At 33.9% G+C, this 288,358-nt stretch overlaps 17 protein-coding genes across 26 annotated transcripts; 10 read left to right on the top strand and 7 right to left on the bottom strand.

Annotated features, from left to right (window-relative positions):
- Nucleotides 1-34,566: 34,566 nt before the first annotated feature.
- LOC126678355 (uncharacterized) lies at nt 34,567-36,267 on the bottom strand. The gene has a single exon (XM_050373259.1). The coding sequence runs from the start codon at nt 36,265-36,267 to the stop codon at nt 34,567-34,569; it is 1,701 nt and encodes a 566-aa protein (XP_050229216.1).
- Nucleotides 36,268-38,375: 2,108 nt separating this feature from the next.
- Nucleotides 38,376-41,728, bottom strand: LOC126679049 (protein STRICTOSIDINE SYNTHASE-LIKE 10-like). The gene is made up of 3 exons (XM_050373986.2): nt 41,302-41,728; nt 39,845-40,108; nt 38,376-39,214 (listed from the first exon to the last, which is right to left on the bottom strand). The coding sequence occupies exons 1-3, from the start codon at nt 41,589-41,591 to the stop codon at nt 38,644-38,646; spliced, it is 1,125 nt and encodes a 374-aa protein (XP_050229943.1). The 5' UTR covers nt 41,592-41,728; the 3' UTR covers nt 38,376-38,643.
- An 11,179-nt stretch (nt 41,729-52,907) lies between these two features.
- Nucleotides 52,908-64,764, bottom strand: LOC126676329 (protein STRICTOSIDINE SYNTHASE-LIKE 2-like). Its single transcript, XM_050370508.2, has 3 exons — nt 64,425-64,764; nt 54,923-55,192; nt 52,908-53,536 (listed from the first exon to the last, which is right to left on the bottom strand). Exons 1-3 carry the CDS (start codon nt 64,694-64,696, stop codon nt 52,975-52,977), a joined length of 1,104 nt encoding a protein of 367 aa, XP_050226465.1. The 5' UTR covers nt 64,697-64,764; the 3' UTR covers nt 52,908-52,974.
- A 24,072-nt stretch (nt 64,765-88,836) lies between these two features.
- LOC126677740 (pentatricopeptide repeat-containing protein At3g59040) lies at nt 88,837-97,173 on the top strand. Its single transcript, XM_050372505.2, has 7 exons — nt 88,837-89,073; nt 89,177-89,525; nt 90,809-91,099; nt 91,423-91,671; nt 93,953-94,077; nt 94,643-94,741; nt 96,279-97,173. The coding sequence occupies exons 1-7, from the start codon at nt 89,009-89,011 to the stop codon at nt 96,958-96,960; spliced, it is 1,860 nt and encodes a 619-aa protein (XP_050228462.1). The 5' UTR covers nt 88,837-89,008; the 3' UTR covers nt 96,961-97,173.
- An 8,100-nt stretch (nt 97,174-105,273) lies between these two features.
- Nucleotides 105,274-105,759, top strand: LOC126678354 (uncharacterized). Its single transcript, XM_050373257.1, has one exon. It carries the CDS (start codon nt 105,274-105,276, stop codon nt 105,757-105,759), a length of 486 nt encoding a protein of 161 aa, XP_050229214.1.
- A 4,397-nt stretch (nt 105,760-110,156) lies between these two features.
- On the top strand, nt 110,157-114,647 carry LOC126678353 (uncharacterized). The gene is made up of 8 exons (XM_050373256.2): nt 110,157-110,162; nt 110,218-110,328; nt 110,505-110,609; nt 110,838-110,944; nt 112,701-112,809; nt 112,916-113,077; nt 113,631-113,804; nt 114,490-114,647. The coding sequence occupies exons 1-8, from the start codon at nt 110,157-110,159 to the stop codon at nt 114,517-114,519; spliced, it is 804 nt and encodes a 267-aa protein (XP_050229213.1). The 3' UTR covers nt 114,520-114,647.
- Nucleotides 114,648-120,354: 5,707 nt separating this feature from the next.
- LOC126678351 (uncharacterized) lies at nt 120,355-121,262 on the top strand. Its single transcript, XM_050373255.1, has 2 exons — nt 120,355-120,891; nt 121,077-121,262. Exons 1-2 carry the CDS (start codon nt 120,355-120,357, stop codon nt 121,260-121,262), a joined length of 723 nt encoding a protein of 240 aa, XP_050229212.1.
- A 6,094-nt stretch (nt 121,263-127,356) lies between these two features.
- On the bottom strand, nt 127,357-129,165 carry LOC126678350 (uncharacterized). The gene is made up of 2 exons (XM_050373254.1): nt 128,098-129,165; nt 127,357-127,770 (listed from the first exon to the last, which is right to left on the bottom strand). The coding sequence occupies exons 1-2, from the start codon at nt 129,163-129,165 to the stop codon at nt 127,357-127,359; spliced, it is 1,482 nt and encodes a 493-aa protein (XP_050229211.1).
- A 7,578-nt stretch (nt 129,166-136,743) lies between these two features.
- LOC126677847 (kinesin-like protein KIN-7O) lies at nt 136,744-155,405 on the top strand. Of its 2 annotated transcripts, XM_050372651.2 has the most exons (32): nt 136,744-137,054; nt 137,168-137,257; nt 137,343-137,461; nt 137,594-137,707; nt 137,786-137,867; nt 138,384-138,451; nt 138,527-138,601; nt 138,768-138,913; nt 139,034-139,136; nt 140,022-140,102; nt 140,592-140,660; nt 140,824-140,886; nt 140,969-141,130; nt 141,697-141,753; nt 142,402-142,629; nt 142,700-142,765; nt 142,868-143,053; nt 143,218-143,322; nt 144,146-144,241; nt 144,358-144,504; nt 144,669-144,782; nt 144,862-144,948; nt 145,021-145,215; nt 145,305-145,499; nt 145,629-145,835; nt 145,956-146,045; nt 146,138-146,278; nt 148,988-149,085; nt 153,631-153,709; nt 154,514-154,633; nt 154,715-154,786; nt 154,938-155,405. In XM_050372651.2, the coding sequence occupies exons 1-32, from the start codon at nt 136,931-136,933 to the stop codon at nt 155,163-155,165; spliced, it is 3,807 nt and encodes a 1,268-aa protein (XP_050228608.1). In that variant the 5' UTR covers nt 136,744-136,930; the 3' UTR covers nt 155,166-155,405. The 2 variants fall into 2 exon arrangements, with proteins under 2 accessions (XP_050228608.1, XP_050228609.1); XM_050372652.2 differs by lacking the exon at nt 136,744-137,054 and having other exon boundaries at nt 137,181-137,257; nt 137,366-137,461.
- A 1,082-nt stretch (nt 155,406-156,487) lies between these two features.
- On the bottom strand, nt 156,488-159,634 carry LOC126676155 (uncharacterized). The gene is made up of 8 exons (XM_050370302.2): nt 159,517-159,634; nt 159,090-159,388; nt 158,697-158,789; nt 158,224-158,368; nt 158,018-158,128; nt 157,850-157,932; nt 157,705-157,762; nt 156,488-156,707 (listed from the first exon to the last, which is right to left on the bottom strand). Exons 2-8 carry the CDS (start codon nt 159,360-159,362, stop codon nt 156,628-156,630), a joined length of 843 nt encoding a protein of 280 aa, XP_050226259.1. The 5' UTR covers nt 159,363-159,388; nt 159,517-159,634; the 3' UTR covers nt 156,488-156,627.
- A 9,834-nt stretch (nt 159,635-169,468) lies between these two features.
- Nucleotides 169,469-174,993, top strand: LOC126676546 (probable terpene synthase 6). The gene is made up of 7 exons (XM_050370766.2): nt 169,469-169,637; nt 169,738-170,011; nt 170,354-170,726; nt 170,799-171,017; nt 172,014-172,149; nt 174,153-174,401; nt 174,585-174,993. The coding sequence occupies exons 1-7, from the start codon at nt 169,533-169,535 to the stop codon at nt 174,873-174,875; spliced, it is 1,647 nt and encodes a 548-aa protein (XP_050226723.1). The 5' UTR covers nt 169,469-169,532; the 3' UTR covers nt 174,876-174,993.
- A 36,914-nt stretch (nt 174,994-211,907) lies between these two features.
- LOC130015453 (uncharacterized) lies at nt 211,908-214,902 on the bottom strand. Its single transcript, XM_056105655.1, has 3 exons — nt 213,185-214,902; nt 212,553-213,097; nt 211,908-212,475 (listed from the first exon to the last, which is right to left on the bottom strand). The coding sequence occupies exons 1-3, from the start codon at nt 214,077-214,079 to the stop codon at nt 211,999-212,001; spliced, it is 1,917 nt and encodes a 638-aa protein (XP_055961630.1). The 5' UTR covers nt 214,080-214,902; the 3' UTR covers nt 211,908-211,998.
- A 1,173-nt stretch (nt 214,903-216,075) lies between these two features.
- Nucleotides 216,076-218,892, bottom strand: LOC126676642 (L-type lectin-domain containing receptor kinase V.9-like). Its single transcript, XM_050370880.2, has 2 exons — nt 217,234-218,892; nt 216,076-216,676 (listed from the first exon to the last, which is right to left on the bottom strand). Exons 1-2 carry the CDS (start codon nt 218,783-218,785, stop codon nt 216,192-216,194), a joined length of 2,037 nt encoding a protein of 678 aa, XP_050226837.1. The 5' UTR covers nt 218,786-218,892; the 3' UTR covers nt 216,076-216,191.
- A 6,571-nt stretch (nt 218,893-225,463) lies between these two features.
- LOC126677999 (pentatricopeptide repeat-containing protein At3g18020) lies at nt 225,464-230,029 on the top strand. 9 transcript variants are annotated; one of them, XM_056105451.1, is made up of 6 exons: nt 225,464-227,265; nt 227,357-228,070; nt 228,147-228,266; nt 228,341-228,743; nt 229,115-229,294; nt 229,380-230,029. In XM_056105451.1, the coding sequence occupies exons 1-2, from the start codon at nt 225,717-225,719 to the stop codon at nt 227,368-227,370; spliced, it is 1,563 nt and encodes a 520-aa protein (XP_055961426.1). In that variant the 5' UTR covers nt 225,464-225,716; the 3' UTR covers nt 227,371-228,070; nt 228,147-228,266; nt 228,341-228,743; nt 229,115-229,294; nt 229,380-230,029. The 9 variants fall into 9 exon arrangements, with proteins under 9 accessions (XP_055961426.1, XP_050228798.1, XP_050228797.1 ...); XM_050372841.2 differs by having other exon boundaries at nt 225,464-227,764; nt 228,036-228,070; nt 228,150-228,266; XM_050372840.2 differs by having other exon boundaries at nt 225,464-227,764; nt 228,036-228,070.
- Nucleotides 229,156-229,800, top strand: LOC126678349 (uncharacterized). The gene has a single exon (XM_050373253.1). It carries the CDS (start codon nt 229,156-229,158, stop codon nt 229,798-229,800), a length of 645 nt encoding a protein of 214 aa, XP_050229210.1.
- A 17,129-nt stretch (nt 230,030-247,158) lies between the features above and the next one.
- Nucleotides 247,159-249,237, top strand: LOC126676591 (transcription factor ORG2-like). Its single transcript, XM_050370824.2, has 3 exons — nt 247,159-247,570; nt 248,001-248,360; nt 248,965-249,237. The coding sequence occupies exons 1-3, from the start codon at nt 247,256-247,258 to the stop codon at nt 249,067-249,069; spliced, it is 780 nt and encodes a 259-aa protein (XP_050226781.1). The 5' UTR covers nt 247,159-247,255; the 3' UTR covers nt 249,070-249,237.
- Nucleotides 249,238-277,506: 28,269 nt separating this feature from the next.
- On the top strand, nt 277,507-279,464 carry LOC126676778 (transcription factor ORG2-like). Its single transcript, XM_050371060.2, has 3 exons — nt 277,507-277,885; nt 278,306-278,665; nt 279,221-279,464. Exons 1-3 carry the CDS (start codon nt 277,571-277,573, stop codon nt 279,323-279,325), a joined length of 780 nt encoding a protein of 259 aa, XP_050227017.1. The 5' UTR covers nt 277,507-277,570; the 3' UTR covers nt 279,326-279,464.
- The last annotated feature ends 8,894 nt before the right edge of the window (nt 279,465-288,358 follow it).

The raw sequence follows: 288,358 nt of genomic DNA, 5'->3' as shown, positions 1-288,358 counted from the left end.
CGAGAAGGATAATTGTCGTGGGGCCGTCTTTGAAACAGAAGTAGTTCACGATGCTTGACCAGAAGAGAGAGGCGTCCATGATGTAGTGCTTGGCAATTGGCTTTACACAGGTCGATGAGGTCATAAATGCCCATTGTTTTCCAAACAGGACCTAATTGTTCTTCAAATCTAACTGCCCAATTTTGGAAACCCGCGTGTTCTATCGGCTAATTTTTGAAGGTTGCATCAACCTAGATGCAAGATTGATAAGGTTGGGTGAATCTTGGTGGTACCCCGTCGTGGAAAGAATTGCAGCTTCACACAGTTCTATAATAACCCAGAAATTTAAAGAAAAAATATAGCCACGTGTCTAATATTTTATTAGATGGGAGTAGGTAAATTAAATTTAAAGATAAATTTAATTTACAGGTGTCCCTTTGATTAATTATTTAATTAGCGGGAATATAATAGACTTATGAATTGGATGCAGAATAATTCATAAGTCCCTAAGCGAATATTTTTGGTGCTAATATTCGTGAAATATTTTAAAAATGTTATCGTGAAAATTTGATAAAATTTAGAAGTAGAAATTTTATCAAGCGTAGTCAATGCAGACTTAATAAATCGAAAATGATTTATTAAAAATAAAATATAAGTCGGATGGGAATAAAAATTATATTTTTATTTTTTAAAATTTTATTTGATTTGATTTTTAGCTAAATTTTCACGAAATTCGAAAGTTGTTTCCATTTGAACTACGGACGACTAGTTTCAAAATTGGTTTAAAGTGCATGATTGAGCTAGTACAAAAGCACACTTTAACTAATACTATATATATAACCAATTGATCACAAACTGAAAGTCAACCCTTCATTCTTTCATTCCGAAGAATTATTTGAGCTGCTAACCTCTCAGTTTGTGCGATGAGCTAGGGTTCCGTACCATTTCGTCCGTTTTTTATTTCTAAATCCATTTCCTTAACAATTACTCAAGTAATCGAGGTAATACTCTTATTAAACATTTGCTACGGTTTATTTCGAATAAATATTCGTTTATAAACGATTACCGATTCGAATAATCGTTTTAAACGACCAAATTGAATTTGGATTGTGCATACGTAATTTTGGATGTTAGAATAGCGTTATCGGACATATTACATAGGACAGGAGGTCCCGGAATCAAAATTCTGGGGCTATGCGCAAGCATAGCACGCTGTGCGACCGCACAACATAGTTTACGGGCGCAAAGCAGCACTGACGGGGCTTTTCGGTCGACGTTTACGGGCTATCGGGGGACTTTTCGGGGGCGATTCTGAGGTGCTTTCACCTAGTAACCCGAGGAGTTTTTCGACCGAACCTAAAACATTTTAGAAAAATATTTTTAAACCAAAGTGAGATGTTTTGAAAGTAAAGATAATACGTTTATAACGGACTTTAAAAGAGTTCAAGTCAATGTTTAAGCGGATTAAAAGATTTAGCAATCGGTTTTGATAAGGCCTAATTACTTAAAAAAATCTCACCTTGTAATATTTTTTTGTTTATACCCTGACCTAGAAACAAGTTCAATTATACCCTTTTTTTTATTTTTCGTTTTCGTCTCTACCCCGAATTACTAAATTGATCTCTTTTCATGTGCAAAAAAGACTAAAATAATCCTTCATATTTAGCTACTATTCTAATTAGACATTAATTTTATTAATTGTACAAAAGTACCTTATTCTCTAAAAAAATTCAATTAATAATAAATATTTAATTTATATTAATTAAAATATAATTATATTAAATCAAAAACCGTAAAATAATATAATTTATATAAAATAAAATTAATTTATATTTTTAAAAAAACTTCCGAGCTCCTCTTCGAAGGAAGAGAACGAGCTGCTCCTCAGCGTGCTCCTTCCTCCCATGGAAGGAAGGAACAACCTGCTCCTTCCTCCCATGGAGGAAGGAGTAGCCCGTCGGATCCGCTCCTTCCTCCATGGAAGGAAGGAGCAATTTGCTCCTTCTTCCCATGGGAGAAGGAGAGCTCGAGCATAAAAAAAATTAATTTTTTTCATAAAAAAATTCGTGGATTCGAAAAATCGGAGTACGGTAGTAGGTCAGAAATATTTTTTTAAATAATTTAATTTTTTTAATTAAATATCTAAAAACAATAAATTATACGATTTATTTGAACATTTTTTAAGTTGGAGGACTTTTTTATATTTTTTCAAATAAGAAATTATATGGTGTAACCCTTCTATTTAGTTGATATTAACATTTTTATCCTTAAATTGTCAATTGTACCTTTTTCAGAGTAGAGACGAAAATTAAAAATCAAAAAAGGTTACAAATGAACTTTTTTCTAGGTCAGGGTATAAACGAAAAAAATGTTATAAGGTGGGGGTTTTTTAAGTAATTAGAAATACCTAGTATATGACTAAAAATTGTTTTGACAATTAAGTCTATGCTATAAATGGTTTTCTTTAGGTATTGTTATACCTAAAATAATTTTTTAAGAAAAGTTTGAACATTTTCTCAAAATGAGAATTAATAATATGGTTTCAAAAGAAAAGAGACTATTAGTGCTATGCGTTTACATGATTATATGTTTGACCTAAAACTAGGTTTCTGAACCTAGAAGTTATATAGGAAAAATATATTGATGTTTTTTATCAATTTTGCCTTGTGTGTTTAGTCCGACAAGCTAGCCAGCAGTCTGACCATGACCACAAGAGTCTAATACACATACCACAAGAATAAGTATCAGACCTAGCGGTGTTTGTTAGTTCATTTGTTTACTTTTAAATATTAGTATTCAATTGTTTTTAAATCCAGAAATCGCACTAAGTATGAAACTTCGCCAAGGAAGATCCACTGAAACGAGCTATCTATTGGGCAACAATAGGACTGTGTGATCACCGGTGTTAATAAACTAGATGAGAGGTAAACATTATAAGCATATATGTTGAGGTTAGGTTGTGAAGTCAGATGCTTGCAAAGCAGCTTAAACTTAACAGGTAGTCATGAGGTGGCAGTGACTTCAGTTCCGACCCAGCAACCCTATACAGAGTTAAGATGGTTGTGATATACAAGTATACAGCTCATCCTGTATTAAACAAGAGTTGAGCATATGTATTATATATGATAGCATTATAACATAACAGGACTAGGGTTTCATTTGGATCGAGAACTGATAATATTTTGATATACCGATATTTTACCTATATGCGGTTTTGGTATTTAATTGTAAACCTATCTACTCACTCGGAAATATTTATATTTCTGACTCCGTTGTTGTAATATCCCAAAGTTTTTAATTATCTAATTGGACCACGTGTCCAGTTTAGATTCGCCAGAGTGGCGAAATCGGAAAGAGTTTGATAAAATTAAGATAAATAAGTTTTAGTAGGTCGGTTTTAGGGAAAACAATTAGGCGGAAATTAAGGTTATATTTCAATTCTAAAGTGAGAATTGGAATTAAAAGAAAAAAATGTTAAGAGAAGTTCAAAATAAAGTACAGGGACCAAAGTGGTAATTTAGACACTTTGTGTCGGAAATGGAAATATTGGATTTTGACGGGAAAGTGTTAATATCGAGCTTCGTATTATTTATCGGATATAAATAATACGTAACAGTAATAATTTAAGAGTTTATCGATTTAATTATGGACTAAATCGTACGAAAGAAAAGTTTAAAGGATAAATGATAGTAAACAAAAAGAACAAGGACCAAAGTGGCATTTTAGCCAAGAAATATAAGAAAAGGAAATACGAATTAGAGAGTAGAAGAACCATCGAGAGAAACCGTTTCGCCGCCGTTTCGCCGTTCGACGTCTGAATCGAGTGATTTTCGCGGCGATTTCTTCAGAATCGAATCCTCAATCGATCCTAAGCTTTGTTTCAAGGTAAATATCTTGGTATTTGGTGGAAAATTCGAATTAAATGGTGGTTTTGGTATAAAATAGAAATTTATTGATTTAAGCTCGGTTTTAGCGTTTTTGGAAAAACCAAAATACGGGTTTTGTCGGAAATGAAGTGTTTGGTGTGTATGGCGAGTGATAGCACGACGGGAAGACCGGAAACGACATTTCCAGGGTTGCGTGCGAATCGCACATGGTGTGCGATCGCACACCAGCGGTGTGCGAACTCACACCAGTGAAGGTGTGCGAACGCACACCCACGGTGTGCGAACGCACACCACCCTGTGCAGGCACGCAGTGGGTCCACGAGGGACTAAAATGGACTTTTGCCCGAAGGACTAAAATGGACTTTTAGCCTTAGAGAAACGGAATTACGATAATTTCGAATATTAAACCCTAAAATTCAATTAAAGACCCCAATAACTTAAAAAGTAAGATTTAGCTCGACGTTTTACGCGAGTAACGATAATGAAAAACGTTAAGGAAATTATTTAATTCTCGAATACAAGGAATGGTATTCGATAAGTCGTGGGTACGACTAAGAATTTCTGAATACGTGAATAATACAAAGAATGAAACCAATACTTAAATTATGAAAGTATTATACGTATAAACACATGATTTATGTCTCACTATTAAACGTTAATTAATATGTATCAGACGTACGACCGAGCAGTGAGGGCACTAGAGGTGTACTAATCCGAGCATACCACCACATCGACTACATTATAGATTGGATAGCGGTCACTGTGAGTTGCACTTTGCTTTCACGTATTATATATTAAAGTTATTTTATATAGATATGTATACTGTTTACACGCATCGCATTATATATAATTGATTGAAATGTTATATGTTTTATTAGTTTCTATACACGAGAACTAGTATGCGATCCGAAGAAACTAGCTACCTATTGGGTGTCAATAGGCTGTGTGATCACCAGTAATGTGTCAGTCTAGCGTGTCTGACTATGAGGTACGATTTGATATGCATGGATGATATGATTATGAAAGCTAAAATATGAATTTGATACGAGAGTGAACTCGGTTAAAGTAACCTGAGCCCCACGATAGTGAACTCGGTTAGAGTAACCTAAGCCCCGTATCTAGTGCCACTTTGGGATTAAGAGATATGTCCTGACTGCCGTGGTTGAACGTGAACGCTCCCGGGTCAGACTATTGGAATCAGTATGATTTGAATAATACTGAGTTACGTTATGTTTCAGGATTTTAGTTTCGAAAGGATCGAGTACTTGTTCATATGTATTTTTGTATTAATGTTGATTTAAAATGCGATGCTATGTTTCTATAATAATACCGTTAGTAAATGCAAACTCACTCAGTATTTTCCCAAATACTGACCCCTCACCTTTGATGTCTTTCAGGTGCTTAGTTTGTGGACCTAGCTAGAGGCCAATTTTGAAGTCCAGAAGTCAGCTGTGTATGTATAGTTTCTGAATTCTGTGAATGCTGCAGTAGTGGTCCTGTGTCGATAGTATAGTAGCCTAGACAGTAGTTCATTTTGATTGTATATATTAACTGATGTCATTGTTCTATATGCTTTTGATTGGCTACGTGTTGTATATATGATCCACGGCTCCAGATGCCGGTGAGATGTTTTGAGACATTAACTGATGTATATAGTACCGCGAGGCTAGTTCGTACGAGGTACAGTAACTAGAGCCCGCGAGGTTTAAACAGTTAATGTAAATATTTTGATATATGAGATATATATGTATTTGCTTCCGTTGTTTGATTTTATTTGTTTATATTATTTGTGAAAAATTATTAGCGGTTTAAGGCTTGTTACGGGTTCTGGAGCTACCACTCCCGTTCCCTAGCGCCGGTTGCGGCTCAATATTTTGGGTCGTGACAGTTGTTGTTTATCAATTTCAAGTACCTAGCTTCGGGTCTTTTCGAGCTTTCACCCTTCTCTGTTAGGGAAGCTTTTTCTTGTTGATATGTGTATAATACTTTGAACTCTTAGCTGATGCAGTAGTGTGTATAGGAGTGCTATGCCAGTGGCCATGTCAGTGTTCCTCCGTTGATATACTCTGATAGGAACCTAATGTTGTTTATAAGTGTTAGGTGGCTACTTACTTGGCATATGGTGTTTAGTTGTTGTCACGATCCAATTTCATGAATCGTGACCGGCGCTAGGATATGGGTAATGTAGTACCAAAACCCGTAGCTAGCCTTTCGGTTAACATACAATTATAATAAACCTGCAAGAAAACCAATGTTCGGGGGCAACCGAGACTTCAGCCTAATTCTAGCAGTTATAATATTCAACATTTAATATTATAAATACTCGTTCAACTACGAGTTTCCAATATGGCATAAAAAGTAAACAGAGTAAACAGTATAAACATGCCAAAGCAATATATCCAATCGGACCAATCCGACAAACAATTATAATAAAAATAAAGACGTCTAGTCAACTACTGCGGTCTAAGAATAAAACAGTTTGATAGTTTTACTAAAATAAATGAAACCTCCGAGGAAAGTAAATACGGAGATCACCAGACTCTCTCAGATCATAACCCTGGGAAAAATTGGGAAAACAATGGGGTCAGATATACTGGGATGAGTTTATACCACTATTTACATTTATCAAGTAGAAAACCTTTAAAACCGTTTAAAACATTTAATAACGATATTATTAATAATAGTTGGAACCCTAATCCACAATTCTAAATAATAACCATAGTCTAATAGGTCTGGTCCCGAGAGCTGAGCTACACCGAGTTACCACTGACCACACTTTTACTATATCCAGAGTCCCGAGAGCTGTGCTACACCGAGTTACTCTATTTGGTCCCGAAAGCTATGCTCACACCGAGTTACCACATTTCTATAAACATGTCACGACCCGATTTCCGCTTAGAAACTCGTGTCGAGACCGGCGCTAGGGAATGGGAATGGTTGTTCCGAAACCCGTAGCAAGCCTAGGAAAAACAGTAAAAACTTTTCGCGTTTTGAAAACATAAAAGATTTCAATTTCTTTTCGCAAGTATTTGAAAACCTTCAAATAAACGTGTAATCAAAACCATGCCATCGCATTTTTGGACTCAGGGTAATACATGTATACTGCACACACCTTGACACAACCCTGCCCAAAAACAATGCCAGCGGTGCGAACCAGTTATCATGTCAAGTACTGGTTTAAGCATGCCACTTAATTAATCACAAAGCTTTTATCAAAACCAGGTTTCTTATAAACAACTGGCAAAAGCCCTTTTTGTAAAAACATGCTTTTGTCCCAAAATGATACTCACAGTAGTTTCATATCAGAGTTTAAGCATTTACAATTGAACTACTGTTCGGAGCTAGAACTACTCTGCAGCTCTAGAGTGACCTTTATTTAGTTACAACTTCTAGAGAAAGAATTGGAAGTCTTGTCACGTCAAAATATCATTTACCTGTGAAAAGGGAAATCAACGGGGGTCAAATATGAGTGAATTCACATAGTTACTCAAGCATATTAATAAAAGCAGAAATCGCATGTAAACACACTTTGTGCAGCCAAATAACCGATCCAAATGAAACCCTAAGAGAAACCCCATTTGGTTAACTGTGATTAATGTCACAGTTCGTGCTCTCTTGTTTAACACAGGATGAAATGTGAACTCACATTGTCACAATCATCTTATCTCTGTGTAAGGTTTGCTGGGCCGTAAATTAAATTACTGGCTCCCCAGGATAACCTGTTAGGTCTTGGCCGCTTTGCAAGCATCTGGCCAAAGAACCCAACTAGTATGCAATGCAATGTTTTATTAATACCGGTGATCACACAGTTCTATTGTTGCCCAATAGATAGCACGTTCCAGTGGATCTATATATTGGTTTCAAATCGACTCTATGCAATGCAATTTCAAACACATTTTTAGTTATAAATGTTTTGGCATCAATATTCAAAAGTAAATATGCGAACTCACAAAACCGTTATCCACAAAACAGTTCTCGTTCACCCTCTACTCTCCTGGTCCAGTAGCTTGCTTGCTCGTTGGATCTAGTTAGAAAACAATTGTTAAATACAATTGAAACAAGAATTCTAACTCTAAAGAGTAGACTTTCTATTGACATTACTAACATGTAACATATCTATTCTATACTCATTTTCGATATCAACTCATAGGCCTCTAACTATTAATCACTTTGATTAATAGAGGACCCAATTAAAACATCTCTATGTTTTAATTAATCGAGCTCCCTTAATTGTCCTAGTTCTTTTAATCCTTTAAACGTCCAGGTTTAAGGTTTAAAGTCCATTTAAATCATCCATAGTTCGACGATTACTTCCGTCGAAAGTTAGGGCAAAAAGCCCCAAAACACTCCCCCCCTTCGAGCCATGGCAGCACGATCGTGCAACCCTGTGCACGGTCGTGCTGCCTGGTGCACGTTCGTGCACCTTGGGTGCACGTTCGTGCACCCAGGCTAGTGCACGATCGTGCACTTGGTGCACGGTCGTGCACCATGGCTGGTGCACGTTCGTGCACTATAAGTGCACGTTCGTGCACCAGTCGTGCACAGCCCCGGGAAACTCGATTTCTCGGGCTTTCCGACGTGCTAAAACGCCACTTTTCGATCCTAAACACATATACAAACACCAATCTATCCATTTCCGCTATCGGAACGTAAAATCATTACGTATACGTTCGATTCGGTACGGTAACCGTTATATATTCGAATATAATCCATTTTCTATATAACCAAATTCAAAATAACGGTTATAACTTCGATTATTAATGGATTACCGAAGAAATTTGAGTTAGAAACGAGAAATTGGATCGAAACCGTCGAACCTACCGTCGCCCGAAGTCGTCGCCGCACTCTGAATACAAAACCTAAGTTTTAGGTTTCTGAAACTTATGAACATTTCAAATGAAATGTTTATATATATAGTTTGGTTAAATTCCAAACTAGTCCCTAGGTATTCGCGCGTTACTTTAACCCAAATTCTTAAATATTCGTCCGTAACTAAAACGGACAACGAACTCCAAATTTTATGAAATTTTAACCACGAATTCCATAATTCGTAATTAGAATAAAAACATAATTTTTATTCTCACGGGACTTATATTTTATTTTTAATAAATCCTTAAAGATTTATTAGGGCTAAATTAGACCCACTTAATAAAATTTCTATCTCCAAATTCTATAAAATTTTAGGGGTAACTTTCTAAAAATATTTTGTGAATATTGACTCCAAAAATATTCACACGGGACTTATAAATTACCCTATTTTAATTTATAAGCATTTCTTATTTCCCGTTAGTTAAAATATAAATATCCAATTTTTATATTTTAACTTCTATAACTATTTTATATTTCCGGAGATACTATAAATTAAATTTATCCTTAAATTTAATTTACGTTCTCCCGGTCCTATAAATTATTCCTTACGTGGAATAATTTAATCCTTTAATTTTACGGGGTATTACATTCTCCCCACCTTATTAAAATTCGTCCTCGAATTTCAATAAGAACTACGTACCTTGTAAAAACAGGTAAGGATATCGCTGACGCATATCCGCCTCCGTCTCCCACGTACACTCCTCTACAGAATGATTTCTCCACATCACTTTCACCATAGGAATCTCCTTAGTACGAAGTTTCCGTAGTTGAGTATCTACTATCTCAACAGGCTGCTCTTCATAAGAAAGTTCCTCATTAACCTCTACAGTTTGTGGTTGAATCACATGAGAAGGATCTGCGATATATTTTCGCAGCATCGATATGTGAAACACCGGATGAACTTGTGACATATCTGGCGGTAAATCTAATTTATATGCTACCGCTCCGATGCGCTCTATAATCTCGTAAGGTCCCACATACCTTGGAGATAACTTGCCTCTCTTTCCAAAACGAATAACACCCTTCATTGGTGATACTTTCAGAAAGACATAGTCACCAACTTGAAATTCTATCTCTTTTCTTTTTGAATCTGCATAACTTTTCTGGCGACTAAAAGCAGTTTCCAATCGCTGCTTAATTAATGGTACCTTCTCTGAGGTAATTTGGATAATCTCTGCTCCTGTCAATTTTCTTTCTCCTACTTCCTCCCAACAGATAGGAGATCGACACTTACGACCGTATAATGCCTCATATGGAGCCATCTCGATACTGGAATGATAGCTGTTGTTGTATGAGAACTCTACTAATGGCAAATACACATCCCAGCTACCTCCAAAATCCAGTACACACAGTCGAAGCATATCTTCCAAAGTCTGAATAGTCCTTTCAGACTGTCCATCAGTTTGCGGATGAAATGCGGTACTAAAATCTAACCGCGTTCCCATCGCTTCTTGCAAACTTCCCCAAAATCTAGAGGTAAATACTGAACCTCTATCTGAAACTATTGACACGGGAATTCCATGTAAACTGACTATCTTGTCAATATATACTTGTGCCAATTTTGCCGCAGTATATGATATCTTAATAGGTATAAAGTGGGCCGACTTCGTCAGACGATCCACTATAACCCATATAGAATCAAAACCTTTCTGCGTCTTAGGCAATCCAACCACAAAGTCCATTGTAATCCTCTCCCACTTCCACTCCGGTATGGGTAGGGGTTGTAAAAATCCATATGGCCTTTGGTGTTCAAGCTTAACTTGCTGACACACTGGACACCTTGCTACAAACTCTGCAATATCTCGCTTCATTCCGTTCCACCAATACATCTCCTTAATATCTCTATACATCTTGGTAGAACCTGGATGAATACTATAAGTTGATCCATGGGTTTCCTCCATGATCCTCTGCCTTAAATTTTCAATATCTGGTACACATAATCTGGTACCATACTTCAGTGTTCCGTTAACAACACTGAAGTCTTGACACTTTCCTTTCTCTACCTCCTCCATGACACGCTTTAGTTGAGGATCTTCACCTTGTAGTTCCCTAATCCTGTCGATTAGAGTTGGTCGCACACTTAATTGGGCTATCAAGCTTCCAAGATAAGAAACTTCAAACCTAATGTTCTGACTGAACATCGTATAGATCTCTTTGATCAATGGCCTTCGCCACTCTGTTGTAACGTGTGCTAAACTTCCTGCAGACTTTCGGCTTAACGCATCAGCTACCACATTAGCTTTACCCGGATGATACTGTATAGTGCAATCATAATCTTTAAGAAACTCTAGCCACCTTCTCTGTCTGAGATTCAATTCACGTTGATCAAAGATATACCTCAAACTTTTATGATCTGTGAATATCTCACACGTTGCACCGTACAAGTAATGTCTCCAGATTTTCAATGCAAAAATTACTGCTGCTAATTCCAGGTCATGAGTAGGATAGTTCACTTCATGCTTTTTCAGTTGGCGTGAAGCGTAAGCTATTACTCGTCCATGTTGCATTAGAACACATCCTAAACCAATCCTTGAAGCATCACAGTAAACAGTGAATCCTTCAATACCTTCAGGTAATGCTAGCACTGGAGCTGTCGTTAGACACTCCTTCAGTTTCTGAAAACTGTTATCGCATTTCTCTGTCCATTCATACTTTGCATTTTTCTGAGTTAACTTCGTCAATGGTGCAGAGATTTTTGAGAAATCTTGCACAAATCTTCTGTAGTATCCTGCTAAACCAAGGAAACTACGAATTTCAGTCACCGAAGTTGGTCGTTTCCATTCCACAACTGCTTCAATCTTCTTTGGATCTACTTTGATTCCATTTTGAGACACAACATGTCCCAAAAATGCCACTTCTTCTAACCAAAATTCACACTTTGAAAACTTGGCGTATAACTGATGCTCCCTCAATGTCTGAAGAACTATGCGCAAATGATGTGCATGCTCCTCCTCCGTACGCGAGTAGATCAAAATATCATCAATGAAAACAATTACAAACTGATCCAAGAAGGGTTTGAATATCCTATTCATCAAATCCATGAAAGCCGCTGGTGCGTTTGTCAATCCAAATGACATAACTAGGAACTCGTAATGACCATACCGAGTCCTAAAAGCAGTTTTCGAAACATCGTCCTCTCGGATCTTTAACTGATGGTATCCTGATCGCAAGTCAATCTTAGAAAAGTACCTTGCCCCTTGCAGTTGATCGAACAAATCATCAATCCTTGGCAATGGGTACTTGTTCTTGATTGTAACTTTGTTCAGCTGTCTGTAATCTATACAGAGCCGAAATGATCCGTCCTTCTTTTTAACAAATAAAACAGGTGCTCCCCATGGTGAAACACTTGGTCTGATAAAACCACAACTAAGTAGTTCCTCTAGTTGATCTTTCAGTTCCTTTAACTCTGCTGGCGCCATTCGATAAGGAGGTATTGATATCGGTTTGGTACCAGGAGTTAACTCAATACAAAACTCTATCTCTCTATCTGGTGGTAATCCCGGTAATTCGTCTGGAAAAACATCTGGATACTCCATTACCACCGGTACATTCTGTACAGTTCCTTGAGCTTTCTCTGTATCCAACACAATAGCCAAGAATGCTTGACATCCTTTTCTCATCATTCGTTGAGCTTTCATAGCTGAGATTATGCTAGCAGTGGATTTTAATTTTTCACTTTGAAGTGAAACCACCTCAATTCCAGGGGTATTGAATGTCACTAACTTCTCGCGACAATCCACACTCGCATAATGTCGAGCTAACCAATCCATACCTAATATAACATCAAATGCTAGTACTTCTAGCAAAATTAGATCGGCAAGCAACTCTCGTCCTTGAACATTCACAGGACAAGACGAATAAACTATGTCCGCATCCATACTTTCACCCATTGGCGTGGCTACTGATAATGGATTTTGCAAGTAAGCGGGTTGCTTTCCCATCTTAATCGCAAAACTCGGTGAAACAAATGAATGTGTTGCACCCGGATCAAATAATACTAAAGCATCCATAGAAGCTATAGTAAAAATACCTTGCACAACTGCATTAGAGGCTTGAGCCTCTTGTGGATTTAGTGCAAACACCCTGGCTTGACTCCCCTCCGCTTGAGAGTTCTGACCAGTACCTCTTCCTCCACCATTTCTTCCTCCACCTCGATTATTACCAAAACCTCTTCCTCTCTGGCTAGTAAATGTACTACCAGTTTGACCTTGCCCAGATGCCGCCGGAAACATAGGTCTCCGCTGCTGCTGAAAAGGTTGAGCAACACTGGCAGCAGACCCTTGTGCTCCTGACATCGGACATTGTCTTGCATAATGGCCTGGTTGGCCACAAACAAAGCACGCTCCTGGAGCAAGGTGACACACTCCATAGTGTCTCCTCCGACAATTCTGGCAATATGGAGTTAAAACTCCAGAACTTCCTGAGCTACGTCCACTTGAACTAGCTCCAGGGGTATTGAAACGCTTATTACTCTTCCCTTTAAAATTTTTACGTCGCGGTCCAGTAAAACCACTTGGATTAAACCACATTTGTGTATTGGCTGTCGCACCAACTTGATCACTCCTTGTCGACACTGGTGCAGTAGAATTTACAATTCTGCCAAACTGTACCAACGAAGTCTCCATTTGACGTGCACTGTCTATCAGCTGGATCAAATCTCGGTTCACATCAGAAACAAGGCTAATAAACTCGGGTCCTAAACCCTTGATAAAACTCGCATTCGCCCTTGCTGGATCAGCCATCAAATCAGGTGCAAATCTTCCCAACCTAGTGAATTCCGTCACATATTCTTGTACTGACCTATTTCCTCTTCTCAAATTCAGCAATTGATCACGATAACTCTCGGTCACAGAAAATGGCAGATAAAATTCTCTGTACCGATTAACAAACTCTGCCCAGGTCATTTGATTCATCGTAGGTTGAATCATACGTCGAAACCAATCTTTTGCTGGTCCTTTCATTGACATTTCAACTAACAAGATTGACTGTCTCTCGTCAGCCTGTAAACGTCTAGCATTACGCTCAACTTCTTCAAGAAAATCCAATGCATCGCCTGAACCATCAAATTCTGTTGGTTTGAGCCGCATATAAGCCAAAACACTGTCTCTATCGACATTTGCACCAACACGCTGTTGTTGTTGCAATAGTTGCTCCCTATGCATAGCCTGATTCTCCACTTGGTTAGCCTGCATAGCTGCAACTCCAGCTAAGAACTGATTAAAGTCGAAGCCTGGCGCGTTAGGTTGTTGTGGTATCCCAGGAGCCTGAACTGGTTCCTGTTCCTCCACAGCTTGACCTCTAGCTCTACCTCTAGGTCTACCACGCCCACGGCCTCTACCTGCTACGTTGGCCGGTTCATGTTGCCCTATATGCACAGACGACTCATCATGAGCCTCTTCAGGTGCATCTCGTATCATCGCAGCTCGACCACGAGTTTGCCTTTGGTCAGCCATCCTAACCAAATCAAACCACACTGCAATCAAATGAAGAACAACAAATACAAATCCAACATGAACACATATAACCATCTCAATGGTCACACCTCACGTGCTCATGCGTATCACAATATATAACTCATATCCAACACATTCTAAATTCACAACCTAAGGAAAAGCTGAATATTTCACAATTAAATGATGACATATCAAGGACATGACTCAAATCCTATTGCTGCAGTAGTTCCTTAGACTCTACTATTCGAGTATCGGCAATGTTACTGTAGACATTCCAGTTCTACAACATTGCTCTGATACCAACTTTGTCACGACCCGATTTCCGCTTAGAAACTCGTGTCGAGACCGGCGCTAGGGAATGGGAATGGTTGTTCCGAAACCCGTAGCAAGCCTAGGAAAAACAGTAAAAACTTTTCGCGTTTTGAAAACATAAAAGATTTCAATTTCTTTTCGCAAGTATTTGAAAACCTTCAAATAAACGTGTAATCAAAACCATGCCATCGCATTTTTGGACTCAGGGTAATACATGTATACTGCACACACCTTGACACAACCCTGCCCAAAAACAATGCCAGCGGTGCGAACCAGTTATCATGTCAAGTACTGGTTTAAGCATGCCACTTAATTAATCACAAAGCTTTTATCAAAACCAGGTTTCTTATAAACAACTGGCAAAAGCCCTTTTTGTAAAAACATGCTTTTGTCCCAAAATGATACTCACAGTAGTTTCATATCAGAGTTTAAGCATTTACAATTGAACTACTGTTCGGAGCTAGAACTACTCTGCAGCTCTAGAGTGACCTTTATTTAGTTACAACTTCTAGAGAAAGAATTGGAAGTCTTGTCACGTCAAAATATCATTTACCTGTGAAAAGGGAAATCAACGGGGGTCAAATATGAGTGAATTCACATAGTTACTCAAGCATATTAATAAAAGCAGAAATCGCATGTAAACACACTTTGTGCAGCCAAATAACCGATCCAAATGAAACCCTAAGAGAAACCCCATTTGGTTAACTGTGATTAATGTCACAGTTCGTGCTCTCTTGTTTAACACAGGATGAAATGTGAACTCACATTGTCACAATCATCTTATCTCTGTGTAAGGTTTGCTGGGCCGTAAATTAAATTACTGGCTCCCCAGGATAACCTGTTAGGTCTTGGCCGCTTTGCAAGCATCTGGCCAAAGAACCCAACTAGTATGCAATGCAATGTTTTATTAATACCGGTGATCACACAGTTCTATTGTTGCCCAATAGATAGCACGTTCCAGTGGATCTATATATTGGTTTCAAATCGACTCTATGCAATGCAATTTCAAACACATTTTTAGTTATAAATGTTTTGGCATCAATATTCAAAAGTAAATATGCGAACTCACAAAACCGTTATCCACAAAACAGTTCTCGTTCACCCTCTACTCTCCTGGTCCAGTAGCTTGCTTGCTCGTTGGATCTAGTTAGAAAACAATTGTTAAATACAATTGAAACAAGAATTCTAACTCTAAAGAGTAGACTTTCTATTGACATTACTAACATGTAACATATCTATTCTATACTCATTTTCGATATCAACTCATAGGCCTCTAACTATTAATCACTTTGATTAATAGAGGACCCAATTAAAACATCTCTATGTTTTAATTAATCGAGCTCCCTTAATTGTCCTAGTTCTTTTAATCCTTTAAACGTCCAGGTTTAAGGTTTAAAGTCCATTTAAATCATCCATAGTTCGACGATTACTTCCGTCGAAAGTTAGGGCAAAAAGCCCCAAAACACTCCCCCCCTTCGAGCCATGGCAGCACGATCGTGCAACCCTGTGCACGGTCGTGCTGCCTGGTGCACGTTCGTGCACCTTGGGTGCACGTTCGTGCACCCAGGCTAGTGCACGATCGTGCACTTGGTGCACGGTCGTGCACCATGGCTGGTGCACGTTCGTGCACTATAAGTACACGTTCGTGCACCAGTCGTGCACAGCCCCGGGAAACTCGATTTCCCGGGCTTTCCGACGTGCTAAAACGCCACTTTTCGATCCTAAACACATATACAAACACCAATCTATCCATTTCCGCTATCGGAACGTAAAATCATTACGTATACGTTCGATTCGGTACGGTAACCGTTATATATTCGAATATAATCCATTTTCTATATAACCAAATTCAAAATAACGGTTATAACTTCGATTATTAATGGATTACCGAAGAAATTTGAGTTAGAAACGAGAAATTGGATCGAAACCGTCGAACCTACCGTCGCCCGAAGTCGTCGCCGCACTCTGAATACAAAACCTAAGTTTTAGGTTTCTGAAACTTATGAACATTTCAAATGAAATGTTTATATATATAGTTTGGTTAAATTCCAAACTAGTCCCTAGGTATTCGCGCGTTACTTTAACCCAAATTCTTAAATATTCGTCCGTAATTAAAACGGACAACGAACTCCAAATTTTATGAAATTTTAACCACGAATTCCATAATTCGTAATTAGAATAAAAACATAATTTTTATTCTCACGGGACTTATATTTTATTTTTAATAAATCCTTAAAGATTTATTAGGGCTAAATTAGACCCACTTAATAAAATTTCTATCTCCAAATTCTATAAAATTTTAGGGGTAACTTTCTAAAAATATTTTGTGAATATTGACTCCAAAAATATTCACACGGGACTTATAAATTACCCTATTTTAATTTATAAGCATTTCTTATTTCCCGTTAGTTAAAATATAAATATCCAATTTTTATATTTTAACTTCTATAACTATTTTATATTTCCGGAGATACTATAAATTAAATTTATCCTTAAATTTAATTTACGTTCTCCCGGTCCTATAAATTATTCCTTACGTGGAATAATTTAATCCTTTAATTTTACGGGGTATTACAAAACACCTTACCCAGATCATTACCGGTGCGCACGCAGTCCTAATGATGCCCATTAGGTAGCATGTTCCAACTAAGAGTCATAATATAAAAACAGTTCGAAATATACGTAAAGTATATATATTTAATGTTAAATAACAATTTACTTAATAAAGCGGTAAATAGTAAGTACAAACTCACTGCTTGCTAATTCACGTGATAACCTGACAAGCAATCTAATCATGGTTCGTCTCCGGAGCACGAACAGTCGACGAGTCTAAACAATATAAATAATTATTAAAATGGACTCTAACTCTAGAGAGTACTAGACACCACATAAGACTAGCACAAACAACAAATCACGATAAAGAAATCCAGAATAAACACAATACTCAAATAAGTTATAATGCCCAAAATAATTCGAGTCTATTGAGTTCCCGCTTTAAGGCCCATTTTGAAAAAAAAAATTATTTAAATAATTATTAAATAATCAATGAATTTCCAAATAGTGGGTTAGCCGAGTTACCGATAACTACCAAGCTACCCCACATGTCGGGCGACCCAAGTCTAACCCGACCCAAATATTTTATCAAAATTATAAACCATAGTTTATAATTTCAAAATAATATTTATTGATAAAATAATTATTAAATATTAAAACGAAACTCAATAGTGTAAAATACAAGTAACCAATAGTTACCGATAAAATTTACCTAACTAAAATAGTTAAGAAAATAATTTAAAAGTTAAAACGTAAATTAGTCAAATTGGCACGTCAAGCCAATAATTTAAAATTGACAATTACCCAAGTAATTATTTGTTTAAAAAATTATAATATAAATTATCGTTCAAAATATAGTAATCAAAACAATTTAATTTATAAACCAAGCAAATGTTATTTTCAGATTTTTGATTAATGCTATAAATTAGCAAACAACAACGGAAACAATATTTAGAAGTTTGGTTCAAACGAAATATATGAAATCTTTAATCCTAGGTTAAATATGAACCAAACAATTTGAAACAGTGGAGCAACACTAAACATCACATTCTGTTATTAATTTATTATTGCCAACCATTACCCTTAAATTATTATGAATTAATAACTAATGGAATTATTATTGCCAACCATTAACCTTAACCATTATGAATTAATAACTAAAGTAATACAGATCCACATGAACCACAATGACGTCTAAACAAATAAGAAGCGGCAGTCAACAAATTTTAGTTTAAAAATTGTGAATTAATCTGACAAGCAAGCAAATATAGGACCTATATAACGAATCAATAACCATCAAACGAGATGCTCTAAGTAACGTATATAATCAACAAGGCACAAGAGGAAAATCCGACAGCAACCATACAAACATAACGCAGCCAAGAACATTCAACACGATGAATCATAACAGCGCCCGATAGATTTTACGTACCAAATTAAGATGTGACACGTAAGGATTGAAGAGGACAATATGAACGGATACAACGGAGTAAGAGCCGCTTCAGTTTGATACGGATTTGAGAATGAATTAAAGGAATGGATGTTGTTGTGTCTCTAAGCGTTCTTGACAAAGAGGGTCGGCTAGGGTTTGTGTTATGAGAAAAATAAAATTAGGGTTTAATTTGTTTTAGGAGGATTTAAATATAAGGAGGAAAAATAAAATAAAAGAAACGCAACACCTGCTGCCTAAGATTAATTAAAAATAGAACAAAATTGCATTGCCCATTTAGCTTAATGCATGGGCCAAAAAAACAATTAAATTGCATGAGCCTTAGGTTTAATATTATACTTACTTATTATTAATATTTATTATTATTATTATTATTATTACACATCAAATACGGAGAAACGTAAAAATAACTACGGGGTATTACATTTGTGCCCCTCTACGGATAGGCCAGGCTTTGTGTCTTTGGTCTGCAGAGACACTGTGTGTAGTTCTGCTGGCCTTATGTATGTATGCCTACTGTGCGAGTTTTTAATATATTTAATACAACGCTTTTGAAACGGATTGGGAGCTAAGTCCCTAGACCATCGCACCGGTTTTCAGAAATGCGCATGGGTTAGAATAATTAGGGTAATTCCACCAGCATTTCTGAAAACAGATTTCGCTACATGAATATTTTCAGAATTATTTCTACGTTAAACAAGTGTTTTCTGAAAACGGATCGTATGCGAGATACGATCTAAATTTATATTTGTGAAAATTGTATAGAGGTTTTAGGCTTGCTACGGGTTTCGGCTCGAAGTTCAAGGTGGAAATCGGATCGTGAAAAATTTGTTAGGCGATGTCAATATCGGCCCAACACAGATATGGTTTTCTTCAGCATCGGTTAATACCTTAAACTTAGTGGATGGAGCAGAAGAGCGGATGTCTTCAATCTTGGCGGTCACTTTCGCGGCGAGATCAGTGTTTTGAGCAGCCATTGGAACCGAGGAGAAGAAATCGCCATTAGAAAAAAAAATGGATGAAAAGAAGGCGGAGAGTAAAAAGAAAACACTTACCAAGAGTCTTGAGATTACAAAGAGTTGGAAGAGAGAGAAATCGAGTGAGTTTGAGGGTAACCGAAGAGTTCATGGGTTTAAAACTTGGCATTATGGGATAGTGGGGTGACATCTCATTCGCAGACATGGCATCAGGGAGTACCGAAGAGTCAATAGATGCGCACACCTTGTGCATAAAAAAGGACCTTGGGCCGACAATAACAAGCCTAGAAATTCAGACTTGTTGAGGGCATTATTTACATCGGTCCAAAAGAGGGAGTCCAAAGGACTAAAACGAGTTTAATCAGGGCATTAAGCCTAAATAAAGCCTTTTACTTTAGCTATTCTTGTCCAACTAGAATTAGATATGGATTTAGACTTTTCTTCTTATAAATATGAGTTGGACTTAGATTAGGACGTTTTATTTTGTTGAGCTATAAATAGCTCAGAAAATCATAATGTTTTTTTATCCTTCAATCAATTAATCAAAATCAAGCCCAATACTTTTTATCCTGCAATCCCCCGATTGTTTTAATTTAGTAGTAGTTTTGATATTAATTTCGTATGAATTTCTTAACTCCTATATTAATCCGATTAATTTATTATGTTAATTCGTTAACTAAAGAAGGCCTATGAATATCTTTTCGCAATTTTTGTTCAAACATCAGACCTCAAACAAATGCATTCTATAAATTCAAAAATTTGAGTTAAGGAATATTTTCGGACAAATAGTACCTTTTTCAAGTTATGAACATCATAATTTGTAGCTTCTATCAATGATATTTGAGCTTTATTTTGTAAGGATATTTAAACATTATTGAATGGACAAATTACTACGAAATATTTCATATATATTATAGTTTTTATTTTAATATTTTTATTTAAAAATTAAATAAAATAGATTTTTATTTTTATTTTTATCAACAGTTTAATCTCTCTATTCACATTTGGTATTAGACAAATGAATCAAATTACTTAAATAAAAAAATACTAAAATTTCAACTTAATCATCAAACTTATTTTTGAAACAAATATAAATAATAATCATAAATTTATAAATTGTATTAAAACTTAAATAATTTTCAAAAATAAAAACAAAATATTAAAAATTAAACTGAAGTCGTTAACTCACTAAATTTCATAATAATATATTTTTTTATTTAAGCATATTAAAATATAAATTTAATGACTAAATAAAAATTTAATGTTTTTTAATTTGACACTTTAACTGAGTTGACTAACACTAAAAATGAACGGAGGTGCTCAATCGTTGACGGAAATAAAAGTGAAGGAGGATATCATTCGACTTTGAAATATAAGAGGTCAAAGTGTGAATTAAAATATATTTGAAGAATTTCAAAGCAAGTTTTTCTTATTAAATATGAAATTTAGTCTTTGAATTTTATCCTTTTGGAATTAATATATCCAAAAAGTGTTTCTAATCTTTTTTTCCATTAGTGTACTTAAAATATAAAAATAAACTCCATAAATATTTAAATGTTGCACACTAACAGTGGTAGTTTATAAAATTGAGATAAATTTTTTATCTAAAATATTGTTATCGGAAAGTAGCAGAAATAAATAATATTATCCGTACTAATTTTAGAATTTATTTTTTTAATTAGGTTCACTGAGAGATACTAAAAGTGATATACTTGATAGTATGAGATTTTTTTTACCCAAACCCATATTAAGATCTCTGTACTTTATATACTTTTTCCGTCGATCTTTAACCTTCACTTTTGATTTATCTTGTCCCTGTACGTACTTACCATTTTTTTTTGTCAAAATGCCCTTTTACGAATGGAATTTGGAGAGTGTACCACACTCTCCGTTATTCAGAGTGTGGAAACAAAAAATATGACATCTTAGCATTAAAATAAGAGTAAATTATTCTAAGGTACCTCACATTTATCATAATTTACAGTTTGGTACCTCTTGTTTGAAAATCAAACGATTTGATACCTCAGTTTTGATTTTGTAAACTATAAGATCCTTCTGTTAGTTCCGTTAATAATTTGAAATCAAACGATTTGGTACCTTAGTTTTAATTATTTAAACGATTTGGTACCTCAGTTTCAATTATGTAAACGATTAGGTACCTCATTTGTAAACTATTTGGTACCTCACATTTCATTCTGTTAACGATTGAGTACCTATATTTAACAGAAGAGCCTTATAATTTACAAAATCAAAACTGAGCTACCAAATCATTTGATTTTCATACAAGGGGTATCAAACTGTGGATTATGACAAATGTGAGGTACCTTAGAGTAATTTGCTCTTAAAATAAAGTAAAAATTATATTAAAAATCTTATATTTAGTCTATAATACATTTAAACCCTTGTACTTAATCTACAAATAAAATAAAAGACAAATTTTAAATTAAATTAATTAAATTACATTACTATGTTCATATATATTTACATACTATTAATATTTTTTATTAACTAATTATAATTAATTTAACAATTACAATTACTTCATTAAATTTCAATTTATTTTAAGATGTAATTTTTATTCCAAAATAAAATTTAGGCCGTAATTTTAGTCCTGTCGCTGTCTTTTTTCTCCTCCACTCTGGTCGGCCAGCACATAACATTTTGTTTAATTTAATTAAATTTCAAATTATTTCAAGATTTAATTTTTATTTTGAAATAAAATTAGTCTGTAATTTTGATTTTAATGTCGTCTGCTCCCTCTCTCCCTCGGACCCCCCCCCCCCCCATAATTTCTTATTTAATTTAATCTTCGCCCTTTCGCACTCCGACCACCACCATACCCCACTCCGGCCAGCCACCACTAAAAAAGTGGGGGCCTTCTTACTTTCTATTAATGGAGGAGAGGCAAGCAGGTCTCAAAAAAAGGAGACCTGCTATTTTCCTCCTAGTAGGCCTCAAAGGAAGGAGACATGTTGAGTTTCCTCAATTAATGGAGGAGACGCAGCGTTCTTCTCCTCCATTAATGGAGGAGACGAACAGATCTCATCTCCTCCATTAATGGAGGAAAAGAGATCTGCTTCTTCTCCTTCATTAATGGAGGAGAGACAGAGGAGAAGAGTTTTATGGCCGGATTTAAAAAAATTAATTCCGGAAAGAAAATAAAGGAAAAATGATAATAGATCTTTAAATTTTAGCCACACTATTTTTTTTATTTTGACACGTCATATTTAACTGAGAGTATGGCACATTCTCCTTATTCCATCCACTCAAGGATATAAAAATCAGAAAAATAGATAGTACAGGGACTAGATAAATTGAAAGTGAAAGTTAAGGACCGATCGAAAAACACGTATAAAATAGAGGGACCATATTATATGGTTGGCCAACTTTTCTATGTTCCAGCTAGGAATCACATGTATATGTCATTAATTATTGAGAAAATTACATAATATCACACATTTTTGAAATTTTTATGTTAGTGACTTACTTTTTTTTTTTTGCAACAATCTCTAAATTTTTAAAATTTGTTTACAAGTATACCTAAATATAATTTAATTCCTTTTATGCCCTTATTTACAAATTAGAATTAGAGAGTTAGGATATATATGTGGTCGTATTTCCGGTGGTAGAGGCCGAATAGACGGTGGTCGGATCTCTGATGGTGGAGGTCGGACCGACGGTGGTCGGGTTATTGATGGTGGAGGTCAAACTGTCAGCGGTCAAACAATTGTATTGATGTTAATACTAATGGGTGTGCAATTGCAGCGTCCTCTTCTTCTATTGGATCAATAATATCATCTCTAATAACTTATACAATCTAAAGAGACCTAATGATGGCAGCGATGGTGATTAGAAGAAGAGTAAAAGTAAGAACATCATTAGTGCTTTATTGATTTCTTGCCATGACTCAAATTTGAGATTTGTAGTCGGAACATGCCAGTCGGCCGCTGCTTGCTATTGTTGTTACTGTTATGGTCGTCGTCGGAGATCCACATTGAAAACAATTAGTCTTTGCGGGGTAAATATTTAAGTTGCTTGATTTAATTGTGTCTTTGAGATCTGGACTAATGGATTTGAAAATAGAATTTCTTCTTCACTGGTGTTGTTGCTCTTTTCTGCACCTGCACACTTGTACCTGCCAAAGGAACAGGATAAACAAAAATGATGAAATGTGTGAAAAGGTTCCCAAGTTTTGTTTTATAATTTATTTGGTTCTTAAACTTTTTATTTTATTAACACATCCCACCTAAATTGAAATAAGAGTTTTAATGAAGAATTTTAATTTTAAACTTTTAATGAAGGTCTCATATAAATAATTCAGTCCCTCAATTTTTCATAAAGAATTTTTTAATTTTAATTTGTTTAAATTAGTATTTAGTGAATAAATTGATTATAAATTTAAAATTAATTTAAACTATAAAAATTAAATTTATAAAGTGAACTGCATGTTAACTAAAACTGAACTAAATATGAACTCTAAGTAAACTTAATATAAATTCAATGTAAATTCAATATGAACTTAATTTAAATTAATTTATTATAATTTTATATAATATTAAAATAATTTATAAAGTGACAAATAAACTAATTATAATATGAAAATAACTATCTAAGGTTTTATTGGATTTGAAATGAAAGTAAATTTAAAGTAAACTAAAAGTGAATTGAATGTAAGATTAATGTAAACTCAATATGAACCACTTATCAACCTAATATCAACCTTGACTCAATTTGAATAAAATTTATTTTGTAATTTTTTACAATTTTAACTTATATTTACATATATAGAGATTTTGAGACATAGTCTATTATAATAATTGAATAAATATTTTAATTAAAATGTATTTGACAGTTTATAAAACCAGAAACCAACCTAATGTGAACCTCTATTAACTTAACTTTAATTTAATTTTTAATAAATTTTGTATTACTGCTCTTTACGATCTTATTTGAGATTTTTTATAGAGTGAATTTGAAAATATAGTCTATTATAAGAATTGAATAAATGTTTTATAGTGAAATGTAATTGACAGTCTATAAAACTAAAAAAGGAACTTGATGTGAACCGTATGTGAACTTATATCAACTGAGCTACTTTAATTTAATTTTTAATAAATTATGTCTTACTGTTCTTTGCAATCTTATCTGACATTTTATATAGAGAGAATTTGAAGATATAATCTATTTTAAATATTGAATAACTGTTTTTAAGTGAAATGTAAATGACAATCTATAAAACTGAAAAGTAACTTGATGTGAACCGTATGTGAACCTGAAATAGTACCACATACTGAACTATTTTTTCTTAGACATGCTCCTGCAAGTTTTCACGTTATCTGCTGTACTTGTTATGACATGTAGTTTTCTAAGTAGACCTGATTTTCTTCTTTTTATAATTATAATATTTTAAACATTTAAGAATCACAATGTCTCCACTATCCATCCAAAGAATGAAAAAAATCTTAATTACTAACAGAGCTAATCTCAACAATATAAATATTAACAATTTAGTACAAAAACTTAAGTAACACTATGATCATTCGTAGTGACCATCACCTTAAAAAGGGGACAACAAATTCAAATTTATTTATTTGTAAATAAATGAAGCATTATAAGAATGAAACAGTTTGCAACAAGTCGCTATTAAATTGATTCTCATTTTGATATTAGGATTAAATGCAAATTCATACACCAACTTTTACCTAATTTGCAATTACAATATAAACTTTTAAACTTTTCAATGTCGGTAATGAACTTTGCACTTTTGGCAAATAGATACATCGATTATTTTCCGGGACAATTTTGCTGAGTTGGAAGCGGAAAGAACACGTATACCGACACAATGACTTTAAGTATTTGCCACGTAATTTGGTACGTTTGCAAATTAAATCACGAATTTTAGCGTAATTTGCAATTACAACACTAACTTTAAAATTTTGGCAAAAACAGGCATCAATTTTTACTTTTTGACAAATCAAAACATCGTTTATTTTCCAACTTCTCGGCCTAATTGGAATTCCGACTTCCAACTCAGCAAAATTGTCCTAAAATATAATCGGTGCATCGATTGTCCAAAAGTGCAAAGTTCATTACCGACATTGCCAAGTTTAAAAGTTTATGTTGCAACTGTAAATTAGGTCAACGTTTGTGTATGAATTTGCATTTAATCCTTAAATTATAAAGCATATTATAAAGCTTCATTGCAATTTTTTTTATTTAAGTACAATTATTGATAATCATCAAATATCCCATTTGATTCGGTTGTAAAAAACTAGTATCAATTGTTTAATAAAATAACAAAATGATTCTCATTCTTAAAATTTTTTTATTTTGATTATCTTTCAGTACTTCAATTTCCCATTTAACAGCAAAAAGTTTTTTTTTCATTTCTCTGTTTCGCTCAATGACGACTTCATTTCAGTTCTTATAGCTATCGCCTCTCTTTTTCACGCAACTGCCGCTCTCAAAACAGTTGTAACCACCACCACGGCAGCAACTCTCTCACTGCTCTCACAACCACCGCTGCAGCACCGTCGCTCTCCGTCAACCTATCCTCTCGGCCTTTACACAATCAACTATCTCCGCAAAATCGTTTTCGGTACTAAAATTGAAACGCTAAGCCCAGGTCATTGCATCATCATCACCTTAACTTCTTTCGAAACCGATAACAGCATCGTTGTTAAAGTTTTCATCGGCAGCGAGATCACTCATCCAGATCTGTATAATTTTATGATAAAGGGGCAAATATGTCTTATTTATTTTATTGTTTAGTTTAGTTTGGGTTATGAGAGATTTATGTAAAGTTTTTTATTTTTTTGAGAGATTATTGCCAAAATGAAAATTATGAGGTAAAAATATAACACCATAATACTTTTGAGGGATTTATAATTTTTACCTTAATTATTTACAACTAATATTTACAAACAACCATTATCTCGTCGTTGGCGTGTGTATATCACTTAATCACCCTGTTGCTTATAGCCGGACGATGCTGCCTTCGACTTGTACAGTTTTTTGTCTTGTTTCTATAGTGTATAGTCTCTGATACAGGTCGATCTGAAAGGGTCACCCGTACTGTGTTCCTGCACAAATAACGGATGTAAGCTCAAAGGGCCTCCGGCTGGTTTAGCCTAGAAGCCGCTCCGATGCTTAAGTCAATAAGGGTTTTTTGTGAGTAAGTGAGTGTTGAAGTGTTTAAGTCTATTTTCTGCGTACCTTTCTCAACATTCTGCGGCTTCCTTTTATAGTGAGTTTATGGCAGTTGTCTTCTGGTAAATCGTGGGTTTGTCCCACGATTTCTGATGATGGTTAAGGCACGTTCTCCGATTATCCCGGATAGTGGAGATAAGGGAACGAAGTGGACGAGGTAAGCTTTATATCTGATCGGGCGGAGTCTTGATTAAGACAGAAATGGGCGATATTTGTATCACATCTGGGCGATGGTCCTTTCGGGTGCTTAGTGGGCGAGTATAGCGTTTCATAGGCGATGCTTGGAGTTCGGATATTCTTAGGTCGGTATCAGATGTCCCCCCCCCCCTTAATGATCTCGCTTAGTCAAAGACTTGAAGCGCCAATTTTCAAAATTCGAATTCCCGGATTTCTCGAGATTATTTGAATTTCGAACGTTTCCTTCAGCAGTTACGAATTTCAAGCGTCTTTTGGCATATAAAACAACGCAACCTTTGGGTTTTTTTCATTAATTGATTGATAATTTCGAGGAGTTCCCTGCAACTAGGTACTTGAGTGCCCTATTTCTGACTTGACATATAAAAGAGGTATTGGTTTCCCATTTTAATTTTTATTCTTGCTCTCTGTTTTGTCTAATTCCTTCACCATTGCTAATCATCTTTTCTAAACAGGCTTTCTTCGAGTTATATAGCGCCAGATTTTCTTCTTCCATCAGTAAGTGACTTAGCCCTCTTTGCTTTTCTTCTAGTGTTCTTTTTATTTTCTGCTCTATTCTTCAGTTAGTGCTTTTAGGATGTCTTTTTCCGAGGTTTCCTCTACTACTTCTTCTCCTTCTTCTTCTTCTGGGGGCGCTTCTAGTGGTTCTCCTTATCCTACTCCTCTTGCGGTGCTGGTTGATTTGAGTTCTGATGAGGAAAGGTTATCTCAGAAGGTGGTTCCGGATAGTGAGGAGGGCGTGCCTCTTGTGGAAGATATTGATGCGCCTTTAGGGCTTAGTAATAGAGAACCGGGAGGCGAGGTTGGTGTTGATGATGACGAGGGCGAGTTGGGCGATGATGAGGAGGATTATGTTTTGAAAAAACGTAAAGCTTCCAAAAAACGTAAAGCGTCTCCTGGGACGTCCTCTGGCAATAAAAAAACCTTTGTCCGAGTGGCCCATCGTCCTTGGTCAAAGTGCCCTTGTATGGATTAGGGCGAGGTACGAGATTCCCCCCACCATCGGGCTCCGGATTCCTTCTGAAGGTTCGGCTGTTGACCAAGTCCTAGGCGACGACGAACAATTGATATTTATAGAAGATTTTGAGGCGGGCTTGAGGTTACCACTTGATGGCTTTACACAGATGGTTTTTGACCATTTTAAAATTCCTTTAGGTCAACTTCATCCTAACGCCCATCGCCACTTGACGGGGATTTTCATTCGTGGGCTCCATCTGAAGAGGTCGGTTGGTTATGAAATTGTTCAGGCGATTTATTCTCTTGGGAGGAAGAAAAGTGATGAGTTCTTTTATCTACAACCAGGCCGATCTCCCTTTTGTGGCCTTCCCAATTCTTTAAAGCGGTGGAAAGGTTCCTTCGTGATCGCTGAACAGGAAGGGGGTTGGGGCTCCATCCCCAATGTATTTTTGGAAGGTCCTAGGAAATTGGACAAGGTGAAGTTGAACAAGGATGATCAGGAGACATTACTTTTGCTCCGAGATGGCGAGAAGGTTCATGTGATGAAGCTTATTGATCATTATTTTGGCTGGGATCAAGGCGTTGCTTCCAAGAGAAGCAGGAGAGTAAGGAGTGGCAAGAAGGGGAAGAAGAAGAAGAGGAAGGATGATGATAAACAGGAAACTTCGCCCAGAAACGAGGGCGAGTTTCCTGATGGGGGCGAACCACCTCTTTCTTCTCCCCTTAATATTTCCTCTATGCCCCTTAGTTCTTCTGGTACCTTGTTTGTACCATGAAGCTTTTATTCTCTTTGAATTCTGATTTTTAGTTCCTGATACTTGTTTATTTTCTTGGAATTCTCAGTGCCAAATTTCAAGGAGCTTCAACAGAAAGTTATGGAGGATAGAAGAGCTCGTCGAGAGAAAGAGGTGCGGGAGAAGGAAGCTCTTGCACAGGCTGTCTCTGCAAAACTTTCTGAGGCTGGGAAGGGGCCTCAAGAGAAGGTGGGCCACGTCCCTTCAAAGACTGGAGATAAGCTGTCTTCCTCCCAGAAGGATGATGGCTCTGCCCCAAATCCTCCCGCTACTTCCAGGGTGGTGCTTCCTGGTTTTGCAATTAGGGAGCCTGTCCTGAGCCCTCCTTCTGCTGCTGTTCCCTCCTATACTGGTAAAGGGAAGAACAAAGTGGAGGTTCCCCTGAAGGAGAAGAAGTCCAAGTCCATTCCTCCTCCTCCTCAAGCTGTTATGATTGCTTCTTCGGGCTCGAAGAGGCGAGCTCCTTCTTCTGGGGGCGAGGATGTCGCTGAGGAGGGTCCTTCCATGAAGAAGCCTCGGAAGGACGTCATGGTGACTCAGGTCGACCTCATCCTTCAAAAATATGGGATGGAGGCCACTAGCCGTTGTCCGGCTGTTGCGGCTGACATCTTTAGGGGTTCTTGCTGCCCTTCTGATGTTGATTATTATTTGAAGAGGCCGGACGACGTGCTGATCGACGACTGTTTTACCGGCCTGCTAAGGGTGATTATTCTCGTCCCTTTTTTCTCCTCTTCTCCTTTTTCTTTTTATTATTATTGACTTCATTTTATTTTATTTTGTTTCCAGACCGATTTCGCCCTCCGCCAATATCGTGCAAATCGTCTGAATGACGAGGATATGCTAGTCAAGCTGAAGGCTGAGTACAAGCTTTTGAAGGGGAAGTATGACTCCCTTCGAACTGAGCACGGCGGATGTGCTCCTAAGCAAAACTCTCTTCTCGCCGATGTGGATCGGTTGTCTAAAGAAAGGGAGAGTGCCGTTAAACAGCAGCAAGCGCTATCTGCCGAGGTCGCCCGCCTCAAAAAGGAGAATAAGAGTTTATCGGCGGAGGTGGTGATCAAGGGAAGTGATTATGAGGAGCTGAAAAAGGAGTTTGACACCACCGTCCTGGCTCTTACTGAGAAGGTGTCTGCTGCTGAGAAGAAGCTTTATTTGAAGCGGGGTCGACTGACTCGTGAGAAGGAAAGGCGTCGCCGCAATACCGCCCAGCTGGCCAATGACCTGACTGATTTTACTGAGGCCATTGTGGGTACTTACTTAGAGCGTCATCTTGATGGTGACATTGACTTTTTGTACGGCTTTCCTTCTGGGTTCAATAGCGAGAGCGAGCCAGATTCCCCTGAAGACTTGTTTGTCTCCATCAAGTCTGAAAAGGGTGGAAGCGTTGCGGAGGTCGCTGAGCAGTCTGCCCAAGAGGCCAAGAAACCTGCTAAGGCTGGCGAGGAGCCACTCGTTCCTGGTTTGGGAGGTAGTCCTGAGGAGAAGGACTTCGGTTTGATTATTTCTTCTGAGCGCCCTTATGCTGCTCTAGAGTTATTGGATAGGCCCTCTGATTTGGATTCTATTCTTCCCGGGGCCGATCCTCTTAGTCTAGCCGACGTCCCTTCTCCTACCCGGTCTGGCAACATTGTTGTCGCTGCTTCTTCAGTTGGGCGGAATTCGCAGGAAGCATTATCTGACCCCGCTGCTTCCGAGGTGGTTAAGGGAGCTGTCCCTGAGAAGACTGAGGATGTGAAGCTTTAGGAGCCCCTCCTTTCCCCCCCTTTTTTTTTGTTATGTACTTTGTACATTTGTATACTTTCTTTTGTTAGGAATTTTATTTTTCCCTTGTAATTTTTTGTGGGGCGTATTTTACCCTCTTTTTAATATATATATTTTTTTTTGCACCCTTTGTATTTGAGATGGCTAGTTTTTGTGTTCTCTTTATTTTGGGCGGTATATATTTTGACCGTGTGTTTTCCTTTTTGGGAATGAACTCGTCAGTTCTCCTCTTTGGAAATATTTTAAATAATCAGTAATTATGGTAAAGAGACGATATTTGTGGAAATTCCTTGTCCGAGCAAGGGTAAATTAAAATACTTGCAGAAATTCAAATACAATACCGTGATGAAATATCACTTGTGGAAATTGAAACACAATGCTGTGATTAAATATCACTTGGAGAAATTGAAATACAATATTGAAACTAAACATCGCTTGACTAATTATGTTAATTTTTGAGGAATAACTGATCATGTCAGATGGTGACCCATTGTCGCTAAATTTTCCTCAAGTTGTTGGCGTTCCATGTCCTTGGTATGATTCTTCCCATGGAGTTAGTGAGCTTGAATGTTCCTTCCTTAATGACCTCGCTGATGGTGTAAGGTCCTTCCTAGTTTGGTTGCAGTTTTCCGCTTCCTGCCTCTCCTTTTTTGACTTCGGTCTTTCGCATGACGAGGTCGCCTAGTTTGAATTTTCTTTTCTTCACATGGCTGTTGAAATGTTTGGCCATCTTTTGTCTGTAGGCTTCCATCCTGATATCTGATCTGTTGATTTTTTCAACCAAGAGATCCAGATTGTTCCTGAGCTCTTCTTCGTTTTCTTCTAAGTTTAGCTGGTTGTCCTCTGTCCTTGGTGTGGGTGCGCCGATCTCTACAGGAATTACAGCCTCCGTTCCATAAGCTAGGGCGAATGGAGTTTCGCCCGTTGATTCCCTAGGGGTGGTACGGTAGTTCCATAGGACGCTGTAGAGTTCTTCTACCCATCTTCCTTTGTATTCGTCTAATCTTCTTTTTAGTTCGGCCAGTAGAATCCTGTTGGCCACTTCGGTTTGCCCATTTGATTGTGGATGGTAAACCGAGGTGAACCTCAAATTGATTTGATATTCTGCACAGAACTTTCTGAATTTCGCTGAGTCGAACTGCTTTCCATTGTCTGTGATTAGCACCTTCGGTATTCCAAACCTGCACAAGATAGATCTAAAGAAAAAGTTAGTTATGCGTTGCTGGGTGATTTTTGCCAGTGGTTCTGCTTCTATCCACTTAGTGAAGTGGTCGATTGCCACTACTAGGAACTTCCGCTGTCCTGTGGCCAAAGGGAGAGGTCCCAGGATATCCATACCCCACTGGGCGAAGGGCCATGCACTGCCGATCGGTTTCATTTCTGAAGCTTGCTTTCTTGGTATCAAAGCATGTTGCTGGCAAGGCCAGCATCCTCTTACTAGCGTTGTAGCTTGTTCTTTCATTGTGGGCCAATAATAGCCTTATAACAGGGCTTTCCTGACCAGTGTTGATACTCCATCATGTGCTCCGCATGTCCCCTCATGTAATTCTTTTATGATGTACTCTACTTCTTCTTTGTTCACACATCTTAGCCAGGGATGGGTGAATGACCGTTTGTACAGCTGGCCATTGTATATTCCGAACTTTGATGATAGTATCACTATTCTTTTGGCTTCCTTTCTATCCTCAGGAAGTATTCCATTAGCTAAGTATGCTGTGAGGGGAGTCATCCAGGTTTCTTCTCCTTCTACCATCAGTACTTCGCCTTCTTCAATTTCTTCTTGGAAGCTAGGCTGTCGTTTGATTTCATGAGGGATGTTTCTCATTGAACCGTAATTCTTTGTTGCTGCCCACTTTGCCAATTCGTCTGATCTTCCATTCATTGCTCTAGGTATTTGCTGTAATGACCAAGATCGCCCATTATTGGCAAAGAAGGTTTTGGCTTGCTTGGCGCATTTCTTCAGTGTAGCTTCTTTTACCTCGAAGTTCCCTGAGACTTGGTTCACGACCAATTGTGAATCACTATAGATCTGGACTTCGGAGATATTGAGTTCCTCGCACAATTGCAACCCTGTTATCAGCGCCTCATATTCCGCAACATTGTTGGAAGCTGGAAATTCGAGTCTTGCTGAGTATTCCATTTGGACTCTCCCCGATCCTTTGAGCACGACTCCGATACCCGCTCCTTCTCCGCAAACTGCTCCATCGACGTGTATCTCCCAGGGAGTCGTTTTGTTCTCCATGGGTTCCTTGAATGTTAATTCTGCGAAGAAGTCGGCTAGTGCTTGAGCCTTCAGTGCTTTCCGAGCTTCATAGATAACGCCCAAGCTTCCTATTTTGACAGCCCATTCTGCTATGCGTCCACTTGTCTCTGCCTTCTGGAGGATTTTCCGTAATGGTTGGTCGGTCCGTACAATGACTTGGTGTCCTTTGAAGTAATGTCGGAGCTTGATGGTGGCGGTGTATACACATAGCGCCAGCTTCTCCAACTTTGGGTATCTTAGCTCTGCATCTCTGAGCACTTTGCTAATGTAGTAGATCGGGTATTGTTCTCCTTCTTTTTCCGATACCAATACTCCTGCTATTGTTTCGTCCGAGCAAGAGATATATAAATATAACACGTCGCCCGGATCTGGTCTCGCCAAAAGTGGGGGTGACGAGAGGAAGCTTTTCAATTCCTCGAACGCCTGTTGGCATTTTGCTATCCATGTGAAGTTCTTGATCTGCTTCAGGGTTTTGAAGAAAGGCAAGCATCGTTTTGCCGAGCAGGACATGAATCGACCTAGGGCCGTGATCCGGCCGTTGAGTTTCTGGACTTCGTGTATGCTCCGGGGTGGTGCCACTTTCAGGACTGCTTCAATTTTATCTGGGTTGGCTTCAATCCCACGCTGGGAGACCATGTATCCCAAGAATTTTCCTGCTGGTACTCTAAATACACACTTCTCCGGATTTAGCTTTAATTGGTATTTTTTCAGCGTTTCTAAGACTACCTTCACATCCGCTGGATGGTCTTCAGTCCTGACGCTCTTAATAATCATGTCATCCACATAAACTTCCATGTGTTTTCCAATCTGATCTCTGAATATGAAGTTCACCAACCGCTGATATGTGGCTCCTGCGTGTTTTAAGCCGAATGGCATCATTTTATAACAAAATAACCCCTGGTCCGTTACGAAAGCCGTTTTTTCCTGGTCTTCTGATGCCATGGGTATTTGATGGTATCCTGCTTTGGCGTCCAAGAACGCATATAGGGCGTGGCCCGCCGTGGAGTCCACTAATTGATCGATGCTTGGCAATGGGAAACTGTCTTTAGGACATGCCTTGTTTAGATCTGTGAAGTCTACACACATTCGATAAGTGCCGTTGGACTTTTTCACCATCACCACGTTGGCCACCCATTTTGGGTAATAAGCATCTTTGATCACGTTTGCTTCCTTCAACTTGGCGATTTCTTCTGCGATGGCTAGCTGTTTTTTGGGTGAGTGTCTTCTTTTCTTTTGTACCACGAGCTTTGAGTCGGCCGCTATGTTTAACCGATGGCATATGACATCCGGGTTTACTCCGATCAGTTCGTCTGTTGTCCAGGCAAAGGAGTCTCCCAGTGCTCTGAGATTTTCTGTCAGAGACCGCTTGGTCCCTTCCTCCAGCTCATCTCCGACCACTATCTCTTTTCCTGGGGATAGCTCTATCTTCGTAGTTCGCCCATAATGTTCTGCCTTCTCTGTCCTTTCTGGAGGTTCCATTGTTAACACCGGCAAAGTTACGTGAACCTTTTTGAGGGCCGTAAAGTATGCCTCTCTTGCTGATTTTTGACATCCTCTGACTTCCGCATCGCCTTCCCTGGTCGGGATTTTCATCAGTAAGTACCTCACGCAAATGGATGCGCACGTGTCGTGTAGTAGTGGCCTTCCCAGAATTGTGTTGTAGGCGAAGTCCATATTGACTACCATGAATTCTGCTCGGACTTCTTTATAGATCTCTCCATCCCCCAGTTGGATGCTTATCTCTAATGATCCTTCCACCTGTACAGATTTGCCTCCGAGTCCTACCAATGGAGTGGATACTCGTGTCAAACTTTCCTTCTTTAGTCCGATCCTTCCAAACACTTCCATCGTGATCATGTTGACCGAACTTCCCGTGTCTACGAGCATCCGAGATACTTCGAAATTGTTTAGTCGCCCCTTGACAACCAGGGCGTCTTCGTGGGGGAGTGATAAGCCATGGCTATCACCTTCTGAAAAAGATATGCTTCAAACTTCTTTGTTTCTGGTGCACTTAGGCTGACAGAATAGACCGTCCTAGCCGCTTTCTTTCTTGTGGTGTTGCTGTCTCCTCCGGTTGATCCGCCCATTATTACGTTGACCACGCCTGCTGGGTCCGGCCTAGGTCTTCTGGTGGTCTCTTCTTTTCTTTCTGCTTCCATTTCCCTGGTTTCAGCGCCCCTTTTCACGAATTGGGAAAGGGAGCCTCTTTCTATTAATTTCTCTATTTCTTCCTTCAGGTGCCAGCATTCATCGGTGGTGTGACCGTTATCTCTGTGGAATTCACAGTATTTGTTGTTGTCCCTCTTGTTGGCTGATGAGGTATTCATTTTTCTTGGCCACCTGACCTTCTCCCGGTTGTCTTTTACCCAAAATAATACATTGGTTCTGGTTGTGTTCAGGGGGGTGTATCGCCTGTCCTCGTCCGTTTTTCTCTTATTTCTGAAACGGTCGCTACCTTTTTCCCCGAACCTTTTTCCTATGGGCGATCTATCCCCATTTCTTCTTTCTGAGAATGTTCGTTCTTCTGTCCGTCCGTGCCGGTTCTTTATCTCTCTCTGTCCGTCATCCACTCGGATTTGTGTATGTGCGATGATCATCAACGTAGTAAACGATTTTGGTGATTTAGCCAGCAACTCTTTTCTCAGGTCTGAATTAGTGGTCCCGTTGAGCAATGCTGTATAGGCGATCTCCTGACTTAGTTCTTCTATCTGCATCGCCTCCTTGTTGAACCTTTCTATATATTTCCTGAGTGTCTCTCCGTCTCTTTGCATGATGGCTAGCAGGTCCGTGGACAACTTCTTTTGAGGGATGCATGCTACGAATCTGGCCTGAAATAACCCTGAGAATTGCTTGAATGTTTGTATCGAGCCCGGCTTCAAGCTTTGGTACCATTCCTGTGCCAGACCTTTCAGGGTAGTGGGAAAAAGTTTGCACAATACATGATCCAGGTTTGTCTGAACATTGATTACTGCTTGGAATTTATGCACATGACTCTTGGGGCAACCGGTCCCATCATAAGATTCCAAATTTGGAGGATACTTGAATTTAGCAGGGAACTCGTGAGAGATAATGAAATCTGCAAGGGGTGAATCACTCCGAAGGGAGATATCTACGTCTTCACATCTTATCCCGAGCCTGCTCATGACCTGACGTACTTTTTCCTCCAGACGTTCTTCTCTTTCCTTGGGAGCATGTTGTTCTTCCATCCACCGTTCCTCGTCCGGGATTGTTATGGGGGCGTTTTGTCTCTGGGCAGAGTTGTCCGGCGTCTTTTCTAGTCCGAGCGGTTCCTTTCCCTTATCTAAGGATGACGTCGACTTTTCTGCGGATAATTTTGTTGATTTGGGCTCTTGCGATTGCAGCGATACTGTCTGTTTGATGTCTTTGAGTAAACTGGTGATCTCCAGGAAAGCTTTGAACATCGCCTGGCTGCTGATTGGCTCTTCATTCGGCGCTCCGGTAATTGGAGGTGACGTCTGTCTTATCGCCTGAGGATCACTGGTTTCTCCTTCTTCACTGCCTGGGGGAAACAAATTTAGGGCCGGCGGTTCTGTTTCCCCGTCTCCTCTGTTGGTGGCTGGCGGGATATCATCTCCCGGGGGATCCATTATGGAAAAGCAAAGTCTGAAAAATAAGGAACGACGAAACTAATAAGTTCCACGCTCACCGCACCAAATGATACAGGTCGATCTGAAAGGGTCGCCCGTACTGTGTTCCTGCACAAATAACGAATGTAAGCTCAAAGGGCCTCCGGCTGGTTTAGCCTGGAAGCCGCTCCGATGCTTAAGTCAATAAGGGTTTTTTGTGAGTAAGTGAGTGTTGAAGTGTTTAAGTCTATTTTCTGCGTACCTTTCTCAACATTCTGCGGCTTCCTTTTATAGTGAGTTTATGGCAGTTGTCATCTGGTAAATCGTGGGTTTGTCCCACGATTTCTGATGATGGTTAAGGCACGTTCTCCGATTATCCCGGATAGTGGAGATAAGGGAACGAAGTGGACGAGGTAAGCTTTATATCCGATCGGGCGGAGTCTTGATTAAGACAGAAATGGGCGATATTTGTATCACATCTGGGCGATGGTCCTTTCGGGTGCTTAGTGGGCGAGTATAGCGTTTCCTAGGCGATGCTTGGAGTTCGGATATTCTTAGGTCGGTATCAGTCTCCATCTCTAGCCTTTCATATTTTCCATTTTTTTTTTGCCATGATGGAATTCGAACCCAAGGCCTCCAGAGTTTTGGAGCTCACTCCTTACCGCTTGAACCGGAGTTCATTAGTACAATATGAAATTAACATAGAAATCATATTAATGAATCTAAAATTTATTTTTGATTTTAGTAATAGCCCTTTGATGAAAAAGTAATTGAAAGGACTCGGCTTCAATCCATGATTTCATAATCGAGTCAGCATGTGGTCACGAGCCTTTTGTATCACACATTTTGATATTCTAAAATATTTACAGCATCTCCAATGCAATGCTAAAATGAAGTGCTAATGCCATAATTTAGCATTTAATCTTAAAATACATCTCCAATGCAGTGCTATAGTTTGTGCTAAATTTAGCATATGCTATATCACGTGCTAAATTTAGCACAGACTATAGCATATGCTAAAATACAACAACCAATAGCAATTCATTATTAATTACAATTTTACTACGGTCATTTTTTGCATTTATTATTTTAACCTACTTTTTTTACTTTTTTTACTTTTTTCATTTTAAATTTTGTGCTTCTATTTAATTTTACAACATCGATTTGATTTTTTAATAGTAGACCATACATCAATATAATAAAAAAAATAAATAATTTATTTTTATATAATTCATCGATTCTTTTAATTATATCTTTTGAATCATTATTAAATTAAAAAAATATTACATAAATTTTAGTTTAAAATATATAATTAAAAAAATTATTAAATAATTAGCAATTAATAAAATTAAGAGATAATTATCTTAATAAATAATTATAACATTTCTTTTTAACATTGTGCATTGGAGTAAAATTTAAAATGCTATGCTATCTATAGCATTTTACCACTTTTTCATGCTAAATTTAGCATAAAAAGTAGCATCAATGCAATGGTAAAATGAAGTGCTAATGCCATAATTTAACATTTAATCTTAAAATACATTTCCAATACAGTGCTATAGTTTGTGCTAAATTTAGCATATGCTATATCACGTGCTAAATTTAGCATAGACTATAGCATATGCTAAAATTCAACAACCAATAGCAATTCACTATTAATTACGATTTTACCACGGTCATTTTTTGCATTTATTATTTTAACCTATTTTTTTATTGTTTTTACTTTTTTCATTTTAAATTTTGTGCTTCTATTTAATTTTACAACATCAATTTGATTTTTTAATAGTAGACCATACATCAATATAATAAAAAAATTAAATAATTTATTTTTATATAATTCATCGATTTTTTAATTATATCTTTTGAAAAGCTCATTAATAAATTAAAAAAATGTTACATAAATTTTAGTTTAAAATATTTAATTAAAAAATTATTAAATAATTAGCAATTAATAAAATTAAGAGATAATTATCTTAATAAATAATTATAACATTTCTTTTTAACTTCGTGCATTGTAGTAAAATTTGAAATGCTATGCTATCTATAGCATTTTACCACTTTTTCATGCTAAATTTAGCATAAAAAGTGCTCTTAGCCAGATAATATTTTCACCAGCAAGTGGAACTAGATTGAGTACATCAACCTGCTCATGGAACTAGAAAATATATCCAAAAATAGCACCTGTAAAGTGTAAGAGTATTCATAATACAAAGCTTACTAGCATGGCTACTTTTTTTATCAAAAACTTGTGATTTAGTTTTTGATGTAGCAAGCACGAAAAGAAAAAACAATTCTTAGTTATGAACAGCACGAGCTGCAATAAAGTCATGGTGGCTTGGCGGCATTTTAACGAATTGGTCCACTACAGAAACTAGACTTCAAACTTATTTGCAAGATTTAGTGCGAATAATGAATACCAAGGAACGGCATTAAAACTGACCCAATCCAAAGCTTTCCATCCTTCTCTTCCACTTCACTAATAAACCTCAATGTCTTGCCATCGGAATCTTCTAAAATCTCGACAACTTTTCCATCCTCACTCAGCTTTATAGCAGCTGCATGTGGCTTTCCTCCGACTAACATTGAATGCAGTTGCACAAAGCTAAACGGAAACTTCAATAGTGTCTTTCCGATCAATGGGTTCGACAAAACCAGCTTAGCTAAAAGTCCTTTTTTGGAATGCAAAGCTACCCAAAACTCCCCTTTTGAATTTCTTCTGATGTTATCAGGGAACCCCGGAAGCTTTGCAAAAACATCTACCTTTCCAGCATTAGGGCCATGAAGCCAATATCTTGTTAGCTGACAACTAGTGGTTTCGGCTACTAATACAAAGGAGCGGTCCTTGCTCAAAGCTACACCATTTGCAAAAGCCAGGCCTTCTAGTAAGACTGTTACGTTCTTGTTTGACTTATCATACTTTAGCAACCTACCGGTCTTGTCATATTCCAAAACTGCTGCCATAAATTGCCTGCAAATAATAAGATAAAATGGAGTAAACCAGAGAAGGTAAAAAAGAAAACCATATTCAGTTCAAAAGAGTCGAAGAATAAAACTTCAGAGTAAACAAATAGGAAATAGCTTTTACACAGCTTCTCAGTGCAATAACAAATTTTAAACATCAGAACTTGGTCGAAATGCAGTTAACGATTTATCTTAGCAGGAAAGGTGAAATGAGATAAAGTGTTCTTCAGGCATATTCAGCATAATATTGCGCCTCCTCTGTAGGTAATTTTTTCTCCATTATATAAATTTTCCTTTCTGCTTATCTGAAATTCTAATGAAAGTATAACTTTACATGTTTATTCTATGTGTTTTAAACAAAATCCAGATATCCAGTTTAAAAACCGAATTAGGAACTTTGCACTCAACTAAACTCAAGAATGATCAAGTTCAACTATGAAGCAAGTTCAGGCAATTTACGTGATTTCAATATATGACCAGGTCCAAGTCAGAATTCTTGACAAGCCTACATTTTCATGCACTGTACAGCTTTCAAATGCAGTAGGTTTACACATTCAGTATTAATTTGAATAGTTTTCAGATATGGCAGATTTAAAGGTTTGCAAATGATACTTCTTAGCTTTAAAATTAAACTTACCTTCTTTGAAAGACTTTGCTGGTATCTGTGAAGTAGATCACATCCTCCTGCTCATCAATATCCAAATCATTGGTGAAGCGAAAGGGATGACCCTCAACTTGAGAGACTACAGAAGTTGCTAAGCCTCCATCTGGACCTACTACTTGAAGACCTAAATAGGCATCAGCAATGTAGAGATTTCCAGTTTTCTTATCGAACCGCAGTCCCAATGGCCTTCCACAAACATGCTCCAGTTCTGGTGCAAATGGTCGAATGCACTCCTTCCTTGCACATTGAGATGTTCACCATCAGTCAAATTGATGCATATCACAGTAATGCGAAACAAGATAGTAGAATAGATGATCCAGCAATTTATTTACATTTGTAACCGAAATAATGCAACTTACATATAGTAGGTATTACCACTGTCAGATCCTGTTTCTATTAGACACCAAAATAGCAACTACAACTTATAAGGCAAACAAAATGCATACTTTCTAAGCATATTTCTTGAGAAGGGGAAAGGCAGAAGAAAGTTGTGGATTCCATTTTTGGTTACAAATTGGAAACCAGTACGTATCAACATTCATTGTTGTAATCTAAAATCAACTATAGTGTGATAAAGAACTACGTACAATGCAAGTCACGTAATGAAAGAACCAACTTAAGTTACATATAGGGTCGTTTAGGGGCCTTAACTAGTGATCTGGGCTGTTTTCCTCTCGATCATGAGGCTTATCCCCATCATCTCACCGGCCGATTCTAAGATTTACAAGGTACTAACATGTATCTTTATTAATTCTAGCCCCATTTATCACTATAGATTAACGAGAGCCTACTGAAAATGGCTTGTCCCATTCGCCTTTCAAGTTCCGTATCTTATCCGAATGCAAGTGAAACACAACCCTAGGATTTATTTTTATCGTCAAGCTGCAAAAATAGACTTGTCCGTAAACTTCTAGCATGCATCAGATGAACACCATTCAAAAATTACATCCCCTTTTTATGATAACTCACTTCCTAACTTCTCTCTGAAAGTCAACTTCAAGCTGATTGTGCAACCTTTAGTTACATCTCTATATTAAGTTCTTAACTTCCGAAATTAAGTTAAGACTGTTAGCGAGTTTATCTCAAACAACTGTTGCATCAACTCATATTAACAACAAGTCAAAAAGCATTTCCATAGACAATTTTTTTTTTGTGACGAGGACTCACTCTAGTGAGCCGAAACTCAATATCATTGTCAAACCCCGGGATGTGGACCGCCTGCAATCCCACATACCTGGTAATTCCGTGCTATAGGCCAGCAATCCAACCTCAACCAATCCATATTAAGAAAGGGCGTAGCCGGGGTTCGAACCCGCGACCTTTGTGCGCAAATAAAATGGCACAACAGTTTGTTTTTATATAATTTTCCAATTAAGTAATTACTGAAGATGATCAACAACAAAAAAAAGTGGCCCAGATGGGCAAATTACCTATTAGAAGAAGTGACAGCGAATTCAACCCAGCCGAGGGGATCTGCTTGCCACTTGAGGATTCTACCATCAGCAACACCAGTGTAGGGTCCTTCTCCATTTGCATCAAAAACAATGCTCTCCGGTCCTACAGCTCCGGTCACCGGAACGATTTTAGCAGAGTGGAGATTGTCATTAGATGAAGGTATAGGAGGTGGTGCAAATATGTTGTTGGGATTCGTTATGATTATCGAGAGGATTGCCACTAGCGTAGCTGCTGCTGCTGCACCTACTGTCAAATTTCTGTTCATGGCTTTTTTTTTTCAGTGTTTGTTGTGCTTATCTAGTTTTAATTCAGGCAAAAAAATTACTATATGATTTTGACTATTTCTTTGCTCACATTGTGGAAATGGAAATGGAAATGCTTGTGTAATTTTCAGTTTTGTTGTTTTTTTGTTATCGACAATTTTGTTGTTTTAAGTTTGTCCTTTTCAAGGTTTTATAAAATTGAGAATAAAATTAAGATTTTTTTTTTCATGAGAAAAGGAATAAAAGCCTATTGTATATTTTTATTAAGAGAAAAGGGTCAAATACACCCCTAACGTATATAGCGAAGAATACATTGGCCATAATGTTCGGATAGATAAAAAATATTACTAATGAACCCAAAACGGACCTATTATGCCATTAAGACTAACGGGCTGGTGAAATGTTGTGAGCAGAGCGAGGTCCGAGGGCCGCTCGCGCAAGTTTATGGCTGACTTCGGATCTGGAAAAGATTTGAAAAATGGAATCCCCACCTAGTTCAACTAGAAAATGTCTTTTATACCGACTAGATAACCTTACTCGTTTATGGGTAAGATTATCGTGCATCGGACCAAAACACCAGGTTCGTGGACCTCCCCGGGACTCATGTGCTTGCCTTATCTGTTACTGGTTTTATTTACCGGACATATTCGGTTTATTTTCATCTCAACATACAATAGCAGTACATAGGATATAATGCTGGAAATATAAACAAGTCTGGAAAAGCAGTAAACACGTATGCCGCGCATATGACTCGAGCTGGACTGGTAATGCGAAGCATACATCTAAACCTGACGGTTTCTAACAAATAGCAAAAGTCTGGCTGGTCTGTATTGATTACATGCACAAAGCCTAAACCGGAAGTCTAAGTTTGGTTGATTTTATTATGTGATCTTGAATGCCATATACAACCTTTTACTACTTTTTCGTGGTAGTCCTAAAATATTTAAGTGATTAGCTGGAATTGGTTTAATTAGCTAATTTAACGTGGTTAGTCTTTTAACCTTTTAATACTGGATTTGGCATGCTTTTGGAAAGTGGTAAACATTGCAAACGTGCTCACAGGCAGTTGGTATGCATACAAGATGAGCATTACTTTTAAACCTTGTTGCTTTTGAGTAACTGGCACTCGCGCATGCTTGACCATTAGTGTGGTCATAATTGGCTCTTGGTTAGAATATAGCAGTTGTACGTCTAGTCGGTATGATTTTGTCTGTTCAAACCGGGGTCGATTTTGAGGTTGGGTGATCCCTGAACTCGGCCTGGATGTGGCTGAGTTCGCCAGTTGTGGGTTCATGGCCCCGATTTATACTTTATGTTACATCAATGATCTTCTAGGTCCGGTTTACATCGGGTCTGGCCCGTTACAGTGCATAAAATTAAAAATACATCAAATTTCCTACGTTTGGGTTCAAACTGGGACTAATTCCGAACCCAAAAGAGCCTGGAAACCTAATTGCATGATCGAATCGTAGTTTGGAAGATTTGGGAAAACATTCTAGGGAGGGGGGAAGAACAGGCGGTGCCGCCACCCGTAGTGCCGCGGCGACACTGTGTACTGTCAGCGCTGACAGTTCGTGGCGGCGACGGCGTCTGGAGCAGGGAGGACAGCAGTCCGTCGTTTTGTCATTTAGGTTCGACGTTTCATGTAAAAATACTCAAAAACACAGTAAAAAGAACAAGTAATGCAAAAAAAAACACATATTGGGATTGATTTAAAGTGTCTAACATCGAATCAAAACACAAAAATAGCTTATTTCGTGGTGAATTAGCTAAGGCAATTTGAGGTAAACAACCTTAAAAACATCCTAACATGCATTCTAAGCTCTATAATTGACCTAATTCTGGATTGTTAGCATACAATGTGTATTAAAACAGTATATAATCATATGCTTTTCCAATTTACATGACAATTTCATCAAAAACACATATTTTGGAAACTATGGCAAAAACGACAAAAGTAAGCCAACATGCATCCTATTTCACAAACTTCAGCAATTGCAAATAAATCGTAGCATAAAAAGTGATAAAGAATGAATTGAGGGTCCTCAAAAGTACCGCTTTGAGTCCTTGACTCGTAAACTGGCAAAGAGGATGTGGAATCCAGCTTCAAATTTGAGCAGGGCTGTGTTCTTAGAGAATTGAAGCGTATTTAGGTGTTTTTAAGACTAGAATTGAGTGATTTTGTGTGTGTGTGTGTGTGTGTGAGAGAGAGAGAGAGAGAGAGAGAGAGAGGGAGTTCGGCCAACTTAGGGCTTTTTCTATGGGAATTCGAAAATCAGGGTTAGGGTTTTAGTGCTCTGGTCCGACCTTTAGCTAGCTTGTCTTAATGTTGTTTATATAGAGGTGAATTAGGGTTTCTAGGGTTAATTAGCTATTTATTATTTTGCCTAGTTGGAGTTTGATTCAAGGTTGAAGAAGTGTTAAGTGATAAATTATTAGGATTAGAATTATCTTTAATTTATTTACCTTAAATTTTTACATTTAAAATTCGGAGTTGAACTTGTTAGCTAAGTAAAAAGGTGCTAAAAGTCAGTTTTGGTGCCTAAAAGTGTCAAAAAGGCTTCTAGGACCTTATGAGTTTGGATATGGTCAATTTTAGTTCGTAAAACCTGCAAATTGGCACATAAACTTCTATGATATTGCAATTAGTCCAATTTTTAAACTTAAACTACAACTTCTTTGGATTTTTATAGGTTATTTTAGGTTAATTACGCTTTAATCCTCTAAGTTCGTAGCTATGCACTGATTACGTTTGCTTGGATTCCAGCAAGCAAATCGATAGCTCGTCACTCGGACAGATTTATCTAGAAATCATCATTGGACGCTTCAGTCCCTTATCACTTTTTACCTGTCCGGAAAATAGGTTTCTACAGTTTGCCCCCTCTTTAACGAGAAATGACAAAGTAGGTCAATTCTTGTTAAAGAAGTAACTCGCTGTTAGACAAGCGACAAGGACACCCACCATTAGAGGTACTCGCTCGCCTAGTGGTTAGGTAGTTCCCTAACCTGAGCATTAACTGTCATGGTTCATGACTCTGACTTCATGCCCCCTAGTTCTGGTCTACTCCGCAACTAGACGGGAGTAGGTCTTCTCAGTTGTCCTGAAGGTCGTTCACTGCATTTGAACTGCCCGTTTGTGTGTCCCGTGGATGGGTCTATAAACTCTCAACCGTCCTGTGAGTGTTCCAATGGCTTGGACATCTGGTAATTATTTTGTCCGGTACTTCTTGGATAGAATGGACAACACCCCCTTCGCCGTCTCAAGAGCCACCCTATTCGTAGGTGCCCGAATTTATCTTGTTCGGAGCCTCTTAGATTTGTAGAGGGAACATCATCCCCTTGGCCGTCCCAAGGGCACCCCATTGCATAGGTACTTGGTTTCCGTAGTTATCCCACAACTAGCGGAAAAGTCTGAAGTTCAAATCCGAATTTTAACACATAGTCTTGTCTGTATTTTTGGTTCACCCTTTGGGATGCTTGTATTTCTTATTTCCATCCTCTTGGACAGAAATAAAGCATTGGATCGAACTCTTTTGTTCAATTCAAATTTAAAAGGAAAAAATAAAATAAAATAAAAAGCCTCCACTAACAGGTTTTTTTTCCAGAAAACTCCATTTATTCTGGTGTGGACGGTAGGCAAGCCTATATTTCTTGGTTTCCCAAAAGGTAACGGAGGCTTGCAAAGCTTTCCTCGGGCCGGAAAGAGATTGGCCCTCGAGTGCAAAGGCAGAAGGGAGCCTTTCATCTATTAAATAATATTTAAATACTTGAAAAGTCTGTTTTAAATTGTTAAGTTCCAAATATTTAGTTACTCGAATCGAATCTCTTTAGAACGAAGATCTTTTGTCTCACGGTAGCCTGCTCCAGCTTAATTTGAAAGCCATATTTCGACCAAGACGTTTTTGGGATGCCCCTTATTGCCAACGAATAACAATCGTTGGTTTTAAAGGGAAGATCAAAGAAAGAATTTGTTCTTCCTATGTCGGCTCCTCGTTCAATTCTTTTGAAGTCATTAGATTCTTTTCTTCGTCCGAGAAGCTTGCTCGAAATCATAATAATTTATTTTTAAATATCGTCGAGCACTAGTTTTGGTATGTTGGGGGATATCATTATTGTTGAACCAAAAAGATAATTGCGATTAAGATAAGAAAGAGTAAGATCTAATTAAACACAACTCGGTTAGTTTGACTTCAAGTAACTGTCGGTGAACAAATTCATACGTATGTGTTTAATTAAAAAAGGATTGGAGATCAGTCTTACAAACAGAGCAGATGTCATTAATGGACATATCTCTTGAATCCATACGAGTGGTTAGATGAACCAAAACTCATAAGTCTGAGAGGAGTAAACCTCAGCACTTAAACAATAAATAACAGCAAATCAACTAAAACAAAGATGATAAAAAGGAACATAAGAGTTCTTAGAACCAAGTAGTTACAATACTAGTTCTGATTTGAATAAAGAAGGTTGTTGATTGTGTTAACGACTGATAGACTTTGTGAAGTCGTGTCAAATAAGGTATTCATTAATAAATAATTATCGAACTATTTAATGAATAAACTATATACTTAAATAGTAATATAAACCTTGGATTAATATAAGATGTAAATGTTATCAAGGTGAGGAAGAGGTGGAGATAGTGAATTGAAGGAGTAAGTTTCAGACGTTATCTGGAAACTAATAGGATGAAGAAAAACCCTAATAACTAGTGATCGAACAGTTAGATCGGTTTGATTTTAGGATATGATAATCTCAGGACGGTTATCTGAGTTTTAACTGTTGCGATCGATGAATGGAGAGATAGATGATGCTTGATGATGGAGGCGTTGTTGTGAAACTTGTGTGAATTATTGGCAGTGAGCCAAAAGTGCAAGTGATCACGATAAGAAGCGTAAACTTTTAATTAACTTAGAATTATCAACATAAGCTACATATATGTATAAAAAGAATTTGAAAACTGTATTGAGACAGTAATTTCAAAAGATAAATTACGAGAACCGAGCCTTATAACTATGAAGTTTAGGCCAACTGGTAACGATGTATTTTGAGTGTTGGGCCAGAAATGCGTAAAGCATGGCCTACTAAAAGTGAAAAATATTTAATAAACATTTTGTTTTAATATGAAATGTTTTGAAAATGTAGTTAAAGTTGATAGTCAGTTAATTAAACACGATAGTAACAGTTGTAGTACAGTTATGAAAACTGTTAGCTATGGACAAGGAGGTTATGTATGTGGAAAAGAAGTTAAGATGTCTAATTAACACTGGGAATACCGTAAACTAGTAACGGAAGTATAGTTTTGCGGTGATTGTTAAAGAAGTTAGAAGGTGTTCTATGGTGAGATATTTAGATTATAACCACACCCACACCTAAACAACCACATGCTGGTGGCAAGAGAGAAGATCAGTTATCCAATCTGTAACAGGAAGTTACTATAGATTGAGGAGGAGGTAAAGGACATTCTATACAAAATATAGAAATGTAAGGAAAGTAAAAGATGGATAGTTAGTTTATAAAACAGTAATCATAAAACATACTAAAAGTTATCTCAATAACAGATGAACCATAAACAAACAACTAAGGTTGAGAAGAAAACAAAAGAAAGAAAAGTAAAATAAGTAAGAAAACAATAAAAAAATTGTTCTAAATCTTTGAACTACCTAAAGAAGGTAACAAAGATACAATTTTATGAAAATAAAGAAACAAGTTGGATTGTGTTTTGCGATGAGATAGACGGGTTATGATTTATATCACATTATAAAAGTGAGAACCAACCAATAAACTGATGATTTAAAAGTATAACAAAGGTGGTGTTAAAAATAATAAAAATAATAATAAGAAAAAAAAATGTATGACAAGGCGATATGACAAAGAGTGGAGTTATCGAAAATTAGTGGAGATAACCTAGTTTTACGATAACCATGGAGTAAGTTAAATGATGCTGACTTACACACTTGAATCGTTTGGCGAGAGAGAAACTGAAGATTAGTTCTTGGAATGCGTTGCAGGACGCTAAATTAAAGATTAAAAAGTATTATATACAAGTTATAGGAACAATAGGAGTATATGAAGTGGATAATCTGTTGCAGAACGGAAGTTCAAACAAATGGTATGAGTAACAGTGAACGTTAAGTACTTAATTAAGTATTACACCGAAAGGGAGTAAGGGTATAGGAAAGTTGCAGATAGACTATAAGTGTTAAGTATGAAGTGTACAACCAGTGTGAGCTGTTAAGTTGGAAAGTTTAAAGAATAAACTGAGATTAAGTTTACAGTTAGTACTGTTTATTGAGAAAAGTACTACGGAAGGAGTAGTAGAAAAGCAGTGAGAAGAGAGAGATATGATTGATAATGCCAGTCAAAATGGTGCTATGCTTTTTGAAGCATGAAGTGAGATTAAGTATAAGTGAAGTTTAGGTTATGAAGTGAAAAGTAAGTATATGTAAATTGGAGGAAGAATTTATATAAGGGGAAGAGAATGTAATAATCCGAAAATTTAAGGGATAAAATATAGCCACGTGTCTAATATTTTATTAGAGGGGAGTAGGTAAATTAAATTTAAAGATAAATTTAATTTATATGTACCCTAAAATTTTATTATGGCTATAGGATTGCAAATTTATAACTCCCTAGCGAATATTTTTTGTGCTAATATTCGTGAAATATTTTAAAAATATTATCTTGAAAATTTAATAAAATGTGGAAACAAAAATTTTATCAAACGCAGTTAATGCGGACTTAATAAATCGAAAATGATTTATTAAAAATAAAATATAAGTCGGATGGGAATAAAAATTATTTTTTTATTCTTTTTATATTTTATTTGATTTTTGGATAAATTTTCACGAAATTTGAAAGTCGTTTCCGTTTGAACTACGGACGACTAGTTTAAAAGTTGATTTAAAGTGCATGATTGAGCTAATACTAAAGCGCACTTTAATAATTAAGTATATATAAACCATTTGATAGCCAAATTAGAGGCAGAGCCTCATTTCTTTCTTCAGAATGAAAACAATAGAGTTGCTTGCTCTTTCAAGAGTTCGGCGATTAGGGTTTTGCGCCGTTTCTCGATTCTAACTCTGTTTTTTCAACGATTATTCAAGTAATCGAGTCCGACCAGCTTGTCAGCAGCCTGACCTCGACCACGGGAATAAGTTTCAGACCCGACGGTGTTTGTGAGTTCATTTGTTTACTTTTGAATATTTGTATTCAATTGTTTTTATATCCAGAAATCGCACTAAGTATGAAACTTAGCCAAGGAAGATCCACTGAAACAAGCTATCTATTGGGCAACAATAGGACTTTGTGATCACCAGTGATAATGAACTAGATTAAGAGTTAAACCTTATAAGCATACATACTGAAATTAGGTTGTTAAGCCATATGCTTGCAAAGCGGCTTAAACTTATCGGATAGTACTGAGGTGGCAGTGACTTAAGTTCCAACTCAGCAACCCTATACAGAGTTAAGATGGCTGTGATACACAAGTATACAACTCATCCTTTATTAAATAAGAGTTGAGCATATGCATTATATATGATAGCATTATAACATAAGATGATTAGGATTTCATTTGGATCGAGAACTAGTAATATTTTTATATACCGATATTTTGTCTATATGCGATTTTGGTATTTAATTATAAATCTATCTACTCACTCAGAAATATTTATATTTCTGACTCCGTTGTTATTTATTATTTTCAGGTACCTAGCTATCGGGTCTGGTCGAGCTTCCATCCTTTTCCATCAGGAAAGCTTTTCTTGTGAATATGTAAATAACACTTTAAACTCTTAGATACTGCAGTAGTGTATATAGGTGTGCTATGCCAGTGGCCACGGCAGGTTTCCTCTGTTAATATACTCTAATAGGAACCTAACTTTGTCTTACTCGACTAGGTGGCTACTTACTAAGCATGTGGTGTTTAGTGGTGTCCCTCTACGGGGTAGGCCAAGCTTTGTGTCTTTGGTCTGCAAAGACAGTGGGTATAGTTTTGTTGGCCTTACGTTTGTGTGCCTGTTATGCGAATATTAAATATATTTGATACAACGCTTTTGAAACGGAAAGTGTTCGATATATTTTATTAAACATATTATTCGGATGGTGGTTTGAGACAGGGCTACCTGTGAGGCAAGGCACGTGAGCTAAGTCCCTGGACCACCGCATCAGTTTTCAGAAATGCGTGTGGGTTAGAATAACTAGGGTTATTTAACCCCATTTCTGAAAACGTGATTTTTCTATATGAATATTTTCAAAATTATTTCTACGTTAAATGGAAAAATGTTTTAATAGTGTTTTCTGAAAACGGATCGTATGCGAGATACGATCTAGATTAATATTTGCGAAAAAATTATAGAGGTTTTAGGCTTGCTACAGGTTTCGGAACAACCATTCCCATTCCCTAGCGCCGGTCTCGGCTCGAGTTTCGGGGTGGAAATCGGGTCGTGACATTTGGATCATTTTTCTAGCATAATTCTTTGGGGGTGTCATATTTCGTCTTTTAGTGGCCTTGTGCCTTTTAAGAGAGCATTCCCTTCATTTCTCATTTTTATTTGTCTCTCCTTCCTGTGCATTTCTCTGAATATGCAAATATATATATATATATATATATATATATATATATATATATATATTTTGTTTTGAACTATGGCACCGCCCTAGGGTTTTAAGGAGCCGTGTAGAGATCCTGACCGACAATCTATCCAGCACGCTTTGCTATATATAGACGGGAATGTGAGAAGGTCTCACTCTTTCTGCATTTAAAGCAACACTTTGCACCAATTGTCAATCTGAGGTGCGTTCTACTGCGTTTTAGCTTGTAGATAAACATTTTTATTGCTTGTATGTTTGAAATATGCCCAAAATATTGTTGAAACTTGGTCGAAAGTGGGGCCGAGTCCTAAAAAATTGACCGGGGGAGGAGGAAAAGGTGGCGACGACGCCAAAGTGCAGTGGCGGCGCCCCCAATGTGATTGGCGTCGTGGGGACGGCGCCAGTCTTCCTCTGGCACGCGTACTCTAGCGTCTTTTTTTGGCTTTTCCGACTTGTTTTTTGACGATTCTAACTCTGGTTTTCATCCTTTTGTGTTTTCAAGATAGGGATCTGTTCCGTATTTCTGGGAATTTTGTCGACACGTATACCTGGTACAGTTCTTTGCCCGCTGTTGTTCGGTCCTGCGTAGATGCTGCTGGCTTTGGCCGTCTTGCTAGTGCTTTATTTACCGCGACGAGGGTATGTGATAGTGCTTATCTACATGCACTAATTGAGAGGTGTATGGACACCACCCTTACGTTTTCACTTCCCGGTTGGGTAGTTGACAGTGACTCCTTTATAATTTTTGCTTATCACAGGGATATCCTTTGGAGGTCCGCCTGTGCCTTTTGTTATCGGTTATGATCATAGGGATGCGTACATCTTGGAGATACTGGGTTTTGAGCCGGAGATGAAGGGTCGTAGTCTCCGACATAGTGGGTTACTTGATCATTACCAGGGTTGCATTCCCAAGACTAGTGACGAGGTTGATCTGATCGCCCGTGCTTTCATCTGCTATTTGTTGGGGACCACATTGTTCTGTAGCTCAGGTGCGAATCTACCTCTTTATGTTATACCGACCTTAGAGGACTTAGATCAAGTAGCGACTTACGACTGGGGGTCTGCTGCTTTAGCTTATCTGTACACTAGCATCGATCGAGTGGTTCGTGTGGGATCCCGTCTTACTGGGATGTGGCCCGTTGTAAATGTGAGTTCTTTTTCTGATCCCTATTTTCTTTATATTACATTTTTTATTCTTTTTTATCTTATCGAGTTTTCTGTTTTTGATGTGGGCCATCTAGATGGGCATCTTGACTGGTTTTGACCCTCTTCCGGGATTAGGGATCCCTCTGTTTAGGTTTTGGGATTTTTCACGTACTCTAACGTAGAGTTAGGGAGCTGAGTGTAGAGGCCGGTTGAGCGAGCTGGCATCGATAGATTTGAGTACCAAACTCTATTTTTGAATTATTCTGTATTTGGACTATGACGTTAACCTGTGTTACTGGTTGCAGGTGGACACGACATGGAACACTCCTCCTGGAGATGGTTGGCCTCAGTGGGTTCAAGGAGCTACAGACATGCCGAGTCTGTGTTATCTGATGCATGGCCCGAGTTATCAGTCTTAGTTTTTGGGGGAGCGTGTGCTCCACTGTTGGGCAAGCCCATGTGCAAGTATGGTCCCTAGAGGAACTCCTTTGTCGATACTGCGTGGCAGGGACGTCGTATCACCTGCTCTTCAACCGGATCTGAGGGGTTATCCCGTTACATATCTGTTATCTGCCCCTCACTTGAGTTATTTGGACAACTTCGTGAGGCAGCGTCTTTTGAGGAGGCTGCCTTTGGTTGAGGCGCTTGTCATTTCCTGTGGTCAGGCTCGGCGGGTGGCTACAGGGTCACATGTATGTTTTACTTTTCTGGCTTCTTTTTCCAAATTTCTATATCTGCTTGAGTTTTCTTTCTGGTGTTCTCTACGGAGGAGCTAGACGCGGGACTCTTGCTGTCTGTGCTAGGGTAGACATTCCTGTGTCTCCTAGCCGAGTCCCTACTAGTGGGCGAGCTGGTTCTACTGACATATTTTCCGGTTCTTTAAGGCAGATGCCGGAGAGGTTTACTCACTACGATAATGCATGTGGGCCCATACTGGATGTTGTTCCTCTTTGCTACGTAACGCATTCGTTCACGCTTGCTGACTCTACTCACGTGAGTGTCTTCTTCTGCTTATTTTTGTTTTGAGGATCTATTTTTTCCCTTAGACTAAGCATCCTCTTCTGGTTTTTAGATACTGGTGTCTGAGGTTATTCAGCTGGCTGATGCTACCTACTACTGGCGTGATCGATTGTGTGCTGTCTCTATATAGATGAGAGTAAAAGAAAAATGCAATATGTTTTATCCTATATGTATGCATGTATGTATGTAATTTTATAGCTCTGACTACTTTCTGGTTTTTTCTATAGTTATGCATTGACGATTTAGATTATTAAAATTAGAGAAATTATCTAGTTAATATTTTATTTTATTTCTCTTAAACTCATTTAGGTCAAACTTAGGAGACTATTTTAATTTTTTTAAAACTGTTCAGATTTTTAACCTATCAAGATTATATATTTTTTGGCGTCATATATTTTCTAAAAATTATTCTTTCATATTTAACTTAGCAGACTTTTTTAATTTTTGACCAAATTATCTTTTTGAATTTTTGACTTAATAAAATTATATATTTTTTCAAATTGCAAAAATAATGAAAAAAAAATCTTAATTCCACCACCGATGGTGATCTTGATTCAAAGTCATAAAATAACATCTTCATTTATATTGATTCTTAATTTCAAAAGAAACAACAAAAAAAATAAACATTCAAATTCCATACAAACCAATAAAAGAAAAACTAATAGACCCTATCCATAATTTCCCATCTTTCTCTAAAACCTCACTTAAAGACTTAAATTTATTTAAATCTTCAAAAACTTGTAATATCTCACCATCTTCACCCAACCTAATTGCCATGCCAGTTCCTCTATATGTGGTTAGAAATTTATAAACTTTGTTTAGATCAAAAGGGAGTTTAGTCAAGAAATTTCCTATCCATGGATATGCAAGAACCCATTGTAAAAGTCTCTCTTTTTTGGAGTTAATAGCAACCCAATATCCTCCTCTAGGGCTTCTTTTTATGTTATCAGGAAACCCTGGTAATTGTGCAAAATCTTCTAGGGTTCCAGCTTTTGATGTTTTTATCCAATATTTTAGAATTTTGCAAGTTCCAGTCTCTGCTAGTAATATGAAATTTCCATTTTTACTTAATTCCACTCCATTTGGAAATGAAAGGTTGTTTAAAAGTACTTTCACTTTTCTGTCTGAAGGGTCATATCTCATTAGCCTTCCTGTTTTATCCCCACTCAATATTGCATACACATATTTCCTGCAAAAGTTAAGTTTATCAGTTAATTTTCTAGAGTAGTTCTGATTTGTCAATTTGGTAATTTGTGAATTCAACCTTCAATTTAATCATATTCTCGGCATTTATATATGATTGATGATTTAAATTTTTAACTTCATGAATAGTTATTTTACTCAGGTTATTTTTCATTTTAGGTTAACAAGGATTATGGAATCACAATGGGTTTAAATTGAGGGTTATATGGCAGACAATTATGTTATATAAAAATAAAATTAAAATTTATCTCACATTATACAATATAAAAAATAAAAAAATAGATTTCATCTTAAACATAAACAAATAGTATACAAGATTATTGTAAGAAAACTCTATAATAAATTAATATAATTATAAAATTTCAACGTTTTAAAAATGTTCAACCCCCAAAATTGACAATTTATCGCTTAGATGGCGGTCGTGGCACGCCATAATATATTTTTGAACATTATTGAAATACTATAAACAATTGGAAATTATGGGGACTTCTGCTAAATGTTTGGACATTATGTAGACTTTTACTAAACGTTTGGACATTATAAGATTTAGTTTTATCGAAGTGGCACGCCAGACACAAAAGCACAAGAACGCTCCATTTGAGGGTTGGACATTTTTGAAACGTTAAAACATATTTTTGGATATTATCGAGATGATTTAAATATTTCGACATAAAAAAGGATTGCTAAACGTTTGACCTTTTTGGATTATTAGACCTATTTATTTTAAAGCAAGGTATTAAATTTTAAAAGCTCTTTAAACATACTGATTGAATACTAAACAAATAAAATTGTAAACACAATAGAATTAAAGATAACTCTATTCTCAATTTATTAGTTGAAGATTACAAGTTTTATATTCTTGATTGAAGAATGTTGGCCTAATATTTATAATAAATCAGCGAATCACGTTGTTCGATTATTTATTAAGGCCATTTATTTTATGTATAATTTTTTATTCTTCAAATATTGTATTAAAGTTATTTATTTTAATGGTATTATTATTTTTGAGTAAAAAGAAAAAGGCCAAATAACTAAAAATGGTCAACCTTTCATAAGAATTTCATAAAAGTACAAACCTTGCAAATTTATCTGTATCGTCCTGAAACACATGTTTTCGTTTTAATAATATCCAACTATACTATTTTGTTGATATGGCGCCCACGTGGAGCTAATGTGGCAATGCCATACATCAGCGTCACATAAAAAAAATCACGTAGTTTGACATAATTGAAACGAAATTCTGCATTTCAAGACAAATTAGATAAAATTAAAAGATTTGGACTTTTGTGAAACTTTTATAAAAAGTTTGATATTTTTTAGTCATTTGGCCAAGCGGAAACTATAAATAAAAGGTTTGATAGGGTGTGAGTACCTTCTTTGGTACGTTGAACTGCTATCAGTAAAATATACAGCTGATGTTGTAGGATCAATATCCAAACTATTGATAAAGCGAAATGGTATACCATCAGCATGTGTCGCAATTGTACTAGTTAAACCTCCGTCAGGCCCCACTTTGAGTAGTCCCATGTAAGCATCGGCTATGTATAAATCACCGTTTGTTTCGCTAAAACACATACCTAACGGCCTCCCACAAATATGCTCCATACTATATGGATCTATGTGTGGACCCTCACAACCTTCTCTGCATAGACATGATTTCTTAAAACCCAAGTAACCTTCTTTTAAACAAATAGCAAATAGAGAAATTTTTAGGTAGACTCAGTCTGCCACGTCATCCGTGGACCAAGCCAATCATATCATAACACTTCATTAAAATGAGGGTATTCTTGTAATATTATTATTCAAAAGTGTATGCAGATAACAAACGAAATTACAAGAATACCCTCATTTTAATGAGGTGTTATAATATGGTTGGCTTGGTCCACGGATGACGTGGTAGACTGAGTTTACATAAGAATTTCTCAAGCAAACATAAGTAATCTATTTTAAAAAAATTACAACATTACCATTCAAAAAACCTTATTTTACAAGGCCAAATGATTAAAAAATGACAAACATTTACATAAACTTTCAATTATATCCAAACCTTTCAAAAATGTGTGTATCGTCTTGAAATATGGGTTTTTGTTCAAAAAGGTCCAAACAAAAGTGTCTATATCGTCCTGAAATATGAGTTTCTGTTTCAAAATGTCCATTTTTTCATTTGAGAGATGAACTCCATAGCGTGTGCCATTAAGTGGATGGAAATTTTTGAAACAAAAATTTGTATTTCGAGACGATATGGACACTTTGAAACATCTGGACATTTGTGAAACAAAAACCCATATTTTGGATTTGAACATAAGTGAAAATTTTGATAAACGTTTGGCCTTTTTTGACTATTTGTCATTTTACATATTGTTGCATTCATGTGTGATGAACAATTCAAATTTCAGTCGATTTGACGTTTAATTTAGATAGATATAAATAGATCTTAAATTTTTTTATTCACGTCAGTTTACACTGGCCTAAAAAGAGCTCAAATAGGTTGACTCAGATTTTTTAATCCAAAAGCCATTATTTATCTATTTATTTGTACTATTGTCGCTTTATGTGTTTCATACGTGGCTCGTAGTGTGACTCGTCAAATTATCAAATAAAATTTAAAATAATAGTTAATTTGAAATAGTTTATCTTATTAAAAACGTTAGAAGACTATTTTAATTGTTTAAAAAAAATTAATTGGTACTCAAATTTTATAATTATAGATAAATTTAATAGAAAATAAAAAATAAAAAATAAAATAGTAGTTCATTTAATTAGTTTACTTTATTTAGAATTCCTTATAATTCAAAAATATTTAGAATAGTAATCATTAAATAGTCAAAATAGTTTATTTTAATTAATAACCAATATAGTAGTTTATTTTGTTTACTACTCTGACTTATCTTAACATTGTAGTTTATTTTAGTTAGTACTCTAATTTTAATGATTATCTTAATAGTTTTTAATTAATAATTAAATTTTATAAGTGAAAAGGACATTAATATAAATGTGCCTGCCCCCCCACCCCCCCAATCTGTTCTTTTATATGTAGTATAGATTTATCAGTATTTAGGAGTTTTAGTCCAATTAGAATAAGATTTTCTATTTTAGAAGGTTTTGTCTTTATAAATAGTTGAGTCATTTTATTAATAAAGTACACATCATTTACCAACAAACCAAATATCAAAACTCAGCCTTTTTATCTTAATTTTTGGATTAAGCATAACTTAGGAGTATATTGGATATAATTATATGTGGATTCCTTAATCTCCAAACTAATACTGTTAATTTGACACTAGTCCCTCTTGAACCTCTATGTTCCCGGATTTGTTGCGACATACGAATAAATCCCTCTTGAACCTTAGGTTTCCTGATTAATTCGTACCTAGTGTTAGGATTATTTCTAGAATTCTAATTAGTTTAGGACATTAATTTATCCTAATATGTGTTGGATGTTGATTATGTCATTATTGGGTCTGTGTAGGAAAAGGAAGTCTAAATCCTTTTTTGGAATTGAACTTCTTATTCCTTTGACCTATTTAGAACTCTACAAATAGACAAGCTATGACGTGTAGAATTTAAGAGTGTGAGGCAGATTAGTACAACCAAGCATTATTTGGTTTATTGTTAGGTTTGGGAATTAGAAAAATCTCTACCGTTCTTTTGTATTCTTCATCTATTAGTGAATAAAACTCGTTCCTTTGCCCGAGGAGTTGTCATTGACGAACCACGTAAATCTTGTGTTTGTTTTTAGTTCGATTCTATATTTTGTCATAAGTTTGATTTCTTAATTTATTTTCTATTATTCCGCTACGACTAATCTCACAACAAGTGGTATCAGAGCGACAGTTCTGATTTGTGATTTATTTGAGAAAGTTTTTGATATGGCTATGACAAAATTTGAAATTGAGAAGTTTGATCGCACTAAAAGTTTTGTCTTATGGAAAATCAAGATGCGTGACTATTTGACACAAGCTGGATTGCAAAAAGCATTATTGGAGAAAGAGAAGCTGCTAGAGAAGATGACTGAAGACGAGATTGAAGATTTTGATGAGAGAGCTATATCTACCATCCGACTATGTTTATCTGATGATATTTTGCGTGAAGTTCTACGCGAAAAATCCGCTTTGGATTTGGGGAAGAAACTTGAAGCGCAGTTCTTGAAGAAAAAACTCACCAGTAAACTTGTTATCAAAAACCGTCTACATATGCTCCATATGGCTGAAGGTACGTCTTTAAAAACACACCTTGGGGAATTCAATTCCATTATAATTGACTTGGAGAGTCTGGATATTAAATATGATGAAGAAGATTTGTCTCTTATGTTGCTTCGTTCATTACCTTCTGATTATAAGCAATTTCGTGAAAATTTAATATTTAATCATGATACGCTTTCTGTTGAGGGAATTACATATGCCCTATTTTCGAAGGAGTTAACGGATAAGGAGCTAATGCGGAATGCTAGTCAGATGTCTGATACTGCCTTTACAATCAGTATTAGCATGAAGACAGATTACGATAACAAGTGTCTGAAACACAAAAACTCTACATGTAATTATTGCAAGAAGAAGGGGCATCTAAAGATTGATTGTTGGAAAAATCTAAAAAGCAAAAAATATCGAAAGCCTAACGTTCAACCAATATTGTTGAAGATGAATCAGATGAAGACCATGAAGTGTACTAGCAGTTTAAAGTGGAGATTAAGGTTTTAAAGGGAGCTGGTTCTACAACCGGTTTAACCCAAAGAACCGGTTTAGTCCAAAAGTGCAGCAGAAATCTATAAGTTTGAAATTTTATGCAGATTCGGGTTGTTCATATCACATTTGTGCCAATTTCGATTGGTTTTCCGACTACAACAGAGTTAATAGTGGAGTTGTAGTTATGGGCAATGGTCGAACTTGCAGAATTTTGGGCATTGGTTCAGTCAAGATCAAGATGCATGATGGAAAAGTTAGAACATTCACCGACGTTCGACATGTTCCTGAAATGCGTAAGAATCTCATCTCTATCTACTTTTGAAATTTGTGGATATGAATTTTATGGAAGGAATGAGGTTTTGGATATTGTGAAAGATGTTGTGGTGTTATTGAAAGCTCATAGAGTTGGCCGTTTGTATGAGATTGATGGATCAGTTACGACTTCGTCTCTTTTGCTAGATTCTACTGATGACATTGCCAAGATCAAGGCCAACAAATTCGCAGGTACGTGCCAATTGGTTGATAAGTTATTTGATTTATCTATTGTGTCATTTTGTATTGACAAGTTCAAGAGGTTCTTGAGCTTGTTTGGAGTTCCTCAATTGTAGTAATCTGTTATGTTGAAGTGTAGAAGGTGGAATTTGATTGTCATTCTAATTTATTGAAGATGCAAGAGAATTCTAGTCAAGCGGGATGTTGTTAGGATTATTCCTAGAATTCTAATTAGTTTAGGACTATAATTTATCCTAATATGTGTTGGATGTTGATTATGTTATTATTGGATCTGTGTAGAAAAAAAAGTCTAAATTCTTTTTTAGATTTGAACTTCTTATTCCTTTAACCTATTTAGAACTCAATAAATAGACAAGTTATGGTTTGTAGAATTTAAGAGTGTGAGGCAGATTAGTACGATCAAAGTATTATTTGGATTTATTGTTGGGTTTGGGCCTTAAAACATCTCTACCATTATTTTGTATTATTCATCTATTAGTGAATAAAACTTGTTCCTTTGTCCGTGGAGTTGTCATTGACGAACCACGTAAATTTTGTGTTTGTTTTTAATTCGATTCTATATTATATGAGCTTATATTATATGAGCTTGATTTCTCTTTTTTTTTCATAATTTTCATCAAAAATCTAATCTGGTTTTAATCAATCATCTTATAGATCTATGGTGGACTATTTTTTATTAATTTAATATTTTTGTTCAAAAAAATATAGATTTTAAATATGTTTTATTTTTCTTTTTAAATTTTAATTATATACATCCAAATATCAAGTAGTCGATTTGTATTTTAATATAATCGTTGAATGGAACGGGCGGACCGCCGAAGTGTATGATCAAAGAGTTTTGTCAACGCAATTAAAGATTTTAAATAAATTTTTATTATATTTTAATTGAAAATTTTATTTCATACTTTTTGAATGTGTTTTTTTTTTGTAATCTTAAATTAAATTATACTCTTATTTGTTCATTAATTAAATATTAATTACTCTAAAAAATATCAAGGTTCAATCATTTTGTCTAATTATTCAATAAATCAGTAAATTTATTTTTGAGAAGTGTGGTGTAAACTAGCTTCATCTTTATAATACTATTTTTCTAGTTTTTCAAAAATAATTCACTATTTTAGACATTTCAAAAAGGGCATCATTATATTCTTCCCAAAATATAAATAAATAAAATAAAATATTTCATCAATAATGCAACGATTTTTAAAATATTATTTTTTTTCATTTCTCTTTTTAACTTTTCAGTATTGGAGAATGAAATTTTAATAGTTGCAGTGGCTTAGATTTTAGATTTTTTTCCAATATAAAATAGGTTAAATTTATATTCTGTTGCACTTCAAATAGAAAAATACAATTCACAAAATTCAAATGTTTTTGTTGTTATCAAGGTGAACTTACTTTTTAATTTTAGCAAATTATAATATGATTTGAACATTTATTTTAATAGTTATTCATCTTAAAAGTTATTCATTTTATCTTATAAAATTATTGAGTCTGATTTTTATGTGATAATCATTTAATACAACCAACTTTTTTCCCAAGGCAATGATCAAAAAGGTGTAGGATCATTGCAAGAATTTTCTGTGGTATGGTTCAAATTCAACCGAAATGAGTGGTTAAGTCTATGAGAATGCTTAAAAAAATGGTAAATACTACTGAAAAACAGTAAATTACTGATGAAAAAATTTTGATTTAGCGACGAATTTCAACCTTTTAACGACGGATAATTTATTTAGTAACGGATTTTACCTTTTTGCCGACGGAAATATTTGTCGCTGAAAGACTGTTTTTTTAAAAGTAACAGCTTATGAAAGAGTATGATTCCATCAATGGGGGTTGGTCTAAGTGGTAAGCGGCTTGGTATCACTTAAGCAAGGTCTCGGGTTCGAGTCCTTGTGAATGAAAAAAATTCTCATTGGTAGACTCACCCACCATGCCAGGTGCACGACACAGGTCGGATTCGGATTAGTCAGGGTGAAGTCTTAGAAACCGGATGGGCTTACTAAAAAAAAGAGTATGATTCCATAAGAATGGTTGAACTATGGTTATCTCTGATTTGGTTTCCAAGGCAAATAGGAACTCCTTTATACTTTTGTGCAGTTGTGTACCATATTTTGAGTGTTAGAAATAATCAATGGCAGATCTTCATGGAGATATAGAGGGGTTATACCCCCCTAAATTTTCTAAAAATTGCCGAATACTACTTTTATTTTTTAACCATTTATTTTTTAAATTCTTTTAAAAATAACCATATATAGTTTAATTTTTTGACCATTAATAAAATACCTGATAATTTTAAATTTTTAAATATTTAATTTATATGCGTATAATTTGGCCTTCCGAAAAATTATAGTCAAGATTCGCCAATAGGAATGATGCCATCTTTAAGAAAATGTTATTGCTAGTAGTATGTGCCGGATATTAAACTCCGTAAATCATTAAACTTTACTCAAATTACATAAAGATCACTCAAAAAACTTTTGTTACAAAATGGTCATTGAACTATACCTTTTATTACAAAAATGTTTATGTTGTTACAAAAATAACACTAAACTTTTCGTGAATTACAAAAATATCACTAGATAATACCTCTTATTACAAAAAGATCACTCAACTATGTTTCTTTTTGTAATTTTGGCATGCCACGTCAGCAAAAATGTTGCGTTTTTGCTTAAAACGCAACATTTTAGATGGCTGAACCCCTTTGTAATAAAAGGTATAGTTTAATAACCATTTTGTAACAAAAGTTTTTTTAGTGACCTTTCTGTAATTTGAGGAAAGCTTAGTGATCTACAGAGTTTAATATCCAGTATGTGCCTTGTATGTGTCATAAGACCGGTTTGATCATATGTACATTAACTAATTGATATGGTAACTAAATATTTTATTAGTTAAGTGTTCATTTATAATATTTATTTATCACATTGTGAAAAAATCTAACAATATAAAAAATCATCATTATATATATATATGATTAAAATAAAATATATTTTTTAATCTACACACATAAAAATTCTAAACACAAAATTATATTAAAAATGTTTTATTTATAAGTATATTTTCTTATTTTAAGAGAATATATATAAACAATATTTTTTTTAAAATATTTTTTAAAAAATATTTTTCTTAGTAAAATATTTATCTAATTGAAATAGAAATATATAAAATTTATAACAATTCACATGGATCATATAACAATTCACAAACCCTAACCATATTTCTATTAAAAATTAATTTACTATACATTTATATATTTGGAAAGTTGAATTTGGTTGCTATAATTATAATTTTATATAGGTAGAACCCATACGAAGGACCCTCTACTTTACCATTTTTCTTCAAATAGCCCCTATATTTTTTTTTGTTCGTAAAGTCCCTCTACTTACCTTATTTGTTCTTCCAGTATTTCAAATTATAAATTATAATTTCTTAAGTCATTTTCTGTGTACCGGAAAAATCACAAATTGTAAGTAGAGGGACTGAAAAAAACACAAAAAGGAATATCAAAATGTGATTCTGCAAAGTACAAGGACCCGGACGTGACGAACTTTGGTGTAGGGACTTCTCGAACAAAAATAGTAAATTAGAGGGGTGTCTGTATGGGTTTTGTTTTTTTTTTTTTATATATATATACATCGATTTTTACTTAACTGTTCATAAAAATAGTTTATATATAGTTTGAATTTTTTATAGCTTCTTTTTGTTTGTTAGAAAAATTAAATAGAATAGAAATTAATGTTTAATTATTAGACTATATTCAAAATTTTATCTCTTTTATACCTAATTTTTCTAATGCTTAAAAACCGCAAAACCGACAAATCAAATTGTTTTATACGGTTAACTGATTTAATGGTTAACCGTTTAAAATTTTAGATTTAACTTTTTAATTTTAATAATAGTACTATTATAGACCGGTTTACAAATTACCTTCATGAACCGGTTAACCGGTACATGCCCACCCCTACTCCTTATCCCTAAATCTTTCATGAGCTAAGATCACGCAATGTGTTGGCTCTAGTTAGTTATATATGAAGATAAGTGATCAGTATTGAGAGGATTCATTACTTCAGTTGAACGAGAATATGATTTTATGTCATATTGAGTTGTTCTTGATGAATAAATTCTTAGCCAGGATAATATGACCATTTAAAAGGAAATTTAATACTGTAAATAATTTTCTAGTATACATCATATTTTGTCAAGAATTATAATTGAGAGATAATGTCATATATTCATGACATTAGTATTTAACTAAACATGACACTAATCGAGATCATAAATTTTGTAATGAAGGGAATTGAGTATATGCTAATCATGAACATCAGTTCATTAGAATGTTTCTCATTCATATCTATTTAGGTAGTCATAATATGTAATGCTAGACGTCGCTCACGATTTTTAAGAGTTAATAAATTTATGAAGATTTATATATTAAGGTGATAAGAATTGTGTTTCTTATGTCTTTCATTGTTATCTAAATGCAAATCTAGTTAATTACACAAAATAAGGTGTGCGGCCGACTATTTTATAAAAAATCAAATTTATATAAGACTTTAGCATGTCTTGAAATATGGTCTAAGTTGAAAATTAAGTTCAACATAAAGATTAATTTATAAGAGTTATAAATTAAAAAAAAAAATTGTAGTTTATCCAAAATTAATGTTTTGTGGCTGAAAATGATCAATTTGTAAAATTAAGCATGATCAAACACTAACTAAAGCTAGTGGACATATCCAAGTTGGATATGTCCTAATGCATGATGGAATATGAATTTAAAAAAGTGTTTGTCGAAATACACATGATGATTCTCCATAATTGAACAAAAAAAAAACAATAATTGAGAGAATAACAGTTTTTCGTAAAAACTAAATGAATTAAGTAATTTTCTTTACATGCCTTGAATAACCACTTAATTAATTCCAAATATATCTTAATCAACAACTAAATCATTTATTTAATTGAAAAAGTGAATTTGCATCCAAATTCATAAAAAAATTTCAATAAAAGCATAAAGTTTAGCGTGTCTCACCTACTCCACAAAAAGTCCACTATCAAACAAACTAAATTATCGTTTTAGGCAATCTAGCAATACAGAAATCCCTAATATTGGACCACTACTACCCCTCTTAACAAACAGAATAATATATTTAAAACGATGCTGCAATTCTGGCAACATTAATAGAACTTAATCACATTTTTTTATTTGAAAATCAAAATCAAAAATATAAATTAATATTCATATATCCTAGTATTTCGAGGTAATAGTTGTTTGTTTCCCGTCGAATCATCATTAAAGTAGAACTCAACTCGATTTTTAAAATGTGAAAGTTTAAACTATACTCTAATTTGATATAATTCTATTTTAAGAATTCAACTCAATGAAACAACCAAAAAATAAACTCAGATCGACTCGATTATATACAACGAATATAAATATATTGATAATTGATTGTGATAACTATTCATTTCAATTTACTAAAATATAATATTATAATGTTCCATATTATGTTTATGCAAGTTTGATATACATGCACATTCTTCTTCCTTAATTTAAGGAAAAGCGAATTCAACCGAGTTTGGCAACAAATTAATTTATTAGCAATACGATTGATCATTAATTTACTAAGATAAAATATTTACATACATGTAAATGAAATGCATATGTTAAAGCATATGTACCTGTGTGGAGACGTAACTGCAAAATCTACCCAACGTTGTTCGTCTTCCTCCCATCTAATGATTCGACCGTCCCCTACCCCGGTATAAGGACCCCGCCCAAGGTTGTCGAATGCAAAACTTTCCGGTCCGATCGCTGTTCCCGGAAGGGGAAGAACTCCATAATCAATAGTATTAGATGGTTGATAATTATAATTAGAAATTTTAAAGGCAATTAAGAGAGAGATGGTGAGTGCTAGTATTGCTCCACATACATGTAGCTTTGAGTAAGTCATGGCTATTGGGAGAACAGAGAGAAAAGAAATGGGTTTCAAATACTAAATGAAGCACAATTCTTGTGTTGAGTGCAGTTATATATATATAAGGAAACTCATTTGTCATTTTGTTTTGTTGGATATAAAATTAAGTAATATTTAATTATATAAATTATAATTTAAATTCTGTCTTTTATGTCATAATTTATTAATAATAATTTATCAAATGAGCAAAAGACACTGACGAATTCAAAAACATTATGCAGTAGGATTCCTATGTAATACAAAGTATATATATATGAAATATTAAAAATTAAATAAAATTATTTATATTGATTTTTAATAAAGTTTTGTATTTTGAAATACTATATAATTACATCATTAATAATAATATCAAATAGAATATCAATTTCTTTAGTTCTGTTTATTTATAGTTGTCTCCGATAAAATTGGTAAGTATTATATTATTAAGTTACAAAATGAAATAAATAAATCTAGAAGTATAGATAAATGAATTCAAAAATCTTATTTAATAACTTTTATTTTATCAAAATAGTATAAAGCAGACTAAAATATTATTTTACCAGAATTTATAAAATTAAAAATAAATTTTAGTAGGTGGATATTAGAAATTTTAGAAACTAGGGTCCAAAGACCCCCCACTTTATACTGAATATCCATCCTGGCCCTGGCAAAAGAGCATCACATTCCAATGGTCCAATGGGGCCATTACAAGTGTATGAAGATGATGATGATGGTGATGATGAGATTATTGATGTTAGCCCTAGAAATTGCTGACTGAGAGACAAATGGATTTGGCATTTTCGCAAAATATATCATTTTTCAGTCAAGGCTGCTAATTATATTGTCATCAATTAATATAGATTTATTTTGTGCTTGAAGATCAATATTTCTACATAAGAATTTTTGAATTTTTGCATATGAAGTTTGAGATTTCTATAGATGAAGTCTTTGAGATTAATGCAGCTTACATCTGATATGACCATTTCTGCTATTTTATTGAAAATTATAATTGAACTATGGATTGATAACATGTCATAAATAATTAGTTTTTTATTTATAATTTTTTTTATGAATCGAAATTTTATAAAAACCACAAAGTGAGATCTCCTATTAAAACATTTAAATAAAAAGGCCGCTTTTGAAAAGCAATTGAATTCACATCCACACTTGAACTTTCTTTATCCTGCAAAATTCTATTGTTTCGACATTTCCAAATCTCCCGGACACCAAAAATCAAAGAATTCACCATAACTCACAATATGGACCACTTGAAATAATTTTCATCCATTGCATGTAAAAATCAACTAAAGAATTCGGAAAAACCCACATGACGTCAAGTTTATAAAGAATCTCACAAAGTTTATAACGAATCTCACACCAAACTTCTCTTACAATCCGACAATGTATGAAAAGATGACCTTGCGTTTTCTCCACCGCACACATAGAGCATTTATTATTATCTTTATCGATAATTGATCTTCTAGCTAGGAAGTCAGGTGTTGGAACTCTATTGTAAAACACAATTCAAATGAACTTTACTCTAGGAGGGGCCTTCGTTTTCCAAATATGAATAAATGGAGATGTATCTACCCTACTCATAACTCTTCCCGCCCTAACAACGTCTCCCATTTGTTATGCTGCAGCTTGGCCATTTTCCACAACAACAGCAACCGGTCCCCTCTTTCCTCAGCAACAGCTCGGCCATTAACAACAGCAACTGGAAAAACTACGTCCTCTTTGTCCTCAACAGCAACCCGACTATTTCCAGCAGCAGCATCAAAAAATTTGTCCATCCTTTCCTCAGCAGCATGCTGTCACGACCCAAAATCTCGAGTCGAGACCGGCGCTAGGGAATGGGAGTGGTAGCTCCGTAACCCGTAGCAAGCCTGAAAACATTGTAATTTTTTCTCTTTCAAATTAAATATTCATTCATAAAAGTGTTTTATAATACTATGACCCCATTTAAAATAAATATCAGAGTTAAAATACTTAATACATGAACATTAAAACACTAGTCTACTGCGGACTTCTAGAATACAAATCTTCTTTTCATGTCTTGAATAAAATGACTTCTGAGGAAATAAAACTTCGTAAGTTTTCATCGGATCATCATTTACTTTCCTGTAAAATTGGATGGACAACGGGGTCAGTATAAAACTGAGTGAGTTCACAATATTACTAATAAATATTACATAAAGGGTAAAAACACTTTAAAACCACTTTATGTAAAATATACTCTTTTGAAATCATTTTCAAAACTCTTCTCAATTGAATTCAACATCTATACACTTTTCAAATACCTTGAAAGTATTTATAGAAAATACTTTTAAACTCAATAGAATCTTAATTAGTCTATAGCATTAATACTATAGACAATCACTTATAAGCAAGTTAAATCATTTTTCAAAAACACAGAAGGCATACCGAATATGTTCCACATCTTTAAAACTCATAATCACATGAACATACTGTATCATGTCAACGATCATGATATCCATCTCTGTAATAATTCACCAAACCCTAGGTCTGTAACCAGGAACACAACACTGGCTTACAGCCTAGCCAAACTCTTTCTAGGCCACCTGACGGCTAACCCTTCCTCTCCATTAGCAGGCTCGGCCCTTCTCCCTTCACCGACCATCGTTCAGGACTCAGCCCGGTGTCATGCGCATTGACACCAAATAAAATATTCTCCCATGTGCATATCTCTATCTCAGCACATAATCACCGGTGCATATCACAACTCATCACCTCTCATATACATCATTACAGAGTGGCATATCACTATTATAAATCTCAAACCATTTAAGCACAACCAATTCACCATTTGGCCACAAAACCAAATCTCAAAACAATTTCAACAACAAACACTTTTATGCATCATTTACCAAATCAAATGACTATCCAATAACTAAAAAGGCATATCACATTTATCAACAATGAATCAATATGTCATAAGTATAAAATCTTTACAACAATCAAATAATCATATAGATTCAAATAAACACCTCTTTCATTATAACACCATTTAGCTAAGCACCTTTCAGTCATATTCCAAAACAATTCAATAACTTATTTCAAACACAGTAAATCTTCACATATTGAATATTAAAATAATAATTCAATCTCAATAGCAAAGGCTAGCATATCTATTCATAAATATCTTCACATTACACATAAAATCAAATATAGTTTTACACCTTTGCATTGAATATTTCATATATAAAATAAATATACTTTACTTAATATTTAATAGTAATAGTATAAACTCACAGTTCTTTCGCTAATCCAAACTTTAGCGAGAAAATGGCCGGAGCACGACGAACCAAAAAGGACGTCTTGGCCGAAACTTAAGTCACAAGTTTGATATATTTTCCAGCCTAATTTCACAAAACAAAAATGGTAGAGTTGAAGAGGACGTCGATAGGTTCGATTTGATATAAAGAACATCAAATTCCGATATCGAAATAGAGAGATATCGACCAAACAAACTCGACGTATCAAAGCCGTTTTTCAGAGAATATATCGATCAGAGAAGAAAACGTACTATAAACGTTTTCTATATATATAGACTAATATATCACCACGTGTCACTGCGCATGCGTGACACGTGTCTCCAAGTGTCGCTTTGCATGTGCGCCTTGTGTCGCTGCGCATACGTGCCACGTGTCGCCATGTGTCGTTTCACATGTGTGCCTCGTGTAGCTGCGCATGCGTGCCACGTGTCGCCACATGTCGCTTTTCATGCGCGCCTCATGTCGCGCCATATGTCTCCTTACTTCTACGCCACGTGTCCCTACTCGTTACTTTCAATATTCTTAAATGTTTACGTCCTAAATTTTATATCTCGATGTTCTAATTTTCGGAATTCTATACGAAACTTTTAGCTCTCCAATTAAAGATGCATATTGATATATTAATTTCTTTTATTTTAACCTCTAATTCACCAAATACTATTCTACACGCGTATTTCACTCGATATAAACGCTTATCCATTCTTATACAATTATAACTCCAAATATAATTATATCTCATCATTAAACCATAATTTATTTATCCTCTAAATAAATTATATTTATTTTAATATCAAACACGACATGTATTTCATCTGATTTTAAATGAAGCGTGTGTCACATGTCGGATTATTACGTCATAACAGTGAGGGATATTACACATGCAGCACTGCCATCAACAACACCAGCGTCCGTGTCCACAGCAGCAGCCCAACCATTTCCAGCAAAAACAACAATCAATAATCAGCAGAAGCAGCACGATGATGTACAGCAGCTTGGCGTGATTGCTGGACAGCAGCAGGTCAGCTAATATTTTATGTTCCTCCATAATCTTGATGATATTCCCCTCATCAGCCGTACGGAAAATAACAGTCCTAGAATTAGTGGATTCAGCCGAGAATGTACAAAAAGAAGAGGAAGAGTAAATATGATTTGGTGAGTTTCAAGTAACATTATCTTGTTGATTTTGTATTTGAATTAAACAATAAAAAAATCCTTTGAAAAGCTTGCAAATAGACCGACTCGTTATCCGTAGACGACGCCTCCACCTCCAACCACTACCGACTCGTTATCCGTAGACGACGCCTCCACCTCCAACCACTTTTCCAAACATCTCGTATATGTGCTTGCTTTATATTAGAAATATTGTAGATGCGAGGGAAAAGAAAGCAAACCGACCCATTACCCATCCAACTATAATGCCAAAGCGATATCATTCTCCCATCACCAATATTAAAATTTATGCTGGTAATAAAAATATTCCATACCCGTTTATCCAAAAAGGAGATTTTCCGAATACTCCTCCAGATATAGGAGAGTTTTCTAGAATCACAGTTTTGCAATTCCTCCCATCCCCCAATGGATGAATAATTTAGGATAACGTTAAACCAAAGTGAGTTTTCTCTATTGATACGCAACCTCTAAACCCATTTATACAAAAGACTTTAGTTTCTAACTCGCAACGCATGAATCCCCAATCCTCCTTTTTCTAAAATCATGGCAAATATTTAACCACAAAATCTTACTAAAAACTCGCGATGTAACATCTCCCTTCCATAGAAAATACTTCATATATTTTTCAAGTTGCGTTGAGACACTAGTAAGCATACTATGAATGGACATTTAGTAAACATGTACACTGAAAGGACAAATTTAGCAAGAACTAAATTGTCTGCAGGAGATAACAACGACCCTTTCAACAAAGCCAAACGCAATTTAAATCGCTTTATAACATGATCCCACATGCCAGGAGCAAGTTTCCGATTAGAAAGTGACAGGCCCTGATACTTAATCGGCATTGAATCTACTTTGCATCCTACCAAGCCCGCAGCCTCAAGAAGATCACTCTCATTGACGTTAATTCCCATTATAGAATTTTTATGGAAATTAATTATCAAGCTAGAAATTAACTTATAACATCGCATGATCCGAGTCAAATTTTGCAGGTAATTCAACTCGAAAGGCAGAAAGAGCGGCCTATCATCTGCAAACTGAAGCAAAGAGATTGGATCTTGATTTTATATGAAACAAAAACCCTTGTAAACCTCATAATGCCTGATTTATCAAGTGTGTGTTTCAACCCCTCAACTGCAATCAAGAATAAATAAAGTAAAATAGGGTCCCCTCTCGAACACCTCTTCTCAGAAAAAAGGTTCCACCGGACTTCCGTTGACCAAAACCGCATTAGTTGCAGATGAAAGACATACTGATATCCGCTCCATCCATTTTACTGGGAAACTCATGCAACGCATAACATCTAGCAAGTACTCCCAACTAATGCTATCAAAAGTCTTATGAAAATGAAGTTTTAGCACAAGTAACTTCTCCTTCTTCCTTGATGCCAAGTGAATGAGCTCATTTGCAATCATTGAACAATCCAGAATACTCATTGCTTTCAAAAAACGCATGATGACTTTCTGAAATAACTTTAGAAAGTAGAGCTGACAATCTCAAAGATAAAGTTTTAGATATAAGCTTAAAGAAGCCACTGACCAAACTAATTAATCTATAACCTTTGATGTTTGCAGATCTAGTCACTTTAGGAACTAACACCATAAAAAACGTATTAATATCAGTGTTTTAAAAACCTTCGGCCACCGGTTTCCGGTTTAACCGGTTCAATAACCGGTTCAACCGGATTAATAAATTTAAAAAATTCTGGTTCACCGGTTTTTTACCGGTTCAGTCCGGTTCAATACCCGGTTTTTTACCGGTTCAGTCCGGTTCAACACCCGGTTTTTTACCGGTTCATACCGGTTCAATCCGGTTCAACCCGGTCCAATCCGGTCCAACCAAAAGATCCGGTTTTTTGCCTTTCCAGACCGGACCACTAACCGGTTCGCGGTTTAACCGGTCCGGTCCGGTTTTTAAAACTCTGATTAGTATCTTTTGGAAGAGTATTCATTCTGTGGAAAACCTCAAAAATATCAATGAAAACTAGCTTCATAAACACCTAAGCTCGCTTGTAGAATTAAAAGTTTAAGTCGTCTGGTCCCGGAGCTTTCTTTTCACCATAAAAAGAAAGAGCTGCAAATATTTCTTCTTCCGCAAAGGGAAGCAACAAAGCTTCGGTATCAATCTCAGATATACAGCTAAAATTCAATCCTGAAAGATCAAATTACATCCTGTCTTGCGCATTATATAAAGATTTAAAGAAATCTCTAATATGATATTTGATATGATTCGGCTCAAAATACACAACCTCATCTATTTGGACTGAAGAGATTAAATTGTTTATATAATATTTGGAGGCAACACTATGAAAAATATTGTATTCCTATCTCCTTCTGCATTCCATTTCAGCCTTGATTTATGCACCCAAATAGCTTTTGCTCGTTTTTCTGACGTCCATAAATCTGATTTTAGATAGCCAATAACCGCCTGTTCCTCCGTGGCGAGAGGCACCAAATCAGTCATAATATACGACAACAAAAATTATTTTGAACAAAAAGATCCATAACAATCCATCTCCACCCCTTGGATATAACAACATTAATCAAAATAATAAGATTCCATATCAATAATAATCCACCAGAAGCTCCCACCAAAGGAATCCAATCAAAGGAAAAATAAAGATTAGGATAGAGTCTCCTAACGAGAAAATCATCAATTACCTCCTTTTCGATTCAATCAAGCCAAAAAAGATAAATTATGGGTCGACACCAAATCACGGACAAACTTTTATTTTCTAGAACTCAACAAACCACCTGTGCAATTCCATGAAATAAAAGAGAAAGGAATCGACATTAAAAAACAAAAAACCTTGAAGGAGTAGCAAAATTAAACCAGCCTCGTTTTACTTTCCACCATGTTCTTAGCGAACTTCTTCAAAGTTGCTGATCTTGTCTCATGTTTAAAAATCCCAAGTTCATGCCTGATTTGCCAAGTTTTATCCGCTTCCTCTTTAGGAGTTGCATGAGTTATCTTTCTAATAATAATATTAAGTATGTTCATGTTTGTTATGTCTGAGTCTGAGAGTTCATTGTAAGTTTTCTTTTGCTCCATTAAACAAGAGGTTACAATGCCCATCCCGTCAATCTTTTCCAAGGGTCGAATCTGAGTTATCAGCAGCCTTAAAAATATTGTCCACCTCCTTTGTCATAATAGTTTCCACTGTTGTTGTTTCATCCTAATAGATTTTATTATTAGTATTGCTTGAAAGTGAATATGCTTGTTCATGATTTTGAGAAACATTATCTATTGCAACAGCTATGATCTTCAGTAAAAGATTACGGATAATACTCGATCCTTCCTCCATTCCGTCCACCTCTCCTTGAATCATAACCTGAGTAGCTGCAACATGAACTTCAACTGAACCCTTGGTTATCTGCTGTTACAATGCGTGCATATTATTCAATCTGCCATCAATCTCTTGCAAAGTAGACTGAATAATGTTTGGATTATTATTATCAATTTACGCCACTATATCGTTTACAGTCAATTGATCACCAATAGCGCCTACCGCATCATAAAGACCACCTGCACTACTCAACTCAACTTGGGTTGTTTCATCAAAAACGCTAGAAGTCAAATCCAAGAAAATTTACTCAAGAACGCTAAAAACAACTAATCATGCATACTAATGAATCAAAATCAGTTATAAATGCATAAATGACAATAGTTATGTAAATAGGGGCTGATTAAGGTCCTCGGAAGTACCGTTATGAGTCCTAGAGTCATTTTATGGTGATCCAGATGTAGAATCTAGCGTAGAACGCAGTGTAGCAGTTGAAGAATTGAAGAATTGAAGCGTAAAAGCTTGATTTCATTAATGAATGGTGGCTGGAAGCTGTATATGTTGTGGCTGTATTATTCAGTTAGTATGTGCAAATTAGGGTTTTGTTTGTTGTCTTGTGTGCCACTCCCCCAATTAGGATTTTTAAGTGTGATATTTATAAAGGTTGTGTTTGGATTAGGGTTAGGATTAGGTGTAGTAAAAGTCTAGATTAGGTTAAAACTCCATTTTAGGTTAATTAAATATTATTTTTGGTTGTGTGTCATGAAAATGGTGACAAAAGGGCTATTTTGGTCCCTGAAAGTGTCAAAAAGAGCCTTTAGAGTCATTAAGGTTAGGTTTTTGGCAATTTAACTTGTCAAACCTACAAATTGTCCCATTAACTTCTAAGGCATGGTAATTAGTCACATTGCTTAGACTTTTATCAGAATCCTTTTGATTTTTATAAGTATTTGAGACAATTACGCTTCAGTCTTTCAACTTTGCCGCTGCGCAGCGACCTAATCCACTTGAATTCTAACAAGCGAATCGCGAGCTCATCACCTGGACGGACGGGTGTCTCTAGAAATCATCATCAAATGCTTTAGGCCCTTATCACTTTTCTACCTGTCTAGAGAAAAGGGGTCTACAATTATTAACGTCAACAAATTCAAAAATTAATAAATTGAAAGTATATTATTTATTTCAAACAAAAAACTAACTAATTTAATATTAATTACAAATAAAATTATCTACCATTAGTTAGCTCAGTTGGTTTCAAATGTGTACAGCAAGCATGAGACAAAGTCCATGTTACTAGTTCGAATTTCACATCTCACATATAACTTGTTGGAATAAGCATTTAGACGAGCTGTTAAACCTGTATTAAGTGGGAGGCCGAGCAGTAGAATGCAGAGACAAGTTTCCATGAGGGTTTACTAATGTGGCCAGACTCTACCAGAGGTTTTTCCGTCACCAAAAATAAAATAAAATAAATTACCATAATAAATTTAGTTAATATATAGTTAAGTGACGTTATGAGTCACGTGCTCATACATAATGAGAAACTAATATTCATAGACATATAATTCAGTTTACAAAGTCAAAATTTTACATCCATAATCATACCCATGTTAATGTTATGAATCAAAATATTAATTAACTAATAATTTAATAAATAAAATTATATTTTATATTTTATATTTTATATTTAAAATAAAAAAATACATTTTTTATATTAATAATTTTACTTAGATGATAAATTAAAGAAAGGCCTAATGTTTTAAAAAAATCCCGACCTTACACTCCCTTTTCGATCATAGACGTTGCAAATTTGTCAATTTTACCCTATTTCATATTTTATCGTTTCAATTGTATCCTAATTTTTTAATTTTTGTCAATTTGTTTACTTAAATGATGAAATCATTTAATTAACCATGTTTAAAGATAAAATTAAATACATTTCCATTCAAAAAAGTACAAATAAGTCCTTTATTTTTAAAACTAACTAAAAACCATAGTCAAATTAAAACTAATTTTAATTTTTAATTAATTTAACAAAATCTAAATAAATTTTAAACATGTAAAATTAATATATGCTATACATAGAGAACGTTTTTGAATTTTTTTCCAAATGAAAAGACGTCAATTTAATATTTCAGAGTACAATTGAAACGATAAAATGAAAAATATGGTAAAATTGACAAGTTCCCAACGTTAAGGTAGGATCGAAAAGGTGTTGTAAGGTAAGAGTTTATGTTAGTGACCCAATATAATTTTTTTTAGCAAAAATCCCTTTTTAAAATTTTTCATTTTCAGCTCTACCCCTTTCATATGCAAGTTACTAAATTATCCTTGTCCTATACTTGCTATTAGGGGTGTGCACGGTTCGGGGGAATCCGGAGATTGACAAATCTCCGGAACCAAACCAAAAATCGGGGATATCAAAAATTGGATCTCCGGATCCGTACCAATAATTGGTTTGGTTCGGAGATTTTATTTTTCGGTACAGTTCGATACGGGTATTCGGTCCTAATGGTTCGGTACGGTTCGGTACGGATATCACTAAAACCACGGATATTGTTTTATTTAAAATGTGATCTCTACTATATTATAATATATTATTTTGACTTTTAAAATTAATTAGCTACTTATTCATTCATATTTTTTATATTTTCAACTATCAAAAGTAAATAATCATCAATAAAATAAAAAGGCACAACATGTATATTATCGTTCGATTTAATATTAATTTTTTGATGATTTGATAAGGGTACTTTTATATATTCTCAATTCTAAAATTATATCATTTTTGTTAAAACTATGTAATTTGGTCAATGATAGAAAATAATGAATATGTGTTGTTTATATTAATTTATAAAAAATATTTTTAATAATTATTAAATATTTGACAAGTTCATATAATTTTTGTTGAAATATATAGGTATTTTGTTTTTATGTAAATTATTGATTTATATATATATATATATATATATATATATATATATACATATAATTTCGGCTCTTCGAGTATAAGTTCGGTACTTCGGTTCGGTACGGTTCGGTTCGGTTTTCGGTACGGTTATTTATAAAAGATCCAGAACCGTACCAATAAAATTTTTGGTACGGTTCGGTTCGGGAAAAGTCAATGGTCAACAGATATTTTTCGGTCCTGGATATTTTCGGTCCGGTTTTCGGTTCGGCTTTGGAGATATCCAGGATCTGTGCTCACCCCTACTTGCTATTGTGTACTTTATACACCCTCCCCCACTTTCTCTTCTCTTCTAAATTAGCGGTGATTTTCATTTTCATCTTGACTGGCCATAAATATTTTCCCATTTGCATTAGGAAAGCAAATGAAAACTTAGGAGTATGATACATTGGCGGAGGAGTAGAGAAAACAATTGGCGGTGGCCGGTGATCTGAAAACTTTAAAATTAAACAAAATTACAACTGAATCAACATTTATACGCTTCAAGTCTGCAATTAAATTAAGTACAAATTCAAAAGTGAAGCAATTATAGGTTGAAAAGACGGTGAAATTAGAGGCGAATTCAATTTGAGAAAGAACAATGACGTTTTCTCTGAAATCCAGGAGAGCTAGAGTCATGGCGTGTACGTGGATTTTGAGATTCGAATTGATGCCAATTTCACATTTTCTTTGAAATCTAGGAGGATGGAGAGGTTCTCATGTCGGAGATCTTCATGAATGCTGAAAAGCGAGAAATTTCCTATAGAAACCGTTAGGCAGATGCGAGCTACAACAACATCGATTATGAGTCACCAAAGTTATAGAGACATATTAGGAAATTTATTGTTCATGAGCTCTTTGTTTTAGCATAAGCTGTGGAGTCACGCGGTAGTCTATCATTGGCTCAATTGGCTATGCTACACGTGACATGTGTGTAGGATTCCACAATCTTTATGGCACATGCAGTAGTAGTTGATCTTAGTTTATTTGACATTCTTAATAAAAGACAATTAAGGTTTTAAATGTTCATGATGGTGTTGTATTTAGCGAAGAGAAAGAAAGTTCTGTCAAATAATATAATTGTTTGTTATTTTATTGTATGGTTTTACGAATTTGATGGTTTTTAATTTTATTTTTCACCTTTTATTCCAATTGACCTTTACGGTTGCTTTACTTTTATTATAGAATTGAATAACTCTTTTAATTGAAATGTATTGATAGTTTATAAAACTGAAAATCAACCTGATGTAAACCTATATCAACTGAACTACTTTAATTCAATTTTTAATCAAATTTATCATACTGTTTTTTACAATCTTATAGTATGAAATTTTATATAAAGAGAATTTTAATATTTAGTGTAATATACTAATTGAATATCTCTTTTAAATGAAATTTATTTGACAGACTATATAAACAGAAAATCAACCTGATGTGAACCTATATCAACTGTACTACTTTAATTCAATTTTTAATCAAATTTTTCTTACTGTTTTTTACAATATTAAATGACATTTTATTTAGAAAGAATTTTAATATTTAGTGTAAAATATTCTAATTGAATATTTCTTTTAAGTGAAATGTATTGATAGAATATAAAACCGAAAATCAACCTGATGTGAACCTATATCAACTGAACTACTTTAATTCAATTTTTGATCCAATTTGTCTTGCTGCTTTATACAATCTTAAATGACATTTTATATATTGAGAATTATAATATAATATACTAATTAAATATCTCTTTTAAGTAAAATGTATTTGAGAGATTATAAAACCGAAAATCAACCTAATGTGAACCTCTATCATTTGTACTAGTTCAATTCAATTTTTAATCAAATTTGTCTTCCTGATTTTTACAATCTTAAATGACATTTTATAGAGAGAGAATTTTAATATTTAGTGTAATATACTAATTGAATATCTCTTTTAAGTGAAATGTATTTGACATACTATAAAACCGAAAATCAACCTGATATGAACCTGACGTGAACCTATATCAACTATACTACTTTAATTCAATTTTTAATCAAATTTGTCCTACTGCTCTTTACAATCTTAAATGAAATTTTATATAGAGAGAATTTTGATATTTAGTGTAATATACTGATTGAATATCTCTTTTGAATGAAATGTATGTGATAGTCCATAAAATCAAAAATCAACCTGATGTGAACCTATATCAACTGAACTATCTTAATTCAATTTAGTGACTCTTGTTAAGTCCACTAAGAAATCAATTTCAAAATATAGATAGAGTAGTTGATACATTTCTTACAATTTCAACTTCCATATATAAATGATACAATTTCGACAATACTAAATACTAGTTGAATTTTAAATTATCTGGACAAGGATCTATCCCATTGATTGATCGGTTTCTTGTTGCTTCTTTTAGGGTTTGCAATGATTGGAGAATCCTCCGGGTCCTCTTAAAGAGTCACTCCTTTCTCATTGCTTTGGAACATCGGGTCCCCGCCTTTAGTTTAAACACCATTGAGTAACTCAACCATCATGTCTCCATCTGTAGTCTCGTTGCAAATTTTAGATTACATCTGAAAATTGATAAAATTAAGATTGAGCAAAATTAATGTATATAACTAACTGATTTATTGGTTTATAATCAGCTGAAACAACAAAATTAAGATCGATTGCTCCTATTCTTCTTCACTTGCGCAAAAAGCTTCTCTTCAATAGACATTCACCGTACCTTCGCGAACTGCTGTAAGGTCGAGCAAACTGAATTGTCATATCCCTAACGTTTGTCGAAACAAACTTTCCTCCAACGGAATAAATAACACTATATTGACCTTGTTTTGACGCTACAAATTTGATGCATATGATTGAGAGTTGTTCATGTCCTCAAATGAATCAAATCAACATTGATTATGTTAATTAAACCTCTTAAGAGAAAAAAAAATCCCTATTGCCCAACAACATGGCTTTACCAGAAAGAAGGAATTCTTCTATGGCAACAACAGAGCTAAAACTACACAATTCATATGCATTTTTAAAGAAGCAAATATTAGGCTATTCGAAGAAATTGAAATTTAGAGGTAAGACTACAACAATTCATATGTAATTTAGAATATGGATTTGTTTAAATTCAAATTCATTGTATTAATTTTAAATCAATTTAAGAAATTGATGATCTCAAATCTTTATAATCTTAAATTAACTTGATTTTTAAAAATTATTTGTAAATCTACATGATCTGAAATCAGTTAGAGCTTCACTCATTATAAGCTATCTGAATCTGAAATAAACATTAAAACGTGTAGAACTTCAAATCAAGCTTACTTTGGATATCGATTTTTACTAATTTCAAAATTTGATCCTTTTGAAATTAAATTGAAATTCAACAAATGTATAATCAGCTCATAAATTATGTTATATGTCACGACCCAATCTCATGGGCCGAGACCGGCGCTAGGTAATGGGAGTGGTTGCTCCGAAACCCGTAGCAAGCCTAAAAATATAAAATGATTTTTCGCGAATCGAATACGTCATGCATGACATACATAGACACGTGTCATGCAGAAACACATAGGCCAGACATACATATCCTCTGGCAGTCACAATATAAATAACGCAGCGAGCGTAAACATTTAAAACTTAAAACATTAAAGTTATATTTACAGAAAACTATACATTACAAGCTGACTTGCAAAATACTTATCTACTGCAGCTCTAAGAGTAAAGTACTGTTTCTTTACATACTCAAAAATACAGACTTCTGGAAGTAGGATAGAAGTCTGTTGCTTCAAAGCGTATTTATCCTGAAAGGAAATCTGTGAGGGGTCAGTATATGGGAATATACTGAGTGAGTTCATACGTTTACTAATAAGTATTCAAATAAAACTTAAAACTGCAATCAATCGTATGCAGCCAAGTACAGGATCCGATTGAAACCTTAATCCTCAAACATACTAATCATCAATCAAGCAACCCAATCATTAATATCAAATTGTGAGTCCAACTCACTGGTGGGTCCAACCCACTAGATACGGGGACTCCAGACTACACCGTAGCCGAGTGCTCGCTCGTATCAAACTATACCTCAAATCTCAAATTTCATAATCATAGACAGCTCATAGCTGTATCAAATCGAAACTGGTGATCACACAGTCCTATTGCCGCTCAATAGGTAGCACGTTCCATCAGATCGATACTGGTTTTAAATCAAGCATATGCGCAATTCATATAAAAGTTTCGCATATAAAATATGCAGTTCAAATATAAAGCAATATAAAATAATTGCTTAAATATATACTTTAAAAATAAATCATATAAACTCACAGAAAACGTTTATCCAAAAATTCGTCGGGGCTTAGAAACGTCAAGCTTCCCGAGCTCCTAGTCCAGCTTCTTCTTGCCTCGCTGGATCTAAAACAAATTTTAAAACATTTGACTTGTATTAGAATCCTATTCTAAGATTGATTCTAGACTCGAGACTCGACACGTTTTACTTTCATTTATCGTCGTGCTTCTCACGTATATTCCGATAAACAGTATCTAATTCGTTTACGGATCGTATATCATTTCTAATTCAATTCTCGTTTAACCTCATTAGGTTAACTGCTAACATCAATCGATACCTAATTGTTTTCAATCGATTTTCAATCTTAACTCGCGTATACTAACGAACATTAAACAATCAAAATCGGGTTGCGAGGGTCGGAGGGTGCACGTTCGTGCATGGGGGTGCACGATCGTGCACCTTGATGGTACACGTTCGTGCACGATCCCTCGGAATCGATTTCCGGGGTTTACGACCTGCTACATACGTAAAAACGCTCCAAACTCAACCAAAACGCGTATTCTAAGCTCAAAACGCTATATATCAATTCTATAATTGATAAAACGATAAAATCGTTTCGTGGCCTAAAACTTTGAATCGATATAACTCAAAATATATCCGTTTAAACGGCAAAACGTCAAGCTTACCGTGATTCGCCTCGTGAATACGATCAATTCGAGCTATTAAACGTCGGAAACGGACGAGGAACGGAAACCGCGTGACGAACCGTACGTTATCGCCGTTTAAGGATCGAGAGAAATGAAGATTCTGTAACCTTCATAAGGAAGGTTTGATTTATATATACAATCCAGCTAAATTGCACTTTGGTCCTTGAAACTTTTCAAAAGTTTCAATTTAGTCCATAACCTATTCGCGTCCAACTTTTAAACGGTCTCCGATCGACTCGAAACTTTTACCACTAATAATATAAATTATTTCACGGAATTTGGCGAAATAATTTCCGTTACGGGATTTATAATTTATTTTATTTAAATTTTCAAAGTCAAACCCTCAAATCCCTCTAATTGACTTATTAAAATTTATCCTAAATTCCCGATATAATTAAATTAAATTCTCCTTAATTTAATTTATCGGAAATCACAACACGTGGCACGACTTAATTATCTTAAAATATTTTGGGGTATTATATTCACCCCCCCTTAAAATAAATTCGTCCTCGAATTTAAAATTTAGCCACGTACCTTGAGTAAATAGATATGGGAACTTCTGCCTCATATCCTCTTCTGTCTCCCACGTGCACTCTTCTACGGACTGACTTCTCCAAAGAACTTTCACCATCGGGATTCTCTTTGTCTGCAATTGTCGTATCTGCGTATCGACAATCTGCACGGGCCGCTCTTCGTATGTCAGTTCTTCGCTGACATCTACCGCTTGTGGTTGGATTATTCGAGAGGGGTCTGGTACATATTTCCGAAGCATGGAAATATGGAAGACAGGATGAACTTGCGATATTTCTGGTGGCAAATCCAGCTTGTAGGCAACTGAGCCTATACGTTCTATAATTTGATAAGGTCCGACATATCTCGGAGCCAACTTGCTCTTCTTTCCGAAGCGGATCACTCCTTTCATCGGTGATACTTTGAGAAACACGTAGTCTCCGATCTGAAATTCGATATCCTTTCTCTTGGGGTCCGCGTAACTCTTCTGTCGACTGGAAGCAGTATGCAAACGTTGCTTTATCAACGGTACTTTTTCTGACGTAATTTGGATGATTTCTGCTCCAGTGAGCTTCCGTTCACCGACTTCATCCTAACAGATAAGGGATCGACATTTACGCCCGTATAACGCTTCATATGGAGCCATCTCGATGCTCGAATGGTAACTGTTGTTGTAGGCGAATTCCACCAAAGGTAGATACGTATCCCAACTACCTCTGAAGTCTAGTACGCACAGTCGAAGCATATCTTCTAATATTTGAATCGTCCGTTCAGACTGACCGTCCGTCTGAGGATGAAATGCAGTGCTGAAGTTTAATCGCGTTCGTAGTGCGTCTTGTAAGCTTTTCCAGAAATGAGAGGTAAATACGGAACCTCTATCTGAAACGATTGACACGGGAATTCCGTGTAAGCTCACGATCTTATCGATGTAAATCTCTGCCAACTTTAATGCAGAATACGTCGTCTTGATCGGAATGAAGTGCGCTGACTTCGTCAAACGATCCACGATTACCCAAATAGAGTCAAATCCCTTCTACGTCTTAGATAGTCCGACTACGAAATCCAATGTGATTTGTTCCCATTTCCACTCCGGGATGGGTAACGGCTGAAGAAATCCGTAAGGTCGTTGATGTTCCAATTTGACTTGCTGACAAGTCGGGCATTTCGCCACGAACTCTGCGATATCTTTCTTCATTCCGCTCCACCAGTACGTTGTCTTGATGTCGTGATACATCTTCGTGGAACCTGGATGAACGCTATACATCGTCCCATGAGTCTCTTTCATGATCTTCTGTCTCAAGTCTTTCACATCTGGAACGCATATTCGATTGCCATATTTCAGTATTCCGTTGACGATACTGAAATCTTGACTCTTTTCTTGTTGAACTTCCTCAATTAGATGCTTTAATTGAGGGTCGTCTGCTTGCAATTCTTTGATCTGATCTATCAACGTCGATCGTATCGTTAGCTAGCCATTAGGTTTCCAAGAGATGAAATCTCGAACTCAATCCCTTGGCTGAACATCGTGTGAATCTCGTTGATTAATGGTCTCCGCCATGTCGTTGTAACGTGCGCGAGACTTCTTGCCGACTTCCTACTTAACGCATCTGCCACTACGTTAGCTTTGCCCGGATGGTATTGTATCGTGCAGTCATAATCTTTTAATAGCTCCATCCATCTCCGTTGTCTGAGGTTCAATTCTCGTTGATCAAAAATGTACTTCAAGCTTTTATGATCTGTAAAGATCTCACATGTAGCGCCGTATAAATAATGTCTCCAAATCTTTAGCGCAAATATCACTACTGCTAGCTCTAGATCATGCGTCGGATAGTTCGTCTCATGCTTCTTAAGCTGTCGCGAAGCATATGCAATCACTCTACCGTGTTGCATAAGGACGCATCCTAGTCCAACTCTTGACGCGTCACAGTAAACTGTGAATCCTTCTGCTCCTTCTGGTAATGTTAAGACTGGTGCCGTCGTCGGACACTCTTTCAGTTTTTGAAAACTGAGTTCACACTGATCTGTCCAGTTAAACTTTGCGTTCTTCTGAGTTAGCTTCGTCAAAGGTACAACGATTTTTGAAAAGTCCTGTACAAATCGTCTGTAACATCCCGCTAAACCAAGGAAACTTCTAATTTCCGTAACTGATTCAGGTCGCTTCCATTCTATCACCGCTTCGATCTTCTTTGGGTCAACCTTAATGCCGCTTTGTGACACCACATGACCCAAGAAAACCACTTCCGTTAGCCAAAATTCACATTTCGAGAATTTGGCATAAAGCTGGTGCTCTCTTAACGTCTGTAGTACTATCCGCAGATGATGTGCGTATTCTTCTTCTGAACGTGAATAAATCAAAATGTCGTCGATGAATACGATCACGAACTGATCTAAGTACGGCTTGAATATTCTATTCATCAGATCCATGAAGGCTACTGGGGCTTTCGTCAATCCGAATGACATAACGAGAAATTCGTAATGTCCGTATCGAGTTCGAAAAGCAGTCTTCTGAACATCATCATCGCGAATCTTCAGCTGATGGTAGCCTGATCTCAAATCGATCTTGGAGAAATACTTCGCTCCTTGTAACTGGTCGAATAAATCATCGATTCTAGGTACGGATACTTATTCTTGATCGTCACCTTGTTCAGTTGTCGATAATCGATACATAGTCGAAGCGATCCATCCTTCTTTTTCACGAATAGCACTGGTGCACCCCACGGGGATACACTCGGTCTGATGAAACCACGATCAAACAATTCTTCTAGTTGATCCTTAAGTTCTTTGAGCTCTGCTGGCGCCATTCGATAAGGTGGTATCGATATTGGCTTCGTGCCAGGAGCCAATTCGATACAAAACTCAATCTCGCGATCTGGGGGTAATCCAGGTAATTCCTCTGGAAAAACGTCTGGATACTCAGATACAACTAGCACGTCACTTAAATTTACACTTTTCTTCTCCACGTCTCGTACTATCGCTAAGAATCCTTGACATCCCTTCTTCAACATACGATAAGCTTTAATAGCTGAAATAATATTCGTAGAAGATTCCATCTTATCACTCTGAATTGATACCGCTTCAATTCCAGGCGTGTTAAACGTTACTGTCTTCTTTCGACAATCCACATTAGCATAATGTTGAGCTAGCCAATCCATTCCTAATATGACGTCAAAAGCTAATACCTCGAGTAGAATCAGATCCACTAATAAGTCTCGCCCTTGAACTTTGACAGGACAGGACAGATAAACGATACTAACTTCCACACTCTCTCTGACTGGGGTAGCTACTGACCAAGGATTCCTAAGATACGCTGGTTGCACTCCTAACTTACTAGCGAAGCTAGGCGAAACAAAAGAATGCGTAGCACCCGGATCAAATAAAACTAATGCGTCTTGAGAAGCGATAGGAAAGGTACCTTGCACCACCGCATTGGAAGCCTGAGCCTCCTGAGGATTCAGTGCAAAGACCCTGGCCTGACTCCCGCCAGCCTGCGAAGTCGGACCAGTATCGCGTCCTTCGCCATTTCTGCCTCCTCGATTTGCATAACCACGGCCTCTCTGACTAGTGAAGGTACTTCCTGTCTGATCATATCCTGACGCTGCCTGATGCGCAGTCCTCTGCTGCTGATAAGAAGGCTGCATTACAGTAGTCATCGAGCCTTGGGGCATCTGCCTTGGACAATCTCTAGCAAAATGACCCCGTTGACCACAGTTGAAACATACTCCACTAGCAAAGTAACATGCACCATAATGTCTCCTATTACAGTTCAAACATAAAGGAACTCCACCTCCCATGTCACTCATCGATCTGGTACTAAATCCGGTGCCTGAAGTACTGACTCTAGTTCCATACCGAGCTTTCTTATTTCTCTGCTGACGTGATGGTGGTCGAGAATAACTTCTAACATATGATTGGGTAGGTGCGCTCTGTACGCTGCGGAACACGTCACTCCTCACAGGCGCAACATTGGAAGGATCGGGAATCTTCCCAAAACGGATCAGAGAAACTTCCATTTGTCTAGCACTATCGATCAGTTGTACTAGGGTCCTTCCGATATCAGACGTCAGACTCACAAATTCAGCTCCTAGACCCTCTACAAACCTCGAGTTCACTCTGACTGGGTCTGTAGTCAGGTCTGGTGCAAACCTACTCACTCTGGTAAACTCCGTCACAAACTCTTGCACAGACCGATTGCCTCTACTCAAGGTCAACCACTGACTACGATAACTCTCTGTCACCGCATACTGTAAGAAGTGGTTTGCGAATTCAGCCCAGGTCATAGTGTCCATGGTTGGCTGAATGTGCTGCTGAAACCAATCTTTCGCGGGTCCTTTCATTGACATTTCCACCATAATGATGGTCTGTCTCTCATTAGCTTGCAGGCGTCGAGCGTTACGTTCTACTTCTTCGAGGAAATCGAGAGCATCGCCTGAGCCGTCAAACTTAGTTGGCTTAAGGCGCATATAAGCCAAGACGATATCTCGATCAGTGAAAGCAACATTGCGTAGCTGTTGCTGCTGTAGTTGTTCACGATGCATATTCTACACCTCAGCTTGATTAGCTTGCATAGCCGCAATTCCCGTAAGGAACTGGTTCAGATCAAAACCCACAACATTAGTTTGCTGGGCTTGCGCTTGCACTCCAGGTGCCTGCGCCTGGGCCTCTTGGCCACCACCTCCTCCGTGAACAGAAGACTCATCTTGAGCTTCTGGATGGATGTCATGTGCCCCTTCTATAACGTTTCGCGCTGTAGCGGCAGCTCGCTCTACTTCTTGTCTTTGGTCAGACATCCTGACCAAGACAAACAACGTTACTTAGCCACATAATCACACATTATCGCAAACGCATATCATATTAAACGCGCATCTCCTCACATGCGAACACACACGTAAGACAGACTCACATCCTAGAGGGAAAGCTGAAAGTTTTAAAAATCAAATGAATACGTAACAAAGACAAGATTCGAATCCTATGTGCTGCAGTAGAATTTCCTAGGAAAATCAATCACTCTTCTGACATAAGCAATGGTAACTGGACCATGCTCTGATACCAACATTGTCACGACCCAATCTCATGGGCCGAGACCGGCGCTAGGGAATGTGAGTGGTTGCTCCGAAACCCGTAGCAAGCCTAAAAATATAAAATGATTTTTCGCGAATCGAATACGTCATGCATGACATACATAGACACGTGTCATGCAGAAACACATATGCCAGGCATACATATCCTCTGGCAGTCACAATATAAATAATGCAGCGAACGTAAACATTTAAAACTTTAAACATTAAAGTTATATTTACAGAAAACTATACATTACAAGCTGACTTGCAAAATACTTATCTACTGCAGCTTTAAGAGTAAAGTACTGTTTCTTTACATACTCAAAAATACAGACTTCTGAAAGTAGGATAGAAGTCCGTTGCTTCAAACCGTCTTTATCCTGAAAGGAAATTTGTGAGGGGTCAGTATATGGGAATATACTGAGTGAGTTCATACGTTTACTAATAAGTATTCAAATAAAACTTAAAACCGCAATCAATCGTATGCAGCCAAGTACAGGATCCGATTGAAACCTTAATCCTCAAACATACTAATCATCAATCAAGCAACCCAATCATTAATGTCAAATTGTGAGTCCAACTCACTGGTGGGTCCAACCCACTAGATACGGGGACTCCAGACTACACCGTAGCCGAGTGCTCGCTCGTATCAAACTATACCTCAAATCTCAAATTTCATAATCATAGACAGCTCATAGCTGTATCAAATCAAATCTGGTGATCACACAGTCCTATTGCCGCTCAATAGGTAGCACGTTCCATCGGATCGATACTGGTTTTAAATCAAGCATATGCGCAATTCATATAAAAGTTTCGCATATAAAATATGCAGTTCAAATATAAAGTAATATAAAATAATTGCTTAAATATATACTTTAAAAGTAAATCATAGAAACTCACAGAAAACGTTTATCCAAAAATTCGTCGGGGCTTAGAAACGTCAAGCTTCCCGAGCTCCTGGTCCAGCTGCTTCTTGCCTTGCTGGATCTAAAACAAATTTTAAAACATTTGACTTGTATTAGAATCCTATTCTAAGATTGATTCTAGACTCGAGACTCGACACGTTTTACTTTCATTAATCGTCGTGCTTCTCACGTATATTCCGATAAACAGTATCTAATTCGTTTACGGATCGTATATCATTTCTAATTCAATTCTCGTTTAACCTCATTAGGTTAACTGCTAACATCAATCGATACCTAATTGTTTTCAATCGATTTTCAATCTTGACTCGCGTATACAAACGAACATTAAACAATAAAAATCGGGGTGCGAGGGTCGGAGGGTGCACGTTCGTGCATGGGGGTGCACGATCGTGCACCTTGATGGTACACGTTCGTGCACCTTGGTGCACGGTCGTGCACCATGTATTGATGCACGTTCGTGCACCTTGGTGCACGTTCGTGCACCATTGATGGTGAACGTTCGTGCACCATAAGTGCACGTTCGTGCACTGTCGTGCACTATCCCCCGTAATCGATTTCCGGGGTTTCCGACCTGCTACATACGTAAAAACGCTCCAAACTCAACCAAAACGCGTATTCTAAGCTCAAAACGCTATATATCAATTTTATAATCGATAAAACGATAAAATCGTTTCGTTGCCTAAAACTTTGAATCGATATAACTCAAAATATATCCGTTTAAACGGCAAAACGTCAAGCTTACCGTGATTCGCCTCGTGAATACGATCAATTTGAGCTATTAAACGTCGGAAACGGACGAGGAACGGAAACCGCGCGACGAACCGTACGTTATCGCCGTTTAAGGATCGAGAGAAATGAAGGTTTTGTAACCTTCATAAGGAAGGTTTGATTTATATATACAATCCGAATAAATTGTACTTTGGTCCTTGAAACTTTTCAAAAGTTTCAATTTAGTCCATAACCTATTCGCGTCCAACTTTTAAACGGTCTCTGATCGACTCGAAACTTTTACCACTAATAATATAAATTATTTCACGGACTTTGGCGAAATAATTTCCGTTACGGGATTTATAATTTATTTTATATAAATTTTCAAAGTCAAACCCTCAAATCCCGCTAATTGACTTATTAAAATTTATTCTAAATTCCCGATATAATTAAATTAAATTCTCCTTAATTTAATTTATCGGAAATCACGACACGTGGCACGACTTAATTATCTTAAAATATTTTGGGGTATTACATTATTCAATATTAATTTTTTTACATGTTTCTGTTTGATCAATTATAACAGCTAATTGTATATAACATACATATTCTTGAGTAATTGATTATATCTATTGTAATGATTCTGTTGCAGGTGAAGGAAGGAAAAGCTCGCTGTCAATGGCGGAAAAGTTCAAGTTAAGGAAGGAAAAGCTTACTATCAATGGCGGAAAAGTTCAAGTGAAGGAAGGAAAAGCTTCATCAATGGCGGCAATATCAGTAGATTGAAGATGAGAGAATTTTATGGTAGTCGAGACTCGTGTAGTCGATATATTTTCATCAATGAGAATTCATCTTTGTTAATTTTTTTTATGGTAGTTGGTTTGAAAATAAATTGTTGTTTGTTTTTCACGTGTTTCTTCTATAAGGACATTATTGTCCAACTTTCTATATTATTCAGTCCATTTTAGTTTACGAGGGATCTCTTAAAAATTTCTTTTTTTGGGAGATTTTGTCAAAATCAAAATGCTGATGTAAAAATATAACTATATACTACTTTTAGGAGATTTATGTAGATTTTTTTTTAAATTGGCTCATTTAGGCCACTAACGTTTTACGAAAAGGGTCATATATGCCCCCTAATTGTGTCAAGTGCGAGGCCCTAAATTAGCCAATTTAAAAACGTTGGGAGCACATATACACCTTTCTAAACTATAAGGACATAAATGATCCTGAGCCCAAAGGTTGGGGGCATATGTGACCCTTATCCCTTTTCGTCCTCCTAAGTCCTATCCTCTTCATTCACAGTTTCATAATCCAAATGGAGAAGAAGAAAAAAAAGCTATCACTCTGAGATCTCTCTCTATCTCTCTGCTTCAATTGTTTCACTTACCAGTAATTACATAACAACAACAACCAGAAGAACAAACGACGTGGCGTTTTTAAAATGGCTCCAACACTATACTTCAAGCCGTACATTTCACCTCCTTCAACAACACCACCGCACCACCGGTACTTCAATTCTCTCATTTCTTCTTCTTTTCCAATTTCCATATGATAAACGACGTGGCGTTTTTATTTTATGTTCTGTTTTGTTTTGTTTTGAATTTGTTAGGCAGCAGCAGCAGAAAACGGCAGCGTTTCCGGTGAATTTGAATGGTAATAGCAGTGATTATAGTAGTAGAAGGAGAAGATTAGAGGTGGTGGTGGCGAGGGGGATGTTGAGTCCGAGAAAATTCTTACAGAGGAGGAGGAGAAAAGATGAGGTGTTTAAAGATGCGGACGATGAAGCTGAGCAGAAGAATTGGAGGGAGTTGATGCAAGTGATTGAGGAGACGGGGTGTGCTGTTTCTGTTCTGAAATCCAGGAGAATTGACAATAATAAGCAGCCTCTTCCTAAGCATTTGGTTGTGGGTACTTTGGTTAGGTTTAAACAGCTTAAGAAATGGCATCTTGTTTCTGAGGTATGCTTTTGTTTTTTGTGTTTGTTGAGATTTATTAGTTTTTAATATTGCCAAGTGATATGTTGGATTATTCTGTTTCGGAAGGCTCAGCCGTATGGGCGCCGTGGTCGCGGGTTCAAACCCTGACTACGCGCTTTCCAATAAATGGAGTGGTTGGGATTGGGTTGCTAGCAGTTATAGCTCGGATTTGCTAGGTATGTAGGCTTGCGGGCGGTTCACATATGGGCGCCATGGTCGCGGGTTCAAACCCCGACTATGCCCTTTCCAATAAATGGAGCGGTTGGGATTGGGCTGCTGGCAGTTATAGCTTGGATTTTCCAGGTATGTGGGCTTGCGGGCAGTCCACATCCCGGGATTTGACAGTGATCATAGGCTTCGGCTCAGGGGAGTGAGTCCTTGTTATAAAAAAAAGGTGAAAGAATTATATTCATTTAAGCTCTATTTAGTCAATTTCTCAAAAGTGGGAAGGTCGTAGCTGCTAGAATATTAGGTCATGTAACTCTAGAAAGAGAAGGACAAGGCATTTTGAACAAATTTGTGAAAGAAATGGAATATTGCTTCACTTGGCATAATTGAAGTGAACTCAGGAATATGATTTAATCACTGTTAAATGTTCAATGCATGGGAAAGTGAATTGATCAGTAGGTGTTGGTCAGGAACTCTTTTTGGTCTTTGATAGGTAGTGTGAAAGTGATATATATGATTAAGTTTGAAAGTTCATTTCTCTGATAACGCGATAAAAAAATTGAAGCACTTTGATTTATCTTAGGATCTATTTGGATAGGCCTGTAATTGAAATGAATAAGATTTGAATTAGTGTTATTATTAAGTCTTTTTGTGATAGGTTTGCATTTGAAGTCCAAAGCTGCCAAATATTTTGCTATTACAATGACGGATGACCTATTCTATATTAAATTCATATGCAATTTCTTTTCAATTAGCACTCATTGAATTTTTTATCATTGCCTTCAATAAATCTTATGCATGCAATTGTTTGAAATTAAATAATTCAACAATCTTTTTCTTTTTGCATGTTTTTATTTCTTTCTAATGCCTCATTTCTTTAAGTTTGAAATATTGGATTCTAGCAAATGTGGACTTTTTAAACATGAGATTGAATTTGTGAAGTTTTAGATTTTATAAACAAGAGCTGTAAGAGGGAGCATACTGATGTTTGTAGTTTTCTATGAGAAAAAATGTTTTGCTCTTTTGAGTTGATTGCTGCTGGTAAATTAACTCTTTGGATTTTCTTTTTGCTTATTGTCTGCTCATATATTTGCTAGATTCTAGAATGGCTCCGTACACAACATTGGTGGGTCTTTAATGAAATGGATTCACTCATGCTTATAACAGCTTATGGAAAGCAAGGGAACTTCAATGCAGCTGAGAAGGTTTTAAGCTATATGAACAAGATGGGCTTTGTCCCAAATGTAGTGTCCCACACTGCCCTTATGGAGGCCTATGGAAGAGGAGGTCGGTATAACAATGCTGAGGCCATCTTTCGGAGGATGCAATTTTCAGAACCCGAGCCTTCTGCTGTGACATATCAAATAATACTAAAAATATTTGTGGAGGTAATCTATCTTTCTTGAACATATAGTTGAGCGTTTTGGCACACTTATGCTTGTGGTTAGGCATTGCTTTTGTAACTCACTATGCAATAGAAATTCTTGCGGTTAAATTTTAGTTCTATATATCTTCTAAAGAAAACCAGATTATGTGTCTCCCTACTGCTCAGATTTGTCCTATCCCTCAATTGTTTTAGTATATTAAAAATGAGTTAATCATAAAAATGCTAGAGTTTTGCTGTACTTCTAAAGTGCGTCACACATTTTGTAATGTATGTTATTGTCTGATACATCTTGGAGCATAAAGATTATCTTCGATTTTATCTCAGGGAAACAAGTTTAAGGAAGCTGAAGAACTTTTTGAGACTCTCTTGGACGAGGAAAAATCACCTTTAAAACCAGACCAAAAAATGTTCCACATGATGATATACATGCAGAGAAAAGCTGGGAGCTATGAGAAAGCTCGTAAAGTATTTGCACTAATGACTGAGCGAGGAGTTCCACTTTCGACGGTCACTTATAACAGTCTGATGTCATTCGAGACTAATTATAAGGAAGTTTCAAAGATCTATGACCAGGTAAACTTTGTAAAAAGTTTTATAATGTTTATCTTCAAAATTCTGGATACACTGCAATTACATTTAATGCCATATGAAAATAAGAAAGAAAAAGATTTGTCACAAAGATTTCAAGAAACTCAAATGTTTGATTTGTTCCATGAATATTTTTTGTTTTGAGGCATCTTTTCTTTGTGTAATTTATCATTAATCTAGTTTTGCACTCATCTTACTGGATTGATATGCAAAGAAATTCCTTCGTTTCTTTATTTTTTTGTCCTTTTCTCAATTTTTTTCCTTTTTTGATATTAAGTAGAATGCCTTATTTGTTTGTGGAAAATTGTTTAGATGAGTATTTTCTGCTACTTACTTGATTTGATATGGTGTCTTTCCAATTTCCAAGATTGGAATCATTGTGTGTTTTCTTAAGTGCAGACAGATATGGTTTCTATCATTGTGACATGGTGAACAAAAGATATTCATTTTTAATATTCTGATGCTCAGATATAGGGTTCTTATGTCAAGATTTTAAGAACTGCTTGAACTCATTTCAACTGTACTATCCTTTTCTGCTATTATGCTCTTACTTGGCAATGGGCTTGCTTCCTTCTTTGTTCACGAAATTGTTAAATGAATGAACTTATATGATAAAACAAATCGAGAAAATCTGATTCTTTCAAGCACTTACAAATTTTGCTACGCTCAATTATTTCATAAGAACTCACCGGAAAGAACATTTTTTTGGCAGCTTTAATGGGAAAAAAAATATCAGATATAGCTTGAGCTAAGTAGTGTTAGGTTAAGGCCATAAATCATTCAGAATTGATATGTACATATTCTCTTAAGTTGATGACCACCCCAAAGTTTTCATTGTCAATGTCAGCATAACTTTTAATAGGAAAGACTCCTCACTAGATCAGTCTGATTAATCTAATTGATAGCCAACCAAAAGTAGTAGCATATGATAGTATATCGTGCTTATTTATTAAGAGAGAAGCTGCAAATATGTTAATACCATCATTTCTCTTTTTCCACTAATTTAGATCTATGGAATCCTGAATCTTAGTCATCATTTACAGTCCTTAAAATGTTCAACCTGGTCCTGCGTCTCTATCTCATGAAGGCTGCTATCTGATTCTTAACTTTTGCTTATCAACTTTGCACCTTCTGATTCCTGTCTATGCTACAATATTTAGAGTCCTAATTTCCTATTTTTATCAATCTTAAGACATCAAACATGCATAAAGGCATTTTCAAAGTGTATTCTCTTAAGTTTCGTACCAGAGATGGACTAGTATGAGTTGTCCTTCGCAAAATGGTAACTGAAACCAAACTTTCCATCAATTTCTGAACATTTCTCAAAAGAATATGAGTGTCTGTTGCAAATAATTGTTGTTTTTTTAATGTTTATCATGAGTTCTCTTTAAGCCTCTTTTGGCAGCCTTCAAATAAGATTATGTTTTGTGCTGTTAATATAATATATAAAGAGATAGCTCATAAAGTGTGAACTGTTGGAAGGCTTATGGTTCATTGGAAATAGAGTTGTTTTCTGTTTCTTCTCTCTTCTCTAAAGCTTTTATGATTTTTTTTTAATTTATCTGTATTAGACTTTATATAATTCAATCTGGATTTTTTGCTTCATCTTTTTGTCGCTAGTAATGTTATACAATTACAAAGTATCACTTCTCTTCTAATAGAGAGCTTTAGCTTTTATAAATTCTCAGTTGATTACTTCTACAAATGAATAAAGTTTCATTTCTCATGCAAGAGAGAAAACTTTAATTATTTAATTTGTTACTGAATCTCTTATTATTGTATAAAGGTGATAGAAAATATTTCAATCCAAGGATTTGTTAGTGTAAGTTGTTAATCTACCCACTTATCAAAAGGGTCGTGTTTTGCTGCTATTTCTTTTGAATTGGCCAAAGCTAGACATATATGTTAAATAGTACGCAAACATTACGATGCTGACCTGACATAAGCCAGGCCGTTTCTGAAGTTTTGTATATCCTGGATATTTATGCATGTTTTTAAGTCAATACAATTTATTTATTTGTAGTCATCGAGTTGGTTTTGCTGCTTCAAACTATCAACCAAAAGTTTCATGTAGTAAACATGTTTAAAATGCAACTTGAGTATAACAATTTACTCAAACCGAGTTACACTTACAAGAGTCTTCAAATGCTTTTGTGATGTATAGATTCAGACTTTCTGTTCTTAAATATTTCCTCTTTTTCTCCAATTTTGTAGTTTCTTATCATCAGATAAAATATCAGATTTTGAAATGATTCCATTATTTTAGATGCAAAGATCTGGCCTTAAACCTGATGTCATAAGCTATGCATTACTTATCAATGCTTATGGAAAAGCACGGAGGGAAGACGAAGCTTTGGCTGTTTTTGAGGAGATGCTTGATGCAGGTGTCAGGTGTGTATACAGTGGCTTTTTTTGTTTGTTCTAAACATTGGAACTAATCTCAATGACTTTCAGTGATACCCTGTCAGGACCTCCAAACATGCAGGAGTATAAAAAATAATTATTAGAAGTAATTGATATCTCAGTTAGAAATGATTGAGGATCCCCTGACAGTGCAAAACTGATCTAATGTGAATGTTAGTCAAAGAATCTTCCACGAAATTTAGTCAAACTTTAAATCACTGATAGATGTTCCCATATGCTTTTGGTTTCTGGTTGGTGATTTATTGCGGTTGGGGGAACTTGCCTTGGGTGGGTTAAGTAGGCATTGGTTGTGAGGTGAATTGATACCACCCTGCAAGCCGTTTGTGATGAAATCTAAATATATTGACGTTGGCTTGCCATTTGGATGGCTAGCATTGTGTATAAGTTGGGTACTTGTGTCAGTTTCTCAATCCTAACTTATAGTTTACTAGTTATCAACTTAGCTGGTTATTCCGTTTCTATTACATTGTTGGTTTAGTTCAGTGCAAAAGTGGCATTATTTCTAAAACTTAAGGGATTCTGACTCTTGTAGGCCAACCCACAAAGCATATAACATTTTGCTTGATGCCTTTGCAATTTCGGGAATGGTGGAGCAAGCTCGAACGGTGTTCAAGAGCATGAGAAGAGACAGGTAAAGATACCTCATCTATGGTCATAAGCTTTTACCTATTCATTGATATGGAGTTTGTGTCTTTTTTTATTTGTTTATTCTGTTTGGTCAAATTCTTGACATTCCAAAAGATCAAGTTAGTGGTTTACTTTAAATCTTTGTGATCGGGTCAAGCCTTATCGTAAAACGTACATTAGGGCTACTCTTCAAGAAAAAGGGTAGGATGTGAAATTAACATTAAACAAGAATATAAGAAGATAAATTGCAGGCCTTCATTTTGAACTGTATGCATGAGAAGTTCTTTGGAGAAATGAGAGTAATTAATGTCATTATATCACTTAAAAAATCATAAGCGATATATACTTCTTTCTTGTTGTAAAATTGAGAAGTTATAAAATTCGAACCATACTTGGACTTTCCTTAGGAATTTTGCTCAAGGTTTTATATGAATCATGCATAGAAGTGAATTGCATTGCATAATCCAAAGCGATCGTTCTTGTTGGAATTTTTGCGAATTGATGCTATGCCGGTGCAACAATATAGCTTTTGGTAAAATTTAGAAGGGTTAATTCCTAAAAAAATCACGAACTTTACACGAAATTTCATTTTAATCATGACCTTTAAAAGTTGTCATTTAAAGGCACGAACTTTCATTTTGTTTCAAATCTATCATTTCAGTGTATTTTTGTTGACTAAATTCTTCAATAAATCATTAATGAAAGACCCAAATTATAAATCGACATTAAATCTTATTATCTTTTAGTTACAGTATATAGGATTAGGAATTTTTGGTTCGATAAAATACATCGGATTTTACTTTGGCGATAGATTTGGAACAAAATGAAAGTTCGTGCCTTTAAATGACAACTTTTAAAGTTCATGATTAAAATGAAACTTCGTGTAAAGTTCGTGATTTTTTAGAAATTAACCCAATTTAGAATATAAACTCAAAAGTAAATTGTAGAAGTTCAAATTTGAACCCTTAATTCAGCAGCAGCAATAGGGATTTATTCAGCCTAGTCCAAGGAAGCTAGGAATTTTAGAAATGAATGGGTAGTAGTAAAGGAAAGAAAAAAAGCCTCTTTACTGATGATTAAAGTATTTTAGTTTTCCTTCTTTAAGATGATTAATGAAACCCAATTTTTGCATTTTCAGAACAGTGATCCACGTTGTTTGGTAATAGCAGAAAAAAAAAGAATAATTTTTGCAACATTTCTTGTCGTATGGTTAAAGTTAGTGGTGTAACCTAGCCGAGTCAACTTGCAAGCTATTCAGAATTTGTTAATCGAGCCGAGTTTGAACTCAATTATGCACATTTACAATAATACTCTTATTGTTATACTAAAAAATTAAATTTTATAAATTTATACAAATAAACAAGTCGAGCCTAGTCGAGGTCGATTCTTTATTATGCTACCGAGCTCGAGTTGCTAAAACAAAACTTGATCGAGTTCAAGATGAGTTTGAAGTTTTGAATTTTAGAGTTGAGTCAAGTTCTAATTTGACACTGTTTTGATTTTGTTTCAAACTCAATTCACAATAAGTTCATTCTTTGCAGATGCACTCCAGACCTATGCTCTTATACGACTATGTTATCAGCATATGTGAATGCACCCGACATGGAGGGTGCTGAAAAGTTCTTTATTAGACTGAAGCGAGATGGATTCGAACCTAATGTTGTTACTTATGGGGCATTGATTAAAGGATATGCTAAGATAAATAATCTCGAGAAGATGATGGAGAAATATGAGGAAATGCAGTTGAGTGGTATCAAGGCAAATCAAACAATTTTTACCACAATAATGGATGCATATGGTAAAAACCAGGATTTTGGAAGCGCTGTTATTTGGTACAAGGAAATGGAGCGACACCGGGTTTCTCCTGACCGGAAAGCAAATAACATCCTTCTGTCTTTGGCCAAAACAGCAGATGAACAGAAGGAAGCTAATCAACTGGTAGGGCATTCAGATGATTGTGACGACGTACATAGCGTTAATGGGGTTTCCATGCTTGTGGATGACGACGACGACGACGACGAAGATAATGACGAAGGTGACGACTACGGCGAAGATAATAATGAAGATGATGACGACATGGATGAACAAGATGAATACAATGCAGCAGGTGACACAAGAGAGAGGATTTCTTACAGTGAAGAGCAAGAAGCAGTAATAGGTTTAAATGGGTACACTCAACAAAATAGGGAAAGCCTACATGCTCTTCAAGTTATTCACTTGTAAATTCTTGGGTTTCTGATTTTTTGGTCTCAATTAAACTTAGCTACGAAGTTGTTTTGGTTTCATTAGGCGCATCACTTATTAGGCTATGAAGAAGTCCCATTGTATTTGGTACAGGCATCACGGCAGTCCTTTGTGTATCATTACCTGTATGTAATGCATTTGATATATTTAACCTTTTTTTTATGAAAAGGGAAGGAATCAGCTGTTCCTACACATACTAGGGATGGATACACCAGCGATGTCTTCTAACATGATATGGCTGATACCCATCGGAGGAGAGGCGAAGAGAGACAGACCAAGAGAGAGCGAGGCACCATAATTAGCCATCCAATCCGCAACGATTTCCTTCTCTATAAGTGTGGCGAATGATCACATTCCAATCTCTTCTCAGAATAGCTCGGATAGTATTGAAAAGGTTGGTGCTAGCATTGACATGTTGCATATTATCTGAAAGAGCGTCTACGACAAGCTTACTATCCATCTCGAGGATGACAAATCTGTAACCTTTCGACCAAGCAATTTCAAGGCCATCTAGAGCACCCCAAAGTTCAGCTTGTAGCACGAGCAGCTACTAACCAAAGGCCCAATCTCCATCTTTATTGCGAGCAATACCACCGGATGAGGCTATGTGATTCGGAGACTTAACAGCTCCATCTGAATTGATCTTGACCCAGTTTGAGGGTGGCGGGGACCATCCAATAAGGCAAGACTTCCGGGAGCAGCAGCTATCGCTGAAGTCTGTGGGCTTCAAAAGTGGAACTCAACATGGACCTAGACAAATGAATGATCTCGTCCGTACTCCGAGCTTCTCCTTTGAAGATGAAACTATTGCGTTGGACCCATAGACACCAGCACGTTATGCCAACCATAACGTTCCAATCCTTTTATTTAACCTTTTTTAATAAAGGGTTAATGTCAAAACAAATCACGAACTTTACACGTTTTCTCAATTTGATCACGCAGCTTAAATTTCCTCATTTCATGCACAAACTACCACTTTTTCCCAAATTCATGCACGACGTTGAGGTGACACTCATTCAATGGTGTAAAATGACCTCCACCTCAGCGAATTACACCAATGGAGTCGTGACACCTCAGCACCGTGCACGAAATTGAGAAAAAGTGGTAGTTCGTGCATGAAAATGAGAAAATTTAAATTACGTGATTAAAATGAGAAAATGTGTAAAGTTGTTGAATTTTTATGACATTAACCCTTTAATAAACTAGTGAGGGATTCTCGTGTTGCTGTGAAAATAGGGTTATTTCAAAAAATACCCAATACGGTAGGCAAATATTTTTAAAAATATGGCTTAACCAATTTGGGTTAATTAAAGGGTTAATCTTATTTTAATATCAAACCTTCGCGAGTTTTGTTAGTTATAGCCAAAAAAATTAAAATTGTGAGGATTAACCTATTTTAGAATATTCAGAACTTTTTCTAGCGATTTAGGCTAATTCTGCATGTAATAACTTAGGATTAAATTCAAAAAATGACTACAAAAGATTCTGCATATCTAAAAAAGGGCTAGTACTAACGATTTTAAAAGATTTGATATTAAAATTAGATTAGTTTGACTTTAAAAGTTGCAAAATTAGACCTTTTGATTGCAAAAAGGAGGTTTTTATTTAAAATATGTTTTTCAAAAATTTCTTACTTTAAGTTTACTATTGGTTTATTAACATAGAAGTTTACTATTGATCTACTATAGGTTTACATAAACAAATAAGTTTATTATTAATTTATTTTTTAAATTATAAAATTCAAGTAAATTATTTACTATCAGTATTATAAAACATAACAAAAATTAGTGTTAGTTTGTAATGTTCAGTTTAATAAAAAATAAATTTATTATTAGTTTTAGCTTGTAATGGTATTTAACATAATTTTTTAATTTTTGCATATTTAACATGAACTTTTTTTTTTTGCAATTAAAATCACGATTGCGTTTCCTTTACAAAATGATGCCAATTTATCCCCAAATTGGTGTTGTTTTACATCCAAAATGTTGTTTTACATCCAAAACAGTCTCATGGTCTTAATTACAAAACATTGAAAGTTCATGTTAAATATGTCAAAATTAAAAGATTATGTTAAATACTAAAAACACGCAAAAGTTGATGATTTTTGGTGTATTTATACCAATTAAAAATGAAAGAAATTTAAAGGATAATGTCTTCAAGCTTATTTGTGTAATCTTGAAAGTCATAAAAATTAAAAAAAAAATATGATTTTTGTGTAATTTTTATTGACAATTTAACATGAAATTCAACATTATTGACAATTTAACATGAAATTCAACATTATTGACATGAATGGAGTAAATGTAGGTGAATATAAATTGTGTATATGTGAGTGTTCCTACAGAATGCAATTACACCAAAATCCATAGATGATTACAGTGACATAACCAGTGTAATTGTGGTGATGGGACCAAGAAACTAATATATCAACAATTTAGATTATCCTAAAATAGCTAAAGCCTAGCAAAAGCTCAAAAAACACTAAAATAAAATTTTAAAATGCTTTTTATCATCAATTCAGACCTGGATTTTTCTGGCATAAAACCTCAAATCAAAGCGCCTTATCTCAAAATTATAAACTATCTTATTTTATGGATAAATTTTTCAAATTTCTATCATCTGACCACATTTGGACCAATTTCTACTAAAGAGGGTATGGAATGAAAGGATCATAATGATAAAATCAAAATATTCATAAAAAAAAACTTTTAATTTTTTTAAGGGCTTGTTAATTTAAGGAATATTTACACTCTTTACTATAAAAAGGTAAAATATTTACAAACATGCTATCTTATACTTTCTCTGTATAAGAGTGTTTTTCATATTTACATATATACTATTTTTATCTTTTTATTAACAAAAATGCATTTTCCCTCTTTTTTTTCATCTTTTCCATCTAATCCTAATTTTATTTTCTCTCTTTCTCCATTAACATCATAACAAAATTTCATCTTTAAGCCACACCACGACCATTCTTCTTCCGACCGCTGCTCTCCCTCACGCACGCCGCTCTCCCTCGATGCACACACTCGCCGCCGCCGCCGCACTCTCTCACTGCTAGCAATCGCCGCCGCCGCCCTCTTTCACTGCTCGCAATCGCCGACAATACACGGATTCGATGAATTTCAATTGATTTTTACGGACGAGTTAGTTAAAAGATGTAAAGTATAAGATTTTGCTAAATTAATATTTGATGAAAATACAGAGGATGGAATACGTATTTTACCTTGATATAGTATTTACTTATTTATAAACTGTCAATATAAATAAATGACACTGGAATTAAATTTAAAATAAATAAATAAATGATATTAATAATTTATTTTGACATTCTAATGATGTGAACTAATGTGAAGTGGAGATTTGCCAAGTAAACTGAACCACATGAATTCTTGAGGATGGAAATGAAACTGAAACACAAGCCATTAGTTATCAGTAGCTGTAGAGATGCACAATTAGGGAATTGAAGGCAATTATGCCAATCCTTTACACATGGAACTCGTCGGATCTTAGACACTGACACCCTAAAATTTAATTTCTCTATCTAGTTTGATAAAACTGTTTTTATATGTTACCCTAAGGCCAAATATTCAAAAATGTCAAATATTTAATAAATTTTTTATAAAAATACAAACTTTTTAATTTTATTCAATTTAGCATGAAATATAAAATTTCGTTGAAATAATTATTAAAATTTAAAATTTCTCTCTCATCATGCGATTTTTTCTTTCTTTCGGCGCTGGTTAAGCTTTTGCTGCTATCGTACGCTGATTCCCAATCATGGGGAGGAAACCAAAAAAAGTGTTGAATCTGAAGGAAAAAATTGCTAGTGATCTGAAATGGAAGCTGGTAGGGGAAGTGGTTAACAATGACGAACTACAGGTGGATGAAATTGTAGAAGCAAGTGGTAGTGGGGAAGGAGATGAATCTCAAAAAACTATTTTAGGGTTGGATGAGATAGGAACCAAGATCAATGAGAAGCTGGATAATGATATGGGAAAAGATGGCAGGGAGAGTGTGAAATCGGTAGTTAGTGAAACGAGTTTTTATAATACTGGATCGAAATCGTTTGAAGACAGAAAGGACCCAGAAGCTCCTTTGTTAGAATTAGAGGAGGAAGATGAAGTTATTGAGGAAAAAGAAGTTAAGTCATGGAGATCCTTGTTTGCTGAAAATAGATCTAAAGACAGTGGAGCTAAACTCCAATATCATCCTCCTGCTCTAAAGGATGGTAAAAGAGTTGTCAAATTCCATTCGTCTGAAGTTGCTGAAGAAGAGGATAAATGGAAATATGATTTAATTTGCCAGGTTGTAGGGTGTGAACCTCGATTTTTTCACTTGCAGAGTTTTGTTATGAGCAGATGGAAGAACATAGGCTTGCAAAGTGTGATTCAAGTCACTTCAAAAATGTTTCTACTTCAGTTTGAGGATGATGAGGGTAAACTCAAAGCTCTGAGAGATGGCCTTATGTTATTTGACAGAAGGCCCCTGGTGTTGAAGGAATGGCAGAGAAGGATGAAGTTTGAGATGGATGAGATGCTTAAAGTTCCAGTGTGGATTCAGTTTCCTAAACTTCCTTGGGAGTTTTGGACTTCTACAATGCTAGGTAGATTGGCAAGTTTATGTGGTAGACCTATGTATACATATCAGTGTACTCATGATCAATCTAGACTATCGTATGCGAGAGTTCTAGTAGAAATGGATGTGTTTGGTGATTTCCGTCAAGAAGTGACTATGGAGGATGAGAAGGGAGATCAGATAATTCAGAATACTCTGTATGAATGGAGACCTCTAGCTTGTGCAGAATGCAAAGCTATAGGCCATAATACTGTTGAATGCAAAGTCAAGAAAGCAGTTCAAAAAAATGGGTCCCAAAAGAACCTAGGGTGGAGAAGGTTGTGGTGGAAAAAGAAGTTGAAGTTATAGCTGAAAACCAATTCAGTGTGCTGGAAATGGAAATGGCTCCCAATGAGGAAATTAAGAGCTCAGATGTTGCTGAGAAGACTATTCAGGGCAATCAGATTAAAAAAAACTCCTGTGGTGAACAAGCTAAAAGGAAGAACTGGAATGGTGGTGCATAGTCAGAGTGGTATGCCAGGCAAATCTGATGGAGTTGGAGGTGCAAAACTTGGTGTAATTGGTGACAAGAGGATTAAGAAGGTCAACATTACCCCTGAAAGGGGCAAATGATAGGGGTTTGGAACATCAGGGGGCTAAATGACCCTATTAAGCATGCAGAGATCAAGAACTGGTTAGTTAAAAACCATTTATCTTTGTGTGCTGTTATTGAGACTGGAGCTAGAAGTAGTAATATGACTAAAGTGTGGAAGTCTTTGAATTTGTCTGGGTGGAGTCTGATTAATAATGATGATTGTTGTGATCTTGGTAGAATTTGGGTTTGCTTTAAAGATGATGTTACTGTTAAGTGTGTTGAGAAATCTGATCAACTGATGCATTGTGAAGTGAGAAAAGATGATAGAGTATTCATGCGCTCTTTCACTTATGGTATGAATGACAACCTGAATAGGAGAAGACTCTAGAGGAGTTTGGTTACTATTTCTAGTAGGACTCAACTTCCTTGGGTAGTTCTTGGTGATTTTAATGCCACTCTTAGAAACAGTGAAAGATGTGGTGGAAACTTAGCAAACCAATTAGACTATGATGACTTCTAGGAATGTTTAAATGAGTCTAAGTTGGTGGAGTTAAACTGGAAAGGGAATCTTTTTACTTGTACTAATAACCAAGAGGGAGATAACAGGATTTGGAGGAAGTTAGATAGAGTTTTAGTTTCTGAGATGTGGTTGGATTGTTTTGATACAGAAGCTAGAGTTCTTAATCAGGGTATTTCAGACCATGCCCCTTTGATTGTTGTGTTTAATGATGCTATTGCTTATAAGGGCAAACCTTTCAGATTCTTCAATGTTTGGACTGAAAGTAAAGACTTCATGGAGATTGTTAGAAGAAGTTGGAATGAGACTATCAATGGTTTCAGTATGTTCAAAGTTTTCCAAAAGATGAAAAGGTTGAAGAAGGAGCTAAGGAACTTGAACAAGTCAAAGTTTAGCAATATCTCAGACCAAGTTGAGAGATGCAGGAACATGCTTGAAAAAATTCAGAATGATTTGCAAAAAGACCCTCTGAATAGTTTTCTACTGGATGAGGAGCAAGCTATTGCAATCCATTTCAGGAAGTTGCTTAGATGGGAAGAGAATTTATTTAGACAAAAATCCAGCGTGCAATGGATTGAGCTTGGGGATCTTAACACAAAGTTTTTTCACAAATCTTTGAAACAGAGACAAGCCAGAAACAGAATTTTGCAGCTCAAAGTGGATGGAGCTATTACAAATGATCAGATGGTGATTAGAAACAGTATTATAGAGTTCTACAAAGACCTTATTGGCACCTCCAGGCCAAGGAACAACAGTGTAAAGATTGGTATCTTGAATACTGGTAAAGTAGTCTCTGAGGAGGATAGTCTCAGATTATGTAAGCCTGTAACTGATATGGAGATTCAGCAAGTCATGTTTGGAATTGGTATTGACAAAGCCCCTGGAGCTGATGGCTATGGAAGTCTATTTTTTAAGAAAACCTGGGAGATAAATGGCAGAGATGTTTGTGCAGCTATCAAGGATTTCTTTGAAACTGAGAAGTTGCTGAAACAGGTAAATGCTACTATCATTCCTAAAACTGAGAGTGCTGAGAGTTTGAATGATTATATGCCTATCTCTTGCTGCAATGTGATTTATAAATGTATTACTAAGATTATTTCAAATAGGTTGAGAGACTGTTTGGAATACTTAGTGGATATTGCTCAGTCAGCTTTCATTCCTGGTAGGAAAATAGGAGATAATATCCTGTTAGCTAATGAACTAGTCTTTAATTACCATAGGGTGAAGGGTAAAAAAGACTGTGCCATGAAAATTGATCTTAGAAAAGCTTATGACATGATTCATTGGGACTGTATTGAGGAGATTTTATTAGGTCTTAAATTTCCTGATAAATTTATCAAATGGGTCATGACATGTATTAGAACTCCAGCTTTCTCTGTTATGATTAATGGAATTCCTGAAGGTTTCTTCCAAGGGGCTTGTGGTGTCAGACAGGGAGATCCCATGTCTCCCTTAATTTTTTTTTTGGTGATGGAATACTTGTCCAGGACTTTGAATTGTATTGAGGATAGAGACTTTGTTTACCATTCAGGGTGTAAGGATATGAAAATTAAGCATTTATGCTTTGTTGATGATCTCTTTATTTTTTGTAAATGTGATTTGAGTAGCATAAATGAGATTTCCTTAGCTCTGAATCATTTCTATGATGTGTCTGGGCTTCAAGTCAATATGCAAAAAAGTAATATTTACTTCAGTGGTGTGGAGAGTAGTATAAAGGAGGAGATTTTGCAGAAAATGGGATTTGCTGAAGGGACTTTGCCCATTAAGTATCCGGGGGTGCCTCTTATTAGCAAGAGATTGGGAAAGAATGATTGTACTGCTCTAATTGAAAAGATCTCTAAAAGAATCACCCACTGGACAGTTAGACATCTTACATATGCTGGTAGGCTTCAATTGGTTAATGCAGTGCTCTTTAGTATGCAAGTTTACTGGAGTGCTATCTTTGTTTTACCTCTGTCTGTTACCAGAGGTGTGGAGAAGATGTGCAAGAATTTTCTATGGAAGGGATCAATTAATTTTAAGCATGGTAACTTGGTTTCCTGGAAAGATGTGTGCAGGCAGAAATGTGAAGGTGGGTTGGGAGTAAAAGATATGGTGACTTTGGAACAAATGTGCTGTGATGAAACACATTTGGGACCTGGTTGCAGTAAAAAAGTCTCTTTGGGCTCAATGGGTGATCAAGAACAAGTTGAAAATGCTGAGTTTTTGGGGTATAACCAAGCCTCTGGTAGCAAGCTGGAACTGGAGGTCCTTAATTAAGCTCAGAAAAGGGATGTATGATGGTTTTAGGATTGAGCTGGGAAAGGGTGATATTTCTTTCTGGCATGACCCCTGGATTGATGGGAAGTCTTTATGTGACAGGTTTTCAGGTATCTCAATTCCTGACTCTGACATCCCTAAGCAAGCTAAGGTTAGAGATGTATGGCATAGGGGTTGTTGGAAGCTACCTGACCCTATGGATGATCAGATTGAAGCAGCTTGGGATCTGATCAAGAACAACTATATAGTTCAAGAGGAGTTTGAAGATAAAGTCATCTGGAGGTTTAACAAATCAGGTGTTTTTACCATTCATTCTGCTTGGAAGAGCTATAGAATTCAGCATGATAAAGTTAATTGGTGAAGAATGTTGTGGAGTCCTGGTTATGTCCCAAAACACAGTTTTATTGCTTGGTTAGCTGTTCAAAACAAGCTCAGAATTAAGGATAAACTGAAGGCTTGGGGTTCGATTGACAATGACATTTGTGGTTTATGCAATGTTGCTGTTGAAACTATTGATCACATCTTCTTTGAATGTTCTGTATCCTTGATGGTGATGCAGAGAGTTTTGCAGAATTGCAACATCAATAGAAATGTGCTTAGCTGGAGAAGAGAAGTCGCTTGGTTTAGCAGGAAAACTATGGGCAAAAGTGTGCTAGCAAGGGTTAGAAGAATTGCTTTTGTCAGCAGTATTTACAACATCTGGAGAGGGAGGAATAGAAAGATTTTTGAAGAAGTTGATGTTACTGGTGAAGAAATTTTCAGATGGGTCAGGCAGGATGTGCTTTTAAAGCTGCTGGCCAGGAATGGTGAGTCTGTAGCCCTCCATCAAATGCAAGAGAATTGGAAGTAGTAGTTAGGTGTTTATAAAATTTCTTGTCTTATGGCTTGTAAATAGTGCTCCTTGGTTTGAGCTTTATCAATATATCTCGGTAATTTTTACCAACAAAAAAAAAATTGATTTAATTATGTCCAACTATGCAATTTTTTTTATGTGGCGCTGATGTATTGCATGTCACATCAATGCCAACGTAGGCGACAAATCACCAAAATTGTATAGTTGGACATTATTAAAATGAAAACCTATATTTCAGGACGATACAGATAAAATTAAAATGTTTAAATTTTTGTGAAATTTTCATAAAAGATTTGATTTTTTTTAGCCTTATTCTAATTGACCGTTTTTAGTATGCGGTAATTCCCTGAAATACATGTTTTAGTAACTTATTTACACTTTTACCTGTCAAGTATTGACTTTTTTTTTCTAATTTTTTTTTATTTAAGAAAAATACCTTTTTTTTAATTTCACAATCGGTTTTTGGTGTTTTTGGTTCGGTCGACCGAACCGACCGATTGCGCAGCCCTATTTTTCAGTTTTTAATAATTTATTTTATTATTACAGATTTTTTTCTGGAATTTTTTTTATTTTCTTTATAGTGTAACAATAGTGTATATATAGTATTTTTAATATGTAGTGTATATATAGTGTATTTATTTTGTAGTGTTTTTATGGTATTTACCATGAAGACACTGCAAATACATCATAAACACTGCAAATACACCATAAACACTGTAAATGCACCATAGATATACTAAAAACTGCAGAAATACACCAAAAAACATAGATGTACCGAAAAACACCAGAAATACACTATAAATACACCAAAAACAAAATTGGCGCTTTGGAAAAGTTATATCCTTTCTCGTGCAGGCAAGATAATACTTATAAAATTTATCCTATTTAGCATTCCGATTTATTTTATGTTGAGCATGCCTAACTTGGTTCAGAAAAGGCTTGAATCGTATATGAATCGCTTTCTTTAAAAGGGGGATATTTTTTCACGTGTTCTAAGTAAGCAAAGTCTCTTGGCAGGTTATTTGTCAAGACTTCGATAGTGAGGGTTTGGTGATTTCTAATTTAAATATTAGAAATCAAAGTCTTTTATTCAAGTGGATATGGAAATTGCGGATTAATAATGGTGACTCGCTTTGGTTCATTGTTGTTTTTTGTTGCTCGTCTATTAATGGTTGGGATTCATTGATTAATGGAGAGGCAAAGAAAATGTAATTTATTTGGCGTGGCATTAGAAAATCTTGTTGTAATAATTCAGAATCTTGGGATTTCTTTATCGCAAATGTCAAATTTATTTCAGGAGAAGGAAATGATATATCCTTATGGAATGACAATTTCCTAGGGAATGGTGTGACATCTAAGTTATTTCCTAGACTTTACAATCTTTCAAACCAAAAACGAGCAACAATTTGTGATTTTTGGACGGACGGTTGGCGTTGGAGGTGCCGCTTGAGAGGAGCTGGATCATTATTACTTCGTGACTTAGAATCTTTATTCTCAAATATCTCTCCGCGTTTAGGTCCATTAGACGTTGTTGAATGGCATTCTAGCTCAAAAAATATCAGACCTACGTCTTACTATTATATCTGAGCTGCTGGTTATGGAAGGGGAAACGCTGGTCTGACTGCTGTTATTGCAGTAGTTCAGCAACAACGGCCTTCGGTTGGCACTGCAACCATCTTCCCTTCTGCTGCTGTTGTTGGACGCGCAAACAGTACTGCTGAAAATCCAACTCGGCAGCAACAAACCTTCCTTACTGTAGATGTTGTGTATCGACCAACAACTATGAATAATGAAGATATAGATGTGGGATTGCAACGTAGGGATGATGTTCACGACATGTGTTCACTATTCAAGCAAGTTTGGAAATCTATAGTGTCGTCTTGAGTTAAATTTTTTATTTGCCTTGATTTACATAATAGAGTTCCATCTCTTGATTTTCTGGTTATTCGCTCTATTGTTACAATGGATAATTCTTTATGTTTTCTATGTGGTGTTGTGGAAACGCAAGCTCATATTTTAATTCACTATAGCTTTGCAAGAAGCATCTGGTGTTTTATTCTTAAAAAGATAGATCTAGTTTTGGGTTTCTCCTTGTTCTTTTCCGGATTTCATGATTCAGTGGCAAGACATTATTCCAAGAGGACCCCATCATAAGTTTTGACAGGTTTTATGGTTTCTGGTGGAGTGGAAAATATGGAAGTAAGGAAACAACAAAGTTTTCCAGAATAAGACTTTAGAAAAGGACGTAGTGATTTTTTAACTGTTTTTACAAAGACAGCATGGTTTTTTAAGAGTTGTAGTAGAAGTTTTGTTTATTCGGTTTTGGATTTTCGTAAAAACTCCTCCTTTATTCTGTTTTCGGATCTTTATTTTTACCATTTTATAAGTTGTAACCTCTAATGTGCCACCAAATGTGCGCCATTTTTTGCAAAGACTTGTAGTTTTGGTTTTTGCCACTTGTGTGGCTTTTAATATACTACTCCCTCCGTTTTTATTTAGTTGTCCATTTAGGAATAAAGGATCACTTTCACCCCCGAACTTGCGTCAAAGTATCAAAAAAGTCTAAACCTGGAAAACCGGATCACTTATACCCTGAACTTGTGTAAACCGGCTCAAAAAGACCCCCTTGCTGACGTGGCACCTTAATTGGAGAGTGAGATTTAAATTAATCATATCTTACACTAATTAATTATAATCAATACTAATTAATCAAATTTTACCACTAATTAATTATAATATACCATTAAATAAATGAGGGACTTTTTTGACTTTTATCCAAAAAATATTTTCAATTTTTTTTAGGAGCTGTTGCTCCTCGTTTTTCCGAGGAGCAGCAGCTCCTCAATTTTCTGACTGCTCCTCATCGGAGGAGCAATGCTCCTCCGATAACGAGCAGAGCCTCCTCATGAAAGAGGAGGCGCTGCTCCTCATCTGAGGAGCAGAGCTCCTCGATGAAAACGAGGAGCTTTGCTCCTCAGATGAGGAGCAGCTCCTCAGTTTCGGCTGGTGGGCACTGTGTCTGCACTGTATCAACCGAATAAGTAATGGCACATGTTCGCACAGCCAATCGACTCGAGAAAATCATCCCGGTTTGAAATTCCATCCCACGCTGCCATTCAATGTTTGGCGCTTCCCATGTCTCGTCCACATCAAAGTCACTGAGATCGACACATCGTATGTGTTGCGGAAGTCGAGACTGGTAATGTGTAATATTACTTGGTTGTTCAGCGATTAGAATATCCTCCATATCCTCTTCCTCACTATCATAGTGCTCATCTTCTTCCTCTTCCACACTGCCTCTCTCAGACTCACTAGAACATAAATCTAGTTGCATCGAAGTTTCATTAGAAGCCGAAATATGATACTCCACGTAGAACTCTAACACGTTCAACGTCGGCATCCGAGCTGTCTGGTTCAGAATCGCAAATACGTGTTGGTCATCTTGCACTTCGAACAACGAGTATGAACATATCTCGTACCTTTCAACATGAGGTAGCCGAAAATAAATTTTCGTCACCTCCGGAGGGCTCACACTAGTAGATACTGCCGTTCTACAGATTTCGGCCAACTCCCCAAAATTTATTCTTCCATTAATCGGCACATGAACATATCTACCCCCCAAATATTCAACTCCACGAGGGGAGTTTATGATGCTACCATCACACCATATCACAAATAATATGGTGTTTGACGCCATTACTACAAACATGCGTAATTATTTAATATTAAAGTAATTTCTACAAATGTACATTTCTAGGCTTAATTAATATTAAAGTAATTTCTACATATATATTTATAAAGTAATATTTTTAACAATTAATAAACAGTTTATTTAAAAATTTAAATTAATTTATTTAACTATTTAGCAAATCGTCCATATTTTAATCAAACTATTATATATTATATCAAATATTTATGAGTAATGTTCATTGTATAAAAGTGTTTTATATTCATACAAATCGTTTTAATATTCTAAATCTAAATTTAATAATATAAATTTTAAATCTAATATTAACTAAATTCTAAATCTAACAATACACATTTATTATTCTAAATCTAACAATACACATTTATTATTTATTAAAAAAATTAGCTATAAAAAATAAAAAGTAATACGGACTTACCTCTTGTAGTCCTCGCAAAATAATAATAATAAAATTTTAAGCTCCAAAATAATCCGATTAAGCTCCAAAAATAATCCGCCAAATTACTCCAAATCCGCCAAAGTACTCCAAATCCGATTAAGCTTTTTTTTTTGGTTTTATTTGAAATGTAAGTGTGGTGAAACTTCACCACACACCCCCCCTTAAATAGGGGATGTCGCCCGCAAACAGCCATTGCGGGCGACATTAAATTCCCTGCCATGTGGCAGGGAATTTAAATACTGGCCCGCAATGGCTGTTTGCGGGCCAGTTAATCACCCTTAATCAGGGTGATTAACTGGCCCGCAAACAGCCATTGCGGGCAGTATTGCTGCCCGCAATGGCTGTTTGCGGGCAGCGTGGGCCCCAGGCACAAAAATGTAATTTTTGTGGCCTGGGGCACAAAAGGGGAAATAATAATTGGGTAGGGGCACTTTTTTGTCAAAAACCCTTTAGAGCAAACTACTGTGAGGATCCCACATATATTATGATTCACAAAACGATTTGGTAGCTACTTTCAATTAGATTTTTGTACCAAATCGTTTAGAAATGAGGTAACAAATCATTAACGAAGTTGAAAATGAGGTACCAATTCGTTAGAAAGTGAGTATCAAAGCATTAATGGAATTAGCAAAGCTCTTAATTGTTAGCAAAATTAAGAGGGACTTACCAAATCGTTTGATTTTCAAAGAGGAGTATCAAACTGTAATTTATGACATATGTGGGGGGCTCACAATAAGTTCAATAATTAACAGATTTTGGAATTGTTTCTAATTAGATTTTTTAGATTTTCCATGTTATTTGTATCCTATCTGGGTAATGATTTTGATTGTATTTTTCTATATATAGACATAATCATACTTATTATAGACATGTACAGACATTAACATACTATATGTGATGTTAATAGTTGTTGTTTTGTTGATACTATAGATTTATAGAGAGATCGGGTTGAAGTATGGAGTGAATTACTCGGAAAATGAGATACTCAACAGATACAGAAGAGCTTACGAGCAGCCTTGGGGCAGATCCCGGCTTAGGTATGTTCCTGCTGCTTTAAATCTGTTCACTTTTTTTTTTCTTTTAAAAACTGGTACATAGTTTCTCCTTAAAATGCATATTTCTTGATCCTTGTTTATTTGGCTTGTTTTAGTGCTTCTAGTAGTCATTAGTATTTTTTAAAATTTGTTTTTATTAAACCTGCTTTATGAAGGAAAAAGGTGAAAAAGTATTGTTATAGCTTTAACAAAGTTATTCATCAATTTCTTTTGATTATGATGATACCCTTGGCTGCTTTTGCTTTTCCTTTATGATGATGGTGGCTTTTGCGTTTTCTTAATATCCCAGTTGTTTTAACCACTTTGTCTAGTTTTGTATTGTCTTAATTATTTTCTTGCTTTTCTACATTTTTTATAAACTAGAGAATTTCTTGTGCTTAATTCACTATATGGATATGGAGAAATAAAGAACCATAAAATCTTATCACCCATTTTAATTCTCAAGAAAAGTGCATGCCTCTCGAGGGATGCATGATTCCAGATTTATCAGGTTGAAGTGTGGAATTTTTCCTCCAATCACATGTTCCTTTAAAGAGCTAGATCGGGGAATCTTATAGAGACTAGCCGTAGAATATAGATTTATATGGTTGCCAATTGATTTCGGAAGCATAAATGATGCCTGTAGAAAGATTGGGGCTGATTTACATCAGAATTGTGTAAGATATTAAATTCTGCGTTTCTGGGTATATTTGATGCAGTTAAAAGACATCTTGATATTAACTTCTCTAACATTGGTGAGGAATACGTTTATGGATTTTGCAATGTTATGTAATGTTGGCAATTGTTTTGCTGGTTCGTTTGTTAAGAACCAACTTAACCATAATAAATAGGGAAAATGTTTGTTTGGGTATGAAACTAGGGCTGTAAGTAGAAGGAAATTAAGTTTGTTTCAACAGATTTAATTACATTTATACAGTAAAAGTTACTTCAAAATTGCAAATATAGATCACATAACCTTGCATTTCTTACGAGAAATATCTCTATTCTACTCAGGATTACATTGTATTCTGAACAGTATTCCTAAATTTTAGACCATAAATAAATTATTTGAGGTAAATTAAACACGTGCTATACCAAAGCCCACCAGGAGTCAAGTGAAGGATTATATGCATGGTGCACCAGGCACACTAGAAGATAATGCATATTCTTACATGTAAACCCTCTTTTCCCACCTATAGGAGTTATTATAGAAGAATAAAACCATTTGCTAAATGATGAAGATAATGGTTGATTTCTGTCTAAAAATCTTCAGAGAAATATAGGAAAGATAAATTGCATAAGATTTAGCAGATCTTAGAATGGTATCACTAATGTATCTAAGGGTAAGAAAAACTGACGGTGATAAAGGGAATGTGAGAAATGCATAGAAGACTTCCATCTGTTTTACCCTTTTTCCGGCATTGAGTATATTTTAAATTGTTTCTTAAAGCTTTCCATCTATCCCAGACATTCTATTGTTCTAAAGATTTCCAAAATGCAGCTCTAATGGACGTTTGGAGGTGATAAATTCTTTTAGCTGTTCACATGATCTTGCCTGGATATTGCTCTAGGATCTGCAACTTAGCTTTGCTTTCTTTAGCTTAGCTCCAGTATGCTTACTGCTTCAAAATAATTACAGATAGAATCACTGCCCAATTATCTAATTCAAATTGCTCCAGACTAAAGTTTCCCAATTTTGTGCTGTGCTTTCCTTGTGGTCGGTGGCATGATGTTTTTTTCTTTCTTCAAAATATTGCAGATATGTAAATGATGGAAGACCTTTCTGGCAATATATAGTCAGTTCTTCTACTGGCTGCTCAGATTCTCAATATTTTGAAGAGCTCTATAACTACTATACCACGGAACAGGTAGGCTTGACTAATCATGGTTACATTCTCTTTGTCCAAATGCCACATGCCACTTGCTTGTTAATTATCTAGGTTGTTAATTTACGCTTATTTCTTTCATCTCAAGGCTTGGCACCTTTGCGATCCGGATGCTGAGAAAGTATTTAAGGCTCTCAGAAAAGCAGGGGTTAAGTTGGCTGTCGTATCAAATTTTGACACCCGCCTTAGACCAGTCCTGCAGGCTTTACATTGTGATTATTGGTTTGATGCTGTAGCAGTTTCAGCTGAGGTAAGAAACAGAACAACCTTCTTAAACATATCCTCTCTGTTACCGGGAAATAATTATATGCGGGCAATCATTGTCCGTCTTTCTCATTGTACTTGGAACATAGGCATGCCTATTCAAAGCTCATCATTACTTAATATTCTTTTTTTCTATTAGATCATTGGGACAGATTAATGCTGTATATGGAGTGAGTTACAAGATATATAAAGCAAAAAGGTCTGTCGAAACATGAAGTAAAAAAAAAAGATTGCTGATGAATCCTGTTCTTAAAAAGATACCCCGGATAAATTGCATGATCATTTTTTGGTATCCTGACCATTTTTAATAAAGGCAACTAGGATAAAATGAATAGTTTTGCATATGGTCAGTGTGGAAATGAATTATGTAGTACAAGCGGTAAATGGTATGCTTGGGTGTGTAGGAACCCAGATTTGAATGTTACTTTACCTTTTTAGGTTTGCAAAAAGTTTTAGTCTGCCAACTTCTGATGCCTTTTATATGAATTATCAGTATTGACAGTTTTCTGCTATTTTCCTCTCTCTCTCTCTCTGAACAGGTTGCAGCAGAAAAGCCAAATCCAACAATTTTTCTTAAAGCCTGTGAGCTGTTAGGAGTCAAACCTGAGGATGCTGTGCATGTTGGTGATGATCGTAGAAATGATATATGGGGTGCAAGAGATGCAGGCTGTGACGCTTGGCTCTGGGGAAGTGACGTCCATTCCTTTAAGGAGGTAGTTCTAATATGAGTGTTAGAAAGAGAGAATATAAGCATTGTGGAAGAGTAGAATTACACCAAATTTGCAGTCTAATGACTAAATATGGTATACACATAGAGTTTGAAGTTTAAGAATGGATAATTACTATCATCCCCTGAGGCTAGACAAAAAAAATTAACTGTTTTCCCCTTGTCTTTTAAAGAATCGCATCGGTTATCTTATACCTAAATATCATAGGGAAAGTAGTGATTCCTTAAAATGCAGGAGGAAAACAATAATTTCGACTAAACCTCATATGGGTGATAGTAATTATCCCTTTTAAGAATATGGTCAATATGCAATTTGTATGCCATCTTTTAGGGTTTTTATATGGATGGAACATGCTAAATTACACTTTAAAAGAGGATTAGTATCAGACGTGGCAATTAGTGCAGTTGTGTCTATAAGCGGAAATTTGACATATCGACCAACTTCACAACTTATTTCCACATTCCGATAATGCATCATTGAATGTTATCTTATGATATTGTTGCATGATCTTCACCATCATCTACCATTTAATAAGATACTTAAAATTGTTTTATATACAAAGCTGAAAGCTTATTGAATCTTCAAGTATAAAAATACTCGATTTATTTGTTTCGATCATTAATAAACTTACAAAAGTGAATAAGGCGTCCCGTGATATTTACTGATGCAGGTTGCCGAAAGGATAGGGGTGAAGGTTTAAGAGGATTTCCGTAAGCAAGAAAGCGAAAGGTTTTTATGCATGTACAGGTGTTTGTATTACTCTTAGGAAGAGGCTTGTGTATATAGTGTCCTGGGTGTGTTTTGTAGAGGGAGAACTGAGGCTATGTATCGAGTGAACTAATATAATAAGAGCCTTCTTTGCCTGATGCTTGGTTTTGTGCAGTTCACAAGGAGGGTATAAAATACCTTCTGCCATAACACAACAGAGCAATATGTTTACTAACCCAATGACCCACTTTGTTATGATCCTCTTTGCCTATGTTTCATTTTTATTTCTAAAAATACTTTTGGATATTTGAAACTTTAAAATTTGAAGGGCTAATTGTAAAAAGATCATTAATTTTATTTGTTTGCACTTATAAAATGATCTTTAAAATATGACAAAATTAATTATCAATTTTTACAAAATTAATTAGTTTGACCTATGAACTTGTATCCTTTTATCTATTTAACTTTTAAATTTACTGTTTGACCTATCAACTTCTAAACTTGTTAAATAATCTCTTTTAACCCCTAATAATTTATAAGCGTTTAATTTCTGCTCGTCCACCTAACTTTGAAGTTTGTTCAAACAAAATTGGCTTAGGTAGACAAAATAAAATGGTTTAATACATCGTTTGACTTCTGAACTTATACTCATTAACCTATATGATCCTTAAACTTTTGGTTTAATCCATCAGACCTTTAAATTTGTTAAATTATCCTTACTTAACCCTGAAATTTGAAAATTTAAATTAATTTAAATTTTTAATATATGTATAAATTTTAATTAATAGTTATTAATAAAATATTTTATATATAAATTTTTTAATTTTTTTTCTATGCTTTATATACTATTTTTTAATATATCGTCTATTTTGCATTTATTTTCTAATACAAATCTTTAAAAAAAGAATTATACCTTATTTCATAATTATTTTTATTTAATCTAATATTTATTTTAGTTTATTTAAATTTTTGTTAATTTTAATTATTCTTTTTATATATAATATTTATTTTTAGTTTATTAAATATTTATTTTATGATTGTCATAGTTTATTTATATTTATTATCTGTTCATTTTAAATTTATTTTTTATTATATAAAAACTATATTTAACAATACAATCTAATAGTTGTACTGAACATTTGAGCTGCTCGTAACCTGATCATGTGTACCTTATCCCGTTCGTTGTAGTTGTAGATTAAAATAAGCCAAATGATTAAAAAAGGTTAAAACTTTCATGAAAGTTTTTCAAAAGTCCAAACCTTTCAATTTTATCCAATTTGTCCTAAAATGCATGCTTTCGTTTCAATTATGTCCAACTACAAAATTTTGCTTATGTGGCGCTGATGTGTGGCATTGCCACATCAGCGCCACGTAGGCGCCACATGAGCAAAATTACATGGTTGGATATTATTGAAATGAAATCATACGTTTAAGGACAAATTGGAAAAAATTTAAAGGTTTGGACTTTTGGAAAACTTTCATGAAAGGTTTGGACTTTTTCGGTCATTTGGCCATTAAAATAAATTAAATTAAAATTAAATAAAAATAATTAGTAAATAAAGTATAACTATTTTTTATTGGAATTTTATTACAACTTATAATATATACAAAAAGGCAAAAAGGCTCACTTTGACCTCTAAGGTCAGACCAAAAGAATTAAGAAGATCCTGAAGTCGAAGTTCGCTCAATAATCACCTTAAGGTTGTCCAAGTAGCTGAATTATCACCCTGAAATTGTCCAAAATGGTTTACATAACACCGAACGCTGACTCCATTTTTTTTTTTCGTCTATGGCTAATATGAAAAAAGTTCAAAAACATCCTTAATATTTAAAATACTTATCAATTTTATATTAATATTTTTTTTAACCATTTCCACCCCCCTTTTTCATTTAAATATCAATAATTAAATAATATTTAATATTAAAATATTTATTAAAACAATCAAACTCAATTAAACACTTCGTAACCTAATTAAACACCTCCAAATCCAATTAAACAAATCAAAATTCAAATTTGATCTAATTAAATAAAATTTAAAATTAAAATATTTATTAAAACAATCAAAACTCGATTAGACACCTCGAAACCTAAATAAACCAATCGAAATTCAATTAAACCAATCAAAATTGGGATTATTTTCCAAATACCTGTTTTGGGCAAAGTATTTACAGAATTTTGGCTCATCTTTTCCTCTTTTCCAACGCTACCGGTTTCGCCAACTTATTTACCAAAATTAAATAACTAACGGGACACTGACAAACGGCGTTAGTCATTTGTTTTGAATTAGATATTGAAGAACAGACGACGATTTGCTAAGTTTCCAAAATAAAAAATGAAGAACAGAGAACAATTTTAAATCCCTAATTTCATACAAAAATTGTCAGAGATTGATTGAAATTAAGCTAATTTAGTTCGAGGTAGGTGATTGGAATCGCGATTCATAGATCGAAATCGCGTTGCTTTTGTTTGAGTAATTTTTTAGTTCACAATTATGAGATTCAGCTTAAAAAGCATTTGATTGAAATCGCGTACTTTTGTTCGAGGTAATTCATTATTGAAATCGAGCTAATTTAGTTCGAGGTAAGTGATTGGAATCGCGATTCGTCGATCGAAATCGCGCTGCTTTTGTTTGAAGTAATTTTTTTCAATTCCATATTATCAGATTCAGGTCAAATAGAATTTGATTGGAATCGCGCTTCTTTTGCTCGAGGTATTTCATTGATTTGATTTTATTTATTGTCAAATTTCATCTGTTATCTGATAAACTAGCAACATTATGAAAAAAATAAATTAATTTATACAGAATGGATACAACGAAAATGATAGTTTTGATTCAGTATAATGGTCATTCGAACGATGATATGGAATATAGAGATTTCAAAATTAAAGGAGCTTCAATTGAAAAAAATTGCAATTATAAAGCATTGTTAGATATGGTAAAAAAAACTACTTCTTTGAGAAAATGATTATAAAATCGAAATACGATATCAGGTATTCTAGTTTATTGAGTTATTTGTATATTGATGATTTTGTCTTTATTAATAAATTGATGCATTGTCAGCTAGATATTGTTATATTTTCAGTTAAATGAAGGTGTAATGTTAGTGTATTATTCCTAACATTTAGTGTATTATTGGTGTATTATTCATAACTTTTTTGTTATTAAGTATTGTTGATAAAAATACGCAAGCGTACGTAATCGACAAGTAATACAGACTGTGAAGTCCGGATATCGTACCCACAAGGAAAGCTCTAAAGACAACCAGTTAAAAGACTCGATTTGGATAGCCGAAAAGACAATTTTTTTGTTTGTTATGTAATTAAAAGACAGAAATTAACGATTGTAACTTGAAATAAACTAAAGCTGTAAATCAAATGGTGTTTTAACAATAATAGGAAAAGCAGGGATTATTAATCTTAGTTATGCTGCTTACTTGATTCGGGTTAGGGATTATATGGTTCTGATGAGGTTCGAACTAATCTAAAGCACCTAAAATTCTCTCTCGAGCAATTACAGGCAAAAGCATTAAACTGACTAATACTAGATCAATTATTCACTCTCGCACAATGATTAACCTATGTATAAATCGATTTAATAATTATTAAGCAAATTCAAAGAACCCGCACTCGTTAATTCACTCTCGCACAATCAACTTCTGCGTTCTTAATTATATTGTTCTATTCCAATTTTACTCTCTCGAGCTAAAACTAAAACATATGGCATAGACTAAGTGATCAGTTTAGGCTAAGCATTAAGCACATAACTAAAACCCATCAAGAACAAAAACCCATAAATCCAATTCAATTAAACAGACATAATTTTGATTAATAATCCCCAATGAAGGGTTTATCTAGACATAATAATAAAAGGACTTAAAGAAATAATTAAAGAAATCATTTTGTAATTAAAATCAATACTGAATATAGAATTAAGATCAATCGTACCTTGTTCGAATGTAAACTAATAATTGGAGAAACAATAATGAAATTAATCCAAGAACAAAGCGATAAAAGCTATAATCTATGAAACTAGGGTTTATGTCTAGAAAGCGGTAAATTCGTCGAACCCTTTACAAGAGTCATTGTTAACTATTTATACCCATGTGTAATTAGGGTTAAATTCTGATTTGTAGCTCTCTTAAATGTCAAATATGCCCCTCAGACTTCAGCAGTGCATCGATTCCTCGCAGTGGCAAACTTGTAAGAACATCACTTTTCTGGCCGAATTCTGTCGCGAGACCCACCCTTTCACGTCGTGAGACTCTGATCAATGGTGTAGCGACATGATGCTTGGCGTGAGCACATCGTGGGAATCCTTCGTCATAAATTTTCCATGGGTCTCACGTCGTGAGACATACGTCTCGCGTCGTGAGACCTGAAATACTAAGGCTCACGTCGTGAGCTTCATCATGACAAGATCGTGAGGAACTTCGGCGAATTTGAAGACATCTCCACCAAATGTCTCACATCGTGAGACTTAACTTTCGACCTTAAACTTTAATTAATTTGCTCCAACAATACTCGGTTTGTCGCCCATGTCCAATGTTGTTCACATTTGCCCGAAAAACATCGCATTTCTCCAAAGTACCTACAACACTTAGACAACATAAATAAACACCAAAACGAGATCAAAATGTGACATAAGAAACATGCAAATCAATACTAAAAACTCTCAGAAATAGGAGTAATTCTATTCCTATCAAGTATATAAGATAAATATAGTAAATATGTATTTCTGTTCTAAACTTTGTTTTTCAGGTTAAGAATCATTTACCAGCAATTACAATAGATGATGATCAAGCACTGTCATTCTATTTTGATTTAAAACAAATAGAAACAGATAACACCATGTTTCCAATTTGTGTTGATTTTCAAGATATATCTGAACAAAATTCTTACTACTCAATTGGATATAAATTAGATGATTATGAAATTTCTGAAGAACTAAATTCAAGAATTTCTGAAAATGTGGTAGAAAAGCTGCAAGATATCAATTCATATATTCAAGTGAGGGAACAAGGTCAAATATCAGCAGCAGAATGTGAAGATATCGATGATGAAGTTCACATAATTACAGAGGCAAGATACATTGAAATGAGAGAAGGACAAATGTTCAAGGATAAAGAAATATTAAAAGAGGTAATTGCAATTTGTGCAATTAAAGAGCATTTTCAGTATAAAGTCTATAAATCATGCAAGCTTGTATACATCATCAAGTGCATTACTGAAGATTGCTTATGGAAAATGAGAGCTTATAAGTTAGTAAGATCAGATGTTTTTGTTATAAGAAAGTATCATAATCATCACAAATGTACGATTGAATCAAGATTGACAAAAAGTAATAAAGCAAAGTCAAAGGTAGTTGGTAATATAATCAAACACAAACTGCTTGATATAAAGAATGATTATAAACCAAATGATATCATAAATGATATGAAAGCTGAGTATGGTTTAAATATGGGTTATTAACAAGCTTGGAAATCAAGGCCTAAAGCAAGGGAGAGCATAGCTAGAAAACCAATTGACTCATATAGTTTACTACCAAGTCTCATGTATATGATAATGATGAAGAATCCAGGCTCGTCTATAGAGTTGGAAAGTAGAAATGGAAGATTTCTTTACATTTTCATGGCGCTACATGCTTCTATTGCTGGATGGAAATACTGCAGACCTGTTATAATAGTCGATGGAACTTTCTTAAGTTCATGTTCAAAAGGAATGCTTTTATCTGCAGTAACTCAAGATGGTTGTGGTAAAAAAATTCCACTAGCTTTCTGCATAGTTGATTCAGAAAATAACTAGTCATGGGAATGGTTTTTCCATAGAATGAGAGACTGTTTTGGAACAAGAGAGGAATTATGTATTGTTTCTGACAGACATGATAGTATTAGTAGAGCAATTAAAATTGTGTATCCTGAAGCATTTCATGGGATATGCATTTATCACTTGCTGAACAATGTTAGAGGAAAATTCAGAAAAGATTCTGAAAACATTCGCATTTATTTCATTTCAGCTGCTAAGGCATACATAGTAGAAAAATTCAAGTTCCACATGACACAACTTGATAATATTGATGCAGGGATAAGGAAATATCTTACTGAAGTTGGATTTGATAAATGGGCCAGAACTGAGGCAAATCACAACAGATATTGCACAATGACTTCAAATATTGTTGAATCAATGAATGCTGTTAATACGGCAGCAAGGAGTCTACCTGTGTATGCATTGCTTGAATTCTTGCGTGCTACCATACAAGAATGGCATCACAAATATAGGACGCTGGCAAAGTCAACAACATCAATCTTAATAACGAAAGCAGATAAAAATTTAAAGAAAAAATACATTGCCTCGCTGCCATTAAAGGTAATTCTAAATATTGTTGGATAGTTGTTGATATATTGATGATATAAAATTGTTTTAATAATAATATATGTTGGTGTAACATTAGTTCATTATTAGTGTATGTTTCTTTAAGATTAGTGTATAATTAGTGTATTTTTAATAATTTTTTTATTTGTGATGACATTGGTATATCTTCTTTATTTCAGGTTGTCCCTCTTAATGATTTTGATCACGATGTGCATGATATGGCGATTATTTACACGGTTAACATAGAAAAAAAGATACGTATGTGTAGAAGATTTCAACTTGATGGGATTTCCTGCATTCATGCTGTAGCAGTCTTCAGATTTTTGAATTGTGATCCACTCAATATTGCTCAACATATTTCTTGAATGAAACAATGATGAAGACATACAGTCAGACTATCTACTCAATTGGAATTCCAAGTTCATGGAATGTACCGGATTTTGTGAAAGAAATAAACATTATACCACCATAAGAGAAACCAAAAGCAAGAAGGCCCAAAAAGACTAGATACAAGTCCTTCAGAGAAAAATTGTCCGCAAACACATGCTCTAAATGTAAGAAAAATGGTCACAACAAGAAGACATGTATTGCTGTAGCGGCAGCGTTTCATTAATTTCCAATTGAATTGTATTAAAAATCGTCTCTGAACAGAAATAATTCATAGTATAGTTTCTTTTCATATAATTTTATTACTTTATAATTTTATTGTATGTTGGCCATATGGCAATTGTTAGATTAAAAAAGTTTGATAGTTATCCATAAAAATAAATGTGTATTTTCAAAAATAATGATTATTGTGAAAACCCATTCAAAATTCAAGAGACACTTGAACAGATACATATTTAAAATTGAAAAGTTCTAAAAAGAATAAAACCACAAGTAAACCATTATTAAACCATTTTTTATTTGTGAACTGTAAAATTTAAAATTTGAAATGAAAATAATGTATTCAGTCAATAAAAATATTAAAAAGCATAGAAATATTTCTTTTTTTTTATCACTTTGGATTATAACTTTAATTAGTAACCATTTGATTGAAGTAATAAATTAATATTTGGTGTAATATTGGTGTATATTTAGTGTATTATAAGTGTATATATATCATTTGCCAATACATATATCAGGTTTAATAATCAAAATTTACTGTGATTATTAAAACTGACATAATAATAGATTTTAATAAGAAAAATAAATAAAATAGAGAAAATTACAAAAAAGGGCCGAAATTGGGCCCATATTTCACGCGCTAGTTTTTGTATGAGATGAATTACAACTGTGGCTCTTTTATATCTTTTTTACCGTTTTGATTATAATTCTTTCATCACCACGTACTCTTTCTTATTCGTACACGTGTATATCTGTTTGACACATGTACCGCGCTTGATTCAGCCTGTCTGTTACCGTTTTTCTATTCTCTTTCACATGATCTCCTCTACTCTATTTCAGTTTATTTTCTTCTCCTAATTTCTAGCCATTATCGACTTATTGCTTCTGATTTTTCTCTGTATAAAACGGCGTCATTGTAGTTAACATGGAAAAAAAAGAATTACCTGCAACGATGAAACGAAAATTAGCAAAAAAAACGAGTGATAAGGGTGAAGGCAGTGCTGCTGTGGCTGTTCCTCAAAATGTAAAACTGAAGGGAAAAATGGTGGATGCAACTATTGGGAAAAGAAGGCGTGTGATTAGCGATTCAGTCGCTGATTGGAAGGAAGATCGTAAAGCGTTTCATATTGATGAACCAATTCATGTGATTAAGGTATTTTTTTAGATTGTGTTTGTGTTTGTTTTATCTGTATTTAAAGATTTTTAAATTTTATATTTATTTTTCTATGAATTTTATATGTTAGGGTTTTTAATTTTTATAAAATCAGTTTGTGATTGCTGTGTATATGTGTATCTTAAATGTATTTATATGTTATTGCACTTTGTTTATTACAACGTGTATTTATAATTTTGATTTTCTATTTCAGATATGTATTTATTATGTATATTATATGTATTTTTGACATTCAGAACGTTTTTAAGTTTTGTATTTAGTATTTTATGAAAAATATGGTTTTACATGTATCATATATGTATTTTATATGTATTTTTGATATTCAGAACGTTTTTAAGTTTTGTATTTAGAATTTTATGAAAAATATGGTTTTACATGTATCATATATGTATTTTATATGTATTTTTGACATTCAGAACGTTTTTAAGTTTTGTATTTAGTATTTTATGAAAAATATGGTTTTACATGTATCATATATGTATTTTATATGTATTTTAATGTTAATGTAACTGTTTTCATTTGTGTATCTTTTTGCAGAATTGGGACTATTTGTTATCACCGGATGATCGTTACACTTGTAGAGTGACTGTGCCTTTAAAGTCTCAATTTATCGAGGATATCAAGAATACGCTTTCTGATACTCAAATAGAACTATTTAAGAAGACGTTTCTTGGACATTTTCTGGACTTGAAGCCGATGTCTACTCAGCCTCAACTTTTGCACTCACTGTTGCAGCGAGAAGTGAAGCATCCAAATAATAGGGAGATTTGGTTTAAAATAGCTTTATATAAACTGCGGTTCAGTATTGAGGAGTTCGCTGTTATTACGGGGTTAAATTGTGTTGGTGATTTCAACCATCTGTCTTACGCTCCAATGCACAATCGGCTGGTTGATACGTACTTTCCAAACAGCAGTGTCACTCGAGATGGATTGAGCGTTATTTTCCTAAATAAGGTTTATAAGACGGATGATGATGCGGTGAAGTTGGCTGTGATTTACCTCTTTGAGTTCTATTTGTGCTCAAATGAAAGTAAATTTCAAGGTGTTAGTCGTTTTTTTCTGGATATGGTTGACAGTGGCGACTATAATTCTTATCCTTGGGGAATTATGGTTTTCAGATCTACAATTGCTGATATGAAGAATAGGTTTAATTCAAGGCGACAACTTCAGTTTTATAGGCTCAATGGTTTTCCGTTGGCGTTACAATTGTGGTTCTATGAAGTTTGCCCGGCTGCTAATTTGAAACTCTGTTTGTCTAGTGGCGGAAGATTTTCAATGCCTCGGATGTTGAAATGGCACAACACCAATGTGCCTATCTGTATTAAATATATGAATGAGACATTTTATGATCAGACGCGTGAGGAGGTATCATATGTTTTTTCTTTTTTACAGTTAGTAGAGAATATGTATCATTCATGTATATTTTATGTATCTGACTGGTATCTTTTTTCTTTTGTATTGTCAGTTGATGTTAAAGAATATTGTGCCAACAGCTGAAGAAAGAACGCTGCTTAATATTTCTGGATTTTTCCAAGATGGAAAAAAGAAAATAGTTGAAGACTTGGATGATTCATCTGATGATGATGGTCTTCTAGCTGATTACTTGAAATGCAAACAAGTTGAATCGTCCAAACGAAGAAAGACTTTCAATCAGCTGAAGGATCGACTTGATACAATCGTGTCAAGTCAATCAAAGATACAGTCGGAAGTTTCTTCCTTGAAGAAGGAAATGGGAATGATTTTTGATTGCTTGTTGGTCCTTGGTGATCATTTTAACATAGGGAACTTGTTTAAGGTATCGTATCACTTTTTTTATTGCTTTTTTGAAATCTTATATTTTTGACTGTTTTTCGTTGATTTAATTTATCTATTTTTTTAGTTTAAGAAATTTGCTGATGAGAAGGATGTGCCTAATGATGATGGCGGCAAAAAGGAAAACGTTGTTACTGTAGAAGTAAATGATGGTCACTATGATAAAGAATATGATGAAGTAGCTGCTGAACAATATGACACAGCTGCCGGTGTTGGTGCATTTGAAGAAGAGAAGCACGATGGTGAGAAAGGTGCTGAAATGGGTGAGAAAGCTGAGAGTGTTGGTGCATTGGAAGAAGAGAAGGACGATGGTGAAGAAGATGCTGAAAAGGGGGAGAAAGTTGACAGTGTTGGTGCATTGGAGGAAGAGAAGGGCGATGGTGAGGAAGAAGAAAACGAGCTCGATAATAACGAAGACGATAAAGAAGGTCCTGCTAAGAACGATAATAATGATGACGAAGACAATGACGGAGGTTGTAATACTGCAAAAAAGAAGGACGATGGAGATGATGGTAACGATGATGGCGACAATCATAATTCAGTTCCCATTGAGGTATAATTTCACAATTTTTTCACTATTAAGTTTTTTATATGATTTTTATCTAATTAGTTCTTATTTTGTATATTTTAGGTTCCTGTTGAGGAAGTTTCTCAAAGTGGCTTAAATACGCCCGTTGGCCAAGTTACTGAAGCTGGGACAAGTAGCCGTGCTACTGAGGTAACCAGTTTTTTCTTGTATTCATGTATCATATATATATCACATGTGTATCATATATGTATCACATAAGCATCACATGTATATTACTGATTTGTTTTATTAATACAGGCTGTTTTGATTCCAAAAGTGGAGGTCTTTGAAAAGCAAGCAACTAGTATGATTACTCCTATTGTTGAAAAAAAAAAGGAACGTCAAGCCAAGCTGTTTATTGAAATCTCATTTTTTGGCTGAATTCAGTTCTGGGACTAATCAATTCCATATAGAGAATTCTTTTTTTTGTCGTGTCTAGACTCTGTCCACTTGATAATAATTTTGAACACGTTCTAATGTGTCCGGAGCTTGAGGAGTATCATGAATGGATAGCTACAGGTCATTTGAGATTCCCTAAGGCAAAGGAGTAAGTTCTATTTTTTTTACTTTTCTTTAGTTTTTTATATTTGTTGATATTAACTGGTTTTTGATTTTTTAATATTTTTGTAGTGGTAGATTTATTAAGGAATCATTTAATGCTATCAATCCTCCTTTTGATTTTGGTGTTGATACTATTGACACAAAGGATTTCTTCTTTGTCTTGGAGTATGGTGGACAGTCCTTGACTACAAGGGTATGTGATGTTTTTAATGCTATCTAAGATACATGTATGATACAGTTATGGTACCTGTTTGATGCCATTTTTTATTTATTAACTGTATTTCTTCTTTTGTTATTGTAGCACATGGATATATTGTTTTATTATCTGAGGAAGAAAGGGAAATATGATAGCAGTGTATCGATGAAATTCACAACAACAGACAGTTATTTTGATCAATGTTTACAGGCTTTTGTGAAGCTCTACATTGATACTCAAGACCAGGACCTCATTTATCCAGAACATCCAATATCTCAGTACATGTTTGGCAAGCGTATGCGTGCAAATACTGAATGGAAGGATTGTGAATGTGTGCTGATTCCTTTCCATGTACCGAAAATTAATCATTGGGCTCTTGCGTTGCTGAATTTCAAGATTAGGAGGATTACAGTGTACAATTCTATGCGGACATCACTAAGTGCTTCAGCGACTAAACACATTGCTATGAATTACGCGTCTTATCTACCTTTGTTTCTTTCCAAACTTGGTGTTTTCAAAGATAACACTTTTTGTGATTTGCGTTCACCGTTCTACTACAGTCAAGGACTTGACGAAACTATCGAGCTGATTTTTGAAGACAATCTACCACATCAGCAATTTAAGTAAGTATTGTATTTTATTTTTTATTTTGTAACATTATATTTTTATATGAGCTGATGTATTTTTTTTTTCATGCAGTGATTGTGGAATTTTTGCATTCTGTTTTGCTGAATATATTGTGCATGGAAAAGAGGACGAGCTGACAACAAACTTTGATGTGAAGAACCATCGAAGGCGTGTTTCTTTTGGTTTGTACAAGTATGGGAGATGGAAGGTTGCTTTCAATGTGAAGAGTGAGTCAGAGAAATATGAAGATCAGCAGGATAAACAGAAGGCCAAACCAAAAAGATTCAAACAAAAAGCTGGAAAAAAGAAGTTTGAGGGGACAATGGCTGTTTAGTATTTTCATATGTTGGATAAACAATGGTTTTTTATTTGGTTTTTTGGTTTTAATGTTTGTTTGAACAATGTTTTTTTGTTGTTTGTATTAATGAATCAATGATTTTATTCCATTGTTCCTTTTTTTGTCTTCAGAATTATGTTCTGATAATGTCTGAAACAGGTATCAAAACTTTTTATGAAATTCAGTTTGTATGTATCAGACATATATCATTTATGTATCAGACATGTCTCACACATGTATCAGACATGTATCCAATCTTGAAAATTATGTATGATAATGTCTGAACAGTTGTATGTATCAGACATGTATCTTCCATCAATCATACATGTATCCAACAAATAGTAAAACATGAAAGAAGAAAAAACAAAACTTATAACTCAATCAAGAACTGTTCTTTGCATCTTAAAACTTTACACAGATTGTCAAGAATAAAGATAACAATAAAGTATATAAAATCAGAAAATGCATCAATTAAAAACCATCTTTTTTCAGCAGAAAAGTAAAGAAATAGAATCTAACACAAGTGACAGTCACATGTATCATTACTGTTCAAACATGTATCTATGAATATGAAATTTTTATGCAGGTTTTGGCATGTTTTGGCAGGTCTTCTTATTGTGCCCAGCATGTCCGCACTTTCCAAATTTGCCTTTTCTTTCCACATGTGATGTGAATCTTCTCTTTTTTGGCCTTCCGGTTCTTGTTCTATGTAAGACAACTTGGTCCTTGACTTCTTCTGGTATAATCCATTCTTCCCTCTCTAATGGATATACTGTCTCACTATATGTTGCTAACATAGCTGCTTTTGTATAGTATTTTGAACAATATTCATAAGGTTTAATCTTGTCCTTGTTTAGAACCGCTACAGCATGCTTACAAGGAATTTCATCGGTTTCAAACTTTTTGCAAGTGCACGTCCTCTTTGTCATGTTGACTGTGTACTTTTTGCCATTCTCCATCACTGATATGATATTTTTTGTAGACGGTTTTACCTGAGTAAAAATCAAGGAATTTTTAAGATACAATTTCTATTCGACGAGGACATATACGATACATAATTTAATATGGCAGATAATAAAATAGTGATGTATAAAATAATACCAGATCAATATTAGACTTTTACATACTTTATTTGTTTTCATTGAATTATACCAGTGAAGTATACCTGTATTTTTTTTAGTACAGATACATGTTATATACATAGTAGATACATATATGATACACTATCTCACTGCAACAGTTACATAATTTATATAATTATGATACATTACAAATAGTGATATGCTTTATAAAAGAAGCTTAATATTAGATTTACATACCTGTAGTTTCAGTGAATGAATGTAATTTTGGAAAAGAGCATCTTCATGGTTTGTTGTAAGTGTTGTGACTGTATTCATAGCAATATTTCTGTTTTTGTATGAGTACTCTTGTTGGAGGTCATGTAGGTGCATAAGTAATGATGTGATTGGAAGTTCTCTTGCATGTAAAATTGCTGCATTTAATGACTCGGCTAAGTTAGAGGTCATAGTTTTGTACCTTTTGCTTTTACAATGTACCCTCGACCATCTAGCGTAGCCAATATCAGCAAGAAATGGTATAATTCGATCATCTAAACTATTCAACACTTTCATGTGATAGTTAAATTCCTTCTCAGTGTATGCTTTAGCTGCCCCAAAGAAAGGTTCTTTAATATTCTTTGCATTTTTCTTGAAATGTGTCTTCAGGTTATTAAGTAGATGAAATATGCATATTCCATGTGCAGCTTCAGGATATACCTTCTTAACAGCTGATTCTATGCTGAGATGTCTGTCTGATTCAATGCATATATCTTCTCTTGTTCCAAATGCCTCCCTAATTTGATAGAAAAAATACTTCCACGAATCATCATTTTCTGAATCTACAACTGAAAATGCTAGAGGGAATAGCTTTCCAGATGCATCTTGAGCTGTTGCAACAAGAAGCATGCCACCAAATGTTGCCTTCAAGAATGTTCCATCAACAACCATGATTGGTTTGCAATGCTGCCAACCTTCAATTGATGCCTTTAATGCTGTGAATACATACAAAAATGAGTCGTCGTCTCTCAATTCTATGTCAATGACTGATCCAGGATTTGTAGCTGCAAGCATATATAAAAAAGTGGGCAGCGCTTTGTAAGAATCACATGGCTTTCCTCTTAACATCTCAAATGCCTTTTCTTTTGATCTCCAAGCCATCATGTAGCTGATCTTGACTCCATGTATAGTCTCCATATCATTCTTAATATCTATTGGTGTGTATTTTGTTTTGACATTTAGATACTTCAGCTTGATGGATTCAGCAATGTGTGATGCAGATGCTTGGTTTTGATTGTTGAATCTGGTTTCTATTGGGCATGTGTGGTCCATGTTCTGTTTGCGAATGATGAACTGTTGTGTGTCTCTATTACTTGATGCTTTTAGATACCATTGACACGTATCGTCGATACATTTCATTACGATTTCACTATTTTTGACTGGTAGTGATTATTGATTGCATGAACCCGTAAGCATGCTTGAAGAGTTGCTTTGTCTTTGAAATATTGTCCAACTTTCAGTTCTTGATCTTTTTGTGGTTCTGATACCATTTCTTGATCTTTCAGCTCCCAATTTGAGTTATAGGTTGATTCTATCGTATCCAATGCAAGAAGTTTCGTATACTGCCCTATTTCACCAAATGTATCACAAATGTATCTTGAAGGTATCTCTCTTGTATCTGACTCATTGTTTGATTCTGAAATAGCTGCTGAAAAAGCTGCTGATATAGCTGTTGAAATACTTCTTGTAGATTCTGAAAGTGTCTGTGTCTGGATGGTATCATCACATACTAATATGCAGAGAGGATACAATGTGAAATCCAATTCCTTCTTCTTGATCTCTAAATAAAATTTGAAGCTTGAATTGTCTATGATTTTGATTGGTGGATACTGAATCTTCACTTGATATTTTATCTCAATTTTATGTTTCCCCTGATCAATTTGTAGCTCTTGAGCTATTATTTGCAGTAGATCCAAATATGATGAGTCTTGTGGTATGAGAACACCAATAACCTCAAAATCATCATATTTGTTTGTGTCCACCCATTTGCCTTTGTGTTGTATCATTATAGGTACTGATTCCATCTATATATAAAATTGTAAAACTGGATTAATTAGTAAAAGCAGAGAATAATTAACTAATACAACATGAATGTATATATACATATATGATACAGTGTAAACATCTGATTAATTAGCTATATTTGTAAAACATAAACTCTATAAACAGCTGATATTGTAGGTAGCAAAATTGACCGATTAATACATTGCTAATTAGCTATGAACAGATAGGCAAATTAATAAATAACTAATACAAGATGAATGTATATATACATATATGATACAGTGTGATATGAATTTTTTTTGTAACCTGACCTTGTGGTTCTTCAACAATGGCGATTAATCTTTGGGAAAGAGACGATACTGTAAGGAAATTTCGTATTATTTGTGTATTAATTTGATATGTTAGATCTTTGAAAATTCCATGTGTGTTTCTGTTAGGAAAGAATCCTTCTTTCTGTTAAAGAAATAAACATAGCCAGGTGTTGAATTTTAATTGGCTTTCATTGTGAATTTTATTAGGAATAAAACGCTGATCCCGTGATATATGATTCCTTGTCAGAGTTTGTTACCCAAGACGCGTGTCCATTTTCTGTTGGTCACGTGGTGATGTAAACTTGCATCATGAATATGTAGGAAATGTAATTCTGCTCTATAAAAAACTAGCGCGTGAAATCTAGGGGTCTTTTTAGTATATTTTTGTGATTTTCTCAATAAAATAATGATAAACGACAATAAGTAAATATTTCATTGATAATAATTTTTTTTCATAATAGAGCATAGAAATATTTAAGGAAACTACTCATCTTTTTCTGAGAAGAGGTACTTATCGAAGATATCTCGTATTTCACGAGAAAGAGTAAAAACCCTACATGTCCTTTCCAAACTATTACTACCTAGACGGATTGTCTCCTTTGTACTTTGCATAACAATTATAACCTTCTTTGTCACGTACTCGTAATACTCCATGACAGACAATTCATCTAAATTAATAATGGCAGAAGAATTTTTGTTGTCCATAATTCTTATCAAAAGCAGAAGAATTTAGTAGAAGCAGAAGATTATTAAAAGAGAGAAAAAGAAATATAGTAAGAGTTTACAATTTGGGAGAAAGGTATTGTGGAAATCCACTATTTATAGCAAAACTAACACGGTTATCTAAAGACACGTAGGCACAAAAATATGAAGAGTCAAGCATGTACAGTTACAGATATTCAAAATCAAAAATTATGATTACAATAAAGAATTAAAGAACAAGTAAATATTTATTAAATTAATAAATTTGTTATAAATAAGAATACAATTTACTAGAATATAAATGAATAATTTCTTATAGTATACAAAAATTGATAAATTTGTTCTTTTAAAGTAATAATGTATAATTAGTGTATTTTTGCTATAATATGACTAATATCTAATTACAAAAATAATATTTTAGTAATTAGTTTAAAATTTTAATTAATGTTATAACAAAATAATATAAATATTAAGGAAAAAAATACGAAAAGACATTTTTAAAAAAAATTGAATGATCAATAGATGCAAAATTAAAGAAAAAAGTTTTACTTTCCAATAAAATTAAATTTGAATTGTCATATCTCACACTAGTAATGTCCATATTCACAGTTTGCCTTCAGAGTTAACTTGCACAGTGAGAATTCAAAAATACTGATTATAAGAAAGAAAAAGGAACTATACTTGAAATTGAAACGTCTGTTAAACCAAAGTTAATTAATTTAAATTGAAACAAAATATTGATTTCAATAGAAAAAAGGTTAAATAAAGGTATTGCTATATTTTATTTATTTAAATTAATTCTATTAATTAAAAATCGTATTATTAGTGTATAGTTATTGTATAATTAGTGTATAGTTTGTGTAATAAAAATTATATAATATTCTTTTTTATTTTATTTTATAGTTTGTGATGACATTGATATATTGATGATATAAAATTATTTTAATAATAATAATATATGTTGGTGTAATATTAGTGTATAATTAGTGTATGTTGGTGTAAGATTAATGTATAATTATTGTAACATTAGTGTATAATTAGTGTATGTTGGTGTAAAATTAGTGTATAATTAGTACATATTGGTATAAGATTAGTGTACAATTTCAAATTAAATTGTATTAAAAATCTTTTCTGAACAGAAATAATTCTTATTAAAATTTCTTTTCATATAATTTTATTACTTTATAATTTTATTGTATGCTGTCCATATGACAATTGTTAGCCATATGAATAGACACAAGTAAACCACTATTAAACTATTTTTTATTTGTAAACTGTAAAATATAGCTATATGAATAGACACTTGAACAGTTACACATTCAAAATTGAAAAGTTCTAATAACAGCAAAAAAAACCACAAATAAACCACTATTAAACTATTTTTTATTCGTGAACAGTAAAATTTGGAATTTCATATAAAAATAATTTATTCAGTCAATAAAAAATATTAAAAAGTATAGAAATATTTCTACTTTTTTTATCATTTTGGATTATAACTTTAATTAGTAACCATTTGATTGAAGTAATAAATTAATAATTAGTGTAATATTGGTATATATTTAGTGTATTATAAGTGTATATATATCATTTGCCAATACATATATCAATAATCAAAATTTATTGTGATTATTAAAACTAACATAGTTTTAGAGATAAATAAAAAAATAAACAAAAGAATTATCAACAACAATAATTAAATATTTCATTGATAATAATAATTTTTCATTATAAAACATTGAAATATTTAAGGGAACTACTCCTCTTTCTTTGAAAAGAGGTACTTATCAAAGATTTCTCGTATTTCACGAGAAAGAATAAGAACCCTATCTGCCCTTTCCAAACCATCACCATCTAAATGGATTGTCCAGATATCCGATGGACGATCCCAACAGTTGAATCTTAGATAGTTATCATAGGAATAACATATTTCAAAATGAGCCCGATTCAACGGTTCAATTGAGCGATATCACTATTTTACTAAACCGTGTCGGTTTCTAGAAAACAGCTGAAACTCGACTATTCTAAATTAAAACACATGGGATTGGTTCCCGAACCAAATCCAAATTTTTAAGAACCTATTAAAATATTAAAAATTGAATATAATATTTATCAAAAAAATCTTTTCTTTATTCAACAAATGTCGGATACGACAAACGCGACAGAAATTACTCATTTCACGTTGGAACTCGACGAAACTTACGTCACTTGTCAAAATTATCGGTCACTAGGGTATGTGGTATTACAATAACTACCACTATAATAATAAAAATAGTAATAATAAAAATAATAATGAATGACAATGATAATAATAATGATAATGTGAGCGATGGTGTTTCTGGAGTTCCGGTTCACTCAGACTTATGGCAAACTTAAAGGTTAAACATAGAGTCGCCACCTACCTAAATTAGGAAATACCTTTTCTACCGGCTCTACGCCCCACTCACTTATGGATGCATATGACATCATACATCGGACAAAAAAATTCGGATTCGTTGACACAATTAACTTTTGTACCTGGTTTATTAATTTTATCTATTTATCAGGCAATATCCCAAGTAAAATATCTTATGTTATACATGAAATAATAGTCTCATCAAATAAAACGCCTGGAAATAAATACTGGAAAGTATATGACTGGAATTAAGTGTAGAAAGTAGATGTAAACATGCATTACATTTATGACTAGCATATGACTCGAACTGAACTAGCATGGTGAGTAAGAAGAAAATACTCCTAACAATCATCTATCCCTAGGGGTTTCTAACACATAAATAACAGACAAAAACAGATTTTATTCCAATTACATGCATAAAGCCTAAATCGAATGTAGAAGTGTGCAAACTATATTTTTTCCTACGGAAGGGTATAAATAAAAAAAGTATCAACGTGGGTGGTTTTTAAATAATTAGATCATTAATTAAATATAATTATATATTTATGTTAAAAGAGCGGTCTTGACATTCTCAGTTTAATATAATATACAGTTAAATAATCTAAATGTATACAATTTCATATTTTTTGTTAAGATATTGTAAATTTGTATTTTTTTATTATTTTATGTAAAGTTAAAGAGGTATAATCACTCTTTGTTTTAAGTTCATCATATTTATAACTTAATAAAAACAACATATTTGTACTTCACATTTAACCCTTTTATCACTAGCGTCCCTAAATTTTATTTTCAGCATATAAACCTTTGAGTTTCAGTTTGAAGGTCAACAACCTTTCGTCCAATTTTTGGTTGACGTTGTTAATGTTCGATGACATGACACCTATATAAATCATCTCTACCTCATGTCATGACCCAAATTATTGAGTCGAGGCCATCGCTAGGGAATGAGAGTGATAGTTCGAAATTCGTAGCAAGCGTAAAATCACAAATACTTTTTCCCAAATAATCAAACATATAGTGACCTTACAAACGGAAGCAAGTATACAAACATATATACATATATACACTAGTTCGATCGATACAATACACATGGGCGTTTCATTTCCGTAACACGTACGTGCTAACCCGACGATATATAATATACTATTGTATCTAGGTCACTTCACAGGCTACTAGCTCCGCGGCACAAAACGACATCTGACGTAGTCTATAAAAAGTTATAAACACAACAGCAAGTACAAACAACATAATACAAGGTATTATTGTCCCAGGACACGACTCTATAAAAAATGATATATTATTGCAGCACTACGGAAGTCGGGGACTATACATGCCAAAAGTGGACTTCTGGACAAAAAGATGGGCGCTAGCCAAGTCCAAATACTAAGCTCCTGAAAATGTTTAACAACGGGGTCAAACTATGTTGAGTGAGATATACATTACTAACGATATTATAAAAAAATAACATCGCACTTTTAAAACAATCAATAATACAATACACAATATATATATATATATATATATATATATATATAAAACAAGTATTTGATCCGATCGAAACCTAATCTTACAAACGATCTTGAACTAGGTATTTTCTGGTATTATCGAGCGATCAAGATTTTCACAAATTCTTTTGGTAAGGTCCCGAGATAGTTCGACCGAATTTAACATATACCAACTGGTACAGTCTCGGGATAGTTTGACCGAGTTAAACTAGTACCATTACTTATGATCCAAACAATCGAGGTGTGAGTCCCGGGTTAGTTCCACCGAGTTCAACTCACTAGACACAGGTTCCGAGATAATTGCACCGAGTTCAACCTCGTGTCTAACGCAAAGAGTTAGTCTAATTATATTTGCTAAGACTTACCCGGCACTGGTGATCACACAGTCTATTGACACCCAATAGGTAGCTTGTTTCCTCGGATTGCAAGCTAGTTTTCATATATACAAACTAGTTTTCATATATACAAACAAACAACCAAACAATACACAATACGAGCAAACCATATAAAAGACAATTTATTTTCCAACACAAATCAATCGATATATATATAATTCATTTGCCAAAATGATAGTCATTCATATATTCATAACGGGTATTATATGCGATGTATTTAGCGATAGGATATTCATTCGATAAGCAACTTCCAAATCACGATAAACTTTTCTAATATGCGATGTGTTTATAATTTATATATGGCCAAATGACCAAAAAAGGCCAAACCTTTCATGAAAGTTTCACAACAATCCAAACCTTCAATTTTATCTAATTTGTCCTGAAACGCATGATTTCGTTTCAATAATGTCAAATTGTGTAATTTTGCTCATGTGGCGCCTACATGGCGCTGATGTGGCATGCCACACATCAGCGCCACATAAGCAAAATTGTGTATTTTGTTTAGTCTAGTTTCCACTTCTTTTTATTAAATCCTAATATCCGATCTCCCTTATTGGAATTCCAAAATCGACCTACTCGGGTCTCCTTTTATTTAATTCCTTTGAGAATCTTTTATTCTTATCACTATAGCTATTCAAAATAATACTTGTTGCTTACTTTAGCAACGTCAAACTTATGGGGTATTACATTTTATCTGCCACGTCATAAAAAATGTTTTAACTCCAAAATATCCATAATACCCTTGTTCTAACTCAAAAAATAAAACATAAAACTAACAACCCCAATTGCTGCCACCCTTTACCGCCAACAGCCACCGCTGTCTGAACCCACCGCCGTTCGACGTGTGCCGCCGCCGCCGTAATCCACCTACTGCCGCAAGAGTTAGTATGAGAAGACCAACCCCATTTGAGTTCGTCTTAGGACAACTCGCTAGTCCTCAAACAAAATCTAGAGTTTGTCTGAGAAGACAAACCCATGTTTGTCCGAGGATGAACCTAGGTTCGTGTGAGGACGAACCCATATAGATGAACTTTGTTCGAGTTCGTGGTGGGTTCATCTAGTGGCATTGGATCACGACGGGGATGGTGGGTTTAACCTTTGGTAGTTGAAGATTTAAAAGGTTTTTGTAGAGTGTTTTTAGTTTAAAGGGCATTTTAAGTCTTTTTTATTTTTACGAAATTTTGATGATTTCTTAAATGGTGTGGAATGTATTAAGTTTTTATTTATTTATTTAAATGTCGCGCCAACATTTGTTAACCGTGTTAGTCAAAATTTGGACAGAAGGAATTAACTGGCTTTTAAACCGAAACTCAGGGGGGTTTAGAGGCCGAGAATGAAGTTTAGGACCGTCAGTGATAATAGGTCCGAAAATCAAAGACGACGGGTGAAAATAAGCTGATAGAAACATGTTTGCCGTTTTTAGCCGGTTCAAACACCAAATTGATATAAAATATTGTTCAAACACTAGATGGTCAATTTTAAAAAAGTTCATACCCCAAATTTGTAATTATCCTTTTTCAGAGGTTTGTTTTCCCATGGGCTCTTATTGTGCTCTGTAGCATATACTCTTCTCATTTTCAAAATAGGAGCAACAGAAGAACTCGGGGCGGGAAAATAAGATCAACAATGGAATTTTTGAATTTTCCCATTCACCATTTCTTCTCAAACCTAACGTCTCTGCATTTTTTCTAATCCTCGACACTGCCGCTGTAATTTATTCAGAAAAAAATGGAGAGAATACACGTGACTGTAAGAGCACGGCCACTCTCACCGGAAGACGCAAAAACTAGTCCATGGAGAATCTCCGGCAACTCCGTTTTTATACCTAACCATTCCTCCAAGTTTGATTTCGGTAACTTCTCTTCCTCTCAATGAATTCTATATATCTAATTTTTTTATTAGGGTTTATAGTTAAATGCTTTTCTTTTTAATTTGTTGTTATTCTGTGAATGTATTGGTTGTTAGATTGTGTGTTTGGAGAAGATTGTAAAACTGAACAAGTTTATCGAGCTCGTACGAAAGATATTGCTGCTGCTGCAGTTCGAGGATTCAATGGTACTTTTCGAGTAATTAACTCACTTACTAGTTCTGCTTTTTCTATTATTTTGTCCAATTTTGGTTAATTTTCTTGTCAATTTAGGGACTGTGTTTGCCTATGGACAGACTAACAGTGGAAAGACGCATACAATGCGAGGCTCGGATATGGAGCCTGGGGTTATTCGTCTAGCAGTTCATGATTTATTTGATACTATTCAACAGGTTTGAATCGTTTCTTGGGTTTACGAAAAGTAATTTTTTTGTCATTTTCCATTTCTCCTATTGCTGATTTGTTTACCGCTAGAAAGAATGGCTCTCACTAATATTGATTTGTAATCTTTTTTTGTTCTTTAGGATGTTGATAGAGAGTTTCTTCTGCGAATGTCTTATATGGAGATCTATAATGAGGATATCAATGATTTGCTGGCTCCTGAGCACCGGAAGCTCCAGATTCACGAAAGTTTAGAGGTGCTTTAATTTTCTGTTGGGCTGCATGTTTTTTGTTTATGTTATTTACTGACAGAATGTTATGCTTCCTATATGTAGCGGGGAATACATGTTGCTGGTCTGCAGGAAGAAATTGTTGCTTCCCCTCAGCAAGTTCTTGACCGGATGCGGTTTGGAGAATGTAATTAACTAGTATATATCTTCGTTTTAGTTTTTGAATAACTCTTTGTACAATTTGAAAAATGACATCTCAGCATAATGTTTTGAACGCTCGTGGAAGGAACACAGACAAACTATAAGTTCCTGACGAATACTCTTGGGCTTTTGCTCTTCTGGAAGCGAATTTTATGGTCACCGACTATTCAAATCTAGTATATTTGAATCCTTCAATAATACTATCATGCCTGGTATTATTAAACAAAAAAAGTTTTTTTTTCTTGATTCATACAAACAACTTAGTAAAAGATTGTTTAGGAAAATTTAAAGATCTTATAATGCACTAAGAAAAGCAGTAATTTTATGTTTATACTTGTCTAATGTTCTAAGAGGTTTCTTAATTGACCTAAAGATCTTTTTTAATCGATATACATATTATTTATTTACAAATATATGTTGTTCTTTCATCTTGTAAGCATCTTGATGGCTAAAATATTTTTATAACTTTCTTTTATCTATGTTTGATGTTTCCATTTTTCAGCTCATAGGCATATTGGAGAGACAAATATGAATGTGTACAGTAGTAGGTCTCATACTATTTTCCGCATGGTAAAGCAATTCTCCTCCCAGTCTTATCTGTCCCATTGTTTTATATGTTCACTGCCTTATGATTCATCTGAATAGATAATTGAGAGTCGGGATAGAACTGAGGATGAAGATATTAGCAGCTCATGTGATGCGGTCCGTGTATCAGTCTTGGTATGTTAGTAGGGAAACTGTCAATTTTTATTCCTTTATTGCTTGGTTCATTTATAGAAATAATATTTCTTACTTCAAGCGGTCCTTTTGTCAACAAAGAAAGTATGCTAATTATATTTTTTTATTGCCACTTGCTGTTCTTTTCTCCTTTTGTTAATTTCTCTAGAATTTGGTGGACCTTGCTGGCTCAGAACGTGCTGCAAAAACTGGTGCTGAAGGTGTTAGACTCAAAGAGGGTTCCCACATTAATAAAAGCCTAATGACCCTTGGAACTGTAATTAAAAAATTGAGTGAAGGTGCTGAAAGCCAAGGGTAGGTGTCATACAAATATTTTTAGGAATATATCTATTGGTTTATAATTGTAAAGTTGGAGTGGTACTAATGAAACTACAAATTTCGTCAATTTGATTTATTTTCTTACATTTGACATAGGGGTCATGTTCCATATCGAGATAGTAAGCTCACACGAATTTTACAACCTGCTCTTGGTGGAAATGCAAATACAGCTATAATATGCAATATTACACTTGCTCAGGTACAACTCCTTCAAGTGTTGTCTTTCACTTTTTCTTGGTTGACATCATCAAAATCCATAAGGTTTACGATAAGAACCTCCCCCTCATTCCCTAGATTGTGACTATATCAAATAAATGAGATGTTAGCCTAGGCAATTCACATTCGGTTGTTAAGCTTAGGGTGCGTGTGCCCTTTTGTATATAAACATGCTTGCATGTCTTTTGAAGTACTTTTTTTAGGCTCACTCAGGAATTTGAGATTCTAACAGTCAGTTGGTCAAAGCAGCAATACAGAAGTTGCAAGATTGAAAAAATCTTGGAACATTTAGGATGATATGCTTAGAAGTAATGGAAACTATTTGGTGGACTCTAGAAGTTTTAGAGTCAAGACTTGGTTGAGTTGTTGCATAAGAGAAGTAGTTATAATAGATGTTCTGATTGTGTTGGATTTCTAGTAGAGATGGATGCAGGCGAAATCATCATTTGATATTTTGAATCCATATATGTTCGTGCATGAATTGTTGCACAAAGAATGGGCCATGCATATATCTATCAGGGATTAGGGAACTCATTGTTTCGCAGGCTTCTATCACAAACAGTCTCTTACTTGGAACAAATTTGTTTTTTGTTTAAAGCTAAAATAACATGCTTTTCGATTTCCTAGATTAATTTAATAGTTCTATTATGGCTTGAAAATGACCATTTCAATATTCTGTAGCTTCTTTTTGCCAAGGAATTAATCTGCAAACGAGAGAGATTTATATCTATTAGAAGCTATGAGAAACCCAGATGTGCTAGCACAATATTTTAAAAAAGAAATGGCTTGTTGCTTGTTTTGCTATTTTGATCATATGTTTTTTAGTAGAATGAGTTTGTATATCTTAGTGCTTTGTTTCTTATGGTAGATTCATACAGATGAGACAAAAAGCAGTCTTCTATTTGCAAGTAGAGCGTTACGTGTCACAAACTGTGCTCATGTGAATGAGGTATTACTCAAAATTATCCTACACTTCTTAACTTATTGTTCTTTCACTGGTATTCATATCTGTTTATAGTTACTTCCTTTGTCCCAATAGAATTGTCCACTTTTTCTTTTCTTTTTTTCCCAATTTGTTTTGCCATTTCTAGTAAATCACAGCTTTTAAAATTAATCTTCCTATCTTGCCCTTATTTAGAGTCCACTTATTAACTAGTATTGATTGCTATTATCCCTCAAAAATGAATTAGTGATAGTATAAAATAAGGATATTGTAGGAAATATAGAGATAAATTTGTAAAAATTTGTAGTAAAAATTGTGTTTTTTAAATTGTGTGATAAAGTCAATGTGGACATTTTTATTGGGATGGAAGGAGTATGTTTTTTTCAATACTACAAAAGATATGATACTCCTGCCTGTATTTGGCATTTAGATAGCTGTTTCTTGCATATGCCATTTTGTTTGCTTGAGGTGTAACAAACTTTGTTTTGCTAAAAGATTTTGACAGATGCTGCCTTGTTGAAACGTCAGAAGAAAGAAATCGAGGAGCTACGCACGAAATTGCAGGTTAGTTCATCTTGCATGTTAGATATAATCAGTTATATGGAACAATTTTAGTAGTTCCATGAATCATTTTTCTTTCGTTTATGATGTTGCAGCTGCTGCTGATTGTTATTATCATGATAAATTCTTTGAAGTATTCTTGGTTAATATCTTGTGTTACAAATAGGGTTCTTCTCATTCAGAACATTTCGAAAAGGAAATTCTCAACCTTCGTAACACATTGTTACAGGTTTGATTTTGTTGGTTGTTTTGCTTAACCTTTTTGAAAAGAAAATATGCCTATTCTTTAACTAAAGAAAAATGACTTACAGTCTGAATTGGAAAGAGAACGGATAACTTTGGAGTTAGAGGAGGAGAAGAGAGCACAAGCTGAACGTGAGAAAGTTTTGCAAGAGCAGGCCAAGAAAATAAAAAACTTAAGCTCAATGGTGCTGCACTCCAACAGGGATGAAAACCGTGATCAGCAAAAAAAGGTTTGTAATTGCCTAATTTGTTATTGTTTAATTGTTTTATGGAAATGGGATTTTCAGAACTACGAAATATTTTAACCAAACTACAATACTGATATGGTGACTATTGAGTTGATCGAAACATCCTGAAATGCTTTTGTTTGAGAAAAGTACTTTTGCATGATAATGTGTAATATGACAGCTTGGATTCTGTGCACAAATTGAAATTCCTGAGATATTGATAAACAGATAAAGCTCATGCATACTGTGTTGTACTATCCCAGAGAAGATCTATTATTTTAATGATTAATGCTAAATATACTCTTATGCAAATGAGCTAGAAGATGCAGGCTCTACTTAATCTGGTAGTCAGACAACTTGATTTATGCGTAATATAACCATTCGATAATTTGATTGTTTGTGTTGTCTATACAGTAATAAGTATCGTCATATTGTCAGCTTTATCGATTGCTTCCATTCTCTTGTGCTTTATATTTTCTTGTTCTGAAATTTCTAATGAAAAAATGAAGAATAAGAGAGAAAAAGAAATCCATGTTTTGCAGTACTTACAATATATTTTTGTGCTGCAGGGCAAAAGGCGGGATACATGGTGCCCAGGTAAACTTTCACGGCAGATTCATCAAGAGGTATTATCCTTATTGTTGCTAGAAACATATCCGATATATGCATCTGATACGCTGTTCTATAAAGTAGATGCTGTTTCTGTTGCTAGATTAATGCATTGGAGGCTCACACATTTACTTGGTCGCCATAATTAAGGATCTTGAGAACTTCAGTATGGAATTCTATTCTTTGGCCTAATGTTGTATGAAAGTTTGGTATTTGGCGATGGAGGTTTTAGGTTCTGAAGGTTTTTCTTTTTCATTATTCACCAGTGAACAAAATTAAGTTGTGTGAATTTTTTTATCTGATATAGGCTGAGTTCATTTGCAACCTTTTGGTGTTCTCAAGTCAAATTGAGGACTTTAGACTCTTGATCTCTTTTTTTTACTCTACTGTATTACTACATTGTAGGGACGAACTGCTTGTATGTTCTTTTCTCTTTGGTTTGATACCTTGTACTTCTTTGTTTTGGTATTTGGTCAAAGCGATTATCCTATTAACTTTAACAATTTTTCCTTTTCCTTCATGGTTACTGTCTACCTAGTTTTTTCTCCTTTGTGTACATGTATAGACCCCTCATGCACTGATTAGTCTTTTATTGCCATCATCACCAATGGGATTTGTGATAATTCAATTATGGAATTCAAGTTGATGGAATTCTACTGTGTTAGGTGGATGTCAGGGCTTCTTCTGTAAAACCCACGGGAGTTGGCCGTGATATGAAGCCACTTATTCCTTTTGAGGAATTGATGAGTGAACCAGGAGAGGAAGCCAACCTCTGTCAGCAAAAAGAAGATTTTAACAATAAATCTTTAGAAGAGTGCCCACTTCCTGATCCTTGTGCCTTAATGAATGTGACAAATAGAAGAAAGAGACCAGTAAAGAAAAGCTATTTCCAGGTTTGTGGCATCCCAACTATTGACAGTGTTATTATTTGTTTTTGAACCCTAATAAACATTTTTTTGTCAGGAGAATCATGAATTGGCAGAAATGCAAGCAGAATATGAGCAATTGCTTCATAATTTTGAAACTCAGGTATTCATCTTACCTTGGCTGTATAATCTATTGATGGCCGTTATATCTCTAATACAGTTGTTCTCATTGATTCTATTAATATACTTTAGTTTCTCCCCACAGAGAACTTTAAGTGAGGTCCAGATTGATTTCTTGACAAGACAGCTGGCTGAGGCTGATTTGTACAAGTCTGCTAATTGTAATACCCGTACCACCTGCAATTGCTTCAGAGATTCCAATTATGTGGACAAAGATGCAACTTTGAGGGAATCAGAGGCAATCTCTGTTATCAAACATCTTCAAGAAAAGGTTGGTCATTTTCTTATCTGTATTTCAGTTTCTATTGATTTTGCAACTGACTCTGGTTCTCTTTTAGAGTTCTTCTTTCTACAAATTTCTGTCAGCATTTTTCTTGCATATGTAGAGTCGTAGCCTACTGGTGTATGATTTATAGGTTGTTGTTTACTTCACAGATTAAGACCTTAGAAATGGAACAGTCCTCAAGTCAGCAAAATCTGGATAGTGTTGGTGAGCTAGCAACAAAGCAGAGTTTATTTGCCAGGGAGAAGTTAGAAGAGGTAATCAGATATTTTTAAATTTGTTGAATGAATGTGCTCTTCTGATATCTACTAAGATGTGAGTGGACGGTGAATTGTGCATACCTACTTGATGAACTTAGCAAGATGCAACAGAACCAGAACTGTGCAAAGATGAATTTCAGCTTATTTTTATTGAGTGCTGCAAACCATTGGACTGCTAATTTATCACCAACAGGCAAAAACTGTAAGAAAACTAAAAACTTAGAGTGTAATTAAGATCAAATGGATTGCTCTGCTTACTCATGGATTCCAGGTTCTGTTTGATGAGCTTGGGTACATCATGCAGGCTGTTCTCTATTGGATATATCCAAGAAGTTCTCTACCAAATGTCAAGACATTAGAAATTCTAAAATCTAACTGAAATTAGAAAATATTTTGGAAAATTTTGGATGGTTAGTTATAATGTCATCATTGTGTTATTTTATATCTAGATACCTTGTGTTGCTATAATCTATGACTAAGTAGGAGAAGGCATCTAGACAGATGTTTGTGCTTCCAAAGGTCTTGTCTGGCAATTACATTCAAGTCATGAATTATGCATGTAATGACAGTTAGTATTTGACAAACTTCTCTTAGTAATAATTAATAGGACCAAAACTATGTTTGCTTTTGATGTTAGGCTTCCTTTCCTTTTGTACTTAGCTGTAGCAAGGGAAGGTTAAAACTTACTACTGATCTCCCCCCCTTGAATATGCATACAAATAAGGATCTTTCCTTGCTTACTTTATTATTCTGCCTCCTAATATCTTGTTACTGTATACTGCACTACTGTTTATTGTTTCTAAATGCTGTATGCTTTCAGATTTCTCAGCTCCACAAAGAGCTCCAAAATGCACGGGAGGAGGCTAAGGCTGTTCATGGACACCTTACTTCTTTGCAATCTTCAAGAACAATTGATGTATGTGTTGTGTTTTTCATCATTTGCTCACATGATGTTGTTATTGTGTGTTTTTTTTAAAATATCTGTACTTCTTGGTCTAACTAAGAAACTGATTTTGACTGTATTTTTTCAAGGAAAATTTTGACTCTGAGATAAAGCTTTCAATGAACATCCAAGACATAGCGTCTGAAGTTGAGAACTCTAACAAAGTTGTCGAGAGTGTTTTCTCACTTTTGGATGAAGTTTTCCAGAATTACTCTGCCATGTGTAATGTTTTCAATGTGAGTACTCAACATCACCTAAAAAAGCTTATAAGAACTTGCAATTCATTGTGGAAATTGCTACTGTAAGCTGTTTGTTCTCTTGGTCTATGTTTAATTATCTGAAAAGTTACTTCATTTCTGCATTTGTCCAAATGGTTTAATTGTTACTCGTCATATTCCAGGATTTCAAGGTTCTTATGTGTCAGAGCTCTCAGCAGCAGAAAATGATTACCGCGAACCATGATAAGCTGTATAATGGCATGAGGCAGAAAGTTGCCGAAGTTGAGAGTGAGAAGGTATGACAGTTGTATCTTTGATAAATAAGATGAGATCACATCTGAAAAAGAGCATTCACTGAGTATCTCTATAATGCAGCTCTTTTTGTACAATCAATCTGTTGAGCTTCAGAAACAAATACAAGAACTGCATCAGGAAACTCAAAATCATGGAGTGTCCTTCTCAGTAAGCTTCTCTCCCTCTCCCTCGCTCTCTCTCTTGAAAGTAGTTTTTATCTGACTTCTTCTTTAACTGCAGGCACTTGCTGAGCAACATGATCTTGAAAAAGAGAATTTGTTTTCTCAAATTCAAACTCTCGAAAAGGAAATTTCGCTGTGTTCCTTGGCCAAAGGAAAAGAAAATTTGAGAAAAGATCTCGAGAAAACAAAACTGAAGTTGAAAGAGACTGAGTTCAAGCTCAAGAATGCAATCCAGGAGAAAACGAAACTTGAGGTTGTAGCAAATGCTCAAATTTTTTAGAGTGCATTGAGAAAATATCAAAGATTTTTTATTTTCATCTCACTTACATTTCACATTTGTAGGGTGAGAAAGCTGTTGCTGAAAGAGAGGTAAAACGATTGCATGGTCAGAACACTCGTCTTGAGCTTGACATCAACAAGCGTGACTCACTTGCTGGTAGAAGGCGTGATTCAGTTGTTGAGGGGAGTTCAAAAGTTTTTGATCCAAAAAAGGCTAAAAGTAAATTTTCTTCAGAAATGAAAATGCAGATGATGGAGGTATCCTGTACCTATAACAAATTGTCTTTTTTTTTTGGCCAGGGTCCAGAGAAGAACTCATACTGTTTTGACCATGTGGTTCAGTTCTAATCATTTTCTCTTTTTCTTGTATTTTCTTGCCTTGTTTAGGTAGACTATAAAGAGCTGGAAGTTTTTGCATTTGAAATGGAAACAGTTATTGCTAAACTGGAAGAGGAAGTAGCAGCTTTACACAAGGAAAAGGAAGAGGTTTTATCTAGAAATGACAGTTTGACCTCAGAGTTGGAAGATCTTTCTGAAAAGTTAGACACATCAAATGCAGAATTGGGAATATTGAAAGAAGAAGTTTCTGGCCTGGTAAGTTTTGCTGCATCTTCCCCCTTACACCTCCTTGGTATATTTAATTAATTATTATTATTGGTAATTTGAATTGATTAATATGCTGTTGTGCTCTTCTTATTTTCCACTCTGATTCAGAGGCAAAGATTGGAAGAATCTACCATTAACAAGCAAACCATGGAAACCTCTATTGAATTGTTGAAAGAAGAAAAAGAAGAGTTAGCTATGGTAGCGCCTAGCCTTTTAGTTGTAATTTTAAAGAAAACTCATATTGTTGTTTTCTGGTTTATTGGCAAAATGTTGAAATGTCTATTTTGCAGCAACTTACTGACTCACTTTTGGAAATGGAAGAGGAAAAGGCAATATGGTCTGCTAAGGAAAAAGTTTCTATTGAAGCCATAGAAGAGAAGGCAAAGTTATATGACATGGAGATTATATCATTATCTAATGAATTGTCAGAGGTAATCTGCACAATTATATTGTCAAGATATTTTGCTTGGTTAGGTGCTGTAGATTCATATCCTAGCAAGCACTATATGCACACACAGACATGCATGTTAGCAATCTATTTTCAGCAATGCCAATAGCGAAAATGAATTTAGATTTTTAGAATTTCAACTTTGTCGTTGTGTTCTAATGTAAATCAAAAGTCAACTGGAATAATTAAGTACTTTAATTAGAATAAAGCAGAGTTTTAGATCACTTTATAACTTGGTTTTTATTTCTTATGAACCAAACTATTCTAAAAATGATCTTGGAAAAGGTTCAAACCACACTAATTTTTTTTAATTCATATCCATATATCAAACAGTATTACTGAACTTACTGACTTAGTCCAGTCTAGGTTGGCCTAATTATCTAACAGAAGGATGTTAACACCCATACCAGCATTCATTGTAGGTCATTGTTGGAAACTGGTTACTAGTAAAACTAGAAATAGACAGTATAAAAAGAATATAAAAATGGCCGATTAATAGCGAACATATACAATTTGCTGACGGGATTAGGCAATAGTTCATCCTGGATGGTTAAATTCCATCCATCGACTTATTATGAACTTTAGCCAGGAAAGCTTGGGTTAGCAAGCTCTTGAAGAAGATAATTTCCAATACTCGTGTCAATACTAATAAGATGATTCTGACTCATTTATAAATTTAGGTATTTTAAATTAAAAAGCACAAGCAGCATGATGATAAATTGAAAATGCTTTCTTTTGCTGCTTGACATTTGCTCAATTTTTTTGTTCGGGTCACACATTTTAGCAAATGTTTTTCCATTTATGTTCTTTTTGAATGAAGAAGAAAGTGGTTCTATGAAAAAGTAAAATAGAAAAAGGAGATGGAGAAAAATAAAATAAAAAATAATGTAGGAAGATATTTTTCATTGTTTTGAGTAATCGTTCATTTAGGTATGCGGTACGGTCGTAGGGGTATGAGGTTTGATATTTTTCATGGTATGCAGCTTAGAGCGCTAGGGTCAGTTGCATCACTATTTCGTATTACAGTTGTTTTCTGTAAAGATACTTGTTTATAAACATCTGCTATTACTTAGTTAATTACCCAACTAAATTAATTAAGATTCTAGAATAGCTGCATTATCTTCTTAGAAAATAGAGGCACATCTCCATAATTTTATTTTCTTTTAAAAACAAATGTCTTACCCAGGATTTATATTCAGATTTGTTAATCAATTAGTTATATAATCAATCCTTACAAGAAACAGTTATCTTAAATACATTTCCAACCAAATTAACTGATAATGTGTTAGGATCACTAAATTTCATCATCCCGAGTGGATGAACCGTGTTCTGGAAGGTAAAATCTGGATCGCAGTTCCAGGGGCACTAGGGGATCCCAGTAGCACTGAATATTATTAATGTTTTAATTTCACTTGACGGGTTCTAACTTACTAGATCAGGTTGGCTAAAGCTTCCAAAACTGAAAACATTTTATGAAATCTTAAGTTCACATGAAGTTGTACCTTTTTGTCAATAATCTTGATTTATTTGATGCTGTTTCTTTCTCCGATACAACACTTCTCAAATGTCCAATTATTTAAGGTTATTTTTATATCTAGTTTACTGCTTTAGTTCATTTGGTTATAATTTGGTACATACAAAAATCAATTCGCCAAAAAACTCAAGTTATTCGGTGAGACTCCAACAATAATTTTATTATCTGTAACACACCGTGCATGTGAATGCCCGTTCGACCTTAAAGCGTGATTAAGCACATTCCCACTTGCATTGCTCAAATAGTTAACTAATCAAATGGGATTGTCAAGGATCAAAATTTAGACCTTTGGATTTGAAGCGTAAACAAGTATATAGCCACTTTACTTTGCCTAAATATTGAATTACTCAAATAGGATTGTCAATGATCAAACTCTAGGCCTTTCAATCATAAAAGTTTGATACCATGTCACATAACCAATATTTTTTTGAAAGGTTTAAGTTGTTAGGTGAGACTCAACCAATATTTTATTCTCTGTAATGAGTACTAATCGTTTAATACTTATTCTTTTGTTCTAATTGCTCTTTTGGGTCTCGAAACTAAAGATACTTGCACGATATGTTTGAATGCAAAGATTTGGACCCATGGATTTTGAATTGGACTAAATCTTTCATTTGGCTCATCTTAATTCATAGGATAGACCGAACAATTCAAATGACACTGCTGGTGAAAAAATTTCACAATAAACTTGAAGGTCCAATTTATGATGTGGATAAGAATCAATACCCATATTATTTGAACTCCTACATCTTACTTTAGCCTTCCAATTCTAAGTTTTTAAATTGGAGCTTTGAACTCTTTTTTATTGTCCAAACAATTTTTTTTTCTAAATGCATTTTTTTTTCTAAATGCATTTTTGTAATGATGAACTAAATGTAATATTTGAATTCCAAATTCCAATTTCAGTTTAGGCCATAATTTTGAGCACATTAGTAGGGTTTGAGAGGGCAATTTGATCTTATGCTGGCTTCTTGTATTCAAGGGTTTGATCAAATCTTTATATCATACAAATGTATGCATATATACACACACGTCAGCATTTGCATTTAAGTTTATCCTTTACATAATTGATATCGCATTATGCATGTTAGAGAACCCACTAATTTATTTTCCCAGTTGTATGTTTTAACTAAATGGTGAAAAGCTGTGAAATGTCAGGTAAAAAGCAAGTTAGAGTCCTGTACCGAGGAATGCAAAGTCTTTCAAGAACGATTAACATGTTCTGAGGAGAATGAGAAATGGGAGATGAAATCCAGGTTTGTCTGGCTCAATTATTTACCTTAGGAATGTGTATATCTCATCTAAATTTTATCATTATATTTCATTAGATCCAATACCTGTCAGATGTTCTTTTCTGAAAAGTATTTTACATAGTTGTTAAAAGCGCGCCCGAGGCGCGCTAAGGCGCAAGAAAAGCGCATAGCGCAGGTGGTGCGCCTCAGAAACACCTGAGGCGACCACCTTCATCCAGGCGTGCCTCAGGCGCGCTAAAGCGACAAGGCGATGTCTGCGAGGCGCAAAGCGCAGCCTCTGTTACCCGGACACTTCAAGAAAAAAACAGGCGAAAAAGAAAATAAAGGAGGAAGAAGAAGAAATGGCAGACATGCGGCGCTGCTGTGGCTAGGGTTTGTTTGGAAAATTAGAATACCACAGGAAAAGAGAATAGAAATTTCCTTTAATATCTTATTGGGCCTTCTTTAGTCAGCCCAAGACCAATATTATACATTTAAAGGCTTTAATCTATACTAAATGGGGTCTTTTAACATAAATAATGGTTAACTTTTTAAATGACTCTTCTTTTTAGCACAAAAGGCCAATTTAGCTTTCTAAATGTAAATTAAAAATATATTTAAGTTCATAAAATAAAATTTAACTATTAAATTAGTAAATAGAAAATAAAAAATCATATAAATCAGTTGACTAGTAAAGGTATATTTATTTATTTAACTACAAATTAGATATTTTAATTTTTTTTACATATATGCGCCGAGCTTCACTCGGGCGTGCGCTTTTTTTGCGCCTTGCGCTTAAAGCTATATAGGACCCTTTGCGCTTCGGGTGCGCCTTGCGCTTTAACAACTATGGTATTTTATCTTTCCTAGCTAGTGTAGTTTGCAATTTCCTTCGCAGGATAGTTGGGAAAGAGACTAAGAAGAAAGAATATGAAATGTAAATGAAGTTTTGAGAAATCCGAAGCTGGTTAGTTTAGAGTTCTAGAGACTTGGATGTTTTTTGTGTGAGATAAGTTTGACCAATTCTCATTCATGTTATAAATTGATCTATATGAAGTTCAATAATGCTACAGGACTGCATAGATTTGGTAGCTATGCTGCACTCATTTTGGACTTTAGGTCTCTCTTAAACCAAAATTCATGTTTCTTATGGTGGCTGCTAATTGCACCCAACTATAGCAAGTGAATCAGTGGGTATATGGCTGTTTTGTTATTTTTTTGATTCTTTTCCTTTAATGAGTTTGTGGAAGGATAGAAGATGTTCTTGAAAGTTTAGGCTATTGTTTCGAATATTCTGTATCCTCAATAATCATGAAAATGTGTTCCTTTAATTAAATTTCTCATGCAAACAAAACGTCAAGAAGTTTTTAGAAAAATATCTTTTACCTATTATTTGAATTCTAACGGTGTTAGTGGGAAAATATGGTTTAAAGATCTTTAGGATAGCAATTAGATAGCTTTTTGATTGTTGTCTTACTTAACAATTAGAATGATTATGTTTGTTTTTCATTATCATGGTGGAATCATTATGTTGAAGTGAATAATCACTAATTTTTTTTTCAACAAAATGATAGTTTGCTGTTTATTTATAGTGAAAAATATTATTTTCAGGGGAAGATTAAATTATTACTTCTCGTTATTTATGTTGGCATTGAGTCTTTGCCTTGGATGCACTTCACTAAAAAGAGATAAGATTGGTTGTAATAAGACTGAGATAGAGAATAATGTGTTGTATATTAAGTTCAACAATTACAAGGATATTTATAAAAGTATAGAATTTCTATTTTAGGAAGGAAATCCTACTCTAAGAAATAATCAAACACAACCAATCATAATCAATTAGCTTATAATTTAGCTACTAATTAATAGACTAATTGATTCTAATATACCCACATTTTTAATATGCTTTAACACTCCTCCTCAAACTGGAGCATAGATGTTAATTATGCCCAGCTTGTTACAAAGATAATCAACCCGAACTCCGTTAAGAGCTTTTGTGAAGATATTTCCGAGTTGTTCTGCAGTCTTCACATAACCTGTAGAAACTAAACGTTGTTGAACTTTTTCACGAATAAAGTGACATTTCAATATGCTTGGTTAGCTCATGGAACACCGGATTGGATGCAATATGAAGTGCAGCTTGGTTGTCACACCATAACTTAGCTGGCTTAGAAGCTTGCAAACCCAATTCATTAAGGAGTTGGTATATCTACATTATCTCACATATAGACTTTGCCATAGCCCTATACTCTGATTCGACACTTAATCGCGAAACTACACTTTGTTTCTTGCTTTTCCAAGAAATCAAATTACCTCCAACAAAAACACAATATCCTGTGGTGGATCTTCGATCTTCTCATATAGCCCAATCAGCATCTGAAAAACATTTAATCATAGTGTGACCGTGATCACCATACAAAATTCCACGTTCAGGTGCCCTTTTTAGATAGCACAAAATCTGTTGTATTGCCTTTCAATGATCAATAGGAGGAGATGCCATATACTGACTGACTACTAATTGAATAAGCAATGTCCAGACCAGTCACACTATGATAATTTAATTTACCCACCAACCGTCTATATCTCTTTGGTAAGTTGTAGATTAAGAACCGTTGGAGCATTACATGGCTTAACTCCCAATTTTTCTGTTTCAGATAATAAGTCAAGCACATACTTCATCTGAGATAAAAAGATGCCTTTCTTGCTTCTGATCACTTCGACTCCCAAGAAATATTTCAACACTCCGAAATCCTTAGTATGAAACTCTGAGAGATGAAATTCCAATGGAATCGCTGCCACTGATTACAATATCATCCACATACACAACTAATAGTATAATGCTTTCTAGTGAGACTCCATATCAAGTTCTCTTTCCTAATAAAACTTTGTTTCCTATTGAACCTAGGATATTTGGTTGAATTTGTTTTCATGTTCTCTTTCCTCATAAAACTTTGTTTCCTATTGAACCTAGGATATTTGGTTGTACTTGTTTTGTTACAGATATGCGTCAGATAACGAAACTTGATATGAAATCTTTGAAGTGCATTTTTCTTGGATATTCTCGTGTTCAAAAAGGATATAGGTGTTAGTCCTACTTTTAGCAGGTACCTTAAATAAACTGATGTCACCTTCTTGAAAAATGTTCCATTTTTTTATCTTCAGGTCATCCTAGTCAGGGGGAGGAGGATGATTTGTTAATCTATACTATTACATCACGCTTTGAGAGTCCGGCCAAGCCTCCAATAATTCAAACATATTCTTGTCGAACACAGCCGTCTAATCAAGTAATTACACCTACTCAAATTGAAAGATAATTGAGGTAAACTAAGAACAGATGACAAAAGGTAATGATGATGTGGGTTTAATAGTTCCAAAACCAAAACACAAGATTGCGACCCATCGGCTAAAGTAACAGAAGAGAGATGCAATTTCGAGAATAAACTAGGATTACATGTTATGATCCGTAGCACCTGAATCAATGACCTATTTTGAAGATGAGGAAACTGGGCACGTATTAGATTTTACTGATTCGGAAACATTAACCGGACTAGATTGAATGAGTCTGGTATACTCATCGGCATAAATAGTAACCGTATCTACAGAGATTTTAACCGTAGATGCAATACGAATAAACTGAGATCTCTTAACTTGTAACTTCCTGCAATCTCGCTTCATATGACCTGATTTATGACAATAGTGACAAATCACAATTTTATTTTCTGTCATAATTTCGACAAGATAAACAAAGAACACCAGATTCTGAATTTAATTAATTCAGAAAATATCAAACTGACCCGTGCAAAACTCGCACACCCGAGCACACAAACTTCCAACCGAGTCCAGAAATGTGCCGGCAATGAGAACAGATTATCACCATAGGAAGGTGACTTTAAAACTGAGGCTGACTGGTTCTATGAGAAACAGATCTGCTTCGTTACTGCTTCTTTAGGCAGGAAAAGAGAAAGTTCTATTTTCTAGAGACTAACACTGTGATACCATGTAATAAGACAGAGATGGAGAATAATGTGTTGTGTATTATGTTCAACAATTACAAGGATATTTATATAAGTGTAGAATCTCTATTCTAGGAAGGAAATCCTACTCTAGGAAATAATCAAACACGATCAATCTTAATTAATTAGCCTATAATTTAGCTACTAGTTAATAGACTAGTATATCCACATTCCTAATATGCTTTAACATTGGTTATGAAAGAAGACATGAATGTAGTAAACCAATTGTTTTTCCTTTCATCTTGTGAAGGTTCTCTAGGTGTTGCGTTATTTTGTTTAGGAGTTTGATAAAATGCAGATTAAAATTGTCACATTAATTCTTTTTATAGCAACAGAAGCTTCATGTGTCAATAGATTCCTCCAGTATATTTGATTAAATTAAATTTACTGTATTTTCAATCACTTGCAATCATACAATTATAAAGACAGCACACACACATACAATGTTATTCATTCTTTAAAGCCTGTCTTATTTATGCCTGACTGTACTTGAAAATTTAATGTTGACATCTAATTTGAGTACATCTTCAACTGTTTTCTTCTTGTTTCTCTACAGTATGGAGAAGTCTTTGGAGATTGATCAACTAAAAGATGCCTTGCAAAGAGCTAATGCTGAGAGCAATCAATTTCAAGAGGTGATGCTTTTATTGGCACTTTATTTTATTATCCACCCTTTCTGCTTTAGGATTCTTGAAATTAATCATTTGAGATGCTACTTATCGAGCTTTGTTACGCTGATAGACCAAAAAGGATAATTTTTTTTAACTTGAGTTGGATAGCTTGACAACCTTTCATAATTACTGCTATAGAATAGTCTAGAATATTATTAGAATAGTGGAAATGATATCCAGGATCGTAATATGGACAGCACAACTATCCTGACTCCTGAGTTAGACCTTTAACCAAAAAAAATTAATACAAAATGAAGTCCATAAAAAAGATTAATTCACAAAAAAAAAATGTATTTTGGGGGAAATAGGGATATGATTTTCTCACAATGGTAATGTGTTTTTAAAGTTCTTTTACTATACCTTTGTCCATGTAATTTGACTAGAAATTTTGTTGTTAATGCAATACACAAAATCAATGAAATGCAAATGCAAAAGAAAGTTCCAAAATATTGCTTATAACTTGTATTTCTGACTTTTGCTTAATTCAAGATTAATTGTTACTTAATTTTAACAATTTATCATGTTTTGAGCATATAATGAAAGATAATCTGATATATATGATTAAATGAATTGGTATATAGATAGATTTGAAACATTGTGTTAATAATGTCATGTTCACTAGCTCTTGTGTTCATCCAGTTGAGCTTTAATTCTCGATCCTTTCTGGTTTGTGTACTGGGTTAATATTGATGAGGGATTAAGGATGACATTTATAGCCCTACATTTTGGAATAATTCTGTTTTTATTGATCATTTGTGCTTTCAACAGAATCTTCAAAGCCAACTTTCCAGTGTAAGTCAAGAAAGGAATAAATTGATGGTTGAAATTGAAAGGTTCCAGAGTAATGCGAGCGAAATTGAATTTTCAAGAAAAAATTATGATGGCATGGTAAGTTGTTTTAACTTTGTTCACGCATTTGACTTCCAGTATGAACACTATAATACCGATTGCCGACCAACTCTGTGCCAGCTATTGGGTGCTAAAGTGCAAATTGAGGAGCTGAATGCAAGAATTTCTAGCATGGAAGCCATGATGCATAATGTGAGTTTTTATTCGCCAACTGTTACTGTCCGTCTCCTCCATTTCGTGATAATATTAGCTTCTTAGTAGAAGGACTAAACGTGAGTTTTCATGCGCTAACTGTTGAACTAGAGACAATTTGTTTATCATGATTACCTTATTTCTGAAACAGGACACTGTCAATAATAGTAAGGAAAAGGCAAAGCTTCGGATGCGGCTTCAAGGAACGCAAACACGTTTAGAGGCTTTTCAGTTTAGGTACAATGAAGCAATAGATGAGCTGAAAGTTATGGACAAGGAGTATAGACTGGCTACATTAAGCCTCAAGGAGAAGTTAGCAATGTATGTTACGGAGGTCCTCAACCTCAAGAAGCAACTTGCTGGCAAAGCTTCAAATTGATATCCCTAATCAATTCTAGGGTTTTGTTGTACAATATATGCAATTGTGTAGGAAGCAATTTTTGTAGGGACAATCACGTTTCCGTATGTAAATCATCCATTCTTATGGCTTTAACTTTATGTACAGATTAGGTTGACATCCGCAAGTTGCGCTGGTCAGAATAATTTATAGTATGAGGAATGAGGTCTCAACATTCAGAATACTGTTTTGGTGAATAGTAAAATTCTCTTTTTCTATTTATTATGAAAGTGCGGAAGAAAGTATGCTACCGATGGAGAATAGTTATGAGTGTCAACAGAATATACATATATACCGAAGTGATTTGCGTGCAAGGAGACTGCCTAAAAACATTGGTTCATTATATGCATTTCAGTCTCATCAAACATTTTTGTCAATGAAATATATATTAGTTATGACTCAATTGCAGGATGATTGCAGTGCCTGTACGGGTGTTTTGAGGGTAAACGAAAAACCAATAGCTCGATAAGGTGTAATCATTCCGCTTCTTTCAAAAGTTTAACAAATCTACTACAAGTACATCATCCTGTTTTATTCCTTTCTTTAGATTTTTTCCAATTACATTCATCATATTCTTTCAAATAGTTTGAGATGCTTATTGTATCCTTTAACATCAAATTAAATCTTCGCTTTGAAATGTGATTAAAATTTGCATATGATAATCTTTTAATAGACTTGTTTTCTTTTGGCTTAATATCCAAAAAAATCTCGACCTTTTAACGTCTTTTCAATTTCACGTTGACGTTGTAAAATCAGTAATTGTATCTAAATTCACACCTTTGAGTTTCAAATGCACCTTAAAGTTGTAATTTACCTTTTTTTACTCAGAAAAGTTCAAATCAATACCTCATAATTTAACATATATTTTAAATAGTCGTTATGTTATAATTAGAACAAAATACTATTCTTCTCCATAAATTCAAAATATTTGTTTATTTAAATAAATTATTTTAAAATTAATTTAAAAAAAAATAAAAAACCGTTTTCAGAAGCTCTGTTTTAGTATTAGTAGGAAAAGTAAATACTCAGCCCCAGTATAATTTTTACTAATAAATTCCTAAAATAGATCAATATGTCAACGGCCAATAATCCTTGCAGAGGAATTGTGTCTTACCTTACTTTCTGGGTGAGAAATGTGCAAAATTTTATTTCCCAACCCCACACATCTTCAAAGTTGATGCCTCCTAGCATTTGAACAAGTCATTCAGAAAATTTGCACATTTATTTGCAAACATGATGTCTTTGTCTGCAAAGATCTAAAAGTGTATCGTACCCTTGCAATTATTTCTAAGTATATTGCGTAATTTCCTCATTATGATACGATGCATTAAAATAGACAAAAAAGTACTGACATGCTAAAATTCTCAAATAGTTGCTGCATTAGGGTTTACATGTATGATAAATCATTAAATCAGCTTTCACATAGTATACAAAAAGGAGACGTTCACAGTACATTCCATTTATCAGACAATGCCTCGCAAATCCTTGCGATACACCAAGCAGCACTCATTGGGTAGCCGGAAACTGGAAAAATAGAGGAATAAAATACAATGTCAACACATCTCAACATCATCATCAATTAAAATCAATAAGATCATCCATTTACATGAATGCACGGGATACATATATGTAGGAGTGCGCGTTCAGTTCAAATCAAATTGTACCGTAATTTTGACTTTCTTTTTCTTCAAAATCAAACAAGCTGATTTTATAAGAATATTGAAATTTTCAAACTAAATCGAACCAGTGTGTTTGGTTGGGTTTGGACAAAGAGTTAATTAAAATATTTTTATTCATAAAATCGAACTGAACCCAAAAACAGAAATTGTTTTAAAATTCCGAGCTAAATGGAATAAATATTGTCTATTCAGTTCAAAAGTCAAATTTAAACAAATAAGTCACAGGCTGCCTGAATCTCCCAATCATTCATGGATCCCCAATAAATATATCAATCAACATCATGGAAGATTTTGTAACATTTTTTTTTCAGCATTTCCTTAACATACGACCATGAGTTCCTGCAAACTTTTATATACTGTATTAAGATAAAATTTTGCTTCATTTTTCTTTTCTCGTTAAAACTTTTGATTGAGTAGGTAATCCAACTGTTGACATTTCCTCAATAAGGCTCCTATCGCCCATTAAGTCCTATCGCCCATTAAGTAGTAATATTTATATGCAACAAATGAATGGGTCTATTATTGTACAGAAGCCGGTGAAATAAAATTGCATACTTAATTTAAATGGACTTACACGCTAAGCAAATGAACTAATTTAAATTTCGGCACTAAAAGGTATTTTGATGATGATTAATGATGATAACACATCCATATGTGACTTCACTAGCCATAGTTTAGATATAAAACCTAGATAATACTAAATACGAAACCATTGCAATATTAAAATTAAGTCACAGCTTGACCTGATAACTATATCTTAGTGCTATTAATCAAGTAAGAAGAATGCATATTTGGAAAGAAAGACGATTCCATAAAGGAAGAGTAATCCAGAAAATGCTTACTCGCTATGAAATCGTCGATATAATCGCAATTAATTTTTCCATGGGCCATAGCACCTACCTGAAGAATGTAAGTTGATAGAATAGGATACAATGTCAATAAGGGAGTCACTATTGTATCATTTACATTAATTAATTCAGAACATACCACAAAGACAAGGTTAACGTCATCGTCAACTGTAGCTGCGTATTTGCTCATTTTAACCAGCTTTTCTGAGCTGTATGAGAAGCCTGATTCAAAGTACAGAAAAAAGTTGTTATTTGTGCGAGTATTAGCAGTTTATTAGTAGTACCAATCAAGAAACTTGAAACTCGCCTATTTTACGAGAGTTAACTGGTAGATACTGGGTCACAGGATTCTTGATCACACGCAATAGCTTCTCACGCTTGCCCACTGCAGTTATACTTAGTTTCTGGAGCAGCTGCACTGCAAGATTGCATAAGGTCATACACAGGCAGACAGGTGGCGTCTTAACAGTCAGCAAATTTTCTATGTATCTGAGCGACACAAGCTAAACTTACACATGATGCCAGCAAACCGTTTGTACGTCCTTGGAATACGTACATGTCGTTTAACTTCAAAAAGAACACCTTTATCTGTTTTCACGTAAACTGTTTGCAACATGCCGGCCTTATTTAATGGGCTATCTAAAATTGATAACAACGCCTGAAATAATCAAGAAATGCCGTGAATGGATTACATTAATTTGAAATAGAGCTAATTTAACTATCTCAAAGTCATTTCCATTCCAAAACTTTTCTTCCTTAGAAAAGCACAGCATAATTCAATTATCAAAAAAAATCAAATCCCTGAGAAATGTATACAGTCAGGTCCTTTTTATCAAAGAACAAGGTCAATGAAACTACGAGTCTAGGACTTCTGTAAGATGAACCAGGATACTGCATATTTTCAGGCTAATAGAAGCAATACAGGACAAAGATAACAATTAAAAAAACCGAAAGATAAATCATCAATAACAAACAAACAACAGTACCTGATAAACAATGTCAGGTCTATAATCAGCCGGATTTTTCTTATTCTTGCGCAAGAAATTTGCATGATCATCAGAGTTCAAAATTTGGTATGTCTGCATAAACATAACTAGTTAAAAAATATAGTATATATATACAAATATACAGAAGTAATTAGACAATAATTCCAATAAAGACCGGAAAAATCAACAAATAAGCCGCACTTAAAAAGTGTAGAACCATAACACATTCCTTATAAATCACCAAATATTTACACCAACGTGCTATAGCTCAAATGGTATAAGCATTGAGCAGCATTCTACAAGATTGTATATTCCTCCCACCCTCCCCGATTATATATCTAAAAAAGCATCAAAATTCATATACAACAACAATGAAGATAAGAGGAATTATACCTTGCCAACTTTAGCAACTTCCAAAGAGGCGTTTTCGAGCACGAAAATGACTCCAGGCTTCTTTGCTTTTAAATCACTTGGCATAATTGGGATGCCCTCCATTTCCTCTACTTCCCCTTGTAATTTTTCTTCATCTTCTCCACCATTATCATCATCATCATTATCATTTTGTTGTTCAAATTTCTTACTTTTTTGAGCTTCATCTTCTTCTGTATCATATTTCTCGTCTCTCTTCTTTCTCTTGGGTCCTTTCACTCCATATGGCCTCACCATTTTGCTCTCACTTACAATAACTTATGCTTCAACCAAAAAACAAATTGAATTAATTAAGAAAACATAGCAAATTTAAATAGAAAAAACACAAAAGATATTAAAACTTCAGCTCAGTTTCACATATCAGCATTAGAAAAGAAGAAGAAGAGAGTACCCTAATGGGAGGTGGAAGTTTAAGGTTTAATGGTGAAACGAAGAAGAGAGAGCGAGGTTCCACAGAAGTTTAGGGTAGCATTTGTGAGTGTGTTGATTATGGGCTACATCTGGGCTTCACACTACAGTCCACCCCACAATTATATTAGAGAAAATTACATAAAATCCCCCAATATCTCAATTGTTTATGTCAGTGACCCGGTTTTTTTTTTTTTTTTTTTTTCAGAAATCTCTCAATTTTTAGAAATGCTTTTTATGCCTAGCTTTTTATATTTATCATTCCTATTTTATCTCTATAGTAGATCTAGCCTGTTGTGTTTCTATTACATTGGATAATTTGACCTTATTTTCTTCTTCTTCATTTTTCACAGCGTAAACTACATTAATGGCAGAATTTTCATATACGTTTCTTGTTCTGTATATTTCTATGACAATCCTTTTGGACAAGAGAAAGTATTAGGAAATAAACATGATTATAGTTTATATAATGATATCTTGTGCATGTGCGGCGTCGGTTTTTGTGTCAACCACTGTGACTAAGTGAGTCAAATACGGTGGCGTCGATTTAAACCCAAGTAGGTGTTTGGCTCCTGCAATTTTGTTGGGTGATTTTTTGCAGGATGGGTATTGAGTTTTCTGGATTGAATTTTACTCTTGCTTTGTTTATTATTTTTACCTGGTGATAATAAAGTAGGGATTTATAGAAATAAAAAAAGGAAAAAAATGTTGTGCGAATTGTTAGTGTTTCTTGTTTCTAATATGAATCTTCCACTTATTTTGATACTAAAGTTAAAGAATTTAATGATGGCATGGTTTTTTAAGTGTTAATATAAAAAGGTATAATAATTGGAAGAAATAAAAATAAAAAATTAAATCAGACTTCCATTATTCAATTTGAAAAAAAGACAAATACACCCCTATATTATATAGAGGGAAATAGTTTAATAGTCATTTATTTTTAAATAAACACTCAATATTTTTAAAATTAGTCACTTGTATCATGATTATAACAATGTTGAATATGAAAAAATGAATTTTTTTTTGTTGTGTCTTTATAAACTTAATGTAATTTTAATGTATTAAAAATTCAATATAAAAAAAATTTGAATTTTAGTGTAACAAACAAATTAAGTATCTCTTTTAAGGCAACTGTACATGACAGTTTATGAAACCGAAAATCAACCTGATATGAACCCATATCAACTGATATCTTAAATATTTTTTTATAAAATTTGTCTTACTGCTATTTACCATCTTTACTGACATTTTATATAGATAAATTTTTGAGATTTAGTGTAATCTACAAATTGAATATCTCTTTTAAGTGAATTATAATTGATATTTTATAAAATTAAAAATCAACTTGATGTGAACCTGATATGAACCTATATCAACCGAACTATTTTAATTTATTTTTTTATAAAATTTGTCTTGCTGCTATTTACAATCTTAACTGACATTTTATATAGATAAAATTTTGAAAAATGGTGGAAAATAGTGTTAGTAAATTATTCATTAGAGAAGTTATCATCTGTTAAACGAGTCTTGTGAAAGAAGACAATTTTGATGCTATGGAGAAAGAGATTTGAACAGAAGGTGAAAAGGATGCACCTAAATAGAAGCTGCTTACAATAGTCATATCTTAACATGATTATTTGTGGTTGTTCACCAAATTGTGGCCTATTGAAGCTTCCAAAAGAATTTATTTATTGCTTTTCTAACTTGTTCTGATAATCATGATTTGTGAACGGGATATGGGTTCGGATACGCTGACATTACTAATGATTATAAGATCGTTGGAGTTAACCAAATACACGAGCCTTCTGACTGGGTAAATTTAAATATTGTTATCTATCATGCGAAAACTAGAGAGAGGAAAGAGGTCCAAATGCCTCACTTCATTGATATATTTGATAGTGTATAAAACCACAAATCAACTTAATGTAAACCTGATATGAACCTATATCAACTAAACTATCTTAATTCATTTTTTTATAAAATTTGTCGCTGCTCTTTACAATTATATCAGATATTTTATATAGAGAGAATTTTGAGATATAATCTACTATACGAATTGAATACTTTTTTTAAGTGAAATGTAATTAACAGTCTATAAAACTGAAAATCAACCTGATGTGAACTGTATGTGAACTTATATCAATTGAACTAGTTTAATTTATTTTTTAATAAAATTTATTTTCCTACTCTTTATAATTTAAATGATATTTTATATAGAGAGATTTTGAAATTTAATGTAATTTACAAATTGAATATCTCTTTTAAGTGTATTGTATTTGATAGTTTATAAAATTGAAAATCAACCTGATGTTAACTTGATGTGAACCTATATCAACTAAACTATCTTAATTCATTTTTTTTTATAAATTTGTCTTACTGCTCTTTACAATCTTAACTGACACTATATATAGATAAAATTTTGAAATTTAGAGTAATATACAAACTAAATATCTCTTTTAAGTGAAATGTATTTGATAGCTTATAAAACCAAAAATCAACCTGATATGAACCTGATATGAACCTATATCAACTAAACTACTTTAATTAATTCATTTATTTATAAAATTTATCTTTCTGCTCTTTACAATCTTATCTGATATTTTATATAAAAAGAATTTTGAGATATATTTATTATAAGAATTGAGTAACTATTTTAAGTAAAATGTAAATTGCCGGTCTATAAAACTGAAAAGCAACCTAATGTGAACCTGAAATAGTACCACATACCGAACTTTTTGTTACAGTTCTTATGAACATATTGAACCAAATTTAATTTAGAAATAAATTTAAATAAACCGGATGTAAATTCAATGTAAACTCAATATAAACTTAACGCAAGTTCAATTTCAACCGAATGCAAATTTAAAGAAAATAAAAAAACAAATGCAAGAACTTAAAACAAATAAAAAGAAGGTAAAAGGTCTGAAAAACTACCCAACTTTCAATTTTTTTTCAATAGCACCCTCACCTTATAATTTTTTCAATAGCATCCTATTTCGTAATTTTTGATTTCAATAGCACCCTAAATTTTTAAAAAAGATGATTTTATAATTATAAAGATTAAACTTTTTAAAACAATTAAATTTAAGGGTCATTTTATACTTTTTTCTACTTGGACAAATTCAAATAACAGAGTTTTTCGGAATTTGGGAGTTCTGGAAGTCGCGAAATAACAGAGTTTTCAATTATGTTGAGAGTTCTCCTGACAACTTGGCGTATTTGTGTGTTTGCAAAGCGGTCCAATTCTATAGCTCTCTTCATCCTCAATTTTCATATTGTGGAAATGATGTTTTTAGATGTTTGGATAATTTTGTAACTCATCTTTGATTTTCCTGGTTTTGGGATTTTGCCTTCCACTTCTTGTGGTAGTGCCTAATAAATTATCATTTATCCAAAAAAAAATTATATAATTTTACGATATGAAAATTAATGGTTGATGATATAATTTTTTTATCATTAATATTTTTTAATTTAAAATTTCTAGCCTACGTATGGACCCCACCATATAAGTTTTTTGGATCCGTCACTACGCATGACTCATTTGAGACTGACGTGGCGCAATATTACATACGCCAAATAGGATAAACACATGATTCATTTGAGGCTGACGTGGCACAATATTACATACGCTGACTGGGATAAATATTTTTATATAGACGTACATCATGGTACCATATTAATTTCAAACGAGTCGTGAGTATATTTAACAAAATCAAAAATATGATAGACAAAACTGGTACGATTTAAAGATCATTATATAAATGGTAAACGGAAAATTGCGATAGATATATTTATTTTACCTTTATATAATATTTTTTTAATGTTAATTGTTTTTAATGTTGAAAACATGAAATTCTTAGGGTTGTTGTATTGTTACTGCTTAAATTTTTTAATTTCATTAAAAAAATATATAATGAGATCATGAAACAAGGTATAATTTCGTGGGTACATCTGAAATGTCAATATTAGTGTGCTATACATATTACATGCATCTTAGTTATAAGACACAAAGAATCAAACAAGCGGTGCGGCCCATTTCAGGTGCTAGTTTATTTATGGTTCCTTCATATTTAATTTATTAGTTAAGAACTTATGATATTTAATTGTAAGTTGAAGTGGATTTATGTGCTTATTTCACGCTTCAAATATAATAAGCTTTTTGTGAATCAATTATTGACCAAATAATGTTATACCTAACATGCATACCATTTGGTTATAATATAATAAATGTATCTTAAACAAAATGCATGTGATTTTTGGATGGGACAAATTTTTTTAAATTAGTTCTTGATGTTAGAGGCCTCTTGTACAAACACTTTGAAAGGGTACAAACACTTAAGTTAAATCCATTTATATGGAGACTAAGGCGGTGATATAAAATTTTCAGTCAGAGACATGGCCGTTTTTGAAAATTATTATTAGACGCTTCAGTCTTTTGTTATTTATCATATCAAAAATGAAATGTTTAAAGTATGCTTTTTAATTTAGCATTTTACATGGTAATTTCACTATAGATAGAAACACAAGAAGTGTATTTAGACTATTCGTAAATTATTTAAAAATAATTTAAAATAAATTTAAACAAATACCTTATATGCATAATTATTTATTTTCCTACGACATTAATTTTTTATTTTAAAATTTGAATATATGTGTGAGCAGAGCGGGGTTCGGGGGCCGCTCGCCCAGACTTGTAGCAGGACTCTATTCTGGACAGGGTTTGAGAAAATATGAAGTCGTCACCTAACTCAATTAGGAATGTCTTTTATACCGACTGGATAGCCTGCCTCGCTTATGGGTGAGACTATTGTATGTCAGACCAAAATACAGGGTTCGTGTACATTCTAACGAATCTTGTACTTGGCTTATTAGTTACCTTTGTTTTTACTGGTTGCATTCGTTTTATCTCATCTCAACATTCATGCAGTTAACATTATAAATTGCGGGAATTCAAACACAAATGAAAGCAGTAAAGGGACCCAATTTAGGACACTCATATGACTCCATTCTGGCTTATAGCAATACTCATAAGCATTCATCTAGCCTTTGAGGTTTCTAACAAATAGCAAATGGCTGGCTGGTCTGAATTGATTATATGCACAAAGTCTATAAGACCGGATTTCTAGATTTAATTGATTTTATTTTGTCATCTTAAATAACCTATATAACCTTTAACTACTTTTTCATGGCAGTTCTAAGATTTTTAGGTGATTTGCTGGTTTTGAATTATTTAGCTAATTAATGCGATTAGACCTTAAGCCTGTAAATATTGGATTGAATAATGCTTTTGGAAAGCGTTTAAATATTTTTGACATATTCATGGGCATCTGGATAAACATGCAAGGTTAGAAATACTTTTAGACCTTGTAGACCAGAGTGTCTGGCACTCGATGCGTTTTGACCGTCGATGTGGCCCGAACTAGTTCTCGGGCGGACCATGGAAGTTGGCTATCCTGTCGATACGAATCCAGCGGTTTAATCGGAGTCAATTTCGAGTTTGGATGAGCTTGAAATCGAGTCTAGAAGTTGCCGGTCGTACTAGATCTCGGCTTTCGGGCCCAGTTGATTGGCAGGTTACAATTTTGGTCTTCGAGGAAAGAAATATAGTAAGATAGGCCCGTTATAACATAAACTTTGATCCTGCAACTAAAACAATATATATGGATTCAAACTGGACCTAATTCTGAGCTCAAATAAGCCTAGAAACACGAAAACAAGATCGGATTGAGTCTGGAGTGATCTGGAATGTTTTCTTGAGGAAGACAGAAGCAGGGTGATGGCGCCACTCACAATGCCGGCGCCGGATCTGTGCACTGGCGGCACCGGCAGTCTATTCTGGCGGCGCCAGCGGTCTGTTTGTCAGCGTCGGCGACGTCGGTTAGGGAAGCAGCTTCGTAGTTTCGTCGTTTCAGCTCGATTATTCATGCAAAAACACTCACAAACACATAAAACAAATAGGGAATGCAAATAACACGTACTAGGATTATTTTAAAGTGTTTACAATCAAATTAAGACACTTAAACAAATGATTTTATAGCAAGTTGAGTAAGAGCACATCTATGGCAAACAAGCATAAAACCATCCTAGCATGTATTCTAAGCATTATAACCAATTGAAATCTGGATACGACATACAAAACACATTAAATCATCCTATTAACATGCTTCTCTTCAGTTTGTATAGCAATTTTATCAAGGAAACTAAATTTGGAAATTACGACGCTTTATGGCAAAAATCAATTAAATAGACTAACATGCATCTTAATACCTAAAAATTCAGAAATTGTGATTAACATGGCATAAAAACTGACAAGAGATTATTGAGGGTCCTCAGAAGTACCGTTCTAAGCCCTTGACTCGATTAGTGGCGAATTAAATGCGGAATCCTTCTTCGAATCTGCACGTACAGCTCTTACTTGATTGATTAGGACGTTTCAACTTCGTTTTTATGACTAAAATTGAATGATTTGTGTGTATTGGGGTGGGGGTGTGTGGCAAACTAAGGTCTTTTTTCTAAGGTTTGTGCTTTTTTTGGTCTCTGATATTTAGTCAAATTTTCCGGTCCTCTTATAGGTTGATTAACAGTAGTATTTATAGAGTTTAGGGGTGACCTAGTGTTTTTAGTGTTTAGTTAATTTTACTTTACTATTAACCTAGTTGTAATTTTAAGTAACAGTAGTATTCTAATTAACGATACACATGATTAATGATGGAGGATCGAGCAGCTCTTACACTAGGAAGAAACAGAAAAAGAAAGTGTGAATCATTAGGAATTGCACATGGCGGTCGTAGCCTTCGGAATAGAGGATTTGAAACATGTCAAAGGACCACACAATAATTCCTTAGTGGTTACGACATTGATCAAAAATTTGAATGTGGAAAGAATTTTGATAGATGAAACTGATAAGGCTTACAAAGGGCTCATAAAAACGCGGCGAAGCTCCGAAGGGTCTCCATCCCACTCTCGATACTCGGGGTCCGCCCATCAACCCTTCGAAGGGTCTCCATCAGACTTAAGCTTTCAATTTAATCTTTCTACCGTCGTAATTTTTTAAATTTCGCTCTTTTGTTTTTTAAGCGGAAGAAAAATTCTTCATTGACAATAAACGACTTACAAAAGTCTCGAATCCAACCACACCAACTGTGTTGTCGGATTATTACAAAAGAACAAATCTCTAAGGGCTTTACTGGCCACGTCCCGTGCCACCCGATTCAACGAACGCTTAACAAACAAAAAGGAGAACGAATTAAAGACATTACACAGATTTCGACAGTCTTGTGCTATTACGTCGCTATCTACATCAATCTGCGCCTCCTTCTCCATCGCATCTAGTAAGCCTTTTGCATCCCTTCAAAGATGGGGTTGGACAGCCTTAGTCTTCTTGCGAGATTAATGCTTTCACGAAGAGCCAAGGCTTCAACCAACGATGTTGGTTTAGCTTGGTTAACACGAAAGGCGAATGAGCTGACCACGGTACCCCTGTAATCTCTAGATACACATGCCCCTGCTCCTGCTCCTGTTGCCTTATCAAAGCTTCATCAAAATTGATCTTGACCGCCCAAAATGGAGGAGGGCTCCAAGCAGCTGCTGCAACGTCGGAGGTTCCCTGGGATTGGCTACTTGTACGTCCTCCAACCATGTTAAAATTCCTGAACAAGTCTGCTACTAAGCTCAGTACTGCCTCAGGGTCAGAATGTTCGTCACGAAAGACTAGGGCATTTCTTGCAAGCCAAATTGCCCACAAAATCTACACGGCTTGCTCAATCAGTTTAGTCCCTTCCTCCTTCTTCGAAAGCCACTCAATTAAGGATGTCCAACAGAAACCAAAATCATGCCCTTCCATATCCATCACAATGTCACTTGTGTTCATTCCTACCCAAACTGTTAAGGCAAAAGGACACTGAAAAAATAGGTGAGCCGTCGACTCTGAGCTTTTGCAGCGTGGGAAAAGTGTCGTTCTTTCCAATAGTCTTTTATGGATGTTGGCATTTGTTGCCAGACCTTGATTAAGGATTTTCCAAAGAAACCGACAACACAATTGATGTGGTTGGATTCGAGACTTTTGACCAAAATGTGAATTACCATATATGTGGGAGAGTTTTATAATAATTTTCTCTTTAATCTATATGACCCTCATCTTTTAATTTGGTGATGTGTCGAATTAGGCAGCAATTTAGTAGTTTTTTTGCCACATCAGTATTTCTATTTGTCACTCTCTATTTCAAAGGCTAAAAGAATGAAATTTAAAAGTTGAAATATTAAAGAGGTTAAACATAAAAAACAAGAATTAGATGGGTGAATGAGTACAAGTTTAAGAATTAAATTTTAGTTTAAGTCATAAGCATATAAACATATACTCCAGAATAGGTTTATCTCATACATAGTCCATAATAGAAAATCGGATTTCACTGGAACGAACGGCAGCGGGCTTGTGGCGTCGTGTGTGATGATGGCGAGCTTGTGATGATGGTGGTGGTGTGATTTGTCATATGGTGGTGGTGGTGTGATTTTTAAATTTTGTATATAATCCGTATACTATTTAAAAAAAATATAACACTAAAAGACCCTTCGCTCAACAGATAAAAAAATCAATAACTGGCTCATCTTCTTCTTCCTCCCGTCTGTCTCTCCATCTTTTAAACCTTAATCATTGTAATTTAACATAACCGTTTAATCTTTGTAATTTAACCTAACCGTTTAATCTTTGTAATTTAACCTAACACTATAATCTAAGTGCTTTATTAACGTCACTGTAAATAAATTTAAAAAAGTTGCAATCTTTGTAGATTCATGGCTAAAACAGTAACTGTAAACGAAATTCTTTTATTCCTAAATTTTAACAATAGTTTATTAGTTAATTTAAACTATTATTCAAAAATATTGATCATTGTCCTTTTTGTAAGGTTAAAGTCCTCTTTGTAAGGTTAAAGTCCTCCATATGAAGTTAAAGTATTATTTTAAGTTATGTGCGGGTATATCAATGAAGTTGTTCATTAGGTTTGGTAGTTGTCTTTACGTGGTTAGTATTATTTATACATATTATGTTGATTTTATTATTTATTGCAATATTTATTGGTTTTCAGGTAAAACATCACTTGTATTTAGTAACATAATTATTGAAGAAAAAATGAGGAAAAAGATAAACGAATAAAGAGAAATTACCAGTGTGGGCCTAACGTAAATGATTAAGGCGATTTCAAGTGTATCAAAAGGTTATAGATTCGAATTCTGTCTCTGTAACTAACAACTAACAAACTAAGACTATAAGAGTCGTATTTTATTTTTGGCAAAAAAAACTGTAAATCTATATCTATACTATATATAAAAGCACGGATGGGGGGGGGACATGCAAATTTACCGAATAACCCTTTTTAATCTATATTAAATAACGGTTTTATAGTCATTAACAAATTAGTTATTTAATTAATTACTAAAAAATAATTATAATTAGAGTTTTAGTTAAAATAAAATTGTATCATGATAGAGGAATATTAATTGAGTGTAGAAAAAATAGCTAATTTTTTCCAAATTAATAGCAATATCAATCTTTTAGTTTGACTACACTAGCAACGCAATTAATATTATCCAAATCTTTGTTAGTTATGTGTAAATTTACAAAAAAAATTAATTTGATTTTTTTAATTTTGTTTTAAAATAATAATACATGAATTGGCGAGTCACGTTACGAGCCACATGCGTAGCACGCAAAGCGAGACTAGTATAATAAAATGTTAGTATTTTGTAAAAATATAAAAATAAAATTGTAAAGATAAAATTATAGTATCTTTATAATTATTATATATTTTTTTAGTATTATTTTATATTTTTATAGTGGGTGCAAAATTTCCCTACATTATTTTGTTTTTTTAATTGAGTTGGTAGTAGGAATAAACCTACCATCTTCATCCAGCTTTCAATCTTTCTATAAAAATAGCATTGCTAGCTCAACGGTGTTAGAATATCAAAAACTACAATTATTTGCCAACTAATCTTTCAAAAATGGCCACTCAAAATCAGCAGCCAGATGTGTTTCGTCCATTGGCAGACTTCCCTCCTACAGTCTGGGGTGACGATTTTGCTGCATTATCCCCTACAGTAGATTCAGTAAGTAGAATGTTTTGTTTCTAAAATATTTAACTTTCTCTTTCAAAAAAAAATAAAATAAAATTTCAACGTTCGAAAAGCTCTAAATGTTTGTGTACAGGATTTTGAATCATGCACCGAAGAGGTGGAAACTCTCAGAAAGATAGTGAAGGAATTATTAGAAGAATCTTCTACGGAGTTAATGGAGAATGTTGAATTCATCAATTTGTTATGCCGTCTTGGCGTTGCGTATCAATTTGAAAATGAAATTGATAAGCAATTAAATCATATTTTCGTTGCTGTTCCTGATCTTCTTGATCAGAATGATTATGACCTATACCAATCTGCACTTCTGTTTCGAGTTTTGAGACAACATGGCTATAAAATGCCTTGTGGTAAGTTTCACTCATATGCATCTATATGTTTGGTTCATGGAATAGGTGCGGAATGGAATATTTATTCCGTATAGAATGACTATTTTTTACTTTGATTCATGGAATAGTTATTCTATGAAATTGCTATTACATGATTTTGTGAAATAAAGATTCCTCTCAGAAAGTGTGGAATAGTTATTCCATTTCTTATGGAATAGCTATTCCATTTCATGATATTCCGTTGCATGAACCAAATATGGCAGCTTATGTCTCTCGCAAAACCTCTATTATCATTAAAGGGTGAAATTCACCCGCTCAGCATGTGATCTGGTCTATATAATTGTTTAAATGTACGTGGATCAGATGTGTTTTACCAATTCAAGGACATCAATGGCGAGTTCAAGAAAAACATCACCAATGATGTGAAAGGGCTCCTCAGCTTGTATGAAGCTGCGTTTTTGAGTGTGCACGGCGAAGATATTCTTGATGAAGCCCTTGTATTTACAAGGCAGCACTTGGAGATATTAGCTGAAAAATGTAGCCCCAATCTTGCAAAACATATAAAGAATGCTCTGTATCGGCCATACCACCAAGGAATAGAAAGAATAGAGCATAGGCTTTATATTTCCTTTTACGAAGGCGAAGAGTCTAGAAACGAAACTCTCCTCAAGTTTGCTAAGCTCGATTATAATCGATTGCAAATACTCTACAACAAAGAGCTTGCTCTGCTCACAAGGTATATATATATACATCTAAGGAATATATTTTCATACCTCAACAGAGATTAACAATATTTTATATATACCAGTTGGTGGGAGGATGTAAATCTTCCTAAACAGCTTACTTATGCAAGAGACAGACTTGTGGAGAATTATCTTTGGGCAATTGCAGCACATTTCGAGCCTCAATATTCTTCCACTCGAGTGATGCTCTCTATGTATACAGCTGTGGTATCAATGATGGACGATACATATGATGCATATGGTACCCTCGAAGAACTCGAACAGTTTACAACTGCATTTCAGAGGTCCGATAGCTTCTTCTTTTTTACGAATGAAAATTATATTAAAAACACAAATAATGCTAACGCTTATACTACTCGAAAAGCTTATGCAGATTAAAGATCATGAATCATCATATTGATGAGTCTTGCTATTTCTGGCAGAAACATTTATGTATGTCTTAATGTTCAAAAAAATCTTTAACCTTTTAACTTCTTTTCAATTTCACCCCGACATTGTAAAATCGTCGATTATATCCAGATACACATTATTCAGTTTCAATGGTATCCACAACTATTAAATTGACATCTTTTCCTAAGTTTTTTTTCGAATGAAAAAGAATCCAATTAACAAAATTGGGTACAATTAAACCCGAAGGTGTTGATTTGGTTATAATCGCGTATTTTACAACGTCGGAATAAAAGTGAAAAAGGTCGATATATTGTGGGATAATAAGCACTTATGTATCTATAGCTTTGATTAAATAGATCCATATATAAATGAAAATTAATTTTGACTATTTGATTTGTCAATTTAACTAGTAGTAACTATTATATTCAAGTAGCAAAAAAGAAAAAGAATAAAAATATAATTAATAAAGATAATATAATTCAATATCTTGTGTTATATTTTTTAGAAAATAGTTCATGTAATTTTAAAAAGAAAAATTATAAATCTTTTTATAATTTTATAAAATAATTCAATAATAATATACAAATTTTCTTACAATTATATATATTATTTCTTACAATTTATGATCATCTCTTCAAATATGAACTAATATATCATGGAAAAGGATAAGGGACTAAAACATATTTTAATTTTATTAATTAGACCATTTATTATTTCTGTACTATTTAGATACAAGTGTCAAAGATTCATAAAATTGACGAATCAAAAGTCGAAATTATATTTTAGAGATTTTTCTTTCAATTATGTTATAGTTATGGATCGATAAGATCGTTTTGTCGATATTTATATTTCTATAAAAAGATTATGCTTTATTTTCTTTCTTTTTTCAGGTTTGATATAAATGCTACTAATGAGCTACCAGAGTACATGAAAGTTCTTTACAAGGCATTTTTGGATCTTTATGCTGAAACAGAAAAAAATAGCAATGAAGGAATGTCTTACAGATTAACTTATCTAAAGGAGACCGTAAGTTTATATTATAAAATTGATAAAAAAAATGCGGCTTAATACATCATTTGACCCTTAAACTATACCATTTTATTCTCTGCGACCTCTAAACTAATTTCGTATTCTTTTGGACCTCTTAACTCTTTTTTTTGTTCTATTTAACCCCTCATTTGGAATGTGCACACCACGCGCGATGACGTGGATAAAATTGTTGACATGGCTTTGCTGACATGGGGTTAAATAGAATAAAAAAATAGTTAAGAGGTCCAATGGAATACTAAAATAGTTTAGAGGTCATAGGAAATAAAAGGGTAAGGTTAGGGGTCAAAAAATATATTAAGTTTAAATATTTTTTTTAATTTAAAATAAAAATGGATGTACTTCACATATTAATCATTTAAGACTTTAAAAATCATGAAATTTAGTGTGAATTTTAATTTTAACACAAATTTTAAAAATTCAGAATTGATTTGAAAAGTTTGAAACTGCAAAAAACTTAAAAGCTAGTGTATTAAAATTTTTATAATTGGAAATTCGTGAAACACAATAAAAATTATAATTTTTTTAAAAAATTAGTCTTTTTTTAATATTATCACAGTATACTAAATTTATATATTTTATAATATCGTTAAAAACAGACAAAACTTCTTTTATCATTATTGAAATGTAAATAAATATTTACGTGTACAAGAAGTTATATTATGTAATTATTTGACTAAATTTCAATATTTTTTTATTTTTCTTGAAGATTAAATGGATGAAAGTTAAATAATTGTATTTTCGAAAAGGTTAAATGGGCAAAAATTAAAAGTTTGAAGGTGCAATAGGAAAATAAAATAAGTTCAGGGGTCAAATAGAACAAAATAGTATAGTTCGGGGGTTCAATAGAACAATTTATGCATTTTAATTATCCTTCACGCGCTTCAAAGCGTTTGAAAACACGCGTTTTTGCCACGTTGGATGAAAAAGGTCAGATCGGCAAAAAATTTACAGTTGACGGGTTAAATAGAACAAAAAATAAAGTTAAGAGATCCAATAGAATATCAAATTAGTTTAAGAGTCTCAGAGAATAAAAGTGTATAGTTTAGGGGTCAAATGATGTATTAAGCCAAAAAAATGCTATCTATGGTCGTTGATAAAGTAAAAAATAAAACTTAGGTCCTTAACAAATTAACGTATACTCTGAAAAAATGATAAATTATTTAAGAAATAATCTACAGAATTTTCTCCAAATTTTATATCATTGTCAAAACAATTATGAATGCCATTCATATATATAAATTAGTTTGTCATAAAATAATTTAATAATACTTAATATTATTATATTTTAATTAATTACATCCTTTATTGTTTATAAATGACGTTTAGAGTTAGGGACGTGCACGGTTCGGTTCGGTGCAGAGTGCAAAATGCCAAAACCGAACCAAACCACCCCTATAAAAATAAAAACAAACTTCATAGTTCGGTTACAGTTTTTTCGGTTTGGTGCACTAAAAATTCGATTTTTGCTCACCCCTATTTAGAGTAATTGATTTGAAATACCAAAATAATAGGTTAAACTGTTTTAACTTTTTTTTTGTTTAATATTAAATTGAAAAAATAATTTTATGTATCTATATCTTTCATTTAATATTATACATTGTCAAAATGTTAAGAGATAGATTATCGTGGATGCATGAATTTATTTTAAAATATACTCTCTCCGTCCCAATAGAATTGTCCACTTTGTCTTTATCACACAGTTTAAGAAAAGTAATTATTTATGGGTTTTATAAAATTTTACTTACTTTTTTTGTCATACCCCTATTAATTATAGGGTCCACTTTCAATTTATTTATTAGTGGATTTTAATTAGGGATAATATAGGAAAATTAAGTGTAAAAGTTAGTTACTTTTTGAAAGTGGACAAGAGTTTTGGGACAAAAAAGTTTCTCAAAGTGGACAACTCTATTGGGACGGAGGGAGTATATGTTACTACTTATTTTCTGAATGATGTTCACATATATATGTTTTTTTTTAAGTTGAAAGAATTGTCGAGAGCCTACATGAAAGAAGCAAAATGGTTTTACGGGGGTATTGTGCCAACATTGAATGAGTACGTACGCAATGGAATCATCACTAGTGTTTACAATCCCATAACAGCAATATCCTTACTTGGAATGGGAAATGCAGTGGGATTACAAGAATATGAATGGGCTCAAAAACAGCCTAAAATTCTTGAAGCTGCCATGTTAATCTGTCGTCTAATGGATGATATACAATCACATGAGGTAAGATATCACAATAACCGGCTATTTAGCACTTCTTGAATATACGATGGATCAAACAAACGCGGGTTTAAATTCGTGACATATTTGACAGATGAATCATAAGAACATTTTGGCTTGATCTTTTAAGCGGATTAGTTATTTGACGGTATTAAATATAGGAGTGGTTTGTCTAATACTTTGTAGTTTGAGCAAAAAAGGGGAGATTGTCCTTCAAGCGTGGAGTGTTACATGAAAGAAAATGATGCTTCCGAAAAGGAAGCAGTAGCAGCGATCCAGAAAAAGTGTGTGAACGCATGGAAAGACATCAACGAGCAGCGCATGAGACCAACCGATGTCTCAGGAGTTCTTTACAAATTATTTCTCAACCTTTCCCGTGTGATGGACGTTCTTTACAAATACCATGATGGATACACATTTCCAGCATATGTGAAAGATGATGTCAAGTCATTGTTCCTCGAAGAATTTTCCATGTAATGAAAGCTAGAGTCTCAGTATCAAGAACATGTTGTTTGTTTATTTAGTTATGTTTGTATTGATAATTGTTGGTCTTTTGTGGACTGAACAATACTAATAATCCGAATGATTTTCTAAATGGATTGGCAATTGAATTCAAGTCTAAATGATTTTCTATGATATAATATATTAAAAATTATTATGGCAATTGAATTCAAGTCTAAACTATACTCTGAATTTTATGATTTCTCATCCAGATACGATAAAACTCAATACAATATTTACTCAGATCATTACATCCTTTACTCTTTATACGATAAAACTCAATACAATTGAATTCAAGTCTAAACTATACTCTGAATCTTCTTCTCTTACCAGCACTGTCCCTATGGTTTCTTTCGTTGCGCAGATGTATAAGTAGAGTGTTTCCCCCTTTAACGGTCGACTAAGCAACGGTGGGGTGGTCAGGAATTTTTTCAGTTCCTCGAATGCTTCCTCGCAGTCTTTGTTTCACTCAAATTTTTGCGTCCCTTTTAGGGCCTTGAAGAACGGAAAACATCTTTTGGCCGAGCAGGACATGAATCTTTCGAGTGCGGTGATCCGCTCGTTGAGCTTTTGAACATTATTTATATTTCGTGGTACCTTCATGTCCATTATCGCCTTGATCTTTTCTGGATTCGCCTCGATTTCTGTCTGGGATATCATGAATCCCAGGAACTTCCCACCTTGTACTCCGAACGTGCATTTGTCTAGGTTCAGCTTCATCCCAAATTTGTTTAAGATTTTGAACGTTTTCTCTAGATCTTCTGCATGGCTTTCCTCGTTCTCGCTTTTGATGATCAAGTCGTCTACATATACTTGGACTCGCTTTCCGATTTCTTCATTAAACATAAAATTCATAAGGCTTTGGTATGTTGCTCCAGCATTTTTCAGCCCGAAGGGCGTCGCCGTATAACAGCAGGTTCCTCCTTCAGTGATGAATGACGTTTTCTCTTGATCTTGTTCTTTCATCTGTATTTGGTGATAGCCTTGAGCAGCATCCGCTAAGCTATACATTGCATGTCCGGCTATAGAATCCACGAGCTTGTCAATATCGGGAAGTGAGTAACTATCCTTGGGGCATGCCTTGTTTAAGTCGGTGTAGTCTACGCACATCCTGTTTTTTCCATTAGCTTTCTTCACGATTACCACGTTGGCTACCCATTCGGGGTAGTGCACTTCTCTGATGAATCCGGCTTTCCCGAGTATTTCTACTTCTTCAGCTATTATCTTTTGTTTTTCTTCCGAGAATTTCCTCTTCTTCTATCTGACTGGGTTCGCCGTTTCTGCTACGTTTAGGTCGTGGGTAATGACATGTGGATCTATTTCGACGATCTCCGAAGCTTTGGCGGCGAATGTTTCGATGTTCCTTTTTAGCATTGCTATGATATCTTTTTGAACTCTGGGGTTCATACTCGCTCCCAGGTTTACCTTTTTCTCCGTACTAAGTTCTAGTTTCTTCGTCTCGCCTTCAGGGGCTGTTTCTTTTTCTTCAATGTCATGATTGAGAATTTCTTCAATGGGCATTGTTGTAATACCCCGTAAGTTCAAGTTATCTGATTGGGCCACATGTCGAGTTTTGGTCCAACGAAGTGAGGGTAATGAAGAAATTACAAAGAGAATAAAAATAATTAAGACCCTAGTAGGTCGGTTTTAAGAATCCAGATACGAAAAGTTTGCTATTAGGACTAAATTAAAAGATATAATTGCAACTAAGGGAAATATTAAGAAAAGTTATAAAAAAATAAATAAAGATTAAGTCCCAAACTGGTAAATAACAAGTTAATTCTCGAAAATCGTAATTAAAAAGGATTTTAACGGAAAAATATTAAATTTTCAAATTCTTTTAATTTGTTTGAATATAAATAATACGTACGAAATTGAGTTAAAACGGGTAATTAACCGCTTGGTTAAAAGGATAAGTTTAAAGAGAATTGGTTTAAACTAAAAAAATGAAGGATTAAAAGGATATGTTAACCAACATATTTATATACATATATATATATATATATATATGTTGGTATTTGGATCGGGTCGCCCATGACGGATTGACCCGAACCCAATTGACTATATGGATATGCAAGAGAAGGGTGCAATACATTTCATAAAAGGTTGCAACTCTATGAAAAGTGGTAACTTCATGAAGAGTTACACTTGTTCATGGAACCTTTTAGTTGCTTATATATACATGTATTGAAAATACATAATTAACTAATGAATCATAACTCAATTCTCTACCAAAATATATACAATTAATAAGTACATTAGGTGGTGAAATATAAGTATTTTCCATTGTGAAAATACTTGAGACTTAGTGCATTAAATCAATCAAACTTGTGGAATCGACAAAAGGTATGTCTAGAACGATCCTAATTAATTTCCGCATATTCCAACATTGGTATCGGAGCCTTATAATGTTGATATTCATGCTTTGATTGATTAAAATTCATAATATTTGAAAAAATGAATTTTCAATGTTATATGCATTATAATTTGCTCTACTTCGTATGAAATTTAAATATCCAAATTCTGTGTTTTATGATATATAATTTATATATTTATAAAGTGTGTTGTTCAAGCTTTAAAACGATATAAAGAACACGAAATTTGGGTTGGTGTAGAGAAAGTTATGATTATTCAAAGTTTGAGTGTTGAAAACTCAATTCTGGAAATTTTAAATTTTTGTGTTTTTCCAGAAACTTTGACGTAATTTTTCGACCATTTTTATGACTGATAATTTTGTAAAAATTACATATATGAAAACTACGTAACGTCATGATTAAAATGGCATAAAGATTATCTAAAACGGATTTGTGTAGTGAAAGTTATGAATTTTTGAATATACCTACATGAAATGCAAAATCTGGAAATTTTCAGATTAAAGGGTGTGATGGTTGAAGATAAAGTGTGTTTTACATTCTCTTTAATGGAGTTTGAGATTCACACCTATATCAAACGATGTCGGAATTTGAATCCGATTGCACCGTTGAACTCATAGTAGTCACAAATAGGGGGGTAGAAAAATTGTCGGAGACAGAATCGAAACGCATGGTGGCGCGTGTGATACACGCGCCACGCGCGCGGCTAGGATTTCTTACACTGGCTGCTTTAGCAGCCAGTACACAGAACCAGCCCCACGCGCATAGGTGGCGCGTGGGAGCGCGTGCAAAGCGCTTCGGGTGTCCAAAATTTTCGAAAACGCACTGAAATTTTTTAATTTTAATTTCTGAATTATTGGTAAAGTTTTGGTAAATTTTATGAATCATTTAGTTGACTAAAATGCAATTGTTAAAAAAATTTCAATTGGAAAATTCATAGAAATTGCATACACGTGTTAGAAAATTATTAATATTTTATTTAATTTTCTAAATTTGATTCATACCCCGATTAAATAATTTTATTTTATTATTTTGATGACTATTCTTGAGTTATGGTGTGTTTAAGTGTTTGATAAATATTTCATGATCATTAAAAGATTGTGGATTATTAAAATTATTCCAATAAATATTTTATGAGATGGGCATTCCATGATTGGTAGAATTTTGTTATTCTCATCAAAGAATTAAATGGCGCAAATTTAAATTAAGTTATAGAAAATTTAACATTTGAATGATGAATTTGATTGGGAACATAGTGAACTTTTGGTTCTAGTTCATATGAATTTTTTTTCAATAACTTATTTTTTAATTGCGACTAGATTAATATGATGATGATGTGTATGATTACATAATAGATTAATTTTTGCATTAAATATGTCTCTTTGTAGTTATTATTGAATTGAAATGGTTTCGAAAAATATCATAGCCGAATTTAATAAGGGTGAAAAACTCAATGGGGAGAACTATAACATATGGCATCTGAAAATACATTATGTGCTTGAGGAGCAAGAAGCTCTTGATGTTGTTAATAATGTAATGGATGAACCAATGGCCGATGAGGAAAATGTCAATGATGCGCAATTTAAGCGCGACATGGCTACATACACTATTTGGAAGAAAAAGGATTCAACTGCAAGAGGAATCCTTATCAGTTCCATGAATGATGATTTGGTGTATGAGTATCAGCAGTATTCCACTGCTAATGCCATGTGGGTCGCTTTGCGCGAGAAGTTTGGAGGAACTACCATGTCTCTAGACTTAGACAGCTGACTATTAAATTCGACACTTATAAGAAAGTCCCTAACAAGACAATGAAACAACATTTAAGGGATATGTCGAATATGATAATGGAGCTAAAATCAGCTGGACATAACCTCACAAATGAACAGCAAGTCCAAGCAGTCATTCGATCTTTGCCTAATAATTGGGAGCACATGAAAGTGAACATGACTCACAATGAGAATATTAAGACTTTTAGTGATATTGCGCGCCACTTGGAACTTGAGGATGAGCGCCTCGAGGCTGCTAAACCTGATATTCAAGCATATGTTGCTGAATCTAATTTCAAACAAGGTGGTCATAAGCGTAAATGGTCTAAAAAGAGTTGGAAAAATAAAGGCAAGATGGATGGAGCTGGACCGGGACCAAAAGGTGGAAACAAGCACCAAAAGCGTGGTGGAAAATGGGATAAGACTAAGTCGACCTGTTATAATTGTGGAAACATGGGTCACTATGCTCGTGAGTGCACTGAGTCTAAAAAGGTAAAGTCTTGTCTTACTTCTTTTAAGAGAAGTTTTTGTTTCTATTTTTTTTATGTTTCTAGTACTTCTTTGCTAACTGAATCTCATCCTATATGGAGTGTAGATTCAAGAGCCACAGACCGAGTAGCTAGAGACATAAATGGATTTTGTCGAATTACAAGTGATTCCAAAGTGATATATGTAGGCAACATTGCAAGAGTTGAAGTCGAAGGAATTAGCACATGCAAATTGATTTTGCAAGAAGGCTAGATTCTATGTTTACATGATGTCCTTTATGCCCCGGAGATTCGACGGAACTTGGTCTCCGTTATTGCTTTGTTAAAGTTAGGATTTGGTTTATTTTTCAAGATGTTTATGTTAAGACTTCTAGTTGTACTTTGTATTATGGTTGTGGATTTTATGTCGATGTTTTTATAGTGTTAAACATTAAATGTTATTTTAATAATAGCGATTTTTGTTTTTCATTATTTTCTCAAATCTAGCAATCATGATATGGCATGCTAGATTAGAACATATTGGGCAAGATAGAATGAATAGATTGACACGTGATGATTTTTTAGGATCAAACACAAAATTCATTTCGCCCACTTATGTTCTTACAAGAAATAACAACTAGAATACCTTTTGGAAAGGGTAAATGAGTTGAATTTTCTTTTTGCAACTTATACATTCAGATATTTGTGGATAAATGAATGTTCAAGAAAAGCGTGGTGTTTCGTACTTCATTACCTTTATAGATGACTTCACTCGATATGTTCATGTCTATTTGATCTCCCATAAATCTGAAACATTAGATTGTTTTACAAGCATTCAAATGAGGTCGAGGATCAATTAGATAAAACTATGAAAGTCTTAAGAACTAATCGAGGTAAATAGTATCTATCACACCAATTTAAAGAATTGTGTGAAGAAAAAGGTATATTGAGGTAATTAACAGTTCCTAGAACTTCGCAACAAGATGGTGTTGCCGAGTGTAGGAATATAACTTTTCTTGAATTGGTTAGGTGTATGATGGCTCAAGCTGATCTCCTAATTCATTTTTAAGGTGATATATTGTTGATAGCAGCCTATATACTTAACTGTGTATCTTTAAAATCAGTATCCTTAACACCTTATGAGTTATGGGCTAAAAGAAAACACGATTTGAGTGAGTTGCGTCCTTGAAGATTCGCATCATACATTCTTGATTCTTCCCATAAAATTTGGTAATTATGACCAAGAGGGAAGAAATGTATCTTTATTCGGTACTCTGAAAACTCAAAAGGTTATATTTTTATATTTTAGTAAGGATAATGATAGAAGGAAAACAGCAATTGAGTCTAAAGATGTCATTTTCATTGAAGATAATTTTTCTTACAAAGTGAAATTTGGATAGTTATTATCATCTTTATAAGATTCAAGAAAGGATAAGTTGATCTAAATCAACTAATAGTTGAACCTCAAAAGTGAGGTATCTAATCCTATTTTTGATAGTGGGAGCACACATTGGTTGCTTTACACATTTCAATTGAGGAGCACACATTGGTTGCTTCACATATTTCAATTGAGTGGGAGAGTTGAGGAATCCAAACCAATTTCAATTGGTGAAGATGAATGTTATCACTTGCATTAGAGTGTGCATTCAAAAACTCTAGTTGTTACTCTCACTAATAATAATAAATCCAAAACAATGAAAGAGACATTTTGAGTGTCTTGCAAAGAAAGAATGAAAAGTTGCAACGGAAGAAGAAATGAAATCTATTTTGGCTATTGTGGCGAATTTAGATTTAGAATTGCATCCATACAGTGATAATTTAAATTTCATAAGGCCATATTGACCTGTGATTTTTAAGATGATTGATGAAGATCATTGTTTTTACATTAAAGGATCGAATGATAAATTTGCAATTCTATCTCTTTATGTCGATAATATTTTAATTGTTGGAAATGACAAAGAGTATGTCATGACACCATAGATGGTTATCCATAAAATTTGATATGAAAGATATAGGTGAGGCAAACTTTATATTGAGAGTTAAAATAAAAAGAGATTGTTATAAGAAACTTTTGGCTCTGTCACAAGAGAGTTATATCCAAAAGGTTCTATAATACTTCAATATGAGTACTTGCAAGCCAGTGGATACTCCAGTGTTAAAATATGAAGTTTTAAGTCCTACAATATGCCCTAAGAATCCACAAGAATAAAGAGAAATATCCACTATACCATATTCTAGTGCTGTGGAAAGTCGAATGTATGTTATGATATGTACTCACCCAAACATATGTATTGTTTATGGGAGAGTTAGCTAGTATAACTACGTAAGAGACATAGTTGCCAAAAGAAAAGTGGCGGTACAATATATTTCTACGCATTGAAGTAGTAGTTGATCTCCAAGAGATGTATTTCTTGCACATGTGAAATCTCTTGGATTGCGTATAATTTAGATTGTATTTATCTATAAATATATTGTTGAGCTTATATTGTACTGATTATATGTATGCAAAAATGAATATTATGTCTTGTCATTAATTTTATTATATCATCACATCACATATATTATTTGTTAAAGGCTCAACAAAGATGTCACACAGATTTTAGATCGGCTCACTCACACGAGCGGTCGCCTCTAGCGCTAGATGAGCGAGTGGAGATGAGATATGATGTTAGGTTTATCGCCTCAAGAGAAAGGGATGAGGTTATATACTATATTTATAACCGTTTTGGATTGCCCGAATCCAAGTGATCTGTGGTAGCCGGATGTGAGTTCTCATTATTACCTGCTAAGAGTAAGAGTTTTGAGAATTCAAGTTAGGCGTTAAGAAATGACTGAACTAAGATTCGTACAGTATTTTATTTGACATCGAAGTTATATAGAATACTGTAGCACATGATTCATACCATGTGTGCTAAGACGACCAAAAGGATAGTGGGAGAATGATTCCTTGCTTCTCCACTGTGTGAGACCATATAGGATAAGTATATATCCTTATGATTGTACCCTCAGACTTTTTACTGCTATTTATGTTTTATTCATGGTGTTTGCTATCTTAGCTTGCTACCTATGGTTATGGATGATTCGGCCTATGGACCATGTCTAGAAAAGCAACTGTGTATAAAATTGTAAATTTCGAGTAAGAAACAAAGATTTGATTCAGTGTTTTCATTGGCCGGCCAATCTTATCAATTTTTAAAGAAATGTGACTTGATTATGAATACACAAATATATATGTTTTTTTAACATACTCTGGGAGGGAATAGAGTTTATCATTTCAAAAGGATAAATCTAGGGTACTGCGAGAATAACAATAATTTATTTTTTAAAAGGGTAGAAGCTGTTATGTCATTCCTAACAGATGCATAGCTATAAGCTCCCGAGTGCAGGTATAATCGCTAGGTTGCACGACCTTTGTACTAGTATGAAATTGTGATTATATTTGAGTAATAGAGAATCTCGCAATGAGGTCTAACCCGTCATGTGCGAGTGGGAGATGTTGGTATTTGGATCGGGTCGCCCATGACGGATTGACCCGAACCCAATTGACTATATGGATATGCAAGAGAAGGGTGCAATACATTTCATAAAAGGTTGCAACTCTATGAAAAGTGGTAACTTCATGAAGAGTTACACTTGTTCATGGAACCTTTTAGTTGCTTATATATACATGTATTGAAAATACATAATTAACTAATGAATCATAACTCAATTCTCTACCAAAATATATACAATTAATAAGTACATTAGGTGGTGAAGTATAAGTATTTTCCATTGTGAAAATACTTGAGACTTAGTGCATTAAATCAATCAAACTTGTGGAATCGACAAAAGGTATGTCTAGAACGATCCTAATTAATTTCCGCATATTCCAACAATATATATATATATATATATATATATATATATATATATATATATATGAATCATTTCAAAAGAAAGAATCAGAAGAAGGGAGAAGCATCCAGAGAGAACGAAGGAAAAGACGACGATCAACTTCTATTCGATGCTGTTTCTTCGTTTCTCGACGGAATCGAGCGATTCGCGCGCCGTTGGATCAAGAATTCCACCCTCTATCCTCTCCAAGCTTCAAATCAAGGTAATTTTGTTGATATGAATGCTGTAATTGAAGATTTTCAGGCTGTTATGTTGCGAGCGAACCGAATAAACCGTAACTACGTTGTTTTTGACGTTTTTGTTGATATTTGAAATAGGGACTGTCAGAAATATTGTTTAGGTCATTTTTGGAGTGTCAGAGCGGCCTGGAATAAGATCATGTTATCCTAAGTTCATAACTTAGGGGTTTTAGCACTAAACCTACGTCTATGAGTTAAACGTACAGGTAATTCGGATGAGTAATTGACGTACCAACAAGCTAATAGACAAACGAGCTGGAATAGCTACGAGATCGAACGACGCGTGGAACTTGTGTTATTGAATGACGATATTGCAGTTTTTGGATAGCGGTTTCTGTGAGTTGCATTTTTCTTTCGCGTATTATTTTTAAAAGCAAATTTCATATATTATGAGTATTATTATCAAATACATCGCATTTTATATGGCTTGCTCGTATTAGATATTGCTATGTTTGATTGTTTTGATTATGAGAACCTGGTGTGCGATCCGAAGAAACCAACTACCTAGTGGGTGTCAATAGGCTGTGTGATCACTAGTACTTGTGTCAGTCTAGTGTGTCTAGATTGTTATTAATGATATCAATACACATAGTATGAACATGAAAGATGGAATATGAATGAGAGATACGAGGTTGAACTCGGTGGAACTATCTCGGGACTCATATCTAGTGGGTTGAACTCGGTTGAACTATCTCGGGGCCCACGACTTGGGATTAAGTGATTGGTCGTGGTTGAACTCGGTTGAATTATCTCGGGACTTGACCAGTTGGATTGAATCGAATCTATACGAAATGATTCGAAATGAATACGATACAGTAAGATAAGTTAGGAGCTTAGGATCAAGGTTTCGATCGGATCTATCGCTTGAGAATGTTATATTATTTTCTTATATCATATATTGATTTCATTTACGATTTGAGCATGCTATGGTATGTTTTTATAATACCGTTAGTAATTTGCAAGCTCACTCATTATTTTCCCAAATATTGTCCCCTCACTTTTGATGTCTTTCAGGTGACTGAAGTCAGATCAGACAGACCATTGCCTTTGTTACAGAAGTCGATTGGCTTGCATGAAGTACGAATTCATATAGAGCTGTAGTAGACAGTAGTTGTCAATATAAGACTAATGATTTGATTTCAAACGGTATTTTTATTGCAAATTATAATATTGTTATGAATGGTATTTTTCTATAAAAGGTGTTTTATCCGTTTGAGTTCTATACCAATTTCCATGAGTGATACTGGTCGTGATTATGATTAGAAACAGGGCAGTGCTGGATATGAGATATCGCTTCGTAAGACCCTGGTTTTTTAAGAATCGTTTCGCATCAGTTTTTCAGAAAATGAATATGATAATTTGATATCTATAAGTATATTATTTGAAAAATTTTTTCTCAAAAGGTTTTATATATTATATTTGCGAGAAAAAAAATTATAGTAGTTTTAGGCTTGCTACGGGATTTGGAGCTACTACTCCCATTCCCTAGCGCTGGTCTCGGCCCTCGATTTTGGGTCGTGACAATTGTTTCGAAAGATTCATTTATCGCTTGATCGTAGCATTCTTTCGCCGTGGTTTGGTTTTCTTGTACTATAATGAACCCTTGCTTCGTCGGTTTCTTCATCGTTAGTGCTTTCACGCTTGTTACAGCTGCCGAATCATGGAGGAATGGTCTCCCTAGTATTGTGTTGTACGGCATGTCAATTTCTACGACGCTAAACCGTGTGGGCAATTTTTCTCTTTTTCTCGTTCTTCCTAGCTTGACGTCAAGTATAATTGTTCCCAGAACAAAGGATCACTTTACCCCCTGAACTTGGCACAAAGTATCAAAAACGTCCAAATTGCGAAAACCGGATCACTTTTACCCTGAACTTGGCAAAACCGGCTCAAAATCCCCCTCGGTGCTGACGTGGCACTTAATTGGAGAGTGAGTTTACTAAAAATCATAATTAACTCTAATTAATCACACTTAAATACTAATTAATTCTAATTAAATTTTAATTAAAGTAAATAACATCAGGGATCTTTTTGAATCTTTTCCCTAATAGCAAAATTTTCAATTTTTTTTAATTCCTTCAACAGATTGGCCGGAAAAATTTCCGGCCAATCCGTTGAAGGAGAACAGACCCACCGGCGGGTCTGTTCTTCAAAAACAGACCCACCGGCGGGTCTGTTCTTGACCCGCCGCCGGTGGGTCTGTTGTTACAGACCCACCAACAGACCCTCCGGTGGGTCTGTTAACAACAGACCCACCGTCGGGTCTGTAAACACAGACTCGACGGTGGGTCTGTTGTTAACAGACCCACCGGAGGGTCTGTGAACTTCAGACCCGACGTCGGGTCTGTTTGCAGCAGACCCGACGTCGGATCTGTTAATAACAGACCCTCCGGTGGGTCTGTTAACAACAGACCCACCGGTGGGTCTGTTTTGAACGACCCACCGCGCGGTGGGTCGTTAACGAGGAGCAGATCTGCTCCTCGTTTTTTCGAGGAGCAGATCTGCTCCTTGCTCCTCAGTCTGAGGAGCAATCCTCAGGCGAGGAGCAGGCGAGGAGGAGCAGTTCCTCCTCGCCTGAGAAGAGGAGCACTGCTCCTCTTCTCAGGCGAGGAGGAGCTGCTCCTCCTCGCCGGAGGTAATTCTTTTTTTAAAAAAAAAATAATTTTTTTTGTAAAAATTACAAAATGGTCCTCTATGTTTTTAATTAACATTAATTTGATATATAATGTTTTAAAATGAAAAGGATTTATTTGTATTTTTTTTAATTATTTGGTATTAATTTAAAATGAGTTAATAAAGTTAGGATCATTTTAAGCTTTTTGCCTTTAAAAACCACCTAGGGCTGGAGAGTGTATCTCACTCTCTTAGGTGAGAGTGGGGAGGGTGGTTTTTGTACCAATTTTGACAAGTTCAGGGTAAAAGTGATCCCGTTTTGCTAATTTTGACGTTTTTGATACTTTGTGCCAAGTTCAGGGGCTAAAGTGATCCTTTGTTCATTGTTCCCATGAGTTTGATGGGAGATCCAACAAATCCTGTCACGGGGGTAGCATTCCTTTTCTGTTCAGCGAGATCCCTTCCCAGGCTTTCGTAAGCCTTCCTGGTTATTAGGTTAATAGCACTCACTTCGTCGACCAAGATCCTTTCAACATTCCAATGCTCGATGATCATGGCTACTACTAGGGCCTCATTGTGCTCTTCTGTGATTCTTCCGAAATCCTCTTCTCAAAAGTCAACGGCGACAGAATTAAGGATTCTAGTGTTTTTCTTTTTCTACATTGCTGTTTGTTTCTTGATTTGTCTTTCAGGTTCACTCTATTGGAAGTCATCTTCTTCAACAGTATTTGTTTTTAGTTCAGAAAAGCTCCTTTAAGTTCGAAGTTTAGTTAAGCTATTCCCACAGACAGCGCCAATCGATGGAGTCTGCCTTCTGATCCGGTGAATTAGACCTGCAAAACAGGATAAAATCTAACCGGACGGTGGTTGTCTGATTAACTCTCCGATGCTAAAGTCAGTTTAGAGCTTTGAGCAGCATTTTGAGTATATTAATGTAGTTATGTGTTTAGGCATACCTCATGCTCCTTTTATAGTAGATGATCGCATACCTAGCAGTGTTGTAGTAGGAAAGTGAATCCTACTTTGTAGGGATTGACCCTGATCATGAGTGATCTACCTTATTCAGACATGAGTCCTATTTAGGAACGTCTTCCTAAATAGTCTCGTCTTCTTAGGTTAGAGCTTATCTTCCTAAGTTGCAGTTTGTATCCAAATAGGAGAGATACTTCGAGATTATATAGCAGACTTGTAATCTATCCGAATCCCGGGGTCGACGCGCTTTGTCCGAGTCCTTAGGAATTCGGTCTTTATCTTGTTGGATGATTTCATGGCGGATCCTATGGATTCGGCCATCTTCTTTATATGTTTGGTTCTTCTGGCGGGAGTCCGATATCGTTTAAGAGTGGATCTCCTGCGACTCGGCTTCATTATAGTTAAGATAGGATTCGGTATCCATCATTTATAGAATCAAGTTTTCAGTAATGATTATTTCTCAAGTTGAATTTAATATTAGAGGGCTTGATTCTGAAGTTGTTTCCGAATTTGAAGGACACATTGTTAAGGCTGACATTAATGAACAAGTCAAGACATTGGGCCATGATGGATCAGCATCCAATCTGATAGATCAAATCCAGTTAATGACGAAGAGATAGTAATATAAAGGGAAGTGAAGGGAGGGGATAAAAAGAAAAAAGAAAAATAAAATTTTATTATGTTTAAATAACTAACATAATTGAAAAGTTAAAGAGAGAAAAAAAGTATATTACGTTCATTTAAATAAATGAACAGAAAAAAGACAGTAATTTTTAATTGATAAATTTATCCTTCATAATTGTCGTACATTTTTCATTTTTTAATAGTTCTAAAGAAAACTAACTAATTATTGATAAATTTAAAAAATTAAGTTTATAAGAATAAGCTCATGTGACACGTCAGCGATTTTCACAGATTTTAAAACGTTATATGAATTTGAAAAAAATTGATAGTTGGTGTATGAAAATGACGATTTTTAAACGGCGTGATTAAAATAACAAAACGTTTAAAGTTGTTGATTTTTTATGACATTATCCCAAAAAATGATGATATTCATATTAGTTAATAAAAATAAAAAATAATATTAAGATATGAAAATAAAAAAATTCATTAAAATATTTAAACAGATATAATATAAGTGATAAACATAATTTATACTAATTCTTATTAATATGATGTGAATATTTATAAAAATAAATTAAAATTATTAAAATTTTGTAAGGATATAGAAAGCCATTTATTATAAAATATATGTTTTAATTGGAGTTGAATTTGTCTACACCCCAAAATAGGGTGTAACTGATTTCAACTCCTCGAAGGTGAATGAAGGGGAATATAATTCACCTTCCATTTTTTTCATTTCTAATTAAATAGTTTGTCCAAATAAAAAAAATTAATTTCCCTCATATTGCATTTTCTTTCCCTTCTATTAAACTCAATTCATGCAAAGTGTTAGAGAAAGGTTGATTTATATTAAATTTGATGAATCAAGTTAAGTGATATTGAACCCTAGCCTCTCTTCTCTCTTTTTTCTCCGAAAAAACCCTAGCCGTTCATAACTCTTTTCTCAATTATTCTTCGGCTGCCGTCAATGGTTTAGGTAATGCCGTTGACGGTAGTCATCTTTTCTTTTATGTTATTTTAATGGGTTAATATCATAAAAATTCACCAACTTTACACGTTTTCTCATTTTAATCACGTAATTTAAATTTTCTCATTTTCATACATGAACTATCACTTTTTCTCAAATTCATACACGGTGCTGAGGTGTCACGGATCCATTGGTGTAATTCGCTGAGGTGGAGGTCAATTTACACCAATGAATGAGTGCCACCTCATCACTGTGCATGAATTTGAGAAAAAGTGGTAGTTCGTGGATGAATATGAAAAAATTTAAACTGCGTGATTAAAATGAGAAAATGTGTAAAGTTCGTGATTTTTTTTTACATTAACTCTATTTTAATTTCATATAGTATAATAAGTAGCCAAATTTTTTTCTTGATGGATTAACATTTACCGACGAAGCGCAAATCCAATTGAAATTTTCATAAATCAAGAATCGAAGATAAATTGGAGATCTTTCAACACCAAAGATGAAATTTTTCATGGGCTATAGTAATTTTTTCATTGTTTTAATATTGTATTTTGGTTTGAGAATTCTATTTTGTCCTTTTTATATGAAGGGTTTGTTGTCCTTTCTGTGAAAGGTTGTTGTTCTTTCTATGTGAAAGGTTGTTGTCCCTTTTTATGAAGAGTTTTCATGTGTTGGTTGTATCCGATGTCACGGCTGTAGTTTCTGATTTCATAAATCAGTTTGCAGGTGATGGTGAAAATTGAGCGAAGACAGTACTTTATTGACGAAACAGTAGATAATTTATTTTTTATTTTTATAAGTAGATCTGCGAATCAGACAGCATGTTGTCTGTTCCATGTCAGGTCATCGGGTTTGGTTTTCGAATTTTCTTGAATTTCTTACAAATATAACTGTTTCATATTCGATTAATGAAATTTGATGAATTTAAAAAAAAGGTTAATTGATATTGAAAATATACTGAATGATTTTGAACATATACAAGGTCAATCCGGGTTTTAAATTTGTATCTCTGAATCAAATAAGTATATTTTAATTTTATTGGATCTATTAGATCCTTAAACTTTCGTTTTTAAAATCAAATAAGTTATCTTAAGTCATTTTTAAAACTCTATAGTAATTCCAAAATTGTATACCTTAAATATGGACGTATTTGACTCCGAGACACAAATTTAAGGATCTAATTGATTAAATCGATCTATTTGACTATAAGATATAAATTTAAAAATTTAATTAATCCAAAAAAATCAAATTCTGAGACATGAATTAAAGTTTCGGTTGGTATTTTATTAGAATGATTTTTCACGATTAAGGATGCATGAAAAAGAGTATAATACATTCGGTTAAGTTATAAATTATTTTCTTTTTAATTATATTCTGAGTCAAAAATTGAATACGTGAGATGATCAAGTTGATATATAGTAATCTTTTTAATTTTAAAATTGAGTTTTTTACACAAATACAAAGAACACTCAAAATATTTACAAATAGACTATGGTAAGTTTCACTTTACCAAAAGACTATACTTTTAAACTTTAATTACACAAAATACGATACTTTTAAACTTAATTACAATGAATGGGCAACTGCTTCTTGGGCTTTCGTGAAATCAAAGTTCTACTTGTTGATTGCATTAATTGTCAACAAATTTCCATGGATGACCTGTGCATATGCATATTCTTCCCAAATTGCTACTGATCATTAACCTTAAGAAATCTTATAGAGAATAAAAGGACAACAGTCGTGACCACGCCAAGAGCAATAACAACGGCTTCAACTGAAACAATAACCGGCGAGCGGAGGATGAGGACAGCGGCGGCGAGTGACATACGACGGCAACAGAGCAACGGAAAATCGATGGTGACATCTCTTAACAAAACTGGAAATAAACATGAATTCACGCATCACAGTAGTATATTTGGGAACCGATCCATCATCCCATTGAACGAGCGGCGGGAATTTGCAGTTGATGGGCGGCAGCGGCAAATTCAATAGAAGATTATCTATTTTATTTTTGTGAAAAACAACTTTTGGATTCACACCACGATGGGAAACAGTTTTTCTATTTTAATACAGATTTGTGTAAATAAAAAAGATGAGTTGGTATTTTAGGGGAATTGAAAATGTAAAATGTAAATACAAATTAAGTGTAGTATGTTTGTAATTATTTTATAGTTTTATAATATAGGGTGTAATTTCTTCTTTAAAATTTGACAGATATATTGAAACAGCCACGCATGAAAACAAGGCTTACCATTCTAGCTAAGACGGTCAGCCGATCATGATGTTTAGATGAAAATGGGCCGACTAAAATGGTTTTTAATTGGGCTTCTTACAAATATACTCCTTTTCATCTTGTTGTATATGTTTATGGGTAATCTACACAAATCCCTCAAAACAGGTCTAACCTATTGTTTTTACCTCAGACTTTTCATTTTAGCAGTAATCACTCAATATATTAGAAAAGTTTTTAAAAATCCCCCATAACCCAAAACAAGTCAGATTTATAACAATATATGACAGTTTTGCCCCTAATATAATGAGAACTGTGACAGTACAGACTTTCCACAGCTGTCAATTGAGAAACTCGTCACTGTGAATGTTGAGGAACTCGTTGCTGCTGGTGGCCGTGAGGGTCGCACCGCCATTGACGTTGGCAGAGTTAGTGTTGTTTCTATTGGCAAAGACCTCGATGTTGCCGGATTGTCACCGGAAACAGGAAGCCGATGAGGCTAAGATCCTCTAATCTAAAAATGGATGATGAATCTGATTTCAATTTAGTTTTAGAATTCAGTCTCAATCTTCTAAAAATAGGCAAGCTCCGACCAATTCCATTGGTAGTCTCTCTCAATTTATATAGAAACAAATTCTAAGGACGGAAAAATTTGTTCATAGAAAGGAGCGGATGATCTTGAAAACTCGTTGGAGAATTTGCGTGAGAGAACAATCCATAGTCGGTGACCAACCAAAGACGTTGTCGAATTCATAAGCTTCGATGCCACACAGATTAACTGTTGCTTTTAAGAGAAATCGGAAATATCAAAAGAGCTGTGGCTTAAAGATGATTCTTTATGTTGCAATTTGGTTGGCATCTCAATTTGGTGATTGTAGCAAGGCCTGCTGATGAATATTTTATTAATTGCATTTTGTTGCATACTTGTCAGCATTTTAGTTCATAAACTTTCCACCTTTTTTTGTCAGATCTTAAATTTGGTATAAAATATCTTACTATCACTTTATTTATTATTTTATAAATTTAATTTTAATAGTAAAAATTATTAATAAACTAATTTAATTGAAAAGAAACATTAAATTTTAAATTTATAATCAGTTTACTAAAACTTTATTTTAGATAATTGTATTGAGTCGATATCAAGTTTACATTACGTAGGAATAAAGTTTATATTGAGTTCACATTGAGTTCACATTAGGTTGAAATTAAATTTATTAAGTTTTATTTTAATAAAAATTTAAATTATTTACTTTCAGTTTACAATTAATTTATTTGTCAATTTTCAAAAGGTTGATTTGTGGTTACAAAAACACATGATATATTTTCAAAAATATTAAAAAATAGTTGTTATTTGATGTTTACTTCTAGTTGATATTTAGTCGATATTGAGTTGATATAGATTTTACATTAAATTTACACATACCACCGCGATGTGTAAATTGAATTAAAGTAGTTAAGTTGATATAAGTTCACATCCGGTTCACATCAGGTTAATTTTTGGTTTTATAGACTGTCAAATATATTCAACTTAAAAGAAATATTCAATTTGTGATTACACTAAATCTCAAAATTCTCTCTATATAAAATGTTATTTAAAATTATAAAAAAAATATAAATTTTATTAAAAATTGAATTAAGGTAGTTTAGTTGATATAGGTTCACATCCGGTTGATTTCCGGTTTTATAGACTGTTAATATATTTCACTTAAAAAAGACATTTAATTTGTGTTATACTAATCTCAAAATTCTCTCTATATAAAATGTCATTTAAGATTGTAAAGAGTAGTAAGACAAGTTTGATTAAAATCGAATTAAAATAGTTCAATTGATATAGGTTCACATCTGGTTCACATCAGGTTGATATTCAGTTTTTATAGACTGTTAATTACATTTCACTTAAAAACAGTTATTCAATTCTAATAATAGACTATATCTCAAATTCTCTCTATATAAAATGTCAGATAAGATTGTAAAGAGCAGTAAGATAAATTTTATTAAAAATTGAATTAAACTAGTTCAGTTGATATAAGTTCACATATGGTTCACATTAGGTTGATTTTAAATTTTATAAACTGTTAATTACATTTCACTTAAAAATAGTTATTCAATCTTATAATAAACTATATCTCAAATTCTCTTAATATAAAATATCAGATAAGATGTAAAGAGCAGCAAGATAAATTTTATTAAAAACTCATTAAACTATTTCAGTTGATATAAGTTCACATCTGGTTCACATCAGGCTGATTTTCAGGTTTATAAACTGGTAATTACATTTCACTTAAAAACAATTATTCAATTTTTATAATAAACTATCTCAAATTCTCTCTATATAAAATGTCAGATACAATTGTAAAAAATAGTAAGACAATAACACATCTAGTAATTATCAACCACAAACATGAAATCCACATGATTAGCACGTCCATTACTATAAAAATTGATACTTCTTAATCAAATTAATGTATAAAATCCCTCAATTTCTAGTACTACTATTCTTGCTTCACATCTTTATTATCAGTTCAAAAATACAAGTCTCTTTCACACCATCTTCTTTTTTCAACAAAGCACCACATACCCCTAATTTCAAATGTCCAACCAATTTATATAACTTTTTGCAAATTTCAGCGTCGATCTCACAAACCTCACCATCATAACTCAGTCATCTTGTCTCTGCAACAATTTACTGTAATATTTTCCGACCATCGCCACTGCGTCTGTGACAACATCTACCATCATATCAAAAAGATACTGATACCAAACTCCAGCCACCCATATTCATTACCAATAAACAAAAATTCAATTAAATTAAAAATCAACAACATCAATAAATCATAAACAAAAATTAAAATCAATTGCAATCTATTATCATATCAGGAACATTAAATTCTTATTAGACAATCAATGAAGAAACCACCACCGGTCGCCGACCTACCATCACCGATCACTTTCAAGCGAAACAGAAAATCACCATAGTAGAACCAAAAATCATCACCTATCATACCATCACCGATCACTTTCAAGCAAACCAGAAATCACCATGGTCGTGACAGATTCTCCATTGTTGAAGCAGCTTTTAACTCCACGGCGCTATTGATTTTCTTATCAAATGATAGAGTGTGATGCACACACAATAATTAAGTGTGAGTGGAAGTAGTGAGGGTTAAGAAAGGAAGACATATATAATTGAGGTAGACACGCAAACAAACTTTTAAAAAAGAGAGATTGTTGCAGAATATTATTTTATGAGTCACTAACATAAACTTTTTAGATTTTGAGGGATTTTGTGCAATTTTCTCAAGATGTAATTATTTGTGGACCTTAGTTACCTCACAGCTGGCCCAACTCAAAAACAGAAGGAAACATTATCAATAAGAGCAATTTATACAAAGGCCAAATGTCTTAAAAATGCCAAATCTTTCATAAAAGTTTCACAAAAGTCCCGACCTTTTAATTTTATCAATTTTTGCCAAAAACAAATTATTTGGTTTCAATTGTGGCCAACTCTCAATTTGATTTCAATTTACCTATGTGGAGCCTATGTGACGCCTATGTGGCAATGTCAAATATTGAAAAGTCAGGACTTTTGTGAAACCAAATAATCCATTTTTGGCCAAAATCGACAAAATTGAAAGGTCGGGACTTTTGTGAAAACAAATAATCAGTTTTTGGCCAAAATCGACAAAATTAAAAGGTCAGGACTTTTATAAAACTTTTGTGAAAGGTTTGGTCTGTTTACAACATTTGGCCTTATACAAATCACCTAAAACATGTCCTACTTATTATTTTTAGGACTTTTTTTAAATAATCATTAATCAACATGTCAAATATTTTACAAATAAATGGCTGCTACTTTTCAATCTCTAGAATATTGTACACGGAAAAAATAATTTCTTTTATACGATACAAATCTATACCCCTCTTCTTAAACAAACTCTTATAATTACAACTATTTTCTCTTTTATCGTTATCAATTTCTCTCATCTCTCTCAATTCATATTTTTTTTATCTCTCTCAGATCCCACTGCTCCTCTGTCTTTTTAGATTTGTCGCTCTCAATTATCTATTTTAACGTCGTTGTCCACCATCACTTCAAATTACGTCAGTATTGTTTCTCTTTTTGCCATAGTTAGAGCTGAAGATGCGTATAGGGTTCCGGCAAGAAAAAACGGTGGTAATAGAATTGGTTGTTTTTGATATTGTAAAATGACTTTTGTTGTTGTTCTTTCTTTGATGCTTGTTGTCGTTTTTTTATTTTTATTTTAGAAGTAAAGTTCATCGTTTTAAATCTACAATTTTTTTATTTACTATTTTTATATAACATTAATTTTTCTTCATTAAACATGTAAAAAGATTGTATTTAAAGAACATAATGCTATTTTTCATATTATATAAAATAAATTTTTTATTTTATGGAAAAATTCTGTTATTTCTGCATTTTTACTGTATTTGATTGTATTTCTGTATTTTTTATTCTGCAGCACAATTTGTTGATTGTTGGCAAATAATCGCAAGTGCACGATATCGCGCAAGTAATATAACTTGGAAGACCAAGTATCGATCCCACAAGGAACAATGAACTAAACAACTAATTTCTAATATTCTTTAATTGGCTAGTAGGAAAATAAATGGATTTGTGTAAACTAATTATAATCTAAAGTGAATTAACTCAAGTAATTAGACTAAAAATCTGAAATCAAACAAATAAATTGAAGTTTAAACAATAATGGTAAAAAGCTCAAGGATTGATAATTCCAAATAAACTAGTAGAAGAATGGATCAAAATTTATCTAGTGATTTTATTATGAATCGAGCTATTCTAATGCACCGAATCCCGCTCTCTCAAGCCTCAAAGATTCAAATAAAATCACAACCTAATTAGCTAATCAATTATTAACTTGTTCTCACAATATTAAAACTGAATTGAATAACTAAATTGTAATTATGAAGTAAACTCAACGACTACCTAAATTCCAACCCGCTCTCACGGTGTTTTCCTCTAAGTTTTTAATTACCTATGTCTATTTAATTAACAATCTCTCAATTAGTTAATTAAACACAAAATCATGAACTAAGTGATCAAATTAATTCAAGCATTAATCTTAGTAATTAAAACACAATTTTACTCACTTAATAAATCCTAATCCAATTCGAAAACTAATCTAAGTGTTCATATCAATCCCCGAACAAAGGATTTAGTTGCACATGCTTAAGCTTAAATTAAACAAAGAAGAAGATGAAGAATTAAACATAATTAGAACAATAAATACCGGAGTTGTCAATTTCGGAAGAATCGTCTAGATTAAACTTGAAATCTTCACAATCGTTCTTTGCAGAAACTAATAATAAACTACTTATAAACTGCTGAGAAATAGAAGCTAAAACGCTATTTTAAGAGAATGAAAATAAAACTAATGTAGTCTAAATTATTCTACATACTAAATTGAGTCTAGTACAAGGTCTTTATATAGTAGGAGAAGTTCCGGAGTCTTCTAATTCGTATTACAAATCAATTTGTAATAGGAATTGTAATTGTAATTTGAGGAGGAATTTCAGTCCAATTCAAAGTCTGCTGCACGCGTAATTTTCTTCTTTCCCGTTCGGGAAACCATAGTCCCGTTCGTGACATGCCCAATTTTAACATGGTTCCCGAACGGGAGCCTCATTCACGTTCGAAATGTATCGTGAAAGAAAAATAAAAAATATATATTTTTGATATTTGGTTGACATTTAGTTGATTTATAGTTGATGTTGAGTTTATATAAGATTGACTTTGTTTTAATATCAAGTTCACATAAACTTGAATTTGAATTGACATTGAGTTTATATTGACAATTACAAAAGGCCTTATAAATTTTATTTTTCAGTTTAATATTGATTAATTTCCCACTTTATAAATTAAATTTGACAATGTTAATATATTAATAAATTAATTTGATTAGGCTAAGTTAACTTTAAATTTATAATCAGTTTTTTAAGAGTTTATTTTGAGTTGAAATTGAGTTAACATTCAGTTTACATAAGGTTGATTTTATGTTGATATCAAGTTCACATAAAGTTAACATTAAATTTGCATCGACTATTGTAGAAAGACTCATAAAGTAAAAAAATAATACCAATTAGTTATAAATGTTAAATACATGAAAGTTGATTTAAAGTTTACATAAGGTTGATTATAAATTATAACAACCTAATACTTTACAATCTGACTCGAATATTGCAACCAAACTAAACCAACCTTTTTCTAAATTTCCTAATGCAGTACAATTTAAATGAAAAAGTCTATACAAGGCATTTATATTATTCCAGAAAATAAAGACCAATTAACAGTAAAATCAATATGAATAGATAAATAAAATCTTAATATAAAAACTGATTCAAATTGCCATAAAAATGGCCATCAACAACTCATCTTTCTCAAGTTACAACTCATAGAGCCAAAAGACAACGCAATTATAATACTATCAGATAGATATGTGTCAACTATCCATTTGACGCCGGCAACCGTCAGTCCACCACAAAAAAGGAAGCGAATTTTCGATTTAAAGCACTGTTCTGATTACAATAGTAGCTGTCATAGTTTCCATCATCCTACATCAAATTCATATTAAATATATACATAAAACTAAAAAGAAAATAAAAATTCTAAAATAACAAAGACATTACTAAAAATCCAAAAAGAGTATATTTTCAAACAACCCAGTCAATTTCTTCTCTTTTTTTTTTTTAATTTTAGATATTCAACCAATTAGTTGTGATAATCTTGGATCTCTTTTTAGACTCACTATAAAAATGGTAAAGCACACTAATCATAATTGTAACCGTGAATCAATAAACCAATTTTGAATGGAAGTTCAACAAATTAAACTCATGTTCACACTGTCAAGAAAGTCTTCATCATTATCAAAAAAACATCGACAAGAACAAATGTAATACCCCTAATTTTCAAAATATGGAATTTTTGAAAATGCGATGAATCGGAAATTAGCGGCGGTAGAGTACCGGCTTAAAAATTAATTTTCGGTGTTTAAATGCATGTGATTGATTTATTTGCGATGTTTGATTAATTATTTAAATGTTTACGTGTGCATGGCTACGAAAATTGATTTATTGTGCATGGGTGGCATTTTTATAATTTTCGGCCATTAATTGATAAAACCGATTTAAATAATTAAAACGTTAAAAAAATAAATTATAAATATATTTGCTCAAGATTTGATCATATAAGAGATTAATTTAGTTCGGAAACGTTTTTCGAGAAAGATTTTACGGAACTTCGAAAACCGTAAAAAAATAAGTAAATAAGCTAAGATTAACTTGACTTGGGGAGAAAGCAAGTGTTTGTGAGGTGACACATGTTGGACACTTGTCAACATGCATGTAGCTTAAGATATAACTAAGAGTGGAGCTAATGATTGAGATGAAAAAGGGTAAGTTAGACCCCACAATTTTTCAATAAAAAATGCTATAAGTGGAAATCTTTGTCTTTTCTCCATTTTCTTAGGAGCAAATAAGAATTGTAGAGAAACCAAAAGTCACTCATATTTTTCCTTGTCTTTGCCGAACCAAACCCTAGGAAAATAGCCAAACCCCATTAATTTTTAACTCAAGCTTTTTGAAAAGGTAAGATTAAAAGTTTTTGTAAATGAGTTTTATGTGATGATTTTTTTTGGGTGATCATTCTTCTTCTTCTTCTTGGGTTTTATGCTTTAATGGAAGGTTTACTTAAAGTTTTAAAAATGTGATCTTTCTTTCAAAATGTGTTTTCTTAAGAGGATTAAATATTTGGGTGTTGTTTGTTTTTGAAAAATTTCGGTTTTAATAAAATTTTAGTTCAAGAGTTTAAAACCTACATGCAATCATGGATTGTGGTTTCTAAGAGTGAAATAAAACATGGGTAAAGATTGGTTTTAAAAGATTCAAAATTTTTAAGGTAGTTATGTGTTAAAATTTTATTTTTAACTTGAACAAGTGTTTTGAACTAAGCTTAAAAAGCTGGAAATTTATATTTCTAGTGTTAAAGCTTGATTCTTGAGGAAACTTAAAGGTTTTTAAAAGAAAAATTTAAAGGGTTAAGTTTATGGTTTAATGAGCCGAATATTTTCAAGATTTTTCATGAAATAAGGTTTGAAATCTTATGATCTAAAATGTTTTAAATTATTTAAGAAAATTTGATGGTTTCAAAGTTCAAAGTGTAAAAATTTAACAATTTTTCCTTGAAACCGAAAACAATGAGATTAAAAAGAAATATTTATGAGATAAATTGTTTTGGGTTAAAAATTGTTAAATGGGTGAATGTGTGTGTTATATAGTTAAGATTTTAAAATAAAGATTTGTGGGTAATTTATTTGTGATTGCCGAATAGTACTATGATTTTCTTTTCGTTGATAATTTGTTGTGTTTATTATGATTTTGCATGATTATCTAGATTGTTTAAAAGATCAATTTAAATGTGATGCATGATATAATTTTTGATAAAATGTGTAGTGGAATTTTTAATGTGACCGAATATAATTTTATGATGGCATGAAAATATTATGAAAGTTATTTAATGGGTATGCCGAAATGTATTTATATGTGTGATTTTATGATTATTGAAATATGTTTGATAGTAGGAATTTATAAATTTTGTTTGTAAAATTTTGGGTTGGCCGAATATGTCTTTGGAATTGCATGTTTAATTTATAGAAAATGGATTATGGGTATTTGTTGAAATTGTATGTATTGGATTTACATGTTTAATTTGAATGATAAATTCTTGTTGGCCGAATTAATGGAAAATGCAAATAAGTGATTTGTATTGTTTAAATGGCATGATATTTGGTGTTTAAATGATTATGTAGATTTAAATGTTCAAATGCTTAATTTTGGCTTGAAGCCGAATGAACCTATGATTTAAAGTAAATTGTACTTTTAAATTTCTTGAGTAATAGTTGAGTAAATAATCATGCCATGAAAATGTTTAATTGTTGAAATTGTGATATATGGTAATTTTGGTATGTTGGCCGAATAGATGGCTATATGGTGTGTGATTGTTTAATTGTTTATGATGTGGTTAGTATTGTAATATTTAATCAAGTGTGATTAAATATTTTAGTAGAATTAAATTTCATTCAATTTGAAATTGATTGGCTAATTTTGGTATAGGTGGTTTAGAGAGTGGGGTGGTGGTCGGCGAACCACTACCGGCCGGTAAACGGAGCACGGTGTCTCTGTTTAACCGAGCCAAGATTTGGTCGGGTTGAAACCGAACCAAAATGGACCGGGGCCAAGTGGGGCCGAAACCGTAATTAGATCCCGGACTTAGAACTTTGGACTTTTATTTAGACTTGACTAAATAATTTGGACCCAAAGTTAAAAAGTTAAAAAGGTAAGTAATTGATTAAAATTTGGTAAAAAGGACTAAAATGCAAGATTTGAAAGTATAAGGACTAATATGTCCTAAATGGGTTTTTGGTGGACTTCAAAGGTAAGTGGAACCTTGGATTTATTAAATTAAAAGTTTTCAAGTTTTAAAATTTTAATTTGGGCTTGGACCCAAAAGATTTATATTTTAATGGGTAAGAATTAATTAGTTAGATATAAACTAATTAATGTTTTATTTAATTAAAATTGGAAAATTTTAATTAAAAGATGTATATATGTATATTGTATTTTTATAAAAGAGGATTTTGGAATAAGGGTATTTTGGAATATGAAAATTAATAAGGACCGAATAGTATTTTCTAAAATATGGGAATTTTTCCGAAAGGGTAAAATGGTAAAATTTACCTAAGAATTTAGAATGGACCAAATTATGAAATTTAATTGGATTCCTAAGATTGAACCCGATACGTAGTATGTGTACGGGCCACGATGTCGATCGTGATGGTTAGTGAGAAACGTTTTGATTATCAAACGTTTAGAGAATTGACGAAAGGTCAATCTCGGAATGCGAGGCATTCACGGGGCAATAATTGCCGAGGAGCTAAATGTGGATTAGCGTGCGTAAATAATTGTGGAACGACAGTCTGTGAGTTTGCATTATTACATGCATACATTAAAGTAATAAAATTACTATTATTACTTTAATGTGGAAAATTAATATCGTAAAGCATTTTAAATATATCGTATATTTATTTTGAGTAAATAAAATTATTATGGAATGAGTCTACGAAACGTGCCATCCTATTTGGGCTATAATAGGACTATGTGATCACTAGTTATTGCATGCATATTTATTTTTATGTTAAGTGGAATGTACTGTGTGAATCTAGATGACGGTCTAGAAGTCTGAGACGACGGTCCAGACATAGCGGGAGAGCTTCTAAGACGACGGTCTAGAACCCCGAACAAGTTAACGGTGACGGAACGTTAGAGTTCGGCCGATTAATTTAAGAACTAACGGCGTCATGGAACACTTAATGTTATCGGTCGTTGAGTTCATAAGAAAAGTTGGGAACAGTCTAAACAAAAGTTTAGAACTGTAAAGGATAGTGGAAGATAAACTAGAGTCGAGTGAATTTACGGGTTCAGCCGACTAGTTTATTAATCTAAATCTGAAAGGAGACTTAGAGGAATATGGATTAGAAATAGCATTTCATTTCAAAAGCTTTACGTTTCTGTGATTGAACCGGTAGTAAATATTTAAATATATCTATTTTATAACGAGTTAAATTATTTAATGTGTGTTTGTAAGATGTCAACTCACCAGTTAATCTGACCCCGTTGTTGTACCAATTTTTCAGGTACGTAGACTGTCATTTTGGTGAGGCTTCATATTCTTGTTTCATGAAGTCTCTGTTTTGGGCGATGTGGTATTTTGTAAATATTTTCCTATCTTAGCGCTGCAGTAGTAATGTCTAGATAGACGGAACTCTTAGCATGCTTTTATTTGCGATGAACTGCCACGTTAATACTCTGTTTTATTTTCATCGCTTTAATATTATATATATGTATGCATGCTTATTATGGTATTTTTGTGATGCCTCTCGGGTATTTGAGATACCGAGATAAATGTGGAAAACAGTAATGAAACTGTTGGCATCGAGTCAAAAATGTGTATGTGGGCCCGACGTGGCATAAATGTGATTTACATGTCTCACCCTGAAAACGTTTTGAAAAAGGGTTATAAAAATTGACATGTTGTGGAAATGGAAAAGAGGTCCCGTGAAATGGTTGACCTAGTATTTACGTTTCGGAATTTAAAGTGTATGATTTTATTCCGCGAAAAATTTATAGTGAATTTCGAAACAAAATTATAAGAGAAAACTTTTTAAAAGAAAAGTTAAATTGTTTTTAATGAGAAAAATGGATTTTATTTTAAGGCTTGCTACGGGTTTCGGAGCAACCACTCCCATTCCCTAGCGCCGGTCTCGATCCGGGAATCGGGTCGTGACAACAAAGCACCAATTCTTCTAAAAATTTATAATTGTAGTAGCATCTACCATAGTTCAGTATCACCTGCAGTATTGATCGGATTTGGAGCATATATGGCGGCCAATATCCAGCTGTGACGCTTCCAATCTCGTCTCCTCCATCCTTTCAACTCCGTCGAGCGCGATACCAACATCAATCTCTCCCTTTTCAGATACGCCTTTGATCTCATCACCGGAGTTAAGACAGCTCTCGAACTCTCTTACCCCAATAAAGTCCTGTTCAAACATTCTCGCCGTCGCCGGCGACCTCGGTACTTTGTTGGTGAGTCACGTGTAATTGTACAAGAGAAGAGAAGTATTAGTAGGTGTATATCGTGACAGTATAAGGGTATAATAGGATTAAAAATGTGTTGAGGTAAAGATGAAAACTTTTAAAAAGTAATGAGAGATTACTGCATAAAAATAATTTATGAGTCACTAATGTATGACTTTATAAAATATGAGGCATAGAGTGTAATTTCCTCTATGTTTATACGCTTACATTGTTTCTTATTCATCAATACGCTTTTTAAAAGAACAAAATAGCAATTATACATCAAAATTAGTTAAAGCATCTGGTTGTCTTCTTTCGTCCTCTTCCCTTCACATCTTTCTTCCCTCTCCTTCTTTATTTTACCTGTTACTTTTATATCAAAATTATTTTTTACAAACTAAAAAATTATGTTATGTTATTTATTTTTTCATAAATTAATTTTAAAAAGAAGTAAGGTAATTTCAAATGAAAAGATTTAATCCCTTTCCATAATTTCTAAATTTTTACATTTATATTTTATAAATTTACTTTTGAGGTTTAATATTTTATTCTTAATGTTTAAGTTACATATTCTTTAATTTTAAATAAACATTTTATTAAACTTCTACACCTTTAAATGTAAAACTCGTATTATTTAATATTTCTCAAGTTTTTTTTTTACTTTTTATATTAAATTCTATGATTTGACTAAACAATAGCTACCATTCCCCTAAACTAAACTAATTATATAAAGCTTATATATTATCAATGATAATATTGCATTAATCTTAGTCTGTTATAACTAATTGGGTTATGTTACTAAACAATTATTTTCATATTATATTATTAAGTTTAATTTTAATTTCTGAAACTGTCTTTTGTGACATTCTTCCCATTAAAATTTAAAAAAAAAATCTTTAAACATGATTTATAGGTATTGATAAATCAAATTAAAAAGAAGAGAATGATATCCAATTGTGAGTTAGCAAAGAAAGTTAAAAACAAAAAATCAAAAGGCAATTGAATTATATTATTTAAGTGACACAATTGAAAAAAAAACCATCTGCTAATTACAAAAAATGAATTTTTTAATTTTCGTATCGCTTTCAGTTGTTTTTTGATTGATTATTAGTGAATTGCTGGTTGATTTTTGGTTGCTCATTAGTTTCTCTTTGATTGATTTTTGATAGCTTGTTTTTTGATTGATTATTAATAGTTTAGTGGTTGATTATTAGTGACTCATTATTTGCTTTTTAATTGCTTTTTTACTTCTTATATTTTATTTCCTTTTTGCTTCTTTTTTAATGGGGATTTAGTTTTTACAGTATTTAAAAACAATTGTTTAACAAAATTATTTTTATTTATAAATTTTTTATAAATATAAAAGATAATGGTCTAAGTTAAAAAAAAACTAAAAGTGCAAATAATAAGATTTGACTATAAAAGATAAATGTCTAAATTAAGAAAAAGGAAAAAAATATGTGTTTAATTATTAAAAATGAATGTTTAAAATTAAATAACAAGTGTCCAAATAAAAAAAATTAAATAAAAAACTATTAAATATATTAATCATATACAATGGTAAAATTTGATAACTAACATTAATCATATAATAATTTATGTAATTTAAACTTATAAAAAATGGATTTATTTTAAGATTTATTATGTTAATAAGAAATAAATAAATAAAAATATAAAAATTGAAATTATAAAATAAATATGAAAAACAAAAATCAAATGAATAAGGTTGAATAAAAGAATAAAAAAATTACTAATAAACAAAAAATTGATATTATTGAGTTGACAGAAATAATAATATTTGTAATTAATAAATAAGTCAGTCTAGAAAAGAAATACAAATTAGTTGTATTGGTTTGGCAAAATTAAGATGAAATGGACATAATGAATCTAATAAATGCACAATTATTCTAGCAAACAAACAAAAGCATACTCATATAACCATTTGAAAAAAAGCGTAGTTTTGAAAGAAAATAGTCAAAAAAGAGCACGCTTGCTAATAAAATTTTTGAACAGCTAATCTTAAAAAGATTAATCAAAATGGCGTAACAGGGGTAATTTTCTCTTTTTAATTAGGGCTTTTTCCATAATTACTCTTTTTAGTCAAATGCTTTGTATTTATACGCTCCGACTATTATATCAACATACTTACTCCTTTTGTATTATTAATTTTGCAAAGATACGCTTTTTATGTTGGTTTAACTTATTTCATTGGACGTGTATGGTCTTTGCTCTGTTAATTCATTCAAAATATACCACTATTACTATAATTAGTGGTATGTTCTCTATTATTAATAAATTTATTTATATTTATAAAACACTTGTTATTTTTAATTTTTTAATTGTTCATATGTGGACACTTGTTCTATACACTAAAACACTTGTCATTTTTTTAACTTATCTCTATTTAATAGTTTATCATTATTTTATTAAATCATTATATATTGACACTTTTCATTTAATTTTACATTTCACAATAATATAATTTCTTTATTTTTAATAAAATTAATTTAATTTAATTCAATATTTTTTATAAGATAAAATAATATTTGTAAGATATGTACTGCTTATTTATATTACACATTTGTGTAGATTTTTAAAAAACATTTAACATTTTGTGACATAAATTTTTATTTTTTAATTTATTGTTCTTTAGTTTCTCTTTAGTAATTTTTCAATTGTTTTGTTGTTTTTAGTTCTTCTTTATTTGCCTTTTAATTGTTCCATTTCTTTTAAAAGAAATAATTGAATGCATTTTTTCTTTTGAAAGAAGTGAGAAAATGATGGATATGTCGACTAATAGATTTAACTTCAATTATTTAGTTGTTTTTTGGTTGCTTTATAGTTGCTTTTTTTTTTTCACTTTTTAATTATTTTTTAATTGCTCTTTATTTTTTTAATCTCTCTTTAGTTGGTTTTTAATTGCTTTATGGTTATTCTTAGTTGCTTTATGGTTGCTCGCTCTTTAGTTGTATAAATACTATATTTAGTTAGTTTTTAATGTCTTTTTAGTATATTTGGTTGTTTTTAGTTGATTATTGGTTGCTCTTTGATTGCTTTTTAGTTGATTATTTCTTTCTCTTTAGTTGCTTATTGATTACTCTTTAATTATTATTTTTAATTTATTTTATTATGCTTTTTATTTTAGTTGCTCTTCAATCGTTAATTTGTATATTTATAAATAAATATAATAAAAAAAGGAAAAAATATTAAATTATTTTATTTAACAATATTTACAATAATCAAATTATAAAAGTAAAAGTAAAATATAAATAATTTCACTAAAAATATTTTTTATAATATTATATTGATAAAATATTATTTAGATAAACACCAATATTAATTTTTTTTTTGAGATGGTGCAGATAATTTTGATCGGTTAAAAATTATATAAATAACGAACAAATGGTTAAAACATTTAAATAAAAAAGAGAAACAATTAAAAGAATAAGAAAAATAATTAAACAAAAAATTAGCTATACCATTATTTTTTAGGCTTAATGCCTTAAAAAACCCCGACCTTTTATCCCCTTTTTAATCCTACGCTGACGTTGAAATTTTTTTAATTTTACTCCAGTTTGCATTTTTTTATTTCAATTGTACCCTGAAGCATAAAATTGATCTTTATTTATTTGACAAAAGTTCAATTTTTTTTTAAAATGGTCAATTCAATATAAAAAAGTTAATATAATGCAAAAAGAGTCAATTTAGAAATTTTTCGCCAAATAAAAAAAGATCAGTTTTTTGTTTTAGGGTACAATTGAAATGAAAAAATGCAAAATAGGGTAAAATTGACAGATTTGCAACGTCAGGGTAGGATTGAAAAGGGGACGAAAGGTCAGGATTTTTTTAAAACATTAAGCCTTTTTTTAAGTCAATCCAAAATACTCTCTTCATCTTAATATAGTTGCGCACTTTACCTTTATCATACAGTTTAAGAAAAACAATCATTGTTTCGGATTTTGTAAATTTTTTCGTACTTTTCTTATCATACCCTTATTTAATATAGGGTTCAATTACAATTTACTTTTAATTTATTCATTAGTGGATTTTCAATAGAGGTAGTATAGAAAAATTCAGTGTCAAAGTTGTTAATTTTTAAAAGTGGACAAAAATTTTAAGATAATTTTTTTTAAAGTGGACAACTCTATTAGAACGGAAAGAGTATATTTCAGTGTGATATTGAAATTATAATAAATTCAAATCTAAGTGATACTAAAAGACTAAGAAAAAAAATCAATTTAATTAATAATTAAGGAAGAATAAAAACAATTAGTGTTATTAAATAAACAAAAAAAAGTATCACATGCATGCATATCTATACTATATATAAAAGCACGGATGGGGGGATAGGCACATTTACAAAATAGCCCTTTATATGTTATTACTAATTGATTAGTTAAATGAAGGTTTTATAGTCTTTATCTAATTATCTATAAATTAATGTATTTATTTATTAATAAAGATAAGATACAATTAGAGTTTAATTTGGATACATTATTGCATAAACTTCTTAAGAGTCTTATGCGCATACAACTACTATATTATTATACGAAATTATGCTACCCATTGAGGAGAAGGCATAATTTGCTTGGTGGATGATCATAACCAGAAGGAGCTGTTATATACTTTCATAATTTCAAACAAAGTCCAATATTTAATAGCAGAAATGGCTAAAATAGTATGAACAAAAGCAATACAGCAACATGGACAAACATTTCATCATAATCTATCATATATTTTGGAGTAAAACTTTTCCACAAGACGGACTCTGTATCATTTTACTATCCATCATCTATTGCTAATTTAAGTAAAAATTAACTAATAACTTTATACATATTCTTTAATCAAAGTATTATTATTTCCTCTCCATAACCTGTGATTTATTCACATATATAAAATATATTGGTATAATTATAATACATTTAGTTAACATACCAAATTATAAATAAATATTATTAACGTCAATTGATTTAAAAATTAATTAAAATATTTTATTTATTTTTAACACTGATTTAATATTGATTATAAATAACATAAATTTGTATTATTATAATAAATTTAATTAATATATAATTGACAAATCACACCACGAGCCACGTGCGTAGCACGTAATGCGAAACTAGTATATACAAAGGCGTAAATATGAAAATGGAAATTAGGAATCACGCACGCTTGCCAAAGTACTTTTAGTAGGAGTAATTTTACAAAGTTTTAGGGAAAAGGAGTATACCATGTAATTTCCTCTTTCAATTAACTTTTTAAAAATATTGTAAAAATATTCTTTTTTGGTAGTTTATTAATGGATTATTTTAGTTTATTAATTGATTATAACAATAATCCATTAATAAACTACCAAAAAGGAGTATTTTTATAATTTTTTTTAAAAGTGAGATATTTATGAAAAGAATCTTTAATAAAAACCGATATGTCTTCAAAACAGAATTTGATTAGTTAAGACTTTTGATTTTTGATGGAATGATTAGTGATGGATACCGAATCCTACTGAAAGTATAATGGAGCCGAGTTGCAGGGGATCCACTCTCAGGCGACGCCGGACTCCCCCTGAAGACCGAAAGATACGGAGGAGATGCCGAATCTCTAAGATTCGGTAATACTCTAATAAAGACCGAATCCCACATGATCCGCCAAGAGCGCGTCAGGTCCGGGATTCGGGTAAACGACTGAATATGGAAATATTGTCCTATTTGGACACAAACACTACATATGGAAGGATAAGCTCTACTTTAGGAAGATAAGACTATTTAGGAAGACGTTCCTAAATAGGACTCTTATCAGATTAAGGTAGATCTCGACAAATCAGGAGAATCCCTACGATACGGCCGAATCCCTACAAAGTAGGATTCACCTGCCTAATACAACTCTACTAGGTATATTCGACTACTATAAAAGGAGCGCGAGGTATGCCTAGAATCACAATTACATTCATATACTCAAAACGCTGCTCAAAGCTCTAGACTGACTTTAGCATCGGAGAGTTAATCGGACAACCACCGTCCGGTTAGCTTCTACCCTGTTTTGCAGGTTCACTCACAGGTTCAGAAGGCAGACTCCATCAATTGGCGCCGTCTGTGGGAAAAGCTTAACTAAACTTCAAAAGAAGGAGCTTTTCTGAACTCAAAAACAAATCTCATTGAAGAAGATGACTTCTGAAAGAGTAAACCTGAAAGACAAACAACCAATGGACCCAAAAAGCACTCCGGAGATAATCAACGTGACGGAAGACGGGCTTCTCAACTCCGGGGAAAAAAGCAACACCAGAGGGCTCTCTTTCTCAACACCCCAGTACCAAACTAATCCAATAAGAGGAAGCATCCCAATTGCTTTCAACCTAAGCACTGAAGAACAAGCACCAAATGCAGCGGCACAAGATCCACACAGCGAAATGCTGAAAAAGATACTAGAATCTGTACAGGCAAATCTTGACAGATTGGCTAATGAGGCCAAAAGAACAAACGACAGGCACGAAGAAACTATGAAAATGCTAAGGGAAAACTTCAGCCCTACAGCTCCCAGAAGAAGAGAAAGAACAGGAAATGCAAACCCAGGCCGACGGGAGACAAGGGCAGAAAACAACAAAAGCAAGGAACCTCGGACCAGAGGAAACGAAGAAAGGAACGAAGCAAGAAACCAGCGAGAAAAGGAAACCAGCGAAGAGGAAAGTCCTGACAGAGAAAAATCTAACGAGGAATCACCGGAGGCACCCAGAAATGAGCACAACCAGGAGGACGCCCGAAGCGGTCTGAATACGAAAAGAGACGAACGAAGGGTGAAGGAAAAAGAAGACGCCCCACCAAGGAGTAAGCGACAAGAAAGAGATGCAGGGAAAGAACAAAATAAGAAAAAACACCAAGAAGGAGAGGGCGAATCGTCAGAGACACCCCAAAAAAGCAAAGCCACATATGTGGTGGAAGAAGATTTAGAAGAGAAGATCGCCAAAGCGCTCAAAAAACTAAAATCTGAAGAATTGGACATAGAGGACCTCAGGTTGAAAGGATCACCCCTCTCGCCCGAGATCATGGAGGAAACCATCCCGCACAGCATGAAGCTGCCGACCTTGCCAATTTTCAATGGGGAAGGAGACCCCCGAGACCATACCTCTAGGTTCACAGCGACCATGGGGCTACTCAGCGTATCGGACGCCATCCTTTGCAGGGTTTTCCCTACCACGCTCACGGGCACAGCCCAGAGATGGTATAACAAATTAAAACCAGGCTCGATCAAAAGCTTCGCTTCGCTTTCAACAGAATTCCTCAACAGATATCTCACAAACATCCCAGCTAAAACCACTACCAGTATCCTAAGAGCCTGTATCCAAGAAGAAGGAGAAACCCTGCGAAGCTACATCGAACGATTCAACAAGCAAGCTATGAAGATAGACAACCTGAACGTCGACATGGCGACAGAAGCATTGCGAGACGGGACGCGATTCGGAAAGCTGGTGGACAAGCTGCTAGTCAATAAACCCACAACTTTCTCGAACTTAATGGGCATAGCTCAGAAATACTTCGAGTTAGACGAAGGGCGAAGGGCGATTCGCGGAAAGGAAGCAAAAGGAAAAGAATCAAAAGAGAGATCCAGAGAAAAAACCAAGTCCAAACCTGATGACAGGAGAGGAAGACCCGAAGAAAGCAGACGATTCGCCCCCCAGACAAGATATGAATCGAGATACGATCCCAGAGATGATGAGAATAACTTCACTCCATTAAACACCAGCCGAACTAATGTCCTCATGTGGATCAAAGAAAACATCAAAAACGTGGTATGGCCACCCAAAATGAAAGCAGAAGCAAGAGACACCAGAAAGTACTGCAAATTTCACGACGATTACGGACACGAAACAGATAGCTGCAGAGACTTAAAGGTCGAGATCGAAAGAATGATCGACACAGGCGAACTGAGGAAATTTGTGGCCCGAAAAGAGAAGAGCAATGACAAGGGAGAAAAAAGAAACAGAGAAGACAAGCCAAAAGAAAAGGAAGACGAGCGCCCATCCAAAATTCTGGGAACCATACACATGATTAATGGTGGAGGGCATAGTAGCTCCACGATCAGGAGGAAGCAGAGGAAGGAAGTAATGAACATACGAGAAACTCACATGCCGCCAGTGATCTTCGATGTAGAAGACTATGAACACGTCAAAGCACCTCACAACGATGCTTTGGTAGTGACTACTATCATTGAAAATTGGAACATGGAGCGGATCCTTATCGACGAAGGAAGTGCAGTAAACCTCATGACAAATGCAGCATACAAAATGTTGGGAGGAACAGCGTCAAGGTTACGCCGAGTCCCAATTCCGCTATCAGGACTCGGTGGACCCTCCATCACCCCGCTGGGAGCAGTCACCTTGGAAGTAATAATCGGCCCAGAAAGAGGAATGAACAAGAAAATCATGTCACTATTTAACATAGTGGACATGGAATTGACATATAATGCCATCCTAGGAAGACCTTTCCTCCATGACTCGGCAGCGGTAACCAGCATCAGAGCACTGGCAATGAAGGTACCGACTGAAAAGGGAGTAGTGACGCTGAGAGGAGACCAAGGAATAGCCAAGAAGTGCTATGATGAGTCAGTGGTGGATCTCCAAGAAAACAAGACCGAAAAGAAGGAAGAATAGGAATGAAAAACGACCCATCATCGGTAACGACTCTCCGTCTTACCAGATGGCGTCAAATCTATCTTTAATGCTTTGTATGCCATCTTTTTATCAATAAAAATTCAATTTCGCTACCATCTGATTAGCCAGACGAACCAATAAAGAAATAAAAATCAAGAACAGCCACGAATGATTAAATCAAAGACGAAAGAAGAAAAAATAAATTAAAGATCAAACTCAAGAAAAGCTAAAAGCCAAGAAAATGAGTTTAAATTAACTCAAAGCAAAATCGCCGAACCAGGCAAATCGCCACGAAAGGCTAAGAGCCAAGAAAATGAGTTTAAATTAACTCAAAGCAAAATAGCCGAACCAGGCAGATCGCCACGAAAGGCTAAAAATGAGTTTAGATTAACTCAGAAAAGGCAAATCGCCAAAAAAGAGTTTAGATTAACTCGAAACAAAAACAAAAATAAAAAGAGTTTAGATTAACTCTACAAAAAGCAACGCCAAGAACAGGGTTTAGAATAACCCTCGAGGCAAGACAAGTACATAAAGATAAGGCAAAAGCACATTTCGAAGAAAAACGAAGAAAATATATTCATAAATTGCGAATTACAAAAAGCAAAATTAATACATCAGCAAATACAATCAAAAGAAAACTACTAGACACGGTCTTTAGAAATCTTGACGAGGAGATCACGGGCGATGGCCTGGGGATCCAACCCGTTAACCCCAGAAAGATCAATATTGGGATTCTGCTCCAGAAGCTTCTTCCCAATCGCAAGGCGATACTCGCTTATCAGAGCAGAGTAAAAAGCCTTCGTATCTAGCAGACGGATGTGAAGACCTTCAACCTCCGATCTAAGACTATCCCTCTCCCCACCAACAAGGGAATTGATCCGAATGAGCTCCTCAATCTCTTGAGTCAAGTCATCGGTCTTTTTCTCAATCACTTTCACTTGGCGATCATTAATCGCATCCTGCGCCTTGAGCTGCGCCAGAAGGGAATCATGCTCTTCCAAAGAGGCCTTCAATTTCGCCCTTTCAGACTCGGCAGTCGCCAAAAGAGCAGACAGACGCTCGACCTCCTCCTCGGCACACTGTCGGCGGTCGTTCAATACCAGAACAGATTGAAGGGCCTACACACCAGAAATAAACAAATAAGAAAGCAACTGAATACAAAAAACATATTATACTCAAGAAAGAAAGCACTTACAGAGAAACCATGAAAACAAGCCAGATCGGAAAGCTCCTGACCCGGCCTACCACAGAACCACGTGACATCATCAGGAATCGCCAAAGTCCGGATATATTCCGCTAGCACTCTCGGATTCAGCAAACTGGCAGGATCCTGACCTTCGACCCATTGAACCAAGTCTGGAGCAGAAGAAGAGCTTCCAGGAAAACTCTCCCTCGTTGGAGAATCATCGACAACTCGACGTCTTTTTCTAGACGGAGAATCCGGGTCTCGACCTAGAGAAATCTCTCCCGAATCAGCAACAACAGGCCCCTCTGAGGCCACACCCCCAACTCCCCCCGAAACGATAGATGATGCTAGAGGGGGAAGTAGTGACGGAATCGCCTCGTCGCCGACTGGAACAGCCGAGTCATCACCATCATCATCATTTATAACAATAACCTCAGGCAACGCTACCTCGGCGGAAGCTAGGGGGATATCAACAGGAGCTCCATCCACGACAATGTCGCCAGGAATAACGTTGGCGACAGGAACGTCAGGACCACCCATCGGAACGTCCAAATCTACTTGAAATCCGGAAAGGAAATCGTCAGAAGAAGAAGACATCCTACAAAAGAAACATTAAAAAGAACTTAAGCAAATTAATATACCTTGAACAAAAGAGTAGCAAAGATCCGCCAAGCCTCGAGGAGGATCCTCCAAAGGAAACCATCGACTCCGAAGATGACTATTAACCAAGACATCTAAAATGGGACGAGACACAATACTACAAGAAGATATGTCAAAAGCAAGTTTTGACTCGGATAAACTTAAAGGAGAAGAACAGCTCCGAACTGGATGAGAAGAAAAACCATCCGAAAAATGAAGAAAAGCAAATTTATGATAGACAATAAAGAAACGCCTTCGCCAGCGACTGGTTAGGCAAGGAAGATAAATACGAGATCGCCCTTCTCTACCAAGGGCGAAAACGAAGCAGCCATCACACTTCCTAAAATCTACAAAATGATATAACACTTTGAGAGAAGGGGCACAGCCCCGGAGCCTACATGCCTCCGAAAAGGCGAGCACTACTCTAATCGTACCAGGGTAAAGTTGCCCTAGAGCAACCTTTAAATCCCTACACACTTCTACTAAAAATGGATCCAAAGGAAACCTAAGACCAGCAGCAAATTGCTCTTCAAAAAGAACCGCCCTACAAGAAGATCCGGGAGAATCAGACGCAGCCATATCGGCACCGGGTAATATTACCCTATAATCAAAAGGAAAACTATACTTAAAATAGATATCTAAGACTTCATCCCTACGAAGCTTCGATCGGGTAAAAGCCATAGCAGCGCAAGCATCTTCCACTCGACTAAGAGGCATCCTAGAACAGGGAATCACAAACATAAACACAAAATAAGGATCAAACAAAAAATATATTGAAGAACACGTTGAAGAACACATCAAAGAACAACAAGTACAGAAGAAATTTCCAGAACACAAAGCATGGAGAATATACAAAGAAGAAAGCCATATTAACATCCAAACAACGAAAGAAGACATACCTGAAAAATCTGGAGAAAACAAGTCACGAAGAATCAAATAATCAAACGAAGAACGAAAAGGAAATAGCTACAAGAAATGAGAGTAAATTCGAAAAGCAAAGTAAGAGGGAAAAGAAGAAATGCGAAGAGATTAAATACAAAACGCTTTTGAATCATTAACCGTTTAATCATTAAATGCCAACACGTGGCAACGCAGAATCTTACTAAAGATGAAACGCCGCCCACAAACATATGAAACGACTCGCCCGGAATACGAAACGACTCGCCCGTATAAAAGAACTCAGCTCCAAAAGAGCTAAAATCCACTAAGGCATAAATGCCAAACTACTTCAGCTCACTTGCGGGGGGGCTAATGATGGATACCGAATCCTACAAAAAGTATAATGGAGCCGAGTTGCAGGGGATCCACTCTCAGGCGACGCCGGACTCCCCCTGAAGACCGAAAGATACGGAGGAGATGCCGAATCTCTAAGATTCGGTAATACTCTAATAAAGACCGAATCCCACATGATCCGCCAAGAGCGCGTCAGGTCCGGGATTCGGGTAAACGACTGAATATGGAAATATTGTCCTATTTGGACACAAACACTACATATGGAAGGATAAGCTCTACTTTAGGAAGATAAGACTATTTAGGAAGACGTTCCTAAATAGGACTCTTATCAGATTAAGGTAGATCTCGACAAATCAGGAGAATCCCTACGATACGGCCGAATCCCTACAAAGTAGGATTCACCTGCCTAATACAACTCTACTAGGTATATTCGACTACTATAAAAGGAGCGCGAGGTATGCCTAGAATCACAATTACATTCATATACTCAAAACGCTGCTCAAAGCTCTAAACTGACTTTAGCATCGGAGAGTTAATCGGACAACCACCGTCCGGTTAGCTTCTACCCTGTTTTGCAGGTTCACTCACAGGTTCAGAAGGCAGACTCCATCAATTAGTTAAGACTTTAGTAATATAAAAAGTGGATGTCTTGATGTGGCCAATTGAAGTATTCAAAAAGATAAAAGGTTTTGATATATAATATAAATATTGCATTACTTATTAATTTTGCCAAGTCTGTAATAATTGAGGATCATAAGTTGACCGATTATAGTATTAGTGAGAGAGCAAATTTTGGTTCATCAGTTTTGACAATGTCCCGCATAATTTGGCTTTATTTGAGAGGTTGATTAATTATATAATATATATGTTTTTGTAGCGGAAGTTAACGAAGATTAGTTATTAACATTAATCATATCTTAAACCAGACAAACCACAGCTTGAGAGTTTCATCATGCACATAGAAGGATTTGGCTACTAGGCCAAGCCTTCGAATGCTATATAGCCACAATCAATAATGTTTTAAATAATATAGTAAAAAAAGAATTACGGTTGATTTTGCAATTTGTATATAAAAAAACCAATCCGAGCACCTACAATATAATTTATCGGGCAAATGAAAGTCATGATTATATAAAAATATACAATTAACAACACGTTAGCTATATATATATATATTTTTTTTAAAATATCTCATTGCAAATGTTGATGGTGTAGCGGTAACATATGCCTATTTCTTATATTCAAGACTTTCATTTGATAGATTAGTTACGTTGTAAGTTTGTGAAGGTCAATATATTTTGATAAAGAATATCTAAAATGAAAAGTGATAATCTTTTTATTTTATAACAAAAAAAAGTATATTTTTTTTTTGTGACGAGGAGTCACTCTACTGAGCCGAAACTCAATATTATTGTCAAATTCCGGGATATGGACCGCCCGCAAGTCCACATACTTGGTAAGTCCGGGTTATAATAGCCAGCAATCCAAACTCAACCACTCCATATTAAGAAAGGGCGTAGCCGGGGTTCGAACCCACAACCTTTGGCGCCCAGATGGCTGAGGTTTAGACCACTAGATCAAACCCGTGCGCGCAAAAAAAAGAATAAATTTTATAGCTATAAAATGGAATATGATAGAAAAACAAACATTAAAAAAAGAATGCAGATGAAATAAAAATTAGCCTATAAAAAAGGTAATTAATATAGTTTCAATACAAAATATTTACACAAAGAATCACAAAAAAAATGGCCATCACGGTTCTATAAATTAAATACATTACCGACCATTATTTGTAAATGATTCTGTAAATATGACAGAAGGAACTGAAACTTGCGCAGAAATAAAATCATGCGTTAAACTTCTTAGACCGGACCGATCACCGGAATCTCTCTCTTTAACTATGGCATTTAAATTATCCGGCAACTGAACAACCCCATCTAAAAACTGAACTACACTGGACATACTTGGTCTAGCTGCAGCCACAGGATGTGAGCACAACAACCCAAGTTTCAAGACCAATTCAACTTCATGTGCCACATATTCATTTCCTAGCCGGCTATCGACTGTATCCAAAATAGTGCCTTCATCCCAACAATTCATAACCCAGTCAATCAGCATTACTTTATCCGGTGATGTTCGAGGCTCCACCGGCTTTCTTCCGCAACTAACCTCGAGCATAAATACTCCGAATGCGTATATATCTGTACAAGTGTTCGACTTCCCACTTTGCACTATTTCAGGGTCTATGTAACCTGGAGTACCTGCAGGATGTTACACTCAATTGAATCAATATTATAAATAAACAGATATTTTTTGTTTTATGAGAATTTACGAATGTTTAGGAGGTTTATAATCAAATTCATCTACTAGAATGAGAATTTAGAAGTTTTATTATGAGTATAACGGAATGAACTACTTTCGGTTGCGTAGCTTATAATTATATTTGATCATGGATGAGTTTGGACGGTTCTAAATGATTCTGAAATACATCTACTCTTTTACACGTAAATTAAAATTTGGTGTCTATTCAATTCGGGGCGTTATAAATTTTGTTCAAGTTAAGCTCATAGAATTTATACCGGCTGGAATTGAAATATTTTGGACCAACACAGAATTTTAACTATAGAATGTCTAAACCGCACGTAAATAAGCAGATCAAATACGGATTTGGACTTGAATTGATGAAAAATTAAGTGTTTAAACTCGACTCAAGTGGATCAAACCTAGGCATATCAGACAGGTACCTAACCGATTGAGTAGGTGTAGTCTAGTAATGACTCATTAGACCTTCAACATATTAAAAACAAGCAAATGATACCTGCAACATGTGATGTTTGAGGATCGATTCCATGATCCCATAGCTTGGCGAGTCCGAAATCTCCTAATTTTGCATTCATATCGTTGTCGATGAGTACATTGCCAGGCTTGATGTCTCTATGAATCACCACTTGAATCCACTGCTGATGCAAGTAAAAAAGTGCAGATGCAACATCTTTAATGATCTTGAACCTCTGTTTCCAGCTAAGTACACTGCTCGGTTCGGAATAAAGAAACTTGTCAAGGCTTCCATTAGGCAGATAATCATAAACCAAGAAAAGTTCATTCTTTCTCCTACAATATCCGATAAGTCTAACCAAATTCGGATGCCGAAGACGCCCAATTGTCGCAATTTCCGCTACGAATTCTCTCATTCCTTGGGAAGAATCATGAGATATTCTCTTCACAGCAATTTGAACACTTGAAAAAGGCAGAGTTCCTCTGTATACTCTGCCAAAACCTCCTTTTCCAAGAAGCTGTTTGTCTCCAAATCCTTTGGTACCAATGAACAAGTCTTTGTAAGTAAACCTGTATGGACCATATAACACTTCCCAATCTTCAAGAACTTGAATAAACCGCCTCCTTCTTGATATCAATAACGCACCAAAAATCAAGATCAGCACGAAAATGCATCCCACAAACGATAATATTACCGCCAACATCTTCTGCACGTTCCGATACTTTTTATCTCCATCATCACCTTCATCTCCAAGCTTAATTCCAGAATTATCAGGAATTTTCGACAGACTAATCAACTCGGTTTCCCCGTTCATCTTGAAGCTCCAACCCAGTATGTAGTGAGTTGATCTTGACCCACTAGAGGATGAGAATCCAATATGCATTTCCTCAAAGAAAATCGGAGAAAGATCTCTAGTTAAACTCAGAAGAGGCTGATGAGGCTTCGGTTTATTAATCGGATGAATCGTGACGTTTAGTTGATGATTTATACTGTTATATTCAACCCAAACCTGCATTGGTCTTCCGCTTTTGAGATCAAGTTTCTTGAAATTTGATCGGCGATCGTTAGTATAGTAACCTGCAGAAGCAGATTCTACAGAGACTAATCCGCTTATGTCGATCCCGAGATGATTACTGTCTATGTCTTTGAACTGAAAATCTTGATCCGTGTCGAGCTCAACAGCAAGAATATTGTTCGAGTTCTTTCCGTTGCTTGTCGCATTGTATAGGCCGAGGTATTGGTTTGGTTGTGCTTCAAGAATACCATTCGAAGGCGAAATCGCGATAGCAAGTCCGTGGCCGCTGAAATCGGGATTGTTGGCTACTACCGCGAAGATAAAAGTGGTCGAAAAGGAGAAAACAGAACCGGTTGTTGAGTTCTTGAACTGAAGTGGAAAACTGTAGTAGACTTGACATGCTTCGCTTAAGCCGCCGTCCGCGTATACTACGTGGGATGATAAGGAGGAACTGTTCATTTCGGCTGTCTGAACTCCGTCCAGTTTGAAGTATCCGTCGAAGGCGAATCCAGAATCGACGTTTTTGTCCGAGTTTACGAGATTGAAGAAGAAATATAGCATCAGAATTGTGTACGACATGGCCAGAATTATTCAATTTTGTGTTTGTGTGTGTGTGTTTTTTCATGTGACAGTTTTTAGATCATTTGGTTTGGTAGAATTATTGACCATAGAAATGGTAATTGACAGAAAATATTTATTTTTCTAATTGTGTGGCGGGCGTTTACTATTTTAGTAAATTAGTTCTAATTCTTCTATGAAATTCTGCTGATTTCACTTCATTTTTTTTTTCATTTTTCTAGTTTGTTGAATACGTCCTTTTTTTTCCTAACCCATTATGATAACTTTAGCCCCCTGCCCTCCATGCACGTAGCAATCTTATGTTTATTTTACTAATTTAAGGCTATTTGGACAAAAACAAATTCAACCTATCATCTATTATATTTAAAAATGATAATAGAAAGTTAAATGTTTTATTTTTTATATTAATTTGGGACATATCCGGCATTAAAAGAAACTGTCAAAATTTAAAGCAAAAAAATAAAAAGTTAGATATTTTTTTTAACATTTTCAAATATAGAGTATAAATCGCTAAAAAGATAAAAAGTAAAATTTTCTTTTATAAATGCCTATAAATTGTTCGATATTTTAAGAAAGATAAATCTCTACCAAGTCTTCATAGAGATTTTGATTTTAAAATTCATATGAAGCTAATTACAGATTTGATGTTTTAACTCATTAATAAATATTGGTGAAATAAGAAAATTCTTTGATTATTAAAGAAAAAAATAATGTCAAAAAGTAAAGAAAAAATATTTAATGAGAAAGAGTTGGAAATTCAGGAAGAAATATAATTAAAAATAAGCAAAGAATATGTCAATTAGCCAATATGTCAAAGAATGAGAGATTTGATTTTATTGGTGAATAGAACTTTTTTTGTCTAGGTGGAATAATACGCGCATTATGCTCTATACTAGATTTTCAATTGATTAATGATAGTTAGCAGACATGATTTCTCTAAAACAGTAATGATAATTAGCACATTTTCAACTTGAACTTTCCAGGAACCAGTCAAAAATAATCATTTCATTACTCATATTACAAACCAGTATGTTAACTAGCACTACAAGAAATACTAGAATTAGCAGTAAATATATTTACTGCGAATAGTGCTAAAATTGTTTTTATTAACATATAATAATAAAAAAAATTGTGGCATGTTACTGCCAATAAAATATTACCTTAAGTAATTGGTAACAAAATTTGCTGTAAAACGTTGCTATAACTTAACTAATGGCAGCAACTTTTAAAATTAATGATGTAAAATGTTTTTTAACAACAAAACAAAATTAGCTGCAAAAGAATTTGTTGTCAAATACATAATTCCTTGTAGTGTATTAACCAATTTATTAAAATATGGCTTAATTGCATAAAAACCACCAAATTTTACTTTTTTTTGTTATTTAACATAACTTTTTTTTCTTGGCATAAAAAATCAGCAACTTTCATTTTTTGGCATATTTGTCTACGGGATGTGAAACGGCGCCGCTTTGAATGTAAAACTGTTTTTTGAAGCTAATTCTCAACTTGTTGGAGAAATGCCATGGATGAGGAGCTTAAAACACTTGATAAAAACCATACTTGGGATATCGTAGAGCTTCCTAGTGATAGAAAGTTTGGGGGGGGGGGTAAATGGATACATAAAATTAAATATAATAGCGATAGATCAATAGAAAGACATAAAGCTAAATTGATAGCAAGGGTTTTACTCAAACGTATGGAATAGACTATAAGAAAACCTTTGCTCCCGTAGCAAAAATGAGCACTGTCCGAGTTCTTTTATCTGTCGTTGTCAACCATGATTGGCCTTTATACCAAATGGACGTAAAAAAATGCTTTCTTACATGGGGGTTTAAAAGAAAAGGTTTACATGGAATTACCCCCGGGTCATCCGAAAGAAAAATCTAATTTTGTTTGTAAACTTAGAAAAACTCTATATGGTTTTAAACAATCTTCTAGGGCTTGGTATTCTAAATCAAGTCATTAATAAAAATTGGATTTTGTAGAAGCATAGCTGATTCGTCGTTATTTATTAAAAAGGAAAAATTTGGTAGTATACTTGTTTTAATTGATGTTGATGATATAGTCATAACAGGAGATAATTTAGATGGAATTGAACATTTAAAAAAATCTTTACATGAAATGTATGTAGATGAGATATTAAGTCAAATTATAGGTGCTATTTGAGAAATAAGGCACTAGATGACCCATGGCATAAGTAATTCTCATTACAGTTGTATTAGTATAATCCTTTAATCTTGAAATCAACATGGATTTCTACATAGTTACTTCACATTTTGATACAGTCTTACATTATCTTTAACTGGATAATGGAATAGATTGTCATTGGATATGAAAGTAACTATGTGGGAAATGTGAGTGACTGAGAAGAAATTTGTTTCTCATTTATTTGAGTAAGATATCTATGGACCCTTTGAAAAGATAGACTAAAGGAAATGCATGGCCATACTAAATGAATTGATAAAGAGTTATCATTTTCAGTCTACTTGGAATCAGGAAACTAATGATTGAACATTATAAGGATGACAATATTATGCCTTATATTCAATTAGGATATCTTGAGACAAAGAGATTAAAATATTATTGTAAATGGTTAAATCAGATAATTGTTATTCATATAACTTGAGTAGTCGTAATGTCTTACTAGAGGCCGATTATGACTTGTGGGGCGTAATAGGAATTTTGGGCCTACTGTCAACGTTGTATGAACCTACAGGGTCGCACAATAAGAATAGGCTCAAAACATGTATGGGTTTTATAAGCCTGAGAAAATAATGTGATAAATAAATATATAAGATATATTTCGAATATATAGTTATAGAGTTGAATTAACAGTTAATTCGTTTTAATATAAAGAGTTGTCTTAATTATAACTATATAATAACTAAATTTAATTATTAGTTATTATGTAAATGTTATTTTTAAATATAAATAACTATTAATCAAGTGAATTTTGAATTTTGAGATAATAGTTATCTTTAATGTATTATCTTTTGAAGATAATTAATTAAGTATATTTATCATTAAGAGTTTTGATAAATATCAATTTATAATACATAGTGTTACAATAAGATTGAAACACAGGTATTCGACTCAAACTCTAGTATTGTTGCCTGGCTAGAAATACACACTTAAGGATAGGGTTGAAGAATACGAAATTCTTAAATCACTAAATTGGTAATTTCTTGGTGAAGCAATAGTGCTAGCACATAAGCACTCGTTTTGGCAAAGGTCTGTTAATGCGGATACTCGTAGAGGATGCGTTCTTTTGGAGGCGTTTCTAATTTGAGGGAAGGTATCACCAAAGTGAACCACCTCTCTTCCTTCCTACATTGCTGATTGAATTCGACATTCAAGCAAGTTTTAATTATACAACCTGTCTTTTCTGTTCGAATTACATTGATCTTACTTGGTTTTTTGATAGATTTTTTGAAATTCCTATGCGTTATAAACCTAGAAAACCCAACAGGCTTGACATAAGAAGGCCATGGGATCGGCTTCAAATCGACCCCTAGTTTGGCAAGTGCCTCGAGCGACTTCCTTTGATTATAGACACTAGCTCCTTCTGCTGTTAAGGTGGCATCACCTCTTGGACTTTTTTCCGGACTTCGAAACTGATTAGTCATATTCGGCTTAGTAGCAGATTTCTCATTCATTGTTGCTGTCGCATCGGCTCTCCCAGGTGTGCCCCCCTCTTGCCTAGATAGCAAACGGACGGACCCGTACGTCATCTTATTAGGAATTTGTCTAGAATCGGCCGTAGTACCATGACCACCGAACTTGTTCGAGGTGAAGGCATTATCGGCCCTCATATTTCTCTGATCGGCCATATGTTGGCCTGAAAAGATTTTTCCTAAGTTGTCCATGAAACTAGTCAAATTATTCAGGTTGCGCAGAATAGACTGTTGAACGACGGCCCGATCGGCCAAAATTATTTTCAATGCATTGGACATTTGTTGCATCACACCATCAAACATAAGACGATTCTCTCGAGCTATTTCATCTATCATGACTAAAAAATCGTTCCTTGATAATGATGGGCGAATTGGTGGGAGTTCTCGTGAGTAGTCTTCAAATTCTTTCACGATATCAATATCATCTTATTTGGGTTTCGTGCTAGAGATGATTCCATCGGTAGGAGTATTTTGGGCTCCTTTCTCTGGTTGCTGTTGCTTATCACCTTTGGCCATGATTGATACGATATCTGGATCGAAATGCTCCCTTAACTCAACTTTTCTATCCAACTTAGCTTGGTTTTGAGACTGAGTTTCCCTGTAATCGTCTGTAGCTAAACCAGTCTTGGTGCCGACCATAAACGCGTCCCTAGTGGAGTCGCCAAAAGATATTCGCTAGATTTTCACCGAAGTTCGAATCGTTGAATTTATAAATGGGTACTGTCTGGTACTAATACTTTAATTGGTCACTTAGAAACGAGGTAAACAAGATCCATCTAAAATTCAAGTTACGAATCCTAAAGCTAAATGGCACAATTAAATATACGAACGACGTCACCGTATTTGGAAGAATATAACAGTATTAATCTGGGATCCGGAGCTCCAAGCGAGCTTAATGTCAAATCTAATCCTAAGGTAAAATTCTAACCGGAGATTGAGGATAAAAGCCTGAGATTTGGTTTGATTGATAAATGTGTTGATAAAATAATACAATAATAAACCTAGCTATTTATAGGGGACAAGCATTATTTAAGAGTCAGACTCTTAAATAAATTCGAAATCTTGACGAAAATTAATGCAAATAAAAGACTAAAAATAAATATAGCTCTATGTGGGCTGAATCCCTAAATGAGCCCATTTATGCTCACACTCCAAACCAGTAGGCTGTAACATCCTCTGAGGTCCACCAATCATCTTCTGGACCGGTGCAAACACCACCTAACTTAGCTAGGAATGCCTTTTATACCAACTGGATAACCTCACTCGCTTGTGGGTGAGATTATCGTATGCCGGACCAAAAGACTATGTTCGTGGACATTCTACTGAAACTCTTGTACTTGACTTATCAGTTACGTTTACTTTTACTGGATGTATTCATTTTATCTCATCTTGACATTCATGCAGAAATTGGAGGAATTTAAACACAAATGAAAGCAGTAAAGGGACCCACTTTATACACTCATATGACTCGATTCTGGAAAGTAGTAAATACTTATGCATTCATCTAACCTTAGAGGTTTCTAACAAGTAGTAAAAGTATGGCTGGTCTGAAGTAATTACATGCACAAAGCTTGAAAACCGAGTTTCTATGTTTGATTGATTTTATTTCGTTATCTTGAATGACCAATACAACCTATTACTATTTTTTTATGCAAGTCCTAGGATTACTAAGTGATTTGATGGTATTGATTTGATTTAGCTAATTAACGTGATTAGTCATTTGCCCTGTAAATATTGGATTGGATCATGCTTTTGAAAAGCATTTTAAACAATATAAACATACACAAGGGCAGTTGGATATACATATAAGGTTAGAGATACTTTTAAACCTATTAGACCGGAGTGTCTGGCACTCGATGCGTTTTGCCCGTTGATGTGGTCAGATTTGGATCTCGGGCAGAACATGAAAGTTGTTCGTCTCGTCGGTACGAGTCCGCCGATTTGAATCGGGGTCGCTTCTGAGTTTGGATGGGCTCGAAATTGGGTATGGAAATTGCTAGTCGCACTAGATCTGGGCTTCAGGGTCTAGTTGGCTGGACAAATTACAAATTAGGTTTCGAGGCCAGAAATACAGAGGGACATGCCCATTAATTATTATAAACCAATCCTACAACTGAACTAATACGTCTGGGTTCAAATTGGGCTTAATTCCGAGTTAAATTGAGTCCGAAAACATGAAAAGAATGTCGGATTGAATCTAGGAGGATTTGGGGATCAGTTCTGGAGGAGGCGAAGAACAGGAGGCTGGCGCCACACATAGTGCCTCAGTAGTTCAGTGGTAGAGCGGTCGGCTGTTAGCTTACTGGTCGTAGGTTCGAATCCTATTTGGGGAGATTGGATTCATTCCGAATTTTTTAATTCCGAATGGAAGGGTTCGCTTTGACCGTGGTAACCCGTTCCCCGTGTCTTTCTTTTTATTGTATTTATCTTATCATATCACATTCTGTTCTGCGATATTTCGTTTCGTCGTTTCTGTTTGGTTTTTCATGAAAAAACACTAATAAATTAAATGCATCAAAAAGCACTGAGAATGCAGATAAGATATATTGTGATTGATTTAAAGTGTCTAACATCGAATTAAAACACTCAAAAGCTGATTTCGTGGCAAATTAAAAGCTCAAAAACATCTTAACATGCATTCTAAGAAATGTAATCAATATAATTCTGTATTATTAGCATATAAGGTGTATAGAAACAACCTATTAACATACAATTTTTCGAATTTACATAGCAATTTTATCAAGAATACCAAATTTGACAATTATGGCAAAAATCTATAAAAATAAGCTAACATGCATTCTAATTGGCGAAATCCAGCAATTGCAATTCAATCATGGCATAAAAGTGATAAAGAATAAATTGAGGATCCTCAAAAATACAATTTTAAATTCTTGACACGTTTATTAGCGAATTGTATGCGGAATCCAACTTCGAATCTGCGTGTACAACTTGTATTTAACTTTTAACCGATTAGAATGTTATAGTTTCATTCTAAGGACTAAAATTGACCAAATTCAAAGATTTGAACTCGGTCCGAAAACCATGTGAACATCTCCATATTTACTTCACAGAAATGATAAATCAAAAGTATTTGTCCGTGTGCTGATTTGAACTGTGGCACTCAGATTTTGCTCTCGACCGCATTTCTCAACCATTGCTTCAGATCATATTAGTTAATGGGTGATTAAATTCGAGGGATGGAGAAGATAAACTATCTCATACTGACCTTTTTTTGAACAGAAATAGACTTATGTGACATGAAAATGTTGAGATTAAACTCTATAATCCACGCCCTTTGCGCTGCCAACCGTTTCCCTCAAGCTCACTCTACATTCCTCCTATTTCTCAACTCTAATTGCATCCCTCCTCACCGTACCTGTAATGTTCTCATTGCCCGCTTACTCGACTCGCAATGCCCACATGGCTTGTATCATGTTCTGCAGCGTTTGTTTGCTGTGAAGCCGGATTTCGTGCCTTCTCTGATTAATTACAACCGTTTGATTCATCAGTTTTGCCAAATTTTGCTGCCCGATATAGCGCATAGGCTGCTGTATGATATGGTTGGTAGAGGGCATTCTCCAAATGTTGTTACTTTTACCAGTTTGATTGGCGGGTATTGTGAAGTAAGTGAAGTGGGTAATGCACACAAGGTGTTTGATGAAATGCGTGAGTACAATGTAGTGCCCAATTCTCTAACGTATAGCGTGTTGATTCGCGGGATTTTGAGGAGTAATAGAGGGGTTGAACATGGGAGGGAGTTGTTCTGTAATCTTTGGGAAACTATGAAAAACGAGGATGATCCGTCTGTGAATAATGCGGCTTTTGCTAATTTGATTGGTTCTTTATGTAGACAAGGTTTTTTCAATGATGTCTTTGACATTGCAGAAGATATGCCCCAAGGTAAGAGTGTTAATCCGGAATTCGCATATGGAGTTTTGATTGATTCGCTTTGTAGAGCTGGAAAGAGCCATGGTGCTTCAAGAATTGTTTATATAATGAGAAAGAAAGGGTTTACTCCGAGTTTGGTCTCATACAATTCTATTATACACGGGCTTTGTAATGAGAGAGGTTGCATGAGGGCTTATCAGTTGTTCGAAGAAGGGTGTCAATTCGGTTATTTGCCATCGGAGTATACTTACAAGGTTCTGGTCGAAAGGCTTTGCCAGGAAATGGATCTTGATAAGGCAAGGAGAGTTTTAGAAGCAATGTTGAATAAAGAGACTGTAGATAAAACTAGAATTTACAATATATATTTGAGAGCAATTTGTTTTACGAATAGTGGAACCGAACTTTTGAATGTGCTTGTTTCCATGCTCCAAACTGAGTGTCAGCCGGATGTGATCACTCTAAATACTGTTATTAATGGGTTTTGCAAGATGGGAAGAATCGACGAATCTTTGACAGTACTGAATGATATGATAACGGGAAAATTTGTAACGCCTGATGTTGTGACCTTCACCACCATTATAACTGCTCTATTGGACGCTGGAAGAAGTCGAGAAGCTCTCAAAATAGTGCAGGAAGTAATGCCCGGAAAAGGTATTCTTCCTGGTGTAGTGACATATAATGCAGTTATTCATGGTTTATTTAAGCTTCAGTTAGCAGAGGAGGCAATGAGGGCTTTTAGAAGCATGATAGCTGCTGGTGTTGCTGCTGACGCTAGAACTTACTGCATAATTATCGAAGGATTATGCGAGTCTGGCCTAATCGACAAGGCTAAAAAGTTATGGGATGATGTGATTTGGCCGTCGAAAGTTCATGACGATTTTGTTTATGCATCAATTCTTAAAGGGCTTTGTCGCTCTGGTAAATTAACGGAAGCATGCCATTTCCTGTATGAACTGATAGATTCTGGGGTTAATCCTAATAATGTTAGCTATAATATTGTGATTGACAGTGCTTGCAAGTTAGGTATGAAAAGAGAAGCTTACCAAATTGTAGCAGAAATGCGAAAAAACGGTGTTGTCCCTGACGCTGTAACTTGGCGGATTCTTGACAAATTACATGCCACTATTAAGGGATGATTCAACTTGAGGAATTATATATTGTGTCGTTTTAACTGCAAATGAAAATTGCATTTACATAATTGAAAGTATTTTATGTCCTTTTGATGCTTGCTGCTACTTGTACACACAGTATTTACAGCTTTGATATTGTGGAGCTCCTGGCCATCAAGCTGAGTTTGCAGAACCAACCGAGTCTATTGACATTGTTTAATGGAGTAATCCAAGTTCTATATCGCGCCAAAGCATATGCTGCCCTCGAAAACGCTGAGAAGCTCTTATTAACCTGTTCTGTTTGTGCGGTAATAAAATGAAATTTGTTCGTTTTCTCCCCTACCTTAATTGGGGTTCTAACTTGCAACCACAGAGTTTATAGGGATAATTTTAGTACTGCTGAAGCAAAAATATACTTGATGCTCTGCATCTCTACAAGATATAATTGCTTGGTTTGAGAGAAGATCAAGGGAACCTTTCAATTGGGAAACTTTTCCGGATAAAGTTGCAGTACAAATGAATGATACTCACCTAACTCTTTGCTTACCCGAACTAATTGGGATCTTGTTGGATGTCAAGGGGTTGAGCTGGAACGAACCTTGAAATATTACGAGGTATAATTTAATGGATATTGCAATGAATTAATTAAGTGCAAGAGTTAATATTCTGTCTGCTTCTGTGGTTTTATAGCAGAACTGTCGCTTACATGAACCACACAGTTCTGTCAAAGGTTTTGGAGATAGGGAGTTTGGATTGCTTCAGGAGTTGCTTCTACGACATATAGAGATCATTAAGATTATTGACGAGGAGGTAAGATTGTCCGATCATCACTGCTAAGATTTTCAGACTCAGTCCTGTATTAACTTAATTTTCTCTGCCATCAGTGCAGTTTAAAGCCATCTATTAGACATGTTAAACAGCTGATCATACCATAAATGCGGAGTATGGCTCGGAGGATCTTGACTTGTTAGAACAGAAGCTGAAGGAAATGAGGATTCTTGACAATGTTTGCCATACTCAGTTGCTCAACTGTTAATTTTTTTTTGTCAAAGCTCAACTGTTAATTAAATCAGGTAAAATCAGTAGTTGAAGATATTGGAGTTGAAGATTCTGATAAAGAAACCAAATCGTTTGCTGGAAGGAAGAATAAAAACAGGAGGAAGAGGGGAAACATGATGTGGCAGATCCAGTGCAGCCAAAGTTATCGAATGGCGAATGTATATGTTGTTGTTGGTGGACATGCAGTAAATGGGATTTCTGAGAAATGTTTTCAATGAATTTTATAAGGTAATATGACTAATAAATTGCCATTCTTGTACTATTATTCTATTTCTTTTCTGGAAATTAGATCTAGTCGTACGACGAATACTTGGCTGATAAATAACTCATTTTTCAGTCTTCGGAGTTCGGACCCCCTCAGCAACTATGAGGGCCCTATAAGATAACTATATTCCACAATTGGAATTATTTTATAATTCATAATAACTAAATTTGTTTATATAATATTGTATTATAGATTTAATTAGCTCAAGTGCCGCACATAAAAAATACATTTGATTAGGTAGAAGGATCAGTATATATCATATATATATAAATTGTATCTTAGGGTTGTGTGTTAAATCTTTCACCATCTACTTTTTTTTGCACTCTCATTTTAGGGTTGCCTACAAGTAGTCATCTTTTGTGATCAACAAATAAGATGGGAGTAAGAAAAGGGATAAATAAATACTACCCCCCTGAATTTGATGCGTCCAAACTACCCCGGCGTCGAGGAGCACTGAATGATGCGATGAAGGTTCGGATGATGCTTCCTATGAGCATCCGCTGCAATTCCTGCGGTAATTATATTTATAAAGGCACTAAATTTGATATGATTAAGGAAATAGCTCAAGAAAAATATCTTAATATTATCTCTATTCACAGATTTTATTTGAAGTGCACCCACTGCAAGGCTGAGATCATGTTTAAGACTGATCCTCAACATAGTGATTATGTCGTCGAGATTGGCGCTAGTCGAAATTTTGAAGCATGGAGAGATGAGTGTCAGCATGAAGAGATGGACGATGCAATGAAACTCTTGGAGAATAAGAGTTTGGATAATAAGAGGAGAATGCGTATTGAGAATCAACTTGATGAGTTGCAGCGTTTGAAGTGTAGACAGGCCAAAGTTGTTGGTTCAGAAACACTGCTTCATGTTTTGGCAGACAAGAAGAAGAAGTTAGTAGAAGAAGAAGAAGAGGATGATGAATCACTTGTCAAATCTATTTTTGGTCAGAGGTTTAAAGTCCTGATTAGGCTCCGCGAGGACGAGGACGAGGACACATTTGCTTCATTTTCAACCTGATGAAAGGTGGATCATACATACTCGTCTCAAATATGTATGGCAGTGCGAAAATGTCAGCATCGAAGGTTCGAACCGGAAAGCTAGACGTCGTATATTCGCAATTGTAATTAGCAGGATCAACCGCCTCTATTTGTAACCTTCCTTCTTCTAATATAACTAACTTGGAAAAGATCGAAAAGGTGGCTCTATTTCCAGAGCTAAAATTACTTGGAAAAAAAATACATCTCAATTTAACAAAATTGTTCATTTTTATTCTAATTTTTTTCCAAAAATATCCTAACTTAAAAAGAAAGTAAAAACCTAAAATCAAAAAATAAACTATCATAATTATCTTTGTTTTATATACAGTTAAAATTAATTCGGTAGTAGTCACTGAAGAATTGTTTGTCAGTGCAACTCAAACAACCAAAGAAAAAAGAAACTCCAAGAAACCAAATTCTTTCCATTTGCTTCTACGAATTAAATCTTTTATCTTCTTTTTTGTATCAGAGTACATTCTTTATTTGAAGAACCAAAGAATTTCCCATTCTTTTTTTCTTCTGTGAATTACTGGTATTATCTTCCATTCTTAATATCATTCTTTATTAGAAAAACCAAGAAAACAGTCATTATGGTTGTCAATCCACATTGCAAGAATGGCTTTAATCACGTTTTGGATTCGACTACGACTGAACAAAAGATGATGCATGAGTTCAAGAAACTCATACGAAACTGTGCCGAATTACGGAACTTAAAGAAACGTAATTCCGTGTTTCAGATTTTCAAGAAACATAATCTTTGTTACACAACAGGCCCAGGTTCAGTAATTCTCTGTTTGGGACTCCCAAGGATGCCCAGCAGAATACCAACTGATTCTGATCTCTTAGACAGGGTAAACGACAATGGCATTGTAGAAGAGATAGTAGAAGGCGATTTACGGGACGGAGATTTTAGTATAGATGAAGATGATGATGACGGAGAGGATGCGAGTAATGAGGCTGAATCGTCGTTGCATACAATTGAATTGGTTGCGGTTCTTGCGAGAGGAATCGAACCTTTTCACGTTGTAGAAAATTCTGACAGTATTTCAAGCATAGAGGAGTTGGACTGTTTGGTGGAAGCGGCTGTTCGAAGGAAATACTTGCGCAACTTTACTTGGTTGGAATATTATCAGTTTTCCGCAAGTGGTGCTCTCCGACTCTTGGATCCGGATACTCAATGGTTTAGTTTTATAGGACGACTGAGACAGATTAGAGTCAATTTTTGAATTGCCTCGCAATTTTCGTGATTACGACAAGAACATTGTATACAGGGTTTAGGATTAGGGATTAGGGTTTAAGGTTCAGGGGTTCGGATTTTATACCATTAATACGGAGTATGGTGCGGAGGATCTTGACTTGTTAGAACAGAAGCCGAAGAAAATGAGGATTCTTGATAATGTTGGGTTGCCATACTCAGTTGCTCATTGTTAATTAAATTAGGTAAAAATGAGTAGCTGAAGATTCTTGTGCTATAATGAGCTCATGTCAATGAAGTTGTTTCAATAACATCCGTAATATTTCTGTGTCGTTATAGCCTAGAAGTTTTAGAATAACACAAATGGAGTAACACCAAAGAAGATGGATTTGCTTTTGCAAACTAGGTCCGAGTAAAATCCTATCCAAATGGATTAGGTACTTAACACTGAGAATCTCAAGATCCGCAAATCTTTTAGTCGTGTGAATTTTCGTCGGAAAATTCCGGAAATCACAAAGGAAATATATGGAACAAACAAAATGACATGTCCATTGATGATCATATAAACCAAACTAAAAAAAAAATAAAAAAATCATTTCAATTTACACAAACAATATGATGTCTTTCATGCATCAAAACTTCAACAAACGTCGACGGTCATTGCTCTTACATCCATTTTCTCTGTATCCGAAGAAAAAAATTATATCAGTTTCTATATCCAAGTTCTGCAATCGATAAAGAGCATGGAAATTTATTAAAAACGGATAAGATCGAGTTAAGTAGATGCAGTCATTCACACTACAAGAAAACTGCTTTTTAGCCAAGGGAAAAAATGGTCCGCTAAAACCTATAATCCGGTCGCAATTAATCAATAAGGAAGGTAAAATTCCCGTCGTCGACGGCCGTAATAGGCTTTGCCGTAAAACTTTTCTTATAGACACACAACCTAGCCAATCCCAGTTTAATTATAGTAAGCCATATGTAAAGCTATACTCCATTTTACTGCTTAGCTTAGGACTATAACTCTACTAAAAAAATAGAATATTTCAACAAACCTTGTAAACACGCGACTAGCATTTGAAACTCTAAACTACATCATGTCAGGCTAAAACATTTGTTAACGTTCTTTTCATATTCTCAATGATTATTCTCTATTCTAAACTGTGACATTTAATCAGGGAAAAAGTTTTCAGCAATGCCATCCGAATTTGTAATTTTTAGCATACGAAATTGTTGTTTTCGGACCAAGTTCAAATCTTTGAATTTATAATGGAACTGTTATAGTTTGATGCTTCAATCGGAACAAATTGATCGAGTCTCAGTAAAAGAATGAAAGTAACCAATTATACTAAAATTATAGGTATCGATCCGGAGGTTAAGGAACCTAAGCTGGATTGATTTCCAACTACTCCTAAATTAAATTTTTTAATTCGAAAATTAAGATAAAAAAGTCTAAGCTTTAATTTGTTTGTTTGATAAATTGTGCAGACCTTTATTAATTAAAAATAGGGAAGATGACAAAAGAATAAAAAAAATAATAAAGTTTACAAAAATGCTAACTAAACTCATTTATTACATTAGCATTTATCACCTAAAAATTTAAAAAGTTTACATTTTATACCTAAACACTAAATAAGAGACACATGTCTTACTCAAATAACAAAAAAAAGCAAAAAAACATGTCAAACAGCTGTCAGAACGCGTCAAACAGCTGTCAAAACGCGTTAGAAGCGCGTCTAACGCGCGTCTTACACGTGCGTCAGTCACGCATCTGTAAGAAAATGACTTAAGGGTCCTTACTTGACCCGCAACCCTATTTCCTTTCCCGTATTGTGGTCTGATTAGGAATCTTATTTTCTATAAAAAGTAAAATATGCCTAATTGATTTGGTTATTAAATAGGAGATCTTTTTTAATTATGACTCTACCTTAATGGAAGGTTGAGATTAAAGTTTAAGAAAAAGTCCTAATTGGAATTTCGGTCCTCTCTTCACCTATATATAGTGTCTTTTGACTATCACAAAGTACGCCAACAAACACATAACTAAAAGATATATAGGCAGAGGAGAGAAACCGAACTCTCTATTGTAGTAATTATTCTATAATTTCCGCACTCACATCGCCATGGAAGGAGGTATTTATTTATCCCTCTTTTATATTGTCTATTTGTGATTATTATGTTGTTTAAAGATCTTTGGGTTCATGTAAATTAACTTACATGTGATATCAAAGTTTAAGTTAACAAACACTTGATTGTCCATTAAATTATATAGACGTAAATCAAGAATTATTATTCGTTTTCTGTTTTGCCGCAAATTTAATAACTCACTGGGTATTTTTCTAGTTGTGCGTGATGGTTTGTTTCCGAATTAATGATGTCTTTCACAATCTCATGGCCACTAGTTATTATGTTAGTAAATACTTCCTCCGTCCCAAATTGATAGATAGTTTAGGACAAACACAAGTATTAAAAAATTTAGTAAATCTATACAAAATGAGCAATTTCATAAAAACATACCACACTTGTCCTTATTTAATGCAGTGTTGACTTTGCCTTTTAGTGGTGTTTGCTCTTTTTTTAATGTAATATAGTATAATTAATGAGGGTATCCATGCCATTTTATCATTTAAGCAATAAATGACTGCCTATAATTTGGGACAAAAAAATTTAGAATAGTGCCTATCAATTTGGGACGGAGGGAGTATAACTTTATGCTGAACAAAAAGGTTACAATTCTAAATCTACTAATTTTGTTTCTAAACAAACCAACTTTATTAATGGTGAATGATTTTAATAAACAGTTTAATAATTTAAATTTCTTTTTTAATTCAAATTTATTTTTGGAGTTTATTTAAAGTCTCCGTCAATTACATTATGCACAATAGTGAAAATTATTAATTTATACTTTTTTAATTATTCTGTTTTAATTAAATATTTTACATTTAATGCACTATTATCATAACTAAAAAAACTATAAAGGATATAATGCATTATTTATTTATTTTTTTTACTTACTGTTAGGGTTATTATAGTGACCATAATCAACTAAAGAATTTTTTATTATATATTATATTACCATTATTATGATCTATTAATCAATATATGAATTAATTAATTGTTCACAGATAATTAAAAATTATATTTTGATTAATAATAATGAAGTAATGTATATATAGACTAAGAAAATCCAAAGATTTCTTAAATGTCTAATTAGAGTAAATATATTATTTAATTATGCATGATGAATATAATGACTTTTAATGGTATTATTTGTAGAATTTTTAGTGACGTGCCACAGGAGCACTATATTTTCTTGTCATATATATTCAAATTTTATGTGTTGCTTATGTCTATTAAATGCCTTAAAATTTAATGTATCTCTACAAATTGCAGCATCTTTTCCTGCGCATTTTTCATCATCTGTCTCATCTGTCCCACTTCTCACGGGAATCAACTTATCAGAATGGAAAGAGAAAGTTGAATTCACCTTGGGAGTACTTGATTTGGATTTGGCTCTTCATTGCAGAAACAAGTAATGATGAACAAAAGGCTCTCCATAAAGCTTGGGAGAAGTCTAACAGATGGAGTCTTATGTTTTTACGTATGACAATTGCTAGCAACATCAAAACTTCCCTACCCAAACCGGTAAATGCTAAGGATTATTCACAAGTAATAGAAGAACAGTTTAAGACTGCAGACAAATCCCTTGCTGGGAAATTTATGGCAGATCTTACAACCATGAAGTTTGACGGCACACTCTCAATGCATGATCATGTCATTGAGATGACGAACCTTGCGGCGAAGGTAAAGAATTTAGAAATGATGGTGGATAATTCTTTTCTCGTTCAATTTATCCTAAATTCTTTGCTTTCTAAGTATGGACCTTTCCAAATTCATTACAACGCCATTAAGGATAAATGGACGGTGAATAAGTTGGCTAATAAATTGGTTCAAGAAGAGGGTAGGCTAAACCAACAAGGTATTAAGGTTGCACATCTTGTCCAAGGAGCTGGATCTAAAGTTGGGAAAAGGCATAACTCAAGCCATAAAAGAGCACCACCCAAAATGAATGATTCTAATCAATCAAAAAAGAAGAAGGCAAATAAATAGACCAAGTGCAATTTTTGCAATAAACCTGGACACTTTCAGAAAGATTGCAAAAAACAAAAGGAATTGTTTGAAAAGAAAGGTAACCCTATGGGTTTCGTAAGCTTTTTTGAATCAAACTTTTCTTATGTTACTTCTCATGCTTGGTGGATTGATTCTGGTGCTAATGTTCATGTTTCAAATTCCATGCAGGGATTTCTTACGACCCAAACCATAAGCTCAAGTGAAAACTTTTTATTTATGGGAAACCGAGACAAAGCGCCAGTTGAAGCTATTGGCACTTATCGTCTTATTTTGGATAGTGGATTTCAGTTAGATTTATTTCAAACTCTTTATGTTCCATCTATTTCTCGTAATTTTGTTTCAGTAAGTAAACTTCATAGTGCTGGTTTTAAAGTTAATCATGGAGATGGTTGTTTTAATTTATTTTTAAATTCTAGTCGTATTGGTTCTGGAATTCTAATTGATGGATTGCATAGATTTAATCTTGCTAGGCAAAATTATGAAACCCATCTCACCCTGCATACTAATGGTGAAACAAAACATAAGTCATCTAAAACGACTCTTATTTCTTGTGGCATAAAAGGCTGGGACACATTTACAGTGAAAGAATAAAACGATTGGTAAAAGATGAAATTCTTCCAAGTCTTGATTTTACCAATCATAAAGCATGTGTAGATTGCATTAAAGGAAAGCAAACTAAACATACAAACAAATGAGCCACAAGAAGTACACAGCTTCTTGAAATCATACATGTAGATATTTGTGGACCATTTGACGTTCCAACATTTGGAGGTGAGAAGTATTTTATTACCTTTATCGACGATTCCTCACGTTATTGTTATCTCTATCTATTGCATGAAAAATCTCAGTCTGTGGACGCTGTACAAGTGTTCATAACTGAAGTTGAAAGGCAATTAGATAGAAAAATGAAAATTATAAGATCAGATAGAGGTGGTGAATTTTATGGAAGGTATGATGAAATAGGACAACATCCTGGACCTTTTGCAAAACTTCTCCAAAAACTTGGAATTGTTGTCCAATACACAACGCCTGGTTCTCCATGGCAGAATGGTGTAGCTGAAAGGCGAAATCGTACTTATATGGGAATGGTTAGATCCATGATGAGTCATGCCAATTTACCAATATCTTTGTGGATGGATGCTTTACGAACAGCTGTTTACATTTTAAACCGGGTTCCTAGCAAAGCAGTTCCAAAGACCCCTTTTGAATTGTGGAAAGGCTGCAAACCTAGTTTAAAACATCTCCAAATTTGGGGATGCCCAGCTGAGGCTCGAATTTACAACTCACATAAAAAGAAATTGGACTTCAGAACGATCAGTGGTTACTTTATTGGTTACCCTGAGAAGTCCAAAGGATATAGGTTTTATTGTCCTAACCATAGTACAAGAATTGTTGAAACCGGAAATGCTAGATTCTATGAAAATGGCAAAATCAGTGGGAGTGATAAAATGCAAGATGTGGTCATTCAAGAAATAAGGGTACCTATTCCTTTACCCTCAATTTCGAAGGATGTTGGGAATCTCCGAGTTGTCGAACAATTTGACAATGAGGAATACCCAAACAATGATCCACAACTCCATAATGAGATTATTGCCAATAATGATCATATGGCTGAAGCACCAGAGGAACCAACATTAAGAAGATCTACTCGTGAGAGAAGATCAGCTATTTCCGATGATTGTTTGCTTTACCAAGTAGAATCTGATATTGGGATTATTAAAGATCCGATTTCATATAAACAAGCCCTTAAAGATGTTAATTCTAATAAATGGATTGATGCCATGAAAGATGAATTAAAATCTATGGCTGAAAATGAAGTCTGGGACGTTGTTCAATTGCCTACAGGACATAAGCCAGTCGGGTGTAATTTGGTCTTCAAGACCAAATGCGACTGCAATGACAATATTGAACGACATAAAGCTAGACTTGTAGCCAAGGGTTTTAATCAGAAAGAAGGCATTGATTATACTGAGACTTTTTCCCCAGTGTCCAGGAAAGACTCTCTTAGAATTATCTTGGCATTAGTAGCTCATATGATCTAGAGTTACATCAAATGGATGTAAAAACCGCCTTTCTTAATGGAGACTTGCAAGAAGAAGTCTACATGCGTCAACTTGAAGGCTTCATTATCGAAGGTCCGGAAGACATGGTATACAAACTTAAGAAATCACTTTATGGACTGAAACAGCTTCGAGGCAATGGTATCTAAAGTTTGACGAAACCATTACTGTTTTTGGTTTTAAGGAAAACATTGTTGATCCATGTATATACCTCAAGATCAGTGGGAGTAAGTTCATATTTTTGGTACTGTATGTTGATGACATCTTATTGGCCAATAGTGATCTTGGTCTTTTACATGAGATTAAGCGTTACTTATTTGAGAACTTTGAAATGAAAGATATGGGCGAGGCATCCTATGTGATTGGAATAGAGATATTCCGTGATAGATCACTTGAAATTTTGGGACTGTCTCAGAAAGCCTATATTGATAAAGTTCTAGAAAGATTTGGCATGATGACATGTTCTTCTAGTGTTGTTCCATTGCATAAAGGAGACAAACTTGATCTTGATCAATGTCCGCAAAATGAATTGGAACGTAAAGAAATGGAAAGTTACCCTTATGCTTCACTTGTGGGAGTTTGATGTATGCACAAGTTTGCACGAGACCTGACATTAGCCATGCGGTTGGCATGTTTGGCAGATTTCAGAGTAACCCAGGACGCGCTCATTGGAAAGCTGCAAAGAAAGTGTTGAGATATTTAAAAGGAACAATAAATTACATGCTCACACATAGAAAGTCAACACATCTATAGATGGTTGAATTTTCTGATTCAGATTTTGGTGGATGTTTAGATTCTAGACACTGCACTCTTGGCTATGTGTACCTATTATTTGGAGGTGCAGTATCATGGAAAAGCTAGAAATCTGAGTTGCTCTATACATCTGCTATGGAAGCTGAATATGTGGCATGTTTTGAGGCTGCAAGTCAAGGAGCATGGTTGCAAAATTTTGTCTCTCAGTTCGGGGCTTTGAGCTTCATCTCTAAGCCTTTGACTATTTACTGTGACAATAATGTTGCAATCCAATTCTCCAAGCATGATCGGATATCTAAGGGAGCCAAACACATGGACCTTAAATATCTATCACTGAAACAAGATGTTAGAATAGGAAAGTTTATCATGGATCACTTAGGCACAAATAATATGGTTGCAGACATATTTACGAAAGGACTACCTCCAAAGCCTTTTCAGAAACACACTGAAAGTATGGGCCTTGAAGATAGCTCCTAGTTATTACTTTTCTGACCATTTATGTGCCTATATTTGACATTTATTATTGAGTTCTTAATAGAATTCTACATCTTTTCCATTCTGTTTTCCATTGTGTACACATATTATTTTTTGGACTTATGATAACAGATTTTGTCTTTTTAAGACATTATGGGACCATTATGAAAACTCCTGATAACGGCCTAATTATGATAGTTGTTAATGACCTGGTACATGGAAGGAGCATGTTGCAAAATAATGTAACCGCCATGACTCATATTAATTACTAAATTGATCAAGGCACTTATGACAACCGACTAAAGACAAGTTTATCTTTTTATGTGCGCCTCATGATTCCTAATGAAAAATATTAATGAATATTCCTATCGACCAAGTGGGAGACTGTAAGAAAATGACATAAGGGTCCTTACTTGACCCGCAAGCCTATTTCCTTTCCCGTATTGTGGTCTAATTAGGAATCTTATTTTCTATAGGAAGTAAGATATACGTAATTGATTTGGTTATTAAATTGGAGATCGTTTCCAATTATGACTCTACCTTGATGGACGGTTGAGATTAAAGTTTAAGGGAAAACCCTAATTGGAATTTTGGTCCTCTCTTCACCTATATATAATGCCTTTGGACCATCACAAAAGTACATCAACAAACACATAACTAAAAGATATATACGTAGAGGAGAGAAACCGAAACTCTCTATTATAGGATCATTCTACAATTTCCGCATTCACATCGCCATGGAAGGAGGTATTCATTTATCCCTCTTTTATATTGTCTATTTGTGATTATCATGTTGTTCAAAGATCATAGGGTTCATGTAAATTAACTTACAGCATCAACATAGGTCAACATTGGAGTATGTATTGATGGATATGTAGTTGACTTAGACACAGAAAGTCAAAAATGCAAAGTGTGATGAATATCGGTACACAAACACCTGATGGTAGAACCAGTCAGAAGTCGCAGAACAACAAGATGAAGCTCATAACTGAAAAAATCTTGAGAATTCGAGAAGATAGGGATTATTCTGAATCACTTATCCTTTCAAGAGATTCCGAGTAAAACACTACCACATCAAGATGACTATGAGTCAGTAGCTTCGGTAGAATCCCGCCTGTTTGGATTCAGACAACCGAATCGATAGCTCGTCAGCCAGACGAATTTCTCTAAAAATTATCATTTGACGCTTCAACCCTTTATCACTTTTTACCTGTTTGAAAAGTAAGTGTCTACAGATGTGTCATGGAAAAAGTGGCAAAATGGCCGTTTTTAATTCCTGAAATGTCAAAAATGACCTTTAAAGTCATAACGTTCTAATTTTTTGTGCACAGGTCAATCAAATCGACAAATTGACCCATTAACTTCTAAGAAATTTGGATTAGTTAAGTTTCTAGAATTTGTATCTGCAATTTCTTATAATTATTATAGGTTTTTTGCGTCAAATATAATTTAACCCTTCAAATCATCCACTATACGTGTATCTAGCCCCTTAAATTCTTTCAAGAGGATCACTAACTTGTCGTCCGGACGAGTGTCTTTTAAATCTCTTATCGTTTTTCTCTTTTTAAAAAAGCGGTGTCTACATATACATATTCAACAAGAGTAAATACGTCTTTCAGTCTTTAACTTGTTTATCAAATATAGAAGATTATCTAAAATTTGGAACGCCAAAATTAAGAAGGTGGCTTATCAATTCGGAATGGAATGAGTAAAATTAAAGAATAGATAATTAAAATTAATTTAAGGCTTAATGCCTTAAAAAAACCCGACCTTACATCCCCTTTTCAATCCTATCCCGACGTTGAAAAATTGTCAATTTTACCCCAATTTACATTTTTTTCATTTCAATTGTACCCTAAGCATAAAATTTACCTTATTTATTTGACAAAAGTTCAATAATTTTTTTTAAAAATGGTCAATTTAATATAAAAAGTTAATCTAATGCAAAAAGGGTCAATTTAGAGAATTTTTGCCAAATAACAAAAGGTTAATTTTATACTTTATGGTACAATTGAAATGAAAAAAATGCGAAATAGGGTAAAATTGACATATTTGCAACGTCAGAGTAAGATTGAAAAAGGGATGAAAGGTCAGAGTTTTTTAAAATATTAAACCTTAATTTAATTATTTTTTTTAAATTTTTTATTTATCCAAATAGTCTATTTATTAATTTATTGGTAATACGTCATTTTTTTTATAGAAATAGAATCTAATTTAGGTTAGTTGTTAGTGTTAGAGATATAATATGCTAAATCAACGCTGAAATTAGGAACTGAGACCTAAATAGTGCACTAGGAGTAGAGGTGACCATAAACTGGATTGCACCGTAAACCGGTATGACCAAATTCAACCCGAACTCAGTTTAACCCTCAACCGAGTCTAACCTGACCTAGAACAATAAAAAGATTTGGTTCGAACCGGTTTAATATTTTTTAGAATCCAAAATCGTCAGTTTTGATTTTTAACCGTATATTCTTTTAAATATATACTTTAGATTATTTATTATATATGTATATTTATAATTATTTATTAATATCTCATACTTCCTATATATATATAACTCTAAATATTATAAATTATTAGTTATTTGTTTTTACTATAGCTATACATTAATTTTTTTATTATTTTTAACTGCTAACCATTAGTTTTGTTTTACTTATTGCGATATAAAATTCTAACTACCATATAAATAACTCATTGAAAAGATTTATAGTAAATTAACTAATTTTAATTAATTTTAATGTACAATTAATCATTCATGTTAAGTTTAATTTTACATATTTTAAATTTTTTTTTTTTTGATTTTCAAACCGGCCAAAATCAAAAACAATATACCGGAACCGGCAGCTTTTACCTATCAGGAATAGTAGAGAGCACAGTTCAAGACCAGTTCAAGCGCTTCTTAAACCGCGAACCGCATGTTTCACATCGAAATAGTTGATTCATAAACCATGGAAACTCTAGCTACTTGGATTGCGATCATCGGCATAAGTACGTAGGAGTTTATAATTATCAAAAGCAAAAGGTACAAAAAAATTTCAATTTTTTTTCCAAAAGCACAGATCAGGCATTAAATGTTTTTGCACACAAAAAACCTCGTTGCTTTTAAATTGAACAAAAAAACCTTTCCGTCCATAATTTTAAATGACTGCCGTTAACTTGCTCACGTGACAATAGAATAAAATTTAAAATTACCCTTAATTTTTAAAATATTTAGCAATTGTATATTTATAAAAAAATTTAACATTATGTCGCCCTCTTCTTTCTAATTAAAACTAATTAATTTTTTTATTAAAATCAATTAAAACATAATTAAATCAATCAACCAACTAAATATAACCATCAAAACCCAATTAATAATATCAAAACTTAGTTAAACCAATAAATACTCAATTAAATCTAATTAAATAAATCAAAAATTAATTAGATCTATTTAAACCAATTAAATCTAATTAAATAAATTAAATCTAATTAAAACTTATTTATATTTTAATTTAAAAATTGAACTACCGCCACCCGACCCTCTCAGAAAAACGACCGCCAACATACTAGATTAATTTTTTTCCTTTTTGGGTTATTATAATAAAAATAACGACCTCCGTTGACCAGAGGTCGTTTTTTTATTTTATTTTTTGATACGAAAGGAAAAACAATTAATCGGGTGTGCAGACGGTCGTTTGTTTTGAGAGAGCCGGGTGATGGTGGATAAATTTTTAATTGATTTTAATAAAAAAAATTAATTAGAATTAATTAGGAAGAAGATAGTGAAATAATATTAAAAAAATATAAATATAAAATAGGTAAATATTTTAAAATTAGATATTTTTGAACCTTTTTTCTATTGTCGCAGTAGCAAGTTAACGACAGTCCGTTAAAGTAATGAACGTAAGAGTTTTTCTGTTCAATTTAAAACAATGAAGGTTTTTGTGCCTAAAAAAGACTGATTTGTATTTTTGCAGAAATTTGGAAATTTTTTTTTATACTTTTTATCATTATTAAATAAACACTTGTCTTGTTGCTGTCAAGACTGATCCTAAAACCTCCACAAGGAACGAGGAAAACGCATGTCCAACTAAAGATGTGGTGACATGGCAGCTTAAACACGTGCATGGAATTAGTTACCATGCTCATGCCTCGTGCTTTCCATCCATGTTATCACAGGTCTGGTCTCTTCCGCACGAGCATTTTGTAAAAACGTAATGCTTACTAATTAATACTCCCTCTATTCTAATAGAGTTGTTCACTTTACTTTTATCACACAGTTTAAAAAAAATAATTATTATTTGTAAATTTTATAATATTTTCTTACTTTTTTTGTCATACCCCTATTTTATATGGAGTCCACTTGCAATTTACTTTCAATTTACTCATTAGTGGATTTTTAAATAAAGATAATATAAAAAATTTAAGTGTAAAAGTTGGTTACTTTTTAAAAATGGATAAGAATTTTAGAACAATTTTTTTTTCAAAGTGGACAACTCTATTGGGACGGAGGGAGTATCTTTTTGGTCCTAAAAAATATAATTTTATTTTATTTTTTTTTAAAATTTTTTATATTTACAAAATTTCAAATGTTAAAGTTAAAATTTTTCTTTTAGTTTGTTTGTTAACTTTCAATCACAATAGTTAAAGAATACTTATAAATAAAAATATTCAAATTTATATAAAATTATAAAGAAATATAACGTCATTTATGATAGTGAATAACTCTAGCCAACAGGTGATCTTTGATCTTAAATTTACTAACAACTTGTCGATTTTAATAATACTTTTAGGTTTTCTTTGTCACTCATGAGCTCAACAACATATAAAAATGATGGTGTTTATTATCTGAAGTTTCAAACGCAATCTCAGAGATGGATGCATAAAATTTGTTTAGAAAGTTAAAATTTATTTATGTGTTTAAAAGTAGTAGTATGTTTAGAGAAAAAAGAGAAAATTTTAAAGTATTTTGGATCACAAACCTATCTTTTGTCTATTATTCAATCAAAATTTGAATTATAATTTACTAAAAAGATATTTAATCTTACGGTAAACTAATTAAAAAATATTTTTTTAGTGTTAAATTCAAACTTACTATGAATTGATTTCTCGAGACTAATCAAGAATCTACATTAATGGTGAAACCATAAATGTTCACCAACACATAATGAAAGCAATTAATGTAAAATTAATGCACAATTAAATAATTAATTGCTTGATTGTTGAGAGTTGTAATAGAGTGTCTAAACACATTAATATAGTGTGATGGAATATACAAATAAACCAAGAAAAAACGGGAAAACCATAAATCTCACATCGACTAGGAAAGAAGAGAAGGCAAGGCGCGCCACACACTATTAAAGAGCCATAAACCCATAAGTTCAAGACAGACAATCTAAATGAACAAACGTCCCATATGCTAATCCACTTACCACTAAACTGATATCTAGTACTGATATTCAAATTCCTATGTCACAGACCACATCCGACATCCGGATCTATCATTTGCCGCCATCAGTGGAAACTCCCAGAACAAATTTCACTGATCAGATTCGACGATAGCGGATGTAAGCAAGATGCAACGGGACAAGCGATCAAGGAAAAAGGCACCTTGCCTGGCGGTTCTAGAGTATCGAGCGAAGACAGTCCCAAGACCCCAATAGCTCTAGGGACAACCAGGAGGTCGGGAATCTTCTTTCAGGGATTCAGAAGTCCGATGCCCACTCCGGGAGACGAACTTGGTCAATACTTCCAGGAATCTTTGGGCTGAACGATGGATGTGGTAATGAGGCGTTTCAGAGAGAAAGTGGCCACGATTGTCGAAGAAGCCACCCAATTAATCAGGTCACAAACGCCCAGCAGCAAGAACCGAAGCGCCGCTGTGAGACGGACGAGCAGAACAGAAAAATGCTCAATGCAGTCAAAAACTTGGAGGGAAGGATCCGAAAGTAGTCATGGTAGAGGACAGTGAGAGGGAAGAAGCGAATTTACCCACTCCTCGACGTTCGGAGATAGGAACGGATAGTAATCTTCGACATCAAAAATAACCGGAGGAATATGGTTTCCCTAATGTTCATTACTTCTTTCCTCTATTTTTTTTTGACGGTAGAGCTGCTGGGGCCTCCACCGTTAATCATATGAATCGTCCCTAGAATCTTCTTGGACAATCTTTCCTCTTCTTTTTCCTTTGTTTTGTCGTCCCGCTGTCTTTTGTCTCCTTGGTCATTGCTTTTTGATTTCTTAGCGACGAACTTCCTGAGCTCGCTCGTGTCAATCATCCTTTCTATTTCCACTTTGAGGTCTCTACATTCGCCAGTTTCATGCCCGTTCTCATTGTGGAACTTGCTGAAGTTCCTGATATCTCTAATTTCATCTTTCATCTTGGGTGGCCATACTTTTATCCACATCAAGATGTTCGTCCTACTTGTGTTGAGCGGTGTGTAGTTTCGTTCATCGTCTTGAGGGTCACTCCTTGATTTGTATGTACTCTGGGGGCAAAAAGCCTATTTTCTTCTGTCTTGTGGCGTCTTTCCTCTATTCTCGATTTTGGTTTATCCCTCGACCTCTCTTTTGCGTTATTTCCATTAGATTTGTGAAAGTTGTGTGTTCCCTCTCTTATAGCTTCGATGCCCATATCGACGTTCAAGTTATCAATCTTCATGGCTTGTATGTTGAATCTTTCAATATAGCTCCTCAGCGTTTCTCCTTCTTCTTGGATGCACGACCTTAGGATGCTAGTAGTCGTTTTGGCCGGTATGTTGGTGAGATGTCTATTAGGAATTCGTTTGATGGGGCTGTGAATTGAGCTGTCCCTGTCAAGGTGGTGGGGAAAATCCGACACAGAATTGCGTTTGATACGCTTAATAAGCCCATTGTTGCTGAGAATCTAGACGTGTGGTCTCTTGCATCCCCTTCGCCGTTGAACGTCGGCAAGATGGGCAATTTCACATTATAAGAAAATGTTTCCTCCATGATTTTGGTTGATACGGGCGAACCTTTCAATCATAAGTCGTCTATGTCCAACTCTTCAGCTTTTAGCTTCTTTGGTGCTTTGGCTATTGTTTCCTCCATGTCTTCTTCAGCTACGTATATGGTTTTACATTTTTATGGGGATTCTAACGATTCACCTTCATCCTCCTGATTTTTCTTCTTTGATTGTGCTTTCTAGCTTCTTTTTATTCCCTTTTGCTTTTTGCAAGAGCATTTTCTTTTTCACTTCGCTCTCCCCTTCTCGAGTTTAGCTCGCTTCTGGCTTCATCTGGATTTTTTCCATTTCGGGTGGCGTTCCCTCGGTTTGTCTCTTTTCCTTCGTTCTGGTTTCTTCTCTTTTCGTTCTCAGGGGTCTCGCGCCCATCATTACTTCTTTTCCGTTTTGTGATTTCCTCAACTAGTTCCTTGATTATTAGGATTTCTTCCTTATATTGCTCTTCTTTGTCGACGTCGACCGGATGGGATGATGAATTGATTTCTCAGCAATCTCATGGTTTCTGTATGAGCATTGGTTGAAATCCGAGCTTATTTTGCCATCATGTCCAAGTTGACCTGCAATGCTTCTATCATCTTTTTCAACAACTCGTGATAGGCTTCTGGGAAGATCACGTTTGGAGTTGGCTCGCTACTTCATTCTAGATCTGGGAAGATAATGGGGTTGCTTCCCCTAATTTGTTGAGTCTGGTATTTGGGTGTGGAGTAACCCTCCGGTGTTGGTGTTTGCTCTGGTGGTGTTAGGACCATTGTTGCTGGTGACATTGGATGTTCTAGTGGTGTTTAAACCTTGCGGAGGCGTCTGGTTCAGGTTTTTTGGATAGATTGCTTATTTTTAAAGTTTGATCCTTTAGAAGTCATTCCTTCAATGAGAATTTTATATTTGAGTTCAGAAAAGTTTTTTCGATCTTGAATTTGTCAAACTTTTCCCAAAAACAGCGCCGATTGATGGAGTCTGCCTTCTAATCCGATGATTAAACCTGCAAAACAGGGTAGAAGGTCAATTAGACGGTGGTTGTCCAATTAACTCTCTGATTCTAAAGTTAGTATTTAGCTTTGAGCAACGTTTTAGCGTATTGAATGTAATTGTGTTTTTGGGCATTATCTCAAAGTCTTTATATAACAGTTGAGCGAATACCTAATTAATTTAAATAGGAAAGTGATTCCTACTTAATAGCTTTGTGTTTGAATAGGAAAGTGATTCCTTAGTCAAAGTAAGTCTTATTTAGGAATAATTTTCTAAAGGAGTTTGTATCCAAATGGAAAAGTGATCCCGTATATTCGATCTTCTAGTTTTATTCTTCGTGTATTAGATCTCTGGCGATGTGTTCGGGCGACGCACTTTGACCGAGTCCTCTGTGAGTCGGTCTTTACGAAGATTTAGGCGAATCTCTCTTCGATCTTCAAGTTCGGCGAGTCTTGTGGAATCGAGTGCCGATGTATTAGGCTTTCCGCTTTTAGACGAGTGCTAAAAAATTTCCAGAAAGAAAAATCTTGTATGATTCGGTTCCATTACGATTATGTTGGAATTCGGTTTCCGTCGATTAGTTTCAAGTTAAAGTTTATGAGTGGATTATGCGAAGGAGAAGGAACAATACTAATAATTTAAAGTGAGAAGCGCAAAAATGTTGGAAGTTTATGGGGAAGGTGAATTGCCAAATTTTATAATGCAACACTATTTGATGCATCGTCATTACTTATTATATCAATTAAAATCTTCAGAAACTTCATGTATTAAATATTAAAACAATTAATGATTGGTTGTGGGTAGTGTTTGGTATATATAACTCATCATCATATCATCCTTTCGGCAAAATAAAGTTTCTCAACAGTTTCCTAAAACTAACTAATCCACAATGTTAGCACTATCTCCTAATGTATTTCCAACCTTTGGATGGCCTTTGGAGGAACCCACAACCGTTGATCAAGTCTCTTATTTTTCTAGAGATCAGCCTCGGCCAACTACTAACAGTCTTCTTTATTATCAGGCTCAACAAGAAATATTCTTAGAGCCTGATCTTCAGTCCACATCTTTCACAGCTTGTACTAGCAGCGCTGATCCTACCATGACTAAGAAGCTTAATCATAATGCAAGTGAGCGTGATCGTCGCAAGAAGATGAACACTCTCTACTCTTCCCTCCGCTCGCTAATTCCGTCTTCCGATCGAATGGTATGCTTAGTTTATACTTTTTTTTCTTAATTTCAAAATATATGGTATAATTGGGTAAGATTGCAAAACATTGAAAATCCACTAATTCTGTCATTTGATTGAATGGAATATATTTTATCATATTACTACCCGCGTCTATATCAACTTTTTTTTATTTGAAAATTTTGTGTAAAAATTTGATAATTTTAAATTGTAAAAATGAAAAGTTCGTGTTAAACAAGCTAAAGTTCACAATTTATTTCGGTTCACTTTAAATTTCAACGACACTTTCATCAAATAATTCATATAAATGAATTTACGATAAACGTTATTAAAGAATTAGAGAATGAAAACGTCGTTTTCGAAAAGCCAAGGATGCTAAATTTGTACAAAATTAAATAACTATTAAAAAATATATATACTGTTAGGTAATATTGTCAAAATTTTGCAGAAGAGGCTGAGTATACCAGCTACAATTTCAATGGTGCTGAAGCACATACCAGAATTACAGCAACAGCTGGAGACATTAGTCCAAAGGAAGGAAGAACTTTTATTAAAATTATCAAAACAGGATAATCTAATCATTAATCCTCAACTAAACAAAAGAAAAAATACTTGTCAGAATACTCTCTCAATAGTATCTGCTAATCAACTTGGTGACAAAGAAATTGTCATGCAAATTTCTACCCACAATAACACAACACTTCTGTCTGAAATCTTGCTTTTCTTGGAGGAGGAAGGCCTTGTTTTGACTAATTCTTCTTCCTTTCAATCTTCTGATGGCAAGGTCTTTTACAATTTACATTTTCAGGTACTTTTATCTTTTATATTTGATATCTATTTTGGCCGATATTGAATTTTCTGGGTCACTAGGGTTAACTTGAGTTATAAAATGATCACTAAATTTTATCTTGTTATAAAATGGCCACTGAACTATACCTTTTATTATAAAGGGGTGTTATTGATCATATAAAATGTAACGTTTGTACTTACATGGCAAGCGAAAATAACAAAAAGAAACATAGTTCACTAACCCTTTTGTAATAAAAAATATGATTCAGTGACTTTTTGTAATTCATGAAAAATTTAGTGTGTTTTTCATAACAATTTTAGTGTGGAAACGGTGCGTTTTATATGGGTGACACCCCTTTATAACAAAAGGTATAGTTCAGTGACCATTTTATAACAAAATAAAGTTACGTGGTCATTTTATAACTTAAGGTAACCCTAGTGACCAAAGGAATTTAATATCCCTATTTTTTTTGGCTATTCTTAAGTTCTGATTCATGTTATGAGATTTGGGGGTAGCGAACTGAACTTTAACCATCTTATTATTGGAAACATAATGTGGACATTTAATTGTTACGTTTATTCTAAAAATTTGTTTCTAATATTTGAGTTTTTGGATTTTATAGGTGGAAGGAAGTTATAGAGTGGAGTGTGATGCTTTAAGTGAGAAGATTGCGTCTTTATATGAGAAGAAGGATGAATTTTTTCGTGAATTTCAGTATGTTGGATAACATATATAGCTGTCGGTTAAGAAAAATATATTAGAGACATTTCTTGTTTTATTTATGAAATGTACTAGAGTTTTATTTATTATACGTAAATTGTATTTTTTTTTTATAATTATGTAAATTGTATTTATAGTTAAAAATAGTAATGAAAAAGTATCTGAATTTGTATTATGATATTGTCTAGAATCACTTTCCACTCTCTTTTCTTATTTATTATAGGCTTGATGTTATAAAAAAATCTCTCAATCATTTATTCCTTTTTCAATTTGAATAAAGGATCAACGCGCCGCCTGAACTTGTAATACGGGATCATTTAACCCGATTTAAACTTGTTTGAACAACTAACCGCAAAATTTTTTATTTTTGTGTTAAATTACCCAATAATTTATATTTTATTGCAAAAAATAAGTTAAAGATAATTTTATTCCAACAATTAATAAACTTTCTAATTTTATTTTCGCATCCCTCGCTTCAATTTGTATTTTATATGTTTTAAAGATATAATTATTGGGCAATTTGACCCAAAAATAAAAAATTTTGGGATTAGTTGCTCAGACAAATTAAAATTGGATTAAATGACCCTTTCTTACAAGTTTAAAGTGCGCGTTGACCCTTTGTTCTTTTCAATTTTACTTGACGTTTGCCAATTGTACCCGAATTCACACATTTCAGTTTCAATTATACCTAATTTTTTAATTTGGACTCTTTTTCATTTAAAAAATGTTCAAAAATATCCTTATAAATGATTTATTTGAACTCATTTCTATTTCAAAAAGTCAAAATAAATGATTATTTTGAACCTTTTTCCAATAAAAAAGAGGCAAATTTATTACTTGTGGGTATAATTGAAAGTGAAAGGTGTAGATTTGGGTATAAATTGGCGATTTTAAGACGTTAGGGTGAAATTGAAAAGGAGGTAAAATATTGAATTTCTTTAGGACATTAGACCTTTATTATATATTGAGGAAGAGATGCATGAGTAGGTATTCCAAGTCAAAACTGTTAGAGAATATAATTTTTGAATTGATTGGAAAAGTATTGAAATATGTTGGGCATATATCCGTTTAGTTCAGTTGTTTCTTGTAGCTGATAGATGTTAGCTGTTAGCTGGTAGCTCTTAGATGATAGACAATAGTTGTTTGGTGAAATATGATCGGCTGTGGCTGTTAATATGTTAGATGACCTTAAAGGGCAATGATAATTTATTCTATCACTACTAGAAAACTATCAAATAGCGACGGATTTTAGCGATGTACGCTAAATCTGTCGCTACCTAACCAATTTTGCTATAGATTTGGCGACATAATGAAAATCTGTCGCCAAATACTCAAAAAAGGCATAGTAAAAAAATGTCTGTCGCTATTCTGTCACTATATTTGGCGGGTTTTGGAGGGAAAAGGAAGCATAAGTTTTTTTGGAAAATTTAGCGACAGATATTTGAAATCCGTCGCTAAAATCATCCTTAAATGAAACCCATCGTTTCATTTAAGGGTTCAGCGACGAATTTCAAATATCCGTCGCTAAATTTAGCCACGGATAGCAAAACTCGTCGCCAAACTCTTGGGCTACACAAATAACTGGCTTTCTTCAACTTTTTATTTTTATGCGGGTGTAACTTTTGTATCTCTAAAATACGGGTCAAATTATATCTTTTATACTGTTCACATATATACCCCTCCTCTGAAACAGACCTTCATAATAACAATTATTTTCTCTCTTGTCATTTCTCTCTCTTCTCTTTTTTAACTCACATTCTTACACTTCTTCTTCTTCTTCTTCTTCTCCATTATGATCTCCATTCACCTTCAATTCAATAGATCAGCATTTTCAGATCTTTTTTTTGCGCTCCGTCTCCGCTGTTCCACCTTTATCTCGCCGCTCGAAGTCATTTCATCAGATCTGAAGTTTATTGAATCTCTTCTTCTTCTTCGTTTCAGATTTGTAATTTTTATTTTTACTTTTTTTTATATAAAAGTAATGCTTCATCTGCGTTTTTTATTCTCTTCTTCTTCTGCATTTTTTATTCTGCATAACGATTTGTTGATGAACGTTGATTGATGAATTGTTATAATGTTACATTGTTGTTTATTTTATATTGATAATATGCTGATAATCAATTGATAATTCTTGATTTTAACATTGACAAATAGGATAATATTGTCCGTGCAATAAACTAAAAAATAAAAATTAAAGTGAGACTAGATAATGATATGTTAGTATTGGGAAAGAAGACAAATCACTCTTTTTTTAGTGGGGAGCAAGAGTGCGGGAAGGGGGCGAGACCAAGCAGAGCCACTAGGAAAGTCAGCCCTTTCCACGTGTCAAGTTGAATAAATGCAGCCTCAACCAGAGAGATCAAGCTGCGCCTTAATAATGGTAAATTATTGTAATGCTACAATTTTGATATTGTGTTGATTTTTGGTTGATATTTTGTTGATTTTAGCATGGTGTAGAAGACAATAATGATGTTGAATTATTGTAATGTTATAATGTTGATCTTGTGTTAATATGTGTTGATATTATGTTGATATTTAGTTGATTTTAGTATTAACGAAAAAACCCACACAATATGTGAAATAAAATAAAAAGATAAAAATTAAATTAAAATAATGTTGAAAAAGTAAAAATTAGCATAAAAATATTTATATATTAATATTATACAGTTTATTAAATGTTGTTGATATTATGTTGATGTTATGCTGATATTAAACTGACGAAAAATGTCAACAACCAAAAAAATTCAAAATTCGAAAAAGTCAAAAAACAAAATTAAAAAAGTTAAAATTAAAATATATGATAAACATTAAGTGCAAAAATATAATGGTGAAAAAATTGAAAATAATAAAAGAAAATGTTAGAAAATGTGAGTTAGTATAAAAAAATAAAGTTTCAAAAAAACAGTATGAAAAGAAAAGAAAGTTGGTATAAACTTTAAAAATTTAGAAAGGGTAGTATAGAAGTAAATGTTGTTTAAAAAACAATATTTTATAAAAAGCCCTAAACTCTTAAATGGAACGATCTGTTTCATTCAGTTTCTAAAATCCAAAAAACTTATTCTGCCACCGTCCCCTTCTCTCAGCCTTTCCAGTCGCCGATTATGTCCCTTTCCGCTGCCATTTTCTGTTTTTGTTTCCCTTTCGTCGTTGCCCGCCTCCGGTCCTTCTTTAGCATTGTTGCTTTGGTGTTACTACTGATTCCCGCCGCGTGCCGCTGTCCCTATTTTCCTCCGTTCAGTAGGTTAGTTTAATTTAATTGTTATTTATTTTAATAGTTTTCAATTGTTTGACTATGACATGTGTTGTTTAAAAATATATTTATTAGATATGCAAGGGCTGATGTATATTGGTTTTTGGCTTACTGGTTGTGTTTGTCCTTTGAAGACTTTTAGTGAACACTTTGTAATCATAATGTTATACTTGGGTTTTAATGTTAAATTTGAGTTCCCTTGTTGTAATATCCCGTAATTTTAAGTAATTAGAATATGCCACGAGGTCAAATTGGAGTATTCAAAATATTTAAAATAATATTTTGAGGTTTCGAATATTAAGAAAAATATTCGGAAAAACTAAGCTTAATAGTCAAATAATAATAGTAAGGTTTGACTATTTAAGTTTAATAAATTAAACCACGAGAAGTGATTTAATAAATTCGGAATACGTAAATTAAATTTAAATGTAAATTTAATTTATAAGTATCCGTAAAAGAGTATCGTAATAATATGAGTTGAAAATTTAAATTGGAATTTAAATTTTAATAAAGGATATTAACGGGATTAATATAATAAAGAATACGACTGGGCGTCGTAGATAAAAATATATTGATAATAAATATATCAATATACCACTCTAATTGGAGAGTTTATGATTTCAGACAAAATCCCGAAATTAAAATGTCGAAACTCGAAAAGCTCGACGAGTTATGGACGAATATAAATTAATATATATTTATAAATATATATATATATATTAAATAAAAAATAAAAAGAAAAAGAATAAGGGAGAGGCGGCTGACTATGTCGGCTTAAAAAGGAAAATTTTTTCCTTTAGTCCCTGAATTCTTTACTTTAATTAGTTATAATTATAAACTAATTAAATGGTATTAGATTTTCTAAATTGAAAATAAAATAATTTATAAGTCCCGAGCGAATAATTTTGGTGTTAATATTCGCGGAATAATTTGACGAAGCTACCGTCAAATTTTTATGAAATTTAGACATAATAATTTTAATTAAGCGGGACTGATTTGGACCTAGTAAATCTTTGGAGATTTATTAAAAATAAATTATAAGTCGGATGCGAATAAAAATTATATATTATTCGTTTTATATTTTATTGGATTTTTGGGTAAATTTTGACGGAATTTGGAATTAGTCTCCGTTTGGACTACGGACGACTAATTAAAATCAGAGTTAAAGTGTATAATTGAGTTAGTATCAAATGGTACTTTAGCCAAATCATATCCTTATAAATAGAAGTGAGGGGGCAGCCTCATTTCTCTACGTCAATGCCATTTGACGTGCTTGCTTAGCAAGCAGAGGGCGCGCCGTACGCGCGAGTTAGGTTTCGCGATTTCCGATCCGATTTCGCGATTCCGACTCCGATTTCTTCGAGGATCCGCACGTATTTGAGATAATAACCGTTAATTTAAATTCGGTTATTAATAATTTAAATTCGATTATTAAATATTTGGATTATAATTAAATTTATAACGTCGACCGTATCGAATCGATCGAATTCGAATCGGTTTAACGTTTTGATTGCGGATTAGGATTGGATTGTTATTGAATTGGTGTTTTTGAATGTTTCGGAGTGTGGGAAATAGTTTGGTGCGACCCGGAATCAAAGATTCCGGGGTTGCCCGTACTGTGCGGGCGCACAGTTCAACTGTGCGGGCGCACAGTATTGAAACTGTGCGAGCGCACAGTAGACTGTGCGGACGCACAGTCCCTACCGTGCGGACGCACAGTCCCTACCGTGCGGACGCACAGTAGGCCAGTGGGGAAAAAGGTTTGGACTTTCGCCCTAGCTCGGTTTGGTTCGATCTGGTTAGTTCTAATCGATCCGAAAAGAGTATAAGTGGACTATCAAAATATGAACTAGGACGTTTAAAAGGTTTAAAAGAACCTAGACGTTTGAAGATAGTCGGGTTATTAAAACAATGTGATGTTTTAATATAACCCTACATTAATCAATGTGATTAATGTTAAAAGGACTATAAGTCTAATAAGAGTGGTATTATATATTGAACGAGAAGTTCAATATTGAGATTAGTTTATATGCGTTGTTTATTGTGTCGTCTATAACAGAGTTTGTTTAAAGTCTATCGTTTATACGATATGACTTAAGTTAGGAGTTCAATGTCTAATATTGTGTTGACATTTGAATTCTAATTAGATCTGACGAGTGGTCGATCTAGCGAGTCAAACACCAACGTGTTTGACTGACGAGCTTGATGGGAGCTTACGTTTTTAAAAATGGGGAAGACAGTACTGTGAGTTTTGCTTTGTGGTTTTTACTTTTGAATATTTATATTTAAACTGTTTTAAATAACAAATCGCACTTGTATACTTGAACCAAGAAAGATCCATTGGAACAAACTTCCTATTGTTTGTCAATAGGACTGTGTGATCACGAGTAGTGTCTTTGATACGAGCCTGTGTCTGACATAGAGGTCAGTTAATGTCATTGGGCGTTGGAAGTGCTAGCGACCCTGACTTAACAGTCTGAGATGGCAGTAACGGCTACGGTCACATGTATTACTGTGATGGCAGTTTCACGGTTACGGTCCAGACACCCGGCTTAGACGGCAGTGATTCAGTTCACGGTCTAAGGTCCATGTTGTATAGGTTGAGACCCATACACCAGTCTTACTTGTAGGGTTTCATCTGGATCGACTAATTGGTAATATTTTACATATACAAATGTTTTATGTATTTGCGATTTGAATATTCAATTGTAAAATTGTAGACTCTCTCAGAAATATTTATATTTCTGACCCTCCCCAATTATCACCTTTCAGGTTATCAAGTACGAGGTCAAACTTCCACAATAATTCTGGAAGTCAATGTCAACCATACCTCTAGAGCTGCAAGTAGTCGGGTAGTGGGAAGTCTATCTTTCTGTTTACAACAGTTCAAACTATTTTGATAATCTCTGATTTGAACTACTGTATATAATATATGTTTGAAAAGCTGCGTGTTTTCTAGAATGCTATGACCAGTTGTTTGAGAGATACACTGGTTTTATGTCTTTAGCATTTTAGAATTGTATTGGAAACAGAGCAGGTGCATCAACTGAGATTGATGTTTGCGCTCTAGTTTCTTTAAATACAATCAGGGTCTTGAGACCCGGTTTTCATAAATGTGTTTACGTTAAACGAGAGAAAGGTTTTAACGATATTTTTTGAAAACAGATCATACGAGATATATGATCTTGAATTGCGATCGCGTTTTTAATAAAGGTGTTAAAGTGTTTCCGCAACGAGGTTGCAAACCTTTTTATGTTTTAAAACGCGAAAAATTTATAAAGGTTTTTAGGCTTGCTACGGGTTTCGGAGCAACCACTCCCATTCCCTAGCGCCGGTCGCGATCCATGAATTTGGGTCGTGACAAACTTGGTATCAGAGCAATAGTTCTCGGACTCGAGAATTTAAAAACATTGCTGATACATGGAAATAAAGTATGAGGTAGATGTCATAGGTACTCATAGGAACTACTGCAGCACATAGGATTCGAGTCATGTCTCCTAGATATATTCTTATGTTTCATAGGTTCTCAGCCTTCCCTTTTGGGATATAAGACTGCGATATACGCGTGCGAGTCGTCTAGACAATTCGATAACGATGCTTGAATATCAAGCATGGAAATAACATGAAGACACTGTCGAAATCATTCGATAGTAGTACAAGGAGACGATTGACAAAGGAAGTACGAATTCAGAGAAGTGGAGTAGTTGTGGAGAAATCTTACTGGTTACAGAGTTCAAGGTCAGAAGGAAACTTACAAAAACTAAATGATATAACCTGTTATGGTTATTCATTTAAATGATTTTAAAAGCATAATTGTGCCTAGACATGAGAAGTCATCACCCTATGCATAATTATGCAAATATTTTTTTAAAAAGTGAATTTTTGAACAAATTGTTTTGAAAGGGCCCAAAGATTATTGAAATATTTCAAACAGATTTGTTTTTCTTGTAAGTATACCTAGACCAGAACTCTGTAATAAAAGTAAATACTCGAGATCAAGTAGTAAGCGATTCTCGAGGGGGGAAACATAAGCATATGAGAATGGAAGTTGGAGAATAAAAGTTATGGACAGGAAAGCACTAAATTAGTTGTAGTTAAACGAATTACAACTTGTGTCGGATAGATATATATATCCGAGTTACGACGAGCTAAGGATAAGTATATCTTTAAACAAGATGTCTAGGGCATTGTACCCTGAGACACTGGGAGTAAGAAAGGAGAAATAGCACCTATTGATCAAGTAGTGATTAAAAAGTTAGAGATACGCGATTTCTTACTAGCGATTAGTATAACTTGAGTCTAGGAAGACTCAAGGTAAGTGAAAGACACACGATTTGAAGTGTAGTTGATTGAGGTAGTGTATTGATAAAGTGAGTTTCAGATGATGTCTGAAAACAGATAGGGTGTAGTAAAACCCTGATAACTTTTAATTGAACCATTGGATTGGTTTAATTTTGGAATATGATATTCCTAAGATGGTTGCCTAGAGGTTAACCGTTGCGATCGTCAAACAGAAATATAGATGATGTATATTTTTGAAAGTATTGATGAGAAACTTGAGCAAATTTTGGCAGTGAGCCAAAAGTGCAAGTGATAAAAGTATGAAGTATTGAGTTTAATTAACTTAGGATTATCAATGTAAGCTCCATATATATATAATGAATCGAACACTACTTGAAAAAGAAAACGGTTCTTCTGCTCAGAAATGAAATGTTCCAAACCGGGCCTTATGACTATGAAGTCTTGGCTGGTTGGTGCGGAATATACATGTAGAGTACATGTATTTGAAAGTCGGGCCAGAAATGTGTAAAGTATGGCCGACCAAAAGTGGAAAGTGTGAAACAAATGTTTATTTTTAATATGAATGTTTTGAAAATGGAGCGAGATATTGATAGTATGTTAATTAAATGTAGCAATGGCTATAGATTATTGAGGATGACTCTTAGCTGCGAGCAAATAGGCTATATGTATAAGGCTAAGGAATAATATGTAGCGATAGTCAGATCAAAGATGTAAGGTCTGAGAATGTTATGCATCAGAATGAATGAAATATTCTGAGCAAGTCAAAGTTTGAGATAAACAATATGATGAGAGTAGATATATCTAGATTAGAGCTCTACTATAATGAAAAGAAAAATATTGTAGACCCATGAAGGGACACAACAAATAGTAAAGCTATATGAGAAGATAAAGATGAGATATAGAAAGGAACGTCGTATGAAACGAGTTACGATGAAATAGGCGTACTAGTGAAAGATAAATCATTAAAAGAGAAAGTATATGGAAAAAAAGTATTGAGTTGAAGAGCTTATGTTAAAGAATCATATAAGCTGTAATTGAATGAGAAGAGAAAACATAAGTTGCGATTAGTGTGTATCGATATTAAGAGTAACATGGAAACATTTTATCGATATGCATGATTGTTAGTTTGACTTTACCTGGCTATGGTGTAAGTAAAGTCACTAATGTAAACTCAATTGAGATTGAGATAAGGTACACTGACAGTGAAGGTGTCAGTAGTAGATATAATTATAAGTGTGCAAATGAGTGTTTCACGAAGAGAATAGAGAAGTATAATAGAAATACATCTCACACATTTGCAAAACGTGAATAAGAAAGAAGTTAAACTAAAGTCTACTGTGAAGGTACCATAAGTCAAATTCGATAAGTGGATTTGCAGAACGTAGTATGAGTAATACTAGTTCTGATGTATGAATATGGAATGAGTGAACATTTCAACTATCATTATGAGATATATAAGAACAATGAGTCAAACTATTTCTAGATTATTTTTGGAAGTGGTATTAATGGACAATTGGTCTATGTGAATAATAAAAGAAGGAGAAGCACAATGTGTTCGACCAGTGTTGTAAATTCTGATAGAACGTCAGAATTAAATTAGGTTCTCTAAAAGTGAGTGACAATTTTGAAACACTAGAAATCATAGATCATATGTAGTTGATCTAAGAAAGATCGATGTGGTTAATAAGTGAAGGTAACCAGCGTGGTTATAGAAATTAGTAAATTTCTTGAATTTCGCAAAGTATTGCGAATGACGGTTGCAAGATTTTTTTTTAAAAAATCTATGCACCAGTAATAAGAGTTAACCCATGAAAGGGGTGAAAGTTGATTAGGCAAATCAACAGAAAGTATGTTTTGAGGATTTAAAGGAATGACTGACTAGTGTACAAGATTTGTAACAGTTATAGTACACTGAGTATTAAAGAATCAAGTAAAGATATGTTATGATATATAACATAACCGAGTTATAGAAAATGTTCCTCGATGACTGAGAAAACACGAGGTAAATTGTCAATGATGATTAGGAATTGACAATAGTTATAGTCACACTACAAGTCGAAAGACACTAAAAGTGTGATATAAAGTGCGAACTAATTACGAGATAAGAGATATTGTGATAGAAGTTGAGAGACACTACTTGTAGGATATGTGTACATTACTTACGAACTAAAAGTCAATGGATGTTGATTTTTAGACAGGAAAAGATGCTTGGTAAGTAAAACCAAAAGATTATGATATTAGAAGAATATCATATAGAGATCCTACAACCTAACTGTAAAGAGAAAGTTAGTGAGTTGTATATCAGAGTAGCGCAGTGGAAGTGTGGAGGTTTGCAGAAATCATATGCATACTACACTACTGTGCTAGCGACTGTTAAGTAAGACGTTCAAGTTTTGAATAGTCAAGTGTTGGACGTAAGGTTTCAAACCTGAAAAGTCTATGGATATAACCAAGTATAAGATGAAGTGGAAATACTCCAGTTGAGTATATGATGGAATGTGTGATATAATAGATGATTGAGTATGTGCTAGATGTAGATTAGCAAAGAGAAGTTTTTGATTTCAGTATTATTAACAAAATACTGAAACAGGACGAATGATTATGTTAACCAGACATGTATAGTCTGAGTATCACGTAAATTATTTTTTTCACAGTACCACGAAAAGGTACTATGATGTCAAAGGAATGTATCGAGGGAAACGATATAAAGAAAGAGGTGAAAAAGGATGGTAGAAAAATGTCTAGAAGACTAGTAAGTCAAACTGGAATGCCAGTGACTATACTGATTTTGGCAATATTGCCAGAACTAGAATGGAAATGAGAGGAGATGTCAAAGAATATTAGTCAAAATATCTTGGTATCAAGAAATTTTTGACTCGATATAAGTGACTGTGAACAGTATGATGAAGATCATATGTTCCATACTCTCAAAACTTTGCATATAACAGCAAGTTGACGAGAGTCTAGACGATAAAGTAGAAGTCTACAGGCAACTAAAACTTCTATGAAGTTTTAGGTCAATGATTAGAAGATAGTATCGTTTGTTGCCCATAAGTAACAAACGACTTAAAGGGGTAAACCCAGTAGTAAGATTATACACAACCCTAAGTGTATGATAATTGTGGAATTGAAATAGTATATACGATTAAGAGAATCGTTTAAATACTAACTAATGCTATAAGAAGCATTAGGCAATCAAAGAAGTAGATCTTCTTTGTGTTAAAAAAAGTTAGGAAAAGGAAAGTTGAAAGAGATAGAGATCGTGTAAGTATATACGATTTAACAGTGTAAGGATTTACACTTCGTTGACATACGAAGAACATTCAGTAAAAAATACTGATCGAAGGAGGAAATGTAATTAAGAAGTTGATAGAAATACGATAAAGAATATAACCTAGTTTATAACAAAATGTGGAGTGTTAACTCCAAGTCACGATGAATCGTGACATATAAGGAAATTGCATAAAGATGCAACCGACGAGCTAGCGTCGTGACAAGTATTTCGTGTATTGTACACGAATACTGTAAGGATGGATTTTAGAATCTACCTTTAGTAGAAATAAACTTATGCTACATAAAGCATAAGGATCGAGGTATGAAAGATTTTAATGTTAATAAAATTATGTGGCTAAGATTTTAAATTCGAGGACGAATTTTTATAAGGGGGGGAGAATGTAATATCCCGTAATTTTAAGTAATTAGAATATGCCACGAGGTCAAATTGGAGTATTCAAAATATTAAAAATAATATTTTGAGGTTTCGAATATTAAGAAAAATATTCGGAAAAATTAAGCTTAATAGTCAAATAATAATAGTAAGGTTTGACTATTTAAGTTTAATAAATTAAACCACGAGAAGTGATTTAATAAATTCGGAATACGTAAATTAAATTTAAACGTAAATTTAATTTATAAGTATCCGTAAAAGAGTATCGTAATAATATGAGTTTAAAATTTAAATTGGAATTTAAATTTTAATAAAGGATATTAACGGGATTAATATAATAAAGAATACGACTGGGCGTCGTAGATAAAAATATATTGATAATAAATGTATCAATATACCACTCTAATTGGAGAGTTTATGATTTCGGACAAAATCCCGAAATTAAAATGTCGAAACTCGAAAAGCTCGACGAGTTATGGACGAATATAAATTAAGATATATATATATAAATATATATATATATTAAATAAAAAATAAAAAGAAAAAGAATAAGGGCGAGGCGGCTGACTATGTCTAGGGATGGCAATGGGGCGGGGTGGGGGTGGGGAAGCTATCCCCATCCCCGTCCCCACTTCTATGCGGAATCCTCATCTCCATCCCCATTTATTTGATGGGGTTTAATTCTTCCCCATCCCCATACCCGTGGATTCCCTATCCCCATGAGGATCCCCACATCCCCGTCTAATTCTAATATAAATATTTAAATATTTTTAGTATTTTCATAAAATATTTATAAAAAAAATACTATCTGTTCAATATTAATAATAATAAAAAATTATAAATTAAATTATCCAAAAATTAATTAATCATCTAAAATATTCAGCCATTTTAAATATTAGAATAAAATAATTAAAATAAAATCGTTAAAAATCATTACTTAATATTCTGATAATTAAATAAAATTATTAAAATTTGGCCAATATACTAAAAATTGTAATAAATTACATAAAACTAAATCGGGTCCCCATGGGGACGGGGATCTCCATGGGGTGGGGACTACACTCTCCGTCCTCTCCCCATCCTCGTGGATGGGGAATAATCTTCCCCCATCCCCATACCCATGGGGATAATTGGTGGGGATTCCCCACCCCATTAGGGGCGGGTCCCCATGGGGATCGGGGAATCCCCTCCCCATTGCCATCCCTAACTATGTCGGCTTAAAAAGGAAAAAATTTTCCTTTAGTCCCTGAATTCTTTACTTTAATTAGTTTTAATTATAAACTAATTAAATGGTATTAGATTTTCTAAATTGAAAATAAAATAATTTATAAATCCCGAGCGAATAATTTTGGTGTTAATATTCGCGGAATAATTTGACGAAGCTACCGTCAAATTTTTATAAAATTTAGACATAATAATTTTAATTAAGCGGGACTAATTTGGACCTAGTAAATTTTTGGAGATTTATTAAAAATAAATTATATATTATTCGTTTTATATTTTATTTGATTTTTGGGTAAAGTTTGACGGAATTTGGAATTAGTCTCCGTTTGGACTACGGACGACTAATTAAAATCAGAATTGAAGTGCGTGATTGAGCTAGTACCAAATGGTACTTTAGTCAAATCATATCCTTATAAATAGAAGTGAGGGGCATCCTCATTTCTCTACGTCAATGCCATTTGACGTGGGGCATTGACGTGCTTGCTTAGCAAGCAGAGGGCGCGCCGTACGCGCGAGTTAGGTTTCGCGATTTCCGATCCGATTTCGCGATTCCGACTCCGATTTCTTCGAGGATCTGCACGTATTTGAGGTAATAACCGTTAATTTAAATTCGGTTATTAATAATTTAAATTCGATTATTAAATATTTGGATTATAATTAAATTTATAACGTCGACCGTATCGAATCGATCGAATTCGAATCGGTTTAACGTTTTGATTGCGGATTAGGATTGGATTGTTATTGAATTGGTGTTTTTGAATGTTTCGGAGTGTGGGAAATAGTTTGGTGCGACCCGGAATCAAAGATTCCGGGGTTGCCCGTACTGTGCGGGCGCACAGTTCAACTGTGCGGGCGCACAGTATTGAAACTGTGCGAGCGCACAGTAGACTGTGCGGACGCACAGTCCCTACCGTGCGGACGCACAGTAGGCCAGTGGGGAAAAAGGTTTGGACTTTCGCCCTAGCTCGGTTCGGTTCGATCTGGTTAGTTCTAATCGATCCGAAAAGAATATAAGTGGACTATCAAAATATGAACTAGGACGTTTAAAAGGTTTAAAAGAACCTAGACGTTTGAGGATACTCGGGTTATTAAAACGATGTGATGTTTTAATATAACCCTACATTAATCAATGTGATTAATGTTAAAAGGACTATAAGTCTATACCAAGAGTGGTATTATATATTGAACAAGAAGCTCAATATTGCGATTAGTTTATATGCGTTGTTTATTGTGTCGTCTATAACAGAGTTTGTTTAAAGTCTATCGTTTATACGATATGACTTAAGTTAGGAGTTCAATGTCTAATATTGTGTTGACATTTGAATTCTAATTAGATCTGACGAGTGGTCGATCTAGCGAGTCAAACACCAACGTGTTTGACTGACGAGCTTGATGGGAGCTTACGTTTTTAAAAATGGGGACGACAGTACTGTGAGTTTTACTTTGTGGTTTTTACTTTTGAATATTTATATTTAAGCTGTTTTAAATAACAAATCGCACTAGTATACTTAAACCAAGAAAGATCCATTGGAACAAACTTCCTATTGGTTGTCAATAGGACTGTGTGATCACCAGTAGTGTCTTTGATACAAGCCTGTGTCTGACATAGAGGTCAGTTAATGTCATTGGGCGTTGGAAGTGCTAGCGACCCTGACTTAACAGTCTGAGATGGCAGTAACAGTTACGGTCACATGTATTACTGTGATGGCAGTTTCACGGTTACGGTCCAGACACCCGGCTTAGACGGCAGTGATTCAGTTCACGGTCTAATGCCCATGTTGTGTAGGTTGAGACCCATACACCAGTCTTACTTGTAGGGTTTCATCTGGATCGACTAATTGGTAATATTTTACATATACAAATGTTTTATGTATTTGCGATTTGAATATTCAATTGTAAAATTGTAGACTCACTCAGAAATATTTATATTTCTGACCCTCCCCAATGTTCACCTTTCAGGTTATCAAGTACGAGGTCAAACTTCCACAATAATTCTGGAAGTCAATGTCAACCATACCTCTAGAGCTGCAAGTAGTCGGGTAATGGGAAGTCTATCTTTCTGTTTACAACAGTTCAAACTATTTTGATAATCTCTGATTTGAACTACTGTATATAATATATGTTTGAAAAGCTGCGTGTTTTCTAGAATGCTATGACCAGTTGTTTGAGAGATACACTGGTTTTATGTCTTTAGCATTTTAGAATTGTATTGGAAACAGAGCAGGTGCGTCAACTGAGATTGATGTTTGCGCTCTAGTTTCTTTAAATACAATCAGGGTTTTAAGACCCGGTTTTCATAAATGTGTTTACGTTAAACGAGAGAAAGGTTTTAACGATATTTTCTGAAAACAGATCATACGAGATATATGATCTTGAATTGCGATCGCGTTTTTAATAAAGGTGTTAAAGTGTTTCCGCAACGAGGTTGTAAACCTTTTTATGTTTTAAAACGCGAAAAATTTATAAAGGTTTTTAGGCTTGCTACGGGTTTCGGAGCAACCACTCCCATTCTCTAGCGCCGGTCGCGATCCATGAATTTGGGTCGTGACACTTGTTTTCCAAATTGAGACTTTGGTTTATTAAAGTGTTTACGGACTTTAAATGTATACCCCTTATTTTTTTGTTATGTTTTCGACATGGTTTCAGATTGCGTTGAGCATTGTGACATCTTGATTGAGTCTTTTTTTGTATCTTGCATGTGTCATATGTATCGTGTGGGCAGTAGATATTGATTCGATTCATTTTCGGGTATATATTGAAGTTGTTTTACCATGTTTTCGAAAACTGCCATGTGTTAATGAAGCGTTGATATCTCACAATTGAACGGTCGGATCGGACTCATCTTTGGATATGTTGTTCCTAAGAGGATTTGCTAAAATCTGGATGGTTAGATGCTATTTGGAGGTTTTTAACTCTAAAAATACCTGTTAAACCATGGGCTTTAATTGCAGCCCAAGTAAAGCCCGCAGGAGTCTATAAATAGACCCCTTAAGTTGCAAACCCTAGCCCCCATTCAACTACAAACCCTAAAAACGAATTTCTTCACTGAAAGAACTTGATTTCTTCTTTCTAAAAAGTCCAAATGCGATTCATTCCGCTTAGAATATTATTTTACATCCTACTCGCAAGATCTACGCGATTTCTACGTTGCGTTCTTCGTTGGAAGCTTGTGGATTAAATTGAATTCGATCGAGCCCCTTGAACCTTGGGTTAATACATCATTTACATTATTGTTCATCATCCTTAGGTATTGTTTTCGTATCCTTTTGATTCATGGATTCATTGTTGTGTGATTTTGCCTATAGATGCATAATATAGGATTTTAATAAAGTGAATTGTTGCTATTGTTATGCCATGCTTATGCTACTGAGTTTACATGGATAAAATGATGGTTTGTACATATATAAATTGATGTTACATGTTTTGGAAAGCATTTGGCATGATTCATCAATGTTAGGATTTTTCTAGAAATTGTTGTATTCTAATCGATTTGATGGTTTGAATCTATGAAATTAAGATTCTATGCTAAGGTTACTAATATGTATGATATTTTTGATGGATTTTATGTTTATGAACTGATCTTGTTAGTTGTATCAACACTTTGGCATGCTCTCGATTGTTTTAGCTGAAATTGCGTAAAATGGTGAATTTTGGGCTGTTTGAGAGTTGTAATCGCATAAATATTTTGAGATGATGCACCTACTGTTCTAAGATGATATATATGATGTTTATATGATTTAGGATCAGTGGTTATATGATTTGGATTGTCGAATGCATGATTTTTCTAGTTTAGCATGTTTAGGCAATTTCTAGCGAAATTGCGTTATCGATTGTTTAAGGGATGTTGGCATGAGTTTAGATCTGAGTTGGTTTGCTATTTTGAAATTATTGATGATATAATACTGATCTAAATGAGTTTGGGAGTTTGAATCATAAATGTTTTGGTACGTGTTGGCTTAGTTTGCAAACTAGGTAGTTTTACGCTAAAATGCTTTGATTTCGGATTCGATACTTTGTAATGACCTAAGATCTGAATTACTTTCATATTATTGATTATGGCATGTATATGAACTGATCTAAGGTATTTTGGTTTGGCGATTCATGTTCGGTCTCATTTTGGGCTAAGTGGCATGAATGCTTAATTGGCTTGATGTTGTGAAAAATATGTTGATTCCAAATGTTTTGCTATGACATGTGTTATATAAAATGTGATTATTAAGCATGATAGGGCTGTTGTATATTGGTGTTTGGCTTATTTGGTTGTGTTTGTCCTTTGGGGACTTTTTATCGAACACTTTATAATTATGATGTTATACTTGGGTTTTAATGTTAATTGAGTTCCCTTGTTTTCTAAATTGATACTTTGGTATATTTAAATGATTCCAGACTTTAAAAGAATTGTTTTACTTTGATTGGATGTTTGGTTTGGGTTAGACTTGGGTCGCCCAATTTGTGAGTATAGGCTTCGCAGTAGTGATAACTCGGCTAGCTCACCACTTTGGTTTAAACTTGATTTTATAATTTTAACTAAGTTATTGAAATGATTTCCGGATTATGTTTTCAAAGTGGGAACTCAATTTGACTTGGCTATCGTATGACTTTGGTTATATTGAGTATCTATGATTACTCTACTTTGGTTTATGCTTTGGCTATGGATTAAGTAAGTGTGTTTGCTTTGTGTTTGATGAATGTCTTGACTCGTTGATGTTTGTGTTAGTCATATGTGTTGTCTAGTGCTCTCTAGAGTTAGGACATGTTTTAATTCTGATTTATATTGTCTAGACTCGTCGACTGTTCGTGTTTCGGAGACGAATCAGGATTAGTTGCTTGCCAGGTTATCACTTGGATTAGCAAGCAGTGAGTTTGTACTTACTATTTACCGCTTTATTAAGTAAATTGTTATTTTAGTATCTATATGTATACGTACAATTGCGAACTGTTTTTATCATTATGACTTTTAGTTGGAACATGCTACCTAATGGGCATCATTAGGACTGCGTGCGCACCAGTATTGATCTAGATAAGGCATGTGATATGTGGTGGTAACTCGGTGTGAGCATAGCTTTCAGAACCAGTAGAGTAACTCGGTGTAGCTCAGCTCTCGGGACTCTGATTATGAATTAAGAGTTGTCGGTGGTAACTCGGTGTAGCTCAGGTCTCGGGACCAGGCCTATTGGATTATGGATATATTTATTATTGTGGACTAGGGTTCCAACTATTATACGTAATGTTGTTATTAAATGTTTTAAACGGTAATAAAGGTTTTCCACTTGATAAATGTAAATAGTGGTATGAACTCATCTCAGTATATCTGACCCCGTTGTTTTTCCAATTTTTTCAGGGTTATGATTTGAGCGAGTCAGCTGCTCTCCGATTCTTTATTTCCTCGGAGATTTTACTTTATATTTTAATAAAGTTAGTAAACTGATTTTATTCTTAGACCGCAGTAGTAATTAGAAGTCTTATGTCGAATACTTGTTATAAATCTATTCAATTAATTAATTATTATTTTTAGCATCCTTTTATTAACTTGGGTTAATATGTACTTCTGCCATATTTAAGACTCAGAGTTGGCTGAGCACTTTATAATAAATGTTGTATACTATGAACTGCTAGAATTAAGCTGAAGTCTCGGTTGCCCCTGAGTATTGGTTTTCTTGCACGTTTATATATTTGTTGATTATCTGCAAGGCTAGCTACGGGTTTTGGTACAACCATACCCATACCCTAGCGCCGGTCGCGATTCATGAAATTGGGTCGTGACATTAAACGAATTGTTTTACTTTGGTTGGATGTTTGGGTCGGGTTAGACTTGGGTCGCCCGACATGTGAGGTTAAACTTGATAGTTATGATAACCTGGCTGACTCGCCACTTTGTGATTTTAAACTTGATTTCATGATTTAAACTAAGTTATTAGAAATGATTTTCTGGGTTATATTTTTAAAGTGCAAACTCAATTCGACTTAACTTTTTGTATAACTCTAGTTATGGTTTTGAGTAAGTATAATTACTTCACGTTGGTTTATACTTTGACATTTTGGCAAAATATGCGTAGCGACATTATGATGGTGTGTACTTTGATTAGTTGATATTTGTGCTAATCCTATATGGTGTCTAGTACTCTCTAGAGTTAGGGGATGATATTAATTACGTTTTATGCCTTGTTCTTAGACCCGTCGACTGTTCGTGCTTCGGAGTCGAACCAGGTTTAGTTGCTTGCGAGTTTACAATGTGGATTCGCAAGCAGTGAGTTTATATTATCGTTTACCGCTTCATTAAGTAAAGTATATTATTTTGTATATTGTAAATGCAACGTTAAAAGAGTTTTTAACTCATTATGGATCTGGATTGGAACGAACTACTCGATGGGCATCATCGAGATTGGTTCAATACTTATCCTATATTGAATATTATATATATATAATATAAAGATTGGTTTGTTTTAAAGGTTTTCACTTAATAAATATAAACATAGTATGAAGTCATCTCAGTATAACTGACCCCGTGGTTTAACCATTTTTCAGGTTTTTGATTTTGAGCTAGTCATGGACCTCCACTTGATTGGTTCCTTGGAGGTTTACTTTGTTTTGAATAAAGAAATCAAACTCATTTTATATTCTTAGACCGCAGTAGTAGTAGTAGATGTGTCTTTATTACTTATACCTTTGTTTTGCCAGTTGGTCTTGTTATTATTTACGTATGTTGGCATGATATTACTCCGATTATGTTACGCTTATTATATATGCCATGTTATTGGACTCGGGTTGAGCCGAGCATTTGTTTATTAAATTGTTGATATAAACTGTTAGACCTAGGTTGGAGTTTCGGTTGCCCCCGAGCAAGTTTGTGCAGGTTTAATTGTGTTGTATGTTATCCGCGAGGCTAGTAACGGGTTTCAGTACCATCATACCCATATCCTAGCGCCGGTCACGGTTTCCGAACTTGGGTCGTGACACTAAATCAATAATATCAGTCGTTAAAGTGTCTCCATTTCCGTTTCTTGGCTTGACTTTTTCACAATGAGTTTGAAAATTTTAGAGACAGATATTTTATCGCTAAAATAGCGAAAGAAACAAATGTGTGTGCTAATCATTTTTAGACCAACTAGTTAGGGACGGACGTGATCCGTCGCTAAACCTGATTAGCGACAGATTAGAGGTGATTAGCGACGAAAATTTCCTCCACAAATCACTTGTTTTCAAGTAGTGTAATTTGTTATATTATAAATAAATTATATTATATTTATCGCCTTCATGGTGCCAGTGTCGCGCCCGTGATCATTCTAACGGTCAACTAGCATTTGATAGGTTGAATGTCGCGCCTGTAAAGGTCCTAAGTCGCTCTCTACTCATGTATCACTCCCATGATCTTTGGATTTCGCAGGTGCGAATCCTTTTGGACAACTTGTAAAATAAAAACTCGATTTTCGTTAGAAAGCTTCAAATTGACTCCCGACTGTTCCTAGATCATCATTCACACTTATAAACAGGATTACAACATTTATAGTTTATTGTCAAAATCAAAATAAAGGAGTATGAAAAGGCAAAGGTTCAACACTTTTTTATTATCAAAAGTTACAAACATGAATAGTATATTTGAACCTATTTTTTATTCCAATTTAAACAATGACTATAATTAAAATAAAAAATAAAAAAGATGATAATGTTAAAAATTTGAGCCATAGGTAAAAATAAGAGCAAATTACTATGAGACCCCTCACATTTGATATAATTCACACTTTAATCCCTCCTGTTTGAAAATTAAACGATATGGCCCCTCTCTTTTAATTTTGTCAACAGTTTAGTCCCTCCGTCCATTTTTGGTGTTAGTCAATGAAGTTAAAGGACTTAGGAGTAAATTAATTTTCAATTATGAGGGACAGAATCTTTAATAAAAACAAAAGTGAGGGACTAAATTATTGAGAAAAACAAAAATGAGGGATCACATAGTTTCGTTAACTTTATTGACTAACACCAAAAATGGACGGAAGAACTAAATCATTGACAAAAATAAAAGTGAGGGGCTGTATCGTTTGATTTTCAAATAAGAATGACTAAACTGTGAATTATGTCAAATGTGAGTAGTGTCATAATAATTTGCTCTAAAAATAATTAAAAAAATAAAATATTTTCCAGTTATTAAACTCTTTTTTAACTGGTTCACTTAAAATTTGATATTAAGCTTAATAATTTTAAATTGTATCACAAACACTACTAAAGCTAACGTAGAACCGGTGTTCAAATGAATACTATTCTATCCATCAAGTGTTAATTCTATAAATTTAATTTTAGGGAAAAGGGTCATTCATTCCGTTAAGATTTGGGGTCTGGATCAAGTAAGCCCTTAACGTCCGGAAAGGTGCACCCATGCCCCCAACGTTTGTAAAAATGGACAATCAGACCCCTCGGTTTAACGCCATTTCATTGCTCCTAAGATTCCGTTACTGTAATTCTATGTGACAAAGATAAAAGGATCATTTATGCCCTTAAGGTTTGGGTCCGGGATCAAATGAGCCATCAACGTTTGAAAAAGGTTCACTTATGCCCCAACGTTTGAAAAGGTTCACTTATGCCCTCAACGTTTTAAAAATGAACAGTTAGATCCCCAGTTTAACATCGTCTCATTTCTTCCCAGACTTTGTTAGTGTAATCCTATGTTGCTAATTTTACCGTCAAATTTTTCTCTACGGTGACGGTCTTTTTCTCAGCAACAATAGTCCCTTTTTGCAAAGCCATTTTATTACAAAATCGAGCTAAACGATAGACTATCCTTCTCCAATAATCGAATAAAGAATTTTCTTCATTAATCAGTATCTTATTTGATGAAAGTTACAATGCCATAGACGGAGAAAAGAAAGTGTTTGGTGAGATAGAAAGGAGACAGTGCATGAGATGGAACGCCAAATGAAAAGGAATACAATTTTGATCCTTTTAGTTAATTTTTTATATAATTGTTGGATTTCTAATTTTTTGAAGGAATATAATTGTCGAACCAAAATACATGAATAAACTGATTTTTTATATTTTCCGTTTAATTATTAATTACGTTTAATCGTCTTAAATGATAGCGGATAACTATTACCGATTCAATATTCGATGTTGGTTACCTATGGTTCGATTAATGGAAAACACTAAAAATTAGCCATGTAGGATCATACTATTAGAATTTGGGAAGCAATGATACAATGTTTGAGGGCCTATAACTGTTCATTTTCTTCAAACGTTGAGGGTATAAGTGAACCTTTACAAATGTTAGGAGCATAAATGAACCTTTTTTAAACGTTGAGGACTTATTTGATCTTGGACACAAACCTTAGAGGTATAAATGATCTTTTTATCTCTGCCACGTAGGATCACACTAACAAAGTCTTAGGAGCAATGAAACGGCGTTAAACCAAGAGGGTTGATTGTCCAGTTTTACAAACGTTGGGGGCATGAATGAACTTTTCTGAACGTTGGAGGCTTATTTGATCCAGACCCCAAACTTTAGGGGCATGAATGACCCTTTTCCCTTTTAAATCTATGCTGGGAACGAGAAAACCGCATGCCCAACAAAAGATGCGGTGACATGGCAGCTTGAACACGTGCATGGAATTGGCTAGCATGCTTATGCCTCGTGGTTTCCATGTCTATCATCAGTTTGGTCTCTTCCTCACCAGCGATTTGCAAGTGTACTAAAAACGTTATGTTTACTAATTAATATTTTCCTGTCCCATTCACGAACAACTATTAATAAATATATAAATTCATTATTTTAGTTTCATCAGTTAAATGACATATATATTATTTATTTGTAAACAAAAGACATACTATGTTCCAAATAAATTTCAATTATGAAATAATATTTTTGAACGTTTTACATTTAAATCAATTGATTTTTTTTCCGAATTTAATAAGTAAGTAAAAATCTAAATTTAAATTTAGACACCTAATAATTATTACCTCTTAAAATTATTCAAGTTGTTGAATTAAATGTATAATAACAGAAAATTTTGGTTTTTGGAAATAATTTTATTTTGAAATATTTTAAAAAAATTTCTCCGTTTATTAGCTTTAAATCACAATATTTTTACGATATACATATAAAAAACGAAATAGAAAATTAAAGGATGTATAATGTCATTCTTGATAAATAATGAAGCTATTGGGTGGTGGTCTTTGATCTTTCATTTAATAAACAACTTGTGGGTTTTAGTTTAGTTATAATTTCTAGTTTTTCTTTGTTTTAGGAATAATTTCTGGGTCATTCATGAGCACAGCAGTACATTAAAATTATGATGTTCACTGTTCTCGTTGTGTCACTCTTCTTGAGTGTTGACCAATGAGTGGATTATTCCCGTATCAACTTGTTTCTATTCAATTAGGTTGTGTGTGTTACAGTGGTGGGATTCTCTCCTCAGGAATGAAGGTTTTAAATTCAAATTTCCACATCCTCATTTTAATTTTTTTTATCTATTAAGACATTATTTGATATCCACTATTAATAGGGATTGCATTAAACATTAACTTATGAAAATCGAATTTCAAAATAAATATGATGAACTAAGTCGTACAGGATTCGCTCATAGAGCGAATCAAATGGCTCGTCCAAGACTAAGGCCCAAAGCCAACAATGCCATAGCTAAATACTATCCAAGAGGATACGCCCGAATCACCGATAAGACCGAATTTATAGGATTCGATAAGATTCAGAATGAAGTCTAAAACGCGTCGTCGAATGATCTAATTACACGAAAACAATATAAAAATTCTAGAAGACCGGATCTTGTGGAGTCACTTTTCTACTTTGAAACATATTCTTATCTGAAAAGATAATCATATTTAGAAAAACACTCCTAAATAAGACTATTATTGAATAAGGAATCATTTTCCTATTCAAATTCATATAATTAAATAGGAATATCTTTCCATAGACACCTATTTTCCGGACAGGTAAAGAGAGATAAGAGACTGAAGCGTTCAATGAGAATTTCTAGAAAAACTAGTCAGGGTGACGAGTTATCGATTTGCTTGCTGGAATTCAAGCAGGCGAAATCTGTGCATAGACGTATATTTGGAGGATTAAAATGTAATTAGTCGTAAATAGCCTACAAAATCCAAAGAGATTGTAGTTTAAGTCTTACAATTGGACAAATTCCAATATCTTAGAAGTTTATGTGCCAATTTACAAATTTTAAGGACTAAAATTGACCATACCCAAACTCATATGGTCTTAAAAGCCCCTTTAACACTTTCAGGCACCAAAACTCACTTTTCGCACCTTTTTACTTAGCCATCAAGCTTAAATCCGAATTTATAGAAATAATAAGTGTTTTTATCTAATCCTAATAGCTAAAAGCTTATCACTTAAACAGTTTAAATCCAAAAGGACTCTAGCTAACTCTAGACCCTAATCACCAATATAAATTCAGCCTTAAGACAGTTTAGTCAAGGGTCGGACTAGAAACACATAGACCCTAACTTAAGAAATTTGATCTCCTCCCCTAGAAAAGCCCTAGTTTGCCGAATTCACACACACTACATACACAAAATCACTCAATTTTAAACAAAAAAAGTCATAAATACGCTTTGATTCTCCAAGAACACAAGCCCGGCACAGATTCGAAGCTAGATTATGCATCCAATTCGCCAGAAAATGAGCCAAGGACTCGAACCGACTCAAAAACGAACTAAAACAAGATGAAAAAGCTAAAAAACGAATGATGTCAAACTGTTGCTGCTGCCCGAAGAACCTCCGCGGCCGCAAATCAAACCGGAGGCCCCGCCAGAACAAAATGACGGCGCTGCCACCTCATACTGCTTGCGCCGGCAGTCACACCGGCGTCGTGTTCTTTGTTCCCAGCTTTTCAGAACCTGCTTCCCAGATCCTGACAGACTCGATCAAGACTTTCAGAAGCGTTTCCGGGCTCGTTCAGGAGCAGAATTAGGCCCAATTTAGAACCGTACATAGAGATTTTTATGTATTTTAATTATCTGCACTGTGACGGGCCAGACCCAATGTAAAAATATATCAAATTTATTTTAATAAACAATTAATATGTTTAAGTATAATTTAATATAAAAAGCTTTCAAAAATTTAATCAATAACATTTAAAAACATTAATGATTATAAAATTTTAATATATTAATAGTAATTATAGATTATTTTATAGGAAGAATTTCTGTAAACTTAATTAATAAATTATAATGTTATATCATATTAATAAATTATAGATTTAATTAATATTTATATGTTTAATAATTTAATTTGTTATAAGTTATTCCAGGTTAAAGAAATCATTGTTTTTTAAACTAACCGATAAATTTTATTTTCTAATATAAATCAATAAATTATTTAAGACTACATGTTATTAAACATTGCATTTATTAAAATTAATATTATAAAGATTAAAATAATTTGATTATGAGATATAAAATAATTTTTATATTATTATATGTTAAAAATTTGAAAGGTTTTTAAAATCTAATTTAATTAATTAAAATTTAAAAATTATATATTTTATATTATGACATTTTAAAAGTTTTTTTTTTAATTTTATAAGTTATTAAATTTGAAGAAATTTGATATTCATAGGTTCTGAAACAAAACTTATTTTTAAAATTTAATTTAAAATTAAACCAATCAAATTTTAAATAGATTTTTCATTTAATTAGATTTGCATAATAGGATTCCATTGCTTGAAGTTTTAGCAAGACGTTCGATTATATCGACTGATATTTTTTTTTTGTGCTCACATTGTGGTGTTGTGGAAATGCAAGATCATATTTTTCTACATTGTGACTTCGCTAGAATTGTGCTATGGATTTTTCCTTATTATTTTTTATGGATTTTATGATTTAATAGAAATATATTATCCTAGGAGGTCCTTAATGGAAGCTTTGAATTTTTTTGTAGTTTCTAATGGTGCAACAAATTTGAATGTGCCGAAATGGTAGAATTTTTCAAAGAAAAGTGTTATCAGATATTCTATTTTTTTAGCCGAAATGGTAGAATGTTTCAAAATAAAGTGTTATCAGATATTTACAAATCCATCATGTATTTGTTATCAGATATTTGTTTTTTCTAGCCATTTCTCTGAGTCGTAACCTTCAATAAGCCATCTAAAGTGTGCTACTTTTTATGAGAAAACTTGAAAATTGGTCTTTTGCTATTTCTTTTGGCATTAATATACATATTATTCATAAAAATAAATAAATTCATAACTATAAATTTAAAGAGTTATATTATAAATAATATTTATAACTTATTAAATATAATTTTTTTAAGTTTAGTCACTAGATTTAACTATTTTTCATTAAAAATTATAAGAATTTAATTAATATTAAAAAGTTAAATTATTTAATTGGAAAAATTTATAAATTTAATTTAAATATTTCAAAAATAATAATAATATTCAATCTCACCTGCAGAACGCGCGCGCGGGCATCGACCTAATTATTATAATAACAAATGGGTCTTATGGTAAAAAAATTAAAATACTGAAAAGATGAGGTATTTTTCTTGTTAAGATAAAGATTACAATTATATTTATTAAAAACATTAATGACTAAAACATTTAGGGATTACTTATAGGCTTAATACATAGTTTGACCCCTGAATTTGTACCCTTTTACCCATCTAACCTCTAAACTTAACGTCTCACCTATCGAACCTCTGAACTTGTTAAATAATCCGATTTGACCCCTGAACTTGATAAATCTGTAAATATTGAACCCTTCGTGTCCACCTGTCACTTGAAACATTCTAGAAGAAATTGTGTACGGAGGGGTTCAATGTTTACGTATTTATCAAGTTCGGGGGTCAAATCGGGTTATTTAACAAGTTCAGGGGTTCGATAGGTGAGACGTTAAGTTTGGGGGTTAGATGGGTAAAAGGGTACAAGTTCAAGGGTCAAACCATGTATTAAGCCATTACTTATATAATACCCTATTTATACAACTTAATTACAACAATATTGGCCACCTTTTCATATATTCACTCGGTACCCTATCTTTTATAACTAATTTTAAAAATAACTCCAATTAATTAGGATTTTTTTCCTTAACACTTAATTTCTCCAACAAAAAGTCTCGCTCTTTAATCAATTTTTTTCTTCTCTACTTCCCGGATTTATAATTTTTTTGGATCAACGACCACAATATTGTTGTGGCCGTCTTTTTTTTCGGTTGTTTTATCGTTGCTTCATAATCACCGTCTTTTTTCAGTGGTTTCATCGTTGTTGTGTTTCTTTTTTTAGATAAATGATGGGTTTATTAGCACAATCACAAAGCCGTGATTGGCAAAAGTCTTATAAAAGGCAAAAGAAGTCAGGAATATTTACAAAATAATACTAAATTGCGGAAAACATCATTCCCGGAATAAGCAAATCCTTGATTTGTAACTTTGTAGAATTCGACCGCTTTGCAAATTGACATGAAGACCACGGACTCCGTCTCGATAAAAATCTACATTAGCAAATTAAAAAAAAACCTAATCTTTTTTAAAGAAAATTTAAAAACGACGTCGAGGAATCCATCGAAAGAAACACAGCTTCTTTCGATGGATTCCTCGACGTCGTTTTTAAATTTTCTTTAAAAAAAATTAGGTTTTTTTTTAATTTGCTAATGTAGATTTTTTATAAATACTAGTTTCGCATTACGTGCTATGCACATGGCTCGTAACATAACTCGTCAATGTACATATTAGTAAGTTTATTATAATTATATCAATTTTTTATTTATAACTAATATTAAATTAGTTAAAAAAATTTGTAAAAGCAAATATAATATATTCGATTATTACATTTTTTTCCATATTGAATTTATTCTTCTTTTGGTTTTATAATAACCATAATTAAATAATTAAATAATTAACTTAATTTTATTAATAATATCTTTAAAAATAATAAGATAGAAATTTAATTAATAATAAATTTTTTTAGTTTGATTTATTCTTCTTTTAGTTTTATAATAACTATAATTAAATAATTAACTTAATTTTATTAATAATATCTTTAAAAATAATAAGATAGAAATTTAAATAATAATATATTGACCAAATACAATATTTTAATTTTATAGTTAAATCAAACTAAAAGATAGGTATTCCTACTAATTTGGAGACAATTTAGTTATTTTTTACATACTAAAAACTAAATTGGAGATAATTTAGCTATCTATTCCAATTAGGACTTTATTTAAAATAGTGATTAATTAAATAACTAATTAGTTAATGACTATAAAACCTTTATTTAATAATAAACTGAAAAGGATTATTTAGTAAATTTGCCTGTCCCCCCTCCATCCGTGCTTTTATATATAGTATAGATATAGATATTATTATAGTTCTATTATTTTTTGTTTGTAAAATTATTCTATTTTTCATATAATTATTTTATCTTTCTCTTGTTCATAGATTTATACTTTTACTTTGATGTTACTGATTCTGTAAACAACAAATTGATTTATGATGTATTTGCAGTGTTTTTATGGTGTATCTAATGTGTTTCTGTTGTTTTTATGATGTATATATAGTGTTTCTGGTGTTTTTATGATGTATCTGTGGTGTTTTTATGAAATGTTTACTACTGATTTCGTACAACGAATTGCTTTATTTTTTATGATGTTTTATGGTGTTTTTATACTAATAAAACCATACAAATACACTTAAAAACACTATAAAACACAATAGGAAAACACCATAAAAATATTATAAAAACACCAATAGAAAATATAAAAACAAATTAAAAATATAAAGAAAGACATTAAACGTAAAAAAAAAGGATATTTTTAAAACTAAAATTCTAAAACAATTATCTCAGATAAGAAAAAGATATAACATGTAAATAAGTTAAAAAAAATGTTGAGATAATTATGTTTCAAAAAAAGATACTATAGGAAGTTTTCTCAAAATTTTAAACCCATTAATAATCTAAAAGAATATTTATTTAGAGAGTGACAAGAGTACATAAGGTTTCGAAAGATAAATTAGATGTGTTTATAATATGGTATATATAAGTCCGCATCATTTCATCCGCTCCGCAAAATAAAGTTTCTCAACAGTTTCCAAACATTAACTAATCCACAATGCTAGCATTATCTCCTAATGTATTTCCAGCCTTTGGATGGCCTTTGGAGGATCCCACAACCGTTGATCAAGTCTCTTACTTCTCTAGAGATCAGGCTCAGCCTACTACAACATGTACTAGTACTAACACTCTTCTTTATCATCAGAATCTTCATCACTCCACATCGTTCACAGCTTGTAATAGTGGCGATGATCCTAATAACATAAGTAATTACAAGAAGCTTAATCATAATGCAAGTGAGCGTAATCGTCGCAAGAAGATGAACGCTCTCTATTCTTCTCTCCGGTCTCTAATTCCGTCCTCCGATCCAATGGTATGTTTGCTTTATAAATTTTATTTTTTCTAAATTCGATACATATGTTATTTCTACTATCCCTCCCTCCATTTATACATAATGAAAATTCTTATCTAGACCTCATTCATGAATTTTCCATGATCCTGTCCAGTGAGGTGTTAGAAAATTTAAGATAAATTTCTCTTTTTTTTTTCTTTCTAGTTTCTCTTTGTTTTCATTTTCTTAGCATTTTATTGGACATGTCCATAAAATGCTAAGAAAATATTGATATACTCCATATTAACTTCCTCGTTAACTTCCCGGGAAGTATATTTTCCGGGAATTGTATATTTTTAAATATAATGCGTCATTTTCTAATAGCCAAAGATGTCATGTACAAAATTGAATACAAATATAATAATTAATTAGCTAAATTTTACAATTGTCAAAATTTTGCAGAAGAAACTAAGTATACCAGCAACAATTTCAATGGTGCTGAAGCACATACCAGAACTCCAACAACAATTGCAGACATTGGTCCGACGGAAGGAAGAAGTTTTACTACAATTATCAAAGCAGGATCCTCAAATTATTAATCCTCAACTAAACAAAAGAAAAAGCACTTCTCAAAACACTCTCTCATTAGTCTCTGCTAATCAACTCAGTGACAGAGAAATTGTCTTGCAAATTTCAACCCATAATAATACAACTCGTTTGTCTGAAATCTTGCTTCTTTTGGAGGACGAAGGCCTTGCTTTGATTAATTCTTCTTCCTTTCAATCTTCTGATGGCAGGGTCTTTTACAATTTACATTTTCAGGTACTTTTATCTTTTGTATTTGATATCTATTTTGGCTATTCTTATGTTTAGATTGAAAATCTGTCATGTTATGAGAATTGAGGTAGCAAATTGAATTTTAACCATCTTATAATTGCGGGCAATAGACACCCGGGGGGCTTCAAACTTTCGTTATATTTCATTCTGTTTACTGCACTTTGATTTTTTTTTTTGATTATTATATTTTAATTTTTTCTTAATTTAGTTACCAAACTCTTCAATTTTATTATCAAAGTTTTTTTTTTGTCAATTTGGGTATCAAACTTATTTTTTTTCCAATTTATTTACAAAAATCAGCTGTCACATATCATGTTTTTTAGCCTAAAAATCTCAGTTGAAATAATTTTAAAGTTTAGTAATTAAAATAAAAAAAATTAAAGTTCGGTAACTAAAATAATATATAGCGAAATTTTAAATACCTCTAGTGTCTATTACTCTATAATTGGAAATAATAACAACGGGAGCATTAATTATTAGTTAAACTTAAATTAATTCTAAAAATTCATTTTTTAATATTTGAGGTTTTGGATTTTACAGGTGGAAGGAAGTTATAGAATGGAGTATGATGCTTTAAGTGAGAAGATTGCATCGTTATATGAGAAGAAGGATGAATTGTTTCGTGAATTTCATTATGTTAGATAACTTAAGTAGCTGTCGGTTAAGAAAAATATTCAGAGACATTTCTTGTTTTAATTATCAAATGTACTAGAGTTTTATTTATCAAATGTAAATTGTATTTATAGTTAAGAATAATAATGAAAAAGTATCTGAATTTGTATAATGATCTTGTCCCAAATCACTCTATATTCTCTTTGCTTATTTATTATTTATATATTGAGAGGAGAACCATGAGTAATTTCAAATTGATTGGAAAACTGGTGAAATATGTTGAACATATAAAGTTGACGGGAAAAAACTCGCGATGCAGCTCCCCCAAAACCTCCTAAAAACCTTAACCCTAACCCTCGTGGCTTTCCAGCTCCGGCAACCAGTACAGCAAGACAAGCGACAAACTCCAACATCATCAACGTTAATATTGATGCGGTGGTGCAATCTAACAAACCGATGGTGATTTAGTTTGAAAACTTTCCTAAGAATTGGATGTCACGACCCAAATTGATGAGTCGCGACCGGCGCTAGGGAATGGGAGTGGTAGCTCTGAAACCCGCAGCAAGCCTAAAAATCTGTATAAGTTTTTCGCAAATCAAATCATATTTCATATATCAAAATACATGTGACCCCATTTTAGAAAAACATTATAGTGAAATTGTGTTATACAAATACATAGACAAAAACATCTAGACTACTGCAGACCACTAGAATAAAAACCTTCTTTCACTTCTTGTGCAAATGACTTCCGAGAATTAAAACTTCGGAAGCTTGACTCTCCAAATCATATCATGCTACGTCTTAAAATTGAGAGGAGCAACGGGGTCAGTATAAAACTTAGTGAGCTCACCAAAATTACACTCAATATTACATAAAGGGTTAAAACCGTTGAAAACCCATTTTATATATAGAAAATACTCTTTTGAGATTATATTGCGTACCTTCTTTTCTTTCCTTCATAACTCTTAGTTTATTTCATAAACTTATAGTTTATACGTATTTGACATCTTTGATTTCTTATTATGGTTTTGATATTTTTTTTCCTCATTTTGTTGCGTTAGTTTTCGACTGAATCTTAAATCTTAGTTTATATCATCATGTTTCTAAGTCAAATTAAATCATTGGCAAGTCTCTTGTGACTTGATCCATATGGTTGGGTCCCGAGATAGTTCAACCGAGTTGACCCCAACCATATGGTACAATCCCGAGATAATTCAACCGAGTTAACTAGTACCATTTCTCAATCCCAAACGATCGTCGATAGAAGTCTCGAGATAATTCAACTGAGTTAACTCCTTAGACACGGGTCCCAAGATAATTCAACTGAGTTTAACCTCGTGCCTATATTCGGACTCTGCACCCTGCATGTCTTTTGAACTTAACTATCGATTCATATAATTCCTATTGTCGTCTAATAGGAAAGTTTGTTCGTATTGATTCTCGATTTTGTTGTATATTGATTCTCGATGTATTATGCTTGCTTTTTATTTTTGTATGAGTCCTGAGGACTATTATCGAGAATGGATGTGATACGGGTCTCGGAATAGTTCTACCGAGTTTAAACTCGTATCTCGGTTCTTATTATTGGGTGTACCGTAGCACAATTCTTGTCTTACGTTTATTAATTGATTCTATATTTTACGTCCTGTTATATTGATCCTTTATGGACCATGACATGCACAATACAATCTACAAGCATACATCTATAACACACGCACGAATGGGTATTCATTATAATTAATAGTACGTATAGGAACATACTATGTTTTCTTGCTTGTTTATTGTTCGATATTCGATATTACGTATTATGCTTGGTTTATCCTTTACCGATAATCGATTATTAATACATATTGGAAAGTACTATATTTTTCTCGTATATTATTTGATATTTGACTTCATATCATGTTATTATACCCTTCCCCGGTACTTTAACATTTGTGTTATTTTCATATAACCATGTTATTATTTAAAACAACACAATTCGATAAGCAATCGTTTTCAAAACATACACACATGATACATTTTAAAACATACATTTCTAACACATAAATATTCATAAAGCTTTACGAATATTAGCGAGTAATTTAAAGTGTACTCACCACCTGCTATCCAAATTCTTCAAATAAGCACGACGATATCTCGATCTGTTTGCCTCGAGCCTTATCGATAGTCGCTCGTCCGATCTATGCAAATTCGATAGCACTACTAATTAATAAAATTCCTAAGTATATTTTACTTATCAAGCAACTATTTCCTACTTTATTTCAGCATTCAAAACGCTGAACTAAAATAGTCCGACCACTAAACGAAATCAGTGTTTTTAAAGTTCAGAACGTCGTCTACAATTAAGGTCTCGGACCAAGAATCACACCCAAAGGTGATGAAAACTAGCTTGGAAGTTAAGACCTTGAGGTGTCCCGAAACAGCAGGGCAGTTTACACACCAAAATGTTCTGCCTTATATGAGCTGTTTAGAGTCCGAATTAGAACAGCCTTAAACTTAAACATTTATAGTTAACATAATTAAGTTTCCGTATCAACAAACGTAATTAATTTGAACTTATACAGCTCGAGATATTGCCCTCGCAATATTGCTAGTTTGCAGGACATTTCTGCAAACCGTCAATTCAATTCGAAACTTATGACGCAACAAGACTAATCTATTGATACCGAACTATAACCTCAACATAATTCAAACACCTCGATCAAACCATCTCTTAATAACTTATTCAATTCATTTCAAACCATTTTCCCGCTTGTCTTTGCAAATATACATATCGGCATAACCATTGTTGTGCATAGCACGGCTGCCTACATCGACTACATCCAAATATTTATTCAATTAACCTATCAAATAGTCATATTTTACTCTGCCAATTTTTTGGACCTTATATAACATATATTTCTAAGTGTACGCCAAAAATTAGGCCAAACTAATGTGTTTAAAATTCTCAAATAATTAATCTACAACAGCAGCCTTACACAAATTGCAAACAGAGCACTATGTGCAATTTAATTTTTATCTCAATATCAGAATACTGAAAAATTATGAAACGTTTTATACACAAACTAGACTCATATATCCAGGACATATAAAAATTCCAGCTCAAACATACATCTCTAAGTATTTCGAAAAATTCCAGTTGTAAACAGCATCAATTCAACAACAAACCAGAAAATCCAACTTCAAACTTAACCAAAACTCCACTCAATTCAATCAATTCATTACCAAAAATCCAAAATTCTGAATTTATACCTTTTCTTGATGGGATAACCCTTTGGCCGAATGAATTCCTCCATGAAAAGTCATCAAATTTCCATAATCATGCTCAATAACACCTTATACAAATAAACAATCATAATCATAACTTAACCCTAAAAAAACAAACCTTAACTCTGAAACCCTAACTATAATTTAATTTTTTTACCTCAAATTGAAGTCATAGATCTTTAGCTAATCGTTTCCACGTTCCGTAGCTGCAAGAATTGCCTAATTTCGTTGACAAACGAAAAGGTTATGAGCATTTGAAATTTTGGAGAATTTGGAGATAAGGAATTACGAGTTTCACCTTTGGTTTGCTGCAAATTTTGTGTTTAATGGTTGAATATTCATTTTCAAGTATTGATATTAAGTGGATAAAATATCCACTTTAATCCTTGAAGTTGCCACCTGCATACCTTTAAATTTCTAACTTTTCTTTTGTTCAATTTAGTCCGTAGAACACTAAATATTTTAGGTCCGATTAATTCCATATTAATTATTCTCAAATAAATAATATTAGTCCCATATCTTATAACTTTACTTTCCAATAATTTATTTTGGCAATTAGTTTGGCCAAAAACGCTCAAATTTCTATTTTGAGCTAACTTGCACTTTTTCGTCCAATATTTCATTTATTGACCATTGATAACCACTTTATCGATATTATTTTCTTATCTTAAGAAAATAGAGTAAAACACAACTTCCTCCGGAGGTTTATTATTAAAAGTCCACTTTAGTCCTTAAAGTGGCTAATTTGCATTTTAACTCAACTTCTCTATTAACTGACATGCTTAACTAAATAATGTCCGAAAGTTATGAAACATTTTCCATAATTTCTTAAAAATATTTCACGGATCATGGCGTGAAAATTATTAGCTCGGGCTTTCCAACTTATTCTATTATATTCCCTTTAGTCCCGATTAAATCCAATTGATCGCATAATAATTTTCAATATAATTATTATTTTATAATAATTCCAATAGACCCACTTTGGTCTAAGTCCTTATCATCCAATCTTAATCCGATATTCTCATTCTTATTCTTTACGATTATGCCTCGTGGCACTTCACGTAATACCTCAAAAATTTAGGTTATTACATTGGAAATGTTATGATCTTGAGAAAGTTTTCGCTCATTATGGGGCGATTGGAAGGGTGTCTCTAGTAGCAAAGCTCACAAAGAGGAACGTGAGTTTCAGTTTCTTTCATCCAGAATCAAACAAGGCAGTAGCCTGGATCATTGACAGACTGAACATGATTTCATTGGCATGTTTCGGCTTCGAGCTTTCCTATTCAAGTTTCCTGCGAAGAGGAATAATGATGCGGTTCAAGTTTCAAAACAGTTTCCTAAGATTGTTAGGATGGTTAATTATCGCTCTTTCAGAGATCATCGATCATACAAAGAGGCTATATCGAGCAGTAAAGAAGATATATCGAGCAACAAAGTTGTCATTAATAACAATACAGCTAGGGTTAACATGTCTGATATTGGGTTGTCTATTTCTAATGACATTTGGACTCCGGCCAAGTCATGATTTCTTGTTTCTGTCATTCGATTGACCATTCGGTTAAGGTGAACGTGAGTGATAAAACAATAAGGGTTTATGCTGTTGAATCAGCTCTACCAGTTGTCTTTTATAAAGACATGGGTTATTGAAGAAATTGGAATTCCAAACTTGATTTCAACTGCTATTGAGGAGGTCATGACAAGCTTCGAAACAGTTTCTCCATTCAACTGAGTTTCGTGTTGATGTGGTGGAACTAAACTCATTTGTTTCTAATGATGCAAACCCAAGGACCGTTGAATTGGTTATTTCAACAAATACTCAGCTCAATCAAACAGCTACTTCTAAGAATTTGTCCCCTACGAACAGTTCGACAAAGGACAATGGGATAGTCTTGACTACTTCCAAGGACATCTCATATCATACTGTTGTAGAGGAGGGACTGTCCAAGGAAGTTTTGACAATTCGTTGTTCAACAAGGATCATGAATAATGGAACATATACTTTCAGCGATAATGGAGACTCTATGAACAGTTGTGCGGCCATTTTAAATGTGGATTTAGATATTTCAGATCTTGATACGGAGGTTATTAACACATGGAATATTGGACATGAATTGGGAATACTTAAATAGCTATACGAGTTGTAATATCCTAGAGGTTGAAGATGAATTCACAGTGAACAGTAGCTTCACTATGCGGAGGTTTCTATCTTTTTGATGTCTTTGCATTTTTCTTTTGTCTATTGGAATTGTAGAGGTGGGTTATTGAATAATAGGAAACATAAATTTATTCGCAATTTGGTGTCTACGCTGAACTTATCTTTCATCGGTTTGATTGAATCTTAAAAGAAGTCTGTAGATGATTTTCTTATTAGGAATTTATGGCCTATTTAGATTATGGTTATGCATGGGTTCCCTCTATTGGTGCGTCGGGTGGCTTGATTATCATTTGAATTCTTTTTTGCTGAAAAATGTTATTATTTCTAAGGGAGATAGGTGGATTGTTATTGTTTCTGTTCATTGTAATGTTTGATGTCGTCATATTCTCCTCTATGCTAGCAATATGGCGTTTGAGAGATTATTATTTTGACATTCGTTGAGTGGTTTGTTGAGTTTCATAGGAACAATTATTATCAGCGGTGATTTTAATGAAACACTGTGTTATACCCTGAAATTTGCGTATTTTAAAGATAAGTGGTCAGTCTCATTTTAAATAATTAAAATAAGAAAAATATGAAATTAAGCAGAATAATTAAATAAAAAGAGGACCCGAATAGATCGACATTGAAATTTTAAGAAGAAAAATTCACTAATAATATTTCATAAGAAAAATGGAATTGGGTTAAAAAGGTAAATAAGAGAAAGTGGCAAAACGTACACTTTAGCTAAAAATTAGAAAATAAACTTTTAATTCCCGGAAAATAGAAATTAATTAAGTTATTTATGGGAATTAGTTTTTATAAAAAAATTGATAAATTAGTTATCGATAATTATTAAAACGAAATATGGAAGAAAAAGTGAGAAAAAGTGCATTTTGGGTCAAATTGGAAATTGAGCATTTTCGGCCAAAGTTGTCAAAATAAATTATCGGAAAAAGATATTAAGGTAATACTATTTATTTGGAAATAAATAATATAAATTTATCGAGATGTAAAAATCGAGTATTTAATTGATGAAATCGGACAATTTTTAAATTAGAAATCGAATCAGTTTGAGTCGATTTTTATAGGGACTAAAGATGGCTTTTTGCCAAAATTATAAAAACAAGGGAAATGAAATTTTAATTCAGGAAAGAGCCATTTTCCTTCAGGTCAAACTAAAAGACCCGTAGGTCTTCTTCTCCCCCAAAAATCTCATGCGCAACAAATCTTCAAGGATCGTATCTCCTTCTTGTCACAATGAAATTGGACGATTCTTAGGGCCACGGAACGAGGGAAACGAGCTCTATCAATCAATACCTATTATTCAAGGTATAAATCACAATCTAAGGTTAGGGTTTCAGAGATTTAAGTTCGGTTGTTTAATTGTAAATTGAGGGTTTTGTGTATTAATGTTCATAGATGATATTGAGCCTGAAATAGATGATTTGGATGGTGAATTTGAGCATGGACGTTCAGATTTTGTCATCAACCAAGGTTTAATTCCATTTCTGAAATTGGTTGAGTTTTATTGAATGATTTGGATAAGAAATTTATTAGAAAGTTCGGCAATTACTTAGGGAAATTGATGTTGATTAAGTGATGATGTCGGGTTACAGAATTGTAAGTGTTATGATTTGGTAATTGATGAAATTGTGAAATGGTAAAGGCTAAGGGTTTCGGCATTGTGCTAGGTTGAAGATGTTGATTCAATTGATGAATGATAAGCTTTAATTTGAGTAGTTAGAGCTGAATAGAGGTTGTGTTTGATTAATGAATCTTTCATTGATAATGCATGATAGCTTCAGCCAACATGATGATTCAAACTTTAATGATTTTAACAATGTTAAAGTCATGGATTATGAGTCATAAGGATGAATATGGGTGGCTGAATTGATTAGGATTGAGAGACATTATCTTGATAAGTTTTAGTACCAATGCGTAATAGTTTGATATAAAGTTACTCGAGCTAGTTTAACGATTTTACGATAAATCGTTAAACGATTCTAATCAACTTATAAATCGTGCTAAATGATGAGTGTGAAGCATAAAAGTAATAAAAATATTAATATAAGTCACGATAGTATGTCAGGTTATTTGATACGGAAATCAAATAACAATCAAAATTGAATACGAGATCGATAGTTCTACGGAATAAAATATGATTAGAAGATAATAACTTAGGATTGTTATATGTGACATACGTTTATGGAATTAAACGTATTCGATTTTGTTCTGTGACAGACGTATCTACCAGCTTCACAATTGATGACATTGACTTAGTGGGATTCAACCGACTTAATATTATCGGGATATTGGAATAGCAAGTCGTGAGTATATTTTACTTACGTGTATTATCCTATGAAAAATATTTATATATACCATATGAATAGAATTTAAACGCATCGCATAAAAATATATTGGATTGAATTGATTGTATGAGATTGAACTATATTGATTGGAAATGATTGTATTGGATTGATTGTATTGGTTTTAATTGTTTGAATTGAATTGGATTAAATTGTTTGGATTGTATTATTTTGCTTATAACTTGTTAATTATTTGCAAAATGTGAAATTATATACGATCCGAATTAGTTATGTGATCACAAAGTCAAGTCGGTCTAGACAATAGAAATAGATCGAAATAGACTAACTTTTATCGCGATAGACACGAGGTTGAACTCGGTAGAATTATCTCGGGATCTGTGTCTAAGGAGTTGAACTCGGTAGAACTATCCCGGGACTCACCTTGTATCGAATGGATTGAGTGTGATATGAGTTGAACTAGGTGGAACTATCCCGAGACTGTATCACTGGTTATAGGTTGAACTCGATCGAACTATCCCGAGACTTTACCTAAAAGGACACGAGAAAGCAGTACTCTTGATAAGCCTAGGAGGATGCATAGGTTAAGAATTATCCATGATTAAGGTTTAATCGGATCGAACACTTGCTTATATGCTGTGATTGTATATGATTGAATTATTTTTAAAATGCGGTGCTATTTTGATAATATGTTAAGTAACTTATATCTCACTCAGCTTAAGCTTACCCTGTTGTTAAAAATGTTTTTCAGATAACTAGACTCTAGACTTGGCTAGAAGTCCATCCTTTGACCGGAAGTCAATTAGCTATGTATAGTCCTGACTTCCCTAGTTGCTGAAGTAGTATATCGTATCGAGTCGTGACCTAGTATGGCAGTGTAATAAGATATGTTGTTTTTCGCTACTGTCTTTTATATATGAGTTTTGTTGGCAACAATAAGCATATTTTGTTCCACAGAGGTAGATGCCTGTGAGGTAATCTTATACGCTAGTACGAAATGGGCTAGTACGTTCAGGATACGGAACGATAGGCCCATGTAATTGTATCGATGGTTTACTAGTGTATAAATGTGTATTTGTGTAAATGCTTCTGTTTGTAAGGTCATCGTGTGATTGTTATTTTGTGGAAATGTTTTTGTGATTTTTAGGCTTGCTATGGGTTTCAGAACTACCATTCCTATTGCCTAGTGCTGGTCTCGGCTCAATAATTTGGGTTGTGACAAAGTTGGTATCAGAGCAGTAGGTCCAGTTACGACTGCTAATATATGATTTGAGGCGGATAGATACCACTGCCAGTCTGTGATAAGTGTCTGTTTACCCTAGGTATTCTGTTATA

The sequence above is a fragment of the Mercurialis annua genome, linkage group LG4 (assembly GCF_937616625.2).
Source record: "Mercurialis annua linkage group LG4, ddMerAnnu1.2, whole genome shotgun sequence".
NCBI lineage: Eukaryota > Viridiplantae > Streptophyta > Magnoliopsida > Malpighiales > Euphorbiaceae > Mercurialis > Mercurialis annua.
The sequence above is the reverse complement of the archived record's forward strand: the minus strand, read 5'-3'. Positions and strand labels throughout refer to the sequence as shown.

What these genes read in the sequence shown, in the direction of transcription:
- LOC126678355 (XM_050373259.1), bottom strand. Translation starts at nt 36,267, where the DNA reads ATGGATCCCCCGGGAGATGATATCCCGCCAGCCACCAACAGAGGAGAC.
- LOC126679049 (XM_050373986.2), bottom strand. Translation starts at nt 41,591, where the DNA reads ATGAACAGAAATTTGACAGTAGGTGCAGCAGCAGCAGCTACGCTAGTG. An exon ending in GCTGTCACTTCTTCTAATAG is followed by an intron (nt 40,109 to 41,301) that starts GTAATTTGCCCA and finishes TCAATGTGCAAG; the next exon opens with GAAGGAGTGCATTCGACCAT. An exon ending in AGCAAAGTCTTTCAAAGAAG is followed by an intron (nt 39,215 to 39,844) that starts GTAAGTTTAATT and finishes TATTATTTGCAG; the next exon opens with GCAATTTATGGCAGCAGTTT.
- LOC126676329 (XM_050370508.2), bottom strand. Translation starts at nt 64,696, where the DNA reads ATGACTTACTCAAAGCTACATGTATGTGGAGCAATACTAGCACTCACC. An exon ending in GCAGTTACGTCTCCACACAG is followed by an intron (nt 55,193 to 64,424) that starts GTACATATGCTT and finishes ATGTCTATGCAG; the next exon opens with AGAAGGTTGTGAGGGTCCAC. An exon ending in AGTTCAACGTACCAAAGAAG is followed by an intron (nt 53,537 to 54,922) that starts GTACTCACACCC and finishes TAACTTTTGCAG; the next exon opens with GAAATATGTGTATGCAATAT.
- LOC126677740 (XM_050372505.2), top strand. Translation starts at nt 89,009, where the DNA reads ATGGCTCCAACACTATACTTCAAGCCGTACATTTCACCTCCTTCAACA. An exon ending in ACAACACCACCGCACCACCG is followed by an intron (nt 89,074 to 89,176) that starts GTACTTCAATTC and finishes TGAATTTGTTAG; the next exon opens with GCAGCAGCAGCAGAAAACGG. An exon ending in TTTCAAAGATCTATGACCAG is followed by an intron (nt 91,672 to 93,952) that starts GTAAACTTTGTA and finishes CCATTATTTTAG; the next exon opens with ATGCAAAGATCTGGCCTTAA.
- LOC126678354 (XM_050373257.1), top strand. Translation starts at nt 105,274, where the DNA reads ATGTTGTGGAGTCCTGGTTATGTCCCAAAACACAGTTTTATTGCTTGG.
- LOC126678353 (XM_050373256.2), top strand. An exon ending in TCAAAGAGGAGTATCAAACT is followed by an intron (nt 110,610 to 110,837) that starts GTAATTTATGAC and finishes TTGATACTATAG; the next exon opens with ATTTATAGAGAGATCGGGTT. An exon ending in TGGGGCAGATCCCGGCTTAG is followed by an intron (nt 110,945 to 112,700) that starts GTATGTTCCTGC and finishes AAAATATTGCAG; the next exon opens with ATATGTAAATGATGGAAGAC.
- LOC126678351 (XM_050373255.1), top strand. Translation starts at nt 120,355, where the DNA reads ATGAGAGACTGTTTTGGAACAAGAGAGGAATTATGTATTGTTTCTGAC. An exon ending in TTGCCTCGCTGCCATTAAAG is followed by an intron (nt 120,892 to 121,076) that starts GTAATTCTAAAT and finishes TCTTTATTTCAG; the next exon opens with GTTGTCCCTCTTAATGATTT.
- LOC126678350 (XM_050373254.1), bottom strand. Translation starts at nt 129,165, where the DNA reads ATGGACCACACATGCCCAATAGAAACCAGATTCAACAATCAAAACCAA. An exon ending in TTCATTCACTGAAACTACAG is followed by an intron (nt 127,771 to 128,097) that starts GTATGTAAATCT and finishes ATTTTTACTCAG; the next exon opens with GTAAAACCGTCTACAAAAAA.
- LOC126677847 (XM_050372651.2), top strand. Translation starts at nt 136,931, where the DNA reads ATGGAGAGAATACACGTGACTGTAAGAGCACGGCCACTCTCACCGGAA. An exon ending in TGCAGTTCGAGGATTCAATG is followed by an intron (nt 137,258 to 137,342) that starts GTACTTTTCGAG and finishes TTGTCAATTTAG; the next exon opens with GGACTGTGTTTGCCTATGGA. An exon ending in GCAATATTACACTTGCTCAG is followed by an intron (nt 139,137 to 140,021) that starts GTACAACTCCTT and finishes TTCTTATGGTAG; the next exon opens with ATTCATACAGATGAGACAAA.
- LOC126676155 (XM_050370302.2), bottom strand. Translation starts at nt 159,362, where the DNA reads ATGGTGAGGCCATATGGAGTGAAAGGACCCAAGAGAAAGAAGAGAGAC. An exon ending in AAGTTGCTAAAGTTGGCAAG is followed by an intron (nt 158,790 to 159,089) that starts GTATAATTCCTC and finishes ATGTTTATGCAG; the next exon opens with ACATACCAAATTTTGAACTC. An exon ending in GACCTGACATTGTTTATCAG is followed by an intron (nt 158,369 to 158,696) that starts GTACTGTTGTTT and finishes TGATTATTTCAG; the next exon opens with GCGTTGTTATCAATTTTAGA.
- LOC126676546 (XM_050370766.2), top strand. Translation starts at nt 169,533, where the DNA reads ATGGCCACTCAAAATCAGCAGCCAGATGTGTTTCGTCCATTGGCAGAC. An exon ending in GAGCTTGCTCTGCTCACAAG is followed by an intron (nt 170,727 to 170,798) that starts GTATATATATAT and finishes TATATATACCAG; the next exon opens with TTGGTGGGAGGATGTAAATC. An exon ending in ATGATATACAATCACATGAG is followed by an intron (nt 174,402 to 174,584) that starts GTAAGATATCAC and finishes AATACTTTGTAG; the next exon opens with TTTGAGCAAAAAAGGGGAGA.
- LOC130015453 (XM_056105655.1), bottom strand. Translation starts at nt 214,079, where the DNA reads ATGTCTTCTTTCGTTGTTTGGATGTTAATATGGCTTTCTTCTTTGTAT. An exon ending in TTGCTACTCTTTTGTTCAAG is followed by an intron (nt 213,098 to 213,184) that starts GTATATTAATTT and finishes GATTTCAAGTAG; the next exon opens with ATTTGGACGTTCCGATGGGT. An exon ending in CTTGTTTTCATGGTTTCTCT is followed by an intron (nt 212,476 to 212,552) that starts GTAAGTGCTTTC and finishes TCTGGTGTGTAG; the next exon opens with GCCCTTCAATCTGTTCTGGT.
- LOC126676642 (XM_050370880.2), bottom strand. Translation starts at nt 218,785, where the DNA reads ATGTCGTACACAATTCTGATGCTATATTTCTTCTTCAATCTCGTAAAC. An exon ending in TCAAACATCACATGTTGCAG is followed by an intron (nt 216,677 to 217,233) that starts GTATCATTTGCT and finishes AACATCCTGCAG; the next exon opens with GTACTCCAGGTTACATAGAC.
- LOC126677999 (XM_050372841.2), top strand. Translation starts at nt 225,717, where the DNA reads ATGAAAATGTTGAGATTAAACTCTATAATCCACGCCCTTTGCGCTGCC.
- LOC126678349 (XM_050373253.1), top strand. Translation starts at nt 229,156, where the DNA reads ATGGGAGTAAGAAAAGGGATAAATAAATACTACCCCCCTGAATTTGAT.
- LOC126676591 (XM_050370824.2), top strand. Translation starts at nt 247,256, where the DNA reads ATGTTAGCACTATCTCCTAATGTATTTCCAACCTTTGGATGGCCTTTG. An exon ending in TTCCGTCTTCCGATCGAATG is followed by an intron (nt 247,571 to 248,000) that starts GTATGCTTAGTT and finishes AAAATTTTGCAG; the next exon opens with AAGAGGCTGAGTATACCAGC. An exon ending in TTTACAATTTACATTTTCAG is followed by an intron (nt 248,361 to 248,964) that starts GTACTTTTATCT and finishes TGGATTTTATAG; the next exon opens with GTGGAAGGAAGTTATAGAGT.
- LOC126676778 (XM_050371060.2), top strand. Translation starts at nt 277,571, where the DNA reads ATGCTAGCATTATCTCCTAATGTATTTCCAGCCTTTGGATGGCCTTTG. An exon ending in TTCCGTCCTCCGATCCAATG is followed by an intron (nt 277,886 to 278,305) that starts GTATGTTTGCTT and finishes AAAATTTTGCAG; the next exon opens with AAGAAACTAAGTATACCAGC. An exon ending in TTTACAATTTACATTTTCAG is followed by an intron (nt 278,666 to 279,220) that starts GTACTTTTATCT and finishes TGGATTTTACAG; the next exon opens with GTGGAAGGAAGTTATAGAAT.